The sequence below is a fragment of the Aethina tumida genome, chromosome 1 (genome assembly GCF_024364675.1).
Source record: "Aethina tumida isolate Nest 87 chromosome 1, icAetTumi1.1, whole genome shotgun sequence".
NCBI lineage: Eukaryota > Metazoa > Arthropoda > Insecta > Coleoptera > Nitidulidae > Aethina > Aethina tumida.
In genome coordinates this window covers 61,198,730-61,427,533 of record NC_065435.1, presented here as the reverse complement: position 1 = coordinate 61,427,533, position 228,804 = coordinate 61,198,730, and the positions used below count along the sequence as shown (strand labels likewise).

The following is a 228,804-nucleotide window of genomic DNA, read 5'->3' as shown; positions in this document are numbered from 1 at the left end:
ATATGGAAAGAATAAATTAAAAAATATATAATTATTTCTAAATTTTTTTATATATTAATAGTGATAATATGGTGTTATATATTTGTTTTTCTAATAAAAATATAAAAAATGTTATCCATATTCTGAACAATAATTTAAAAAACACACAGTTAAATGCATTATAATTAAAAATATTTCTAATACATTTTTACTCAAATAAAATGAAAAAAATAAAATAAAGAAAATATATAATTATATGTAAAATTTTTGTATATATTAACAGTGATAATATGGTGTTATATATTTGTTTTTTTTTTTTAATAAAAATATAAATAATGTAATCCATAATCTGAACAATAATTTAAAAAACAACAATTAAAATCGAAATTATTATACATATTAATATTATATTAATTATATAATTACATATATTGTGTCTATATTATTATAATACATATCATTTTATTAAAATTAACTTAAATTGATATGTTTTTATGAATTAATGTTAAAATATTTATTATAAAATATAAATAATACTTTTATACAAAAATATAAATTAAAATCAAAATTTCTAGTATATTTAAATGTATTATGATTAAAAAATATATTACAAATAATATAATTTTTATAAAATAAAATTTAAAAAATGAATGACTGAAAATTGCTTAAAACAAAATTAAGAATAATACTACTAACAAGCAGACTTGATGATATTGTTCCCATAATTAGAGGTGTAGAAGATTTATAAAATCTTTTATAAAATTGTTTTATTAATAAATAATATAATACATAATTTTATAAATAATTTGCTCATCTAACTAAGGAAATTTCTCCAAAAAATAATTTAATTTTGAAATTTATTTATAAATTTTTTAAATAATTCATTGTATATTTAAGTTGAAAAAATGTAATAAAATTTTAGTTTAGTAAAGTCTAAGGGTAATTTGATTACATTCTGGAAAATAATGCAATTTTTGCCGCCAATGTTGATTTATAATTTTTGTAAATTAAAAGATAAGCGTAATATTGATGGCAGACGAAAAGTTATTGAAAATTCCACACCTTTGATTAAGTCGTTAAAATTCGTTCATAAAAAAGTACAAGCAATAATTTAAGGGCTTAATTGTACACTACCATTCCTAATTTCATCTACTCGACATACAAACCATCTAATCAGACATGCACATGAACGTACCTCTGCACGAAAATCGGCGAACCTTCCGGAAACTAAGTGCCGGCGCGCGTTATCCTTGCTCCGCTCACGCTAGAAGTCCTGCGTTTTAAGGACACAAACTCGATCGTCCGGCGTGACGGTGACGAACACGACGAGACTTCCACGGTACTGGAGTCCGTTTCGGTGTTTCGAGCGCCGGGCAGAAGGGTCGCGATCAAGGACACGCCTCTTTTCAGGACCACCGGCGTTCGTGTCGTGAAAACAGGTCGGCCCACTTGCTCCGTTTCACCGATCCCATCGCATGGTACGCATCACACCCGATCTGCTTTCCCTGGAAAACTCAAGGGGAAGAGGGACGACCTTCCTTCGTTTTACTTTTTTCCCGTGGGGAAGCGTGACCGGGTGAATCTTAGGCATTTCAGAACTGTGGTCTTTGATTTATTCAGTTTATTTACAGGCGTACGTCCAGTCTAAACAGTTAACTTGCATATAATTTAGAAGAAGCCCCCTTTCTATTGTGGATTAATGAGTTGCCAAGTGGTTTTATTGGAATTCAAACTTTTCAAATGAAATAATTATGTATAACCCTTTAATATCTCACATCCGTCTGGTAGCGTGTTGTCGTTTCAGTAGAAAATGTCCCTTCGAGTGTCCCACTGTGTGGCGTGGCGCGTCGGTTCCCCGGAAGGAAGCGACGTGGAGGAGAGACAGCGTGACGGTGACAGGGGGCTCGTGTGGAAGGCACGCCATTGGCGGGCGCCGGTGTCCACCGAGGCGCTGATTGGCGGCACGTGGCCCCGTGCCGGTCACGCATTGGCTCCGGGTATGCCTCCAAGGGACCCAGAGGCCGCCTGTCTGACACGAATTGAACATGTGCGTCCAAATGTTGTCGCATCGTCAGGATGTTTGCACAAGGGTCGGTGCGGGTTACGGTCTAATATCCTACCGTTTTGGTGTCGTTTCGTTCGTACCTACAGTGGAAAAAATGTTTTCAGTAACGCCATATAATGGGATCAATTATTTTTTAATAAGAATCAACACATACTAATAAATGTTTTTACAACAAAGACAACAAAAATATTAACGTTAACATTTATTGAATACCTATTATGCAGTTACAACATTTCAGCATGTCTAAAAAAATATTTTTTAATAATTTTTTTTAAATACTAACTCCTGGATGATTCCAATAAAAAATATTTTACATGTAAAAATTGTAACATTTGGGAAAAATAAGCTGGTAGTGGTACAGTAATGGTCATTATTACATCAACTTTTTAAAATGTTAAATATTTTACCATAACTCTTTTACTTAATGTAAACTGTTAAAATAATATTCTTTTTTTATACAGAATTATAAAAAACTACTATATTTTATTCTTTCAAACTTCTTGAATGGCTGTGATGAGTTCATTTAATGTCTTGAGATTGGTACGGGCAAAACAAAACATCGATGGTCTCAATCCGTCAATTTTGGTTTTATGTTTGGGATTGTTTTCATGCTGAAACACATTTATTACGAACATCATTTCTTCAATATATGGAAGTAAATTGTTGTTTAATATATCCCTGTACATAAATCTCTCTGAAGGGGTCTACGCCAGAAAAATTGAAAGATCTCCATATGATAATTGAACCGGTACAATTTTTCACTGTGGGTATATTACTTTTTGTGTAGTTCTGTTTGTCCTTGTAGGATGTTTAAATAGAACCATTATTTTATTTTTATAAATCAAATTTATACTTGTTACTAATAACTACTCGTCCCTACTGTATCGTGGTCCAGTGAATGTGTTCGTAAGCACGTCAAAATTGGTCTATCACATTTTTAGTACAAACTAGGGTTTTCCTAGTCTAGAGTGAAATGAACCCCATCCACAAACGCTCTTCTCACAATCTTTGAACTAATTTCAGCATGTCCCATTTCCACCAGGTTGGGTTTAATTTGAGTAGACAATAAGATTGGATTGCTTCTTGACAAACGCACTCTTCTCATCTCTTCTTGATTCTCTCGTTCTTGGTAACGCTGAATTATAACTTTTCGTATAGTTTCGGCCAATGATTAGATAATTATAATAAGTAAGTAAATAATAAAGAGCAGTGAAAATCCATAAAGTAAAAAAAAAAACTATAATTTTATCCAATGAAAAATTAAAAACTATTGAATTTTGAAAGAATAAAATTAGATTGACCACTTGTATTACTATACACAACAATAACATATAAAGCTTATATACATTTTATTTTATATTTTATCATTGACAATGTAACAAAGTGTTACATCTCTTATAATATGCCTATACATGAGACCGTTTATTTTACCAATAATTTTCTGTATTGGTTCTAAACCATGCCAAGAAAAGGAAGCCCAAACCACAACGTTTCCTTCAACATGTTCCAAAATTTTTGTACTGTATCTACAGTGCAAACTTTTATTTGGAGAACGACGAACGTAATGTTTACAATTAGATCCTATTTCATTGAAGTTGGATTCATCACTCCAAAAGTACTCTTCGGCAAAATTCTGAAGGATGATGGTTGTGTATTCTTTTGATACATATTTTTTTTTACTGAAATACATCCTTGCAAGTTTTGTTCATTCTGTCAACGACTCACGGGTCTACTAGACACACTGGTATTGTATGACTCAATTAATTCATTTTTTAACTGCCTAGAAGACAAGCAAGGTTTACTAATGCTTCCAATTTCTCTATCTGTAAAAGGAGTATGTTAATAATAAATGGTGTACAATCATTTTTTGGGAGCATCAGCAATATTTTGATTTTGGTGTTTCATGTTAATTATTATTTCCCACTTCTCTGAAGTGTAATGTTTCTTTCTTCCCACTGAAAGTAAAAAATGTAAAATAATGTAAATCCTATTAAGAATAAATCCTTGCTATTAAGAGTATTGTTATATAGAGCTACGAAACATGATTGTCTCATATCTGAAAAATGAGAAACAGTCAAAGGTCATTCTTATCCTGTTCAGTGTATAAAAAATAATAATTATTTATCAAGATAAATAATAGTGATAGTGTGATGTGCCCTATTTAATAATTTAATAATAATCTGAATACAGGATACCGATAATTTTTTATTTTTTTTTTTTTTCTAGCAACATTCAATAAATTTCACGAAAGTCATCTAGGAATTAAGAATATTACACTACGTAAAGTATTGCATACGTAAAGTTTTTACGGTTAGTCAATAAATAAATAACTTTACAAAATCTTTTTGGAAATCTGGCAAATGTAAGTTTTCGAACATTTTTCAAAAACGGTCTGAGTTCTCAAAATCTGGATTGTCACTAGACACAACAACAACATAATTTTTTAAATTATTTTTTTATTTATTTTACATTTATTCTTATGATAATTATGAAACGTATATTAGTTAAGTGAATAATAAACTTAAATATGTTAATACAATAATAAAATAATAAACGAATCTAGAACGGTTGTCGTTACTTATTACAATAATGTCGATTACCTATTCGGCTGACGCTCTATAATAATGTGGAATTTGCGTTTTACAGCTGCATAATTGGCGACATTTGAATAAATACGTTCAATTTAATGATAATGGAGAATAGTAGCATTTTCGATTCAGCGGTGTCATTTACTAGTTAACCGAAGGCAAAAGGAACACGACGGTGATGGTCACTATCCATATCTTATTGACGTATGCGGGCGCAAAACGAGAACATGAACAAATCAACCAATAAATTGGAATTTGTAAATAATATATTTATCATTTTGAAATATGCCTTTGGTGCCGTTTGAATAAAACCAACACGTTTTGCGTAACACAAAACGTGGTGTAGTACCTACTGCGTTCAACTGTCCACCGAAAATTCGTTATTCGTTAAGCAACATCCTCGTGTATGACAGATTTTGGACATAGATAAAATTTCGTATCGCGTGCGTAAAATCCGTCTAATAGATGGTACCCTCCGCTATTATATTATTTCGAAAAGCGTTTCACCCAGTAAACCGTAATTATAAAAGTGTCCGTAAAAAACAGTCGTAGGGTCATTAGCAGGCCAATTTTTTTTCAGCAGCTGTAAACGAACGGACCTTCGCAGTTTCAGGTGATGAAGGAACGTGGCCATTTCCGTGGTGCATTCCGATTTTACTTTTCGATTGCGTGGGTAGCTCTCCATAATCTGTCGGGATCTGCAAGGCGAAAACGGTGGTGGTCTCGGGAGAAAATAAAAATTTAAATTTTTATCTCGACTCATTAAGGAGCAGTTTGCATTTGCACATTTGCTTTGCCACATGGCCGCAATCAAATCGGTCGGTAATTGAAAAATGCCAGATAAAATAAAGACGTTAAACGCAGATTTGTATAATTCTTCGTATCTTTGTCGCTAAGTAAATTGTTTCGGTTGCCATTCTATTATATTTGGCGTGTAATTCTTATAATCTTCCATAACATTAATTCTCTATTTCGAAGTGTAATTTTAATCTAATTTTTTTATCTTATGGTTAATCTTGAATATTCATTAGTATTATTATTATAGAACAATAATTTTTTGCATAATTTTGTATTGTTTTCTATCTAATATACTTTTACAATTTAACTATTTTTTAAATTACTGTTTATTCTTGTTTACTTTTTGATGATTTTGTTGATTAGTTCATTACCAAATCTAAATTTTGAGTCTTTATCTGTCACATTAAATTTGTAATAATACTTTAGTCTTCTCTATTGTTTCTTCTTAGAGATGTCAACTCATTTTTTTCTTTTCATTGTGATTAATCTCATTTTCTTTCAAACCTAATATATTTTCATGATTTCTGTTTATTTGGGGACTTTTAATTATTTCATTTTTCTTTATGGTTTATATAGCAACAATTAAATGCTCCTGATGTACATAAACTCATTATTTTTTCGATTTCATTGTTAATTTAGAATATTTTTTCTTGTTAAACTAAGTTATTCTTTTTATTTTTACGAATTTTTCTATTTGTTCCAAAGTATTTGATTAATTTTCACAATTTTAGTAAAGTTTCTTATTTGCATTTTACTAATTTAAAACTTTCTTAAATATTTTCTGGTCTGATTTTTTCCACTGAATTTAATAGATAATTTTTTTCTCAACTTCTACCATCCTATTTTTATTACCATGTTAAATGGAATGATATTATACTGTATATAATAAATTTTGTTTGTATCCCTTTGTTTAAGCAACATATAATGAATCCTGAAAAAATAACAGTTATATTGGGTATGACTTTTGAGTAATTACTTTTGTATTTACTTCTGTTTCTCACTTATATTACTGTTTTAACATTTTGTTACTTGTTTTAGTTTTATTCTTTGTTCCTATGTGAGAGGGAATGCTACTACTTTTGTATACGAGAAGACATTTTTATTGTCTCTGTTTGTTGTAAAAAATATATTATAAAATAAAATGGAGAATACTGAGGGTAATGTCAAAGTTGGTTCCACTAAAGTTTTACTTTGTGTTGGGTATGATGAATTTGTGAACTTTTTGAGGAATTGCGTTTCTATGCGTTTCTATTTCCTTTTGTTTTAAATTTTTGTTACTGTTTAAATATTTTGACATTTTTCTTAGTTTTGTTTTTTCAAATGCTTAATTTTTTCTCCTTACTGATCTTGTAGAAATAATTTTATCCCAGTTTTTTACATTCTATTGGGAGAGAGAATTATACTAAATTCTGTATATGAGAGGGCAATTTTTTTGCTTTTGCTTGTTGAAAGAAATATATTGTAACTTGGAAAAATAAAACGAGGGACACTGAGGGTAATGTGAAGGTTAGATCCCCAAAAGTTTTGTTTATTTTGAATATGATGATTAAACTTGTGAACTTTTTGAGTAATACCGTTTCTATTTCCTTCTGATTTTTATTTAAATTAGTGTTTTAGTTTCGATTTTTGAAATGTTTAATTTTTTCTTCTTACTAATCTTGTAGAAACAACTTTATCCCAGTTTTTTACATACTGTTTATTTCTTATTCCTATGTAAAAGAGAATATTACTACATGAGAAGACATTTTTACAGTTTCTGTTTGTTGAGACAAAAATGTTGTAACTTCAAAAAATAAAATGAAGAATACTGAGGATAATCTCAAGGTTGGTTCCAGTAAAGTTTACTTTTGTTTTGGGTATGATGAGTGAATTTGTGAATTTTTTCAGGAATTACGTTTCTATTTCCTTCTCTTTTATATGTTACTATTTTAACATTTTGTAGATTCTCCTAGTTTTATTTTTTGAAAATGTTTTCTTCTTACTTATGTTGTAGAAATAACTTTACCTCAGTTCTTTGCAATCTATATGAGAGAGAATCATATAATATTCTGTATATGAAAATGCATTTTTTGCTTCTGAATAGCACAGGGTAAAGTATAGACAGGTTCCTTATTTTTTGAGTAATTACATTGATATTTCCTTCTGTTTTTCATTTATACCGCAGTTTAAACATTTAGACATTTCTTTTGAAATGATTTTTTTTCTTCTTACTAATCTTGTAGATTCCTATTTATTCTTTATTCCTTCATGTGGGGGAATGATTACTATATTTTGTATACGAGAAGGTATTTTTAGTGTTTCTGTTTGTTGAAAAAAATATATTGAATTTTGAAAAAAAAAAACGAAGAACTCTGAAGGCAATCTGAACTTTTTGAGTAATTGTGTTTGTGTATATTTCTGATTTGTATGCTACTATTTTACCATTTTGTTAAATCTTTCAGTTTTGATTTTTGGTCTGACTTTTTTTAGTTTGACTGAATAACTTATAAATGAAAAAAATAGTATATTCTGCATACAAGAGTGCATTTTTATGGTGTTTGTGGGTCAAAAAAAAATATTGTATTGGAACATAAAAAAATGAAGCGAAGAACAGTGAGAATAATGTGAGGGATGGCTCCAGTAAATTTTCGCTTTGTTTTGGGTATGGTGACTGGAATTGTGAAATATTTTGGTAACACGAAACGGTTTCCTACTCCGATATCGTGCGTCGATCTTCCCCACTTAAGTAATTAATAGCAACTGGTATAATCCACCGAAAATGTTCGTGTTATCACCTGAAGATCTGGTCTCAACTACCTGTTTTTATTGTTGGTTTTATGTACCTTCATAGCTTAGGACGATGCTTTTAATTAGACTCCGAACCAGTCATTATTAATATATTTTATTCGCTATTAAGATTAAGTAAAACGATATATTATATGTATAATTTAATTTTAACTAATGAATGCCCGTGTTTGTAGATAAAAGGTCCAATACGTCACTTACATCATATAGGAATTAATTTATTCAAATCCACAATTTACATAATAGATTAAATTATATAATAATTAAATAAGTGACCTGATTTATCGCCGTCAGATCGCAAGCTAAACACATAATCCCGTGCGGCAATTCGACTAAGCCAATTTACATATTATGTTCGCTTGAAATTCTATTCGAATTTATGCGAAACGTCTTAATTTATTTAATTTGTCGAGTTCACAATGACCACGGAATACACCTGTTGGTTTGTCGGACTTCACTCTTGGTCCTTGTAAATTGAAATCGCGCATAAACAACACCCGATAATTGAATTCCTTGTTCCTTGTGGATGATGAATGAGACGAACACGTAAGGTTAATGTACAGCCTATAAATAATTCGAAGAGGAAACGAAATGCATTAACGAAAAGTCGCCGCCATAAATAATCGAAGCAAACAAAATTTATTTGCTGCTTGCACTGATAATGTGTTCTTGTCCTCAGGAAAATACTCGTCCTGCGTAATTAATTACAGTGCGTGAGTCTAAATAATAAATAAGGCCTGTGTGTTGAGATGGTCAATTGCTGATAGTTCGGCAATAATTAAATAGGGAAATAACACAGTTAAGTTTTGGGTTACAGTTTAATAGAATCGATAAATTATCACTTTTTTATTTGGTTACGTGATAGTTTACGTAAATATTAAAAAAAATCTTATTAGCAATAGATATAATTAGGAATTTTTGAAAAATTTATCGCATTCAATATTTTGTTTTCTAGGTAGTTGTTTTTTTATTCCAACTACTTTTAGTTTAACTTTGCCTAGTTTTTTTAGAACCTATTGATTCTCATGAGGGGGAAGATACTGATATATTGAAACAAGAAACAATAAAACGAAGCACACTAAGGGTAATGTAAAGGTTGGTTCCGGTATATTTTTGCTTTGTTTTGGGTATGATGAGAGAAATTGTGAACTTTTTAAATAATTAAGCTTATATTTTCTTTTCGTTTTCATTCATTCTCTTTTAGTTTTTTTTTTTCTGAAATAGTTAATTTTTTTCTTCTTAATCATCTTGTAGAAACATTTTATTCCCAGTTTTTTACACCCTATTTATTTTTTATTTCTATTTACGGAGGTTACTATATTTCATATACGGGGATGTACTTTTCCTGTTTCTACCTATTATAAAAAATATATTGAAACTTAGTAACACGAAGGACCACTGAGTGTAATGGGAAGGTTGGTTCCAGTAAATTTTTGAGAATATACATTTAGATTTCCTTCTGTTTATTTTACTGTTTTAATATTTTGCCACTTCTCTTAGTTTTTGTTTCTTGAAATGCTAAACTTTTTCTTTTCATTGATTTTGTAGAAACAATTTTACCCAATTTGTTTCATCCTATTTATTCTTTGTGAGGGGGTATGATACTACACTTTGATTGCTTTTACTTGTTGAAAAAACATATTGAAACTTGAAAAAGTAAAACAAAGGACACTGAGGGTAATCTGAAGGTTGGTTTCAGTAAATTTTTGCTTCCTTTTGGGTATGATGAGTGAAATTGTGAACTTTTTGAGAAATTACGTTTAAGCTTGCTGATTTAACATTTTGTCACTTCTATTTATTTCTTGAAATGCAAAATTTTTTCTTCTCATTGATTTTGCAGAAACAATTTTACTCATTTTTTCATCCTATTTATTCTTTATGAGGGAGAATGATACTGCTATTTTCTGTATACGAGTAAGTATTTTTATTTCTGTTTCAGTTTGTTGAAAATAATGTATTGAAAAAATAAAATTAAGAACTGTAATGTAATAGTTGGTTTCAATAAATTTTTACACTGTTCAGAGTGTGGTGACTGGAATTAGACTTTTATTAGTTATGTTTTTTGATCTGATTATTTTTTTTTCCGACTGATTTATAGAATTGTTTAGCAATAATTAAATAGGGAAATAACACAGTCATGTTTTGGCTAGGTAATAGTTTACATCAATATTTGAAAAAGATTCTTATTAACAATAGTTGTAATTGGAAATTTATCACACTCAACATTAGTCGACGTCATTTGATTTGATTTGATTTTTACTATTATCACTTTTTTATTCACAAGCCTTAGATTTTATTTTAAATTTTAAGATATCCTTCTGAATACATTCATTAACATTATTTTTTTTAGTCGACTAGAAAAAAATTATAATTTTCAAAAACACATAATTTATTTATTCAAATAGTTGTAACTCTTTCAAAAATTGACTAAATAAGATATTTTTTTTAATTGTTCATTTTTGAAAAAATTATATCAATTTTTTACATTCTATAATAAATCTATGGTATTTTAAGAATTTTATCGAACTTTTTTTAATTTTTAATTCTATTTTTTGTATATACATCTTTCATTCACCATTTAATGCAAGTTTCATCATTTTATTTTTCCCAACACATACGATTTTATCCAATTTTTCTTTAAACTTTATTTTTATAACAGTTTTTACAGGAATTTTTTTTTAGTCATTTGACTAAGCTGATATGAAAAACATGTATTCTATATTTCAGTTTTTCAAATTATGATTATACTTAAGTTAGCATCCAAAGTGAAAGATAAAACTTAACAAAATTGTCGAATGATCTTTCGTTAAGAATATACTAAATTTTGGGCACCAAAATCGTTTCCTTTTGAATCGTTTCGTAATGAAAACTTGCGTAATTAATCACTTTTCTAATAATGTGAATTTTAACAAAGGGTTGCTCTAAAACAATAATATTTTAAAGTTAAACTAAGCTTTTAATGATAGTGTACATTTTACTGAATTTTTGTTTATACAGAAACACATATTAATTTTACTATTAAACATGTATAAAATTTTTATAGAGCTTTTACAATTTGATTCAAGTAAAAAATTTTAATTATAAAAAAATATGAATTAAACATAAAAATGAAATGAGTGTTCCAATAACAACTTAATTATTAAAAACAAGACTTAAAATTAGTATTTTTATAACTATAGTTATAATGTTTCTATTAATTATTGAGTAAGTAACAATCATTATTATTAAATAGATATTTACATAAACTAAAATTTACTCAACACAAAACATAATTTCATGTTGATTTATATCTACGCATGATTGTATCTCGTGCCATTTAAATGGGTATATAATTGAACATCAAAATTCAATTTTCCCAATATAAAAAAACAGAACTGAACGATGAGCGCGAACAAAACCTGATGTTCACAAACTAGGTGTTCAGGATGGAATATGGGTGACCAGTGATGTATGACAGCGTTAACAGTTCCGAGGTTTCGCTACAACGGTCCTATGTAAACGACCCCGGACCGGGGAACATGGTCTACACGGGCTTAAACGACCTGGTTCTGTTATTATCGGATAATGTACGCGACAAGCGGTGGACTCAGCATCCTACTTGTTGTACTGCAACAGAGGGATATGTCTTCATTGATGATCCCCTCGGGCAACATCAGTTTTATTTTCGTACGTAACCGGGTTCGGCGACAAGTGCAATAAAATTATGAAACGCGACTAGTATTATTGAAATAGATAGACGTTTTGAATTATAGACAAGTTTTGTATAATATAAAGTTCGCCATTAGTTTGCAAATTAGAAAATTGACGTGTGATATTTAATATTGCCCACTGCTTGCGTAAAGTTGGACGATAAACCTGAAAAAAAAAAAAATTAAAAAAGTAGAATAAGTTTCGATATTTCATATTCACGTTCCGAAAATATAACTGGTTTTATTCAGTTACAATTATGTACTACATGAATGACAACATTAAAGTTAGAATAATAATAATAATTACTTTTTTGCTTTTTCATAGTATTTCGAAGTTAGATTATCAATTTAGAACTTTTTTATACATCCAGTGTGAAGCATTAGAAAGCGAGACACCCCCATAAAATTTGTATTTCTTGTCTGACAAACTTTTTTTCAATTGTAAACAAAATATTATGTCTTTTAGCTCAGGTAATCTTTTAGTAATGAAATTTGAAGAAACCAACAAAATTTTTTATAAATAATGTTTAAATTACGGCACTGGCACCCCCTGAAATTGGTACAGAAAAAATTTCATAAAAAATTATGCGTATTCATAATTGTGTGGAAAAATTAAAAGTTATATTCTTTTTATTATTTTATTTTTTAATCAAGTAATCTATAGTAATCTAAACTATCAAAAAAAGACAAATTATTATTATAATCTATATATGCTCTTCAATTTTCATATTTAAAAAATTACCCAATAAGTTTTGGATAAAAAACGTGAGTGACATTTTGTTTATAAGTACAAATTTTCATGTTTTTATGATTGCAAAAAATTGTTAACATCGGACAAAAAATACAGATTTTATAAGGGTGTCCCGTTTTCAAATGGACTACACTGTATGTCGACATTTTTTTCGTTGTTTTGTTCAGGATCCTTTTTTCCACTTTCAAGCTCATTCCATTACATATAAAATAAACGAATGCTTATTAAATTCGTTTTCCAGGAAAGAATGTAACACGTTTAAATGTCAGTACTAAAATACAGAAATTCACATTTTATTACCATTTTGTTTTTATTGGATTATTTTTATATTAATTTATAGTAATTATATATTAGGTATTGGCAAAAGTTTATTTACATTTAACTTTAAAACAACATAATTTTCTTAACAAAAACTTTTGTCAACGTTCTACCCTGAACTACCAATTCTGGTAGAACTGAAGAAAAAAGCAAACTTTGTTTTGTAATGTTCTTCGGAATTACGTTAAAAATTGGACAGTGACAAAAATTAATAATCAATCGCAGGAAGAAATATTTAGACTATTTGGTAAAGTAAGTAGAACATTTAACATTTAGAAGCTGCCTTTGAGTCTCTTTTGCGACGTGTAGCCTTGCGGCGTCATGAAGAAGTGAACGTCCCTTTTATTGATTAAAAAGCTCGTTTTTCAGGAACTTGCGTGTAATATATAGTTGCATCAATCGTAGTCTACCATACAGTCATCAAAATCTAAGTCTTGTTCCACCATGATTAATATCGAAGGAGAGAATTGGTAATTATCAAACGCCTAATTTTGTCCTCATTTAACTTAAGTGGAATCCAGTTGTCCAGGTATTTTTCATTTTTTGAAGCCCCTTTCTACTGATTAGTTATTCGCACTTTGCAATTTTGCATGAAATATTGATACAAATTTCAAAACATTCTTGACTTTGTTCTATCTACAATGGAAAAAAGTAAATAGGCTAGTTAGAAAGTGCTGAAACTTTCATGTTATGTATACAGTTTTATACAAAATTATTAAAATCAATATAAAAGTTTATTCAAATTAAACTTATATATACTTTATATACTTATACATAACTAAAACATATGACTTAAGTGATATGCATCACCATTTTCACTTGATTTTCTCAATTATTATCTAGTAACGGCGTTTCTTATTTAATTGTAATCCATTTAATGTTTAAATATTACCTAAACTACATATTGCATACAATTTAGTAATGGTTGATGTTTGCATAGTTTTTAAATAAATAACCAATCACATAAAAGGCTAATAAACTGGGTATCCTGTTCCCATTACACGACACGATGCAATCCAATATACCTTTCTAATGCCACACATAGAAACACCCCAATTGTTACATCCAACCACATTTAATAAATCATTTCATTCTCCAGATACATTTCACCGCATCATGGATATAAAAGATCAACATCTGTTGATATTGTGATGGCAGTCATTGAGGAACAATGGCCAAATACACATGTCGGTGTCACGGGTAGTGATTTCAAATTACCAAATATTTAGGGTGTCTTACACTTGTGGGGAGAGTTTTATTTGCTGCTGTTTACACTATCATAAATTACGTTTAATTAAGTGGTAATCTAGATCAAGGACGAAAAAACAAAAATGAGGAGAAATGTATAAAATTGTGACAATCGGTAAACGCAAGGGGGCAGCGCAATAATGGTTAATTATGTAGATACGTTATGCAGACTTATTTTACATTATTCGCAGTTAAATTACTTTGTTCGTGAAACAATTGTTTCCTAACAATGAACGTACCGTAGAGGCCGATAATAAAAAACGGAAAAATATTCCATATTCATTAATTAATATTTTTCATGGTTTATACCTAATAACAATTCGACTTTCTCTTGTTAAATCATTACTTAATTACTACTTATTGAACAACTAATTTTGACAAAGTCAAATTTCACCTGTGAATAGAAATATGAAAGTTAACTCCGAATAAACCGTGTTACATTTATAATGCTCAAAATTAATTTAATTATTATTTAACAAATTGTGTTTCTAAATTTGATCCGTTGGTGTCGCAACTGGCGACTCCGAAGATTATTCTTTAACATCCGGGACTTGCTAATTGTATAATTCATTGGTGCACTAACTTGTCGTCCATTCAGTACATAAATTATAATCGATCTGTTGTGATGCAGCATATCACCCCATCTTACACAAACCAAATGCCATCCTGCTACCATAGTGGCATTGCGGGAAGTAATGATGCGAACTATTTATGACAGTCGAAATGATTTATGGCATAATGGGGATGTGAAGTGCCAGTAAACGTGTCCAAGTTTAAACTAAACCACTTTCACTCTCACTTGTTATAGGTAGATGCCACAGCGTCCGATGATGGTCTGACGAATATTAACCGTAACAGGTTAATGATGTGAGCATTCAATTTGTCCGTTTTAATATTTCACTTATGTGTTTCGCACGTATTATTATTTATGGACCATCGCTTCTAATTGGATCCGTGCTTTCACGGCAAAGGTTTTCTGGGTTGCGCAAGACGGCAACCGAGAGCTTTGGTTGATTGATGCAATTTTTAATATCCGTGTGAATAAATTAGGCTAGGAAAGTACGAAAATATATCAAATAGACAATATTATGTAAGTAGGTCGCAGTAGGTGTTATAGTTGAATCTATTGTAATGCGATATTCAAATCTAATGTTACGTGTTGATTTTCGACCATTAAACTCAGATGGCGCAAATTAAAATACTTGAACTTGGTATTTAGGTAATTGGAAGCAACATCTGGAAGGTACAGTACACCGACTCCCAATCAGTTACTTTATTCACAGACTAAATACAGTTAGTTTATGGTTTAACTGCTTCGAAGATGTCAAACAGAATCCATCCTTTAAATAATATTGATCTGTTTGAGAGAAACTACTAAAATTATCTCAGGCTTTTAAATACAAAGTGTGGTCCACTGAAACAAATTTTAGAGAAATCGTGAGAAAGCGATGGAAGAGTTCCTCTAAAATATTAAAAGTAATGGAAAATTAAATTTAACCAAAATAATAGTGTACATAATAACTTTTTGCTTGCCAACAGGACATATAAATATAAAATTTTATCAAATATTTATGTTCTTAGTTAAAATCCGATTTTTCTGGCAAATGTGTCACTTGTAATATCATTTCCACTGACGTTGAGTGTTTTGGAATTTTAGATAACTAAACATATTTGTGTATACTTTAATTTATATTTAAAACATTTTTTTCATTTATGAGTTACCCACTAAGACGTGTCTGAAGTGATAAATTATTGTCTATAGTAATATATTCTTTTTGAGAGTTTTTTCAAAATTTGGGATATTTTATTAATATTCATAAAAAATTAGCAATAACTCAAATATTTTGATTTGATTTCTATCAGTGCTTGACATCTTTTAGGTATCTACCAGTCTCCGAAGAAGTTCTTGTTTGCTCTTGATGTTTTTTGTTCAGATGAGGCCGTCTCAATACTTCCCAAACTCAACAGGATTTAGATCGGGAGACTGGATCGACTAGACTTAATTAATTTAATTTTAGACGTGTGTGACGTTGTCTTGTTGAAAGTGATATCTCGGCAAATGGAGACATGTTTTCCAGTATGTTCCTGTATTGAAAACGTTTCATTTTACCGTCCACTCGAGTCAAGGAACCAACTTTGGATCGAAAAATGCACCTCCAAACCATAATGCTTTCACCACCATGTTTAATCTTAAGAATTTAGTATTTAAAATGATATCGTTGCACCAAAAGCTGTCTCACAAATGTACCGTCCGACCAAAACATATTCAATTTACTTTCGTCACTTCAAACTTCCATACTTTTCTCCACCACTTTATGTGCAATTCTATATGGCTATTTCTCAAATTTTTCCCCAAAACATAATGGAACTTTCTTGAAATGAGGAAAACTCTTAAACTCTACAACAAATTCGAGGATCACCTCGTCTGGACCAGACACGAACTCGACGATCATCACTGAACCCCCCATTATACTTTCATTTGTAAAAAGTACAGACTCCCATTCTTCCGTTCAGTGAACATGAGACCTTGAACATTCCAATCGCTGCTACTTATGGTCGTGGTTAAATGCAAATGTCGCAATGGTCTTGGTGAACGAAAATCTACATTTATCAAGCGTCTCCGTTATATAATTGGAGCAATAGGAGCTCCTGAAGCGTTTTTTAATTGACCAGCCAATTGCGAGGAGGACGCTACCTTTATTGGCTCTCAATCGCAAATGTTGGTCTTAATTTTCATTAGTTTTCCTTGATCTATCATTCCTTGGTCTCTCTGAAGAAGAGCCAATTAGATAAAGTTGAGTATAAAGTGAGAAATAATACTTTTTACAACATTCAGGTTGAAGGCATAATTATCGGAACAAATTACGACAAATACAAAGATTACTGTAATCAATTAAAAACTAAATACACATTGTACTTATTACCATTACCATTTTGGAAACAGCAGAGTTACAGAATGGAAGCTAGCTTTTTAACTACTGTTAAATTGGCAATGATGATTAGGAAAAAATATCAAATCATAAAACTGATGTGATTAAATAAATAAAATAAATTATAATTTAAAGTTTAATTTCATATTAAAAAGATTATGTTTTAAATTTGTTCATCATCAATTAATTAATTTGTTAAACTGTTGCAGATATTGTTTGAAAAATATCTAAGTATGCAATAAGACTATAAAACAATGGGATTTCGTAGAGATTGTCTTATTAATTTGCATCAATTAAAACGTTGGATTATTTAAAATAAATACACACGATTAATTTATGTGGATTTACTCGTATGTGGAAAATTGAGTCGCTGATGCGGATAATACGGACCTGCATTATTTGTGAAAATCAATGACGGAAACGAGAGCAACAAAGATGGACGAGTTTGAAAATAAGAGCATGTCACATTTTTTAACACTGTGCAACTTTGCACAACGGACTTCGTGTAGCGATACATTCGCAACGAGAAACATAAACAATGAGCGGAGACCATTACAGCATTATTTCAGCATTTCTATTGCATTATATCAATTATTCTAGCTAGAGCTAGCCATTCATTTCTGCCGGATAATTGTAGATTGTAGATGGATTGGGAAATTTTGGCCATATCTATTTAGCTTAATGGTTTTATACTTGCGTTCCCGCACGAACACAAATCAATTCTTCATCAATTATTAATAAATATTTCTCTAGTCTCAATTATTTAAAAAATAAACTGAACAAACTAAACAGCTCTAATAACAGTGATAAATTTTATAATAAATACGTAATAAAACGTTGAGACATTTTAGTTTTCTTCATTGATCAATGGTGTAAATTCACGGTACGAACTAATTGAGTGATTCCAATTACCTTCAACAAGTTAAAATTACAAGGATTTTTGGGTTAAGGTTTCTTATTTCGTTACAGTTTCTAATAGACGTGTTTTGAAACAGTACATATTATTTAAAACATGAATTGGTACCATCAGTTATTTCTTGATTTCGGATTTGGAGCAGAACATTTCATTACAATCCAGCATTACTCAAGGTTCTCTTACTATAAAATTTCTTTTCTTTGAATATAGTAAATTGATTAGACTTTTAAATTGGGTCATACCTGCATGATCCAATTAATCAGCAGCTATACAACCTTTTTCTTTAAACTTTATTAACCTGTACTGAAATACCGAATTCAATTTACGTTGAGGGCATACAGATGAATTACAGGATGTTACATCTGTACCACCTACATAAATAAATTAAATGGAATATTTATTGGTTTTCACTTTCACCGTTCTGCTACATTTCAACTGCTATCGTTTTATATGTGTCTGGAAAGCGATGGGAACATGCATGTAACTTATTGGTAATTTTGATGTATTTATTTTGGAATTGCGCTGACGTAAAAATAGGTCAAGAATGGATCGTAATAAATATTAATTACACCTGATGGCTTAAGGCTTAGTTTTTGTCGGTAAATAACCAGATCCTTCAGTTTATTTCTTTTTGTTACTTCTTATGCGTCTTAGTCTGCTGTTGTCGTCTGTCTGTATAGGCTAATCTCAGAAACTACCAAAGAATTTTTGTTAAAGTCTCACTAATAGATTGATAGGCTTATTCGTGTGAAGTTTTGTGTTAACTAATTTTATGCTCATAACGTTTGTCTATCGAGTTGAATTGCAATTGTAGGAGTATGCAGTTTATCTCTGAATAAATTTATTTATTTATTCAAAGATGTAAATGTTATTACTAATAATTGTACATGTATGTTTATAATAAATAATATAAACATACATATATTTGTATAAATTTATATAAATAAAATACATAAAAAAACTAATTTAAAAAAAAATTGAGTCAATATTTAAATAAAAAAATATCGCTGTAAAAACAATTCTTGATAAAGTCTACACTAAATTTTATTATTAATATTAAAAATATATAAATTTATACATCAAATTTTTAATACTGATTTAAAAATTAATTTTGAAAAAATATGTAGTAAATTTTATTGCAAATATTAAATACAGATATAAATTTATACAATAAAATTTCAGTGCCGTTTCTGAAAATTATTTGAAGTATATTTAATCATTATTTATAATAATAAATAAATTTATACATCAAATTTTCAATATCGTTTTAAAAAACTAATTTTGAGCAACATTTAGTAAATTTTATTATAAATATTAAAAATGTATAAATTTATACATCAAATTTTCAATATCGCTTTAAAATACTAATTTTGTACTACATTTAGTAAATTTTATTATTCATTTTAATAATGTATAAATTTATACATCGAATTTTCAATATTGCTTAAAATACTAAATCTGAAAAAAAACATGTAGTAAGTTTTATTAATAAAATTAATAATGTAAAATTTATTTATTTATTTGTCAAATTAACAATGCTGCTTTAGAAACCTAAAGTAAATTTTATTATTAATATTAATAATATATAAATTTATACATTAAAATTTTAATACCGCTTTAAAAAAATAATTTTGATCTACATTTAGTAAATTTTATTATAAATATTAATATTGTATAAATTTATAAATCAAAATTTCACTATTGTTTTAGAAAATTATTTTTGAACAAACCAATAAATTTTATTATTAATTTTAATAATGTATAAATTTATACATCGAACTGCCAATATTGTTTAAAAAACTAAATCCGAAAAATACTGGAGTAAATTTTATTAATAATGTTAATCATTTATAAATTTATATAACAAATTTACAATGTCTCTTTAGAAAATTAATTTTGAAAAACATGCAATATTTTTTTTATTAAGATTAATAAAGTATAAATTTATAAACTTATTTTTCAAAAAGCATTAAGTAAATTTTATTATTAATATTAATAATGTTATATCTCAAATTTACAATACTGCTTTAGAAAATTTATTTTTAATAAATCTGAAGTAAATTTTATTATTAATATTACTAACGTATAAATTTATACACCAAATTTTTAATTATTATATATTATTATTTATTATATTTTATTTAATAATATTTTTAACACCATTTTTGAATTATATTATTAATATTAATAATACATAAATTATTACATCAAAATTTTATAGCAATCATTAATAATGTATAAACTTATTCATTAAAATTTCAATACCGTTTATGCAAATTATTTTTTGAAAAACATGAAGTAATTTTTTATTTTAATAATGTATAAATTTATTCGTCAAATTTACAATATTGGTTTACAAAAGGCTATGAGACGATAAACATACCGAATCGGCCCCAGAAAGAGATCGGGCTCATAATTTCAGGGAATCTTAGTACTAATACGATACTTCGATAGTGCAAGTTTCAGGTCTTTATCTATAACCGCTTCTGAGTATATCGATAATACTGAAAATTCGGAAAAATTAATTTTCTCAGCGCTGTGTGAATCAATTGATCTAGATGCCGGATATGTTTTGGGGGACGATGGTAGCTTTTGGGAAAAAAAATGAGAGCAATATCGGTTCACAAGGACCTTAAAAAAAATAAGTTTATTTTCTTAATTTCAATTTTTAACCATCTTACGATTGCGACACAATTATGAAACTATTTTTTTTTTGAATTCCTCGTCCAATTTCCGATGAATATATGAGATTTTGGAATTTTTAAAAACGGTACGCCGTATTGAAAAAAAAATAAAATCAATTTTTTTCCTCAAAAATCGGGTTTTTTAATAATTTTACTCTTGAACTGATATGATACGGAACTTGATTACTGAGCTAGTGAAAACAACAGAAAAAATTAGATGCACTCATATCAAAATATTTTTTTTGTATTTAATATTTTTATCATCGATATTCTTTTTTTAATAAAGCAATGCATACGGGCATCTTGAGGAACAACTACTAGATTTGGATTAGAAACAGAACATACACAACAATATCTGAGTTGCAACAGTTCTCTTAATTTGAACATTCTTCTGTATCATCATCACATACATACAACATCTAAATTGAATGATGAATCATCAGTGCTTGACTCATCTTCCACCGATGTTTCCTGATCCTCATCTTCAAGTTTCGTTTTCTTATATTTTTTAACACGACAATTAGAACGTCACCGACTGCAATTGGACAGTCAAAAGCAGTCAAAATTTTGAACAAATGCAACACTTGGAATTATTAGTTTTAGATGTTGACATATTTTCACTTAAATAATAATATAGTCAAATAAAAATAATTATTAAATATAGATAAAAATACAGCCAATGCTTCTTTGGAATGTTAACAGTCAATAATTTTAAGGATATATACAGATAAAGAAAAAAAACAGTATTACCTGTTTTGAATTACAGTTCCATCTTATGGTCGTTAAATTAATTAAATATCGATACAATAGTAATGTATACTGATTTTATTATTTCAGTGATTAGTAAAGTTTTTAATAGTAATTAAGTAGATTAAATAAAAAAAAATGATATGAGTGTATCTAATTTTTTCTGTTGTGTTCACAGCTCAGTAATCAAATAAGTTCCATATCATATTAGTTCAAGAGTAAAATTATTAAAATTATTTTAAATGGATTTTATTTTTTTTCAGTATGGCGTACCGTTTTAAAAATTCCAAAATCTCATATATTCATCGGAAATTGGACGAGGAATTCAAAAAAATAGTTTCATAATTGTGTCGCAATCGTAAGATGGTTAAAAATTGAAATTAAGAAAATAAACTTATTTTTTTTAAGGTCCTTGTGAACCGATATTGCTCTCATTTTTTTTCCGAAAAGCTACCATCGTCCCCCAAAACATATCCGGCATCTAGATCAATCGATTCACACAGCGCTGAGAAAATTAATTTTTTCGAATTTTCAGTATTATCGATTTACTCAGAAGCGGTTATAGATAAAGACCTGAAACTCGCACTATCGAAGTATCTTATTAGTACTAAGATTCCCTGAAATTATGAGCCCGATCTCTTTCTGGGGCCGATTCGGTATATTTATCGTCTCATGGCCTTTTATTTTGAAAAATCTGTATAAATTTATAAATGAAATTTTCAATATTGCTTTAAAAAATATTATTTTGAAATACCTATATAAATTTATAAATTAATTTTTCAAAAAGCATGAAGTAAATTGTATTATTAATATTAATAATTTTATATATCAAAATTACAATACTGTTTCAGATAATTTATTTTGAAAAAACCTGATGTAAATATTATTAATATTGCTTTAGAAAATTAACACAAAGTAAATTTTATTATTAATCTCGATAATCAAACTAAATGATTAGTCTCATTGCAATTTATTAACGTTCCTAAATTTATTATTATACGTATTTTTTTCATTAAAAACCATTTACAAGTAAAAAGTTATTTATTGAATTATGAGTTATGAATCATGAGTAATTTTAGAAGTTAATATTGTACTCAAAAGTATTTAAAAAATAAAAACATTAAAAGGAATGTTTAACTTGACTTAAATCGTAACAGTAGACAATTATTCAAATTGTTAATAAATTGCATAAATAATTTTTCAAATATATTTTTTTAAAATTTTCTTAGCACACATTAATATCTGTATTTTGATACTCTACGTTAAGGAATTATTATACATAGAAAGTATAACAAATATTTATAATATCTTATTATAACATTAACCGTATCAAATTTGCATCGTTCACTTTGGCCATTGTCTACTTACAAGAATAAGGAACTAGCACAACGCGTTTATTTCCTCGTTTATCGAAGAAAACAACCGCTTCTTGCTTCTTTAAATGTCAATCCGCACAATTACCTATTTTGAGCCGTCGAACTCGAAAAAATCGCACTGTGCTCGTCGAAGTCTAATCGATAACGGGTAATTACTATTAGAAAGCGTCCGATTTAGTAGGAAACACATTTTTCGATTTCGTTTCTGCGTTTCGACGGCCGTGCGGCGGCAACAGCATGGCAGCGGAAGTACCGCGGTACCGTCGAGAAGAATTACACTCAACTTACGCAATACGGTCGCACTTATTCCATTCGGCTCCAGACATTTCTATGACGGATGGGCACCGTAATAATATGTTTTCCTTCGGTTTTTTTATATTTATTAACGTCGCGGTGCTTTGTGTGTATGTGCAACAATAGAAAATAAGCGAGGAATGGCCGATGAAATTGCCTTAATGTTTATTTTAAAACCACTGGCTATTTTTCATGCTTTCTTGCGCGGATTTCTAGCACTCAGTAACTGTTGAAACTTTGTTTAAATAATCTTAATGCAAAGCCGTGCTTATTTTTAAAGGTAACGCAAAGATATCGCTTGTATTGAATATATTTATTGACAATGTTAAAATTCTGCATAATATAAACATTACATAACACAACTGTATAAAATTACATTTATTCATGCTGATATGCATATTTAATGTTTTAAAAGTTTAAAATAGAAAAAAACTATATTTACAAGTCTAAATCAGTTTAATATAAATTCTTGTGATAAATGTAACCATGACCACGATTACTGTAACATAAATATAAGTTGTTAATTTTGATATTGATTTTGTTTCGCTTTTCTCTTGATATTTATTAATTTTTAATGTATTGTCTCTTCCTATTCAACCAGAAGTGATATATTTTTTTTTCTTCTTATGAAACTTTATTAATAAATACAGTCAAAGTGTCAACGGAACACCTAAATATTTTTAAATTATAGCAATAAAATCAAAAAAAAAAAAACAATGTGAAAATATAATCAACTAATAAAAACAATGAAACTAATGAAATAAAAAATATATTGGAAATAATGTTACAACCTGAAGAAAAATTAAAATTTTAACATTCATCAATTATCCAAATATTTATTATTATGTTATATTTATTTAATTTTTTGTTAAAAAGTAAAATCCGGACGGAGCTATTCAGTTGTTTATGATCGGTTTGACTTACTCAGTATCAGTCTATTGAGTAAGTTTTGTCCAGATTTCGCTACACCTCCTGTCCCGCTAAAATTAGCTGTTGCAGGTCTCAATAATGGTTTTGGCGATTAAAAAGTCTTCTTTTCATACTTTTTCTATTGAATTAAAGTCTGGGGAGTTTGGTGGCCAAGGTAAAACGCTTATGTTATTTTCTTCGAATGCTGTTTGAACGATCCTCGCAGTATGTATGTGCGGCCTAGTGTTATCCTGCTGGAAAATGGAATTTGGGTAAGGTAACACAATGGTTAAAACTATGTTGTCGCGATATTGAATCGTATTCAAAATGGTTTCCATTAAAAAGGGCTCGGTTTGTTCGCCAGTTTTAATTATCCAATTGTTCACTTAGATGATGACTTTCTATAATAATAAAAATTTGATGAATAATGGGTCAATAACACAAAATATATTAAATTGCACCGTTTAATGAATACCTATTATTTTTTGCATTAAAAAATATCTTCTTTTATATTTAATTATGTTATTTTATAACTTATAAATTAAATTATTTTTAATTTAATTTAATTCGATATTTCTGGGTGTTCCCTAGACACTTTGACATATTATTACATTTTTAAATTCTACGTAACATTCTGGATTGACAGGATTTAGAATCGTATTCCTATTTTCATTTGTTTCTTATATCTTTAACACTATACAGAAGTATTACACAGGGTGTGTGATATTTAGAATATTTTCATATAGTTTGACGTACAATTTTACTACAAAATAATTGAAATTTAACTGATATATTTTATCATAAAAGGTATGCTTTAAATGATTTTAAATTTGTTTAAAACATATATACATTTTAATTCCGTAATAATTGTCATTTTCATTTTTTTTTTAATAATTTCGTAAAATCATTAAAAATGTCCCTTTTAAATAAATTAGATTTTTTTAACGTCATGTATACAGAATATAATTCTGCATCGAATTTTTATGATAGTTGCATTTAAAATAAGAAAGTAAAGTAGTAAAAAGTAAGTGGTCATAGTAATTACCTCACTATTTTTAATATTATGAATTATCTTTTCAACATTACAATTGTTGGTAACAGATTTTTTAAACCAAAAATTAATATCGCTTCTGATTGAATATTTCATGTCATTTGAAGTCGTCTTTAGATCTCTATAAATTTCCATCAGTATTATCATTAAGTATATTAAAAATATGAATTATACTTCCTCAATTGGATAGCAGTACCTATAATGTTTATTTTTTCTGTTATTGTTGTGTCTAGTAGGAAACTGGTCAATCTAATTTTATTGTTAAGAAAATTTCGTACTTTTTCAATGGACAAAATTATAGAAAGTTTTTATTTTATCGTTTGTTATTGCTGCTTGTGAATTTAAATCCTTTACTTACTTTTGCTTATTAAATTATTTAATCATTGGTCTAAGTGAAACTCTAAGAAAAATTATAAATCAGTGTTACCAAAACCAAGAGGAAAAATGGCTAATTAAGTCAATCGTTTCTCGTATTATTAAAAAATTTAGTGAAATTGACCAATTGGAAGTAACCAAAAAATTTGTCTAAGTTAGAAAATCGATAATGGGATAATTCGAATGTCAAAAACAATAAAATCTGTGTCAGTGGAAATTAAAGTCACCTGGAGGAAATTTGACTTGCTGAAATTAGTTCAAAGACTGTGAGTCCCTGGTTTCTACTAAACATGTGAAAGTCCAATTTTGACTGTCACATTCACCGGACCACAGAAAATAGTGGGGACGAGTAGTTTTTAGAGACGAGTCTAAATTTAATTTATAAAATGATAATAGTTTGCTTATGTTAAACATCTTGCAGGGACAAAACTACACAAAAAGTGTATTATACACACAATGAAACTTGCTGGCGTTTCAATGGTGCTATGGGGATGCTTCAATTTTTTCTGACGTAACCCCCTTAAACAAATTTACATACAGGGATATATAAACAAATCCAAAAGTGTGACGGATTGGTTAAAAGAACAAAGCATCGATATTTTGTCCCAAATCAAATTCGACATAAAAATTTAAATAAACTCATCAAGAGGCTTGAAAGAATATACCATAGACTTGTGGTTTATTCAGAAAATGATCGTGTCTATGCCACGGAGATGGGTTAAAATTATAAAACAAAATATTATACAAAGTGTTAATGTTAAATTAAATAACACAGATTTAATCATTAAAAATCCCTTTCAAAATTAAAGTTACAAGATTTATGTCCAGCTCAATTCAAAAAAATATACGTAATATTTTGTAGAATAAAAATATAGTAGTTTTTATAATAAGGTATAAAAAACATTAGTAAATTAATATTATTTTAACAAACCTCATTAAATAAAAGAGTTGTGGCTAAAATATTTAACATTTTAAAAGTTACTATAATATTGATCACTACTGTACATAAAATCTGAAATTATTTTTGGCACTAAACTAACACAGACTAACGATATTACTGTTTTAATGGCGTTAGTTTTAATTTTTTTTTAATTAAAATACTATAAATACTTAAAAGTATAACGCGTAGTTGTAGTTTGTACTTTTAATACTGGACACGATCTACGATGCGTGAACAAGAGTTTTTGGATTCCGAAGGTGCCAATTAGTACCGCTCACCGATTTTTAATTGCCCACGTACATAAAACTCCTTATGTATTTGGCTAATTACGTTCGCGGTTTTAAAATAGGAACAACTCCAAACGAATTTCATGAAAGTAAATGAGTAAAGTGAATGTTTAAAAATTTAATGTATAGCCTCTTTAATGTGCACGAGTGTGTGTGTACGTAATTTACACAAATCGTGGATTTCCTATCCAATCGGCAGATAGGAAAATGCTTTAATGTTTATTTAATGTAACAATCGGGTTACCTAACGCTCATATTTAATCTCGCGGCCGTTTCAGTAATCTAAACACTCGCGCTCCTTTGCATACTGAAAGTCCAATAAATGCTTCTTGAACGGCGAAAGTTTCGATCTAACGTGGCGATAATTTTTAGCTCGTTTTAAATTCGGTTAACATCACACATGTCACCCCGTACGACAGATTGTAATTGTTCGTTCATAAATAATCAATTTTATATAACCGAAACACAATTGTGTGAATATGAAAGTTTTAATAACATGCGAAGGTATCGACGGGCATGCAAAACGAAACAGTTTTGTGAAATATGCAATTCTATGTGTGCAATTAAGCGTGTGAGGATGCACGATGTGTCGCAAATATCTCGGAATCGTTGAATGAAGACGGCCGTGCGTAATTATATCAATTAATTTCCTAAGGAAAAATACCACGGGATACACGATTGTGCAACAGAATGATCCGTTTTATGTATTACCCGGTAGAAATGTGAACGTACGTACTTAATTGATTCCAGCGCGAAACAATAAAATCTAAAATCTAAAGTAGTTACGTTTCAAACCGTTTTGTTTGGTAAAAAATTGCACGTACCTTATTATGTAAGCTTGAAATAGTTTACTTGTTGGATAATTATTGTCGTCGTAAACATTAATTTCTTCATTTTTTCAATAATAATCTCAAAACTTTTAAGCCTCATGTTAACAGATTTTTAAGAGGACAATTTTATTATTCAAAAGTATGTTTAACATCTCCTTCTAACATTTATTTATAACTAGATTTTAATTAATAAAAACTCAAAAGATGGACAATAAAAAACTGGTCAAAATATTTCAGAATTTGTCTAACTAAACATATTTCGGTATATTGAGTTAACGCATTTGTTTTCAGTATTAGTATAGTTATTGTTAAAATATCTTTAAAATATGTTTTAAAAAATAAAAAATATACTTTAACAGTGTAACAAATTAAAATTGGTAGATATCAATAATTTAATAAAACTAACATACTACATTTTAAAAGAAATCACAGCCTTTTCCAAAGAATAGAAAGTTGCAGATGTGACTAACTTTTTAAATCTATTTGTTTTATAGCTTCAGGTATTTCGTTAAAAACTTTCGTGTCCCAATAATTAACATATTGTTGAGTAGATCATTATGGGATTTTGGAATATCACTAAAGCTGTGGTGTTCTCCATTCGTTCGAAAAAGTCAGTCGGTTGTCACGCGTACCTGAATGCCTTTAAAATACACGGTGATGTTTGTGTAAATATCTTGTGTTTTTCAAAAGTTGATTAACACAACTTTCTGCATTCGCTCCACACCAGATTAAAATTCCATGGCCCAGGATACTGGAAAGTTGAATAATATGTAGCCTTCTTATCTTACCCAATAAGTAATAAGTTGTTTGAATAGCTCTTACAAGTTTTATCAACATATGTATTTCAGTTTTTCAATTTTTTTGTTGTACAATTTACAAAACCGATTTATTTTTATTTAAGTCCAGCGGGAGAGCGGTTATCTCTTGCTTTTGTATCTCAATTTTCGTTACTACTGCTTTAATTAGATGCCAGTACTCTGTTAATTTAAATCGATTATTTACTAGCGGCCTTTTGCTTATTATTATTAACCATTGATTGAAGTGAAACTGTAAGAAAAATTATAATTCAGCTTACCAGGAGGAACCAGATGAGACGGCTAATCATTTTCCACATACACACACAATAAATAATTTAGAGAAACTGGTTAATTGGTAGTTACAAAAAAATTTTTCCAACAAGTTTGGTAATTACCCAATTATGAATGTCAAAAAACAATCCAATCTTATTGTCAACTGAAATTAGACCCAAACTGAAAGAAATGGGACTTCCTGAAATTGGTTCAAGGACTGTGGGAGATGATTAGTGGATGGAGGTATCACAGAACAGTAGGGACGAGTAGTGTTTGGTGACGAGACTAAATTTAATTTATAAAAAAGTAATGGTTTAGCTTATGTGAAACATTCTATAAGGACAGTACTACAGATTGTTATACACACAGCAGTAAATGGTAGCGGTTCAATTATACTATGGGGATGCTTCACTCTTATCCCTTAGACTGAGTTATCTGTAGGGATACATTAAACAACAAATTGTTTCCATACATCGAAGAAATGATACGCTTAATAAATGTGTTTCAACATAAAATAACCTTGATAACAGTGAGACCGATGATGTGCCTTTTTTGTCCCTATATCCTTTGATTTTTCTCTAGAAAAATGATCACTCTTCGTTTAATTGTGTGCTCAAAGATAAGGTTGATAATATTGAGATTGTTCTATACTTCTTTTATACATTTTCCTTTACATATATGATTGATTTTTCTTTTCTTAAATTGGTTAGGAACATCTTCAAAAATTTTGTGTACAAGAATTGTCAGAGGCGGAGTAATTACATCAGACACACTTTTTAGGATACTGGTACTTAATAACTGTTAATTAAGAGTAGTTTTTTGGCTTTAAAAATTTTGTGCATCTCTTGAGTTGTACATTCACACCTGTTAAATGTTGATATTTATTTGTCAGTTTTCTAAAAATTTCATTGCTTGGTCGGCGTTAATGTTGAAATTTGTAGAAAGATTCTCACCAACGTTGATACGTATTTACATTTCTGACAATTTATTGGTTTTCTCTTTTTCCAACTGTCTTAAATATGGTTCGCTAACATGTTGGAAATATTCTCAATTGGCCCACATCATTGTATTTGTACCATTATTTGTTACCGTTCGTATTTGACATTTGGTAGCGAATACTTAAAACGAATAAATTCCGTTAGGTACAAGATTAATTGTAATTGTAATGGTGTAAGACTCGTGGATCTTAAATATCTTTATTGAATCCTTTTCAGCAAATATTTTGGTTTTCATTGTAATCATGACTTCATTTATTGTATTCTCTTGAAAAGTAACTAACAATTTCGTAATTGTTTTATGAAATTTATTCATTTTCAAAAATGTTAAGGATAATTTATTTATTTCATATTAAAATTGATATTGTCATTTTTTCTCAATTTCTATAATAAATAAATAAAATTTATATCAGTAGTCCTGGTCCAGTAAATCCTGGTCAGATAATTTAAAAATCAATTTTCAATCAATTTCTTTGAGCTATTATCATTTTTCATTTAAATTATATTATAATTATTATTATTATAAATAAAATAATTTTTTATAATTTTAAAATTAGTTCATGAATCTTCCTATATCTTGTATGGACTACAATGTATTAAAAAGTATATTAAAACTTCTGACTCGAAACAAAAAGCAGATGTTAGAGATTTCTAAATTTGGCTCTAAAATATAATATTCCATATAAAATTGTAATGTGAAATTAAATTAACATTTCCCATGATGACTTTTCATGGAAAATGTATAAATATATTGTGTATTGTTTTTGACAGAAATTATATTGTATTATAAAACGTACTTAATCAGAAAAATTGTCCAAACTACAAATTTAGAAATCAATAATTATAATCATTGTGCATTAAACCTTTAATTTAACGCAACGAATAATTTTTAAGAATAGCTACGGCATCAACATTAAATCATTTATTATTTTTGTTGGGAGAACAATACTTACTTAATAATCATTTTCCCAATTTATGAGCTTTTCAGCTGGAGGACACCGCAACGGAATCTTTTCCTTGACCTTGAGCCACGACAGAAGAACAGAATCAGAATGTCGCGTGTCGTCCCGGTGACATCGATGCGATGATGTGACCGACGGTGTGGAGACACACGGAGATGAAATGTGCAACGGACAGGTGTGAGTCATCACCTCCAAAACAGAAAGATCAGTTGATGAGGAGTGCGTGTGCCGCTTTCCGTCTACCTGGCTAAATCACCCTTGGCTTTAATCAAGACACTGCTGCTCTAATCATCGAGATGAATCTTTCGAAGGTTTTCCTACGGTGGTTTTATTGATGTTGCCGTCGTGTGATTTATGTAGGTTTGTTTGCGAACTAATTCAGTAGGAAATACAGATGTACGATGTCGTAAATGAAGGGCACGTGTCTGAATTTAATAAATATTTATGTAATATTTTCATTATCATTGACTGATAATTAATAAAAAAAGAAGAATTATTAATTTAGAATTCCACAAAATTGTGCAATAAAATTTAATTTTCTAATTATATTTTATGCAGGAAGTTTGCTCACGTTCTCTTTTACAGCATACAAAAAATAAAAATAATATAATTCAATATTTTGTATAAAAATTTATATTTAATATACAAATCAAATTTAAATTTTATTGTCTTGATAATACTTGTGAAAATATTAAACAATTGTTTACTACCAATTTAACATTCTAAAATTTAAAATTGCCAAATATGTATGCGTCCAATTACCAAAATTAATTTATATTATATTCGAATTTTTCATTGACCGTTATAAAATCAGTAACGAGACTAATTAGGTGATTTTTTTATAATTAATTAATGTAAAAGTCTCAGCAACAGACCGTGAAATAACTGTCTAAATCTTTAACTAACAATATGCTGAATAACTGTTAAAACTTTGTTTGATGGTACGAAGAAGTAAGTATTCGTGTTTGTTAATTTTATATAGACAGCATTCCAGAATACGTGGGCAATTACCAAAATTTGTATAGAATATTATATAAAAATGTATTTCCTACTCTCTTGATTTATTTAGGTTCAAAAGATTTTAAATATTGAGCAACATACTTCAGAGGTTCACATCTCCTTAAGGAGATTTTTTATGAAAATGTTATTTTCTATATGAACACCTTGAATATATATCCTATAAAATTGCCTTAAAACTTTGTGTATTATATTTGTTTAATATTTGATTCATTTAGTTTTGGAAAATTATTTAATTATCATTATTAAAGTGAATATTTTACAAGCTTTAGGGGCTCATATCTCCTAACAGAGGACTATTAGGAAACATTTTTATGGGAACTTCTCATATTATTTGTTATATGAACCGAGATTGTTATTCGCATTTGGAACACCTTGAATATTTGTTCTATAAAATTGCTTTAAAAGTTATTATAATATACTTGGCTCATCTTATATGAACCGAGATTGTTGTTCACATCTGGAACATCTTAAATATTTAAAAGGTTCAATATTTGGTACATGCTTTAGAGGCTCATATCTCCTTAGGGAGCAGTATACAATTTTTTTATGAGAACTTCTATTGAAAATTTCTATACGAATCGATTATTACGAATTATTGTTCATACATGGGACGCCTTGAATATTTATTATATAAATTGCTTTAAAAATTGGTACAGTATATATTTACAATTTGATACATTTAGTTCTCAGAAGTTATTAAAAAACTCGATATTTCGTAACATACTCATATCTCCTTAGAGAACAGTATTAGGACAATTTTTTTATGGGAACTTCTATTGAAAGTTTCTATATGAATTGAGATTATTGTTCAATCAGAGACGCCTTGAATATTTGATCTATAAAATTGCTTTAAAAATGAGTACAAAATATATTTTTACAATTTGATACATTTAGTTTTTAAAAATTATTAAAAAATTATTGGTAACTTGGGGAAATTTTTTTATGGGGACTTCTTTTGATAGTTTCTATATGAACCGGCATTATTTTTCATATCTGGGATACCTTGAATAATTTTTCTATAAAAAAATACTTTAACTTTAACATTTAATTATATAATGAAAAATCGGTAGTAATTCTATCAATCGATATTTCAGTTTTTAAAATTATTTTCTCATCAAATTTTATTTACTAAAAGTTTAATCCATGTCTAACAAAGTGTCAGGCCAACCCAATTTGTAATAAAGTAAAATAAAATAAAGCAGACGTACCACTCTCTAAATTATGAAATTTTAGTTATAAAATTCGGAGTTTATTAGGCGTATCTTTCGCAATCATCGGACTATTTAAAATTTCGCCCTGAGAGAGACAGGTAGGTGGATCCCCTGGTTAATTAAACGGTTCACAGCAAAATTTTCGTAAATAAATAACTAAAACACCGGACATTTGCATTCTGACGTTTGCAGGTGGACGATATTTTATAATTTCAAGAAACTCCTGATTAATTCCGGGCGAGTTTATTAAATTATGACAGGTGCTTTGCCCCGTCGAAACGAGATCGAAATTTGACGGGGACATGTTAATTACGGTTCTAATGAACGTTCTGTTTTCGGGTCCGCGACTATTTAATATTTTTACAACCGCATTAAATACCACCAATAAAAAAAAATTATAATTTATTCGATCGATCCGAAATGGCTGAAACAACCTAAAATATTTCGATTATAATCGACCCGATGGTGAATACGATTCAAATAAAATTTTCTACATTTTCTAAAATCAAGTTGTGAAATGCCACACCAATTTTTATTACGCAACTTGATTGCAGCTACCAATTAGAACGTTTCATTTTACCTTAAATGTAAATTGCTGCTCTCTATTTTTTAAAACCAGTTTAAATTCACCAGTTTTGGAGGTATTTACATACAACAGTACGAACAATTGTTAATCTGTAAATTGTGTAATTCATATAATTTCTTTATTATTTGATATTAAAAATAACGACTTGGTCGTTAATACCGGTACAAGAAGTGCCATAGCGTGAAGAGGTGCTGCTTTTAATCGTTGAAAATTATGCACATCTCTAATATCTTAAGTATAGCATGTTTAACATTATTTTATATGAGATAATTGTATATAATTTACCGTGATTATTATACATAAATGAACACAATTAATATCATTAATACGTCTGAGCAGTTTACTTACACTAAATTAAAACTGAGATCATGCACTTATCTGATCATTAGTCTTTTTAATAGAGCCACATTGCAAATAAATTCTCTTCACGCAAGGGCAATTTGAGATAGTGATAAATTAGGGTATGTTTCTATTAGATCGGTTGTAAAAAGTTTATGGGCTACTACTAAAAAAAAGTAAAGAAAAGGCTGCAGGTGTCGGCCTTTGGATAGACCTACTCCACAAATTATCGAGTTGTAACTTTCGACTGATGAATTCATTTCACAGGACTAATTTTTTATTAGTTTACACACTACAGCTGACGCTCCAGGAAATTTCTGTTGATGCTGTTTATCACTTTTACTTTCAACGGCAGAAATAGTGCGTAGTTTGTTCTAATTAATATGTAACAGGAAAGAAGTAGTTTTGCTAAATCGTGAGTTTGTCACTGTATTACTTAACGTGTCGAATCATAATAAAACATTATATGTTTATGTTTTTATTATTTCGGAATAAACTGCATACTTTCTTTAAAAAAATTTACTTAAATTTTGATAATTTTCACAAATTGTATAAAAGAATTTATACCTAATTTTATTAGATTTATTAAAAAAGTTATTAATATTTATTACAGACGTCGATTTTTTTAATTTATACTTTTATATCCATAAAAGAAGAACCTATTTATATAATTTAAATAAAAATTAGTATGTGATATGAGATATTTTTGTACATTTTAGATTTAACTAAAATAATTATTAAGTAATTTAAAACCTTTATTTTTCTTGTTTATGTGAAATTAATTTAAAAATTCATTCATATTTATAATACAGGCGTTGAATTTTTTAATTTCTATTTGGGGTAGAGGTTCCCCCAGAACTAGATAATTTCAAAGACAATTTTAGTCCCATGGAAGTTACATAACATATAACATATTTATATAATTTAAACATTTAATATATGAGATATTTAATTAATATTAAGTATTTTTTTTTCTATTTGTGGTAGAAAGAACTGAATAATTTCAAAGATAAATTTAAACTCATAAAAGATGTGGAACATATCTATATAAATTAAATAACAATTAATGTATGAGATATTTGTTAATATTTTAAATTTATTTAAATATTTTTAGATTTTAAGATTTTAAGATTTTTTTAAATCTAAAGAATAACAATATATTTATAATACTGTATTTTTTAATTCATTAGTTAATTAATATACAGAATTTTTTTGATGTATGAGCCATGTAACTTTTTTAGATTTAAAATATGTTGTATTACTTGAAAATGTGTTTAAAAACGTTGTGAAATGCCAAATACATTTTTATTACACAACAATATCTTAAATTAAATTAATCAGTGATTTTAAGTAAACTTTTTATATGGATATGATATCTGTAATATATGATAAATTATTAATAAAAAATTTTAAATTCTTGCCTCTCTTAAGACACTTTCATTTAAAGACGTAAAATAAATAAATAAATATTGAATTATAAAATTTTCTTAACTATAACTGACAGTAGTTGACTGCGAATTAAGTTTATAAATATATATTCCTCATTGTGTATAATGATGTGTGAATTTACTTTTTTTAATATTCCAGTTTCAGTTTAATTTATTTTAAAATACGATTTTTACTATCTCTCCGTTTATATTTATACAAATACTTACAATATTTCACTTAGAATGTATTATTAAATTATTTTTTAATATACAACTTGTACCACAAATTCGCCTAAATCCATCATTGCATCGAACTTAAACATTTTCACACAGCATTGACATAAGAACTTACTGTTGAAATATAAAAAGACGCCATGCTCGATTTATCTCAATTAAGAATGAACTTAACCACAACTTAAACATAACCACATCTTGCTTAAACAATCAAGTTATCTTGACTAAAAAATGAACCTGTAACAGCATGAGTGCGACGTGATCTTGAAAATGTGAGGAACGGATGGCAGGCAGAGCCAACTCCGCAAAACGAACGACCGAAACAATTGCATAACTGAAGGATGTGGAAGTGAAACCCCCGTGAACGATTCTAGGTGCATGAGAAAGTACGGTACCGACTCATATATAAGCCGTACGTCGGATTTCGGTCAGCACAGAGCCTTCCGTTCATCAGCAATCATGAAGGCCTTGGTGAGTACCAAAAAACCAGCGTTAACAATTTTCTAGTATACGGAAAGCGGTGGAAAAGTGACGGAAAATAGTGCTCGCAGTGGTATTGTGATCTAGTGACCGATGTTCAGTGTTTTCTTTTCATTTTTCGGGATGTTCGCAGTGATAAAAGTTTTTCAAATCAATTTATCGAAATACCACTGTACGCATTTTTTTCACAAAATTTCGGCAATTGTGTGATCGTCACCGTTCAATTATTGTGTGATTAATGGTTACTTTTTCCATTACAATTTTACACATATTTTAATTAGTCGATCGGGTTATAATTGCAAATCATTCAAGAGAAATCACACAGAAATCATCAGCACATACTTTTCACTTTTCCACTCGTATTTTTATGTACATATATTTAATAATTTGTCACATTTGTCAATTTGGAATTTTCTTTTTTTAACCAGATTATTTCATATTGTAATTTGGATAAATTTGACTATTTTGTCAGGTATTAATTTAAACTACGAAATAATGAGTAACATTAATTACACTAACTTAATTCTTATAATTAATAAAATTAATTTTAAATCAATTTTTTAATTTAAGAAATATTTTCACACTACAACATCAATTTATAATCGATATTTTAAAAATTTCATAAATTTGGTTCCAAATTTTGCATCTTATAATAATTTTAAATAATATATGTAAATAAAAGGGCATTATTTAAAATTTTATAAGATTTTATATATTAATTTCATAAAATAAATTGTTCAGATTTGTCTTGAATATTTAGTTGAGTGAAATATTTGTTGAATTAAAAAATTGCTTTATAAATTTTATTACATTCCGGTTTATAAATGCAAGTAGCAACCAATCAAATCAATTTATATCATATTAATTAATAATCTACATGTTACAATTTGAATTCCATATTTGAACATAATTGATTAATTCTGTTTCAGATTGTCGTAAGTGCTGTTTGCTTGTGCGCGGCTCTAGCTGCTGAGCCAGAAAAGAAGGCTGCGACGCAGGAGAGCAAGAAACAAGATAAACGCGGCATCATCGGCCTCGGTTCGCACGGAGGTGGCGACTTCGGCGGCGGCTACGGAGGCGGACACGACTTGGGTGGCGGAGACTTCGGCGGTCATGATTTCGGTGGCGGTGCCTCTTTGGGTGGACACGACTTCGGTGGCGGTGACATCGGCGGCGGTGGCGGCCACGGACACGAACACGTCAAAACCGTCGTTGTTGAAAAGAAGGTGCCAGTACCAGTTACTGTGACCAAACACGTACCCTACACTGTCGAAAAGAAAGTACCTTATGAAGTCAAAGTACCCGTACCACAACCCTATGAAGTCATCAAGAAGGTGCCAGTACCAGTAAAGGAATACATCAAAGTACCATACATTGTACCACAACCATATGAAGTGATCAAGAAGATCCCTTACGAAGTCAAAGTTCCAGTACCGAGACCGTACGAAGTTAAAGTACATGTACCACAACCTTACACCGTAGAAAAGAAGGTCCCAGTACCAGTCAAAGTACCAGTACCACAACCCTACACCGTCATCAAGAAGGTACCATACCCAGTCAAGGTAGAAGTACCAGTACCACAACCCTACACCGTCGAAAAGAAGGTACCATACGAAGTCAAAATCCCAATTGAGAGGCCAGTACATGTCCCAATTCCAAAACCATACCATGTAACCGTAGAGAAACACATCCCAGTCGAAGTGCCAAAACCAGTACCTTATGAAGTCAAAGTACCAGTCGACAGACCATACCCCGTAGAAGTACCAAAGCCCGTACCATACGAAGTCAAAGTGCCCGTACCACAGCCCTATACCGTCGAAAAGAAGGTGCCAGTCGAGGTAGAGAAACCCGTTCCCTACCCAGTCAAAGTACCAGTCGACAAACCATACCCTGTCGTAAAGGAAGTCCCATACCCTGTTGAGAAGCACATACCATTCCCAGTCAAAATCCCAGTACCTGTTCCAGTGAAGGTATCTCACCATGATGGCGGATACGGCGGTGGTGACGGCGGATATGGTGGCTCTGAATATGGAGGATACCACCACTAGTTGTTGTTAGATCTTTATTAATTGTTATGTAATTGCCCTATTTTTTATCTTCTGCTTGTTACACGCTAAGTCATTTTCGAAAACTAAAAAAAAAACATTTCGTTACATTGCTCAATTAAAATTATAACAATTCATTCATTTCCTCATCGAGCGTGCAGTATTATTACTTTAGAAACTGTGTTAATTAATGTATTTATCTATTTTTTTATTAAATAAATCATTTCTATGTAAATGTTGCTTCATTTCCCCCATGGCATGTCTAGAAAGTAACCACCAATACACGTACGAGATGCATAACAGGAATTTTATTGCTCAATTCGACTGCTCAGATTTCGTATTATGACATTCGAGGAAGTGAGCAGAGGTAATTGTATGGAACAGAAGTCGATAATGTTCAATTAAGAAAATTAAAAAATGGATTAGCTCACGGCATATGTAGAAAGTGAATGTACCTATAAAATTTTTCTTGCTGAATTACTCGAACAGTATAAGTTACATCAACTCGCATAAATAAAACGAATAAAATAAACCATTCGTAATCGGGATAAATGGATTATCATGTTCCTTAATTACGTATGTACTTGTGTAATGGTCCAATAAGAATGTCAGAATTAATAAAAATCTCTGTTAAGTATTACCTTTCTTCAACTCACATTGTTCAGGTGAGGTTCTAATATAGCATTATGTTTTTAAAATTTTTATTTAATATATTGTAATATCGTATACTTAGAATGCATTTTTATTTCATAAAAAATAAAACTAAAAACAATTTTTAAATAAAAATCTTTTTTACAAGATAATTTACTAAAAAAACTAATTATATTGAAAAAGTTCACACGTAAATTAAATATTTTGTATATAAAAAACTGAAAACTTCAATCCCAAATGTGTCTCCACAGTTAACTAAAAAAATATGTTATGAGCATTTTTATTTACTTTCAAGTTTGTTAACATTTAGAAATGCCACTATTAAACTTAAATGTAATGTTGTCTAATCATAAACGCATATTATGCAAATTACCTTCAATGTCCATTATTAAATTAAAATACAAGTTGCAAAACGCCCGTTATACCATTCCTTATGCACATGAAATTAAAAATCTGCGCCTCTATGCTGGTTTTATAAGTTATAAATTACAACTATGCAATCACCATTTTATTATTGTACATTTTACGGCATGCAATCCATTCTTTATTTAACGACTTTTGAAAGTTTTAACTACGATAATATGTTAAAAATTAGTGTTGGTAATCGTGTGTCGATTATGTAAAATATTATTTCGAGAATTTCTTGAAAAATTGTACCCGATTTTTGGTCTACTTAAAAATTTCAGTTGTTACATTTAATTACTTTTGCATACGTAGAAAGTGACTGCATGAAAGTAAGTTTATTACTTAATTTCTTCGGATCTAGTTTTATGTTGGCGGGCAATCATGCGTAGAAAGCTGACTCAATACAACATATGTATCTTCACCAGCATGCTCCACGGTTCGCGCTCTGTTTACCGCAAACAGTCATGATTTATTAGAAATCCGACGCAAACACAAATTAATATCGTTTATTCTTTAATGCCTAGCTGAACGTTTACGGTATTAACACACCGCGACACTCTGACAACTTGTTACTTAAATTAATTGGATGTAACTGATTTGTGCGGTTGTTGTCCGAATTTGGCAAATTAAATGAATACGGTTTGTTTTCTTCAATTTGTTTTTTTCTTGCTATTATTCTGTCTATCATGTTATGCCAGGGATAATGTAAATGATCATGATCTTATATTATGATTGAATTGGAAAGGCAATTTCATTAAACATGTAGTCTTTTTCGACAAAATGAACTTCTCAGGTAGCTTCGATGCGTTTTTGTTTTTGTTTGATTGACTTTTTCATAAATTCATAAAATAATTGTCAATTGGGTTCAAAATTCCTTTCTGCACAGTGAAAAAAATTAATTAAACATTTCAACAATAAACATTTTCTATAAAATTACTGAATATAATATTCATTATTAAATGGGAAGCATATTCAAAACATATATTTACAGAAAGTTCTAAATTAAAGTAAAAATTATTAACTTTAGATGTTATTTATATCATATTTAATTATGTAAAAATATAGTTGATATGTTAAAAAAATTTTATTTATTAACATTTCGATTTCCATTAAAATATTTATTGAAAAATAGTAAACATTGAAATGGAATCTTTTAAATTACGTTTTAAGATTCTAAAAATTGTAAAATTTTACATAGTTATATGTTATGTGGCATACCAACATTACTAATTAAAACGTTTTTTAATATTTGATTTGGTTAGAAAAAATACATAAGTTAAAAAATATATTAAAAAAATATATTAACGTTTCTAGTCTGCTTAATTTAGCCTGGTTTATATCAAGTAATTTTTGAAAAATTCGAAAAAATTGCCATGTAATCTTTTATTATGTTAAATAATACACAAATTACAAAAAGGTTATGCAAATAATCAGTAGTGGCCATAATTATAGCAACTTGAATCTTTATGCAACATATTAAAATACCGTCTTTTTCCGAAAATAAGACATCCTCCGAAAATAAGCCCTATCGTGATTTTGGGAACTTTTTTTAAAATAAGACATCCCCCGAAAATGATGATGTTTCCAATGCACTACGAACAGGCTATTTAGACAAGAAATATGTTAACGATAGCTATATCGCAAGACGTGAAAGATTCGGACCAATGATTCAACAGAAAATGGATTTGGAAGAAAATCAGAATATAATTCAGAATTTTATTTATGACGATGTTCCAGAAGAAGATGACATGACTGTGATTGAATAAATTTAAATTTCTGTATACTGTGTAAAATAAATATTAAGTAAAAATATATAAATATACTTTTATTTTTGCCCTCCCCCGAAAATAAGCCCTAGGGCGATTTTTGGACCAAAAAAGAAAATAAGATAGTGTCTTATTTTCGAAAAAAGACGGTATGAGCTGTACTACATGAAGTGGATGCCAAAATCTATATAAAAAATTTAGAGAAATTGGTTAATAGTAGCTACGAAAAAATGTATTGCTGTCCGTAATGGATGAGGAGGAAATGGAACTTGCTGAAATTAATTTAAGAACTGTGAGAAGAAGATAGGACAAGAGATGAATGGATGTTACTGGGGCATAGTGGAGATAAGTACATTTTAGTAACGACTCTAAATTATATTTACTATTTATTTAATTTTACATATATATATATATATATATATATATATAAAATTAAAGTTGCTATATTTCATAAAATATGTGTTAAATTTTATAAAATGGTCAAGTCTATGTCACGGAGATGGACCAAAAATTATATAACAAAAAGGATATTATTTAAAGTATTAATGTTAAATTAAATACTAATAATTAATTAATAATAATTAATAATCATAGAAAATTCCGTTCAAAATTAAAGTTGCTATATTTATGTCAATTCATAAAATATGTGTAATATTTTATAGAATAAGAATTCAGTACATTTTTTAACACTCTGTAGAACAACAATAGTAAGTGATTATTATTTTAACACTTCACATTAAATAATAATAATAAAATAAAGATGTTATCTTAATAATCTCTACTGTACATAAAATCTGCATATATACTTTACAGAAAATAACAGATAAAAAAATTTTATTGGGGGTGTTTCAAGTTCGTCCTACATTGAAAGTTTCTCAGGAATGGAAAAAGTGAAATGAAATTGGAGATTATAAACCTTAGGTATTCAATTATGTGAAAATATATGTTTTATTATTAATAATAAAAAACTGTTTTAACGTTAACAAATTTATTTATTTTGCTCAGGTTTCCTCAAATAATTTATTGAGAAATTCAAAATAATTGCAATGGAATCTTTTAAATTATGCTTCAAAATTCCATCTACGAGGGTGGTCCGATAAGTACTTAACCTACAAAAGAAAATTTTGGAAAAATGGCGGTGATGACCTCCTTATTCAAGTTTCAAGTGACTTTTTCAAGTTTGACCAAATCTGGAGATGGTGAATGGGGCAGCAGTTCGTAACCCAATTCGATTAATTTGGCCGATATTGCTCTTTCACATTTTTCTAAAATCTCTTGCGATACTGGCACCAATGTTTTCTTTTATGTTTAGTTACGTTATTTTAAATTTTTTTGTTAAATTATTTTTTAATTTAATTTAATTCGATTTTTCTGGGCGACTCTTAACGCGTATATTAAAACAAATTAATTATATATATATGATATAACGTTACAAAAAGTTTAACAGAAGTGCTTCTATTTGCAATAAAGGGATTCTTATTTGGAAATAATTCCATGATGAAAAAGTGATCCCGCAGTTCTCGGGGGTGGCGTGGCATATCGCCGCCCACTCTTCGCTCTTTCTTATCGCCGCATCGCGTAAATTGAAATTCATCCGGTGCCGTCCAACCAAACCGTTCGTCGACGGCACCGCACCAATTTGACACTGTCACAATTCCATCGGTCCGCACCGTTCTGTGACAATTGGAATCTGGTCTCAGTGAAATGGTGCATGGTTCGGGTGGATTTTCCATTTTTGCGCGTTAATTGGAAAAGCGGGCGCCGTTCATTTTTAAACACCCCGATGCGGCGGACCGTTCACTGTCGCCTCAATGGGATTGAATGGCGACCGCGGGACCCCGTTTTGCTTTTATTAAAAGCGGACGCGATGCGAATGTCGGATTTTCCATTTTGCGTTTTGCGTTTTTCCGATGGCAGTTGTTTCGAAGTCTATTGTTTCGCGACAGGGAACAGACACATTTAATTTATGGAAATAATGTCGGTGGCGGCCGCAGTTTTGCCGGATAACGAATCTGAAATTTTCGCATAGTCCACAACAGCTTGTCATTGTTCTTCGCCTATTTCCATTACTATTTAATAATTAAACACATCCGACGTAATAGTTAGTAATATTATATACTACTACGTAAATAAAATTTTACGTTAAATAAACAGGGAGGAAAAATAGCTTTCACATTGCTTAAATGGCCACAAATTTATGTAACTCAAGAATTTCACAACGGACCTAAAATAATATAAATTTTAATTGAATCGAACATATGGATAATTGAAGATCTCGACTTGCTCAATTAGTAATAGCAACAGATGAATGCGATTCAATGTACAGGTAGTAATACTTTCTCTCACGATCGCATCTTGATTTAATGTGCTGTGAGGAGGTCGAATAACTATTCAATAAATTATAAATAAATTAAATATAAGTAAATTATTTAATATGCTATAATAATACTAATAATAATAATAAACAATATTTGAAAAAATGAACTTGCCACACAAATTTTAATTGCTGCTAATTTATAATTTCAAACATATTTTGTTTCCTAATTACTTTACAACCTTTAAAAACATAATAATTCGATTACACTAAACGGAATCATTTCTTAAAAAAATGCATATTTAAAATATTTTTGTATAAAATAAACAGTAACAATATTTATTTTAAATACTACTATTTATTTTAATAACTATTACCACAGTGATCTATTTATCCATATTTATTGAAATTTTTTCTTTACTTCCGTGTAGAAATTTTCTAGTCATCATATACATTTACATATTTTATTAAATCGTGGTGCGTCAATATATGAAAGGATATAAGATAATCAAAAAGGAAAAAAAAACATATACGGTTTTTTTTGTTATTTATTTTAAATTTCGTTACATAATATTTTATGTATGTATATTTTAAGCATGTATGTTACAAAAAAAGTTATGAATATAATATAATAGTGAATATCAACATGCATAAAACAATAAATAAAGTTAATATTATAATATATTTAAAAAAACTATTTTACTCTTAATGTTTAAATTTTTTGTTTGAATTAATATTTGAATTTACAAAAAAATTAATATAATGATCTAATAATAATCTAAAAATAAAAATAAAACAATATTCAAATGCTGTATTATAAGAAAAAACGTGAAATTTTAAAATTGTTACAAAAAAATAACCTAATAATAGTAGAAATAATATATTTCATGGAATTTGTATAACGTAGCAAAGAATTAAAGAAAAAGCTAAAAATAAATAAATTTTATATTTATTCATATACAGGTTCAAATTTTTAATTTAAATTAATATTATAATACAATATAGCCTTTTAACAGGTGGTTGTAATTATTATATATTTTAAATTTTATAAGAATTTTTAAAAATATTATTAATAGAATAATCCAATAGTAGTGTAAAAATAAATATAAAACAATATTTAAATTCAAAACCTCTTAAGTACCAAAGAATTTGTATAACGTCACTAATAATTAAAAAATCTAAAAATAAATAAATTTAAGAAATATAATCTTCTTCTAATATGTTCAAATTTATAATTTAAATACCTGAACTTTCAACAGAAGTATCTAGATATTGTACTTTTTACTTTAAAACGATTTCTTAATGTTTATTTTAAAAAACTGGACTTATTATATAGTTATAGTTATTAAACATTAGAATTCTTGAAGAACTTTTATCAGAAGTATTTAGATGCTTTTATATTAAAAACATTTATGATTTAAAATTTTTAATATGAGTTATTATACATTATATTTTAAAATTTTTAAAATATACAAAAATGTGAATTTCTAAAAATGTTAGAATAACCTAATAATAGTGGAAAAATAAACAAAACAATATTTAAATACGGCACTTTAACAAACCTCTTGTTACCAAATTTCATAGAATTTGTATAATGTAGCCAGTCATTAAGAATAACTAAATATTTAAATGAATGGCACATAACTACTTACCTAATTTTAACCAGCAAAATTACATTGAAGTAAGTATAAAAATATCTTTCAAATTATATCAGGTATCATAGAACCATTTTTTACATTAAAAGATATAGTTGGTAGAATCCATATTGTCCTTTTTTACACATTTCAAGCTTATAGCAAAATTGAGATATATATATATATATATATATATATAATATTTTACTTAGTTTTCGTCGATATCGGGTCCACTTCAGATGGAAAGATTCATAACTTTTTTATTTATAATAATAATAATAATAATAATAATAATATGGCATTATTTTCAAAACCTTCTAATTATTTTATAATTTCTAATCAACGAAATTATAGAATAAATGTGAAAAATATTTTAGGACATACAGACCATAAAGATTTCAAACTTTAGTAAAGTCTCATAATTTACTTACACTTAGAATTAAACTGATTATGAAATATAATTTTCATATATTTTTATCATTTTATTTTATTCTTAAGTTGAGAAAAAGTAAATCAAAAGAAGAATGCGATTTTAAATTTGACCACAACTTCAATACTTGTTTGAACCCATTTTAAAGTTTATGGAATTCACGGGTAAATTTACTCTTTCATAAACAATACCTTAATTATTTTTCTCATAAAAAATGTGTAGAAAACTATTTTTAGTATATGCGTAGAGTTTTTTCTTTAATCTTTTGGGATATTACTTATTAAAATATTATTTTATATGTATTATATTGAATATTTTAATTTATAAGTCAATAATATTAAAAAGCGTAATATTTTATAATGCCCACTCTCTTCTATTTTACTACTAACAAAGTAAAATTACCATGCATAACCACTTGCACTATTTATGACGGCAAAGGCCCGTTTTTCAATGAAAACACGCGGATGCAAGCTGCAATAACCGGACTAGCTTTATTTACGTAGCGCGTCTACGTGAATTTTTTTCACTGTACGGGACACAATTACTATAAATATAGGTCGCTAGCTCTATCGGTTAGTGGGACAAAAAAAACATGTACAGGGCAAAACGAAGAAGAAGAAACTGGCTTGCACACAAAACCCGATGTGGCAGGTTTTACTTGCACCTTGCCTCGTTGCAGTGTCGGTTCGATTGTGAATCGATATTTTTCATTGAGGTATGGTTGATGGGTTTGCGTTGAGCTGGTATGGAAAATGGGTTTTATCGTTGATCGTATCTGACAATGGTGGTTTTGTACTAATGTTTCCGATGCGGATATTTATGGGTTGCGAATGAAAAATATGTTGTCACTGTATACGTATGATTTATGATGTATTCCTTCATGAAATTCCTACGGACCCCTATGCATAAGTTTATGTTCTATATTCGTTTTTAATAGCCATTTTTAAAGTACTGAAAAATTTATTGTCAGTATTATTGTTATTATTTAATAGTTTCATTTAGAAGATATAATATAGTTGTAGTATTAAAGGGCAAGACATTAGAGTTTGTGAGAGGATTTTCTTATTCAATGTGTGAGTCTCGTATTCACAAGACTAAAATTCATACCAAAATGTATCCAACATGCAACGCCTTTAGTGTTCTTAGTTGTAATTACGCTCTTTACAATTATATTAAAATGATGTGCATGCGTTTATCTTGTTACTCTATTTGTGTATTGTTTAAATTTCAAGTTCATAGTCAAAACATCCAGCGTGATTCACCATTGGGTGTTTATAGAAGTCTAAAAAACAATTTGAAAGTTTACTGTCCCTTCAAGTTCAAATATAATTTTATCAATTCTACATAAAATTCTGAAACTATTTTGTTGTAACACTTCTTCTGCATGTCTTCTTCTTCTTCTCTTCTAGAGAAGTTGCGACGTTTTAGATTAACAAGTACTGACTCTGATGTCGTCGTACTTACTTGATAGTCGGCATTACGTTCTTTTATCATCGATAGTGTCGCACCAATTTGTTGAAGAAAACTCCAATCCTCTCAAGTCAGACATCGTAAATGGAATCAATGGATGGTGCAACGTATTTTATGACTTGCGAGCGATTATTAACATTTATTTAGATGTAAGAAATCATTGTTAATTTGATTCATTGATACTAGATATTGTTTGTTGTATTATTATTCTCATGTCCTCAAGAGGTTTATTCAATTCTTCTTGTATATTGGCCCATGTCGGCGAAAATCTAGCTCGAAGCTATGGAAAAATATTAGGAAGAGATTGATGGTTTGAAAATCGCTGTTTTAGCATATCTAATGCATGCTCGATAGGATTCAGGTCGGGTGACCTCAAGTATGTTCTCAATACCCATTGTTCGACCACAATTCCTCTGCGATGCGGACGATGATTATAGTCAATAAAAACGGGGTTCTCGCCTAAAGCAACTTAAAATTTTGGTAGTATACCATTAATAATGCCTTTGCGTATATAGGACTAATCATCCTCCTTTGAAATATGTAAAATTCTGTACGGCTATTATAAAATATTCCCCACATACCATAATGGAACCCCCTTGATATGGGTAAAACTCCTCGACGTTTTAGAGAAACACCTCCTCTGGACCGAATGTGAACTTCACGATCATCATTGTACAGTCCAATTACACTTTCATCTGTGAAAAGTCTTCCATCCAGTGAATATGAGACCTTGCCCATGCCAATTGTTGTTGCTTATGGTCGTTGCATGTGATCAGCCAGTTGCGAGGAAGATGCTGTAGGTTCCTACTGGCTTTCAAATGTAAAACTCGCTTTTTATTTCTGAAGTGAACCAGTATGATAAAATCGAGTACATAAGCGATAATTCGAATACAATTGCTCTACTCCTCTCATCTGGAGTTTATTTACGTCTTGGCATAATTATCCTAACAAATTTCGATAAAAGCCCGTGTAAACAATTATAAACAAAATTCACATTGTATTCACTTCTTTAAAAAGCTATAATTTTTGTTATTTTCTGTCTAATTTCATAAAGGTTAATAAAATAATCACAGTCTATATATAAAATCAAGCGCAATTAAATTTTAATTCATAAAACTTTATTAAACATGGTGTTTGGTATTTCAGTTTATTTTTTCCATAATTTAAATGTCAATAGCTTTCTTATTTCAAGTTGAATAACCATAAAATTTGTACATAATTCGACACAGAAGTTTAAACTTCATTAATGTGATGTACTATGACTAAAATGAATATTTACCGAATTATTACTAGAAAAACGCTTACTTGACTTTGCATATTGTCACAAGTGTGGTTTAGATAGTTTCACATTTATTTTCAAGTACTTTTTTTGTTATTAATTTTTGTAGATGACTGTTGTAAAAGGTCATTTATTTTATATTATTGCCATTTGAAGTGATAAAAAAATGTGAAAACATCAAAAACCCTTTACTTCTCTCTAAATATTTTTAACTTTAGGTATGTCAGTAATAAATAAATATCTGTTTCGATATTCAGTTATGATAATTAAATATAATATTAATAATGGTTCCATTTGAAATAGGAAGATTATGAGTGCTTCAGACAGGAAAATATTAATGACTCTTAATAGTGTAGACTTACTTTTGATATGTATACCAAGAATAAACTTTTCAATATTACAGATGTTGGTACAGAGACATTTTAGCCATATTTTAGTCATTTAAAAAAAAAAAATTATATCTAAAAATAAAATGAAGATTGGAAGGAATCCAAATATATAGTAATATTCACAAACGACCATTTTGAAAAACAAAGCTAATGCCACTTCGGATTAAATCGGAAGTAACAGTGCATTAAGAAAAATAAAATTTCATTATAGCAAGAACCAAAATTTTATACTGATGTCTGGTTTAATTTTTTATGAACATCTTGAATATTGAATATTGACTTAAATAAAAAACTTCAATATTTTTATAAATATTTATTTATTACTAAATTTCTTTATCCATCATAAAAATACAAATAAAACCACAAGAAATCACATTATAAAATATAAATACGGAACAATGAAATTATAACAATCAAAGAGAAATTTCGCAGGCCGCCCCTGAAAGAAAGACAAAATACTTTCGATTTCGATTGTCCAATTACACTAACCTCTTGCTCGCTGTGTGCAAAAACGCGGCCTCCACATCGTGGTCCGAATAATTTCATGTCCGACAATCATTAGACGAGCTCGAATCATTCTACCGGACCGATCGATAAAAAAACACAGCGAAATCGTCGAAAAATACGTAATCGATTAATTGGCAGGTGGTCAACTAGAACGCAACGTTTTGCTATGACATGTTTTACGTTCGAGTGGAAATTGGACGCGGGGCGGGAATTGAACGCGGGGTTTGTTTGACGACGAGGGAGACCCTTATTAGAATTATGAATGTAACCCGGAGATAACACTGCTAATCCGGTCGATTCTCACGCACATTTAAATTGTCTGACATTTGACTCCTCCCGATTAATGTTTTGTCACACGTTCAACGATTCGATTAACGCACACTTCCTTCACTTCCTTCTGTGAGAAAATCCGGTGTCATGATAATTGTTTATTTGTCCGTTTGAAATTTATTTTTATTTTTATTATTATTATTAACATTATTATCATTATTATTATTATCATTATTATCATTATTATCATTATTATCATTATTATCATTATTATCATTATTATCATTATTATCATTATTATCATAACGTAATAGTTAGTCGGGATACTTAGAAACAGATTAAATGAAATCAATTAACATTCTAGAGGATACAGATAAGGATTTGTGATTTATAGAACTGACCTGTTTTTCTAATTATTTTTTGTAAGTGCACATCAATATTGAACATTTTGCAACCAACTGTCATTCCATTTGCTGGTGCTGTTGGTGAAAATAGGTTCCTCACATGTCGTGCCTGTTGTGACAAATTGATCAGATTTAAATCCGGTAGAGCGTGTGTGGGACATGCTTCAAAATAGAATATTTAAATATACTTGGTGGACTGAAAAGTAACCACCTTGACCACCAAAATGCGCTGCTATCGCGAAAAAGATTATGATGTCTTATAGCTCATTCATATTTAGGCCGACATGTCAAATTTCAGCGCGATACTGCCCTTAGTTTTGTTTTGACAGCTGATTTTCGGTTACGTGTTTGGCATCATGATACTCCTTCAGATTACACCGTGAAATATTGGATTCGAGAGTTGGTGGCCGAAAACCCGACTGCCGATGAAGTCCGTAGAGGCGGGCCCTCTGATGGGATTGTCATGGCATACTCTTCGTGGACTACCTCCAAAAAGGAAAAACCATCAACAGCGAGTTTTACTGCGCATTATTGGAGCGATTGAAGTCCAAAATCACTACGAAACGGCCTCACATGAAGCGAAAAAATTTTGTTTTTGCAAGACAATGCGGCGGCACACAAGAGCATCAGATTTAGCTCCATCGGACCATTATCTCTTTCCAAACCTCAAAAGGTGGCTCATCAATGAAGATCGCGGAGAAGTATTTTGCAGAACTCCCGGAAAATTAATTTTTCAATTTTCGGACAGGATCAAAAAGTTGAAAAACCGCTGGAATGAGTGTATCGATCTGAAAGGACGCCTTCGAATGCAACCATATTGAATAATAAAATCAAATTCTATAAAAAAAAAAAAAAATTCTATGCTAACCAACGAACTTCTCAGCCCAACTGTAATATTCACAAAGCATTTAGATTTAAAGAATTTTGTCATTGCAAAATGGAATCAAATACCTCAAATTGATATTGGCCACCTTATTTGATCTATACCCAACAGATATAGAGCAGTTATAATCAGTGATGGAGGACATAATCTTTATTAATATTATTATTTTGTTAAAAATGTTATATTAAAAACTGTGAATTAACTTTTTTACCCTTATATTTTCATACTTAACTTAATTTGATTTAAATTAACAAATATAGAATACGTATTTTATTTACATAAAGTCTCAATAAAAAATTTACAAAATATCAAGACTTTTTTCGTGAGGGTATAAAGTTGGTTTACTCATAATGGAGGTCTCTGACTAATGGAGTTTTACTTATTACGTCGTGGTTATTGATATTATGATAGAAAGTCATATAGCTCAGTACTACATTATTATTATGATTATTATTATTATCATCATTATTATTTAATAGGAATTTAATTTTAATTATAACTTTAATTTAACAAATATAAAACGTTGGACCGTGCCTTTTGGCGTGATATAATGAGAAGAAAGTGTTATTTATCACTCGCAACTGTTCTTAAAATCTTGCCATGAAAGCTTTCTATTTTAGGAGTAAAAACTCTATCGTCCATATGTCAGAATACTGTGATGTAATCTAACACTAATTATTAGCAGTAATATTTTTTGCCATTGACTAAAAAAAGAAATCAAATACGTAAGGGAATTCGTCTAATGTTATAGGTTATAATGGTAATAAATCTGAGACGACATTTGCAACATTTTAACATAAAAATTAAGTAAATAAATCCAGATACCATGATTATTAATTATTCATTATGGCGCATCCTTAACTGATGCACATTCGGGCAGGTGTTGTTATTGCACACTCTCGCTTTTATACGTCGACCTTCTATAGACCACTTGACCGTTTTAATTCCTCATTTTATTGTACAATTATTGGCAATTATAAAACACTAAAATACTTCGATTGGCCGTTTGCTATACATTTATACCAGTGCAATCGAAATATAATCGCATGTTATTGAAGATATGTAGGCATAAAAATATCACACATTTATTCCAAATAATTAGTGTTGAAAGGAAAAATGTATTAAATTTTGCATATCGTAAAATTAGTGTTTAATTTATTCATGTTATGCTAAGATGATAATATATTCATGTTTAAACGGTCAGACTGGAATTATATTTTATTTTCAATTTTTTATATGGTTTATTATATTATTTCTAAAAAGAATGATTGTGTATGTAAATTTAATTTACTCACTAAAAATGAGAAATGTCCGACATAAATTGGCTTACAATTGGTGTTGCAAATAAAGTGTGGCCTATTTAGTATAGAAATTTTACTTCTAATTCGATTTGAATGGATTGTGGCACAAAAAATTTAGACTATAAAGTACTTCCGGATGCCATAAAATTATTTATGTCTTTGTCTTATCCTGAGGAGATCTGCTATAACATTCTTTTATTAAAAATCGAAAAAAACTTAATTAGAGTATTTTTTTAAGAATAAAGTAACTATGTGATTAAATTTTTCATTCTTCAAAATAGTTAATAAGTCTGAAGCAAAATTAGAAATTATTTTTTTAATAAATTTCTTTATTTAGTTTATCAACTAAACTATGATTTTCAAATAAATTATCAATGGTTAATAATTCTTAATTATCATATTTAATAGTTTTTACATATCACAATAAATGTAAATAAATCAAATAATTAGTGTGGACGAGAAAAAGTAATGAATTTTGCATATCATAAAATTAGTGTTTAACTCACTCATATTATATTAAGATGCAAATATATTCATGTTTAATCAATAATTATTGTATTTATCAGTAATTGATATTTTATTTTAGATTATTATGTGGTTTATTATAATATTAGTAAAATGGATGATATTTTATTTAAATTTTATGTATTTATTAAAAAGAAGAGATATTTGAAAAATCATTTTGTTTTTATAAAATTTAAATATATTTGAAAGATATAAAACCGTGTTCTAATATTTCTGACCGTTTCTGAAATATCTACGAAACTGACATTTGACTGTAAAATGTGTAATGATTTTTTTATTTATTTATTTTTTGACAACCGGTATAAACTAAAGGCACTTTTTACGTAACATAAGAAACTTTCTATAAAAAATAACACTTTAAAATTTATATGTGAGATAATATGTGCATTATTTTATTTCAAATAGAGTCCCTTGATTAAATTTGTCACACTAAAAAAACTACTTTCCAAAAATAAGAAATATCCAAAAAAATAATTGGTCTACATCTGGTGATATAAATAATATTTATATTGATAATTTATATTTTGATTTATAAGTATCCTCGGAGGTCTAACATAACATTTTATAGAGTAAAAAATTGTTAAATTTGAGGATATTTTTAAGAAAAAAATATCTACGTCATAAATAACACCTTGCATATTAAGTCTAAGGTAAAATTAAAAACCACGTTTTTAATACATTTATTTCTTGTAATCATTTAAACTATTGAGTAATATATTAGAAGTTCAATATTTTTTCATAAATTTTGAGGTGTAGCAATGATGTAATTTTTTGTTACAAAAATGTTAAATAACGCAAAGGGCTCGATTTTTTATGGTTGTTTGCTGCAAATAATATATTGTTATTGAAATATCCACGAAAACTAATTGTACAACAACTTTAAAATTTTGTCATACCATAATACAATTTATGATATAATAAAGTGTATTTAGTTAAATTGTAACAATATTTCTGGTTAATTTTGAGGTAATTAATATATTATTTATGAATATGAAGGAGGCGTTTGTGATTATTTATTTTATTGATTTATATTTATTTACTGGATTGCTAATACTCAAATGAATTATGAATAATCAAGATATTTTAATAATACTTTTGAGAAATCTTTATATATTTGTCAGTTTTAACATACCTACGAAAAATTCTATAAGTTTCGAAGACAACAATACTAATTATTGGTATATCTTTTTAATATATAACAATGTGTGTCAAAAATTTAAATAAAAATGTTATATATAAACTTTTTTCAAAATGTGTCAAATCTTAGTTTTCTTCAAAAATAGTTATTAATATCATAATGACATTTAAAAAATTGAACTTCGGATACTTAAGTTACTTCCCTAAAAAATACATTTTGGGTGTCGATTCTTTAAAGCATGATTCACAATTATGTTAGATCCCTACGAAAACAAATATAAGATAAATGTTATCACATATTAATGTGAGGTGTTGTTGATTTTGATCAACCTAAAATAAATTTTTCGACCAACATAAACACGTAGGTAAATCTTGTAAATCTGATAAATTGTTGTTACAGCTGCATTTAGATCGCCTTCATATATAATTGGCACGTGCTGTTTTCAACACAAAAAGCAACCCATGACACAAGCGCAAAAAGGCTGTGTATTCATCAGGTATGCAAATGCTGAAATCGATGTTACCTTGAGACATCAAAAAAGTACCCGTATCCATTCCGGCGAGCTAGAATTATGGATTTTCCATTCAATTAAAGCAAAAATTTAATATAACCAGGCACTTTTCTGGGGCAACATAGTAAGTTAAAAAAGGTCCATCGGTTAATTACAGTAATCGTTGGCGGTAAGTGACGGCTGAAGTGGCAACTTTAAACCCCTTAATTTATGTGCATCGGGGTCATTACGCATGGTGCAGCATTAAATGGGTGACGAAATGCGTGGCGTTTAATTGGAGTCGGTTTCAATTGTCTTTGCGAATAAGGGAGTCCACCACTATAATAATCGATTCAAGTTTATACAAACGGAAAGCCAACTTTTCAGTTTTTTTCTATTATTTTATTAAATAAATACTAATGAAATAGAAAAACTAGTTAAGTTACATATAATTGGTCCATCAGAAAAAAAAGTCATATGCACTTATTTATGAAGGTGAAAGAAGGAGGCAAATCGAGGAATTCCGTTACGATCGTAAGTATATTAGGTGTATTTTCCCCTTTCATTATGCTTATTAGACGGTTTTGCATTAGGTGCAAACTCCACGTTCTGTTCTAATAACAACACGCACGGTTATCTGATTGACCGGAATACAGGCATTAGTACACATGTAATGCGAAAGCAATACAAATGCTAATACTACAAAGCGACGACTTCCTTCAACGTTATACAATTTTGCGTAATCCCTGTTGAAATTTAATTTGAATTTCATTAGCGGGCTTCGAATCCCGGCAGTTGCGTAGTGTTGTCCATTTAAGATTTATTATTCGATTCTTATGAATAATAACTCGAAAGATAAATAATAAAAAATTCTGTAAGTGCTATAAAATAGTTTCTTTATGATTCAGGGTAGGTGTACAATTACAATTTTCATAGTACACACTTAAATTATATCATTAAAAAAATAATGATAATTATTAAAAAATAATAAAAATATATACAGGGTGTTCTAAATAAACACAGGCGGCGTAACTGATAATTAATTTTATTTATATTTTTAAATTTTATATTCACTTAAGAAAAGAACACGTGACACAATTACTGATGTTCAAAGAAATTATTATTAGTTAAGACACATTGCACATTTATTCAAGTAGTTAGTATTGAGGGAAAAATGTCATAAATATTGCATATCATAAACTTAGCGTTTAATTTATTCATGCTATACTAAGATGCAAATATATTCATGTTTAATTTTTTTGTGGTTTATTAAATTATTAGTAAAATGAAAGATGGTGCATGCAAATATTATATGCCTAAAAATAAAAAATGTTCAACATATAAACTGATATAGAACTGACATATGAAAACGTATGCCATAAAATTATTTTATGTCTCACCCTTCCAAGATCTACTATAAGCTTATTTAAAGTATAAATCAAGATAATTTTGATTAGGATATTTTAAAAAAAATCTATACAAAATTAAAAATCCCATTTTTTAATGCAATACATTTGATTTGCTCAATTATATCATGGAAAAATATCTGAAATTTTTAGTACAGTTTTTTTGAAATTCAATATTTTGAATTTATCATTTTAAGAAGAACGATAATTTTTTTTTTAAATAGCCTAAACATTTTTTACCACTTTTCCAAAAAATATTATTGTAAAATTATGTTACGTGGTACAGAAGTTTTTTTAAATGTTGATTGCTGCGAACCGGATTTTGATATCTCCGACTGCTTTTGAAATGTCTACGAAAACTGACATTTGGCTATAAATTGTATAATAACTTTTTTATTCAATTTTTGACACACTTTTTACGTAGTATGAGATTATATTGTAACATGTTTAAGTGTTTCTGAAATGTCTACTAAAATTGACATTTGACTGTAAAATATGTAATATATTTTTTATTTTTTGATAACAGTAAACATTTTCTGTAAACTCTTTATTATGTAGTAAAAGAAACTTTCTTCAAAATAATATATCTCTTTAACAATCTATTATGTAGATTCTAATAGAAAAGAATATATAATTTATAATATAACAAATTTAGTTAAAAACAACGATATTTCAGGTAACAATATTGTTATCTATTTTCCAGTAGATAATTTATTTTATTTATGTGATTACTAACATAATTTTTAAACAAATTGTCAATGATTAATAATATATTTGACAGTTTTAACATAGTCACCAATGAAAAAATTTATTTTTTATGTTTCATGTTTTTAATATGTACAATTTTTTAGAAAAATGAAAATAAAATTAATCAGCATTTTTTAAAAACGTTAATTTCCATTTCTGAAATATTTACGTAAACAAACATTTGACAAATTATAAAAATAAATAATATCTAATATTCACTATATTTTCTGAAACATTTTGTTCTGACGTTTTAAAGATACGTTGAATTCCATTTGAATTAAATAGTTGGACCTATTATCTCAAAATTTTAATGAGATATTTTTTTGGTAAATTATTTTATATTTTAAAAAAAGTGCCTATAGAACGCTTTCATCATTAGTCAAAAAATAATAATAGATAAATAAAAATATTTAAAAATGTTATTTGAATAAAACGTAACATATGAAAACTCTATTTTCTAAGTTTCAATGTGGAAAATATTAAATATCTCGAAATTTACTTAAATGTACTCATTATTAGTATTAGTATATACCAAATGTATAATAGTATATATTAGTAAATTAGTATATACCAAATTTTAGAAAAAATATTGGGTATTATTTTGTATTTGGCAAAGTCACGATTTTCTAATTAATTTATTTTTTGTAATCGCCTCTTAGATACTCACACCAGTTATATACAGTATGATATTTTTCTCATTTTATTCCATGATTTAGTTTCATTAAAAAATGGGCTTTCATGATTCATTGATAATATTAATATTTAATATATTTTAATGAAATAAATTTCAAGATTCAAGAATTTATCTTATTTTTTGACTAAAAAAAGTTGCAAGGACCCTCGGAACTGGGCCACACTCTATTTACCCATTGACAACATCTATTGTGTGTTATTGTTAATTATCACGTTATTGAGCCGCAGTTAAAGAGCAATCGTAGCGGAAGTTTTAGGGGAGAACCCACCCCGACGGGTGTTTCCACCCTTGTGTCGGGAGTGTGGCACGGAACCGTCGACAAAAGACGGGCTGAAGTGGTCCGACGCTATCTTCGATGACCAGAAGCACCGACAAGTTGAATAGCCCGCAAATCGCATCCCAGATGAACGGGAACAGGCGGGATTTACGGGACGACAAAACGGTCCCGCCTAATCGGATTACGGGACACAACAGTCATTCCTAATCGAACCGCACGTCGGGACGTTTGACTTTTTGTGTTATCCGGTTAATGGTCGAGTACCAATCGAGGGTGGAGGATGACCGAGAATCAAATTCGATTTAATAACTAAGGAATTACGTTGTTTCATTTAAAAACAGCCGGGGATCTGTTCGATGAACATTCGTCGAGTCCGTACCTGTTACCGCAAGTCTTCAATTTCACTCGACGTCGCGTAGACCGAAAATTAATTGATTCGCCAGCTACCTTCACTTTTAAACACGGCATTAACCTAACAATGACTTTTTTTTTTAATAGGATCGTTTTGTCGATATCGCAGCGCTTTAGTAAAAGATTAATCGATGGAATCATTGCATCCGGACTTTAATCATACGTTTCCGATTATTACGATTACTAAGATTCTCTTTTTTTGTACTTTTATATTTGACAGGCAGTTGGGACTATTAACTGAAGCGGCGATTGATACTCACTGAATGCAAAGCAATTATTTAGAAGGGCTTAACACAGACCGTTGTCTAATTAGCACATGCAAGAAAGTTGAAAATAACGACTTGTTTCAATAATCAATTATTCGACTATCGATTAGAATAGAACTAAATAGCCGTTTAAAATCAATCGTATACTAGACACAACTCAAGTTTATTTAAGTTACTTTTCATACGACTGATTTTATATAAAATTGTAGAGACCAAATAATTGATTAAAAGTTTATATAATTTCAAAATTTTTTAATAATGTGTAAATTTGTAGATTGATTTTTGGTTTTATTTATTAAATAATCAATTTTATTTTCGTTTATTTAAATATTTCTTAAATCTACAAAAATACAGGTTTTTAGTATAAAGTTTTAAAGATCCAACAATTGATTAAAATTTATAAAATTTCTATTATTTTTAAAAATATAAAAATTTGTATATTGATTCTAGGTTTAATTTATTAAATAATTAATTTTATTTTCGTTCATTTCATTATTTCTTAACTTTCTAAAAATACAGTTTTTTAGTATAAAGTTTTAAAATTTCTGTATTGTTTAAATATATAAAAAAGTAGATTTTAGGTTTAATTTATTATTGTAGTATTCAGTTTACGTTGTCACTTATAAAATTATCTTAAGCAAAAAGCCCACTTTCATTCGAAGTTTTAGCTTCATTCAAATCATTTCTCGAGAATGAATGTCAGTATTCGTAGTACAATATATTCCTCAACTTTCATTATTCATGTTATGAAGTTACATTCGTATAGTTTATAGCCTTAATAACTAATACGTAAAGGAAGTAGATTTGGTTCGTCAGACATTCATAATAAATTACCTTTAACAACGTAGAATTTATTACCCAGTTAACAATAACCCAGAACATAATCACAGTAATTTCAAGGGAAGTAGCGTTCGAGATTTGTCAACGAACGGTCCGATCCCATGGTCAGATAGCCGAAGATTTTATTACTTAATTGCCATATTCCGAGCACATTGTCGACTCATCATTCTTCGATTGGTATCGGATCGTGATTATACAGTGGACGAATTAGCACGTGGAATTAAGAAAAGCTGCCCCGGTTAAGTGGTATCTGACTTTATAAGCTTTTATAAACGAGAGCAGCTTGCGAAAATAGTTCCAACACCATAACTACATAGGTCCTAACAAGCCGAAAGTGGACACCGTATGCAAACTACTCTGGCAATTTAGATTTTTATAAAGCAGATGCAGAACATAAGAGATGCATGTCGTTAAAATTATTGGGTTAATTAAAAGTAATTCCGTTTGGCGAGGGATTTTTTTGGCGGCGACCGCAATTGAAACCATAAATTGGGAATCACAACTGACACATTATAATTGAATCTTATCAGCTCTAATGACAAGATAATTTGTATTTTTTATTTTATGAATAATTCAATTATTAGATACAAATTAAAATACATAAGAAAAATTTAGATAGTCATTTTGAAAATTTTGTAAACAATAACGAAGATTTCAATATTTTTTTTACAGTTATTCATTTCATACCAAAATCAAAATAGATATTTAAACGAAATAAATACGAAATGTGACTGCTCACAGAAATAGCACGTTTAAAAAATATATATTTATTAAATAATTTATACATAATTATAAAAAATATTATTAATATTTTGTTGACTACGGGTGTTTGAAATTATATTCTACAACTCACTAATTAATATCTACAATTCTTCTAAATTTGATGATTTGTTATGTTTTAATCAGGACCATAAATTTTCAATTGTATTTAGTTTCTAACTTTGCAATGGTCAATCAAAAACTTTCAGATTATTATCTTTTAACCAATTTTGAACAATTTTGGACGCATGCTTCGGATAATTATGCATAAAAATTCACGTAACTGATATTATCGTTGGCAAATGATTCCACTACATCTCTCATGATATCTCTATACATAAAATGATTCATTTTACCGATATGTTTTTTGTAATGGTCCTATAACATGTCAAGAAAAGGAACTCCAAACCTTTCCTCCACCGTGGCCTACCTGGGATCCAAACTTTTATGTGGAGGATGTCCAATGTATTGTTTACCATCTGATCCTATTCTATTGAACTGGAAGTACTCTCCGCCAAATTATGTAGGATAATTTGTTTCAATTTGTTCATTCAGTCGATGCTTGATTGTTGTAGTAGACATACTGATATAATTCAATTGATTAATTTTTTATTTGCCTAGACAAGGGAGTATTTGGTTTACTAATTATTCCAATTTGACTGTTGCTTTGTTTAGGAATTATTTTTATTAGGACCTTTCTTATTGTATTTTCCAATGAGTGTGTTGTGTCATTATTGTTAATAACATTTTAAGTTTTTAGCAATGTTAGCAATATTTAAACCTTAACTTTTCTTGTTAATTATTTCTCTTTTCTCTGCACAACGTTCCTTTCTTTTCACTGAAAGATGTTAATGGTTTTTCAAAATTAATCTTTTTTGATAATATCCGTAAAAAATAATATATATGCATTTTACAGTACGTGCAGTCACATATTGATCTGAAAAAGTGGTATTTTTTATGGGATTTTACTATTATTTTATAGACGAAAGATAGAGGAGGGTTTATAAATCACGATACGATTTCTTAACTATAGTCGTTCAGAAAGAAATTGAAAATAAAAATATAATTATTTTTTATCTTTTTTCAATATTTCTTGATTTTCAATCATTAAAAATCACTGTCACATTTTGTACTCAGATATATGTATATAACCAGGAAATCAATGAATACAGTTAATCAAAAAAGTGTTTTGTGGTTTTCTTAGCTTTGTGTTACAACTGAAAATAAATCATTTTCGCCTAATTTTTATCCTTTTACCGGTTTTTATTTTCAATTTAAAATATTATAGAACAAAATGTCGGTTATATTCACTGTTTCCATTGAAAAAAAATATTACAATAATATTAATTCCCTGGTAATTAATTTTTGGTCAACGTTGTAGAAAATATATTTTTAAGCTTTATTAATGATTTTACTTATGTTCAGATCTTGCTCATTGAGACAATAATGTCAAGAAAGAAAGAAGATAGTAAACCTATCTTGCAAACCTGTAATTATTCTATGATAATATCAAAAAATAAGACGAAATTGATATGTATAAAAAATCTTTTTTAATTTAATCTGATTTCTGTTTTTCTTAAAATTTTGAAAATTAGAATATATGGAAAAGATAAAAAGCTATATATTTTTTCATATTTTGATATGTTTAAATATCCATATTATTGTTAGTTATTTGATACAAACAATATAGCAATATAATTGTTTACTAGTGAGTTTAATTTGGTATTTATTAATATTTGAAAATATTCAAGGTTCAAAAATAGAGCAATTATAAAATAAAACGACCTTACGTACTTTTAGCCTTTTTTTATTTAGTATCTAGTAGCATATCCCTTATTTTTAATAACTTCTAAACATCTTTTCTTCATTGATTTTAGTAGCTTTTCATTACAATTGTTCGATGTTTCTTTTGAATAATTTTGAATTTTTTCGTAGAGTTCATATTTGACAGTTTTTTTTGCATGGATTTTCCGATCAATTCCTTCACAAAGGTTTTCCATTGAATTGAGGTCTAGATTTTGCTGGCCAAGGCACGACACGTACTCCTTGAGAAGCGATTCTTTAACAAAGACGTGTGTTTTGGATCGTTGTCGTGCTGGAAGATTCACCATAAACTCATGTTACCTTCGACAAATGGAAGCATATGATTCTACAGAATGTCATGATATACAAAACGATCCATAGAACCCATGCCAAACCACCAAGAAAAACATCTCTAAACCATAACGCCTCCTCCACCATGCTCTACAGTGGGTCTAGTGTACGTGGGATTATACCTTTCACCTCTCACCTATGAAGTGCCATCAAATTTCAATAATTGGAGTCGACTTTCATAGGAAAACAAAATTGATTTCCATTGCCCATCTGTCCAGTTCACATGTTCTCTTGCAAAAGTAGTTTCGTTGTTCCATAGTTTGCAGAAATGAAGGACTTCTTAGATGGTTTTCTATCACAGAGGCACACTGAGTTCGTTTATTTTTTGATTTATGCGGGATGTGCTGATAAAAGTGTCGGTAACAACAAGCGTTTTTGTTTTCCTGTCAAAAGCTCTGATAGTCTTTTGTTTTCTACCACTTTTCGGAAATCCTTCCACTGTATTCCTTCTGCTAAAATTGGAAATAGTCTTCGAAATGATTGATTTGTTTAAATTTAAATCTACTTCAATTTTCAGACTTCTAGGTATTTTTAGCTTTAAGGAACGATGTCGGACACAGAAATAAATTATAAAATCAATTATATTGAATATAGCGTTTGGTTGCTTTACTTATGAACCCTGTCCGAAATAAAATGTTGTATAAAAACTGAAGAACACCTATGAAAAGTTAATTTTACTCTAGAAATTATTACCACTTTTAACTACAACAGTAACAGCCTATTGTAGAATTTATATTCCCTTCATTTTTAATTGCTTCGTTGGCTGTATTTGGACATGTACCCACATCGTTCGATACGAGAACGCGAACAATATCCTTTTGTAATAAATTAGGTGAACAAAATGGGCCAATTATATTAGCATGTCGGCTCATTATTGCCACGACACAAAATATTTATACCATTTACAACACTGCGGAGAACGTGCCGGCCCTCATGCAATAGACAACAATCACATCGATTGTACTACTGAAAAAACAAAAAATGTCATCTTGAAAATTTTTTTTATATACTGTGCTAGTACAGTGCCTTAAATGAATAAAAAAAATAGAATCCAGGGTCAAGCCGGTGTGACGAGACGTTCCACTTTTCAAAATCATGCGGGATGTTTAGATTATGTGAATATACTTGCCGCAAAACACACCTGCATCGCACTTTATGCACTGTGCCATATAAATAAATTTTAATACATATATTGCGGCCAAAGAAATTGAATCCAGAAAAATAATTTACCATAGAGTCTGCAACATGTTACTTTATGGATTTTATGTGCTTATAATTCGTTATTTATTGCCCCTAACTGTGTTCACAGCGCTTATTTACAATTTTCAGTTACATCATTTAATTTCATTCGCCGTTCGATCACAACTGTTGCCGTGTGAGAATTACTGACAAACGTATTTTGTAATTTTTAATTACACAGTTGCAAATATATGGGTAAGTTGGTCATTTATAAAAATATGGTCATTCATAAAGATTTTAAAGTTTCTAAATATAATTCTGTTATTCTACTCTTTAAAATTTAAATTTTTTATATTTATTAATGGGGAAAATCATGTATATATAAAAAGTTTCCCATATCCTGGATACACTGGCTACCAGTGACTTTTTTTTATTTGTTTCATTACATAAGCTCGACTTGTTTATTTAATATTATTAAATATCTTTTTATATAATTTTCGTGAAATATTGTAAACGTCTTCTTCACTGGAAACGTCAAATTTTACAGGAAAATATTATAAAAATTAGAGTGCACACACTGTACTCATGTTTTAGCGAGAGTATTTTATATTATTTATTATTTTCAATAATATTTTTAATCACCAACATTTCCAAGCTTTGCTTATGTTTCCCAATGTGATTTGCCGAACTAGAATCTTTTATGTCTGTCCTATTTTAATGGAAATAATTGAAATAAAATCATCCTCATGATTCTCTACCGAATGTATTATCATTTTTGATTTTTAGGACGAAAAGCTTCTAACCAAACTGATAAGAAATTATTATACAATCATATAGTTCATACTGATATATTAAATGAGGTGTAAAAAGGATTGTGACAAATGTGAAATTATTTAATGACCTAAAAAGAACAACAAAAAGTATATGGCAAACCCATTTAATCTCTCACCCATTTTCTCTTCACTCTTCTCTTTACTAGGTACGTTAAGGTTTACTGGGAAATTATCCACATTAGAATAAGCTTCACGTATTGTATTCATATTGTAATTATGTATTTTATATTACTTTATTTTTCCTAGATTATTTTTAGTCACAATATAATTTGTCAAACTTGGGTCTTTTATGATTATTCATCTTAATCGAAAAAAATTGAATGGATCATCATTATCAACTCATTTAATCATTTTTGATTCTAGCATGAAATTTAAATTTTTGAGATATATAATTTTAATTTTCAATCTGAAGAAATTGTTAAAATCATATTGATGTATACATAAATGAGGTATACAAGCAGAAACATAAAAAAAGGAAAAAAACCTGTGCTAAAAAGCAAAGGACAAAATCCATTTAATCCTATCTACATTTTTCCTTTACGCCTCTCCTTACCAGAAACGTCAATGTCTACTGGAAAATAATAAAAATAAGAGTGCAAAGTTCATGTAATGTTCTCATATTGTAGTACTATTTTTTTTTCAAAATTATATTCAATCACTAACATTTCCAAACTTCGGACTTCAAGTTTAACATCCCACAAAAATGATAACAATAAAAATTATAAAAATCATACAGTCCAGCAAAGGACAAAACTCATTTAGTTTCATTCTCATTTTATTTTACTCTCCTCTACACGGGAAACATCAAGTTGTTCTGGGAAATCAGCCAAACTAAAATCCAAACATCACGGATTGTATCATTGTTTTAACGTATTTTATATTACTTATTGTTGACAAGATTGTCTTCAATCACCAACTTGTGTTCATCAAATTAATTTGCCAAACTTGCATCTTTTATGTCAGACCAAATTAAGTAATTGAAAAGGATAATTATGAATATCTCATCAATTATCCACTGAATTAAGCATTTTTGATTCTAGCACTAAATTTTAATTTGTTATTCATATCATTTTTGACTTCCTACCAAACAGGTTATAAAAGAAATTATTCAGTCAATAATTATATTAAATAAGGTGAAGAAATGATTGTGACAAATGATAAATGTCTTCCTCTATAAAAAGAAAGCAAACCCCCAAATAAAGCAAAAGAAAAAGCCCATTTCGTCTCATTCACATTGTCCTTTTCTCATCATGGAAACATCAAGATTTTCTGGAATATCATCCAAATTAGAGTACTTCACGCATTGCATTAATGTTATATAGTATTTTAAATTACTTCCAAGATTAATTTAAATTACCAACATTTCCAAATGTCGCACTCGAATTCACCAATATAATTTGCCAAACTTGGATCTTTTATGTGTGTTTCCACAATCCATCCAATTTTAATGGAAATAATTGAAAAAGGTCATTAGAATGATTATTGGAATATCATTCATGATAATCAACTTAAGATATTAACCAGTTTGATTCTAACAACTAATTTTTTATTCAAGTATTTTTGTAACTTTCAACCAAACGCATAACAAACAATTTTATTAAAATTGTTAAAATCGTAAAATACATAGTGGTGCATTAAATGAGGTGTACAAAGGATTATGACAAGTAAGAAGTGTCTTCTTCCATAAAAAGGAAGTGAACCTGCGCAAAAAAGCAAAGGACAAAATCCATTTAATCTCGTCCCCATTTTCCCTTTTCCGGCGAAATTAGAAATGCGATGGCGCTAATTGGGTTGATATGAACGTGTCGCACGGTAACGTATCAAACTTATACGATATTACTGTCATACTTGCATTTTCAGAAATATAAAATTAAACTTTTAGTCATTACTATAATATTAATTTCCTTATGTTTGAAATCTAATCTGTATTTTTTATCATAATAATTATACAGTTACACACCAAGTAAAATATTAAAGATACAAGTGAAAACGTTTCACTATCGTATATGTGAGAAAAACATTAATTTCTAGTAATATTATACTACGTGATGCAATTTATGTACTTACGTTTATCAACAAAAAAACATAAAAATATCAGCGTCTTTTAAAAACATTAAACATATACAAAATTGAAGGAACGGCATAATAACAGTGTGATATTTTATTAATTTACATTTTAAAATAAAGTGCTTGTTAAACAATTATGTCACTGTGCGGACAGGGTAGAGGATTGTTTTCGGGAGGCGGCGTTCGTTCGCTTTAATGAGTGATTTAGCGGCACAAAGCGGGCGGATCTCTTGGGGTGCTGCGGTGCTCTATCAGACGAGTACAGGCGTCCGACCGGAGCAGCTATCGCCACGGACTCCACTCATTTCATCTCCCTCTCCAGCCTCATCCCCCGAAAACACATTCACGCCCTCATCTACTTCATTCTGTTCTTCGAGGTCGATCCGCGCCATTGGACTTTGTACGTCTTAATTAAGGGGGATTCTAAACGCGTGGCGATAAGCGAGTCCACGATAGAATTGTCTTTCCGTCGCTGCATTCGGTTATCCATGAAGTTTAAGCAGAAACTGACATTAAACGGGACGGCGGAATTATATTTGATTTTGTGTTGGATTTGAAGTCAACGTCTCTTGAACTTACCTATATGGCCAAAAAGTGAATATGGAAAAGACGGTATATCAACAGTTAAAGTATTCCTGACTGCTTGTGGTAAAGAACCATATTTCTCATAATTTTAAAAAGGGGAACATTTTTAACTATGCAAGTCGTATCAACCAAATTCTTCACTTAAATTTATTGAAATCGAACATCAAGTAGATTAATTATACTCTGTGCAAACGTTTAAATGATCAGCAATAGTATCCACGGTAGTTGTCTAGACCTCCATTTGTGGCGGCATGCGATGTGAACTAAAGCGGATACTTGAATAACAAATATGGACAATTTAGTAATAAAAATCTAAATAAGGCAATGGGGTGAAACCAAGTACCATCATGATTCCTTAAGTAGTTCTCCTGCTGATATTAGTCAAGGTCTCTTGTGTTCAGGAAAGTATGCTGGGTTAATACATTAATTGTATTTTTTTGTTTATATTTAATGCAAAGATGTACTGTAAACCTACTAAAACAGTCAATGTATTATTAAGCATCGTGTGTCAAATTACATTTATTTATGAAATAGCTATTCACTTAATTGCATTAAGAGTGTATGTTGAGGTTAAATAATTTGCACAACAATATCTGTTAATACTATATTGGCATCTTCACAAAGTGTTACGGCAAAGGAAGCTGAAATATGTCAATGTAGTTCTTTTATTTTCTTTTAAAAATTGTTAGCTTCAGAAATTGTATTAATGTTCTTAATAGTGGCTCAATTATCAAGAAATTTGACATATTGGAATTCAACTTTGATCTCCTTCAGATTTTAACTGGTCCAATAAACTAACGCTTCAAATTAGTTCAAATTATCTTATTCCCTAATTTTCCATTATTATTTTTTATTTTCCTAATAACAAAATTATATCAGTATGTATTAAGATAAGTAAAATTTATCATTTAATTTCAACTACATGAATTGTAATATCTTATTTTTCATGAATCAGTGCTAAACCTCAATAAAATGTAAATGAATAAATAATAGTACCTAATTGTAAATCATTCAAAAACACGATTTTTGGTATTTAATTCAGGGTAAAACAACTTTTTCTATGTAGTGTTTCTTGAACATGTAACGTGTTCTAATCCTGCAGTGTCCAAATTTTTTACTTTTGATATGTCACCTCGAGAATATAAGCGAATAGTATCTATCAAAGCCTTGACCAGACGACGCGCCGACGGATCACTACCTCGTCGAATATTTAAGTTTTTCCAACACCGTTTTCTTTAATTAAATGACAAGACAATCCGCAATTCATCTTTTAACCTTGCAAGAAGTCAATGCATGCAAATTTTATTGCAAACTGTGGTTTTACACCCCGCAATAGCAAACTCAAGTTGCTATTCGAGTGATCCCATAAAATTTTCTTTATTTAGCGAGCAAGCCTTTCTAAAGAATTCATATATGGTGTAACATCAAAAAAATAATTAAAATTTCCCCCTGACATACATTCTTTGACCTAAGGTAAGGCATTTGGAAAGAAGAATTGCAGGCTACAAAATGGGTTTAATTTAATGTAAAGTTTCATAGTTTTATTGAGAAACGTTTGACCTTATTTGTTTAGGAATTTAATATAATTTAAGCACAACAATGATGTTTTAAATTTAAAGGATAATGACTAAATTATGTTGTCTTTTTATTAAATCCCATCCAAAAAGTTTTATAAAGCAGTTAAATTAATGCAATTGGTTTCTATTATTAAAAAATACATCTTCAACTCACGGATAACCAAAAAATTATTAAATAGTTTCACATAAAAAACAATTATTGAATTAAGAGAGGAAATAAAAGTAATCATATTTATTTTTAAAAAATATATATTTTATTAAATTATAAATTTTATAAACATTAAATTACTTTAAAATTTTAAATAAATCAACAAAAAATAAAAATCGTTTATTATTTAAATATATTTATAAGATCTATTTTCTAAATAAAATGTGGTTTTGAAATGAGTATTTTTTCATTCCATTTCATACTTAGTAGCGACATCTATAAACAAGAGGCTGAGATTGTATTAAATGGTCAAGGATCACTAAAAACTATAGGAAAATGAAACTGATGTTTTGGGATAGAATATGGCTAAATCAATTTTTTTCAACAAAAAATAATAAATGTATAGGCAATATTAAGATAAACTTCCATAAATAATACTCATAATAATAATAATAACAATAATAATAATAACAATAATAATAATAAAAATAATTATAATAATAATAATATGTTTTAATTATAATACAACTTCTAAATATAAATGTTAATCAGATTGATAAAAATTATATTTTTTAGAATGTGTTCAGTACCCCAAATTTTATTAGTGAGATTTTTTTCAGGATTAATAAGAAGAAACTCTAATTTTCCAAGTACTCCAATGATATATTATTATTTTTTGTTTTGTTGAATTTTGTTTCATACTCATTATCAAAAAAGTGTGTCTATAAAGTTTTAACTATTTGTAAAAATAGTACAAATAAATAAATAAATAAGTTACATTCTTTTAAAACTGAAAAAAACTGTTAAAATTGGATGACTTTTCCTCTTTAAAAAAGTTTTGAAAAACTTGTTTTTATTTATTTATTTCTATTAGGATCTTGAATAAGTTTCCGCTGTTTCTTCAAAGATGGCAATAACAGTTCTAGGTTTTCTATGAGTTCTCCGTACAAGGAACTAGTGTATGTAACCTTAAATTTCAGTGTATGATAGTTCACTTTCGTGTAAACAAAGTAAATTTTTATTGATTTTAAAAATGTCCACTTTTGTGCCAAGCAAAGTGTATTTGCGAGGAATTTTGTTGCACTATTTTATTCAAGGGAAATCTGCAGCTGAAGCACACAGAATTCTTGTTGAGACTTACGGCGACAATTCTCTGTCAGATACGACGTGCAGAGACTGGTTTCGGCGTTTCAAAAATAACGATTTTCAACTTGAGGATAAAGAACGTTCTGGCGCACCGAAAAAATTTAAAGACATAGATTTGGAGGAATTGCTTGATCAGGACCAATGTCAGACACTAGCAGAACTTGGAAAAACATTACAAGTAGATGAGTCAACAATTTCGAAACGTTTGAAGGTGTTAGGAAAGATTCAGAAGCAAGGACCGTATGAAATGAACTCGAGAGAAAAGAAAAAGAAAACCGGCCGCTACACGAACAGAGACGCGACAAAGTGATTTTGTTACATGACAACACTTACTTGACTTCATGTTGCTAAACCAGTGAATCCTTTCAATGGGAAATTCTGTTCTACCCGCCATATTCACCTGACATAGCCCCTTGGGATTTTCATCTATTCCGTTCGACGGCACATGGCTTGGCTGAGCAGCGCTTCCATTCTTAAGAGGATACTCAACAATGAATCGATTTTTGGATAGCCTCAAAAAACGTATTATTTTTCTGATGTGGAATTTATTTGCTGCCAGGAATATGGGAGAAAGTAGTAGATAATGATGAGCGAAATAATTTTGTTATATTTTAAATAAAGTTTGTATTTTATGAAAAAAAAAACAGTAATTATATATATAAATAAAATTACGTTCAAAATATTTTTTAAATGTAAAAGAAACTAAAATCAATACACTTGATTGATGTAAACTAAAATATATTAACACACTATAAGCGGGTCGGGTAAAAATATCCGCCTCGAGATCTGTTGATTGTTAGCGGGCCGGGTAATTTTTACCTTTTTGAATGTACTTATTTTAAAAGCGGGATGAGATAATTTTACTCTATTCGTGTAGATACGGAACTGAAAGAATTATCTCTTATTTTTTGTTATCATTCAACAACTTAGTTTGAACTATTTTGCTACCCGCCTAGTGTGTTAATTACATATTTAAAAAAATATATTTGATGCGTTTTATGTAACTTAATGCATTTCATTCACTCCCCTATATTAATGTAATATGTGTAATTTTATAGAAAAATAAATATTTTTACATGGAAAATTAAAAATTAAATTACAAGTAGAATATAATGCTTGACATAGAGGGTATCTGACATTGGTTGTGTAATAAATCGTTTTAGAGCAGATGTAAAACTCTGAGTGTTTATAAAATATCTACAAAGACTAATTTTTGACAGATTTAAAATAGTGTAATAACTTTTTTATCTTATTATATTTATTTATTTATTTTGACAAACGGTAACAAAATTTCACAGGTTACATTTATTTGTTTTATAAATTTTTATTAATTTATTTACTACAATCATTGAACTTACAGTTTAATCATTTTAAATTTAAAACAATAAGAAAGTGAAATTAAAAACTTATTAATAAATGTAAACATGTATAATTTATATATAAGAAACAACTATAAGAAGTTTGAAGGAAAAATAAATTCATTTGAGACGCAAACCTCACTGGTAATAGAATACATACGTCAAATAGAAATATGGAATATTCTGTACAGCTATTTTAAGCGGTCACTGGAATTCTTCCTTGTATGTCATTATCATCCTTCTTTGACGTATAATCCGAGCGTTCCATTATCTACAATAAAAAAAATAAATTAAAGTATAACACTTAAATAATGAAAAAGCTAGAAATATAGAAAAAACACATTATCCCAAATGTTAATAAAAGATAACAATGTATTGTGAAGGTATTTCTTAACATTAGAATTATAAATTACTGAAAGCTGCATGCAGAACTATTTTATTACCCACCTCAGTAAGTTGATAACATGTAGAATTTGATATTGTTGTTAATAAATTGTATTATTTATTCCTAATTTATGGTATAAGAACCAGAATTGGGGACTAATAATCAGGAATCTACTCCCACTTGTCACTGTTTTTTACAAAAAAGAACTTTCTTGGCCGCCAGCGGTCCACTTGTTTTTATACAAATATTTAAAGTTTCTATTCGTTTATTTTTACTTAAGTAGAGGTTAATGTGTACTCCGCCCATTCTGGACATCAAATGTCGAAGTCATTAATTTGGATTTGGTAATTGTTAATGGTTCTTGTTTCTTTGCGAAAGTTAAACGATGTTTTTTTTGATAACTTTTCAAAAAAGGCACTTAATTGTTTTATAAACAGGTTTTTGTGGGAACTGAGCATCAAAATTTCAGTAAAATTAACTATTTTCAGACGAAACAAAATTAGTACCTAAAAGATTAATACATATATGATAGGAAAATATTGTGACTTACCCTAGTATCCAATTTTGTTTGAGTATTTACATAGGTTAAAACATATTTACAAAATTTAAAAAAATTCAACAAAATTTGTATGTTGTAACACACACAAATTTATCGACCAGAATTATATCAAAATTTGACAATATTCCAAATATATATAAATAAAAATGTGAAGCACTTACTTAATTTTCACCTGGAATTTTTATTTTTTCATTTTAATTTGCTTTAGGTAGGTTATCATAAATACTATATCTAAATAATGAGATTAAACTGAGATGTAACTGCAAATTTTTAAGAGCATTAACTAATAACTGTGGACAAAATTCTTGTGTGTAAAATTCAAAAAATAATATATCATGGTATATACTAATAATTAATTATACTTTTTTAAGGTATACTGTATTTATCTATTATACATTAGAAATACGTTTGTTAAATATGAGAAATAAAATTAATTAACCATCTCCATCAATATATCCATAATATTTAAGTTTTAAATCACAATGTAAATGAACGAAATATTTTCCGCAAAATTTTATATATTATTTGATTAAAATATAATTATATTAAATATTATTTATACTTGTACCATACACAAATTTTTTAAGAAAATACAGGAAAAAAGGACATATGGAATGGAAAGTATATGAATGAGGTATTTTAAAACTATATATATCGGAATATACATCCTTTATTTTGAATACAAAAATTAAAACCTCATACATAATACCTTAAATAAAACATATTAAGCCAGCTTAGAAATTACCTCTTCTACTTGCTCCTTACTGAACATATGAAACATTTTATTTGGTGTCATTGTCATGACTTCCACATTTGAAGAGTTTAATTTCTCTTCCATAACCTGCTTTAAAATCGTCAAGGCCGAAGTAGTGGCCTCTTCAAGAGTCATACTACGGTGGTAAACCTCCTGCAAACTTTGCTGGGCGCCTTCAGAACCAGAACCAATTGCCTTGGCATCAAATTGTACAAATGTACCTAAAAGAAAACCATTAATATATAAATGGATAAGATAAGCCACACTTAATTTACCTGAAGGATCCATATGGTAGAGTTGTGGTCCCTTCTCATCAATTCCAGCAAACAAAATTGCTACACCAAATGGTCTTGACATAGCAGCTCCATCATCATCTGAATCACCAAACTGAATAGCCAAGTTTGATACAGCTTGGGCACAAGATTCCACACTCATATTCTCATTGTATACAAACCAATGATTCTGGCATTCTGCTCTAGCCCTAAAAATTGGTGTGTAATTCAATAAACTTAATACTGTTTTTATTCAAAATATTGTGATAATTTACAAAAATATGATGGAAAAAGTTTAATGTTTAGTTTTAAAATTACTTATATTAAATGAATGAATTAATCTCAGAATAGTCTATCTGCATATATTCAGTACACCTTAATTATAATTGTTTTAATGATTTAATTAATCTACTCTATTGATATTGAAGAAATTACAAAAAATTGCAAAATGCATTAATTATCTTTTCTTAAATTATTTTTGCAATAATTTTGTTTATTGAGCTATTGAATTATTAGCTAATTGAAAATTTTCTAAACTTATTTCCTAAATGCTTTCAATCACAAAAGAGTAAACAAAGAAATGTATTTCAGTGTATTATTGAATGATAAAAAGGAATGTTCCCTAAAAACACTAAATACCACTAAAAACTACATTTATATATCTTTATATTATTTAAGATATAAACGTGTAAAAGCATGTACAATTTTTACATAGTTTTACAAAGTGGTTTATTATATGTATAACATGCTGGTTAAAAAAGATAAATATTTAAAGATTACCTATCAATCATTGTCCTAGAGTCGGCCATTAAACCAGACACAGCACAGCCAATGTGCTTATCAATTTCAACAATCTTTTCAATTGTTGTGGGTTCCATCAAAGGAGATGTAATGCGTTTTTCAACAGCCAGAACAACACCTTCTGATGTCGATATTCCAATTGCAGTCGAACCTAACTTTATAGCTTCTATGGCATACTCAACTTGGAAGAGCCTGCCTTCTGGAGAGAAGGTATTTACTCCCCTATCGTATTCACTTCTTGTAAGAAACATCTAAAAATAATGTACAGTAAGGGTAACAAACTAAAAAAAAGATGTTTGAGGTTATATGACAGTGCAATATACCAATATATTTAACTAATAATTGCACAAAGTAAATAAAATTTAATAAATTAAGTTTTGTATGTGAAAAACACAAATGCAATAAACTACCTTTTTAAAATACTATTCTAAAATTCCAGTTGATTTTAAAAATTCAACAAAAACGCCGAAGTCACTATAAGAATGAAGTTAGTTGTTGATTACTTCTGACAATATCAAAATGTCATTGTACCTAAAAGTTTGCTTGTCACATAAATACAATATAGAAATTATAAAAGTGATATTTTATCTTTAATTGCAATTTTTTTAAGTACATTCGCATATTTTTCATTTATGAATGATTATTATTGTTAAAAATGGTTACAATTCGGTCTATTGAAAATTTGAATTTATAAAACGCAGAAGAAGACGAAACTTAAATCATAACCTAAAAATGTCATGCACAATAAATCCAAATTTTGAATTATTAAATAAACTACAGGAAGAAAAGGAATGGGATCTTTTATCACAGGATATTCACAACACTTTCAAATTGCAGTTCGATAGAGAAAATGTACCCAAAATGTAAGTTATTTCTTTAACCATATGTAAACCAAAATTAATTATAAAATTTTAGGTTTACATTTAACGCTAAAAATCTGGATTATCTTGAAAGTTTGCTAATCATTCAAGCAGACTCCCAAATATTCAACGAGAACCTACTTATTGAGACACTAAAAGCAATAAGAAATTCACTGACAAATTCAGAATCACAGAAATATTTGAGCAATGAAAAATTTTTGTCTGTAGTACGAGCCTTGTTTAACAAAATTGAACAAAAGGATCCAGATAATTTGTGTTTTAAAATTCTCCTCCAGTTGCTGATCAATTTGGTTGTACAAAATCCTGATGGGTGCAAACATGTTTTTCAAGAGTTCAGTGACTTGTCAGACTTATTACTGAAAGATATTTGTATTTATGAAGTTTCAGCTTTGTTATATAACATTTCAATATATGTTGAATTGAATTGTTTCAATACTCCAGTAATTAATAATATTTTTAATTTATATGGGAAGGAAAATAAAAATGAATATCTGTTATTTTTGATTGAGAAATTATTAAGTTATGATTATTTTTGGGATTTTTATGAAAACTTAGAAGTAAGTAACCGAATCTTATGTTTACATATCATTAGAGAACAGCAGATTAGTAAAAACAAAATTATATGTATTAAAAAGGGTCTAGATGTAATAACAAAACTCTTCATAAATTCATCTGAAATAATTTTTAATACAACATCACAAACTAATGATGAAAGAGCCTTTGAAATTTCGTTGATGTTACAAATACTGTCACATATAACAGGTGAATCTACAGATTTATTAATACACCTTCAAAATAATTCAGATCTTCTAATACAAGCAGCTGTTGTTCTTATTAACATTCATCGGTTGGGAAAGACTTTTAATAATTGTTTTACGCAAATTCAAAAGCAATCAGATGTTAATAGTGAAGACAGTTCCCATCCAGCCTTTGGCTTTAAGGGAGACTTAGTACGACTTATTGGGAATATGAATTGGAAATGTAAAAAAATGCAAGACTTGGTAATAGTATAAAAACATATATATTTAATTGATTTCAAAGTGGTTCCAATTAATTCTAGACAAGGGAAGCTGAAATTATACCAGTGATTTTGGAATGTTGCAACATAGATGCAAGAAATCCTTGTATGTTTTCTTTGTACTTGTGGTTGTGATTCTGCTCTAATATTGTGATTTTAGTTATAATGCAGTGGTCGATTTTTGCCATAAGGAATATTTGTGAAAATAATGTAGAGAATCAGAAAATAATTGGAGGATTGTCTAAAATAGGCACTGTAAGTAATGACGTGTTGAAGAAATCTGGAATTACTTTACATGCTGATGGAAGTAATCAAGTAAATATTGTGAATCTAGAGGATATTAAATAGTTAAATTATTATTGCTTTTTATTTCTGCCTACCTGTCATTTCGATTTGATTGACCTCATAATTCATCAACTACAATTAAAGGGAACCCATTTCAATTCATAAAGGTTTGATAGTATACAGCAGTGATCTTGATTATGACAACTTATTAAAATATATTAAAAAAATATGAGCTGTGCCATTTGTATTAGATTCCAGTACATACAACGTTTATTATTTTTTCTGTTATTGATGTGTCTGCTATGCAACTAGTCAATTTAATTTTATTCTTTAAAAAATAGGGTACTTTTTTTTATTTTTCAGTGGACAATTGTTTCCTTTACGGTCTTTTGTTGTTCTCTGTTAATTTAAATCAATTATTTATTAGCGGTCTTTTGCTTATTATAGTTATTTAATCATTGGTTGATGTGGAATTTAAGAAACTTTGAGAAATGTGGACGTATATATTCGGAATATGGCCCAATCTGTGTTATGGAGATGGATCAAAATTATCTATTAATATTAAATTAATTAATTAATAACATTAACATTAATCATTAAAAATACATTTCAAAGCTCAGTTAAAAAAATATATGTAACATTTTATAGAATATGAATATAGTAGCTTTTATAATATGGTATAAAACAATAATAATAAATATTATTTAAACAGTTCACATTAAATAAAAGAATTACATATAAAGGTTTAACATTTTTAAAATTTGCTTTAATAATGACTACTACTATATATATGTATTACAGAATTACAGAAACGTATTCTTTCCAATTGACTATATGCAACTCTATATACGTATTAGTTCATGTCTGTTTGCATACAATAAAATTATATTTAGTTCTTTCTGTCGCAAAATGCACATACAAAAAATTGATATATGATTTAAATATGTAAGATATTATTTATCTTAAGTATCATATCAAAAAAAATACGACACTTATTTCTGCTGTTTATTTATAATGAGTAGACAAAACATGCCTAGTCCCCTTTTATTCAAAAATAAAATTATTTAATTATAATAATACATTGTAATAAATAGGAACACAATGTGTGTTGTGATGAGTTTCATGTTTCACCTTGCGAAATTATAAAATAAAAATATATAAAAAATAGCTTGATTACCAAAATATTATATACGAAGCCGGAAGCAGAAGTTATTACTCAATAAGTATTCAAAGATCACTTTTGAATTTTATGTTAATTTTTACTATAAGAATCATTTGAACTAAATGTTTCAATTTTTTCCAAAATTTTCATTTTAAGTACTTGTATATTAAATTTCTGAAAAATCCTTGAGGATAACAATGTTACTAGTAGCCCAACGAAGAACGTCGGTTAAGACCATTTGACTTATTTTGATATAATGAATCTGAAATATTTTACTATCCTGGAATTTATAAATTAATAAATTTCAAAATAATTTACACCGCGTTGTATACTTTAAATAATAATTATAAAATATTTGACTATTTTTTTTAAACTTTATTCATAAAATCGAAAGCAAATAATAATGCAACAACATAAAAAGTTCTTGTGTACTAAAATCATGATTATATTTTAAGTTATATACACTAAGTATGTAGATGAAAATATGAATAATAATTTAATTATTAATTAAAATTTCACAATTTTTACCAGACCTTTACAATTCCAGATTTTACGTAAAAACCGTCAATTGGCAACTGTAAAGCTTCTGCGTACGAATAAACACAAAAAAACTCTATTCAAATGCCCATCTAGATAAAGGAAAGTCATATGAATAAAATTTTGCAACGTGATACGTTATTTGTGGCAATTTTCAATGGCTTTCTGCCCTACTAATCCGTCATGTATCGAATTCATGTAAAAATTGCATCTGTCGGCTTCCAGTTGCCTTTTGTCGAGCCGCAGAACCTAATAAAGGTATATTTGCTGCAAATTAACTCACCTCAGGTCGTGTGATACTAATCTGTGGTGACCTCACCCGGTTACATGAGTCACATGAGATACTGTATGAGAAGAATGATGGAAATACGGAATAAAAAGCCTCATCCCCGGCTTGTAATCTGATACGTAGTTTTTACGTGACGGCCGGTACTGAACTTTGTTGCCTATGGGTGGAGATAAATGATAACTGCGGTTCCCGTCTTTCTATACGATTATTTTAAAATGAGAATTTAAACAGTTTTTTAATGCACTTTTTTCGCAATATATGATATTTGTATTTTTTTCGTTTTGTACATTCTTGCAATCATTTATGTTTGTCAGAGAGGGGAATCTTACGTCCAGTTATAGAGTTTTCAGAGAGTATTTGACTATAATGTTAATCACTTTTATTGAACAAAAAGTAGATCATGACCTATTCCATATTATTTCTCCATGAAAACAACAATTGGGATAGTTTTTATTAATTTGATTTTAACAATTAACAAAGCGTTGGTTGAGATAATACCTATAATATAATTTTTAGTATAATTAGAGTGGTATTATTCAGTTTAGAAATAATAAAATTGTTCCCTGCAATAAAGTAATACGAAGAGCACACAAAATTAAAATGTATTCATCTTTATTATCGAGTTTTGCTACACATTGTAAACATAAACCGCGTTATCTCCGCATATCAGCCACGAAATCTGATAAATAAACCTGAAAAGCAGTCGTATTCGTAACGTGGGTGAGCTGCATGTAATATAGCTCACCCACAATAATAATTTACAACCTAATCCCCATATAATCCGGGAAAATTCACTTTTGATAACCGTCTCCGTAACATTTTCTTCTGCACCATCTGCACCCGACAAGATTGGTGAGGCCTCGTCGGCGGACGGGGGTGGCCGGGTCTTGCGTAGAGTCCGGTGCAGGCGCGAGGCCCCCAACACCGAAACGGCAGTTAGTTTCAGGTGTAATTTTGAAACGTAACACGGCCGCGTGTTCGCCGGCTTCTGAGTCGATGTCGGATCGCACGTGTCGTCGCGACGCACCGGGGCTAATGCGATGACGTTGCTTCGTTTTTAGAAAGGATGAATGGGGGTAACATGAAGATCCGATTGCTGTGGATGTGGTAAGAATTAGGATTAAGTGTGACAAACGATCTACAAATATAACAAAACCATTATTTTTACACATCTTTGTTTATTAAAATTATTAATGTATAATGTGTAAATATTAATTTATAAATATTTTTATATTATGGAAACCATTGTAAGTAACATTTTATATTTTTAATGTTTGTTCAATATACCAAAATATTCAATAGAACATCTTGTGTAAAAAAATAAATGATATTGATAACTACTACAAGAAACAATCTCAGTGCTTTATAGGAAGGAGTTAAAAAGGCAAATATTTAGTTTTTGTCAGAATTTTAATGGCAGTAATTATTAATTAATTACTAATCATTGTTTATGAATCATTCTTCAAACGGTGGTAGTTATTTTACAAAAGGTCGTTATAATAATAGTTATTTTATAAAATGTTTTAGGATCTTATATAATTTCTCGCTAATTTAGACATCCATAAAATGTTATGGTGTAAAAAACATTGGATTCAATAAAAATTTTACGACGTCCTGTTGTTTCGAATCGTAATGAATTTGATAATTAATATTTCTTCATCGATAAATATGCAGTTATGTTATAAACCAACTAGTGTGCACAATAAAAAGCCATAAACTTAAAATATCAGCAATATTCTTAAAGCTAAATGTGCCATAAAAATACAACTAACGTATTCTATGGTAATTTTTATTTATTCACCGGTTATTTTAATCAACAACGGTTCTGGGCCGTTCCACGTCAACTTCCATGTTTTTATTGCATGTGGATTGTCCCTGAAATTATCTAATTATGAAAATTTAATATCAGTATAATAAATAATGCTTTATCTTCATGAAGGAGGACAGTTCCGGAGTATACACAGCTTTTCAAGCATTACGGTAATTAGTCTGATGTGTTGCTTATCTATATTAGTATTTGTTTGATGTAAAAAACTGTTAACAACCAGATATTGTGTTGTGCCACGATAAATTATATACAAGTTCTATACTACATAATAACAATTCTAAAAATATTATTATTAATATTTACATTCACGAATAAATTGATAAAATTATTTATTTAAATTTAAAAAATAAAAATATTTTTCCCTCATGTCTATTCGTATTTAATGTAAGTTAACATTTTTTGCAATCAGAGTGTGAATTTGAAGTAGTAAATAATTCTTTGAGGAATTTTTAAATAAACTTTTGGATAGATTAGTTTAAATTATTATAAATAAAAATATTATTTATTGAATTAACCAATTAAACAGTAAGAAAAAAGAAAATTAAACTAATTCTGAATACTAATGCCCTAAGTCACCATTTGATATTCTAGTTGAGTTTTATTATCATGCAGTATTTTTTAAAATTTGGTATATACCCATTTTGAAGATTATTCAGAAACAAATTCGAATCAATGGTTTTCAATATTTAACTATAAACTAAAACTATAATTGCTGTGTGATATAAAATAAATTAAGACAAAGTGCATTTTATAGTATCTTTTGAGCTAATTTTCATTAAAATCGAATTCATAGAAATCGAAGTTTCTGATGTGTTTCCATCTTATTGTACGTATTGGTTAAGACAGTATTTCTAAGAAGACTTTAGCACATTCTACCAAAAGAAGTGGGCCTCACAAGAAGAATTTAAATTTACCTTGCACTTGCAATTTTTTATTGTGCTAAGTGGTGTTGTATTTTAATTCGTTTGTAGTAAATTTATAAAAATAAATGATGAAAATATTTTTTTATATTGTTCTTGCAGGATAGACAAAAATAAAACCTTGTGACACAGTAGAATTCGTGCTGTTGTTAATTTTTTTGTGGAGAAACTGTTGCCAATCAAAATTATATTTCTTATCATAAACAATTTACTTAAAATCAAATATTATTTTTATATGGACGTAGAAATATACAATAAATAATTGTGTATTAAAAATCTTATTTTTATCTTAATTTATTGAATTTGATTATAATTTCTATATAAGTTTTTTGTTCGCTAAAACTATGATAACGTGATCAATTTTAACAAAATTGTTAAGCCTTTTAAAAGGGTTTTAAATTTATAATAAAATTTCAAGTATAGAGGCGTATAGCAACCAAACCAAGCAGCTTTGTATAAAAGCTCCATCTACTTATTTTGAGCCGCTTGTTAACTAGTGGTGTGTTGCGAAAACCTTTCATTGTAGGGACAATGTGTATTAGAAACATAATATACTGACTTTGGTAATCAATATTTTAAATAACAGTAATAGTTACAGGGAAAAGTACTTTACGTTGTTGATTCGTGATATATTTGAATAAATTTTTATGAAAGATTTGTTGTGCTAGAAAAACATAGATTTCTTTCCTACATTGTATTTAAAATGTGTTAATTTCCTATGAGTTTTTTGTATTTGGAGAAGATGCTGTAAGTCAGCGGTTTAAAAGTGGCAATTAATGCATTGAAGATGAACAACGATAAGGTCGTCCTTAAACCTATACCAATGAAGAAATTGGGCAACATCTCATGCAAAATTCATGTTTGAGAATAAAGCGGGCATAAAACTGCGAAGAACTAACCATTCATACACTAAATTACATCAAAAAGTTGGACAAATAGACTTCACATAATTTAAATGTAGATAATAATAGATATTTTGTAATTTTTAATTCTACGCCACAGAAATGAGTCTTTTATTTATCATTACATACGATGAGAAATGTATTGATTACAATTACAGCGCTGGACAATGGATTGAAGCTGATAAATAATTTTAACCCAAGAATGATTTTGATGACTGATTGATGGACTGCTCATGGAGTTTTAATATTGACTATCAACTGCACACAAATTAACCAAGTTCATGAAAAGCTTAATCAAAGACGAGCTTCTTTAGCTAATAGAAAAACCATTCTGCCTCTTCTTAACAACCAACAACAAATTACATGTCGCATTAGGATCTCAATAGAGACTTCAAAATATTAAATGGAATATTCTATTTTATCCACTGTGATTATTATTATTTTTTTGATATTTTATATTTCGTTATTTGATAAATGAAAAGCTCAAAAGGGAAATTGATTTTTTATTAATTTAAAGGAACCCAAATCTTTTTTCATTTGGTATGATTGGTTTCGAATTTATTTTATTGAATAAAAGTAATTTAAAACAGTTAAAGTTAAACATAATAAGCGTAAATTACTTTTCCGGTATCTAGTAATATAATAATTATGTATACGTTCTTGATTTTGTTTGTATTAATTAGAAAATTTAATTTATTAAAGTTGCCGGAGGTGAATATTAATAATCACTCGATTATGATTGGGAATAGCTAAGGAGTAGATATGATAAATTGGGGTAATTTGTTATTTACGGAAGCGTGCTTTACGTTTATTGCACGCCATTTATCACATATTAGTCATTGGCGTGAAATAAGGATACTTTTCGCGTTTCGTAAGACCGGGCGTGTAATAATAATGCATCTTAATTTCGAATGCAAATTTTCCCTGAGATAATCCCATGCAGGCAATCATTCTAACACTCGGTTCCGAGAAAAACATTGGTTTATTAAATTAATCTATAAATTATCCGTATAATGGTAACTTTGTTGTTGTCAGAATATTTTATTGATCAAATTAAAAACGGCTTGATTAATCACTTCACCGAGTTCGCAATAGGCAAAGCCGATTTATTTTCTGTGAAAAGCACTTCGGGTGATATTACATTAATGCTGAGTTATATTCTATTTCTGAGTGCGGCAATAATTTCTCGCGGTTTAGATAATAATACGGATCTGAGACGGAATCACGACACCTGGGCGTTATTAAACAATGCACATTTTTCGAATTGAATCCAATCCTGGTAATTTGTAAACGTCCCGCTCGCCCTTGAAATTGTTACGACGAAATGTTTCAAATCGGAGCGGACATGAGGGGTATCAAAGCTTTATGTATATACGTGCCGTCATCGTCGTTGGATTAAGCTCGCATTAGAATTTCTTGATTAAAATGCCCAAGTAAAATAGTGGTCCACATTATAAATAACAGGTTGTAAATTCAAAACGAACATTGAATTTACGGCGTACGAGTGGGTAATTAATTCTGTCCGCAGTCAATTTTAATAACTCATAAAGATTAAATGCTTGCATGATTTAGAGGGTAGAAAAATATTGATACGTGTACACTGCTCAAACAAATATTTTCCCTATGTTTACAACAGTTAATCTCAATCTCGTGTTTGTGTATTATTGTAAATGGTAAATCAGTTTATTAAATTATTAACTTATTTTCATAAACATAATTATAAAATAAAATAAGTATATAGCCATTATTGAAGATTAAGAAGTAAGAAAAAGTTTGGAAGATATAATTTAAATTAAAAACCATAATTTTTGACTATAAATTAACAGTCTTTTGTGACATACTAAAATTTAATAATAATAATAATAATAATAAAATCAGTTGTTGGTTAATCATTATGTGTATGAGAATTATTTTTCATTTATTTTTTTCTGCTGATTAGTAAAATTATTATACATTTAATCCTTTTCAAGAAAACTGTTAACTTATTGTTAATTATAATTATTTTTTACTACAATTATTAATGAACTATCAAATAAATTTGAATTGTTAAAATCTAATATCTATAAAAAGTTTTAATGTATTATATTCTATTAAAACAAGTTTTGTTTGTTCAGTACCTACATAGTTAAATGTACATTACTACGTAGTAATAAATTTTTAATTGACATGTATATAAAACATTGGAAATATGTTAGTGCCTGTGGCAAATAATATTTTATTAACATAGTCGAATATTAAATATTTAAAACTTATTTTGTCTACCTAATGTTATTTTATTAATTGATTTTAATACAATTTATGTTATTTTTGATGTTGTGTAGCGAATAATGAAATTTTATCGAATATATAAAAATATCAAAATAAAAATGTGACGAAAATAAGATAATTAAAAATCAACTTCAACTATCGCAAAAATAAAATTCTGTAAAATTTTAATTAACAACATGAAATACTTAAAATTGGCATGTTTATCGTTGTTTGTTTTCGTATATTTCAAGATTGATCTCGTTCGGTTAGACAGTGTATCTCCATTAATACCTGGACTAGATTTATTCATTGTGACTGTGAATTGTACAACCGTGTGATAAATATCTCGGTTGATTGCCAAGTCTGTTAAAGAAAATGGAAAAATAACTCCCATTGTAATTTATTGGCACTTGTCAATGACATAAATTACAATTATAGTAATTATATAATTCCGTACGTCGGGAATTATAGTTGTATTATTTATTGACTTTGAAAAATGTGGTGGAATAGGAAATAAATGCATTGTTGTGGGCTTTAAACAAGGCGTGGATTGGTTTAGATTTAAAAAAATGTGATTTACATAACTACTTTGCAACCGTGATTTTATAACATTTCTTTCAATATGACATATAAAATATTTATTCCACCCCACAAACAAATTAATCTAATCATCATCAAGTATGTTATTAAATAAAAATCTTGACTACAAAATTATACAATTACTTTATATACATACAATTAAAATTTCGTTCCCTTATTTCTTGTTATTTCTATTGAAACCAGTTTATAAATGAAAAAAATAATTGCTACTACAATCTAATCTTAATCGTCAAAATGTATCATAAAATTTTATTACTCAGTAATCATTAACTCAACTTTCTTCATTATTTTACTAGAATGGCTTAATTCAGGAGATAATGCACAAAAACTGCCTATACGTATCCGGAGTTGAAAAACTATGTTTACCTTTCGAAACCCACTTAACTGATAATTTACTAGAGTAATTAAAGAAAAATTAACTAAATTAATTAAGTTGGTTGATTCATTCAAATTTTAAGATTCAAAAATTCTTTTAATTAAATGACAAAGTTAATTTAAATAATTTATTTTAAACACTAACTCATAAAATATAACTGAATAGTTTTTTTTATTTTTCTCACGTATGAATAAAACTCTGTGGATTATTAGATATTTATAAAACTGTGTTTTTTTTTTCTTCATATTTCTTTGATTAAATAAGAGCTATTTTATATAACAGATAAACAAATTATTTGAGAGACAGGATACGTTAAAAAATCAAATAAATTTTTGTGTTTGTTCATTCAAAACTAGATGTAGAAATTTTAAGACATGATTAAATCATCTGTAATTTGAATATATGAGAATCCAAAGCATGATTATCTTATAATTAAATAAAATATAAGAAAAATGAATTATAGTTAAGTAAGTACGCAGACAAATATATTTTTGTTGAATTAAATTAAAAGATCCAGCATGCATCAAATAATATGTGGTATTTTTGGAGATTTCAACAGCCAATTAGGCGACGAACCTAAGTTCTTGGTGGGAATAAGTAAAAAAAAAACCACCAAAGACAATACGATTATCGCACCTCTATTTTCCGGCATCACAACGCAATGCAAACATATTAAACGTGTGTTAGCGTTAAACAAATATTGTTTCTGAGATAATAATCTCAATGCGGCTATAAAAACGCGTCAGCGTGTAAAATGCAATGTGAAAGCAATAAATATTCGAATAAAATAACTTTAATGGACATGACAAATAGGCTGTCGGGGTAATACGTCTCCCGTTAGGTCACAGGTCACATTTCCAACGGAGATGTAACGTAAGAGGTGTCTTAAAGCGCCGGATTAATTAACTGATATTAATTGCTTGTTTGGGACGTGTGTGTGTGTTCGGTTGACGGTGTTGCTACCACATCAATTTAAAAAACTCTTTTATTTATGATGTCTATGGAACGTAAGTCGAATATGGGTTTTCGGTGTCCGATTGCTAAATCGAATTGTTTAATAATGGATGCCGCTTGGACACAATATTTAAAATATTTGTATTTGTATACTAAACTTCATTTATTCCAAAAGCAATTTATTTGAGTGACAGTATTTAAGTTGAAAATATGTGAAAGTTATATTTTATTTATAATTCGATTTTTATGAGTTTATACAGATAGATAATGCAAACCATTATTGTAGTTATTTTTTTATTGCAACTTACATAGTTTTCATTTCAAAAAATAGGCAAAAAATGATTAAGGCACTTTTTATGAAGAATAAACACGTAATTGAATTTTACATCCTTCAAAATATATGTATATCAAATTTCACATAAAAATATTGCATACAGCAGATTGTGACAGAGTTAATATTCACATTTTTCTCACAAATTTATTTATGGTAATTTAATTTATTAGATCTCACAACTAATTTAATTCTTAGTGTAATTCAATTTTGTTCACTAATGAAAGCCTTTTTTTAATAAGCACTTAACTTATTGTAACTGAGAACACTAATGCGTAAGTGAGTAAGATATTTGTACATTTTATTTCGTGTTTTAATTAGTTTCGTTGATCAAAACGGATTTCTTTAGAAAAAATATATTTTCTAATTTAGATTAATGCATCATAAATTCTAGTGAAACTTATTTTGTTAATTAAAATCTATCAGATAAAATTCTGAATAAAATAGTGTGAAATTAGTGTTTCCAGTTAAACTAAAAAAGTTATTGACATTTGAAATGGTAAAAAAAAATAACTGTAAAATTATAAATGAATAAAATATTACACTGCATGTAATAAAATTTTTTTTATCAGAAATAATTAAGAATATAAAATTTAAAAAACGATATGGATTTCTCAATAAGCATTATTAATTTTGAAATTTATACATACCCATGTTGATGGATCATAAATGTAAATGAAAATGTTGAGTAGAATAGTTTGAAAATTTTATAGTAGTCTCACTTGAAATAACAAGAAAATTATTGACATTTGAAGAGATAAAAGAATAAGTAGACCCTTTTTTACACATTACTTATTAAAATTCCAAATGAAAAAATGTATATGTTGTGTGTAAAAAAAGTTTTTTTTATGAGAAATTCTTAATAAGCAATATTATTTTATTAAATTTGAACATACATATATTTTGAAGGACCATAAATTCATGTGACACTTATAACTAATAAATTTTAAACAATTTATGATTTTTAAATGTTTCAGTTTGTACGTTTTTTGGTATTTTAAATTGTAAGAGAGATTTTCAAAAGCATACAAATACTATTATAATATACATACTCAAAATTACTTTTTCATACTATCAAAAACACACTTTTCTATTTTAACTTGAATATTTCTATTTTATCTTGCATATATCTTTTAAAAACACAAAAATGAAAAATAATCACAAAAAAGTGAGGATTTTTGATTTGACCAATTGCAATTAAACTAATACCTTTTTAGCCTAGTAGCTGTGTGTAGATTAGCTACTAAGAAAAAAAGTTACCTCAGTGTTGTTTACTTCCTATATTTGACATATTTTTCACAGCCCCCCGTTATTTAGATTAAGCAGCTCAGTTTTATTACTTTATTATGTAGCCTAATTATGTCGCTTTATTATTATTTATTATCTTATATTTATTATTATGTCAATAATATCAACAATATTAATATATTAATCATAATAATGACGAAAATAATAATTAGGCAATTTATTTTCAGAATAAATTTTAAGATTCTCAAATTTTTTATTCTTCCTAGCATATATTAATTTCTATTCTGCCAATTGTTTTGAAAAATTGATTAAAGTGTGATTATTTTCAGCACTTCTTCAATATGTTTTTCATATTCAATTAATAATTAACATGACAATCTTATTATATCTTATTTTTATTATTATGTTAATATCAAAAATATTAATATATTAATCATACTGATGAAAATAATAATTATGTCATTTATGTTCAAAATAAATTTAAAATTCTCAGAATTTCTAATTTTCCTAGCATAAATTAATTTCAATTCGGACAATTTTTCGGTAAACTTGATTGAAGTATATTTTTTAATATGTTTCCCATTTTAATAGAACAAGATGCATTTAATGATAATACAATTATAAGTAACATACATAATGACAACGATAATATTACTTCTACATAAATAGGAATTCCTCATAGATAAATAATTAGTTGTAAAAATATTTATTTTTGTGGTTTTTCCTAGTGTAATTATAATCTATTTCATATTGAATTTATTTCTATTATTTTATTTAAAAAAATAATAACAATTGAATACATAGAAAACAGACAAAGGATAGACTATTGAACAATAAAAAGAAAGTATATTGTGACAGTTCTTTTTTTGTAAAATTCTTGATAACCTAATGCAATAACAAAAATGTGGGGTTGTATTATCTTATGTTTAATGCATTATACCAATTAAGGGTCTGAGAATTCGATTTTGTGAGTAGGTACCATTTGTTGTTCGATATCTTTTAAATGATTTACTGGTATACAGAAGAATTCCGAAAACCTCTAGTAAACACATCGATTCTCAAATTTCACCTATTAGTTTGAATAATAAGCAACATACATTCCCATAATGTCAAAATTCAATGCATAAATACATATCTCATGAATTAAGTATCCGTTTGCTAAAATCATACATGCAATGATATATCTTAATTATTGTTATTCTAGACATATTTTACTGGATATGTTATTGTGGATTAACATACTAATCAAAAGTAAAATTAAGTATGGGCAATAAATTCACGTTAACTTATGTGCAAACATATTCCCATATATTTTCTAGCAAATTGGAAAAAAACCACTCGTCATGACTTACAATAAATTATTACATCGGTGTGCAACGCATGAAAGGTTAACCCTGCTTGTGTAAGTCCTCGACTTACAAAATTACTACCATATAAAACACATTCGAAATATAAAAAAAAATAATAATAAAAACGTAAATAACAGTGAACTCATCAATTGTAGAAACGAATCCGTTTGTCCGCTATATATTTTTTCCCCGCTTCCGATACGAGGACAATGCAACGGAACTACAGAGGTTGGAGTCTGCAATTCAGTTTGTAACCTCTAATTAGACGAATATTTCATATTGTATTCATGCCATTTAGTACAACGAGACGCGCTTCCGAATTTTTCGAACACTGTTCGACCACCCCGGTTAATTCACGGTTGTCGAACAATCAAACTGCAGACGAGTGTTTCATTGATTATATTTGGTAGCTCGCATTGTTGGAAATTTTTAAGTAATTATGGTTTTATGGTTAACGTTTTATATGATCCGAACTATTCTGACTAATTAGCGGGTATTCGCTTTATTATTTTATGGTTGAAAATTGTTATACGTATAAATTTTTAGTCAATATTTTTTTTGTGTAAATTAATTGTTTACGTACCTTTTTTAAAAATAATCAGAGATATTTTTGAGCTGTAAACCAGAAGAAATCCAACAATGTAAGATAAGATCAAATTAATGGTTAGTCAAGTATTAAAATTAAAAATTAGTGTAAATGAACTTAATCTACCACTGCTTTGGGCTCCTTAGTATGTTAGTTTTGAATGATATTGATTCTTTATAAGTTATTCTTTTATATTATATTCATAGTTTAAAATTTAAACATTATAGAAACATAATTAAATATGTTTTTATTATCAAAAATAGTTACAAATAGTTTCAAGATTCAAGGGAGAAATGGTCCACGTCTAAAAATGTACTCCTTTTTCAATAAATTATTTTTCACTGTTGTATTTGACTAAATCCAAGATTATAATCTTAACGATTTGTCTCCTATTAAAAAGAAAAATTAATAAAATTTAAATTTATTGGTAAGACGGAACTTTCAACATTTCTGACAATTATAGTAAGTGAACTTAATTAACCACTGTTTAGCACTCCATATTTTCAGAGAGACATTGATACTTCATAAATTGTTAATACTCAATTATATTTTGTTATATATTTATAGTTTCAAAGGATAAGAGGGAACTCCAAAAATGTAAACCTTTTTCAATAATATATATTACACTTCTGTAATTAACCTAATTCAAACTTTTCAAACTAGATTAATGACTTCTTACCTAATAAAAATGAATAAAATTTAAATTTATTACTAACACAGAACTTTTAATATTTTTCAAAATTAGAGTAAGAGAACTTAATTTTCCAACGTTTAACATCTCCCATCTTTTAGGAAGATACTTTATAAATTAATAGCCAACTATATTTTATTATATATTTATAGTTTAAACTTTAAAGTTTGTATATAAAAATAATTGTTTATGTTACTTTATCGAAAATAATTACAAGTAGTTTAAAGTTTCAAAAAAGAAGAAAGTTCAAAAATGTAATCTTTTTCCAATTATAAATTTTGCTTTACTGCAATAAAAATTAAAATATATTAAATTTAAATTATTGCTAACATAGAGCTTTCAACATTTTTTAAAATTGCAGTAATGTAATGTTTAGCACCTCCCACCCTTTAGGGGGATATTAATACTTCATAAATTAATAGCGAACTATATTTTATTACTATTTATGGTTTAAACCTTAGAGATTATGTATATAAATAATTGTTTATATTTCTTTATCTAAAATAATTACAAATAGTTTCAAGTTCCAAAGGAGAAGAGGAAACTCCAAAAATGAAAATCATTTTTCAATTATATATTTTGCACTACTGTTATTAACCTAATTAAAAACTAGATTAAAAATAAAAATAAATAAAATTTTAATTTATTAACTCAGAACTTTCAATATTTCTCAAAATTAGAGTTAGAGAACTTAATTATCAAATTTTAAGCGTCTCTCACCTTTTAGGCGGATATTAATACTTTAAAAATTTATAGCTAACTATATTTTATTATATATTTATAGTTTAAACTTTAAAGATTATGTATAAACATAAGTATTTTATATATCGAAAATAATTACAAATACTTTTAAGTGTCAAAAGAATCATATAATCTCCTTTCAATCACATTTTGCACTATTGTAATTAACCAAATCCAAAACAAGATTAATGATTTCTCATCTATTAAAAATAAAAATGCACTAATTTAAAATTTAATTCTAGTATAGAGCTTACAATATTTCCCAAAATTAGAGTAAACTAAAATGAAATAAATTCCCTAATGTTTAGGATCTCTCACTTTTTAGAGGGATATTGATAATAATAAAATAATTTTAAGTTTCAAAGAAGAAGAGAATCACATCTAAAAATTTAATACTTTCTCAATCACATATTTTCACTGTTAACCAGATTAACAGTTTCTCATCTAGTAAAAGTAAAAATTAATAAAATTTAAATTTATTGTCACAGAACTAACAGCGAAATTAGTCTAAATATCTTTAATCCAGTATTGCCTTAAATACTTAATTTATAATTAATAATATTATCTAATTTATAATTTGAAATAATTCAAATAAACTGTTTTAAGTTCGAAAATAATAGATACGTTACATACACAAGTATTTGTTTTCGTATAATAAAATCCGGTATTTTTGTTGACATAAATACTCAAATAATAATTTTGAATTTTGAACATGTTTAAATTCAATATTATTATTTTAAAGTACTGTGTACAAAATTTCAAAAAATATGTACAATTTACATTAAAATTATAAAAATAGAAATAAGAAATAGGAAAAAAAAAATCAATTCCGTTTTAGGATATGTTTTTTTAAGGTAATATATAAATGTATATAAATATATATGAATATTAAAATGCTCTGCAGATAAAATGTTTTATAAAATATATTTTATTTTTTGATATAGATTATTTTATATACATATACATCACATCAATTGTAAGATATCCGGGTAGAAAGTAAATTATTATATTATGATAACAAGAGAATTAAAAATACTAATAAATCATTTTACTAAATCAAAATATTTACTTAAACGTTCATTGTTATAATAACAATTATCTCATTTTCCATGTAGTCACACAAGCATTTAAAATATCGTGTTTATTTTAATACGAAATTGACATCGAAAGAAAAAGTCTAATTTTAAATATTTTTAATAGAGATGTTTTTTGTGAAGAATTTTAATTATTAAAGCATTTTGGGTTTACAGTAATATAACCGATTATATCAATTTAATGTAGTAGATGTAGAATGTTAATAGTACGTATTTTAGATTATAAACACATTAATTTAATTATTTATTAATTTATTATTTGTCACATCTCCCTTTAAAAGTTAAAAAAGATATTTCTAACTTATGTATCTAAATATGGAAAATAATATCATTTTAAAATAATTCTGATCCATCACTTTATTGTGTCTTCAATGTCATTTTCTACTCTCTGCACATGAAATATTTTTCCTTTGTCTTCCGTTTGTTTTGATTTATAACTAGCTCCGTTTTTATTACTTTATTATGTAGCCTAATTATGTCGTTTTAATTCGTCGGTTAACCTTGTTCTATACTAAATTACATTTTGTACATTCATGTAACCATAGATGTCAAGTTGAGATAGTGTTCGACATGGTTTAATAGACATTTTTTTTATTTTGGAAATTATCTAGTCTTCACGTGGGAAGACTCGTTATTTTGTATAAGATTCGGTGCTACTCCCATGTATTTCATCAATGTCATGTGTATAATCCAGGTGATTCCATTAATAATAAATTATTACTACCAATATATTAATTACGTCAACATCTTGATTATATTCTTATCTTATATACATATGTAATTAATTAATTACATATACGTTTTTATTTAAACATTTAAAAATACACTTAATTACTTAACACGGTTTAATCAAATATTGACCATTATGAATAACGTTTTTAGATGCTGTTTTACTTCAAATGGATATTTCAGTGTGTCAATTAGAATCAGTGGTGTCACAAATTTCCACATGAAGGTAATAATCATTGATTATTAGATAATATTTTTAAAGGAAAATTGGAACTTTGGGTGGAAATTTAAGTTCTGCATAATCCATACAAATTAATTAAAAATAATTTCCTGTGACCAACATAAAAACCGGATACTTGTGCCGACAAGACAATATTACCTTATATCAATAACATAAAACTCAAAATTCAGACATTCAAAATAAATAATGTGATATTATCGTTTTACATTAAAATAACACTGGTTTACAGCCATTTTGACTAATATTTTGGCTCACTAAACACTAAAACCACATTTATTATATTATATATTTATATTATATTATAGTATTTTCGAAAAATGGAGTTTTGAATATTTGTTCCGGAATTTGTCAGTACAACTCGAGATCTAATTGACCGATTTTGCTATATAAGCAGATAAATGAACATTCTACAATATTCATATTCTTTTAAAACTGGTACAGTAGTTCAGATGCTAGCGATTTTATTAACTTGATATGGTTATCAATTCTACAGTGGTCAAACAAAATTCAGCTCTATGATGACTTTTGCGTTTTCTCTCTTATTGAAACAATTGGAATTAAATCTACTTTTGATATAATAAAATTATTATATAAAATATTCTGGGTCCTTTTTTGTTTATTGTTCTAAGCTCCCATCATCTACTTCTGTAGTATTAATAAAATTATAAATTATCGTTGGATTTTAATTTTTAGTATTTTATTTTTTTTTTTTTTCATAAAAGTGTCACCTTTACGCAAACTTAGTGATTTCTCTTACCCTCAGCATATATTAATTTTATCTATTTTTGCCACAAAACCAACATTATCAAATTATTAAAATCACTGGCATCTGAACTAATGGATCAATCTCAAAACTAAATAAAAATTGTAGAATGTTGATCTTTAGTTTGAATGCTTGTTTAGCCAAATCGGTCACATAGATACTCGAGGTATGTTCAAGCAATTCTGAAAGCGAAAAAAATATTAAACATAATTTAAATTTGATTTTCAAGTTTACTTACTGTTCTAAAATGTATAGAAAAATTATGGAGGGATATAAAAGCAGAACATTTTTTCCTTCCTTCCATTTTGAAAACTAATGAATTAAATGGTGTCAAAAAATGGAGTTGATCTTAAAAGATTGACATGAAAGTATTCCATACATGTATTAAAATTATACATCATCCGATCGTGGTCTACTATAAATAGTTAACTCTTTGTGCCAACACAATTCACATTTGGTTATTCAGTGAACAATGTTCTCTAATGGCATCATTCAGTTATACACTTTTAAAGATAATAAGAATTAACTTGAATTGAGAACTAATGCCAACTAACAATAAGTTATTATCTGATATTCTCAGATGTATTTCACATTAAATTCAATGAAGTACTTACATTTTAAATAAAAATTGCTTTAATCAATTTTTACTATAAAAAAATTTAAAAGTGGACCTTGATCAGATGCCAATTTTAATGACTTTTTATTCATTCGACTTACTTAAAGCTTACAACAGTGTTAATATCTAGTCAGATTAAATAACATTTCTCTTTTATTTACAAAATCACAAAAACAATGATTTTATTTATAGACTGCAGTCTCACGTGTGAAGGAAGGAAATTTGATATATGTACTCAAACAATTCAACGAGCAAAAAAACATTATCATAGCAAATTTGCTTAATGATTATTATTTGTGTAGTTAACAAATCTTATTAGCCCATTTCTGTTTATAATATGTCAGCACAACGTTGGAATTTCTATGCGGTCTAATACGTTCGCTGGTTGACAAAATTGAGAAACATTGATCATATCCCGACGTAAATTCCCGTAATTCCGGACGTGTCCTCGCCAAATGCGCCGTGTCAGCATTAAAAAAACAATGCGTTGTCGGGTCCGCGACGAAACCGGCGTCGTTAATAGTGTATAGGTTGTAATTATCACCTATATATCGTAAACTATCCGAGTTTTGGAGGGGCTAGCCATATGTCGATTGGTCCGCATCTCAGGTATACCGGAGCAGGTGAGACAAACATCAACCAGAGACTGGCATCACTAACCAACTCTCGTGCCACTCTTGTGATCCCACGAGAAGCTCGCGAACTGACCCCGCGATCACCGCCAAAAAAGACATATATATATATACACAAACAAAAATAATAACACGAAAGTTACGTTACAAATTTTCGCGGTACCTACAACAAGTAACATTTTGGACGGTGCGTTACATACCGTTTCCTGTGTGTGTGATTTGTTATGGTTTCTTCCGGGATTGATGGTGATTGATCAGTGATGTTCTGTGATCGGATTGGTCAGATGTGCGCCCCTGAATTATTGCAGTATGCGGCGCATTTTTAAGTGGCACCGGAAGAAAAGTCCTGGACTGATCGTGCCGCTGTTCCTGCTCCTGATACAATTCAGGTGAATACAGTACTATAATTTGTAGATTGTTTATTTTAATATGTTTTATTTAGTTTGCGTTTGTATATTCTATAAATTTGCAAAATATTAAATATTAATTTTCACTTTTATTCAATTTTTTATGTTGTGTGTTATATATATATATATTTATATAAAATACACTGAATTTCGTGTTTATTATATTTCTCATTTTTATAACTAACCTGATTTCTTACTGTATTTTTAACCAATATTTTTATAGATTTAATTTTTACATTTTAATTCAGAAAAAAATTTCTAACTACAATTTTTTTAAATATTTTTAATTTAGCTTACACTTCCGATTTTTATATCTATTTATTTTTATTTATTTAATTAATAAATTTAAATTAAATGAATATGAAATATAGATAGTAGTGTTAAATATAAATTTTAATTTAATTTTATGTGTATTTTTTTTATTTTTTTTTTATTTATTTTTAACGTTTATACCTTCTATTTTTGTAATTTGAGTTTGTTAATTACAATAATTTTATTAAATAAAAACTGCTTTGTTAATGTTTGTTGAATATTAATTGAAATTTTATGAAAATTATTAAACAGTTTCACATAAATCTTTTAATATTTTATTATTCTTTATTTTAAATTCTTTACCTATTTTTTAGTTTTCTTCTTAATATTTTTGTACTTTTAATAAATATTTTTTATATCAATTAATTTTTAAATTATTAATAATAATTTAACTTCATTCATTATACTACCGATTTTTTATAAATTGATTTATGTAAAATAGTTTAATTATATAAAACTAATATTTAATTGAAATTTTACCGAAAATATTAAATTGTTAACACTGTTGTTTTTATTTATATAATATTTTACATTTGATTATTCTGTATAGTTATAAAAAATGTTATTTCTATTTTTTAGTTTTCTTCCTAATATTTTTTCTTCTGTCTTTTCAATCAATATTTTTATATCAATTTATTTTTAAATTTCAACACAGAAAATATTTCATTTTTTTAAAGTATTTTAACATTTGTATACCTTCGATATTTTATAATTTGGGTTTGTTAAATAAAACTACTATCTATTAGTATTTATTGACTGTAATATTTAATTAAAATTTTACCAAAAATATCAAATTGTTGAGACAGATGCGTTCATTTATATATTAAACTTTTATGATTTTTTTATTAAATATTAATATATTCTTATTTTTTAGTTTTCTTCATATTAATTCTTCTGTATTTTCAATAAATATTTTTATATCAATTCATTTTTAAAATTCAACACAGAAAATATTACAATTTTTTAAAATATTTTTAACTTCATTTTTGCCTCTGACTTTATTAATAATATTTAATTGAAAATTTACGAAAAGTATCACATTATTATCACAATTGCACTTATTTTTTTATTATATAAAAAATTTCAAAATCTGTTACTTAAACACATCAAATTATTAAGACAGTTAATATTATTTGTTTAGAAAATTTAAAATGTTGATAAGAAAAACATTTATTTAAACAATTCAAATTTTAAATAAAGTAAATACACACAATACAATAACTGAAATATACGTATTATAAGTATTAACTGCATTACACAGAGCCTTTTAATTATCATAACACAATGTAGTCATATTGACATTGCATAAAAAAAGATATAAAAAATATATATATATATAGTCTAATCTATTATTTAAAATAAGCAATCTGCGTTTTAAAAATCTGATAAATCTTGCGTGATCATTGACAATGTTCGTAGTATTGACTCCACATAATGTTGTACACAGTGCCGTGTTCCGCTGAAAAATTGATAGGATGATAAAGTCAGTTAATGATGTTTTGAATATTAAATCGGTATAAACGTCAATATCGCAGTAGGCAGACTGTGTTGTGTTTCAATTAATGTTCCGTGTCCCTGTCTCCATAAGCCTAATTGGATTTCCGATGAACGTCGAAAGCTCGAAATTCCATTTCGAATTCGATACATAAAAATTTACACGCCCGATAATTTTTACAACTACGGACAATTTTTTTTTTCGCCGCTGCGAATCAGCTTAACATAGATAACACGACATTAAGTCGATTTTCGGTCAAGTTTACGTGCTTCGAGTATTTTGCGGGTTTGCAGTTATTTTGATTTCCTTTAATGATCGTTCGAACAAAAGTAGGTTAATTAACAACCAAATCTATTCAACCTGTTAACATTCTATAAACATAAATACTTAATTGTATTAAATGTAGGACTTGGTGTTTACGTCCTTGTTAACACAATTTATACAAAATGGATTACAATGTGGCCATACGTAAATCAACAAGTTTTCCTTTCTTCACGTTTTACACACCCACATAAGATTTACTAGTCAATCCTTTTCCATTACGGATTTATTCGCGCCGTTTTAATTTATATGTGTTAATTATTTTGCATTGAATTATAAAATGCAAATGCTGGAGCAATATATCACACCGCAAGAAACAACGGTGTACATATTGGCCGTTTAGCATATTTTCCACGGCTCGCGGAGAAATTGACGGTTCGCAACGACCGATTTGTTAAGAGTGAAATTCCAAACTGAAAATTATACGTTCTGTATTTCTAGAAATATAAACCATAATTAAGACTGATATATACGTTAACAAATTATATCGCCAGCAGACACGTAATTTGGTAAATTGTTGCATGTGTCTGGGGGAAAATTCGAAACAAACACAAAAAAAAACGCCCATACGTAAGTAATAGCAGTAATCAGTAAACTTGTGCATAGTAATAACAAATTACACACCATTAAAATCGATACAATGAAAATATTTGCAACTCTAAAAAAAGCATGTGTACCGTGCTAGCACCTTAACGACTGGATAAAGATAATAAAACATCTCAAACACATCAATAAATAAATGATCTAAGTAACGCAAATATGGAATCTTTTTCAAATTGTTTAACATTTCGTGTGCGTATGTCTCGATTAGTGCACCAAACACACTCATTCGACTTATCCGGTGCGTTCATTTGCTCACTGGAATTTGACAAGGTCGCCAAAAAATTGCAAATTTAACTTTCAGTTTTGTGCATCGAAAAATCCTGTGACAATAAACGGCACTAGACGAGGCTAATTTAAAATAATTCGAAAAACCATTAACCAATAAATCATGCGGCCCATAAATTTTAACTTCCTGGCTGGCCCAACAACGCCAAGAACTCTCTCATGGTGAATTTTTTCCGTCGCGCCAGAGATTTAAGCATAGAAATTTGCATTTTATTGGCCGTTTGTTTGCGATGAGAATGGCCGGAATGGGTTAAATCCTGAAATTATGTTCAGAACATACGTACGAGTAATAAAACCCACTAACAATCGCTAATAACTTTGGTTATGGTAGCCCTTAAGATCCGCGCAACAACAATCGCTATTGTTACATCTCCACGTAGTCACCGATAAATCATTGGGTTGCGTGTGCGGTTTCCGAAGACATATTTTTATTGACAGTAAAACAGCACTAACCTGGATACAGGTGGCGACAAATGGGCTACTTCAATTAATTCACCAGTCATTAAATAACTTACACGTTTTTTTTATTCAATTTAATGTCCTAAAAAATTTGTTGTCACAGATTTAATGTGTCTGAGAATATTTTATTACATTTTAATTCTACGTTATATTGAATTATTCATTTTTTTATTTTTAGATTATCAATTATACCATTGTTTTTAATTCTTTTTCTAATATATTTAATTGACTTCTGACCATTTTAACCACTTCTATTTTTGCTAACTTTTGGGTATTTTTAAATTGCTATTATTTATTTATTTATTTCTCTGTTGTCTCTGTTTACTTTTTATCTGTTATTAAAAAATAAAAATAATAAAATGGCCTAATTATTATAATGTCGACGAATTTATAAAAAATATCTTCTATAATCTTTGAATTGTTTAAAAAGCTAAAATTTAAAATTATATTTGCATGAATGCATTTTGAAATAATAAACAATGGAATTAAATCCAATTAGTTTTAATAACGCAATATCAAGTTTCAGTTTTATACCCCAACGATTTCATTTTAACATGTAGTTTTGAATATTTTTGATTTGATTTATTTAAAAACGATTTTACAAATTTAATAATTGCTGGATCCACATAATTAAATGTTCTTTCAAAATTAATTCTGATCGTCAATTTTAACTTTGTTATTTTTGTTTGGTATTTTTGGCACTTAATTCTTGAATTTACTTAATTTTTACAAAAGAATATGACAGATGATAAAATATGTGTTTTTCTCACTAAAATATTCCAAACGTTTGTGCAATTTTAGTTCATCTTATGTTATTTATTTCTATTTTATTTATTGTCTATATTTGTATTTTATTCATTATTTTTTAAAAATATTAAATTTAACTTATAAATTATTAATGATTCCATACGTTGATTTTACTAAATATGTTTTACTTCTGCAATTTTATAATTTTTTTTTTGGATTTTTATATTTTTGTAGCCTCTTCTGTAATTTTAACTCTCATATTATTCATGAGTACTTCATATAGAAAGTTAATATTGTTGATTATATCCGTAAATATCAAATATTTAATATTTGTAAGATTCATATAATCAAAGGGCTGCTCAAAACTAATTCTGACCATAAATGTTATCAATTTTTATTATTTATTTTTTCGTTGTTACACTTTCCATACTTGATAGTTTTTATTAAAATGATAGTTTGTGACAATTCTGTAATAATAATAATAAAATATTGCAAATTTGTATATTTTTAATAAGACTATGTTTTATTATTTATTTATTTCTATTTTGTTTATTTTTTAGTTAGTTATATTTTATCTATTAACTTAGAAATTATAGTCTAATTTCTTCTACATTTCGCTGATTTTATTAAATATATATTCCTACTGAAAATTGTTTCACATTTTATGAAAAATCATTTGATTTGTATATTTTTATACCTTCTGCTGTTATTACTCATAACTAATTCATATACAAAGCTAAAATTGTAGATTATATTTATAAATATGTAAAATATCTCAGTTGATTTTAATATCTATTAAAAAATTAGATTAAGTCTAATTAGTTTTTAATTACACTATATTAAAATTTGTCGCGTTTTCAATTTTCTTATAAATTTAATAATCCAACGATGTTAAACATATTATTTTAAATTTAAAGTAATTTCCATTTATCTTATTGATTGATATTTTTTATCAAAACAGATAATTTTCAAATTTACTTAATTTTTACAAAAAAATATATCACAAATTATAAAATAAATGTTGTGCCAAGATTTAACCTCTTGTTTCTTAAATATTATAAACTTTCAAGTATTTTATTTTTTATTATTGTCTATGTTTAAATTTTAATTTTTTAATGTTAAATTTAACCAAAAATAAATTGTTTCAAATTTTATAAATAAACATTTGGATTTTATATCTATATGTCAAATGTGTGTATTGATTTTAATATGTATTAATGAATCAAATTAATGATAATTAGTTATTAATTACATAATATCAAAATTAGTTCAGTTTTTAACTTTCTTTTAAATTTAATATCTCAGAGCTATGGTTTCAACATGTGATTTTGGATTCATATTAATTTAGATTTATATTATTCAAAAAATTCTTATTCAAATTTAATATTGTAACTAATTGTGACAATAAATTTTAATTTGATCAACTTTTATTATTTATTATTATTGGAATTTCCGTACGATATGTTTTTATTAAAAGAGATAATTTTTCACAACTCTACAATTTTCGAATTTATTAAATTTTTACAATAAAAATATATATCAAATGATAAAATAAGTGTTTCTATATATAAGTAAGTAATTAATATAAAACTATGGATTATATCTGTATATATAAAACGTTAATTTGTGGAGACTGAAAAAAAAGTTTAATTACATAGTATCAAAATTTGTTTAGTTTTCAATTTTCCTACTAAAATTACTGCCTCGTTTGAACAGTGTTAGTTTAAAATTATATTTGATTTATATAACCGAATTTTATATATCCATTATTTGAAGGATAATTAAATCTGTCTAAATTTCTTATGGAAATAACAAGTTTTAAAATTTCTGGAACACTTTAAACTTCTAATTTCTTTTATTTACTTATTGTATATTTTTTCCAACAGTTCTAGCCTTCTAGAATAAATGCAATTTATTTAAGGGGTCACCAACCATAATTGTGTACCACAGAATCTTGCCAAGGTTATAAACGCTTTGCATGTGAAAATCAGATAAAATAACAAAAAACTTTATAGTACATATGTAAACATGTGGAAGCATCACGATTGTCTTTATTTACTGCTTCGTAATTGGGAGTGTTTGCAGCTGACATTAAAACGACTCCCGATGATGTAATTCAAGCGTGGAACTCCAAAACGATTGAGATTTCAGCGGCTCACCGGCTCGGGTTTTATTGTAGATCGGTCCGGGGCACATTAAAACGAGATTCATGCCCAAAGCTTAGAAATAATTACGAGAACGGGGTCCACAACCCATCGATCTTTTGTTAAATAGATGTTGGGAACAACGTATTATGGTATCACATTGTGATTTAATTTCATTAGCATATTCTCGGTCAACTTAACGACCAGTAAAATCGATTTTTTAATTTATTATCCAGAAAAAAAAACACATAAAAATTGATATTTAGGAATCTGATCACGAATAAATAATGGTTAATTATGGTAGAGAAGGCACTATCAAATTTATTTACGTAAGTCATAAACGATGAGATTTATGATTGTGATTTAATGGTGGTTAATTAATATGCCTAATTAATAATTCATGTAAAATCATAAAACTGGTAATTGAAAGATTGGTTTAAATGTTACGGCGTATAGAAAAAATTGACACAACTTTACAATGTTGCACCAAACGAGTTTAGATCGCAATCGAATAAATAAACAACTGTTTAACTGTCACGATTCGTAATAATTCTGTGATTTATACAAATTCTTCACATTTTTAAAAATATTTCGGATTCCCCATTTTAAAAGCGTCGGGAAATGTAAAACTTCTGGTGATTTATGCGTAAATATCTTTTGTTGTATTAGTTAAAGGCAAATAATGGTCGTGATTGTTGTATGGGCGAAAACTGAAGTAACTTAATGAGGCCATTTATTATCGCCATTTATTGTTCCGACGTATGAGGGCGATAATACATGCTAATTACTAGTTATGTACTTTCTAATTATCTACGAGATCTCCTCCCAATCAAAGAACTCACTAGATATCAAATTGTGCATTTTTTCTACATCTGACGGATACTTCATTGATGGACTGTCAGTTTCTTAGGTGTTTGAGGTATTTGTGTACGAAACTATTTATTTACATTGATATGAAATTAATGTGGAATTTTAATAAAGCATGCAGTGCAAGGGACTTTGGTAATTGAATTTGCCCCTGGCTTGGTAATAAATCATAAAACAATCAACCGACTGCTAAAGAAGTCATCTAGATCATCTTGTCTCATATTTTAAAACTCCTGCAAACGTAATGAATATGTTATGCTGTGTATACTTTCACATGGATTTTTGTCATTTCTTTAAGAAATTTAATTAACCGTTAGTTAACAAAGAACGGTTTTGTACGATGATGGTTTATTGTAATTAGGTTCTTTCTAACATAAAGTGAGGTAATAATGTCTTAAAGACAGACATAAGAAGACGACTTGCATATATTTAAACTTTTAATGATATGGTCAGTTGGCAAATATTTACATACATATTTACTTTTTGATCTTCAATTGATTTGTTAAGAGATTACGTCTTAACTTAAGGAATTAAGTGATAAGAAAGCATGATTACTAAAATCCAATTCCGATAAATTTTTGTACATTTAAAACAAATTCTTAATCATGGTTAATTTTGTTAATTTGCCAATTTGTAAAAATGCTGTTTCTTCCGATGGAAACTCTAGTATCTGTAAATCTCTTTGAATTGGATGTATCTGTGGCATAAAACAAATCAATAATAAAATATGACTTGTTTATAGTTATCACCACTATTACGTAACAGTAAATTTAAAAAGTATTTATGCAACAACATAAATCGTTTGACTCTCATTATTGCACCGTTAAACTTACGACTGTTGCTCAACAACATTACAATTTGAAATACCTAAATTAATCTGAACCTGATCAACAGATCTAGTAATTAATACCCAACTTGTCATCCGATATCTAAGCGATTTTTCTTGAGCCAATGACGGATAATCAACTCGAGATGGAAAGGAAAGCACAGTAAAAAGCAAACCGACTCTCTCGCTAGCCGAAGGCGACCAACATAGTTGTGTAAATCTATTCCAAATAGAAGAAGCTAAATGCCAACATTATACCCGGCAACATGTCATAATTATACGTTATCTTATTTAATAAATTGACCGGGAATACGCGGGTTTTTGCGAGCATGTAATATTTTATAGCTGTCTTTAGGAATACAGTAAATACGTGTCACTTTATGGACACGTGTGTTCACACACGTTACATTATAAAGTTCTCATAATCCTGAATTTTCAAATAAATTTTATTTTTAACAATGCATTTATATTGTAAGTCATGTAAGTCATTTTTGTGTTTACCAATAGACACTTCCAAAATAACAGTAACTTGGTGATATGAATTCAGGAACATAATAAATTGGAAATACTTCTTTGTCACTGTTACTACATAACATTTAGGAATTTTTATAACAAACGATTCCTTGTTAATTTGCATTTGAATGATTCATCAAAACTTTGAGTCCGTTCAATGAAAATCCAACAAATACACCACAATTTTTGATGTGCCTCCCACTGACAAAGGTCTTTTATTGAAGACAAACTGCTCAGTACTCCGTACGTATAATTATTTTTTCTTTAATGATAAACAGACAAAAGGTGGACTGGAAAAAAATCGGGCGAATGAATGGAAACGAAGAATTCGTAAAAGAGTCTGACGGGAGGTGTAACCATGTAACTCTAGAATAAGACGAGCAGAAGGAAACGTTCATCAGGGATTTTATTGATGTCCACGGACACTTGTAATTGAGCTATCACTTTTATTTTCAACAGGTACGACGTTCCGTCGACAAGACGAATATTCCGAACATCATTACCGGGGAACTCTCGATAAATATCTCTTGCTGGAAATTTGATACATGTGTTTTAACATCTTCTGAGACTCAGCTGGCTAATCTATTGTTTCACAACTACTTAGTTCATACTTCGAAGATGAACAGCAGGAGTAAATTTTTAATTTGTTTGCTTTGTTATTTTTTTATGTAATAGACGAAATACTGTAACAAAAAATCTCCTTTATTGAACGGAAAATTCTAAAAATTCCATTGTCACGTTCAATGTTATTAAAGATTCTTGACGGCTGTTCACCTTGATGAACTGATTCTTGGAAGATGCAACAAAAGAGATTAAACAGACAATATTGATGATTAACTGGAACATACAAAATTTTAATCACATCCTGATGTGAGGTTTCAAGAATGTCACGGATCTTATAATCCATTCACCAATAAACGCCTATAGTGCAGAACGGATAAAAATTTATCTGCAGTGGTTCTCTTAATTCAATATGCGAAATAAGACGGAATAATTAATTACCCTCGAATAAGTGGTTCCATAAATCATGAGTCAAATATTCCTCCTATGACTTACAAAGAATTAAAAAATGTGAACGCGTGATTCAGTAGTTTTGAAATGAATATTCCAGAGTTTATTGGTAACCGCAATCTCTGTCTAATTGGCATGAATCATCACGTCAAAGAATACTGTAGACAGAATGTGAACACTATGTAAATCCATTTATTATAAATAGGTTTGATGAATGGGTTTCTTCAGGCGATTTCTATTGAAGCTAAATAGATTTTTTTTAATAGAGAAAAAGCATATATTTTTTTCTCCATTAAGGACCAAGAGTATCAGTATCATAGAATTTTAGTACTAAAACATAGTCATAGTTACAAAATTTACATAAAAAATATGGGATATGGAATACATATTGATTGTTTCAAACTATAGTTTGATTCTTTGTTAATAATATAATAATTTTGGAAGATGTGTTAGTACGGACCTGGTCATGTGGGATTTTTATAAATGGTACCTTCGCGTGCAGATTGAATCGCCCGGAATTCGACCTTGCAAGAGCCCCATAATTTTTGGAAGTTGATACGCTGCCTCCTAATTGTATCTGTTGGTCATCAGCGCCATAATTTAACCAAATTGCCAGTTTAATATATCATGCCCCGGGTTCCACCATCTTTTTTAATCGTCTTCCAAAGCCATTATGGTGGTTACAACATGTTGTGATGAAATTCCACGATTTATTGATTTATGATATGCAAATTTTGGGTGTATTGTTGGTAAACGCCTAGGGAAACAATTTCAGACAGGCTTTATGGCTTGCATAGTAGTCATTAAAAAAATTATGTCTGCCTCTTGGTTTTCTAAACCCTGAAAAGGTTTATCTGACGTTTCTAAACGAGAAATAGCGTTTCCCTCGTTTTATGTCTTCAGAATGGCATGATCTATATTTTGAAACATCCCGCCGCGTTTTGCTGTTACCATCCCAATATTTCATGTGATCCCACAATAAAATACCAACGGGACATATCTATATCTTGTCCGTCCATCCTTGTGGATGACCACAAAGAGGAATGAAGAATGAAGAACTGGCGAACCAGTTCGCATGTGTTTTTTTGCTCCAAGACCGAGAGATACGAACGAATTCGCTTTGACACAACTGAATGTATTCGTTCTGTAAACGTTATTGAGAGAAATGTACTAGGCTCGGAGGCACGACCCCATAAAAAAACTGAAATCATTATAGCCGACGATGTTTGACATTTCTACCAGCGGCGGTGCTCAAAACGCAAATAAATATATTACTAATATAACTACGAAACAGTGACCAAAAAGGTTTAAGGAGCTTTAAAGTCCCAAAGTATAATCACATATTTAAATATTTTCATGTGTGTACCGTATTTGACATAATAAACGTGACTTTTATTTCACATAAATGTTTAGACATTTTATATTTGTTTTGTTTGTGCCACATTCAGTACCAAAAACTTCAAAACCATGCTGAATACCAAATTTATTTTTTTCAGTAAACCTCTTTGCTGATCATTCTAATAAGAATAAGATGCACTGTTTCAAAATTTGTTGTATCAAGAGCTATTCAATTGTTTTCAACACATGGCTGAGTTGTGAACCTCAAACGAGGTGGCTTTATTAGAAAAATCAGACAGAATGGATAAATGAGTTTTTCTACTATTAAAGCTGAAATTCCGTAGGCGAATGTTTCAATAAGGACCATTCGTTGATGTTTGGCTGAAGCAGGTTTACCTGCACGAAGATTTTCGCAAAAAACTAACTTTCACCTTCATTGGTCTTCGTAAAATTGAAATAGATTTCTATTTAGTGACGACTCAAAGATTTTTATGTTTAAAACTTTTGAGAATATATTGGCCACATGGTGGAGACAATTTGTTAGTTTGGGGTTGCTTTCCAATTACCTCAATTAAAATCCATCAAAAATTTATGGGAGGTGTTAGAAAAGAAGATTCGAGGCAAGATATTCAACTGGTTTGAGAAAATATAGATAATGATATTTTCCACAAGCTGAAGGAATCTGATATTGTTATATTTTCAAAGTTATATTTACCATGATTTACAATAAATTGTCTAATCTAATATAAAAGGTTTTGACTTTCAAATGAACACTATTATCAAAATATTTTGAATGTTTCTAAATGAAGTCTTATTTATATATTTACATAGGGGTATCTTCCTCAAACAAATTGTTAAAACTATTTTGTCTTCTTTTATAAATAGCAAATAGGTCTTGATTTTTACCTTTTGGTTAAAGGAAATCTAAAATTATTTTGATACGCCTCTGAGAATTTACGAATGAGACCTTTCATCTAAATTTAGTGATATTTAATTTCCCGCTGTTTACGAGCCATAATTTCTTATTAAGTTTGTGGTACCTACATTATCATAATTCAGAAAAATATTCGGCTAAAAACGACCGTCGATCTTAATTTATTTTCGTAAGCCTGAATAGTCCCTTTGATACTCCACAGCCTGGTCGAGATTCCCTGTTCTTCAAAGAAATGAAAACAAATCAATATAATCAGTCCAAGATTCAGATAACGATCGGAATGCGTCCACGCTCCACGACATAAATCATCGAAATAGACCACACCAAGACATAACAAAAAAAAACTGTTCGGTAATTATAAATGTCTGTAGCAAAAAACTAACAAGAAGAAATGAGCGTGTAAGTTTTGTGAAAAAGCAATGTCGCCGCAATAGGGCATGGCATAACAAATGTTGCCGTCGGGCGAAAATGTCCCGTTGACAGATGGTACTGGGTGGTCCGGTCCGAACCCATAGCTCACCCTACGCGATAGAGTACTACGGAACCACCTATGGACCATCGGACCCTCGACAGGAGGTCGATATTATTAGCGAACTTATAAATCAACAGGCCGTTGAGTGTAATTGAGCCGTCATCATAGCAAGTAGTCATCTCGACCGGGTGCACAGTGGTAGGGGATTGTATACCAAATGGATCACTATCTAGAAAACTTGCCCATATCCCATTTCACGTAAAAACCAAGAATGAAATAAAATGGCATAGGAATAAACTCACTAATGACAAGACTAGAAGTGACTTAACATTGAATAATTTAACTTATCTACGATAGGTTGACGTAAAGAGGCTTGAGTCGCTTATTTATTTCGCTTAGGAGGAGGAGTTGACTCCTTGTGACAAGTCTACGACTCTAGTCAATAAATTAATTGTGACCACGAGGATAAGCAATGTGACATAATAAAGACTAAGTTAATTTTTGAATTTGCTTTAAGTGTAATGATAATAATCATTTCATATTATATTCTCATAATGCACTCATAGAAGATCCTAATTATGGATGACGCTTCTTCAACTTCAAGGAATTGTCAACATGTTTAGACTTGCCTGCTTTTAACCACAATCCAACCGAAATCCCAAAAAGTATGATTCATTTTATCTCTAATGGGAGTCTACACTTCGATATAACCTGTGCCGTCTTCATTGTTCAGTTTGAGAGCACCGTGAGAGCTTTTCCTCTAATTCACACGTTAAGTTAACTCCGAGCTTCGCCGCGGGCGTTCGATCATACGTTTTTTCATCGATTTTATCTGCATTTATTAAACCCAATGATTTGCATGTTCTGACATGAGTAACTAATAAGATAATGCCATCTCCACTTTTTTTTCCGGTTCGTCTTTTACGATCTTTTTGTCTTCGTCCAAACAAAAGGCGCTGATGTGAACCAAGACGCGATCTTATGCAAATATTCGCCGCATTTCAATAAATTTTAGCGGAAAGGTCACGTTTACGAAACCTTGCTATGATTTATTTTGCAGAATTGATTAACCGCAATCTTAATTACGTATTAATTACCTATAAATTATGGTATAACGTAGAAAAAACATCAATGACAAATGAGATTATTACCTGAATATCTTGTTAGTTACCAGCATGAAATATACACTTCGTACTATTTCATAGCGTAGGTATTTCGTTACACTTGTTTTAAAAGTCTGTGGCAAGATATTAATATTTCCTGCTTACAATATATGTTGACGATAAATTGTAATTAATAATCCTAATTTCTACTCGTGTTTACACAACATACATTACGAATATCAAATTGGTTATAAAAACTTAATAAAACTGTCTTGTTATACAATAGTTTTCTCTATATACCAATATTTTGAAGGAGAGTAAATATAATAATTAAATAAAATTAGGTTCACACTTACATATTTTGATATTTGTGAATGACAATGGGATCTTATTTTGCTTGTGGAATGGTCAAGATGTTATAACTGACTCCTTCACAATTACAATTTAACACTACTTTTGAGACTGAATATACAATGGTGGAAAAAAATATGGAATATTTATAAACAGTACTTAATATTTTCCCTAAACTGTTGCAAATCTGAACAAATTTAATTTACTGCAAGATCTGTCCATTAATCCAATAATCATTATATTCACAGGTTTTTACTTTCTTTTAAATAAAAAAGTATGGAATATTTCATTAATATTCATAAAAAATTAAAAATAACTCAAATATTTTAATAATTTGTCTCGTATCTTTTGACTTCTATCGGTTCTTGGCATCCTTTAGTCATAGAATTTATCAGTCTCTGCAATGTATCACCAGGAATTTGAGGCACTGCTCTGTATGAATTGAAGAAGTTCTTGGTTGTTGGTTGGTTTGATGTTTTGGATGCGACGATCTAATACTTCCCAAAGATGCTCAATAAAATTTATACCGGGGGACTGAAACGGCCATTCAAGCATAGTTCTTCATTAGAAACCACTCTTTAATAATTTAGATGTGTGTTTGGGATCGTTGTCTTGTTGTACTGAAAACGATTCATTTTACCCTACATTTGAATCATGTCCAACTTTGGATCGAGAAAAGTATCACCAAACTATAATGCTTCCACCACCATGTATAACCGTAGAGATCTTGTATTTAACATGATATGGTTGCGCCATTGGCCGTCTCATAAATGGTCTACCATCCGCCTCAAACAAATTAAATTTACTTTTATCACTTTAAAGGACAGTGTTCCATTTTTCCTGAGTCTATGACAAGTGGAATTTTGCAAATGTCAAACGGGACGCTTTGTTTTTCTTATATAGCAGTGTTTTTTTAACTGCAACTCGGCCATCTAGTCCCGCATTAAATTAAATTAAATTAAATTAAATTAGCTAGATGTTAAAGAAATTTTAACATTAAAAATTAATGTTCTTTCACTTAGCCCTTTTAATATTTTATCCTTTGTCACAAGCAAGTTATAACAGTACTCAAAACATCAGTAATGAGTTACTCCCAAAGCCAGTTATAATTTTAAAATAAAATTTTTGGATGATTTTTTGATAAGAATCGATAAAAATCGTAACTGTAAATAATATATCGATTCTCCAATAACCCCAACGGACACTCAATACAATTAAAATGGGAATTCATGAGCGCCGTATTAAAACTCGTTCGTTTAAAAATACCTAAAACGCCTGTAAATGTTACAATAACTTTCAAATTTATGTAAATATTTTGATAACGTGCCTAATAATAGTGGCATATCATTTGCATATGTTAATTTTTATTCACCGATGCGAGAGTGCTCCGAGAAATTAAATCGCTTGTCGATGACACTGTTTGCAGGCCAGTCAGTTTTCCTCAATAAATTCAAATTCGATTTGAATTAAGTCTTTAAGGCGTGTAAGTTTTGTTTTCGCCTCAATCTTGCATTTTACGACCATTCGAAACTGACGGCTTAAATCAGGATTAACTTAAATAAATATCGCGCTTTTACATTATCGAATTCACCACACATGTCATAAATTTTGATTATAAGTTTATCAATGTCACATTATTAAAATTAGTGGCATCGTTAAGTTTCCTTATAGGTCCGTTCAAATTTATGGTGGAACCCACACTTTGTCAATAGTGCGGAATGTTTTCGTTAATTAATTAGAAATTACTTATGCAATCTAATCAATGGGATTTGTTGTTTTCGGTTCATTAATTAATACGACTGGACGCCGTCGAGCCGACGTTGTCTTAATTATCTCACAATGCAACAACGACGTGGACGGGTATCGACGCTCGAAAGTTGCAAAAACACGCCGATCACTAGTTGATTTATTAGACAAATATAGATAACAATTTTCACAACGTTCATGACTGACATGTTGAAAGCGCCAATTTAAACGTCCTCGCGTATGATTAATAGCGTGCTTTAAATCTCAATAAAATTATTAATTATGATCCGTATCAATTAGCGTTGCGATAATTTTATTGGGTACCTTACATAATAATTGACTCGATTAATTTGAATAAATATGTAAATATGTGCATTTTCCATTACTTAATTACTCTTGCTTACTTGACTGTTGCATACACAATCTGCTGCTGCACACACACTCGTGTGAAACATACATTTTACGGCCACAAATAAAACTGGTGGTTTGATCCTTGAAATTTAATTGGTAGGTTAAAACTAGAATGAACATATGAAACGTCGTGATAAAAGGCAGTAAATTTCTTTTTGAATGAACTTAAAATTTTCTGAATAAAATATAATTGTGTTCTGATAAATGCTTTTATCGAAGTTGTAAACCTATTTAATAGAGCGTTTGGTATTTTGTGATCTGTAATGGGCAGTGTATCGGTTTAATCTGATTCAAGGTGTTCGTTCAATAATCCACAGTAAATAAAGTAAGTATAAATTAACAGGCCAGCTGCTCTTGTAGTGTCCTTTTCACTAATACACTCTTAATGGCTTTGCCACTTTGGAACGATAATTTAGATAAAACCCGTCAAATAATTTAGGTGCAATCGGTTATACCCTCACACCAAGCCATAAAATTCCCTATATACGTTTTCTATAACTATATTGTTCTATAAAATTTGCTAAAACTTTATTTATTATTTATCTTTATTTAAATTTAAAATAAATTTTAAACAAAACGGAGAATTGAAAAAGTCTGGAAAGGATTGCACTGTGGTCGTGGAGGTCAAGCTTGGTTGAGTGGATGTGGTCATCTTGATATACTGAATGAACAATCAGAGACTGATCTGATTATTTCTGCAAAGTCATTTCACGAAAATCCTGTCACATTGGGTGAATGTGGTTAACTTGTACATCATCAGGCATTTCCTGATCGTAAAATTGAATAAAATTCTTTAGCATTTTTATCTATTAATATGTACATAATGAATTTATTGAAAAACTATAATATAATAATTGACTGGAATCTAAGATTTTGTTTTATCACGTATTTTTAATTGATTAAGATGAGAATTTACATTAACATATTTTGATTTTTGTCAATTACCTCTTAAAAAAGTATTATTTTTTAACTTTTTCGACCTTACATATATTATATTTTATCATTATTTTTGTTACTGAATAGTAATTCTTTATAGGGCTTACACTTACATATGTTGTTATTGGTCAATTACAATTGGAAAACAACTTAAAAGGGATTTTATTTTATATTTAAAAATATAGTTAATTTTTAAAAACTTTATGATTAATCGACTAAAATCTACAATTTTTTTTCTCACATTTTAATAATTAAATAAGATTAGATTTACACATTTACAATTCTTAAAAAAGGATGTTATTTTATCTTTTTCGAAATGTTTTATGCATATAGTCGTTTATTTTGTTGTGAAATGATCAGGATATCACCTTTGATATAATTTTTTTTTATAATTACTAAGATTAGGGTTTACACTTACATATGTTATTATTGGTCAAGTACAATTGGAAAACAACTTAAAAAGGATTTTATTTTATATTTAAAAATATACCTAAAGAAATTTTTAAAAATTTCGTTGTTCTCACGTTCTTACAATTAAATAAGATTACACTTTTTTTGATATTGGTCAATGAAAATGGGAAAGTCTCTTAAAAAAGGATATTATTTTATCTTTTCTAAATTTCTTATGCAAATAGTCGTTTAATTTTTTTTGTGAAATGTTCAGGATATGGCATTTGACTCTCCAATTATTATATTACTATCATTATTTTTTAGTCTAAATAGTACCATTTTTTATAACTACTATTTTAGGGTTTACACTTACATATTTTGATATTGGCCAATTACTGTAAAGGTTAGGTACTTGATAAATTACAATTGGAAAACAACTTAAAAAGGATTTTATCACTAACTGAGACTGAGTAGTAAAATTTTTTTTTTGTTACTACAATTTTTTCCAAATTGGACCCAGATTCCTTATCCCCGTATTGACAATGGCCCAAATCTTCCTTGTAGTGGTTTTACCACTTATTTTCTACCCGGTATTTAGATTACAGATTTTGGGGGGTGTTAAACCACAATAGACTTTTATTCGAGTTCCATGTCGTCCGTGTCAAGATAAAAACGGACGATATAAAAAAGACAAACCTATTTGACAGTGCGCTCACGCGTTCGTAATGTAATACAGTTTTGTGGCTTTTAAGACCTTTTTACTGTTGTTTTATCTAACCTAACCCTTGTTAGTAAAATCCGAGATGTGGGAATCGGCCTGCGTGCCACGTTTTCTGTAACGACCGAAAATAATGAGATGCATTTCCACAAAAACGAAAGCCAAATTCCATTCGCTTCTTTACGGGTTTTTCAACCGGAATTGAGCAACATCAGCTCTACGCAATTCAATATTTTTTCATTATTATTATTATTTAATATGCATGTATTCAGTTTGGTCGTGTAGTAGTGATCGTTTAATAAGAATTGGTTGGTGAATGGTATGAACCTGTTGAGGCTGCTCAACTTGAGCATATTAACATAGTTAATCTTAAGTATTGGTAAATTTATTACCTTATTTAGAATGCAACTGGATATCGATTGAATTTCAGTGCCTATAGTACACTTGAGATAATCAATTTCCCATGGAACGAACATAAATATAAAATAAGTCATTAAAATAATGATATACTAAAATCGTAGCTAAGAATGTTTATTGAAACTACTGAGGACATTTGAATGCCTTTAAAAGTACTTAAGTTCAAGCCTATTTTGTAAATTGACTAGCTATTTATACGGCAAAGAGAATTGGAAAAATTACATTAAATCGGTACACTACTTGCAGATTAAGAGAATTTCTAGATTATACTTTGTAATTTGAATACCTGATTCTCTGGCACGTTGCAATTCTGATAAATGCAGATCAGTTTTTAATGTACCAAAGTATGTCAACGTGCAAATGCAAAAATGCATGAATCAGAATTTGAATTTGGAAACTGCTGCTTCAGACATTAGTTATTTTTTTCTCAAGGGACGACGAATAAGCTTCTAAAGTAAAAATAATAAAAGTTTCACATAATGTATGATTTACGATGTTTGTTCCTTTTTTTAGTACTTTAAGTCCAAAGGAATCAAGTATGCACTTTTTGAAGGACAGGTAATAAATTACCTAGCTGAAACTTTAATTGGACATTTTACTTACGTGACACTGTTTTACTTTTTTATTTATAATTTTCTATATTCATTTCAGGTCAATTTAGAAAAAATACAAGTTAAATGCTTTGAATGGATTCCAAAATAAAGCTCAGTTCGTCTTTCTTTACAATTTCGTCGGTGCAAGAGAATAATAAAACCGTATTTTATTGTGCCCCAATCAAATCGATGATTTGGGTGCACATATTTGATGACATGATTAGCTGTGTGCAGCATTGTCGTGTCATTTACGAGTGTGGATCTCCTGACTCACTGATTTAATTATCTGATGTCAGGTGGGAACGTGTGGGCCGTTCAAAGCTTCTTTATTGCTCGGGCTACCACCAGTTCCAGACCTCCGTCATTTTTGTTTATTACACCATCTTCTGACATACCAACTACTGATTTCATTTAGATAGTCACCGTTTAACCATAACAAAAAATCGTTAACTCTTGTAAAATTTTATTGCGCCCGTTTATATGAGTTGTGTTGATACACGCCTTTAATATTTTCTTTATTTTTTTTTTCCTGTGCCCAGATCGTGTGAGATTGTTATGTTTACTTGGTTATGGTTCTGCTTATTCCCAATTTGGACGTACCCACGTCTCGAGCGCAAGGCAACGATGGGAACGAATGGAGACGGGCATTAGTAAATTAAGCCAAATGAAGGTTATATAAAACAGCACTTACTTTATACCTTTCTGTAATTGCGTTTTGTAAATACCCACCATGTTAACAATAATTATTCCAGGACATTTACAATTGTAATTGCTCCTACACACGGCCAATCAAACGAAAGTACTGGAATGGGTGTTCCACACTATTATACCGCAATCATCATTATTATAAACAGCGTGAATTCTTTGTAATTATGCCGTTCTATTGGAAATACAAATACATTATTCATTACCGAGTTTTTCTATTGGCAGTCCAAGTGTTAATACGTATGTTGTTAATTGTTTTAAGGATGCAGGAAAATTGAAACACACCTTTGCACCGCGAGTTACATGCTCCGCTGCTCCCGAGCAAAATTAATAACCCGAATTTTATTCGGAATTCATTTTTCCCTTCGATGTATCGCTATAAATTTTATGCATGATTTAGTTATGAATTTGTTGTCGTTCGGCTCCACCATCGTTCATATCTCGTGGCGGTTTATGTGTGCCGTTTTTTACCCACCGGTCAATTACAATCTGTAAACACATGTTTGTGTTTTGCAATTTATTGAGTCGGTTTTATAGTGTGGCGAGTTAATTCCCCCATTATGATTATTGATTGCGTACATAAACACGATCGGTCCGGTAATCGTTGGGAAAACATCGTTGAGAAAAATGTGATAGACACAGAAACCACTCGAAAAAAACTGACCGGGCAAAGAAAGAATGTAAAAAGGAGAATGCCGAGACTGTCTCCCTTTATTATTTCTGTTTGTGCGATTCAAGTACGCTTTAATTGACATGAAATATCTGTTACTAATAAGACCGACCGCTGAAAAGACCAGTGTCTCCTCACTGATTATCTTATGTACATTTCGAGCCGTTAAAAACGCCCACGGATGCGCAAAAGAAACGCGTATTTCTTCGTAATAAAACATATTTAACAGTAAAAGTCGATAATAAAATTAAAGTTACATTCGGTTTTATTGTACCACTTAGCATTTATCGCGGACGACTTTATTGCCGCTACCATGTCAACTATTTATTGTCTACTACTGGATTTGGATATCAAATTCGAGTGTAGTGTTTTTTTACTTTTTGATCCCACAGTTATTAGTTTATTTAAATAAAACGAACACTCGGATGGTGAAACGGCCGCAGAACATTGATTCGACTGCAGGTTTACGACTGAAATGCACATAAATATACTTTTGTAATTATTACGAATGCAAATATAATTTTACGATTCCATAATCGTTAATTATAAGGCAATTAGCTGTTTTATTAGAAATTAATGAGAAATGAGGAAATTATTAAAGATTTCTTGCACACGGTAAATAGATCTTATCATATTAGTTTGTAGATATCATTTCTTAAAATGACACTTTGGGTTATTAATTAATTTTTTAATTTGATTTGAAACTGGCCATAAAGCGAGTAACAGAAATAATCAAATAATGTTGACAGTTTGAATGTTATTACTCTATATCTTTGTCAAATAAATATTCGCATTTGATTGTTTGAAAAGCTGCAAAAACATTACATTGTTCAATGTATGGTTAATACTAGAAAATGAAATAAAATTTGTATTACCGACGTAACATAAACTAAACAATTAATAAATTCATATTTGTTGTATACTTCAAAATATTTTATGTAAATATATGGTTATGTCAACTGTCGCTGAATACTATTACTGTTTTTACCCACCTTACTAAGTAATGTCCATTATTATATGTTTGTTAAATTATATATTATTTAAAATTTAATTATTACTGAGTTTTTATGTATGTGTTATTTTTGTAAAATAAATAACTCAATTATCTATACAATTTAATTAATATGTAGTTTTAAAACTATTTCCTTTTCTTCAAATGATGTTTTTCCATTATAGCTGTTTTACACATGTCAATTTGTTGTTCAATTTTGAGATCTTTAATTTCTTGCTATGTGTGATTTAAAAGTTTGTGAATTTATTGGCCAATTTTTAATTGGTTAATAATATATTTTTGGAAGAAAGAACATGTTGTATTTTTCGACAATTTTCTAGTAAACTTTGATTACTAGTACCAGCCCAAATATCCAGTACCATTAATTAGTATGTGTTAAACGATTATATTTTTTATCATAGCTGTTCCACATATGCCAATTTATTATACAATTTTCAGACTTTCAACTTATCTGTAATATAAAAATTGACCAATTTCTATATATATATATATATATATATATATATATATATAATAACATAAAAAAATGTTGCCAATAAGTTGGTTAATTAATTGTGCAATATTGGTTTATTCTATGAAATAACTATAAAGAATAAAAATATGTTATTTAAATTAAATTCATTTATTTGATCATTTTAATAATAATATTTAAGAATGATTTTTTGAATTCATGAATTTTAATATAATCTGAAGTTATAATTTAACCACCATGAAGTTTCCCAGACGTTTACACCAAATACATTAAATAGTAAAATAAATGTTCCATCCACTTTATCGGGAGCCAGTAAAACTACCCATAGTAAGACAACCTCTTTGTCCAAAAGATTAATACATAGAAAAACTTTTAAAAAGTTAGAGCTGCGATGTCTACTTTCAGTTCAATTATTGTCGTGCATTATTCTACAAGGATAATTGTAACGAGAGACTTGTTAGGATGTCACAGAACTTACCAATTACGTACATTGTCTCGGAATATTGTCAATAACAAGATAGACGATAGTGGTGACTATCAAGCAGAATGACGTATTTAGAGATTGTACTATTTCCGTTCTCCGTGATTATTCTTCGAGAACGGAAACTTTTCCTAGAACCTTTACGCTGTAAAGATTTCCGAGAATTTAAGGGAATTTCTGGTGCGTCATCCAAATATATCAAAACAATTAATATTTTATGTTTTAATTTAAACCTTATTTAATCAATTCTTCAAATTTAATTTTGAAATTATCAGATTAGATTGCTGTGTTTTATGAATATCTAAAGCAAATTATCCTGATTTATATATTTTTATTTAGTTCTGTAGTTTTTTAAAGAGTTACTCTGTGACTTTTGGAGTTTGAGCAAAGGAATACAAAAGTAGGACAAAAGGCAATATAGCTTATCATCAATTTTTTATGAAAGTTCTAAGTGAATCATGCTATTTTTCTAATTATTGAAACAATATATAAAATAAATATCTTTTATGTCACTATATGGATCATCCACAGTGCAAATTGTATTTTTTACTTTCTAAATTTATATAAATCTCTTATATTTTTGGCGAATATTCTCTGATTTTAAATATTCCTGCATTTCTATATTTTTTTAATGTTGATGAGGAGGATAGCATGGAAGAAGGAATTTATTTGAGAAATATTATCAAACTATGTGAAATATTTATATTTTTATTACATTTAGAAATAGCAGTTATACATTATTTTATATACTTAATAAATCGTTGAAATTTTGTTTTAAGCTTTTGATATCTAATTTAGTAAATAACACAAAAAATGGAATGTCAATTATTCAATATGTTGTCGTTAAAGCCTTTTTATTTTGTCTCAATCATTTGTAATAAACATTTTTAGAATTGTGTACCGTTTCTTGGGACAATAATAAATTAAATATATTGTATATTGAAAAAAATTATATGCACTTCTTTTTGGTGCACAATTAGCAACACATCTTATAGGACTCTTAAAGAAAATCTGCAGCATACCAAAACTGAGGTCATATTGGTGGAAAAATGCATGGTGGAAAATGTATTTTTATTTAGTTATGTGAAAGGAGAAATATGAATAATTTGATTTATATTCTCTATTTTTGTTACTATAATGTGCCTCCTAGCAATTGTTTTTTATCTGTCAATAAAAAGTTTACCTTATTAATGCCTACGCTTAAATTTGACATTATTCCGCGGATCATTTTGTAAAGTCACTCGGTTTTCTTTCCAAAGTTATTTCGAAAATGTTTAACCACCACGGAGGTGTTCCGTCGTTGTTTATGCAAAAGAGACCAAATTCCGCGTCGAATGCACCGTCCACCTCATCTGGCGTAAATAAATCTGCCCAAAGGTCTCAGTAAGTAAACGTATTTGTCAAAATGACTGACTAATCATTCAATCATTTATTTGAAAAATATTAGGGCACTGGTCACCACATCTAGCTCGATTATCGCCTTGCAATACTCTACCGGAGTAATTATAGCAGGCGACATGCTAGGATATTACGGAACTCTGGCTCGTTACACTCATTGCCCCAGAGTTTTGAAAGTCAATGACAACATCATCCTAGGTGCTAGCGGTGATTATGCTGACTTTCAGTACGTCTGGGATTTGATGAAGCAGAAGGTGTAAGTATGATATGATTAGAGATAGTACCGTTTTCGACCTACACAGTCGGTTTTTCAAGAATTTTTGAAAATTTAGATCATCTAATTCTTTTCCAACCATCCAAAATCAAAATAACATACTTATATGTATATTTTAAATTATCCTAAATATTTCAAAATTTTCTATTTTTTTCTAATTTTGAATTGTCGAGCATTTCTGCGCTGAATTTTCTAGGTCTGCTGAAGAAGATCGAATGGAAGAGGGCACTTATTTAAAGCCTCATTCCTTGCATTGCTGGTTAACTAGACTCATGTATCGCAGAAAATGTATGTTCGATCCGTTGTGGAATAACTTTCTTATCGGTGGAAATGAGGTAATTAACATCTTACGGTACCATTAGTACAAGTTAAACGAATATTAATTCCAAATCTGGTTTTAGGATAATATCAAACTCGTTCTTTAACAAAAATTGAACAAATTTCACCTAACCTAACATAACCCAACCTAACCTAACTTAACCCAACCTAGTCTAACGTAACCTAACCTCATCAATTGTAACACAAACTTTTTTTAGAATGGTGTACCGTTCCTTGGAACCGTGGATAAACTGGGCACGTCCTATACTGATAAAATAATATGTACCGGATTTGGTGCTCAGATGGCTGCGCCCCTGATACGCAATGCTCTTGAAAAAAATCCGCATCCCACTCAAAAGGAGGCTGTAGAATTGGTGGAGAAGTGCATGAATGTCCTCTTCTATCGTGACGCCGAAGGATTTTGTAAATATCAAATTGCTATCTGTGACATGAATAGTGGCACCACTGTTGAGGGACCTATTGCCCTCAAGCACGATAAATCCTTTACTCATGCAGAAATATAAACTTCAATTGTTTAATTTAAATGTTATAATTTTTGAATGTTTTCAGTGAATCTTTAGTTACATGTAGCGTTATCAATATTTATATTTATATTTATATTGGTTAGAATTTATGTAATTGAAGGAATTACAATAAATCAGCTATCTGTTTTCTTGTATATCTCTTTTTATTTATAGACTTAAGTTTTGATAATATCTAAATGCATATATGTACATAGATGTAAATAAAATGTCAGTAGAATTTAAATGTTACAGACTTTTATTTCTAGTTGATATCAGTGTTAATTCTCACTATACTTTATATATTATTGTTTTTGTACAAAACACATACAACGGAGATTTGTATATCTCTATAAAAATAAACTGACATTCTGTGTTGCAAATTTAAAACCTGGTCGTTGCATAAACAAAAACCCAACAACACTAATGGCAACTAATTATGTATTTTTATTATATTTGCATTTTTGCCTTCGAAAAAAACATGTGACGATATATTTATCAATTATAATCAACCCACACGAATTAATTATCTGAATAGGAATTCGCTGATTTTCTCAATTGGATAAGACCACCAACCACGTCCGACTAATACGTTAACATGATACAAACGATGATGGAACTGGTTTCTTTAATTTAATTTTACGTTATTTAAATAATTTAAAATAGGTTCAGTAGGTTGGTGGCAGAGGCATTTCGATGTACATGTGTGATGTAACTGTGACAAGATAACAGAATGAAGAAATTTTAAGATGGATCCTTAGAAATTTTGTAACTATTTTAATTCAGGCGACCAATTATGATGAATGACGAATTGAAGTACTTATGTAAATGACTGTTATGAAATGTTTGTTTGTTGTTTCAGGGTAATTTTTTGCGTGGTGAACCTGGGAGCAGAGGTCTTCTGCAGCCGATTGCCAGGTTTGACTGCAAAACAAAGAGACATGTGCAAGACATCACCCGATGCGATGGTGGCCGTCGGTGACGGCATCAGATTGGCAACGGAAGAATGCCGATACCAATTTCGGCATCACCGGTGGAACTGTACGAACATCGAGAACCCTCAGTCGTTCGGATACGTCGTCATCGTAGGTAAGTGTGTCCGTTTGGAACAAAATTTGAGACAAATGACCGGTTGCAGGAACAACCGCACTTACCATAAATCATGTAACATTATACGTAATCCAACAAAGAACCTAATTAATCACGGCGTTTTTCACGTGCACGATAAATCTCAACTTGATAGCGATCTGCAACGATAATTTTCCGATGCGACACGTAAAAAATTATAAGTGCCGAAATAAATCGTTCTAAAAGGGCGGAGATGCGATGCTCATAATGTCTCGTGTCGCTGGATGTTTACATCGGTGTTCTGGTGTCCGGAGCATGCTGCCCATACGTGGGTGTGATACGGACACCTGTGGATTCCACTGACTCGGTTTCCTCGCTGGCGCTTGCAATGGTCTTTCTTCTTTCATATTCGTTATGGTTTGACAAAACCATAGCGAAATCTCTAGGTGGGATCCAATAACTGGAATACAAACTTATGTCCAAAAGTCCCGAATATTGAAAAAACTATCGTGTTTTTGCAATTTTATTTATAAGAATATAAGAATTAAAGTAAGTTCCCATTCAAAATAAAAAAATAGTAAATATATACACGATTTAATAAATTTAATATAAATTAATTCTTCAAATAGAGTATACTGGCCCATGTGGAAGAGTATTAGGGAGGAGTTAATGGTTCAATTTAGCATATCCCAAGCGTACGATAAGATTTATGTCAGGTGACCTCGAGGGAAGTTGTATGGTCTCAGTACTCAATGTTTCGAGCCCTTTGAACCCAATTTCTACGAACAAAAACAAGGTTTTCGCAGCTTGGTAGTTTACCATTAGCCATGTACAAATTTGTTCGACTATTAAAACAAATTCCTTCCAATACCATAATAGAACCTTTTTGAAATTCTTGAACTCTTCGGTGGTTTCGTGTGACACTTCGTCTAGTGAATATGATTGGCCTTTGCAACTGTTTTTGCTTATGGTATGTAGTGATCTTCTAGCTAACCAGCAAGTTACAGAGAGGTTCCTATTGGCCATCATTTGCAAATATCACTCTCTATTTGTGGCAGTTTTACTTGGTCGAATTTCATAAAAATTAATTTAAATAATCACTGTCTATATGTATGTTATAATCTAGTACAATTAAACTAGACTCATTTTAATTAATAAAAGTTGATTATTTGTCAACTTCTGTTGTAATGAAAAAATATTGGAAAATCTTTTTTAGTCTTCAAAGTTAATTGTATTAAGTACATTTTAGATTCAATTCAATCTTCAGTTCTTAAAGATTACCCTTGCTCAAAGATGAGACATATACATTTTTTCATCGGAAAAGGGAAGAGCCAATGTTAAATGTACATAAAGCAATTTAATATGCATTTTTTGAACATTTAAGCAAATTTTTATTTTAATATTTATGCACATCACTGTCCTTGTCTTGTCTTTCATGTCTTTCTTTTACGATGAGAACAAATATATGGTGCAAGCTACCACAATTTAAAAAGCTAATTTATGAAATCTTATGAAAATGTTGAAAGTTTCTTACCGATCTGCTTCAGTCCCGTCAGCGTCTATGACGACACTCACTTCAAGAATCTAAAAAAGCATACTCTTTTCTAATAAATAATGAACAAAGCTATTGATTAGTATAGTACTTCAACATCCTAAAGACCGTTTCCATCAACAATGAATTCAACATCTGTTGTTACTGTCATGGCAAACATTTTTGTAAGTCTGAACCCATTGAATGCAACTTGTTTATTATTATTACCCCGCATTTGGACACGCCGAACGTTTATAGGAAGTACCAAGCCACGAAAGCGCGCTGAACTTACCTTCTAACATAAATTGTAATTATTTATTAATACACCGCAAACGCATGTAATACGTCGAACTGTACAGGAAAGCTCGTTGTATGTTAAGCCGCATATAATTACACATGATCCATAAGTAGATATATCACGCGTCCTGTGTAGTACCTCGGGGTCCACATAAATATCTTGCAACGGATAGATAAGTACACAATGTGCCGTGAAATTGTGTAATCAAGAGAAAAAGCGCCTCAGAGGCACGAAACAACGAGATATAGTCTTGTTAATACTGTGTGGTGTGTATTGTTCAGACACGAGATGATGGATCATTAAAAATGTAACATCAATTTAAGTGGGGGGATGTCTACGACACGATAAAATATGTACGTTATCCTACGCACGTAATGCACCCATGTAGTACACACGTATAGTAGTAGTTTGTGACAAATAGTTATTGACTCATTTTAGTTAGTGAAGTCACATTGGACGTGAAAGCTTATCTCAAATTTGAACTTCTAAATCTTTCCACAACAAAATAAATCATTCACAACTAATTAAATAACGATATTAATTACTTCCTGATGACCATCACCGATAGTTTTTCTCCTTACCAAGATCGACTATCGGATAGTTACAACACGGTCGATATATTAATAATTATTATACCAAACAGTGACAGTGATAAACAAGCCATTACATCGGCTCACTTAATAAACATAGAAAAGAAAAATGACCCGATGTCATGTAAAATATCAGGTATTAAATCTCGAAATTAACATATCGCATCAATTACCGGGGAAGAGATAAGAGACTGTGGGCCGGAGTTGCAACAATTAACAGTACGGTAATTACCAGAGTAACAGCTTCATTAGGACGTTTAACTGCCTTCGTACACGGGACTAATGCTGCGGCTTCCTAAGCTACCGCTGCTATTTCTCGGTTTCCTATATCCTCTGTCGATGTAGATCATAATTCATTGAATTCTGATATAATCTGGAGATTAATTATGACTAAGCGTAAGATTAAATTAACTCTAAAAGACATGCCTTTGGCAAAATTGTCATTCCAGATATAAACTGCTGATAAATCAAGAAAATTTACTGGAAGGAAGTCATTAAGAATCATGAAGTGCTAGGAGTTGTCCAAGATGAAGATTGTTTTTCGTCATAATATAATCATCATTATGTGATACGATCTGGACTAAGAGAAACTAGAAGTGTTAAAAAGAATGAATGTTAATGACATTAACACCTCTATATTCGTTGCTAGATTTTTTACATAAATTGGACAATAATTCAGCTGGAGGACTAATAAAAGAGACAGAATAAAGGATGTTGTATTATCTATTGCATCAAATCTAAGTTCTAATGTGGTGAAGGTTGGAGTAACCATATGAACACACTATGACAGTTATACAACTCTATAAACGCTATGCAAATTTCGGTAGACAGATTAGTTGTGAGTAATGCTCTTTCCCAGAATCGTTAAGCCCCTACACTTGTCGGATGTGCATTACACGAAATTTAAATCGTTTAGATATTTATATTTGGTCGGTGCGTGGGACGGGAACAACGTGATTACCGATCCCAGATCGTTGTCGACTGCTTCTGTTACCCAGTGCTGGACCAGAAAAACTAGTGGCTCACACTCGTGACAGATTAATGGGATTTATTTATTTACTCTTCAAAACAATTACACGAAATAGATTCGTGGTGGATTCAAAGGCACCAGAATGAATGTCGACATCGTTAATTTTGTTCTATTGTTAAACGGAAACGGGAACAAGTTAATATGCACTTGTAAAACCGAGTGAAAACCATGTATATTCCAACCATTGTACCGGATTAAAATGTTGATTAGCTTGAAACCTTGTCCATGTTTCGTGTATAATGCACACCGATAGAACACTCGACCGCTAACACGATCTATTGCGATGCCACCGCTGTGCAAATGAATTCGCAGAGAGGTAGGATCCGAGTAATTTATGCAAGGAACAATAATCCCACAATGCAGCGAATCACGTACCGTAATAAATAGGCTCACGTAATGAGACTAATTTACGACGGACTGGACGGATGAGTTTTAGTTTGTATTACCACTGTTACGGGTGCAATTGGTCACTGGATCGAGTTCTGGCTTGTAACGATCATATTGTATTTCTTATGCTCATTGCCGCTTCTTCATTCATACCATAATAGAACGCGTGACTCTATAGATACTATGGGGATATGTAGGCGTTATAAATAAGTGACAGTATACATGTTCTAGACATACAACCTGATCACAAATTGTCATTATAATTTAGACTTACCTAGTTACTTCATCGTCGTCTTAATATAGACAATGGTGTTAACCTCTTGATCAATCACCCTGATCTTAATTTTGATGGAAGGAAACATGTTTTAGAATAATTCGCAGTTAATAATTGTAATTAAGTTAAATTAATATTGGCAGCAACATTTTTATTCACACTCCTAAAATTGACAGAGAAAAAACAATAATCGAGATGAGTTTCAAGTTTTCAAATTATTTCAACATATTCCAAATCCATCAAAGCTGTATGGTTATGTATGAAAACACGTTTTCATAACATAACAGTTCCTGTGATAATTAAAACATTTAAAAGCACTTTAGTTTATTGCTCATATTAATCATAAAAATAAATATAATAAGTAATATTTCAATTTAGAAAAATATTTTATGGCATTTCCGCCTTCATCACTTTAATATTTAAATAAATAATCAGATATGGACGTACATAAATGTTTGATGTATCCTTCTATAACAAATTATAGACAAAAGTCCACGTTCAGGAAGTCATTAAGAATTATAAAGTAAAAGCTGGAGAAAATATCTATTTCCTTAAATTTATTTTCAAATACAAGTACTTAGAAAAAGTAGATAGATAGTTCAAAGTAACATTAAACTAAACAGAAGATGTGGGGTGTGAATTAATTTTGGATTTTATGTGTAATGTTGCGACGTTTCGAATAATGCAACCGAAACATCACAAAATGACATTATTTTATGCCATTTCCGCCTCCTTCCTTTTAATATCAAGATAATTAATTAAATATAGACATACATAAATGATTAATGTATGTTTCCAGATCAACTTTTGTATAAAAATATATTTTGAGGAAGTTGTTAACAAATATAAAATAAAAGTTGGAGATGTGACGATTGTATTTTGGCAAATACAGGATAATCTGGTTTAGAAGATATGTGAAGACTTACGAAAGTACCAATTTATTTAAATTTTTCATTAGAAATATCCAGAAGAAACTGAAAAGAAAATTTGTGATGTTAATTAATTTTGGATTTGATGTGTAATGTTGCAACGTTTTCAATAATATAACTGAAATGTCGAAATAACATTATTTTAACATCTTTAATACCAAGATAAATAATTAGACATAGACATAAACATAAATGTTTAACGTCAAATTAGAGATAAAAATCTACTTTGGAGAATCCCTTAACAAATATAAATTAATAGTAGGAGATGGCAAGGATTGTATTTTGGCAAATACATATATTAATACTTATATATAATCTAGGGTAGAAGGTATGTGAAGGCATACAAAAATACTTATTAATTATTTATTTTTCATTAGAAATATTCAGGAGAAAATTGATGGACAGGTTCAAGATAACACTAAACTATAAATAAAATTCGGGTTAATTCGAGATTTGGTGTATGATGTTGCAACGTTTTCAGTAATACAACTAAAACGACGTAGTACCACTGCATCAAAAAATAAAATTATTTATGTCATTTCCTATTCTACTTTCAGATAAAAATATGTTTTGTGTGAACAAAAATTGAAGATTGTGGGGATTGTCTTTTGTCAAATATAAGATCATCTTGAGAATATATATGAGGGGATAGAAAAGTACCTATTTACTTAAATTTTTTCATTAGAAATAGTCGAGAGAAAAAAAAAAAACGTCGCAGCATCACTAAATTAAAAAATAAAATTATTTTGTCATATCCGCCCTCTTTTTTTAATATCAAGATAAATAATCAGATATAGGCATACATAAATGTTTAAGGTATCCATCTAGATCAAATTATAGATAAAAATCTATATTGAGGAAGTCGTTAAAAATCATAAAATCAAAGTTGGAGATGTGGAGATTGTATTTTGTCAAATACTGTACAATCTAAATTAGAAGATATGTGAAAGGATACATAAGTACCTATAAGTAATTCTAAACTAAAAAGAAAATTTATGATGTGAATTAATTTTAAATTTTGTGTGATATTGAGTCGTTTTAAATAATACAAGCAAGTCCTAGGATAATTTGATTTACAATTCATAATGTCAAGAAACATTAAACAAAGTTTTTTGTTAGATTTCTGAACTGAATTTAATTATTTACTTTATTTATTTATTATTTTGTATTCATTTTTTTATTTGAAAAAATGAGTACGGTTATTTTGTGTTTTGAAATATATTATAGATACGTTTTACATTATTCGTTGAAAAACTCCTTTCACCTTAAACTCTTTTCTTCTGAAGCCATAAGTCATTTTGATAAAAACACCATATAAAATCGAATATGAATAATATAAAGTATATTTCTGTGTCAGAGTTAAACCTCAGCACACCGTGCATTTAGATACATCCTTATGACCGCAATTAAACTAAAACATTATCCCGTCCATTTAATTAAATCACCAGACGTAGCTAATTAAAATGTATGACGGATAATTTATCGCTTATTAATTTAAACAATAAATTGGCATGGAGGCGCTGAAGCATCGATACAGCGTCCCCCCGACTCCGTTATCTAAATCGACGTTGTGCTTATTCGCCAGCAAATAAATAAACGCCGGTTTGACGGCAAATTAAGATAAACTTTAAATATTAGTTGTCAACTAATCTGTTCGCCAAACAAATCAACCACATAAATTATGGTCAGACGTTGCCTAACTTGTCGACGTCGTTTTGTGTTTCCTGGAATTGGCCAATTTTGGACGGTTTGGCGACAGGTGTTAAGGAACTTAACGTTATTTATACAATGCACAAATATTGTGACGGGCCTCATTTAAATTTATACACGTACGGAACTTGGGCTAAACTGCATCCTAGGCGGCGTCACAACAAAATGTTAAATCGACCAAAAGCGCATCTTATAAAATTCATTGAGGTGTCCGAAGAATTTCTCGGTAATAAATTAAGAATTGCCCCGTTGGCCTAAACCGAAATTTATGACGAGTAGAACTACTTATCTCGTCGTTATTAACAACAACAATGCAGAGCAGTGCGTTCGAAATGAATATATTAAATTCTTTATGTGGATATTAACATTCAAATGCGCCTCTAGGGCTTTGAAATCGTCTGAATTGAAATATATACGAGCATTAAATAAACCCGGTATTCTAAATTATTGTGGTTGACGCGTCTAACTTCTAATGAGGTGCTCCATATGATCCTTTGAAATTTTAATCTGGAAATAACCATAATAATAGATATTTATCGTAAATAATTTTATTGGTGTGTGTGCGACGTTTTAAATTTGTGGCGAGTAAATAATAATAATAGCAATAAAAAAAAATGTAAAATGACACACCGACTGGAAATGAAAACTAAAAAGCGTTAATTAACGAAATGAAAGATTTATTACTTTTATCCACATAAATAATGGTAGCTGCAAATGGTTAATTCACCCACACTCGCATTAATAATATACATTAAAACGTAATTAATTAATACGAAACGATAATTTACGACTTTGTACATCTCAAACTGCACATTAATAATTTATTATTTTCGTTAGAAGCAGCGTCTTAAGGAGAAACATGTGTTCATCCTGCTTTCCTAAAAAAACGATTGTGCTTAATTACACAAGATTATTTATGCAACAACGTTCTTTACTGGTTAGAAAGTAATTTCAAGTCTTATAAATGCCATTTTTTCGAATGGAATTTACCTCTTTTGAATATTCAACACAACTGCAATGTTTTAAGAAATAACAGATTGCGTTTTGTAATTTGTGGCGATTTGAAAAATTATTTTATTTACGCCATAAATTACACACTAACTAAATCCCTACAAATTACCGTCAATAAACGTTTATTTGAAAAAATCATCTGACTAAAGAGACAAATTTATTAACATTTCACTGACGTAGATCCTATCGTATATTAACAAGCGGCAGTTATAACATCGGAGGTTCTAAGAATACAATCGTACCATGTTGTTTTTATGTGCACAAACTATCGAACGGGTTTAATAATATTATAAATGTGTACAGTATTGTTGGAATAGGCGCACAACGTCTTTGCCTCGACAAAATTATGGCTATAAAGTGAGTGTGTCAAGTTGGGGATTATTATGTTATCTTCGATAATCCAGACAACTCATAAAACATGGTATTAACTCGCATAAACAAGAACTTGAGTCAGCAGGAAGGACGGGATAATGGACCAGCTATTAGGTTTTTGTTTAATATATCATCTCAATCTCATAATTAAATACTTATGTAATTATAAGCATATACATATACATTAATTAATGTAATGATAATATATTAGTTTTTTAATTTAATTTCTTTTTCTTGGTCAAAATTCTCTTAAATAAACAGGATTATGTCTTTTATGGTTAATTAATTCACACAACTAATAAAACTGCAAATTAAAATAATAAAAATATATTTTTTTAATTAAATTCTCACATAGTCTTCATTAATTAGCATACCGTATGCTTTAATCTATTATTTTATCATTTTAGAATTAGAATTTTTTGATTTTTTGGTATCCGGTATTCCAAATTGGTTGGTTGATTCTGGCAGCTGTATATTGTAACTTTTTTATACCATATTCTTGACAAATGAGACAAATCTCTAATTTTTTTTAATATCTTTTGAAAGCTTTAATGTAATATATGTGAATTTTTTATTTGAAATGGAAATAATACAATGTCTTTAAAATCTCGAAAGAAAAAATTCCATTTGATTTGATTATCTTTAACCAATATGTAACGACAATTCTTGTAAATTTCGAGATAATCAATATTATTTATCTATGAAAAGTAGAATAGTAATTTATTTATTTTTTTTACAGTCTTGTTCAAATATATTTCACAAACCTGGATATGTATTTTGGATCGTTATCTTGTTGAAACTACAGGCAAATTATTTTCAACAAAATAAACCCATGATGTTTTCTACCACTGCGTTTAACTGTTGGTTTTTGGTACTTAAAATCGTGTCTCGTTCCAACTGCCCTCTTTACATATTGTTTACCACCTGATCCAAACATCTTATACTTCGTTTCATCGATCCATGGTACTAAATGCCACAAGTGTGTGGTCCAGTCCATATGATTTCTGTCCAGTCCATTTGGATTTCGTTTGAATATATAAATAGACCCACTTAACTGACTGTTTTCTCACAGTTCGATTAGAAACATCAGCACAGAAATCTTGGAATATTTCGTGGTTAATTTGCTTTAATGATTTTGTTGAATTGTTCACTGATATCCGTCTGATGCGTTTATTGATATTTGGATTTGTTTTTCGAGGAAGCCTTTATACGTGTTCTCCACATTGTTCTGCATATGAAATTTTTTCAAGATGTTTAAAACAGCACCTTGATTAATTTTGCGAAATCTGGTCTTGATTTAGTTCATCTTAATAAAAATTTTCGACTCATTTGTTCTATCATAAATATTTGTTTTTACCTATCTTTACCCACAGATACAAAAAAACTATTTCTCCTTGTGAAACTAAACAATGTTTCAACAAGGACTATTCGTTGACGTTTGGCTGAAACAAGTTTACCTGCACCAAGACTTGCCAAAAAACCTCAACATTCACCTAAAAATGTACGAAAGAGATTGACCTTTGCTCATAAACACCTTCACTAGTGGCCCCAAGTTTGAAATAGGTTATGCTTAGTGACGAGTCAAAGTTTCACATGTTTAAAAGTGAACGACCAAATCCAAAATTCGTCTGTATCACTTTAAAATATGGTGGCAGCAAACTGTTGCTGTGTACGATTGCTTTTCTAGTCACGGTATGAGTCTAATTCGTCGCATCGAAGGAATTATAGATAAAGAAAAGTACAATGAAACATTACAGCTCATTATATTACCTTCAGCAAAGTGGAATATGCCACTAAAATTTCCCTTCCAACACGATAATGACCTAAAACACATAATAAAACTGGTTAAGGAATGGTTAAAGAACAACAAAACTGAAGTTTTAGAATGGCCAGTCCAACCATTAAAATCATCAATATATAAACTTATATAATTATTATAAACGTGAAGAAATTCAAATGAACACTTTTTAGGTGTGTGTGAAACAACCGTAATATTTGGTGGTTAAAATTGTTATTATGATTATTATTACGTTTGACAGGTAATAAATTTTATAGATTTGTGTCGCATTATGGTCCATCAAACTGAGGCAATAAAAGATACAGAAACCAAATTAGCAAAATAGGTGTGTTTTAATTACTTACCGTCAACTTTCGCCGGCCATGAAGCCCATTATCCGCATCATACCGTAAAATAAAGTGGTTAATTGCCTGCGTTCCGTGAACGAAAAAGGCACACGGTGGCATCATTGATAAGCTCATCGTTATTCGAGTCACACACCGGTGCCGTTTCAAAAATCCCCGGCACACAGCCGTCTCCCATTGTTCGCCAATAAGGCATATCGAAGCATCGGCCATAAATCTGGCCCCGGCTAATTAACCGGGGACATGCGTAATGTCGCAATCCGTCACTGGACCACAAGTTTTCTCTTAACTCGCGGGGTCCATCGTCCCACGCCGCAGATCTTTATAAGGCCATACTCGCATTACAATTGCGCCCGCTTATTAACCACTTACTTCGCAAAGGTTAATTCTGGAATTGATGGCGATAGCTCAAAGAGCGGGGATATTAATCTCCTTTTTGGTCGACTGCCGTGGCCGCTTTCACTGTCCATTATTAATCCATTTGTAATCGTTGTCAAAACAGCCAGCTTAAACTTTAATTAAACTGTAACGGATTCTTAAAAATCCATAAATCCTTGCACAGTGGTTCAAGTAAAATTTAACGGTAACTATAAAATAAACAAATAATTATAAATGCAGGTATTTTTTAAATAAAAAAAAATTTATAACTGATTGGTTGTCTTTTCCTGATACTAGACCAGGCAGAGAAACACTTACATGTCCACAGTTAAATTTTTTTAAAACGTTTCTTGCCGCAAATCGTAATTTAATATATTTGGCCGTTCCTGAAATATTTATGAAAACTCTTTTTTGACAGATTTACATATATAGTGTAACAATATCTTTTTTATTTATTTTTTTCGAAAATTTTAAAAATATTTTAAAAGAACTGCATTTTTTTATTTTAAGTAGATGTAATTAAATTTGACCTTAAAATGTTAAAAAATGTTTTCCAAAAATATATAATTTATAGTACTATATTTTAAATTATATTTAATTGATTTTCTGATAGACTTCGTCCCCTAAATGAAACAATATAATTTAATATATAATATAATATAATGAAGTTTATCAGAAATATTTTTATATTTTAAATTTTTAAACATAATTTAATATCTGTAGTAGAAATTATATATTTTTGTTAAGTTTGACATTTTTTGACATTTTCAAGGCTAATCCAATAAGGGTTTCCATTTTAAATAAAAATGTCTTTATTACGTAAAAAAAATAAATACTTACAGCCAAAAAAATCAAATTTTGTTTTCAACAAACAACGTTTTAAAAAAAATTGACCCCTGCACGTTTAAATCAGTTTTTCGATATCTAGCTTGAAAATAATCGTCATAGAAAACCATTTTAAGAGACCCGGTATAGTTATGGAACAAATTAAAGTTACCTGTTAACTGTTTTATACTTTTTCATTATTCAACTTGATTTTTAATTAATTATGTTACATAAATCATTATATACTTTACAAAATTTAATATATTCTTTTTTCAAATTTTTTTGTACTAATTTTTTTACAATTCTTTACCTACTTAATGTGCAGATGTTTGATAAATGAATATTTGAAAAGAATATCAATGAAAAGAACTATTTTAAAATACTATTTTGTTCTCCGTGAACCATCATTTAAATAAACAAAGTCAGTTTAATTAATGTCTTAACATATTTACTATGAATAGAACTGGATAAGTTCCAGTTATTTTGGAAAATGCACTATTGCTTAATTTTTCACTCTAGGTGAATAAAGGGTGTTATATTTGAAATAAAAGTGTTATTAATGTTTTAAATTAATCTAATTTATCCTGCTTTTCTATAGCACAGTTAAAAAAATTATTAAAAATTATATGGGGTCTTCTAAACATTATTTTATAAAATTGCAATTGCAATTAACAACATAGACTATTTTAAATTAACCATACATTTCAACAACTTGTTTAGAAATTTTTAAAAAATGACATGGAGTATTTTAAATAATATTTTAAAAACAGGTATTTTAAAACACTTTCATTAAAAAAAATAAAATAAAATAAAATAAAAAAATGGGTTTGCTAAATCAATATTTGTATTGAACTGTAAATATTGTTAAATAAAACTATTAAAAATAAATAATAATAATGGATTAATATATATTTGTTTACTGTGAAATTTAAATTCAAAAAAGTCAGTTTAAATAATTTCTCAATTCAATTGCTAGGAATAAAATTTTATCATTTTTAATTAAAATGAAGGTATTTAGGAAATTTAAGTAAGTTTAATTTTTACCTCTAGGTGTAGGCAATATATTTTTATGCATATTGATTTTTTCCAATCAAACTGATGCAGTTGTTGGCTTTAAAATAATATGCATGGGTGACATTTTCTCAATCAAGCGAAGAAATTAAGCAAAAAACAAGAAAATGAATTCTCTTAAAAAACATTTCTAATAATTGCAACTGCATATCGGCAAAAATAGTAGTATTTTCAATTGGCAAAATATTACAACAAAAAAATTAAAAACTATTCAATTTAGTTATGGAAGATAAGAAGGGAGAAGAAAACGTAAAAATATACGTAGTGTTCCATATGAATTAATAATGTAGCAGTAGAAAAATAGTCTGATATAATTCTAAATTTCTCATTCACTAAATTTTTTACAAGTTCATATATTTTTATTGAGACTTTGAAGATACGTTCAAATAACACTACAAAACTACATTTAATCTTACGTATCCGTTTAAATCTTGGAACACTGTGCCTCGGAAAAAATTGTTTTCATAATTAGTTAATGGTATCCTACACCAATTAATCAATTAGTAATTTTCTAAGTGGAACATCCTAACGACCAAAAGTGGGTAGCCCATCCTTCAAGTCCTCCAATTGTGCGTGGTCACAGCAACTCGTGGAAACTGTAACGCGAGAGATTTTCTCAAGCGATATCCAATTTTATACACGAAACTTACCAGCCACCCTCTGGCGGCTTGAGACGCCAACACGTCGATTCCGAATCGTGCCCACGTGCTAACTTTTTAATTGACTTTATCGGACTCATTATTCTAATCTGGGATCCATTATCGCGTCATTTGAATATTAAACTTCGGCCGGTAATCTTCGGCGATGAGGCACATCACGTGTGGGTGCCTTAAATAACAATAACATCACCAAATGCGGATGGATCAATCTAAATAAATTAATTAGTTTTTTATTGAAGTGAATTGAGTGTAAATTTTTTATTGGGGGATTCGTAAAAAGATCATTAATTTGCATAATTTGAGACAATCGGGTTGGTATTAACATATGCAAAACTTATTCATGGATTTTCTTTTTTAGTTAAGGTTATAATTAATTTAAATATTCCTAATTTAATTATTAGTAGCTTAAATAGTTCTTATGTAATATTAATTATTTAATATGTGTTTAATGTTAGCTTTCCTTTAAAATCAAGATATTATCCGTTTAATTTCCAGTTTATTATTAAACCAGTCTGTTATTTGCATTAAAGATTTTTTTACGTGACTACATTTGATAAACTGTGACAGAAGTAATAACAGTAAAAGTACTTTTATCACTGATAAATACTTGAAACAACCTTTTCTATTAAATTAAAATACATTTTATTTTACACCATAAACAAGCATAATACATATTTGCATAATAATAATTCCTTTAGCGTTGGGCAATAATTTACACATACAACTAAATATAAACTGAAAAGTCCTCCAATCTACAAGTATTTAATTATAATAATTATATTAGTAACGAGTTTCTTAATGATGACATTTATGACCAGCATCTCTCGAATGCCCACTCGCAGTTAAAAATTACTTCAAACAATCGCTTTTTCCATTTTATAATGATATAAAAAGATTTTTTACGTCGTTTAAACGACAAGGTTTTATTGATATCTTGTACATTAAAATCATAAAACATGATTCTTATGCTCTTTATGATTGCCGGGAAATGTAAAACGAAACTTTATGATCGGAATGATGACATTTATATTAACTATGTCGATAATTATTAGGCCGTAAAATATTGAGTATCTTGTATAATGAATCTACAAATATAAACATGATACATACGATCTTTATTTGTAATACAGAACAGAACCAATCAAAATATTATGAAGCGCGTTGTTGCGAAACACGTAATGAAAATTCAATAAATATCACGGAGAAATGTTTAAAGCCGAGCAATGATAAATCGACGATTGTAAGATTATAATCTGGCTCTTATTTATAAGAAAATATTTATTGCCTACCAAGACAGATAAAAGTTGTAGTAGTAGATTTTATCGCGGGAACCTCATTCGAAATGGAACAGTTACAATTGAGTTTGAATTAATCGCTTGGCAAAAGAGCGTTTTCTACAGTCGCCTGCGTAAATCGTCCTGCGACGATTTAAATTACAGATATCACTGTTGCCTTTGTATGCTACCATTGAAACAAATCCGTCAAACTTTTTCTTTCACATATTTTCTTTTAAGTATCTTTAGGTATCATTTTATACTTTCCTTTTGTGTTCTCTTTTTGGTATCTTATCCCTCAAAAGATATATTTTGCCAAATTTATTTAAATTTTTGAGTTTTATATTCTTTTTTTTGGCATGTTACCTTTCGTTAATTTAAATAATGTGTATTACTTAAATAATAAAAAAGTACAAATTTGTTAAACTGTTTTTGGCTATTACTTTTTAAAAAGTAAACTTTTAATTACTAAAAAAAGTGTCAATTGAGCATTTAATTCTGTAGAGTTAATTAAAAACAACATTTGTTAATTTTAATTTTGTATGTGACTAATGAAAATAGTCTACAAACAGATCAAAATTTTTATTGTTGTATTACTCCTTGATAATTTTTTCCAATATATTTTGGTATAAAAAGATTAAAGATCTTAAAATTACCTTAATATAAGTTTTATATATCTCTGTTGAAAGGTATCTACAGATTTGATTTAAATTTACCCTACAATATTTCCTTAATATAAATTTTTCCTAATGAAAAAAATCTACAAATTTGTTCAGTTTTTTTGTCATATTAAACTTTTAAAAGTAAAATTTTGCAACATTTCCTTAATTTTAAATTTTGATATGGTAAAAATAAAGAGAATATTCAAAACTATTTACATTACCTTTTAAAGCGTAAAATTTTGCAACATTTTTTTAATTTTAATTTAATTATATTAATTATTATTAATAATAAAGAGAATTTACAAAATTTTTTTGTCATATTACAAAGAATATTCAAAATTATCAAATATATTTTATCTCTTAAGAGTAATTTTTTTACATTACCTTTTAAAGGGTAAAATTTTGCAACATTTTTTTAATTTTAATTTAATTATATTAATTATTATTAATAATCAAGAGAATCTACAACATTTTTTTGTCATATTATGTTTTAAAAGGTAAAATTTAGCAATTTTTTAATTTAAATTTTGTATATTCCTAATCAAAATAATCTATAAGTATATATACAAATGTGATAAATTGTCTATTACTTTTTAGAGAGTAAATTTTTGCATTATCTTCTTAATTTATATATGTCAATAATAAAGAGAATATATAAAACTGTTAAACTTTTTTACCTTTTGAAGGCAAATTTTCACAATAATTTACAATTTTATATACAAATGTGATAAATTATCTATTACTTTTTAGAGAGTACATTTTTGCATTATCTTCTTAATTTATATATGGTAATAATAAAGAAAATATATAAAACTGTTAAACTTTTTTACTTTTTAAAGGTAAAATTTCGCAATATTTTACACTTTTAATAATATTTATTATATGTTACTAATGAACAAAATCTACATATTTGTTCAGTTTTTTGTCATATTATCTTTTAAAGGTTAAATTTGAAATTTATATTTTACTAAAGTGTTAAACATGTTTTTACTTATTACCTTTTAAAGGGTAAAATTTTGCATTATTTTCTTAATTTAAATTTTATATAGTAATAATAATGATAATACACACTTTTTTTCATCTTTAAACGGTAAAATTTTGAAATATTTCCACAATTTTAATCATATTTATTATATATTACTAACGAAAAGTATCTAGAAATGTGTTTACATTACCTTTTAAAATGTAAAATTTTGCAAAATTTTTTTAATTTTTATTTTTTTTATGGTAAGAATAAAAAAAATCTTCAAAATAGTCCACACTTTTTTCGTCACATTATTTTTTTATGGTAAAACTTCGTATGTTTTTAATGAAAAGTATCTACAAACTTTATACATTCCTTTAATTTTAATTTTTGTTACTAAAAGTGCCATTAATGTGTTTTGTATACATTAAAATTTTTCAAAAGTACCTTAATTTTGAGTTATGACATTCATTATTATTCAGCAATAATTCCTTTATTTGTATATTATATAAAAAAAGATATCTTTTCAAATTTGAAATATAAAAATGAGGGTATTAGATATCTAACATCTTAAAATTAAAAATAATTTATAGGTAGATTAAAATAAATATGTATATATATCATATGTGATTGCTGAGATAGTTAAAACCGAATAAGGATAGGTGGGTACTCTAGCTTTTCAAACCACGTACTTCTACGAAGTATTTAAATTACAGATCATTCCTTGCAGTTATCTTATCGGCACGTTATTTTGCCGAGACGCATGTCGCTGTAAACGATGAGCACTTTATATAAACGTACATTGCGTTCACAGATATGCAAAATAACTGCACCGGCATCTGCCACGGTTACTATTTAACTCGCGGCTTCATGATACACTGAATATATGAATATATGAATATGTCGCGGCTTCTCGTTTCCATGTCCGCTAACTTATACTTTTGTTTTGCACCAGATAAAATATTGCGTTCGGCTCGAAGCTACGAACGTCCGAGCATTCATCTACGTTTAACATGTCGGCGGGTCGTAACCGGGGACGGTTCAACCCCGTGCACGTCTCCATGGTGAATTTACCGCGAGCTCGTACTCACCTTCACCATCACATAAAATCGAATAACGAAATAAACACACGAATCGAACAAGTTGTAAACACATTGCGGGGCTTTCGCATAGGTGTAGCAAAGAATCCGCGAGTCGAGCAATTGCCATTAATTAGCCGAACCTTGTACAATGATACATTTGTGGAAATGGCAAAGGCGTCGGATTGATGTAACTCTCAAACCTGGTGTAGAATTACCGTACCCACTATGTTTTACAATCCGGGGGATTTATAGCTAGTTCGCGAACGCCTGCGCTCGCACTTTATCTCTTTGTTACGCGGGCAAAAATGACGCAAAATTTCGGTGCACCCGCCCACGTTCCTAAAAACTGAAATGAAAATCACGCTTCGTGTAGCGCCTTTCTCGTATCTTATCTTTAGTCCTGTACGTTTTGCAAAGGTTAATGTTGCAAAATAAGTGAGAATTTCTGGAGGGCAAGTATTTGTAAAACTTCAACCGCATGCTTGACATTTTTCACGGCGATTTAATTTCCGACTACATGAAACCGACTTTCTATTATCGACGCTTGACAGACTAGTTTTCAACTGATATATTGAATAACTCCATTAATTAAAACACGCCATATTAATTGAAAAGTTTATTATTAACAAGTTACTGTATATAGTCGCTTAAGCCATATATGGGGTCATTTAATAAATTACGTTCTGTGCTGCTGCGTTTTATAGATATTTTATACAGTAAGAATGTAATTTATTGATTTTTCAAGATAGTCAAAAGCTGGATCTAACAAATTTGCCAATTAAATAAATTATACTGGTGTTCATTATACTACCAACATTAATGTATATTCAAAAATTAATACGCTCTTACTAAATTATTTTTATTTTAAATCCAAAAAAGTATGTTGTTTGATATGAGTTCTCCAATCTTTTTAGTTGATATTGTTAAGTTAAGTTATTAAAAGAAAATAAGTTATGAAATTTAAAGTCTTCATTTTGAAAATTTTGTTGTTGTTTTATTTCTGGAGAATTATGGAACCTGAAAAAATATGATATCTGAAAATAAGATAAACATCTGTTACATAAAATATATATTTTTTGATACAACCTGTATATACAAAGAGGTGCCCCCTAGATAATTGAGCACAACCAATAATTTAGAAGTAAATGAATAACTAAAACTGTCCTCTGTGTAAATAAGTAAGGTGCTCTGCAACCATCTGCGTCATTAAATAAATGGACAATTTTAAAGTATATTTATTATTTATATATTATATTAATTTTAACACAATTAATTTGTCTTAATCAATTTGATAGCTAAATTATTAACAATCTTAAAATGTTTTAGCAATCTTGTTTTAATAATAAACATTTGCTGCTACGTTTTAAAGAATATTACTTCAGATTATTTTTTCAAATATATATTTTTTTAATAATATTTTTATTGTTTTATGTAGTAACGCCAGATAATATTGACATAAATGTATCTATCAAAATTTAGTCTCAAGTTAAACTTGGAACTTACTTTTTAAAAGGTGAGATTTTACAAAAATAACTTTATTTAAATTTTGTGTGTTACTAATAAAAATTATTTATAAACCTTTCACACTTTTTTGACATATTACCCTTTAAATATTAATATTCAGTAGCATTTTCTTAATTATTAGAATAGATTAAAAACCTGTTCTCTTTTTAAATATCGAGAATTATCAGGTGGGGAGACCTTTTACAACCTCACTATATAAATTGAAATTTAAAAATATGTTTATTATTTATATGTAATGTTAATTTTATCCCAATTAATTTGTTTTAATTAATTTTATTGCGACATAATCTTAAAATGTTTTTAACAGTTTTGTTCACTTTTTAAATTTTGTAAGTAATCAGATGGAGAGGGTTTTCTTGCTATGTTCAAAATAGCCTGAAAAAGTCTTTCGACAACTTTTTACTTCACTATATATAAAATAGCATTGAATATAGAATAAAATAAAACATTTCAAATGAAGTACCACACTTTCTAAAAAATATATTTGCTAGTGCCCATATGGTCCTCTACAATTTGACACAAGACAACTTTGTGGCAATATTTATATAGATTGACAACATTTTATATGGTTTTTATTCGATGTTTTATTGAATTTAAAAGTAATTAAGGCCTTTTACAATTTTAATATATACATTTAAATATTAAATTATATTGATTATTTATATGCAACAGAAATTTCCCCAATTAATCTGTCTTAATCAATTTATTTGCTAATATTTGTTAATAATATTAAAATGTCTCAACAATCTTAAAAATAAAAAATTACGTTGCAACTAATTATTTAGATATGATATTTGTGTTATTTTTTATATAAAGCCAAATAGTGACAATCTAAATAATGGAATGATATAAATGTATATGACAACATTTAATCTCAGATCAAATTAGGATATTATATTATTCATTATTTATATGTAATACAATTTTTCCCTAATTAATATGTCTTAATCCATTTATTTTCCACATTGTTAATAATCTTAAAATGTTTTAATAACATTTTAAAAATAAACAATTATGCTATATGTAATTTTTCAAATATGTAATTTGTGTCGTTATTTTTAGATTACCAATATTTAGTCATATATTGTAAATGTAATATTGACATATATGTATCTGAGAACATTTAGTCTTAGATGAAATTTGGGTATTTACTTTTTAAAAGTAACATTTCCTTTGATTAAATTATGTATCTTATTAAAAATATCTATGTCTTTATTGTATCTTTGTAAAGTCAGATAATGTTGTTACAAACAGTGAAATATTGATAAAATTGATCTATCAAAACTTAGTCACAAAGTAAACTTAGGATTTGTCTCACCAACAGACATTCCTGATTATGAAGACTCGTTTTATAAAATACAGTTTTACCTCGAAGATAGTAAAAATCGCACCGTTACAACTACTTAACATCCGATCTACATTAAATAAATAGACGTAATAATCGAATTAATAAAATAACCATATTTTATAAACCGATTACAAATGCACGCATAATTCCAGTATCGCCTTAAGCCCAAGAGTGTCGGCAACGATCAGATGCAATGCCGCCATTTAATTATTTTGATTAACACCATCTACATATCAACTTCAAAGCCCACGTGCTTGGTGCTCTTCCTCAAATTCAAATACCTCCATAGACGTACGCTTGCAATCGATAATCCTTTTAATGCTTTTTATATACGTTTTAATCGGCCTTATTATGATTCATCTGTAAAAATTGGATTATTTTACTAAGTGACGTGTTTAACTAAATGGAATATTAGAAGTATTTGAGAAAGCATTAGTATTAGTTGACTAAATAAGTCATATACTCTAAATATCAAATGGATATTAAAATTTTTAATTATTATTTATTTATTTCGGCTTTCGTCAATGTCAGATTATTTACAAATGAAGATCACTACAAGATATGACCATACTTCTAAAATGAAGAAAAAATGGATATTTAACAAAATCTCTTCAAAAAACAAATGTAGTAAAAAATCAAAAGAATTAATCCAGTTATTATCATAGTCTAATAAATACTCTTGAAGACCTCCTGTACATTTATTTAATTGCATATGCTTATAATATCGCGATAATTATGTCGATAAACATCTACTTAACGAGCTGAAATGTTTCAAGCCGGGAACGAACCCTGCTGCGATAATGATGTCGGAAATATTAACATAACATCGACTCGATTATTTATTTCAATGAACATTCTTGCCGGACAATAACCAGGACTTCTATTCAACGTGAATATCAATAACATTTACAATCTTTAATGATTTCTTAGATATGATTTAACACTAAGTACTTGACTATGCACGTTGTACGTTTCAACCATTCAATATTTTATCGCGTGAACGGGGGGCGTACAAATATTTTATTATGCACATATTTTACCCTTTGGCCAATTTTTAATCGTCTGAACGCGCACATTTATTCCGAAGGTGTGAGGACAATGAGCGAAATAAAAACAAGGGCATTATTCGGTGTTGTCGGTACGTCGAAAAGGGAATAATTAAATAGCATATTAGCATCCCTTTTCCGCCCACGAAACCGCTGTCTCGATATAAGCCGCAATACCCGCAAAACACGTGACTCATAATTTCAAAAAGCAACAAGCCATAAGCGTAACAAACGAACTGAACAAACATTTATGCCATACCAACGCACGGGAATGTCCTGGTATCCGGCGTCAGTCCTGGCGGTCCATCGATTTGGACATTGTCCTGGTCACAAGTGCGACCAGGAAACTTTTCGAATTGAAATCAATAGAAAACAGTCTTTATTTGAATTTTATTTCCTTCTATATTCTACTTTGGACCATCATCTTTTAATATCCTTTAACACATACTTATTTATAACTACTCAACACATTATCTTTATGAGATGATCTGGCCGAAATTTGTTTAGATCTGAGCTGTAAAATAATTTGAACCACTTAAGAAAGACCACTCGGTGTTCAAACTTTAAACAAACAAGTAATATAATGTGGCCTTGTAACTTCCAGACGGTAAGGAATCCAAAACATTTCATGAATCTTTCAATCTAAGAAACCCCAAACCATAAAGTATTTGCATCTATGTCTAATTATTTAAAAGTTTGAAACTAATGAATTTTAGAATAGAGATCATTCCTAAGAGACTCTTTCTATTCAAAATGGTTATTTATAGTCGTAGGAAAAGGAACGCACTTGTATTACCACTACATTCACCTCTTGCACTCGTGTGACAAACTTTCCTAGTGAATAGTTTACATATTATTTACCGTATGTGAAATTGTTAAAATTTAATATGTTAGTATTTAATTTGAATCACAAATATATTGAACATCTGAATATTTAGAAACTCCACTTTTACGGAACAACTTAATTATCCATTAAACGAGAAATTAATAGTATAATGGGAAAGAATCGACTTTTCTAACACAATTAATTTTCATTTATGTCAAATCATTTTGTCTATTAGCTTAATTAATTGAAATTCAAGCCTGATACTTAAATGTCCTTCCTTGGGTTTCACATAATATATTCGCATTTAATACTCGCAGCTACAAGTAGTAAATTTACATATTATGTGTAATATATACGAATACATATGCATTAAGTTTACATGGAAAATCGATTTTCACACTTAAAAGAAGGGAGAAGTGTGATTTTATGTTCGCCGTTAATTCTATCTAATTAATTAATTGCTTAGTCAATGGAACTGCCAGCCTTTGTAATCGAATACATCTGCAATTGACACAATTACCTTAATCGTTTAAAATCAATTTCCCGGTCGGGCATGTAACGAAATGCGATATCCACCTTCGCTCAGAAGATAGAGGTCAATAAAATCGATTCTGTTATGATGTCGGTCCGCCTTTCAGTAATCTTTGTTCAGGATCGGAATAAATCAAGACGATGCTAATGATTTAGCGCCTCCCACGATACCCCAAAGTGCACGCAGATCCAATTAATGCGGGATTGCGTGACTCGGGGTCCCTAGAACCGATCTTCGGTTATTGATTATCGCTGTTAGCTCCTGTCACGATCACAGAAACATGAAACATGTCACGTTTTGTCACGATTTTTAAAAAAATGTTCTTGGAAAATGTTGGTAAATTTTTGCATTAGTTGAGAATCTGAAATCATCCCGATTCAAATTCGGTTAAAGACTGACATTTACGGATTACTCATCAGTAGTATTACTGTCCTCAAAAACAGTGTGACCCCAATGTGTGTAATTGTTTCAGGTTCCAGAGAAGCAGCCTTCACTTACGCAATATCCAGCGCGGGAGTGGCGTATGCAGTGACTGCAGCTTGTGCAAGGGGTAACATTTCGGCATGTGGCTGCGCTTCTGGACCCAAACATAGAGAACCGAATCCACCCGGATGGAAATGGGGTGGATGCAGTGTAGATATCAACTACGGGGTGAGATTTGCCAGGAAATTCTTGGATGCCAGGGAGTTTGAAGGCGACGAAAGGAGCTTGATGAATTTACACAATAACAAAGCGGGGAGAAAGGTTAGTCAATTTTATGACCGTAATTATATAAAATATAACATACTTATCAGCGAGTGTTTATTTAAAACTACTCCAATAAAAAATAATAAACATTCGCGTAAAGCATTATTACTCGGATATGTTTATATTGATTGGCCTTTTTAATGGTGTATTGGAAATGGTGCTATAAATTCGTTGGTATTGTTTAACTTGTCTGATCGATTGATTCCATTAAGTTTGGTTTATTGAGCAAAAACTGAGTTATAATGTACGATTTTCATTGCTCTCTCAGTGGGTCGTTCCATTAATAGGCTCGGTGGGCAATATAGTGTTATGGGTTTATAAAAAAAATTGTAATAAATAAACGTACACAAAAACGCAAAAATAGAGGAGCAATATTCTCATGAATTGCTTTTGTTATGTCCAGTCTCTTATTTATTATGCGTCCATTAAGATACAGAATAAGGAAATATTTTTTTCTCTTCACAGATAAGTAACATGAGTCAAAATTATTAAATAATTCATGACCTGGAAAAAGCAAACATGTGGAAATATTTCCTTTTAATCGCATCCATAATAAAAAATGATAATTTCTTGTCTCTAAATCTATTGCCTCCAAATAAGGACCGTTTTACGTGCATCCTCACAATCTTCTTTTTCTCCTGTATTTGGTCGAATATTTCGCGCAACTTTCCCATGACCTTCGTCGCGTTTTTTCGCGATGCCCGCTTCTTAATTGACAGTCCCTGAATGATGGACCGGTCCACTGAAGCTCATCGAACCACATTTAAATGCGCCCATCTCCGATACAATGGAGAAGAATTTTAGTGCCACTATTGTTGCGGTTTTTTTCCCGAATGAACGCTGCTACTTTATTGTTCCTATTCATGTTTAACAACGTTGTTTTTTTTTTTTGAGAACTGTTGAAAACTGAGGTGTTCTTTTTTCAGGCTGTGAAATTAAATCTATTTACAGAATGTAAATGCCACGGTGTGTCGGGTAGCTGTACCATGAAAACCTGTTGGAAAACCCTTCCTACATTTAGACAAGTGGGCGATAGCCTGATGAAGAAGTATTATAGGGCCAGACCTGTGGCCGCCACGCCCGCCCAACCTGGACCCAGAGGACTGGACATGCCCAAGCGGTCGAAGCGCATTCATTTAGTGTTGAAAAAGGGCCGCGTGCCCGTTAAGAAGTTACCAAAGAAATCGGAGCTGGTGTTTCTGCAAATGTCTCCCAACTACTGCGAGAGGGACATCGCTTCTGGGTCCTTGGGTACTGTCGGCAGAGCGTGCAACAGAACATCCAAAGGTACGTTAACACCACCAATTTAGTGCGTTGTGTTTTAATTGTTTCTGTTTCAGGTATTGACGGTTGTGATTTGATGTGCTGCGGCAGAGGCTATAACACTCACCAGTACACAAAAACCTGGCAGTGCCGATGCGAGTTTCACTGGTGTTGTGAAGTTACGTGTGACACGTGCAGTGAAAGAACTGAAGAGTACACATGCAAATAGAACTATACATTATATGGCGGAGTCTTAAATGTATCGAATAAACTTGTGATTGTTGATCCACTTGCAAATGGATGCTATTGAGAACCTCTCGTCTTAGATGAGTTAATAAACAATGTACTTAAAAAATAGTCACAATTAGATGAAAAATAATTTATTTAGTTTTATCCAATTTACTCTTTACAAAAGATATTAAATTATTTTTATCCTAAAGTTCTTTAGTAATGTAAAACCTTTTAGACTCATCTGATGGATTCGTGTATGTGTGTATGTTTTGTACAAATTTTAGATAGTGCTTACATGTTTTGACAATATGAAATAGGCTACTTAACATTTAATTATTTGAAATTCTTAAAATGTAGTATAAGTTATTTATTGCATCTACTTTTATACACTCGAGCGATGTAATCTTTGTATATTGGCAAATAAAACATTTCTACTTCTTTATTTGATATTTTATTTGCACCTTATTTTAAATGTTAATTTATATTATTATTATATATTTGTAAACTTAAATTAAATATAAACATAATTTAATAAACAACTATTTGTTTTAATTACCATTATAACAGGTACTTTCTAAACAACTTTTTCATTTTTGTAATTCCTTAAATAATTATCAGTTTCTTATTTTTTTTTTTTTAAATAATTTATCACAACTCAAAAACAATTAAATGAAGACTCAAGCTGGAAAAAAAATAAAGAAAAAAAATTAAATCTTAATTTTAATTTATCAATGTAAAATGTAGTAAAATATAATATAATAATAATATAATATATTAAATATATATAATACTGAATTTATTTTCGGTATTGCATTTAATTTTGAAGTTTCCAAATTCAATATAATATTCAATTAAAAAAGGGAGTCATTCTCAGAATGTTGCGCCATCTCTCGGTTTTCATGGAACTCACAAAGTCGTTCATAAAGAACCCTAATGCTAGTTGTGGTGCCATCTTTATGCCACGCCGTTAGGCATGACCTTCACTTTCAAATGCGAGCTTTTACATCACCAATTTTAATAAAGCTTTATCCCGTTGTGCAGCTTCTTATTGTTTACTGCCATTCACGCATTGGTAACGCACCATAGGAATCTGCATAGACAGTGACATCTATGAATAAGAATGATAAGACATAAATTTTCAGCCGCTTCAGGAATGTAACCTTTCTGCCACAAATTTTCAGGCCACCGTTTCAGATTCAGTTCAAGGCCTCATCGGTCCCTTCTACAGTCCGCAACCGCACTCGCTGACCCATTTATTGGGGGGGAACCATCGCGCACGACTCCTGCGCCGCACTTTCAGGAAGCTCATGTTGGCGACGGCCGGCACTTTTCAGTCGCCATAGCCAATATTTCGGGCGGCTTTCTGACGATACGGCGACTGCACGACGAAAATGTGCGCCGAACAAACCATGACGGATTCCAACGGCGGTGCCGATTGATTGCGGACCTACGAACCCACGGGGGCACAAACGAGTGTGGGACGGTCGCGTGTGAATGCGCGCGCGTATTTACGATACACCCGTTTCATTGATTGGGACGTGGTCCCGTGTCCCGTAGCGCCAGTACAGTGTTGGAGAGTGTTGGAGAGTCGGTTGGCCAGAACGATTACCGTGTACCGTGTGTGAAATGACATGAGATGTCTCGAGACGCGTACGGCGGGGGCACCCGGTCCCCAAGGGGTGTGAGATTGCCCACTGTGGACCGGTCCCCCTCTAAAGCATACCCCGGTGGCAGTCCGCTGGGTAGGAAGTCCTTCAGACAGACCCGATCCGGTAACAATTCACCGGATCACTCGTACGGTTACCATCACTATTACAGGGACGAAGACCCAGGAAGTCCGATGCTGGAGGAACGGGGAAGGTCGATGACGGTGGGACCTGGACATCACCGGTCCCGGAGTGCCACCAGGTACGAACACGCTTCCCACACACTATCAGTAATCGATGTTTCCGCGCGAAACTGGAGCATTCCCGACATCCATTCAAGCACGATCTCTATGTTTATCACCATCGCATTGATCAAAAGTAAAACTGTGTAAACACATTTTTACTCTTTAATATTGGTTGTTTATTGACGCATCCCGGTTCCACGAAATATGTGAATGCACTTGATCCACATTTCGAAAGCCATTTTTCTCCCATGTAACCCACGCAAAGTGTGTCATTCATAACACCGTACAAACGGATGAAACAGTACATTGATCAATACACCAAACAAATTACCCCTAAAAAACACAATATTACGTTTAGCAATAGAAACAACAAGTTTATTAACAAGCAAGAAATTACATTATTTATACATCTTCCACATACAAAGATACACTATGTGTTAAAATAGATAATTTAACATCTGAAACATTAATATGTTTTTGTCAAACACAGAATATCGGCAAAGTTGATTAAAAGCAATACTATTAATCTAAGTTTGTATAGATATTTAACTGGATTACAGTTCACCGAATCCGAGGATTATATTAAATTCTAATGAGACGAATCTACGATAGTCAAGTTAATTCGTGATAATAAGTAATGATCTATGACAATTAAACATTTCCATCCAAGTAATTAGTGATCACTTGAAGATTTAAAGGTTAAATTAGTTAATTTATAAACGAATATTGTGTGCAAAGATAAGCCGTCAATTAAGGCACAGCATTTGAATATTAGATAAATGATTTTCAGCTTTTTAAATGAAAAATTCTTATGACAATTATGTTAAAGAAGATAAGTAATATGTAAATTTAATTAGAATATTTACACTAAATTGTATAAACTATAAACAACTATAACTAGTTTGAAATTAAAGCCTTAATAAAAGAAAGTGTTTAAATTCGAAACATGTTTGTGACTACTTACTTATTAAATGTTAGGGTATTAAATAAAATAAAATAACGAAAGAAAACAAAATTGGATGAAACTTTGTACATGATATTGGAGCCGTGTAAGAAAATATGTAATGAAATGAAAGGGTAAATGGAATATTCTGAAAAACTTGAAAGCTTTTAGGGTTTACGCTACTATTTTTATTGAAACTAACCCTAATAATCTGGACTCTAGAACGAATTTAGTATTTTTGGAGCGGTTGTTTTTTGTTTGTTAGAAGAGAACAATATGGTTTTCAAATGCCAAAGGAAAAACTGAAAAAATAATGAATATTATTGTTGCATGACACCCAAGAAAAGGACCTCGTAAACCATTCAGCAACCATTGCATGTAAATGGAGCCTGATAAAATGATTGTAAATACTAAGCATCATTCACAAATAAAATTAACATTATAGGGATGAAGAACTTACTAGTCCAGTCATGGATAAACAACGAAGATCCATAACTGTTGGACCTTCGCATCGTCGATCCCTAACACCAACCAGGTAGGGACAAGATCCCCCAAAACAAAAAAAAATCGTATCAATCCCGATGTATTTTGTCACCACCGGACATCATCATGTTGTTACATAAAAAAAATTCAAAACTTTTTTTGTATTATTCACAAAGTGCGTACATATGAATAATATTTGCATTCGAGTCGAGATAACACATGTATTCGGATTAAAAGCAGATTATCATTATTGATCAATTTAGTTTCTGTTACATTTTTCCATTGTTTTTTTATAAATGGCTTGGATATTCGTATTATGTAAATAGATGTAAAACGAGATTGATGCGGCGGTCTAATCGAACATTGACAATTCATAAACCGTTTAAATTGAAATGTTTGTCCGGCTTAAATGCTAACAACTCACACACGCCGATCTAAATTGATAAATTGGACGAGACAAATATCGAATCGGGCTTTTTCTTTTTCTGATTCATCGATTAACTCAGTGGAAAATCCGTAGCACGTTCTGGTGTTTAAATGGGAGAGAAGCATTGCCATAAAACACCGACTTTTATCCTCCTGTAAAAAGGCAATCGCATTCAAATGAAACCATCAAGTCTACGTAATTATATTACATAGAGTTTACGAGACTGTTAAATTTAATTTACTGTTTAATTACGTTTTCGATTTACACACGGTTTTTGTTTAATTTAAGTCAACTACGAAGTAGGCGTAGTTTACGATTATCATGTAATGAACTCAACATTTGTTATTAACGTTTTTGTCTTCCGTACTCCTTATTTAATAATAATAAGTATAATAATTTGTTAATGATTTTCATATTGAAGTATCAAATCAACATTTTTCAGGCTTCAGAACGTAGCAATAATTTTTTGGGGAACTGTTCTGAATTAATAATTTTAATTATTAAAGTTAATGTAATTGCTAGACTATTAAAGAACGATGGAAGTTCTATAACCAAATTGTTTAATAATAACCTTGGTTAAATACATATAGATTATCTATCATTTACTTAAAATAACACTGTTTTAAATATTAACATAAAGAGAAAACACCTCAAAAAGCGAATCAATAATATCCTGTTCTATAAATAAACAACAAATTAAACTCTCAAGTAGCGCTCGAAAAATCTAATTATGACATTCACTTTAATCAATCATTATTGTTGAAATAGTGTATTCTATCCATAGCGAAGTTGACATCTTTTTGAAGAATAATGACTCCGAAACAATTTTTTTTTAGTTTGCTTGTTTGTTTATTTTCTAATCATACGTTAAAAATATAATTTTCGGTCATTGTTTTCACTGAAAACACTTCTATATCCATCCGGTATTCTATTTTTTACAAATTAATAAATTTATTTAAGAAAGAAAGAGAAGATAAATTAGAGGATAATTAAATAAGAAATTAATACTTTGTATCATTTCTGTTTTATATCTCATCTTTTCGGCCTTGATTCAGTCAGCTTAGTAATGTAAACTTCATCATTTGCTTTCCAAGCGGTTTGTTTTAACAGTAGAGTACAGATCGATTATATTATAGTGTTTTCATTTCTTATTTTAGTGTTGACACAATGTTATAATTCTTTATAAAGTTTAAATAAGGACATTGAGAGGCTTGACCAACTGTTTAGTATGTTTAGGGTTTTATCATATTGAAATATATTCTGCATAGATATAATTTCATTTAAATAAGATACGTTTTCAATTTTATGCTTGACTGTGGGTTCTAAGATGTCTAACATATAATTACTGTACATTGCTCTATTTTGAGTCGTTACTAAAAAATACTTTTTTCTAACTCCCTCCTTCCTTGTAGTAACGTTTTTTTCGTTCCCGTACTGAAATTTGTTATTCTTGTCGCAGTATCTTCTAATTTTTCTAAACATTTTAACGAAAATAAGTATTTATTAATATATTTGTGAGTTGTGCCATTTTTCGAGCTGTTTTTGTCAGTCGAGCAAATGCACATTTATTTTCTGAAGTTTAATACTCTTTTTAATTTCATATTGCTTTCCATGTGTGTTTCCACTATTATAATGTTATTGGATACAGTTTTCGCATGACTCATCTAAATTTAAATGAATTTCACACGAATACTTTCTTTGCGATGATGACAAACTATTTTAAATGGACATTTTGCGACTAGAATATAGTTGTTTCTGTATTTTTTATATGCACAGAAATTAAATAGATTACAATAAAAAGAAAAATGTATTGGTATACATTTATGAAATTACGATAAAATTGATGTTTATAATTCTTAATTTCATGGCAATTGTTTCTGAGATGTTTATTAATATTTTGAACTTACACATATGTCTAAATTATTTCAAAATAAATAAATGTGACTGGTGAAACAATTCCTCCAAAAAATAACATATTGCAGTTAAATTTACTCAAAATTATCATTACTATATTTTCTGTAAATCTTAACACAAACTATAATACTTCTTAATTTCATTTTCGGATTCGATAATAAATTATCATACACAGTTCATTTTGTTCTTTATAGTTACATATTCATAGACACTACTTACGTATTTTAATGCAGTATAGGAATATATAAAAATCGTATCCATTCTTATTATCATTCTTTATGCTTTTCATACCACAAAATTACAAAAATTGGAAAAATATATTTCTTCATTATATTATGTATCATTTACTTTATTTTTAAAATTATGAATATATGGTAAAAATGAAATATAAATATATTTTTTAGTCATACTACTATTTTTGAGGAATTACGTACGTCGCAATATATGATTAATAATAAATAAACCTCGGTTGTTACATTTCGTATTCTGTGTGTATTAAACAGTTATTATAAAATGTTTTATAATGATACGTGAAACAAAATTAGTATTATTTAATTTTGGCAACTTATCGAAATCTAATAATAAATATTTTGCGCGTCTTTTGAAGTGAATTTGAATTATTTAAAAAATTAGAATATCAATGTCAATATATTACAAATCAAAATAAGTTTTAATGAACAATAAATAAAATAAAAAATCAACAACAGAACTTCAGAATTGAAACTCTAAAACCACTAAATTCCTTGGGAAATTAATAAAACAAAATTAATTAAAATTAAAAAAAGCAAAATATTAACCGCTACATTATACTTGGCCCCTTTCTATACGAACCGCTTCCACCTGCATAGCTATACTCAAAATTAGGGAAGGAATAAATTCTTGTTCCATAGATGGCCATTCTTCTCTAAGAACTTTATCAAGCTCCTCCAGATTTCGAAGCTGGTGGTTTCGAGTGTAAATTTGTGTTTGAAGGCGTGTGTTCAATTGGATTGCAGTCTGATGAACGTGGGGCCTACTGCATTCGAGTAATGTCATGATTTTATAACACCAAAGTCTCGTATGGTGAGGTCGGGCATTGTCGCCTACCAAAATTAAATCTAGTACAAATCCTTAAGCAAATGGAAGAGTAATTGGTTAATAAGCAATTAGAGCATTATAACATTCATAGTTTCTGAGTTTAATATGAGCTCCGTGTTTCTAAGGAAATTCCACTCGACACTGTTTCAGAGCCACCTCCACAAACAACAGTTGGAGCCATGCTTTGATCATGAATATTTGTCCCCATATTCATGCCATGTACAAATACGAGTATCCTAGTGATATAATGTGTGCTTAGATTTATCTGTGAACAAACAATTACCCACCCCATTCTGTTGCAGTATCGGTTAGGTTATGCTCTACGGGCAACGTGACACTTCTTCTTTGTCAGAGGATGTCGAGAACGTCTTCTGTCTCTAAGAGCAGCTTCATGTAACCTTCTGGTGATAAACAGATTTACAATGATTCTAAAGCCTGGACATAGAGAATGTGCGATTTTGCCTAACAGAAATAATTAGAAAACGGTCGTAGCTTGTTATTGACCATCATGAGGTTTACCAGTTTGCCAATAACGATTCCTAGCGCAACTTATTACACTTTATGGACATTGTATATTTGGCTTACTTGTTGACTCAGATTGTCATGATTCAAAACTGAAATTATAGAGGCAGAATCTTTAGAATAAAGTTTTCTTTTGTGTTTTACGGTGTTAAACAACAGATAAATCGAGAATGAACCGAATAAAATGTGTTGAAATCCACAAAAAACGTTTTCATCTAATAAAAATTGTACAAGAAATGTAATGTTTATTTTTATGTCTAATAAGATATATAAAAGTAAAATAAATTTAAAATACCGTCTTGAAAATACTAGAGTCGCAAATATTCCAAATAAAACATATTGAATATATTTTTAAATATGTTTAGATTAAGAATTTCAAATTATCAACTTCAAAAGACGCGCAATGTAAATATAAAACTTAAATAGGGTTCCAATAAAGAAAATATTTATTGCTTTTGTGTATACGTACTCTTCTAGTTTGAATTTATCGTAAATGATATTTTTAAAAATTAATAGCATTTATATCGTAATTGTGATTGTAATTTCACTTCGTAATTCTCTCTCTCTCTGACGTCCTTCTATTCATTAGCATGTATCAAATTGTTTTAGACCAACAAACCCGATGTCGGTCCGCTATCAATCATTGGACCGCGGTCCGACCGTAGACCACGAACGAGAGTTCCTGCCGATCAGGGACCGCAGGGACCGGTCCCTGGACCGTGGTCTCTACTTCGACGACGAGCCGTATGCTTCGCGGTCCGCTCGGCAATCGCCCACCGCCCACCAGCCCTTCCTGGGCGAGCTGCAACACCAGAACTCCGACCTGCAGCGCGAGCTGGGCACCCTGAAGAAGGAACTGGAACTGACCAATCAGAAATTGGGATCGTCGATGCACTCGATCAAGACGTTCTGGAGTCCTGAGCTGAAGAAGGAGCGGGCGCTCAGGAAGGAGGAGTCGGCTAAATACAGTTTGATCAACGATCAGCTCAAGTTGCTCAGTAGTGAAAACCAGGTTAGTTTATTTTATTGCTTGTTAAACAAACGTTGTCCGTTATTGGGGTAGCTTTTGTGCGACGGAAAAATGTGATTTTTATTGCGGACATTCTCATTTCGCTCGATCAGCGTCCGTCAATATTTACTGCTCGTTCTTTATGAGCACAACAATTTGTCCCGGACAAATATGTTTTGGTACGTATTTCCACAATTGCTGACTGGGCTAGGAAAGCGTTTTTCAGCAGACGAACTTGAAAAACAATTCGTGAAGGTTATTTTGCCAACGGTGCGCTACAGGTAACGCTTTCCAACACATAAATCTATTGGACTGACTCCAACTTTATACACAAGTATAAATCAGATCCGTGTAATTAACGACGCTAGAAACTTAATTTAAAAGCGGAGATGTTCGGTCTTGAAATGATGGAGTGTGTAATAAAGTTCCGTTTTGATTTTACTACCGACGCGTTCATTCAACGGAGGAGCCTTCGAAGAATTCATAAACCTAGGTAACAGGTTAAATTCATTGTTTAAAATTTTCAAAGACCATGTACTGCATTCGGAACAGCGTGTTCTTTTTTTATTTGAAAAGGGATGAACCACATTGTAACTCATCTGTTCAATTCTCAGGCATTTTCAGTTACAAAAGATTTTTTTGATGCCTGTTCACACAAAGCAACTTCAAAGCTATGTACAAGTTTGCATGATCGTCAAATAAAATTATACCGTAATTAAACGAAACGACGAACTGTTGTGACATTGTTTGTTTTGCCTGTTTTTTTATACTTCGTTTTACATGCGTCTGCACTGGTATCATTATCACGTATTCTGGAGACGTCTGTGCTATTTTAGTATCTATTTTTCTGTAATCGTTTGTATACACTGACTATTTTAAAATCCTCTGAATCACAGATGAGTTATTATTGGACCCATGAATCATACGTGCAATGGTTAAATGTGCACGTTTATGGGAAACTCGTTAAACGTTGAAGAGGGAAAATTTTCATTTCCATCATGACATCAAACACTTAAAATAAGTAATTTCAGAAACATTGAAGAGGCCTAAATTAATGTTGCCCATTCCTTTATGTGAATCTTTGACTTGTTCTAGTTCACGATTATTTTTACTTCAAATAAGACTTGGAAATCAATATCCTTTCGTTCAAAGGGAGGGTCCTCCATTATTCTTTAACGCTGTTAGACACCATGTTCTGGGTTAAATTCAATTTTCAATCCTGTTTTGTTGTACATATAAATCCGTTCGATATTGATCATTTTAAAATAGACGGCGAGGTGAACCCGTTAATAAATAAATAGTTTTTAGTAATTGGCAATTACTATTTCTGACGCTTCGCAGTCTGTGATGATTGTTTCTTTCGTTTTATATGCTATAAATAAATAATCATATAAAATTCAACGTGGAAGAGATTTTATCGTTATAATGAATTTATAATATATACAATTGACTTTTGTACAAAGACCATCGATTCCAGTTTCAGAATATCCAATTGTAAAGACGAATTGATGGTAATATTTTCGTTAAAGGATTTCATCACCACGGGATCTCAGCACCATTGTTTGTCTTTCTCTTCCGTTTTGGGTACGCTGCAGTCCCTGATTAAATGAACTCCACCGCGTTTAAGGAGGGCTACGAATTGGCCCTAAATCAAACAGACAAACAAACCGTTTCATGAATTCATTAAGCCCACAGCAGGCAACAGGTATGTTAGCGAATTGTTACGATGCAAAAACGGTCCGCCCTTTTGGTGCCAATGATTGTCGAAAGGAGGTCTAGGCTTAAAATGAAAAGAGCATTGTTTTTTCTATAAAAATTTACTTAAGGACATTAAAGTAAAGTTGATCAGTAGTCAAACAAAGTGAATTAACTTGGGGGCATTTTAATTAATCATTGGGGTTACTTTTATGTGGCGATTAAATAAACCATTCATTTAGAATGCAGTTTTCCTTTTTTTGCCAGACTTCGTAATAGGATGAAACAGTATTTGAAAGTGATTGAATGGTGTCCACAATGAAGTCGGGCTCGAGGCCGAGCCGGTTTCTGCAATTTGTTTTATATTAGACGCCTGTCTGGCATCGGAAGGCCGTAATGGGGATAGCGATCGTCCCGGTTTCAAAGTTAAACTGAGCAGAAAAACAGAATTCTGGCTGGATAAAAGCGCCTCGCCGATGTGTCGATACTAGACGGCCTAGTTGGGTTGAATTAATCACATGCTGTATATGGAGGATGGTACACAAAAATGGCAGGATGTGCATGTTTTTTAAACAGAAAATCATAAGTGTGTATTAAATTTGCTACTAGATGGATTAACAAACATTTTTGAATATTTTTTGTTTTATGGATTTAACTGATGAATTAACAGACCTTTCATTGAATATTTTGATGTGTTTTGTTTCATGAATTTAAGTGGATATTTGAAAAGTTTAATATGTTTTTTTTTTGAGAAATTATTTCATACCAATTATGTATTACGTATCTTTTGTGTTAATGAATCACATACAGTAATGGTCAATATTATAGCAACTATTTAAAATGTTAAATATTTTAGTCATAACTTTTTTATTTAATTTGAATTATTAAAATAATATTAATTTACTATTGTTGTTATATACACTATTATAAAACTACTATATTATTATTACACAAAAAGCAGGATGTGCATTTTTTTAAACAGAAAGTCATGAGTGTGTATTAAATTTGCTACTAGATGGATTAACAAACATTTTTGAATATTTTTTGTTTTATGGATTTAACTGATGAATTAACAGATCTTTCATTGGATAGTTTGATGTGTTTTGTTTCATGAATTTAAGTGGATATTTGAATAGCGTTTTTTTGGAGAAATTATTTCATACCAATTGTGTATTACGTACCTTTTGTGTTAATGAATCACATACAGTAATGGTCAATATTATAGCAACTATTTAAAATGTTAAATATTTTGGTCATAACTTTTTTATTTAATTTGTATTATTAAAATAATATTAATTTATTATTGTTGTTATATACACTATTATAAAACTACTATATTATTATTCTATACAAAATTACATATTTTTCTAAATTAATCTTGACATAAATATAGCAACTTTAATTTTGAAAGGGATTTTTAGTGAATCTGTGTAACTTAATTTAGAATTAAGACTTTATATAATACTCTTTTTGTTTAATAATTTTGAAAGGAAGTCTTCTTGTTTCCTTCGATCTAGGTAATGCTGAAATATAATTTTTCAGTTTCACATGGACTTATTATTAAATAATTATAATAAGCAATATACCAAATAATTAATAAAGTAAAAAGTTACTATAATTTTTTCCCATTAAAAATAACAAGTACGTAATATTTTGAAAAATAAAATTATATTAACCAGTAGCATTGTAAACACAATAATAATAAAAAAATAATTAACATTATATAGTGTCCAATTCATGTAGTACAGCTCATATGTTTAATATATTTTAATGGAGCATAGTACACAAATATGAGAGAATTCTCTTTTTTTAATAGAAAATAGACCTTTTTCGGAATATTTTTTTGTATTATAGATTTAATGAATATGTTATAAAACTATAAAATTATGAATTAAACGTTTTAGTTGCACCAAAAATGTAACAAGAACCAATAAACAAAATTTTAATTTATTTTTGGGTTTTATCTATTTTATTAAAGGGCAATATTTCATCTTTACAATATATATATATATATATATATATATATATATATATATATGTATATATATATATATATATATATATATATATATCTATGTTATAATTAATTACATAAAATGGAAACACTTTCTAAACATAAGATTAATCCATTATTTCATTTAAACAGCAGTCACAGAGAATAACACATTTTAATCGGAAAAGTTTGCTCTTTATAAAATCTCATTGAATCATTTATAATTATAAAATATGTTTATGCATGAAACATTGCGTGCTTTTGTTCCGCTGATTTCCCTGCGCTGATATTTTTTATACAACCCTTAATATAGACGGGAGTTTAAAATAAACTTCCAGAATGTCGTGCGTATGTTGTGCTAATAGAAAAATAACTAGTTGGTAATTATTTTCCAAAAAACCGACAAAGAAAACGGCAGTTAAATCCGTCGTCTTGGTTTAAAATTTCAAGACTAAACAATAACAAACGTACAACAATAGAAACTTTAGACCCCGGTAATCTTCAACGGACACATAATCCCTTTGTTATTCTATGCCACTTGCATTAACATGTGGGTGATTAAATTAAGCGGAAGTTTCTCACTGACAGAGAAGTCCGTGCAATTACTGCCACCAGTCTAGTTTATCTAAACATTGCACGGCAAATAATCGAAGCAATGTTGTTCGAGATCAATCAAGAACACAAACATTCGAAGCCTAATGCGACCATAATTTTAATTAAACTTTAACCCGCACATCCGAAATACTAACACAGACGATCCGATGACCCGAATAACTGTGCCAACGCCGGCAGCCGCCTTAATTTAATTCGGGAACGTTGTTATATGCCTTATTATTTCTACCTTATCTAACTAACTTCTGTTCCGTTTCAAATAAACCTACGCGAAATGCAACAATTCGTCGAGTAATTGGTTTGGCAATCCGAAACTAGATTTGGTTACAATTAAAACAATTCGCTAATACGTTTCTGGAAGTTGACATGACGTGTAACTACAACTAAAATTTACGTTGTATATAAATTAGTAATCAAGGGAACAGCCAGCCAATCCAGGAACTTGACAGTGTGTGGCTTGTGTGATTTAACACTTGCCGGCCGTAAAAGGCTGAGTCTAAAGGCACAAGTGTCGGACTTGGAACATCTGGTCGAATGCAACAACGTACGTACTACAAAACCCACCACCCCCATTTGGGCGTCCCACAGGGTAAACCCAATTGTACATCTTCAGTTATTCGCAAACTTCGGCCTGAATCAGGTCCTTTTTTTTCTTCTTCTGTGTAATAGTGCACCGGTCCGATATTTCCTCCGCCCCGCAATGTCCATTGTTGTAAGTACACCTGAGAATTCCGTTGTTTCATAAAAATTTTTACGGACGCTAAAACGCTAAACTTTTTTTAATTCGAAGAGTCCGGGAGTTAATTTAATTCGTCCTTAGGTTCGTTAATATTGTGGAAAAGTTTCTATTGTAAACTTGAAGCATAAAATTTACATTTTTACGAGTTAGCTAGCCATTTATACCAACATGCAAATGTCTACAATGAAGTTGGTGAATTTTCACATTTTTTTCTTTGTAAGTCATAATATCGTGAAGTAGTTTATCACATGTAATCTTGCAGTTATATGAAGTGATTAACGCTGTAACATATTCTTAGACTGTCTGAAAGATATGAGATAAATCTCATTAAAAAAACTGTCTAAACATAGATCACGTATAAATGCTTGATTTGATTTGTAATAGGTTTTGATTACTGAGAATTGATCGTGAGTGTTCTGTTAGAGCTGCAGATTCCTTTGGGTGCGTTTATTAATAAACCATGACCAGATGACCTAATTACTTTTATCAAGGAGAAAACGGTTATTGCTGCAGCTTAAATTTGGATGGGTCTTTTAATATTTTTAATATCTCTTTGGAAAAATTTAAAATGAAATTTTCTGCATGCCTTCAACATTTTTATCGATGATTCATTTAAGTGAAAAATTAAAAAATCTTACTTAACAAAAACTAAAATATTTGTTGTTTAAAATCTAAATTTTTGTTTTTTTCTGTGTGAAGTAATCATTTTTTGATTGTATTCTAAAAAATGTTGAAATAATTGGTTGCTAAAATATTTGTACTTCTGTAATACGGCATTTAATTATTTATAATGTGGCCAATTTTTAGTTTTCTTAATTTCGAATAGTTTTATTTTAGTGTTAAAAATAGTCATGAGGATTAATAGTTTTCTTTTCTAAACATTTTTCCTTCAAATTTTCTATCACTGATTTATTTTACATAAAATTTTGAAAAATGAATATTATATTTTAAGACTTTAATTAATTAATTAATTTTGCTAAAGTATATAATAAAGAATTTAATAATTTTCAATATGGGTATTTTTTAGTTTTTTTTTTTTTTTAAATTGTTTTCTATATATTTCAAAATTCTGTATTTCTAAATTAATTTATATAAAAAATTAAAAAATGATAATTCAAAATCTGAAATATTATTTGCTTTATGTTTATTTTTATTTATATTATTTTCTGATCATGTTTTAAAAGATTCTACAATTTGTAATAAATAATCATTTTTGCTGAAATATTTGCACTTTTTTAGAACACCATTTTACTGTTTTTTAATGTTTTAGTTTTATTAACTTCAAATTGTAAGTAAAACTAATAAAATGTGTAACGTACAAACAAGGCCTCTAATAAATTCATGGAACATTTTTTGTGGGAAATTCTTACATTTGTTAACTTAGTTTTAGTAGTTTAGCTTTTAATAATAGTACTGAGGATTAATATAATTTTATAGAAAATCCTTTATTAAGTAAGACTTACAACTTATATAACTTATAAACAAGACCTGTAAAAAATTCATATAAAATTTTCTGGATGTAAGAATATCACGCGAAAACTACTTGACTGATTTTCATGAAACTTGACATAACGATAATTTGTATTCTAGGCTTAAGTATCGCAATACCTTTTATACCTGAAAATAAATAGATTTCTAGAAATAAATCAAAAACTAAAAATTCTCTTCGAACCAGTGCCAGTAGCGACATCTATTATTCAGTAGTCGTTTGAGAAATACACGATCGAAATCTCTGGCACAGCTAAGCACAGCACACATATTTTTTTTATTTATCAATTTTAATTATTTAAATATCATATATACATATAATTCACCTAAATTATTTATTAGATATGTTTATGGAGAGCAAAAAAGGTATTGATTTGAAATTTTTATAGCAATTATAAATTGACTTGAACTACTTTTCCAATATATTTAAAAAAAAATTTCATTTTCAATGGGAGATCCTGTATATTTTTAGATTTTTAAGTTTTCTAAATGCAAGTAAAATGCCTATGCTATATCCTATACCTAAACCCAATAGTTAGTTAGTTAGTTATAAGTTATTAATTTTTTTCCAAAAATTTTGAAGGATTATCGGTCTAACTTAAATGTTTGAAAAGCTATCAATTTTCATAGTGGAAATTTTTTTTCATACACGTTTACCTATAATCGTTCTACCAGCCCTCTAAATTTTATAGAGAGTGTTCGTTATATACGTTCAATTAAAAATCAATTTAGAGTAATAAAATTGAATCTTAAAAAACCTTTAGATTGCTATAAGCATTCAAATTTTTTTTTAATATTCAATTTAATTATTCTAAAATATTGAGTGTACCATTGAGAATAACCCAGTTATTGATGTTTTAAGATGAACAAAATTAAACGTAAATAACGAACACGGTGTATAAAATTTGGGAATACTAACATAATAATGGTTCCTTATAGGAACATCAATATCAAAATTGATGGCTTTACAAACATTGTAGCCATTTTATTAGCAATTAATAGAGAAATTTAAAAGTTAAAAAACATACAGAGTGTTCCGTTGAAAATAACAAAATTGATGTCACTTCCGATGCAACCTGTTCAAAATGAATTATGAAAGTAGTTTAAATCAACATATAACTGTTAAAAAAAAAAATGAAAAAAAAAAAAAAAATCAATAGTTTTTTCGATTCTCTATTAACTATAATGAATATATTGTGTATCAACTTGTATATAATATATATGCGTATTACATAAGTCACTTTCTGTTGGTAGAAACTACAACTTCAACATTCTCTTAAAAATAATTATTAATATAAATTAATTTATTAAACTAATTACTCTACCCACTTTAAAAGTGGCTCAAGTGAATAAACTTTAATGTGCAAATTTAATCAAAGAAAAGGAGATACATTACTGGTAAGTTGGAACGTAATAAATCTACTTTTTCCTTAAAAATTTTTTTCTTAAGAAATCTAAACTTTCATCAGAGTTTCTCAACGCTTTGTTTTACTGCGTTTTTTTACACAAAAGAAATAATTTCTTATCACGACTAACCTCTACTTCATTTGCATTTCCTTTAAAGCTTCCCACTGAAAAGGTAACTTTTCAATGTTTAAAAACCAGGTCAGAGCAATTAAAACCGCGTTAAGGAATTTTTGAATTGTCATAAAGCATCGATTTGCCACCGCATTTATATTTGGAGACTGTCAGATATCCTTGAGATGTGTCGGGAATTTGCAATTATGTCCCGGAGTCGTGTCCTATTAATAGAACCGTGTAAAATTGCGTTTCGTCGGATGTCTTTGCCGTTTTCTTTTCTTTTTTTTTTTTTTGTTGCGAACGACACCCGGGCCCTTCTCATTCACTTCGGCGACAAGCTGCCACTTGGGGATTGTCCGTCAATATTAGCGTTAGAAATTTTAAGTGCCTCCGTAAAAATAGCTGTCGCATAAAAGTTTTTCTCTCACTGGGTCAAAGAAAAAGCATTTTGTTTCCCGCCACCCGTTACGAATACTCGTGTTAAATAAAATGTTACTTTTAATTCTTGAAATTAGTTTTAACCACTAGAAATTTAGTGCCGAGAAAAGTTATAAATTGTGTTAAAATCCACTTGTTCGGTACTTAAAATTTAATCAAACGTGCATGAGTGTTGCCAAGAATTTTCTAATTAACTTTAAAAGTGGAACGACAATTTCTGAAAGGACGCTTTTACCGACTTTGCCAACGTGAAAACCTAAAACCCTTGTTTGCCAGATAAAAATTATGATCCGCGTAATACATAATTGTACTAATTGTAAACTTTTTGACCTCTTGGAGGCTGTCTCTAGTCTGCTTAAAAGTGTGTTTTATGTTTCCCAGTGGTCGGGTAATTAAACGCCGCTGTTTGTAATTGAAATAGCAGAGCTCGGCGCAAGTGAAACGCACAGAAATAGAACGGGTAAGATCACGGACATATTTTATGGCTTGCGAACAACACGAATCCGAGAATAATTCACGCGTACAATTTTATTTACTACTAGACGGTAGTTTATTATTAGACGGATAACTGTGGCATTTTTAAATGACGGACTGACTGATTGAGCGTGAACGCTGGAAGCTTCAAATTGCAGTCGGGGTTTACGTTGCACCGTATCTAACAATTACTTCAAATTATAAAGAATTATCTACTGTTTGCTGTAATTTTGTAAAGTACAATATTTTCTCGGATATTAAGATCGATTTTATAATACTTTTCATGTCTGCAATCGGTTAAATGCTATTTACATAAACGTCTATTTAAATGTATATTAAGTTACCTTAAATATTTTATTATTTTTATTGGCCTGTTTTATTTATTGTTACTTTTCTTGTAATAACTATATATCATTTTTGATTCATTACAATATTATTTTTAGAAAATTGTATATTAAGGATCCCAATTTAGAATCTATTTTATAGCAAAACTGAACATTATAATTAGTAAGAAGTTTCCACTCAATTAAATATAATTTCATTTGTTTTATTTCGTTAATTTCATTCAGTATTTAGTTTCTCTGTATTTCCCTGTATTTAGTTTAGTCTTTTTATTTTTAAATAAATTTTAACATCACTGCTTTGTATATTAACAATGTAATAATTCTTGTAATATTATCAACCTTTTTTAAGTTTATATAAAAATATGCTTAATATGATATATTATAATTATTTAAATATAATATTATATAATATCTGAATTAATTTAGGATAATATAGAATATTTTAATTTAATTTTTTTATGGTTTTCAGAAACACCAATAAGATATTAAACAGTACTTAATTATATAGGATAAAGTTCAATTTAAGTTTCTAATAGTTCAACAGATTCTGGTTAACATGCTTAATTTTTACATTAATATGAATAGTATTTATTAATCTAATAGGCATAGAAAAAAATATTACCAAAAAATATGACCCTGAAAAAAGTTTAAATATTTTGAAATTTCTAACATTACATGTTTAGAAAAATCAATTTATCAATTTGTCATATTTTTGGTTAGAATATTTTTACTGTATCTCTTAAAATACAATGGCGGTAACTCATTAAGCATTTACCACTGGAAATAATATTTTTAACCAATGAATGAATTTTTTTATATATGAGTATATAGTGGCATTTTAATATCTTTTTTCTTACTCGATATTGATAACATTTTTTTCTATACCTAATTACTTAGTAGTTTCTGAGATATGACCGATGGTAACAAAAATTTACTACTAAATATAAAATATATAAAATAACTGTAACATTGCATCGTATCCAATTTTTTAAAAATTAATGGATTAATGGATTATACTAATTTTCTAATATTCAATATTTATAGGATCTAATACAGATTCATATTAAATTAAATATTTTATATTCTTTTATTTACTTTTTTCATTTATCAATACATTGTTTTGTATACATTTTTATATAATTTTCGATTTTGTAATTATAACTTTCTAAACCTTCTAAATTACAAATAGTATTCTTAGAAGTTCCAGTCTTTTATTACGATCACCTTATTTTATAAGATATTAAGAACCCCAATTTGAGATCGTTTTTATAACAAGAACTGAATATCATTTTTAATTAGAAATTTCCACTCGGTTAAATACTACTTGATTCATTTGTTTCATTCCATTAATTTCATTCAGTATTTAGTTCATTTCTATTTCATTCATTTTTAGAGTTTCTAAATTTTAAATAAGTTTTAATCACTGCCTTGCATATTTCTGAAACCACATAAAAGCTTTTCAATAGTACCACCCATTTTTTATATATATGATCTGATATATATTAATTAACTTTAGTATAAAGTATAATTATGTGAAAAAATGTTTAATTTAGGTTTCTAATGTTTTAATAGATTTTGGTTAACATATTTACATAAATATGAATAGTATTTACTAATTGAATAGGCATAGGAAAAATATATATTATCAATAAAATCCTGAAAAAATTAGTTTGTAAGATGACCATTAAAGGACTCAACATCGTACACTCAGAAAAATCAATTTATCTTAAGAACATATGCCATGTTTTTGCTTGGAATATTTTTACCTTTTGTCTTAAAATATAGTGGTGGTAATGTGTTAAGGATTTGAAAATATAAAACATTAATTTAGCTGGAGAAACGTCAGTAAATTTAATATTAGAAGAACGAGTTTTCTTTGATCTATCCATCTTATTTTACAAAAAATTGTAACTGGTTTACGTTAGCCACTGGAAGTTATTTTGACCACTTCATTATTTACATGATTTCTGAAAATTTCAAATATTTTTATACGTGGGTGTATAAAGCATAAAAACCGAAAGAAGTTGGTGAATGTGGCATCTTCATATTTTATTTCTTACGCGCTATAGAGTCAGTATATGTTAGGTTCCCTGGAGTCCATCTCAGAAAGTTAAAAATATTTTTTTCAGGTCCATTTTTTTCTTTACCTAATTGCTTTGTAGTTTCAGAGATATGAACGATGAAAAGAAGTAGAAAATATTTTAAAGTTTGTAAGGTTTAACACCCCACACAGAAGGGTCAATTTATCTATTTTACCAATTGAAGGTTCATTTAAGAAGTTTTTATTGATAACATTTTTGTCTCTGCCTAATCGCTTAGTAATTTCTAAAATATGAACGTTGACTTCTATTATTTAACCGCACGCAAGTCGACAAGTTCTGTTAAATTACTGTTGGGGTTTACATTGTTCATATCCAATGATTATTTCAAAATATAAAGGATTAGTAAATTATAGTAATTTGTAAAATTCAATATTTTGTTGGATAGATTAAGATCGATTTTATAATACTTTTTATGTCTGTATTCGATTAAACGCTATTTACTTGTCTATTGTCTATTCAAATAAATATTAAATTACCTTAAATATTGTATATTTTGTACTTTTTTATTTCTTACTTTTTTTGTAAAAATATTTATCCTTTTTGATTCTGTATTTATCTTACGGTACACCTTAATACATGAACTTTTCTCCTGTCATGAAATTCTTCTTACAATATTATTTTTATAAAGTTCCAGTCTTATTAAAGCTATCCTATTTTATTGGATGTTAAGAATCCCAATTTACGATAGCCTTTATAACAAAAACTGATTATTATTTTTAACAAGAGATTTTCATTCAATTTTATACTGTTTGGTTTCATTTGTTTTATTCCATGAATTTCATTCAGTATTCAGTTCCATTGTACTTCATTCATTTTTAGAATTTCTGAATTTTGAATAAATTTTATCCGACACTTTTTTGCATATCTCTGAAAGTACTATCAACCAACAGCAATGTTGTGAGACAATGTTTATCTTTTTCAGAAGTTCGAATAAATTTTTCCTACACTAAATTTTCAGTAGTTCAGTAGCGTTTAGTTAACATGTTCACAAAGTTAGAACGAATAGAAAATTAATTTCTAATTAACCAATTAAATGTTCATACAAAGTATTTAATTATTTATTTGAAGATTGTTAAATGTTTCGTTATAATTTTCTTCAGTATCTTCAAAAATAAAGTGATGATAATGCGTTAAATTTTAAAAAAGATAAAAATGTATAAATAATATAACAAAATTTTTCTTCATTTTTTATTTTACAAAGATATCGTAACGGTATCTGTTATGGAAACTAATTTGACGACATTATTAAATTTACAAGACTTTTACACAAAATTTATACTTGGATATATAAAGAACAAAAAACTAGAGAAGTTGATGAATAACTTAAAATCTCTATTCTTACCGGAGCAATGGAAGCGTTGGTCCCCTAACGGCCATCTTAGAAACTAAAAATATTTCTTACTTTTTTTCAGGGATATCTTTATTTTATAAATACATTTTTTATATACTTATTTCTTTACTAATTTCTTAAATATGGCTGATCAATTTGGCCACCCAGTACATTTGGTAAACAACCTATTTACTCAAAAAGTAAATATTTATATAGGTGCATGTGCTTTGTATGTGCTAATCGTTAATTAAAATTGTCCTATGGTCGTCAACAAATTAACAGACGCCAAACTCTATTCAATTTGATACAAAAAAGAAAAAATAAATTACAACATCCCTCTTCAATGTAACTCGATAGTCAGCAGAAGCCTTTATTATTTTTCGCTCAGAAGCGCACCATCCATAACATCAGCAATTACTGTTGGTATTCCTGCTGACATGAATAAAGTTACGTAACATAAACAAACAGTATTCGACGTCAAAATGTACGTACACTCACGTATAAATACTTCACAAGAGACACTACACGATTCCAGAGCTACGATGGAGGGACTTTAAGTAAAAACATGTCAGCTATGAAGGTTCAGAGGTCATGGAGTGCAGCGCACAGTGCAATGAAACCATTTTGATGTTCAATTTTTTGCTTGCATGTTGATGAAACTCAGTAACTCAGTTTGAGATAATAAAACTCATCCAGGTAACAAAAGTTAATCCGTTGACCAAGAAGGTAAACCTGAAAATCGTTAATAATACATAAAGTAATAATGTAATATTTTAGCTAAATATTTCAAGGAAAACAAGCTTTTTTTGTCAAAATGAATTAAAAATCAAACATTTTAATTGTGTTTATTTATCAAGTTTCATATTACTTTTTATCTTCTGCAACTTATTACAAAATATGATATAAAAATTAATTGCCCAAAATAAATAAAAATATTTTTTAAACTTTATGTATAATAAAAATATAATGTACAATAATAATTAATCAAATTTATATGGAGTTGTGAGTCGAATATAAATGAAATCAAAGTTAATGACTTCATTAAAGTTTGTGGATGTTAGCATAGATGATAAATTATAATTTATTAATCATTCAATATTAATAATTAACTGATTAACTTTGTTTAACTTTAGACATCAATAAAATTGACTAGTTATTATCACACATTTCAGTTTGTTTTATTTTAATTATCTACCATATTAAACATACATTATAATTTGCTTTATATTTTTTAACTCATATGCACAAAACTAACTAATTTTTTATATTATTTTTACAAGAAATAATCTTTCTTTAAAACTATTTTATTTATATTTGTTGCAAATAACTCATATGCACAAAACTAACTAATTTTTTATATTATTTTTACAAGAAATAATCTTTCTTTAAAACTATTTTATTTATATTTGTTGCAAATATTTCATAAAACCAAACGTTAATTTTACAACCTAGCACATAAAGAACCTTTTTTAAAATACTTTCATAGCCAGGACAATAAAAACTATTGCCTTTAAGTTTTACAGCACCTTAGGAAAAATATTCATTAAATATTTATAATCAAGTCGACACTGCTTGCACTTAACAATAACAATACAAAACAGAAAACTTTACACTGCTTTCCTAAGATCTAATTTGTGTGACATCTCTAACAAAGTAAGAATTCAATTTAATTCCTATTAATATAAGTTCTGGTAAAAACTATAATGTGGCCCCGAACACGGGGCTGTAGGGAGATTCACCTCCAACATCTTTCTAGTTTGAAACGGCGTGCGGCTGCCATAGTAGGTCGACGACCGCCCCTATTGATCGTTCTATTACACTCCAGAGGGTTGATGAAAATTCACCGCAATCCGTTTGTACTATGGCCGTGGTGTGATTTGATCTAATTTTTTGCATACTGTAATTTTTAGGTAGCCCGAGTGTTCACTGAATAATGTAGAGAGGCGAGAGCCAGTTTGTTGTGCAATTAGCTTTGATACGAGCGTACGTTTATCATAATAAAATGAACTGAGTTTTGGTACGAATGTAAAGATTTTTTTTAAAAATGTTTAGTTTTTTGATGATTTATTATAGCCTCCTTCAAAATATTTATTTTTTTTAATAGGCTGTTTATATTATGTGAAATATAATGTTGACAATTTTATCCACATGTTTTTGTTTTTGATGTTTGTCTGGAATGTGACATATATTTAGAATTATACAAATATTTAAGTATATAATAGACAGTTATATCATTTTATTTTTTTGCCCCAAATATTTAGGTTTAAGCGGAGTTTAATAACATTAAATATGCTTTTAATATTAATTACCAAATTAGAGACGGGATTGATTTTTATATTAATGTTTGTGGTAGATCGAAAACTTTAATACTTCATTAGTATAATGAGTTTGTAAAGTAGTAAGTTATACAAAAGGCTATGTTGTATAAATATAGAAAATATGCATTAATTATTTGTTGTACAGTGTACCTTATAATTTTTGAATTTAAAAATGTCGACCTCGCATAAAAACCCTGTAAAATACCATGAGGTTGACATGTACCAAATTGAAAGATTTTGTTCTCTATGCAATACCTTCTTGCTGCCTAAAATAGGACAAGTAGTTACAAAGTTATATGCGAATAAGACATATTATGTTCTCACTGTATACTTAAATATTGTTGTATATATAAAATTTATATTTTTATGGATCGTGGCCCACTTAAGATAAAACCATCCTAGTAATATTTTTATTTATAACTAGATTTTGACAATTTGAACAATAGATAATTCTACGTGTATCTTTCTAAACAATCTAAAATTATGTTCTACTCTAGGATTTTATATATGCTATATACTTAATAAGTTATTAAGTCATAAAACTATTTCAAAAATTTAATATAATAATAAATACAACATTGAATATGGTAATGAAAAAATGCCCTTAGCACACTTTAAAAAAATAAATACTAACTTCATATAAAATATACAATTTTAATAAGCTTGTGATAAAGTTAAACATTACATTCTGCCAATAAATTTATTTAAACTAATCAGAACAAACCTTCCCAGCTTCTAACATCAAACACTACTATTTTAACTCTTCCATTGAACTCACAGGTGGTAACCGTATGGTATTAAACGGTGCTAAATTATGAGTGATGATGTTGAGCTGGATATTCATTGGAAAAACGTACTAGATACTGGATAGCATTTTTGCCAAAGGCAATCTCCATTTTAGTTAAATGACGAAGTGAAGCTCGCATGTCCTCAACAGATATGGTGCTACTAGTAGGGATTCCAAGCACGAACAGCTCATAAGTTAAGTCTTCCTTGTACAGGTAATCCATGACCATTTGGTAATCCATGATGAAAGTTGACAAATTCTACAATATAAGAAGTTAATAAAAAATAAAACTAATTAGGACAGCACAACAATTACAAGTCGTCCAGATCCGAAACCAAATCTTAAAACTGACGCAAAACGTGGCGAGTTCACGAAAGACTTGCCACTTAACGAACAACTACAATAAACCCCTATTGATGATGAATAATGTCCTCACAACCAGTGACCTCTCTCACGGCAGGGTCGATAGCAAAAGGATCGATAAAATCGCTATCCTTCTAAGTGATTCCCAACAATTCAGTCACACTCGAATATAAACCTATGGTATTCCCAAAACTAAAAATTACGCTAAAGAGCAAAAAATACGTGAGAATACCAAATTGTGAGTCAGATGAATATAGTTTAACCAACAAAATTTAACTTAAAATGGTCGTGTCACTTAAAATTAAACCGATTGTCAATCTAGTTATTTTATTAATATTCTCATATACAGTATTGGACAAAATTAGAGCGTTTTTTTATTTAAATACTAAACAATATATACTTGCGAGACACAATGACAATGTTCCATTAAATAATAAAATACACATATTTAATATTTCGTCCAGTATCCCTTATTGGCTATAATGTCCTCATATCTTATTTCCTCGTCTACATTGTTCCAAATATTTTTGATTTGTTCAAACAAATTTGCTTTATTTGTGATGCAATTTGCTCTAATCTTTTTATACACAATCTCCCACAAATTTTTTATTGGGTTAAGATCGGGAGATTGGCCACTTGAGATGATTTTTTGTTGAACCAATCATTCTTTAACAAGCTTCGCAGTGTATTTGGGGTCATTGTTATGCTGAAATATAAATTTTAACGGTATTTAACATTCACAATAGGGTAGCATCACATCTTTTAATATGTTACGATACACAAAACGGTCCATTTTTACCTCGTTTTTTGTGAATTGGTCTCACGTTGTAAACCATAACAGTTGTAACATATTTTGGATGAAGTTACTGTTTTTAGGGCCATGAACAAACGTCCACCATCACTTCCGAAAATATTAAAATTTGACACGTTGGAAAACAGTACTCTTTTCCAATATCCATCTTGCTGTTCAGTTTCGATGCCTATGAGCAAAAAGAAATCTTGCTTTTCGATTCTTTTTTGAAAGGCCTCCTCTCATCGACGCTGTTCTGGAACTAATATCTCCTAAATCTCTTAAAATTTGAGCTCCTTATTTTTAAGTATTTTTATGCGACAATCTAATCCTCTAGAATTTTTTCCGTTTCGAATTTTCAATTCTGCACACTTCCATGAAAATGTTCGCTTATAACTGATTTTCCTGAATTATAGGCCACAATAATTTTATTTTTTAAATGCTCCGACAAATATTGACCACGAGGCATCGTTCTTAATATAAACACAATATTCATATATGAAATATATAAATACAACTGAAAAATACTCGAGTCGCTTTAATTTTATCGGGTACATTTTTTTGATTTTTAGAAATAATTGAATAAAAACAATTTCTCTCCTACTAAACGTGAAAAATATGTGCGACATAAATGAACTAAGAGAAATAAAACAGCGCGTATAAACAAATGTTTTAAATAATTTAGTTTTTAAACATTTCATTTAATATTTAAGCTTTAATTTTGTCCGATATTGTATATTTGTTTAGTTGATTAGAAGAAATGTAAATTCTTTAAAAGTAAGTGATTTTTAAGTAGGTCCCTGACTTTTAACACATCGGGTTCCTATTAAATAATACATATTGTATATATTAATGTGCCTTCAGTAGCAAATTTTTAAATGTACTTCTCATTGTGTATAATAAACTTCTAAGAATGGAAACTATAAAAATTTTTTGGATCAGTACCAACATTAGTATAATAATTATTCCTATTTTAGATAAAATTATCATGAAATTTAAAAACATATTTAATTTTATTCAACAAATAATTACATAGTAAATGACACTTTTTAAATCAATCCTAAAAATAAAATCAAATTTCTCAAAAATAATGATCTGTTTATGACAGGAAATTTAATACTATAAACATTAAACGTTTGAATAAACGTGTTTGTTACAATTGAAGGCAAAAAGAATAAAATTGAATATGTCATGGTATTATTGATTTATATATTATATTTATATAATAAGACTCAACGAGTATGAAATTATGTTCAAAAAGCTCATTTTGTTAGATATTTTATTCACAATATAATTGACATTACACATAAATATTTAATTTCTAGAACTCTTTGCAGAAGTAAATTATTGACAACATTCAACAAGTTTGTACTTTACTTCAAATACAATAATTTTGCACTTATTTAAATTTGCAGATAAATCCATAATTCATATATTTTGTAAATTTGTACGTGTCCAATTCTCCTATATTAATTGATAGCTTTGAACTCTCATCATTCACAAATTTAAAATTATAATAATTAAACAACTTTTATCTGAAATATTTGTTCGAAAATTGCAAAATGTCTTCAGGACAAACTCACGAGTCTAAGGAATTACAAAATGTTTAAAATTCAATATCCAACAATATTAAAATAATTTTTTGGTTGTTTTAAATGTATTGTTAATATTGTGAAATATTATAATTAGTAAATCAATATTATATTATCGAGATTGATTTAAGCAATATTTGTTAGAAAATAAAATATTTGTTTAAAATTAATTAATTTAGAATGTATAAAGTCAAATAGTGAAATTCAAACATGCGTATTTCAATATAATATTGTATATAAATTCAAATAAAATATTTTCTTAGATTTATTCGTATTATCATCTTGATTGTCATTTATGTTATAAATTATACTAACGATAACTATTATTTTTTATAACTTTATCATTAACAGAGCATTGTTACTTAATAAAAATAAATTGTTACATATTATTTATATTCGAAATACAGTTTTGCTTAAATGTATGTTCTATAAATTATTTTAGTTTTTTTTATATAATTATGTAACCAAATACAAATTTTAATATAACAATTATTCCTATTTTTGATTAAATTACCATGGATTATAAAAGCATATTTAATGTTATTCAATAAATAATTAGATAGTAAATGGTACTTAGTCTTAAAAATAAAATCAAATATCTCAACAATATTGTCTGTTTAACTGACATAAAATTTAACATCATTAATATTAATACACTTGAAATATTTCCCTTCCAATTTAAGACAAAATGAATAAAATTGAAGATGTCACAGTATTATTGATTTATATAATTATATAATAGGACTCAACGAGTTTGAAATTGTGCTCAAAAAGCTCATTTTGTTAGATATTTTATTCATAATATAATGGACATGTCATTTAAAATTTAAATTTTCATTAAAGATTCCACCTAAATATTTAATTTCACTAATTCCTTGCAGAAGTACATTATCGATAACATTCAACAAGTTTGTACGTTATACCAAATACAATAATTGTCCTTATTTAAATTTGCAGGTGAATGCATATTTCACCTATTTTGTAAATTTGTACGTATTCAATTTTCCTGTATTGATTGTTGGCTTTGGACTATCGTTAATATCACAAATTCGCAATTTTTACTATCACAGAACCATAGATAATGGTATTTACTGTAGATGTCTTAGACAAAATTCAGGATTCTAAGAAATTATAAAATAATTAAAATCCAACAACAATAAAATAAATTTTTAGTCGTTTTAAATGGATTGTTAATATACTGAAACTGTTATAATTAGTAAATCAATATTATATTATCGTGATTAATTTAAGCAATATTTGTTAGAATATTAAATATTTAAAATTACATATTCGTTTAAAATTAATGTAGAATGTATAAAGTCGGATTATGAATTTTATAAATTCAAATATGAAATTCACATTTCAATATAAATTTGTACATATATTCAAATAAAATATCCTCTCAAATTCATCCGTATTATCCTCTTTATTGTATACTATATATGTATTTCCATAGAAACTAATATAATAAATATAATAAAAAGTTATTAAATGCCCCAGTGCAAAAATAAATTTAAAACGTAAGCTTCAAGTTAATGCATATCAATTATAGTGAACTTCATCCCGGGAATACTACCCACCTGGGACAAACTTTTTCTTAGTTTATACCGGAACACTATTCCATAAACAATTCCGTTTTAAATTGTGTCGGCAAATTTATTTTTCTTTAATGTCAACTTAAATCACGGCATAAAGTGGAGCCGGATTATGCACGGTAAACTGTTCAGCATCAAATTGAAACATTTCTCCGACATCAACAGCAACATTGTATTGTGCAATCTCGTGAAACAAACGTCGTTGTTATGTAGATAAAGTAACCCCCCGATTAGGATATCTCGTGTAACCAGCTACGAATATGCGAAACAGAGCTTTAGAAATTCCCCCGATAATTTCGCAGACGGGCAACAAAAAATGTTGATTGCGGTTAATTATATATGCATTAAAACTTGGAAGTAAAATTCAAGTTCACTCCGTAATCTCACTTTAGCATGCACAATCCTGTCTCGTTCCGCGTTTCCATTTTGCATGTTGTTTAAAGAAACGCACACAAACAAAAATGAGGAGAAAACATAAAAAAGGAGAATACGGCATTTCCGAAGAACGGCAATTAAACGTAACTCGAGACTGTTTCGATTCATGGCGTCGAAACTTGCGATAACGGCCTCCCAAGTTGTGATTTAGTTCGGGTAGGAGGGAATCGAGGAGTCGGGGATCGATATGGGTCACAGGAGTGCATGTTACGTTCCTTCGATCCCGGCTCATGTTCTTTTCAACTGACACCATAATTGCCTGGAAATGGTTTATTTTGTCTGGAACAGAAGTTGTTCTGGCAGCGAAAAGTGTCCTGGTTGTGTCACGGTGTATTGGTTTTTGCTCCGGCCGATATCGGATTAAATGTTTGAAAACGACGTTTTCGTGCCAAATAATATTTTATGAGGTTTCGATTAGAAAATTCCTATGAAATTCCATAATGGTGAAGTTCTTACTTATAAACAAAAGTGGCCGCTCACTTCAATATTTGGTCAGTCGGGATTGGATTTCAACCTTCGGCGCGATGTTTAGTATGATCGCAAAGTTTTCAGCCCGTATCGATTCGTGTTGGAATAAACTTTCCACAGCCCATGAGGAGCTATTAAATGTCAAAAGGAATACGGAGGGAATGCTGAATAAATATTTTCGGCCTTATAAAATCGATAGTAAAACTTTCTTGGCTCATCTAATCTAAAGCCGTTTTTATTAAAATATTTTGTTTTTCAGAAACAAGCCATGTTGGTGCGACAGCTCGAAGAGGAACTGCGAATGAGAATGCGAGGGCCCAGTATAGAGATGCAACAACAAATGGAGGCGTTGTATCAAGAAAATGAACATCTTACTAGAGAAATAGCTATTTTAAGAGACACCATTAAGGTAATAAGATTTCAACTTGCACAAAAATTACAAAATTTGAAAGCACCATTATCTGATAATCGCGAAACCTAAAAATAACTCTCTGGCGTTAATGAATGAATTGAGTTGTAGGAGCCGCAAATTGCGAAATGTGTGTCTGTCTCTTCCTATCCTCAATCAAATTGCGGGAAGTTAGTGACCCGTTTCTTCATTTTTCTTTCTTTTCTCGCTGTATTCTTTAAAATACCCGGACACGAATTCAAAGCTAAAGGCAAGTAAGGCAAGCAAAGCAAAGCGAACTTAATTGCGTTACAGGAAGTTGGACTATAAAAGGAGGACGCTGAAGGAACGATGTCCTTTATGGGGACTCGTATAACTGTCACAGTTCTATGAACAAATTCTTTTAGGAATATTTTCGTTATTTTATCATACGGTGTTTGTTCTTCCTACACAATTTTATTTGTAAAACGGAGTAGGTCATACACAGATACCCTGTGATGGCAATTATTTGTGTTGGGTTCAATAAACAATATTTATTTTTCTTATAATTATAAGGATATCTTGAGTCCATACTTAAAAGAACGGTATTGAATTAAATAATCAGTTATAAATGTAGAACTATAATAACTAACTACTTGTGTTGATTAAAATTAAGAGCAATTTTAGGACGGATGATTTAAGGATGCGATGTGATTTCTATCTTACGAATTTATGTTCTACTTCTACATTATGATCTTTGATAGATTTCTATAAAAAGAGATAGTTAAAAGTATTTCATTTTGCTCATAAATGAAGTATTTAATATTCATTAAAAAAGTGAAATTGAATAATATTTTATTTGGCTTCTTTATGAGGATAAGAAGAGATTATGAAACATTTTAAAGTACTTGAAAATATTTTTACTTATTTATTTGTTTTTTATTGCATTTACTAAACATATTCAACATAATAAAAATATGAAGAAACTAAATATTTCTAAAAATTTTATTTTAGAAATAGTTTAGTTTATTTAATATATTTTTAATTATAAATACTTTTACAACTACTACTTTTGAAATATACAGTGATGGACAAAAGTAGAAAATGGATGATTATTTAAGCACTTCTGTGTGCTTAAAGATTAAGTTATATTATATACTAAAAAGTGGGAAAAAACAAAAAAGGCTCACAAAATAAGATTTTTTCATTCCTTTTTCCGGAATGTTGATCTTTCTGTATCTTGTATTTTAGGATAAAAGGCTTTTATAAATACAATTAGAAAATCTTTATTTAAGTAATATGTTGTATTTTATGTTTTAGAACCAGAAATTGTCTATTACTGTATATTTAACAAAATTTAAATAACAGTTAAAGTTAATTTCCATTGTTATACCACATGTATACCCTTTAATTATTATTTTAGGCAGGTGCAAAGCTTATCTTACTATGTGCAATTTGCATGTTGTTTATCTATTGTATATCCCTTCAATTAATTGCTCTCGTAATTTGGAAATAAAATTCAACACATTAAAAGCTGACCAACTTACAATTTCCCACTAATCCCGGAGAGCTCCATGATAAAACATCATTGTTGTGTTTTTTTCGGGACGGTATCTCGTCCTTGAAACCGTATTAAGACCCCTAATTGGTTTGCAGGAGCTGGAGCTGCGAATAGAAACACAAAAGCAAACGCTGCAGGCGCGCGACGAGAGCATCAAGAAACTACTGGAGATGCTGCAGAACAAAGGCATGGGTGAGTGTAACTCCTAGTTCTTGGATGTTATGATAGATGTTGGGACGGTTTCCTGATTGGGTGACACATGACTATATGCTATATACTATCAATTTATTCAGTGGATTCCGTAAAACAAATTATCAATGAATGAATATATGAAAAAATTTAAGCTTCATCCAAAAAAGTTGTGGCTCGGTCAGGAAACAAACCGTTTATCTGGTCCCTTTACGCTTCAACCCTGCACAGATCTATATGTTGATTATCTGTACATAAATGTTTTATGTCACACTCCATCATTTATAAATTAAGACCACGGCCTCATCGACAGAGTCTTTCACAGTTACAGTGTCATAAATCAGACCCAGAACACGTCCTTGTGTCGTATCTCGTACCAATACGATCTACATCATTGATCGTCATCATGTTGTAGTGTTTTTGCCTGGGTCATGTGTATATACACCTTTATTCACGAATTGATGTTGGCTTCTTAGATGTAGAGTTCAGGTGGAGGCTCAAGGGACTAATACCGGGGGTGTTGGGTTTGTTCCAGGAAAAGAGGAAGAAAGACAGATGTTCCAACAAATGCAGGCGATGGCGCAGAAGCAGGTGCTTATTGTTTGTTTTTTTAATTATATTTTTTGTATATTTTGAGTTGGGCTGTCAAAATTCATCGGTGTTGTTAACGGTCGAATTTTGATATGGCCTGACAGTAGAGTAAGTAATCAAATACCAGTACACACAGAGCCACATTGCAAACTGCGATGTACCACGCCACAATTTTTTATACTAACAGAGGTGGTGATAACTAATGTTTTTGGTGTGTACAGTTTCTTTGAAGCTCTGTCCAGTCATTGCTTGTAATCAGTAACTCAGTAACCTAGCTTGTCATATACAATCAGAAACTTTGTCAAAATCAGAGTAATTAATGTTGTGTGTGAGATTTGTCTGGTGAAGGCAAACAACTCTGTTACATATTCCCAGAAAAAATTCATTATCCATGTTCCAGGGTTGTTTGATAGTAGTTTGTATGACATGAAATCATTCTCATCTGGCACATGTTCAAGGAGTACCCACAAAATCAAAAAATTCTCATTTAGCATGTTTTGGTGTTACCCATTGGCTGTGCTATCTCATTCAAAATTTCCTTAATAAATTAACATTTCGTGGCAACATGCGTATTATAAAATTGGAAAACACACGATCGATTGAAAGCCGGCGTATCTGGTGAATCTTGTTCGTGTGCCGGTAGAGATGAAGTGTGGTGGTAAAACAGAGTTGATTGGGCGACCTGTTTGCAGCTGACCTGCAACCAGAACTTTCACTTTCAGATTAATTTGAAAGTATTGAGACGGCTACGAGAGCATACTTCTTGAATACCAAATCACTTTTGATGAACAAGTATATCTTAGATTCAAAATAAACTTAATTCTGAGAATAAGAATAATGACTGAGACTATGAAATTCCTTCCATAACACAAAATACAAAATAAATTTATCTTTCATCATCAATAATTTTTTTTACATTATATGTATACATGTTATATATTTATATATTTATACAAAAATAGAATAAATAGATATTTTTAGGTTTATAATAAATATTTATATAATTAAAGTCAGAGATGTACTGTAATTAAATATTTTTGATTAAATTTTATAAAATGTGTACTATATAAATATATAATTTAAATGTTTTATAAATAATTTTGAAAATCGTTTAAATAAGATTCTTAAAGAGTAAAAAGTTGCTTGTCTTGAAGTTTATTATAGGTAATTTAAGAAAGTGTGTCCTGGTAGCTGAGTAGTTGAATTAGGAACGTTGAAGCAATGCGAGAAAGTCTTAAGAAAGAGGTCGAAGCTAAAGAGAAAAATAAAAAGACAGAACCTAAAAGAGCAATAAGAAAATATCAAAGAGAAAGAAAAAAAATTAAGAGAAATCAGGGAGGGTTGTGCGAGTACGGTGACCGTGATCTGTTTTTTCGTTTTGGTTGTGTGTGCAGGAGCTGCAGGCCGCGAACGAGACGTTACGCACGCTGCAGAGCCAACTGGAGCTGGTGCCTTCGCCATCCAGCTCCACAGTCAAAGTGTTGCTCGACACGAAAGACGCACGGATCGCGACACTCGAGCGCGAGGTCCGGCTGCTGGAAAGCGAGCTGGAGCGGTTGCAGCCCCTCCAACCGCCCCAGCTTGCGCTCGCCGCCCCAGGGCCCGTCCCCATCAAGCGACAAGTAAGTTTTCTGTTGAACGATGTGCAGATCGGGAAGGATGGTAACGTGATCGGTAGACTGTAACTAGCTGTAAAGACTCTCGGGCCGCTTCCTCTTCTCGTACTACTACTACCACTACTACTACTACCTGTCGCGGCTCGTTGTTTTACCACCTCACTACTGCCACTGTTGTCTGTCGGCACGCATGTTGCCCCCTGCATGTCGGATAGTGCATGCCAGCGTACATGTCTGCAGCTGGACGAGTTCCGCATCGAGATCCAGCGCCGCGACCAGGAGATCCTTGCGATGGGCGCCAAGATGAAGACCCTCGAGGAACAGCACCAGGACTACCAGAGGCACATTGCCGTACTTAAGGAGTCGCTCTGCGCCAAGGAGGAGCACTACAATATGTTGCAGGCGGACGTCGAGGAGATGCGTCAACGTTTGGAGGAGAAGAATAGACACATCGAGAAGAAGACGCAACAGTCGCAGCAAGAACGTGCCAGGGCTGCGGCTGAAATAGCTGAGCTCAGGGAGCACATGGACATCAAGGATCGGAAGATCAACGTGCTACAGAGGAAGGTACTGCAACACATCGACTCACATTATTTATTGTATATTCAATGTTTTGCATTTTTATTCACGTATTTTGTTACTTTTTACACGCCACATCCCTTTATGTTAATGTTCTCATATATCATAATCTGAAGCACGAGTATTTTATATTTTTATTATTGATATAGATACAGAATATTTATTTTCTTAAATCGTAGCCATTAATCATTAAACATAGATATATTAAATAAAGTTATTTTCCATACATTTATTGAACATTCTTTAGTAATGTAATATTAAATTGTGACATTTATTTATTTTTTTAATTAGTTTAATCGCAGTTTAAATAATTATGAACCTAAATCCTGATAATATTATTAATAGCATTAAAGTAACAAATATATTACCAGTCATTTCATTATTTTTTAAAATGTAAATTAACATAGTTCGTTGGGGCCTCTTGACCCAATATTATTAATTCAATGAAAGAGTCAGGCATGGGAAGCATACCCAAGCAACTCAAAGTCAAAATAAGGTTCTGGAATAAGTATCTCAAGACCTATTAATACATCTAATATAACTAAACTTTTGATATGTAGACAAGAAAACAATTCTTGAAGAACTTGGCACCAACATAATGTGTTCTTACAGTGTGACTGACAGAAGGATAAGACCGTCCATGTTTGAAAGTCATTCATTATTCATTGAATTTTATCATGTAATTTAACTGTTATGTTTGAAGTTTTCTAAATATGAATTTTGTATGTTGTTGTTATTATCCTTTGAATTATTATTTGTAATCATTAAAATGTTAATGTATTTTATGCATTAAATTAATTAACTTTTGCAATAATATTGGAAGTTTCGAATATTATTAACACTTATTCATTAAAACTATATATTTCGGACTAAACATACTGTAGTAGATTTATTTTGAAGACTATACAAATTATAAATTTATTATATTTAAACCTATTAACTGTTAAAACAAATAAGATAATTGCTTTTAATTTCTATGTAAGTATTAGAAAATAATTACCACTAGGGTTTGCATCTTAGGGTTTATATTTTTATACTTTAAAGTACTTAACATAACTAATAACTTAGGGTAAATAATATATCAAATTTAAATTTTTTTCGTCGAATAATTATAAGATATTATATCGATAAACCATAGTAACCTAATTATTAATGTCTACCAATAAAAGTTTGTCCACTTTATTACAAGTTTCAAAAACTAGTATGACATAGAATGAGAAATATTAAACCTATTCAATTACTGGAATGTAATTTTTAATTGTAAAAAGTGATATTTATTTTCAAGTTTCTAACAATAAGAAATATATCTATCTCCATATAGAAAACAGTGAAAGCTTTAAATAAAACTAAGTTGCATATGTGCATGCCTAGTAATCCTGAACTAACTTAGATGTGATACCTTCAAAGATATTGAAACTGGGATTAAAGTCCATTCTTCACAAAACTATTATACTCAGTTATACGTTACTTTGAAATTCACGACACCAGGATTCAAAAGAAATAAAAATACGTTTTAAGGAATAACCGTTATCCTGTCGTACGCATTGTATTTTTCCAGCAAAAATTGTATTCAACGTATATTTCTATTATCATAAATTCTTTAAAACCGTTCGGATTGTTATTTTCAATAGGCGAATTTAATACATTCCTACAAGAATCTCCGATTACAAGGTTTACAAGAATCTCCGTTTACAGGTAAAAATAGATATGGAAATCAATAAACATAAACTAGTTCAACACATGAATTTTTCATACTCAGAAAAATGCTTGGTCAGGCAGTCGGAATATTGGATGCAGAACAAATATGAGGAACATAAAACCATTTACTTAAGTTCTTAAGAATGTTAACACACTATAAGCGGGTCGGGTAAAAATACCCGTCTCGAGAACTGTTTGTTGTTAGCGGGCCGGGTAATTTTTAACTTTTTGAATGTACTTACTTTAAAAGTGGGGTGAGATAATTTTACTCTATTGGTTTACATACGGAACTGAAAGAATTATCTCTTATTTTTTGTTATCATTCAACAACTTAGTTTGGACTATTTTGCTACCCGCCTATAGTGTGTTAACACTGTCGTAATTATATTATCATTCGATTGTATATTTTAGTCTCCGGACAAATTCCATGGATTCTAAGTTTTAACAATCTACAATGAAGCCTTTGTATATTTACGGTGTGACTGCATAAAATAGATTCCAAACTAAGCTTGCATATTCCAATTTATTAACCACAAAAGACAAATACAGGCATCTCAGAAAGGAAATATCGACAAATTCCTCAGTAGAGCGCATTATGAATCCCAATGATTTACCAGCGGGAGAAACAAATTTTAGTTATATGCGGTACAATGGAAGACAGGAGTCGAACAGGATTAAATTAATTAAATCTTAAAGCAGGCGGGATATCTATCCTACTGTGAGTGAGTGTTGATATTACGATTTCATTTAATAATAACCTGCTGGTGTAATATATGGTTTATTTAATCTTTATCTATTATATTAAAAGTGACATGGATTGATTCTTCTAAACAGGAAAAGAGTTTGATGTCATCTGCATCCCAAATATGAACTGGAGAAATAACATAATTCAAGAATATGTTAAGAAATGGATATAGTAGATTCGAGTCTGGTGATAGATAACTAGAAACTGTGTTGAAGAAATCATTACAAATGACATCATTCATGAATGAAGCTTTGACTGTGTTTTATGAGTGTTTAACGTTTGGATTTGAAGTGTTTGTAATGTGTTGAGTAAATCTTATTAACATTTTATAAAGACTGAAAAAATTAACTCTGACGAAGGATTTTGATGCAATGCTCGATACAAGTGATGAATAAAAAAATATATTCTTATTGAAATTACTTTATAATTTCTAAAATAATTCAAGAATAATTTAAAATTTTAAAATATATGGATATTTTGCACATTTTAAATTAATTTTGATGGTAAATAATAAATGTTTAGGACTAAACTAGTGCGAGACTTCGGAACTATAATCGACCAGTCAAAAGTAATGCGGAAATAGTAGAGTAACAGCAAACACGAACAGCAAAGGAAAAGAAAAAGTATTTTCTCTGTTATTAAATATTATCCTCGGTCTTCGTTGCTCCAGCCACTCGAAAAATTTAAGGTTCAACTCGTTGCCAAAGAATAGTTTTCTTTATAACTGGACCATACTCATCTCGTTTGAGAGACTTGCGTTGCCTGAAAAATGAATAATACTTAATACAGGTAAAAGGTCCTTGATTTTCTCTGTTGTTCACGTTTTCGTGCTCTGTATTTTTTTTCTGAAAAGTGAAAAGTTTGAGGAATGTGCATTACACATTTGAAAGCTGATCCTGAACACATTAATAAGTTGTAATTACAACTTCAAAAATGATATATGAGAACATAATTCGAATAATTTAAGGAACGTAATAGAAGTGAATTATTTGTGAAATTTATTAATACAATAGACATGGTAAGTATTTGTACCAATACACCATTTCCTTACATTATTTTAAATACCACCACTCACTCAGTTAATTTGTTTATGTTTTAGTTGTACTTTCCTATACCTTATCAATGTTGTACCCTCAATATCAATCCGTCTTGCAACCGATTCGATTTCATTCAAACTAGGTCGAAAATCTCGAAGACCTCCTCAAAGAGAAGGACAACCAAGTGGATATGGCCAGAGCTAGATTGTCAGCCATGCAAGCTCATCATTGTTCGTCAGAAGGCGCCCTTTCGTCACTGGAAGAAGCAATAGGCGATAAAGAAAAGCAAATGAATCAACTCCGTGAACAACGGGACAGAGCCGAGCAAGAGAAACAAGAGGAGAGAGAATTGCATGAAAGAGAACTTGCCGAATACAAAATGAAGATACACGCATTGAACAGTGAGGTCGAAAAACTTACCACCAGGTTGGAACGTGCTCAGAACGATAGGGACAGACTGGAAGCGAAGTTAGAAAGTTCTCAAAGCGAGTTGGGCAAATCCAAAGCAGAACTGGATAAATGTGCCATCGAAGTCGGCAGAAGTGGCGCCGATTGGGAGCAGGCACGTCAAAGACTGGCACGTTTGGAGTTGGAGAACGAACGACTCCGAGGAGATCTGGAACGTGCCCAAACCACAGCAACCACTACCACCTTCGGCAGAACGTCGTACAGCAGTTCCCACGAGTTGGACAGATACGACAAAGAGAGGGCAGATAAGACTTCCTCAGATCTGAGGAAATGCCAGGCCGAACTCAGGGTAAGTATATTATTAATCGATGTAATTTAAATTGTTCTCTCGGAAGTTTAATGTGTGGATTGTAGTTTGATGAAATAATAAATTTTCTTAGGGAAATAATTTAATTAATTAAACTAATTAAAAAATTTTGTAGCTAAAATAGTAAAAGATAGAATATATGTTGTTGACGCCTTAAAATAAATTTAATAATATTAATGACTTATTTAAAGGAAAGCTTCGACATCTGATTACTGTATTTAAGTTTCAGTTTATATATTAAAACGTTAATTCAATTAAATAATCAATTATGTCTCTGTCGTAAGTTGACTTATTATTTATGTCATGATGTCTAGAATAGTATAAAATGTCTTTTGTTATAATTGAAGTGTCTTTTGACTGTCGCTATGACGGACATGATATTCGTGATCTTATAGTTAAACTTATTTAATCAGGTAACTCAAGCTGACAGTGAAAGAGCGCGAGCGGAAGCTTCCGGCCTACAAGAGAAATTAGAAAAATCTCAGGGGGAAGTGTACCGCCTCAAGGCCCGCCTAGAGAACTCACATCAAGAACAAGAGAGCCTCCGCGAAGAATTAGAACGGTCTCAGTCGACAACGGCGAAATTGCACTCCGACAAGGTAATATTTTTTTCAATCATGTGCGGATCTATGAACGGGAGGCATAAGGAGAATGTATAGTAAGAGTAAATTTTCATTCCTCTTGCCTATAATGACGTCTTCGATATCCCCTCTTAATTTTTGTAAGAAAATAATTAATTAACATTAACAAATTTTCAGGACCGAGCATATGCGGATTTGGAGAAGGCGCGAGAAGAACTGGAGCGCACGGCGGCGTCCTTGGGAAAGGCGCAACTGCATCAGGACAAGCTACAGAACGCTCTCGACAAGGCTCAGACAGAAGCCGACAAACTACAAGAAAAGCTCGACAAGTCACTTGGGGAGACCAGAAGGGTAATTCACAACAAAAATTACGATTTTATTTTTATGTTCTTCTCATTAATGTAGATACAACTAGAGAAAGAAAAAATAGGGTACGATTTAGAGAATATCCAATCGCAATTGGACAAGGCTCTCGGCCAGTCTGCTCGGTTACAGAAAGAAAAGGAATCCTCCCTCCAAGAAGCAGATCGCATTAGAGATAAATACGAAAAAACTCAGGTATGCAATATGATGGAAATAACAATTAAATTGACCAATTATATTTTAGAATTCGATGACAAGACTGCAAAAGGAAAGAGATAGTTTCCAGGATGAGTGTGAAAAGTTGAAAGAACGGGTCGAAATGCAACTTAGCCAGATTGCAAAGGCCCAACGAGAAAGAGCTGATATTGAAACCGAACTGGATGTACTGAAAGACAGGTGGGAGAAGGCTCATATGTTGCAACAAAAGATACAACTGGAAAGAGATGATGCACTGACTGAGATAGACATTCTCAAAGATAAGCTGGAAAAGGCAATTTATGCTTCCCAGAAGGCGATAGATGACAGAGAGAACATGCACAAGGAGTTCGAAAAGATGTTAGAAAAATATGATAGGTATTTGAATAAATTAATTTGAGTTAACTAGAAGTAAATTGTTATTTTTAGGTCACAAAGTGATGTGTATAGATTACAAAACAAATTGGATACCGTCCAAGCTGACAAAGAAAGACAAGAATTGGAAGTCGAGAAGCAACAACTCTTGACGACTAAAATGCGCGAGGATCAGCGCAAACTTCAAGATGAGTTGCAACGACTCCAAGAAATGTATGATAGGGCATCCATGCAACTTGGTAGGATGAAGGAACTGGAGGAAAAATCAAAGGAAGAACTCGAACGTATGGGACTTGATATGGAAATGGTCCGTGAGCGATACGAAAAGGCTCAGATCGAAATTAGACGTTTGCAGAGCGATAAGGAGAAAGTTCACTCAGACAACGAGCGATTACAGTATGAGATTGAAAGATCTCATGCTCAGGCAGCTAAGGCCCAAGCCGGCTACGAAAAGAGTCAAGAAGAGATTGCTAGACTACAAGTGGAAGTCGAGAAGGCGCATGAGAAGCACGATAAACTACAAAATGAATTTAGAAAAGTTGTTGGTGAATACGATGCCTTACGTGAATCCACGGCCGGTTCTGTGGGTAGATATTCTAAATATGATAGAGACGACCGCACTAAGGAGGATAACGAGAGATTGCGTGCTGAGATAGACAGATTGAGGGAACGTTTAGACAAAACTCTTACGGACCTCGATAGATCAAGAAAAGACCTCGCCGCCGTTGAGACAACTCGTAGCAAATTCTCCTACGAACAAGAAAAGGAACGCAGTATTGAAATGGAGAGACTTAAGGATGATCTACAAAGGACTCTAACCAACAACCAGCAATTAGAAACTAAATTACATGAAGTGAGCATGCAATTAGACTTGGCCAGGAGCGAAGTAGCCAAAGTATCGGGAGGTCAAGATAAGCAACGCCATGAATTGGAGCGAGCAGTTATTGAATGTGAAAAACTAAGGGACAGACATGAAAAACTCAAATCTCAAACTGAGAAACTCGAGAAAGACAACGAAAAATTACGCATGGAATTAGCACAAGCTGAGAGAAGACAAACATTGGCGGCTGACAAAGTTAGAAATGACGAACGCCTTGAAATCGAGAGATTAAAAGAAAAATTAGAAAAAGCGATACAGGCAAGAGATGCCACTGAAATGGAAGCTGGAAGATTAGCTCAAGAGTTAGAAAAGTCACAATTACATTTGGCAAAGGCTTTGGAAACCAACGAAGCAACAAAGATAGAATTCGAACGCATGGCTAATGAACTGGCTAGAATGCACGAAAGAATAGAACGAGACAAGCTAGATTGGAAGACCATGGAACAGGAAAGAGATGTATTAAGAGCAGAACTACAACAAGTGCGAAGTGGCATGGATACACAGAGAAGAACAATTGATCATAGGACCCAAGAAACTTTAGTAAAGTTGCAGCAAGAACTTGCTCAGGCTTCTAGGGAAAGGGACAAGATGGCTGCCATGCTGGACAAGCAAGGAAGGCAGGGAGATTCGATAGAAAAACAGATTATTAAATACGAGGCTGATATTAAGCAACTGACCATGGAAAGAGACCAATTAGTTATACAATTAGAAAAATCTCAGGATATGTTGATGAACTTCCAACAAGAATTAAACCAAAGTGAAACTGAATTAGAAAAACAAAAGGCAGAGGTGACTAGGCTGAAAAACGAGCAAAAGAGGATGTCACAGGATATGGAGAGGGGCACCAAAGATATTCTGGAAAACAGAGACAAAGAAATTACCAAACTTCAGCAGCAATTGCAAAGTATTCAGAAAGAAAGAGATACTCACAGGCAAAGAGCAGATAAGGCGGAAAAACTGTTGCATGAATCGGGAGGAAGAAGTGATTCGGAGTTGGAGCAATGGCGTAAAGTTGTCGAACAAGAGACAAATAGAGCAGATCAGGCAGAAAAAACTGCTCAAGATCTCACAAAGAGAATTCAGGTTATGGAGAAGCAGTTACAACAGCAATTACAACAAATGGCACAGTATCAGAAAGACAGAGGTATTCATCCACCGCAAGACGACAAAGAGATGGCTAGGTTAAGGAAAGAACTTGAAAAGGCACAAACGGATGTCAAGAATAGTACTACAGAGAAAGAGAGACTACAAGCTCAGCTAGAGATGTTAGTACAAGAATTGGAGAGAAATCAAGTAAGTTATAATATGTATACTCGTATTAAAAATATTCATTCACAGTTATTTTTCAGTTCTGGGTTATTTTAATATTTTTGTTAATAAAGTGATTATTTTGTCTTATTTTTTTTAATTTAACTCATCTATTCCTACTAATCATCCATTAATCCATCTGTTTAAAATTTGTCTTAATTTATGTACATAAAACATAAAATTATTTTAGCTTGAGTTGCACGAAGCAACGAAAAAAGCGGGAGCGGCTCCACAGAAACCTGTCGAAGACCTGGGTCCACAGAAGAAGCAACTGGAGGAGGAGAGGAAGAGGATAGATGAACAGAAAAAGCAGATAGAGGACCAGAGAAGAGCTGTTGAAAATAAGGCCCGGCAAGTGGAAGAAAAAGAAAAACAATTGATGGAATTAGAAAAGCAACTGAAAAAACAGAAGGAACAAATGGACCAATTACAGGCGTCATTACAAAAAGTAAGTAGTATTTATGATCTAAATGCAAAATTTTACTTGGTGAATTGCACCATAGGCTGGCGGAAGTGCAGCAGCTGCTGGAGAACTGAACAAGAAGCTGGCACAAGCGGAGAAAAATCTAGAAAAGGCGGAGGAAGAAGCCAAGAGGTCTGCTGCCGAAATGGAACGACTATTGCAGTTAGTCCAGATGAGTCAAGAAGAGCAGAACACCAAAGAAAAACAAATTATGGACCTACAACAGTAAGCATTTTGTATTTTCTTTGAAAACTGCTGAACTGTTTGCGTTTTCAGAGCCTTGAAAAATGCTCAGGCGAAACTGAAGAACCAGCAACAAGTAAATGCACAACTAGAAGAGCAAAGGAAAAAGGAGGAGGTAAAGTCTTGTGAAACTAACCAATTCGATTTGATTTTAATACTAACAATTCATTTCCCTGCCTTCCATGGACACGTACGTACACAGGCTGGACCTGCAGGCTTCTTAAAGAGCTTTTTCTAAACTTTTTCCTGTTATTTATGTATAATATCACAATATTGCCTCGTTCTATTATAATCACATCACCGTTATTTTGTTGATGTTATTGAATATGCGCTTTGTTTTTGTATTGTGTTAACGTTATACCCTTCCTTTGCTTATAAACATAGGTAGCCGACGACGATAACTTAATAATCTACAACTTACAAAGGAACAATTCCGAAGAATACCTGCGAAATGAGCTCAAATCCAAGGAGGAGTACATCTTGGAGCTGGAATCCACGTTGGATTCATACGAAGACTTAATCAAAGAGAATAAAAACGAACTCAAAATACTCGAGACTAAATTAGAGAATAAAAATGATATTATCAACGAGCTAGAGAACAAATCGTGTTCAGAGAACGAGAAGGAAACTCGACAAGAAAAGTTCAATCGTGGTGAGAAGGAATTAAGCGAATCGGTTCAGATGAAAGATGATAAAGATAATAGAATAGCTGAGCTGGAAGACGCCTTAAGAGAAACTATTCAACTCTCGACGGAAAGAGAAATCGTTTTGCAGCAAGAGGAAATGAAGAGGAAACAGATCATGGAAAAGGTCAGTGAGTTATAAAAATATTAACACCAGGGGATAATTTGCAATTTAAATTTTAGGTTGGCAAATTGGAACAAAGATTGATGTCTTTGCAAGCAGCTCAAGCTACCAGATGTCACTCATGTAGGCCGTACGTTGGAAGAATGTCGAGCTTAGAAGCGAGGCTGGCTTCACTGATTATGGAAAGAAAACAAAATCTCCAAGAACTTGTACACATGAAGTAAGTTCACAATTTTTAAAATATATGAACGTGTATGTTATTCATGAATCACATTTAGGAGAGAAGCTTTGGAATCTGCTATCAGTGAGAAAGACGCCCATCTAGCTTTGATAGAAATGTCCGGAATAAGAAGCGCCAGACAAGCTGAGGAGGCTGAAAGGTTAAGAATGGATAAAAAGAGATTAGTGGATCGGCTTAAACAAGAAGTATACACTTAAATAAATAATCTGTTCACATTTCAATATTGTTTTCTTTTTCAGGTGGAATTGAGTGTTTCTCTAATAGAGGATGATGACATCTCAGTAACTTGTTTGGAAGATGACGAAGATCCTTCGTCGGACAGGGCCGCGTAACCGGAAACCAAAGAACTTTTTTAAAATGATCTCAGCAATAATTAACAAAATGATTTAGTGTAAGGCGAAAACTCGAGGAAACCACTGCCTGAACAAATAAAAACCCTATTCCATGTCTCTGCTGCGAGAAACGGGATATGGTGACTGTAGATAAAATAGTAGGAGCGTGTAAATTTTTTAAATTTTTGTAAAAGTTTAGAAATGACAATAATTGTTAGGAATGGGGCAGTATTGTTTTTTAAATATGTTTAAATTTAATATTAATGAACAGATAGAGGTGTTGTGACAGAAACTCATCTTGTGATATTATCGTATATAATATTAACCAATATCAAGAGATGGATGTTTCACATTTTTAAAATTATAATAATTTGATGCAACTTGTGATACGATCTGGTACAATCTACTCGTAGGTTGTCAAATCGTACTACGGTTAAAAATTGGCTATAATTATTTATACATATACTTTAGCATAATAAAGGGGCAACTACGGGATATCGTATCAGTGCGTCTTTTATATAGTTTTTGGATTGCAACCTGATTTTCTGTAGGTTTCTTGTAAATACCCACTGACAATTCGTTATATAAAAAGTTGAAACACCGTGTGTAAAGATTGTGTATGTATAGACTGCTTTTTCATAAATCGTCACGAATATAGAGTCGGATATATCTAGTTTTTATAAAAAATTGGATTGAATTGTAAACGGAGGAGTTGGTGCCTGACTAATTATTTGTACTAATGGTAATTCCAACAGGTTTTTTATTTGTACAAATGGACAGGCGGCTATTTTTAAACATTCCAGTTGTAGATTTTAAGAGGTAGGTACTTAAGGTAATTTAAAGACTATATAAAATGTCCAATTTCGCTCTTTATTTTGTATTAAGCTGTATACTATTATGCACGAGTGTTCAAAATACTAAGTCTGGAGTACAAAGTTTCTTTGGTTTTATATATAATTGCATATTTTTGCAAAGAACTTTCAAAAATTCAGAAACCTCTTTCTTTAAGAAACTGACATTGTTTTTGTACACTCCGTGCCAAATAGAGGAGAAGTCGTCATTTGCGGATGGTAAAGCACTTTAACTCATTTGTAAAGCCAACCTTCACAATGGGAAATTGAAGTTGGCTTTATTCAGATTGGGTTCAGGTGATTCATTTGCACGTATACATTTGTCATAAACTTAAAAAATGCCTTTAATACATTCATTATCATATCATACGTAGGCCGAGCAACACTGCCAACCTCGTGCCATTATCATATAAACAAAATGAAGGTGACTATTGTCCAACCAGCTTTTTTCCTCTTCTTCTTCAAGATGTTTCTATGTCCATATTAGGAAGTAAAAGTTGAGAACAAAACAATGTCCCAGTTTTGGCGGTCACTGTTTCGTGTCTTCTCTCTTGAACAAATAAGTATTCGGCCATCTAGTTGTAGAATTAGAAATCTGCGTAGCTTAGTTAGATTAAACAGACCAAGTGCAAACAGGCACATAAGAAAAGCACCACGAAAAGCAAAGAGAGTTGTTTTTTGTGGTACAAGTACCTTCAATCTTCCGTGTTATAAGCTTGTCAAAATACGCTGGTTGGATAACACTATGTGGATAAGGTTCAGTCGCATTTTGAGTCTATCCACTTAAAAGGGCTAGTGTTGGTGCCGAAATTTTTCAAATTGTTCATTTACTATTCGGCGGAGAATTCCGATTTATATTTGTAATAATTTGTTTTGTGCATATTAAAATTTCGGCCTCATTATTATCCCGTTTGTTATGCGAATTTATCTATATTGTAATTTAACAAATAGAAATAACATCCATCAGTGTTAAAAATATGTTATGGCAATTATTATATTAAGCACAATAAGGTAACAAAATAACAATTGCGATGTATAGGTAGGTTAGTCACGGTTATATTTTTTTTTAATTTTAGGTAATGTTTTCAGGGGGGTTTTGATGTAAATAATATAATTTTATCAAAAACACCGGACCGGATGCTGACAAATGCTATCGTTAGTATGTAACAATGGTAGTATGTATCCTGGGACCGCGTTACACGTTCTTTTGCTAATAATTTTTCGGAGAACTGGTATTAATGAACTGATTAAAGCATTTAAATAATAATTTAGAGAATTACTAATTCGTAAGATTTTCATAATTCTTATCGCATCCATCGAAACCTCACCCTTTGTGTCACCTTACATATCTCATCTTACTCTTATATCAAGTTGCTTTTTATATTAATAATGATTAAAGAAAATATGGACTAGGAAGGAAAAATTGTTAGAAGTTACAATAATAAATGTTAAATTAAAAAAATTTACTCGTTGAGTAAGCCAGACCGAGTCTGCAAGTTAAAATTTCTCACGTTCGACGCCTCCGTAACAAAATAAGAAGTATAACATAAAGTTGCACCACCAGAGTTGTCAATATTGAAACAGATCATCTATGAGATTGTTTGTTGTTAGTTGCGGAGGTTTCAAAGGTGGGAGTCTTATAGAAAAATAGTCTACGTAGTTCATGTTACTTTCTTATGTTGATATCTGATTTATTTATGTCACGCTGTTGTAAAAAAACATGTTAAGACCGATGTATGAAAGTGTGAAAAGAAAGATATTAAAAAAGGGTTGTTTTATTTGTGTAGACACTAAGGATGTTTTGTAGCAAAATTAAAAAAAAAAAATTAAAATTTTTAGAAAATACTTTTCTGAAAATTGAAATCATGAAAGGTAAGCAAGTTATTTTGAGATACAGTTACTAATATAATTGATGCCACCAAATTATTTGTGCATAGTTTTTGTGATAGTTCATATAACGTTACGTTAAATTATGATGTAGGATTTTTTTAAAAACATTTTTGGTACAAGAATATTAAATCAATTTGATTTGATTTTATTTATATGAATTTATTGATTAACTAAAGTTTACACGTTGGTTCTTAAAATACTGAATATACGAAAAGTCTATTAGTTTTAAGGCAAAATCTTAACTTAAAAATTTTTAACTAATCGATTATAAATTATAGAGTAGTATAATATGTTCGACTGATTTCTGTAATTATTGAGAGTTGAGTTGCTTTATATTATAGATTTTATTTATATGAGCTTGCGAATTTATTAATTAACTAAGTTTAAAACATCTTTATTTTTAACCAACTGATTACCAATAATATATTAGCGTAGGCTGATTTCTGCAATTATTGTCTTTAGGTGTAAAACATTTGAATTAGATGTCGCTACACGTTGGGTTTTACTAGAAATCCTAACAAAAATTGTCTTGTAGTATGTCTATATTTTTTGATACTTTGCGAACAAAAATGATTGATTATGGCCTTCTTAAAAAAAATAATGACAGTAAAATTGTGATTTGTGATCGTTATTATGCTGAAACTTATTTATTAATAGCATCATTTCTTTAATATTGAGAATTGAAACATCTCCATAACATAATTGGTCCGTCACCATTCTTTACTGTGGGTATAAGAAACATTTTATGTAGTTAGTTTTTAAAATTAAATTTAGATTCGTCACTTAAAAGTACTCGTTCTCAATGTTCTGTGGTCCAATGTGATTCTAAACAATTTAAAACTGGACCTTCACGTTTCTACTAGAAACCAGGGTTTTTCTTGAACGTCTAGGGTCAAACGAACCCCCAACCTCTATCAGTCTATTCATAGTCCTTGATTTAATTTCAGCAAGCCCATTTTCTCCAGGTTGTCTTTAATTTCTGTTGACGATAAGAGTGACTTATATTTTAACATTTGAATTATTCAGTTAACGATTTTCTTTCATGTTTTTGGAACTCAGACAAATTTTTTCGTAGTCACCACTTGGCCAGTTTCTCTAAATTTTTTAATACTACGAGAAACGATCGACTTATTTAGCCGTAAGCTCTTAGCCATCAATTCTTGTTTTTCTCGGTCTTGGTAACGCTGAATTATAATTTTTCGTACAGTTTCACTTCGATTTAATTTAATTTAAATTCCAAAAATTTTATTTTGTTAGGTTTTGACCATAAGAAAATTGATATTTATATAGTATTATTTTATAATAATAAAGTGTACACTGACATATCAAAGTGAATAGCAAAATGTTTTTGTTAGTGCATAAGTGTTTTTACATGAGTTTAAAGTTTTTTGTTCAAAATGTTTAATGTATTAAATTATCGTATATTGTAAATATTCAAAGTCAATCTAGATATTTTATTGATGGTAAAAATATTCAGTATTAAATAAAATTTCTTAATTAATATAGGTTTTATTAATTTTCAATCTTTTTAGAAATTTTTATTGTTTCTTTAGGATAATTCAGGAGGAAACACATTTTTATGTAATAATATCTATTTATGTTTAGAAATTATATATTTAACAGTTGCCTTTACATTTTTCATTTTCAGAAAATATTAATAATGATGAATTATTATTATTTTCGTGTGTTAATTTCTTGGAACAGTCGAATTTTTTATGATTATTTAATAATATATTATTAATATAATATTAAATATTGGAGACAAGGTAATTAAAAAATGTTAAAGAGTGAATTTCTATAGTTTTACTTATTTATTTGTAAGCTTTATATTTTGACTCTTTCAGACACGGTTTCACACAGACACTTTCAGAATATTTTGAATATTTTTATTTTAGTTTTATCATCATTTACACCTAAAATATCTGTGAAACTAAGAAAAAAAAGGTATTGAGGATTTCGAGGAATGATATGGTTGTGTCATTAACCAAACTACGATGAATTGTGTATATTATTTATTAATATTATCAGTTACGATGAACTTACCCACAGGAAAAACTATCGTAAAAATTAATTCTTTTTAAAGTCTGAAAAACACATTTTTCCTTTACGTAGGCAAAGGGGCACTTTACATGTATTGCACTAGTCACATAGTACGCACTGGAAATATTTTAGTGCTACATTTGCAGCATTTTTTCGATTGCTGCTACAAAAATGTATTTTTTTATGAAAATTTTATCGAAATATCTCAAAAATATAAATATATTTAAAAATAAAAATTTATTTAAAAGTTAAGATTATAAGTAAGAAATTTAGCATACCTTAATTTGAATAAGAAACTCTACAATCGCATATTTATATATATATTTATTTATCCTTTTATGACAAAATATCTATTCTTATAAAAAAATTGTTATATTGTTCAGATTTACTTTGGAATAGAAAACAATTTAGGTAACATTAACAATATAATTTAACAACAATAATAAAAAAGTAGCAATTATAATCTAAATTTCGATATTAAACACATATGACGAAGTTGTTCATTCTGTACATTAATAATTACACGGAAATTACAAAAACATCGGAATACTTAGTCATGTGTAAATTATCACGGTATTATTTAGAGAAGTGCGTCACATAAATTGACTCCTCATTACAGATAACCGTCCCAAAGTTTTTTTTACTAATCGTCGAGCAATTAAACGAAACCCAATAAATCATCCAACTCTGTGCGAGTGGTTCGAGTGTGTTCACGATTCCGTCCCTCGCTATTTTATCTTGCGGCTTCCATTTCCTGCTTCCGACGTATTCTTTCAGACTGTCCGACCGAATTGCGACGACCGAAAGAAAGGAAGGAAAAAAAAACTACCCCTATTAACGGTATTAGTACCGACAAACCAATTTGCCTCACACTGATGTGTTCGGGTGGAATTCGAAAAGACAGCCAGTCAACTCCGTCGAATCATATATGTTATTATTGTTGCGAATGATGAGTAAACTTTGAAAAAATATCTGATAATATTTACTCAATGTTTTCTGTGTGCCCTACTATTTTATTGATTATACAGGGGCTTGTGGCTATTATGTGTACCTCGGAATGAAGATTTTGTTTTTATTCGGTACACGCTACCCCACTGTCAGTCTTTATACATATTTAAAAATAAAAAATAACTCATAAAATTTTTATTAAATTAGTACACAAAGCAATCTAAATATTTTAAACCAAACTCTAATAAAGAAGAAAAGCATTCGCTAATAGTTTGTGGCAAAATGTTATAGTCAAAGTTTTCCCTTTATATATTAAATATTTCTAATAAATTTTTTATTAGGTCAGCGAGGTTTATGAACTCACGAAAAAACGTGGAAACCTTAAAACTTTAATTTTAATTAAAAGAGAATATTTTTATTTACTGGTAGTAAAATACGATAAAAGTTTTCAATTATATTTTTAGAAAAAGTATTTGTTTCTTTTCGTTTTTATCAAGTGAGGAATGAATTAGTAATAAATAATTAAATTAGAAATATAAATTATAGGCGTAATTTAATATATTTATTACAATTATTATATCGTAAAACCGATAGTTATTTATTACATATTTAATATAACATTTTTTAAACTGATTTATGATTTATTTAATGTGCCGATTTCAAAATGCTACAATGTGTCATTCATGACAAAAGGCATAAGTAAAGAAATAACATTCTTTTTCAAAATACTGAATAGAAATATTTTATCTATCATTAAAATCCAGTTAGTCAGATATGTAGATTTATGGCGTTATTTAATATTAAAACATTTAACTAACACCATAATATTCGCAAGCAAATATAGCTGTATAAATCATCCAAACCAATAATATGAGAGAGAATCATAAAACCAGCTCAATGACAGTTATTTTTGCCTCCCAAATATATTAAACTTAGGAACAATAGATAAAAATGGACAGCAACGAAACCTATATCGCGTTCTAGAGTAATATCTATATCATTCAGCAGTACCTGCATTGCCAGAAAATAATTTAGGAACAACAACATCCGACGAGAAAACAACTGATATTGAAGCTAATTTAACTATTACTCAATGTTGTAATCAACAAAATCGAAATATCTCGAAATAGACTTGAACTTCTCAAAGGTGTCAGCAGAATCACATGCAAAAAAATTAAATGAAAAGCATGTCCTCTATCAAGGTACCAATATTACATTTTGTTATTCTTGGCAAACTACGGTTGGAATCTTCAAACTGTCCAAGTAAACTCCATGCATATAAAATAATTTTTATATAAGTGATAAGTGTCTTTAAAAGGATAATCGATAAGAGAGATACGGATGGAAGCCTGATCCTTTGCGAGGAGAACCTTAACTTTCAAAAAGACGGAGCACCTCCACATTGTGTATTGCACCCGTTTAAATGTGAATGTTTTTATTAAAAAATAATTCTTTTGCAAACCTTTTGAACAAATTATCACACGATTAGTACCACTGAAGATTTTGAAGTTAATGTTAATATCCCTGACGGGGTAAATCCAGGTGAGTTAAAAGGTGTTCTATTTTGGTTCCCCCTTCGAACTTTTTTAAATACTATTTACCGTTTATTCTTTGACAGTTTTCGGTGGGGCACATTGCATAACTACTTTGGAAAATAAACATTTAACTCTATATATTTTTTTATTCTTCTTTAATTGACAATCGGGATCAATACAAATAGTAATAATGTGAAAAGTAATTTTTTTAAAAAATAAAGGAATAAATGCATATTTAAAACTAGGTCTGATCTGAATTTTGATTTTTGTACCTGAAGAACGGTTAATAAATTGTTGGCATCAAAATAGTTGTTGGCTTGTAATGTCTATTGGTTAATTTAACAGATTAATTGTAACATTTAAAAGAAAAACCATTTATTTATTTAATTAAATTTTCAGCATGGAATTATTTATTGGGTGGTGAATTCAATTTGAGAATTAAGCGAATATCGCTGCAAATTTTGTCAATTACAACTAATATATTGCTTCTCTGTATCTATCTTGATCTTAAAATGAATTAACTCTTAAATGGTGTCGGGAAATTTCAGAACGATATCTTAAACGATAGTTATTATCATCCATTTCAGCGAGTATCTGAAACATCAGAATCACCCATAGCAAATGGACTAGTATTACAGTTTGTAAGTGTTAGCTCATAGACCGAGCCAACATTTTCTCCATCTTGTAAATTACAATAAAAACATCTGGCAACCGTTTCTACGATTATATTCCCCCCCATAAACCCTTATTCAATGTACTTTCCAGTAAAAAAACTGCGGATAAAAAGAATATCATCCCTAAATTCTTGCATAATACACCGAATGTAAATCAGGGGAGACAAACCGACGAACGTTTACGATTATATTTATTATAACGACACCGTCGGATGTTTGAATAAATAAAGTGGGGAAATGGAAAATACAACTTTAAAGGTATTAAATAGTATCAGACAGACACTTCTCTGTGTTCTGCTGTGTTGGCGGTTTTGCCTCTTTTTTTGTGGTGTTAACACCCAAAATAAAAAAAAACGTTACGACAGTGTACAATACAGTTTCTCCACTTCCCCTACGTGCATCCCATTCAGAAAATTTTCCGCTCGGTTTTGATTGGAACAGACGACTTCGGAACAGCGGGATAAATTAAAGAGAAGAAGAAACGCACCGTTTTCAAAGACAATGATTACCTTTGTCGGGGGCAAAGTTACCGGGTTATGATTTATGTAAATAAGGGTCGAGTCCGAATTAAAATTATACAAAGTATGTACACGGAACGGCAACATGATACAGCTATATTCGTTCTGTAAACAGGGATAAAGCGCAATGGAGAAAATTGCTGGACACAAATTCGTAAATTCGCCAAGACGAAACAGTAAATATTTGTCGTGGAAAACCGGACTGTTTAAAACGGGGATGGATCAATCTGCGGCGAAAAATGCAAACGTTTCGCCTTTCCTGATAATAACGGTTATGGGTGAATTATTAAATAGTTATCAATCAAACGTCGTTGTTGTTTTAAGCCGAAGCGTGGCAGACCTTATTAACAAAAATTTTAACCGTTTGGACTTTATCGTTGCGAAAACACACCAGCTATTATGAAAAATAAACAAATTTGGCTGAATGGGCTGCTACATGAGCGTTAGTTTCCATTAAGTGGTGTTGTTTGTATTCGTATTATTAAAACTTACTCGCGTAAAGTCATTGAATACAAATTGTTCATTTGCCAGTTTCATTTTTAGAAAATTACCATTAATGACGATATAAATGAACTTTCTCTTTGCTCTTGCAACATTAAAATGCAGCCGTTATGGATATTATTAACACTTGTAAATCTAAACTTGCATAGAACTGGCGACACTTTGTTAATAACACAAGGATCTGCAAGTATTTGAGCCATCTAAAATGAAAAGGCATAACAAGGCGGTATTGTAACTGTCTGGAAGGTTTAAACATACATTGGAACGATCATATTAAAATTAAGAAGAGTAATGGTGTGTTTGTGGTATATTTAAAGAAGTATATAAAATTCTCATGAGAAAATTAAAAAATAAAATTTATTTAGTAAAAGCATAGACTACTTAATAACTTTAACATAAATCAGCAATTTTTATTTTTGAAGTAATTCATATATACAGTGTTGATCAAGAGTATGTCAAAATTTTTACGAAATTGATTATTTTGTTAATCCTCGGTTTACTAAAAACTCGCTATCCTTCTTTAAGATATAATAATAGAAATGATGTTTCGAACAATGTTTTTGTAAGGTAGTGTATTTCAGTATTATTTGCGTTTACATTTTTGATACTGTACAAAGAAATTAGTCTAGAAGAAAGTTAATATTTTGAGGTGACATTTTGGTTGTTGAAAAGACATCTATGTTTTCTATTAGACAATTACAATAACAATTACATTAAATTTTTAGTGCTACAATCTCTAGTAAGCCTCTGGAGAGATGATCTTGCACAATTTTGTACGCCATTGAATATTTTTTAAATTATTTAAGATTACTAATTAAGAATATTTTATATTCTTCGTACAACTTAGAAGAAAAAGGTGCTCTTTATTAATTTTGATTAAATCCACCACTTTTGAGATATTTCAGTTTTAATGTTTGTAGAAAATTAAAATAAATATTAAAACTGAAATATCTTTTTCTTTCTTTATCTTTTTGTATTGAATTTCATAAAAAAATATAAAATAATCGTCGCCTGTAAATACAATCAAGTACAATTAAAGTGGGCCCATTGTAGTTTATAAAAGTTTATTATTGTCATTTAATTTTGACGAAAAATTTTTATAAACACAGATATTAAGTTCTATCGTTATTTAAACATAGTAGTTATCATGATATAATTATATAATTTACTTTGATAATCCCAAAAATATTTCAACTTAATCCTCCTGGTGTCATAACTCTTCGGAAAAGGTAAATGAAAATTAAGTTCAGTTTGAAGAACAGAGAATTTCAAAATCGTCTTATATAATTGTATATATTATGTTGAATTGAATCGGTTTAAAATGATAAAATATTAAATTCTTTGCAAATTTATTATCATGCCTAATGTGCATCTGCTTCACTTCTTTGGAGATATGCCAGTTTATTCTTGAAATTTGCGATGTGACTTTTTAATTTCTACTTTTGTCTTCGTATTTTACTGACTTATAATTATAAAATTATGAATGAGCCATACGAGGAAATAACTTCTCATAACTGGACATTAATTCATGTTAAGCCATAACTAAGATTTATACAGCTTTGTACGATTATACGTATTCCGTAAATATTTTTAGTGGATTTTAATTTACTTCTGGTACAAATTTACTCAGAAAACTTCACCAAATATCAAGATGATTCTGATATTCCATCGTGAACTTTAAGTGAACTTGTTTAAGATTCCGCCGTTGTTTCGGTTTCAACTTTGCTGAATGTTTACCACCGATGCATTTACTACTTTACATGTTCTTTCCTTTGCATGTTTTACACAACAATGTTTACATCATTGGATGTTCTTTAAGTTCAGCTAATTTGTTTAAAATTTATACATCAAAAAATGTAATGTATTTCAATATTATATTATTGAATATTACAATAAACAATTTAATTAGTACAAAACATTTAATTTATGGAATTAAAGGATGTATAATTTTTTTATACATTTTCTCCACAACTTATAGAAGAAAACTAAATTTAATGTTTCTGTTGCTGCATTATGTTACTAAGTTACTCTAAGAAGTGTCGTCCTTCAATGAAAGATACCAATTTAAACACTTTACTTTCTCTTTTAAATTTTATCATATCTAAAGATATCTAATTTTTTTTTATAATTAACAGTTAACATTTTTTAATAAATTTCTTCTTTTGAAGTGTTTACCCTTAGTATAACAATACAAAATTTCTAAAGAAAGAACCATGATTTAATTGACCCTGCTGATGCAATTATTAAGAGATTAAAAAATTATTTACATAGAATTTTTGAACATTTTATTTTACATTTATAATCTTATATACCTAGCTAATTTTGGTATTGCAAACTGAAATTTTAGCAAACTTGTTCAAGATTCTGCAGTTATTATGGATTCAACTTTCCAGAATGTTTACCGTCGATGCACTTAGTGCTTTAAATTTTCTTCTCTTTGCATGTCTTACACGACAATAGTTACATCAGGAACATAACCACCTGGATAGTTTGCAACTTACTTATGTTTGTATTTGGTTCACGTAACTCTGTTCGGAATCAGACAATTTATTGAGAGGAATACGTTATCGTTTTAGCAATAATTCGATATAGTAACACTGACAGATTGATAATGGAAGTGGAAGAAAATTTGGACACGTAGGATTAAAATGTAACACCGAATATGAGTGTAATTTGGAAGTATTGATTCACCTGAAACTAGATTATTGGAAAAGTTCCTCGCAAATTGTCAAAAAAGCTTAACGTACAATACGTCTGGCGTATAATTCAATATTTCCAGTTCGTAAAAGGCATTTCTCGTCCTTTTTCCCTGGCAAAATTACAGGGATAACCAAGACGTGGACGTGACCTATCGCTTGAGGATCCATCGTGCGGCGCTGATTAAAAGAGGAATGGCTGTCGATGCCGAACCTGGTCTGGGGGATTTCACGCAGCTCATTGCCGAAAACGATGTTCCAGCTCATGTAACGTCGATCTAATGATTGCCGTAATGGCGCGTAAAAATACACTTAGCCGTCCCTGGCCGCGATATACGGCACTACGTGGTAAGAATACCAGGCACGTAAAGGACACTTCTTTCTATCCGCGTTTGCCGAGAGAACTGAAGTTAGTTTTAAATTGATTGACAGATAAATAAGGAGTCAAAGACGTGAGCCCAGGAAGCAGGAAGGGAAAGTCGGCAAACCGGTAGAAGGTGCGCCACGATTTAAACTTTATCTTTGCTACGAATCAAGGGGAAGGAAGCTCACGAAAAGGTATTGGTTAAGAATCTTTCTGAAGAATAACACCAACTGTGGTGTTAATGGATTAACTTCACGCAACTTCAAAATTTAAACCGTTATGTTAATACTTATTTTCACTAAATTTATGAAATATTCAATAAGTCAACGATCGTTAATAACATTAAAAAAAATACCTAGTAACAGACAGAATAAATTCTAAACTTGTGATTTAGGAATATATATTTTTAAGCATTTGCTTAGTGAATAAGGCTAATTATGCTTTTAATTAATTGCTACAAAAAAAAGATTTAAATTTATTATAGGCTGGATTAAATAATCAAAAGGATATAACATTTTTAACTTGTTTTTAACTTTTTATCAGTACCCGATACATTTATTCGTTATACAAAATCATCATTGTTATAACTTTTTGATTATCAACTTGTAAAATATAAAGGAGCCAAAAATATATAATAAAACGTCACGTCTGTGTACAAATTCAAAGAAAAAGCTGGCATTTCTCCAACGAAGTAACGCGACTTATACCATGAAATGAGATAACAACTTTATAATGGATTTTACATCATTTCCAATGAATTCACGGTCGCTTACACAAAACTTACTAACACAATCAAAGTTTTAATTTGTAGGAAAATGTTTGACAACAAAAATAAAAAGTAATATTAACTTTAAACTTTCGAAATCGAATAGAAAGTGGTTTTGTACTCGTATATATCAATTTTTATCATCACGGTCTGAAGTTTATCTGTTTTTAAATCTTATGACCTTATAAGCAATGAAATCCGTATTAGAATTATTTTCTTATAATTTCTGTTAAATTTTAAATATATTTTAAATAAATGTATATTAAAAAATAAAATAATAAATAGTTATAGTTTTGTATAAATAATATTTTTCATGTCCGGTCTTGTCTAAAGCAAATTCCAATCAAAGTAGCACAAATGTGTGGTATACAATCTGTGCCACAAATTTTCAATTTACTTCCATATAGGCAAACTTTTCATATAGAGTAGTGGTCATTATTATAGCAACTTTTGAAAATGTCAAATATTTTACCCAAAAAACGATTTTATTTAATATGAACTGTTAAAATAATATTAATTTGTTTATAGAGTATTATAAAAATTACTATATGCTTATTCTATAAAATTTAACTAACATTAATTTTGGAAGGGTTTTTTTAATAATTAAATTAATTAAAATGTTATTTACGTTAATATTAACACTTTGTATAATATCTTTTAGGTTTTATAATTTTGACCCACTCCGTGACTTAGACTTGACTATTTTCCGAATATACGAAAAGTACATTTTCCTTCAAGCTTCTTGAATTGCCGTGATGAGTTCATTTATATTTTTTATAAATTTATTTAGAATCATCACTAAAAACTATTAGATTCCTAAACAAGTCAAAATTGGACTTTCGCATATTTAGTAGAAAAAGGTTTTTCTTGTAGGTCTAGAACAAACAAACCTTCATACACTAATCATTTTTCTACAGTTCTTGAACAAATTTCTTCAAGTCCTATTTCCTCCATATGACTCTAATTTCAGTTGACAATAAGATTGGATATTTTTTAATATTTGAATTATTTAATTATCGATTTTCTTTCAGGTTTTTTGACAGACAGACAATTTTTTTTGTAACTATCACTTGACCAGTTTCTCTAAATTTGTTAATAATACGGGAAACGAATGACTTATTTAACAGTAATCTCTTAGTCAACTCTTCTTCTTCGCTTTCGATTTTGATAAGGCTGAATTATAATTTTTCTTACAGTTTTGATTTCGACCAATGATTAAATAAATAAAGTAAAAAGTTTCTATAATTTTATCCATTGAAACATAAAAAAGTAAGCAATTTTTTAAAGAATAAAGATTGACCAATTGTATAAAAGACACAACATTAATAAAAAAAACAATCCAATTCAAGTAGCACAGCTCATATTTTTATATATTTAATAGTTTGCTATAATTATGGCCACTACTGTACGTCATAAATAAAAATGGTCCGGATTTAAGGCCGTGGGACCGCGGTGGCCACGAAACAAGCTTATTAAATCCGGTCCATCGATTATCAAATATTTAGTGTCAAATATATTGTGCATTGCGTCTAAAATTTATATTTATGTTTTATATAATATAAAGTGATTGGATTTGTAATGAATAAAAATTTCACTTAAAGTATTATCTTTATTATGGGGAAACATTAAATTGATGTGAAATTCGTCTAATATTTGCAAATGGTTATTTCTCAACAGTTTCACAAGTTTTTTTTACGTTATCTACATTTCTACTTTTTTATTATTTCGTAAATATAATTATTTTTTTATCTTCGAGTTTATTATTAATTACACTTATACTTTATTAAAAGAGTATTAACAAGTAAAGTTTACTATTTTTATAAGCACATGCCATAAATATGTTATTAATATCCTTCACCATTTTTTGTCATAGTTAAATTTTGCAATATATGAATGATATTGATGGATATTCTAAGAAAAATGAAAGTCATTTATAACGTCTACCCCAGAAAGTTTTTTTATTAATAATTTTTTATAGTCTTCTAAGTGTCTTTAATAGTGGGGAATTAAAAAAGGCGGGACTCTCGATACTGGTAACTGTTAAACAGATAAACGGATAACCATGCGTATACTGGGTGCAAAAAAAAACGCATCAGGTATAACTGATTTATTCAAAATTCTTTTAGGTAAAAATATTGACCTATTGCAAAATAATAATTGATTAAAGAATTAAACAAAAATCTTAAAGAATAAAGTATCAGAAGCTTATAATGGGTCCGACCGCCTCTTTGATTAAGATACTCACTCATACGCGTCGTGACATCGACATAATGAGATTATCGACAGTTAAGGGACCGTGGTGGGCGCTGTAAATTAGTTGCCCCATCACATCCCACACATTCATTGGGAAAAAGTTTGGAGATCTGGGTGGCCAAGGCAGTAAATTCACATGGGAGGCTTTTAGAAAGTTTGATGTATCCCTGACAAAATGTGGACGGGCATTATATTACTGAAAAATTAGTCCGAGATCTCTTCTTATGTAAGGTAGAAGATAAGGTTCAAAAACGTCATGGTGTTCTGAGCATGTCTCTCCACAGCAAAGCGAGGATCACGTCTTTCTCTACGTTGCTGTCTTACTAACACATGACCATCACATGACCATTACACACGGTGATTCCATTCCTCATTCCATTGTTGACGTTCCATACACCAGTCACTATGTTGGCGCCTATGGTTTGTTTTTAGAGGTAAGACCAAAAAAGGACGATAACTCCATAACTGGAGGTAAACAGATCGAATATCAATTGGCCTACTTTTGTCTGCAAAAAATTCATCATTCATCTGCATTGAACTCATCATGTAATTTAGGGCTAATAATCTAAGACGACGGTCTTGTGCCTTTTTGGAAGCTCTACCTCTTCTGTCCTCTTCACTCCATGACTGCCATGCAGGCCCACTATTCTACCTCTATCAAACTCGCTTCATCAGATCAATCAAATTATTTCTTCTTCGTACTCTAGGCATGTTAAACGTTCAGTATAAATTACTGAATGAAACAAATTGTGACAAAAATTAAGTACTCGCTTGTTTACGATATCTTAAAGAAATGTAGAAAAGAAAACAAAAAATCGACAATACGTTTTCCGATTGATTTCAAATTTTGATAATTTCTTGTTTCAATACGTTCTGGGTGATGCATTTTACAGACAGTAGAATCTGGTCTTCTGAACTTGTTTCGACCTTGTCATGGGTAGGATAGACTTTAACGTATAAAGTAGAGGTGGCATGGAATGAGGTACTTCACGACGAAAACGACTACTTCATTTGGTTAGTGCCAAAGCGAAATCATGAGTGTCTGTTTCATCGTTTAGACTTTCTCATCTGAATATTTCGGTTTGAATTTTAAATGATTTTCTGTTCTCCATTATATCAAACTGCATATCAAAAATTAATAAAATCTGACAATTGCATCTAATTATCACTGAGTGTTACCATAGGACTATTAACACTGTTTAATTATTTAACTTTATATAAAAACAAGACAAATTAAAGAGTGAATTTGTTATAATGTGAAAACCCCTTATATAGTTTCCACATTACTGTGTGGTGTAATAATGAATGAATGAACCAGCTATTTTTCTCCAAGTGCTGAATAAAATATGTGTACAGTATAAAGAACAGTCGGAATAAACGTTCATATTTTTAACTTGATTGAATGTAAAACATTCGTTGGATTTTACGACGCATCCATTGAAATAACTTCTTGATTATAAACCCGTAAAATATAAAAGGACCGAAAATAGATAATAAAATGTCACGTCTCTGGACAAATTCAAAGACTAAGCTGGCATGCTTCCAGCAAAGTAGTGCGACTTATACCATTAAATGAGATAACAACTTTCTAATGGATTTTATATCAACCATCTGTATTCATGTTCGCCAACACAATCGCAGTTGCAACTTGTAGGTAGATCCTATTTTACCACTGACACGGATGTTTAAGGTGTTCTAAACGAAAATTAAAAAGTTCACTTGCGTCAAAGTGAAATAGATCTGGATGGATGACGCTGAACCGTATACATACATGTACGTTTTTTTGGGTTGCTTTTTACTATTTTGGCGATGAAACCATAAAGCTCAGTGCGCGAATGATACCTCCGGCGATGTTCAGCGATGTACACAATTTTTCAGCTCCGTGAAAAGTCGCGCGGAGCCATTCGTCGCAAAAGAGTAGAAAAATCCACGGTTCGTGTAATATAAATCATAGATATCTTTTGGCGACACATAAAGCTGTAAGAAAGATTAAGTCAACCAACCTGAACGAAGTAAATAAAACGAGTATCAATAATAAGGTGCGGGGGAGATTTTCAGGGCTGGAACGGTAGTGATTTAGGTGGTTTAGTGACCCGGATAGGCGTTAGGAATTCCAATGGAGCAGCCGCATTATATACCGTGGGGAGCAACCGACTATCAACATTCTGGATGCCGGAATTAGCAATATTGCCACTGACATCTCGAATTATTGCACGGCCGTGTTTTAAATAAGCTCCTTTGCAATTTACCTACGCGACATGCAAGCCGTTTTACAATGTGGGAGGCCGCATTTTTACAACGCGTTTCAACACCGGGCCGAACGCTTTTTGTGGTTTATCTTTCCCTTCATCGCATTCATAAATGTCTCTACACATCGGCAATTCAAATTATTTATTTCTTATTTCCTTTATTTTTAAATTGATCTCATCTCAACTCAAATCTATAGCAATACATATTAGATCACCATCAATCATTGATTTTTTGCAACTTTACTGAAATAATGACACACTTTTAGGTAGATCCTTCCTTTTTAATTCATTTTCTATTTTGAGGGCGTTGAAAAATTAGACAAGAAAAGTCTAATGATATTTTAAGAAAATCCATATAAATTACTTAAATTTACCTTTCATTTGCGAATATTATATATTTTTAATCTTTTTAACTTGTTGTACGATTTAGTTAGATTTATATCATTCTACTGTCTGTTAAATAGTATCAAAATTAGTTTGTTTTACAATATGTTTACATCATACAATTTTGGAAGAAAACAATCAAGTAGCAGTGCATCCTAAGATAAATTGAGGTAGTTGAGAGGTTTAGTATTATCGGAAGTGCCATTGGTCAGTTACGGAGGCACTTTAGAAAAACTGGTGGGTCGGCTGATCAGTATCCAAGTCGAGAACGTTATTATAAGCAGCAATTTAGAATCAATGTTTAACATTAACAGGTCGAAGATAACTTTCCCTCAGCACCTGAGTTAGTAACGGAATTACAGCAAGCACATAATGTCGAGATGCTGTAAGAAACAGATTACATGAAGTCTATCGACAAATTTTCTTGTATGATTATATTATCCCATGAGTTATTTTAAGAGAAATTTTTGGGGATATTTATATAAATAGATTTATCCACTATTTTTTTTTCAAACAGATAAGAATCCACAGCATCAAAATTGTGACGAAGACTTGTGGAACCTCTAATCTCATCGATATTGCTGCTCATATAGCAGCATGTACTTACATTTAATGAAGGTTGTTTTGCTATACAGTCACTCATGTATAATATGGGTGTGATTACAGGGCCGAGTTCTCATTGATGGGCGAAAGAAGTCGATAAAAATCCTAAAAATTGAGCTGAGCGTCGAACTTGGCTTGAAAGCAAGGAAGGCCGGATTAACCGCAAACAAGAGCAACATCATGTTCTAGATACCCAGGATGACGACTCCATCATGTACAGACTTGGCATTGATGGCTCCATGTAAGTAGATAAAAGTACGCGTTTATAAGTGATATATTTTAAAATTTTAGAATTTCAAACTTTAAATCGATTTTCTCACAACTTTTTTGAAGTCGGTGGACACAGTCTCGCTTCGATACTATTGGCGCCCTACACACTTTTCCTACACCTAATTAGCGAGCTAATGATGGTCTGACTTTTAAGTGCCGTAAAAATTCGAAAAATGAAAAAAAAAAACTCGACTGTGTTACCTAAATAAACTTATAATTTAAAAGAATCTGAGGCGCCGATTTGGAATTGCTGCTTCTAGCGCAATTTTGTATATTTTCTTTTCAAAATTTCAGGGAATACTCTTGAAATGTGACCAAACCTCATACATATATTTTATTTATGTTAACTGGTTCATCAATAAAAATTCATAAAATATGCCATTTTTTGACTTTACAAACCTTACCCGCCCTTTATCAATCCATTCGTAGTCGCATATGACATATGCGTATACATATCGTTTACGATACGTTCAAAGAAGTCATTAACAATTTCCTTATCCTTTTACAATTATTTATATGGAATACATTTGTCCAATTTTTTGATGATTGATTCACTTCAGTTTAATGAGTGACCATTACTTTATATTATTGTTTAATGTTTCTTCATTGCTTCAGGTTCCGGGATGACTTGTGCATCTACATCATCTAATCGTCACTTTTAAATTGACAGAAATAATATCGTACAACACCAACTTTTCTAAATGTATATTGCTTTTGTTACTTTATGCTGATTTTTGAATTAAAAAAAATCCTTTAAATGCAGCTAAAAAAATTAAATGGCATGTTAAAGGGAGCTTAAAAAACTTTCAAATAATATATAAGTTTAATACAAGAATGTTAAAATGTTATTGCATATTTAAAAAATTGTACCCATAAATCATGAACCTAAATACCTTTTTCCGGTACCCAATATTTCAGTTTTATTAAAAAAATATAATATGATCAGGCCCGAACGATTGATTTGAAATGGAACAGAACATATTTAATTACTCGATATCATTAAAGTTACTGCAACTTTAAGAATTGGATGAGAGTCAATTAAATATTAAGGAGATCCGCGAGAGTGGTGTTTACGTCGCCGGTGGAGCAATTACGCGGACAAGTATCCTGTTGAACGCAATGTTTTAGTTCTGACCACAGGCTGATCTGTAACAGCATTTAGTTCGGCATAGAGGCATATGTTTTTGCACTTAGGGGGCCTAATTTGATTCTCCAGTTTCTGTGTGCTAGACACGGCTTCGACCACTGCACAAGCAGTTAATTGTTTAATGGATTATACCTGAGCAAATATTACGCCCTTTAGAGAATGTAAATTGAAATGCCTGCAGTAAACTCATGTTAGAAATGGAAAAGAATTATATTTAATGTCTTTTACTTCTGTCAAAATGTATTTTGTATCTAAATTGATGTTTTAAATATTTATATTTTTCTGTCACATACATTCATCGAACTGATCCATTAGATGTTTATAGAGATATTAATCTAAAATTTTGCTTGTAGTTGCAGTGGTGCCCATTATTAAATATATTAAAAATATGAGTTGAATTACTTGATGATGTCAGTGCCAATCCTTGATTGTTTATTGTTTTATTCTCTTATAGTTTTGTCTCCTATGCAGCTGGTCAAAATTGCTTACTCTTTTATTTTTTCAATTGACAAAATTATACTTTACAATTTACTTCTTACTTTATGATTTTTCATTGCATTCTGTCTTTTACTTATTATAATTATTTAATCATTGGTCGAAGAGAAACTGTAAGAAAAATTATAACATGTGAATTAAGTTTATAACCTAATTCGAGTAATTCAAGAAGTTTGAGGGGATATAGACTTGTCCTATATTTCAAAAATGGTCGAGGACACGGGTAAACAAAAAGGATATTATAGAAAGTGTTATTAATAATACAGATTTAATCATTAAAAATTCCATTCAAAATTAAAATTTCTATATTTATGTCCAGTTCCATTCAGAAAAATATATGTAACAATTTATAGAAGAATATTATAGTAGTTTGTGTAATACTGTATAAAACAACAATAAAAGTGTTAATAATGACCAACACTGTATATTTTTTGTGTATTTAAAAATTTAATATATTATATTTTAAAATTTATTTTTTAAATTATTAATTTTTTTTAACATAATATTCAAAGTATTATAATTTTAACATTTGTTATGTTTAATTGTTTTAAACTAGTAATCGACAAGTTTAATATGTTGCAAAGATCCAATATATAAACTGGATGATTTATGATTTTCCTCTATAAATTAAACTTTACCAATAAATATCAATTACCTACAAACTACATATGTATAAATTACCAATAAATGTAAATTTATTTTAATATCCTACACTTGTATTTAACTTTTTAATCCCTTTTCCACCAAATTGATCTAAATGCATTTGATGTTTATTAATTAAATTAATGTTTGTATAATATGTATTTTCCAATTTTAATCATACATCGATAGTAACTTTAAATAATTACCAATTTAATATGTATAAAATTTTGTAATTAAAATATTTTGTAAAACATTAAATGCCTGGCTAGTTTCGGCTAAAACAGTTCGGAAAATACACAATAACATTGTTTACATTTGTCCAAGTAGCACATTTGCAGCATCGAGTTTGCTAATTAACCATTTCACAAAACTGTAAGTTTACGTATAAACCGGAAACTTTCGGTTCTTACATTTGTTCATTTGGCGTGCGGGACGGCACGGACGCCCATTATTCCCGCGAAACTATTTCAGACCGGTTAAATATGTCGACGACAATTAGTTACCCGCAGCAATGGAAATCAGTTCCGATGACATTTTACACCGGAGCCGGAATAGTGCAACCGGGAGGGGAGTAAGGGGGTCCCATTTCGGGATTATGACTCAGTAATTGATCCCTGGGCTGTATGATGAGTCGTTAATAAACATCGCAATTCCGCCCGACTTCCTCCGATAATTTATATATCTGTCTGCTCCCTATTATACTCTTGAACCGTGCGAAACAGTTAATATTTGCCGAATGTTGTTGAATGTATCGGCGAAGGGCGTTTATTCAATTTTAAACACCTGCTTGATTAATTTCACCATCCAATTTACGGTTTTATATGCGAGTTATCCAAAATTTTATCAATATTCTCAGCCAATAATTAAATTAATAGTAACTACGGTGACATTTTTGTTCTTGACTAATTATTTTCTAAAAAATTATTACAAAAGGAATAAATTATAATTTTTGAACATATTTTTAAAAAACTCTAAATTGGTCAATTTTGTATTACTTAACCCTATTAATTATTGAAATGTCTCTATATTGTCTATTCAAAAATTTTTTTAAAAACAATAATTATTATTTTATTTTTAATATTGTTAGTTTTTGCAATAAATTTGAAAATAGTGACATTTTTGAAGAACAAATAAACCTAACTTAACATTTTGGTGTAGCGTAAGTTCTTCTCTTCTATTACATGAAAGGGGTTTAGTGTAAAAATAATTTTTTTTTCAGGACAAGTTTAATTTTATAATTTAATATAGTCGTGTTTCTGGATTTTGCAAACATATGCTCAATAATTAAAATAATCAATTTGATTTCGTAATTTAATAAGGACATTTTTCTAGATTTTTATTATTTTTAAAACATCCAGAAACTTTTATATTTTTAATTCCTATTAACTATCAAAGAGTCTCTATATTGTATATTCAAAAATATTCTTGTTTTCATATTTATTTGAAAACAATAATTATTATTTTATTACATTTTTAATATTTTTAATTTTGGTAATAAATTTGAAAACGATAACATTTTTGAAAAGAAAATGAACCTAACCTTTTAAATGATGTACCAAAAGTTCTTACTCCTCATTTAAAAATTGAAGGGGTTTCAACGAAAGGAAAACTTTTTTCACGGCAGGATTTAATTTCATAATCTAAAATTGTTGTGTTTCTGTATTTTTTATAAATATGTTCAATAATTAAAATAATTGGTTTACTGTTTCAAATTGTTTATAATTAAACAGATTCGTTTTATTTAATAGAAATATCTAATACAAAATTAACCTGAATAAAAAGATTTTATTGGTGTTTAAATCAAATGTTTCAAATAATGTTAAGACATTTTAATTAATATTAATGAGAGGACAAACAAAGGATTGTGGACTACTGATAAAAATTGGACAGCACTAATAAATTATGCAAAAATGAACTTTCTAACATTAATACATATTCAATGCAAGGATGAAGTTTTTCGTGGTAGGATTTCATTTCGTAATATAAAATTGATGAGTTTCTGGAATTTTTATAAAAATGTTAAATAATTAAAATAATAAATTTGTTCATTTAGCTGTTACACATTGTATATAATTTTGTAGATGAATTTTATTTAATACAAATATTCACTATAAAATGAACCTGAATAAAAAAATTTTGTAAATGTTGACAACAAATATTTAAAATAAGGTTAAGGACATTTTATCCAATATTAACATTAATTTTACAACATTACTATTTTGGTTAGGCATTTCATGTGAGAAAATTATTTGAAAAAATTAAATATCTCAAAACTGTAGAATTCAAAAATGTAATAATATTTATAGGGATTCATTTTTAACTATCACTCGATTTATTATTATTATTAGTCCATTTGACTGTTCCTGTATATAATTAAGTATATTAGTTTAATTTAAACCAAATTTCAATCACAAAATGAATAGTGATAAATTGTGAATTTTCTTATGTGTGATCATTTTGAAACAATTACAACTCAAGTTATGAGTCACAACACTTGAAAAGCAATATATATATATATATCAGATTACTGCGATAAAGACTCTCAAGAAAATTTAATTATTTTCGACATAGACACTCAGTCAAAGATAAGCCTGTTGAAATCACACCCTTAACAAAATTTTTATTATACCAAAGTAATTTAAATTTGACATATAAACTCTTTTCTCAATTACATTTTACAATATTTAAACACACATTCTTATAAGGGAAAGGTTAAGTTAAGACTTAATTAATAAATCAATAGCAAAATTAAAATTGAAGTCCCAAACTAATACTGAATTTTTTGAATAAAAAGGTATTATATAATAACTTATATATTATTTAATTAATTAAACTTTACGTAAAACCAATCCATGAAATGAGTTTTACTACTGCACATTTTTTATATTCACAGTCGGATTTTAATGGAAAAATGTTGAGAGGTAAAGAGAGACCCCGAATAGTAAAAATATTACTTCTATTGATTTCCAAATTTAAAAAGAGGCGACATTTATTATTTTCCCTTTTACATTGATTTACAATTTAGAACCATCATAAAAATCGCCAAAAACAGAAGAAAATCAAGGTTGTTTTTTGTGCCAAAACCCTCTTGAAAATAAATAAAATTAATTTTAATAATCATTTTATCAAAAATTTAAGCTTCCTGAGCTTCGTTCAAATTTCACATGGACTTTATTAAAAATAAAGATTAGTTAATGCATTTAATATTTTAACTACGCATTCGCCATTTTATGAAAATTTGGTGAATGTATTGGGTTGGCAACTAAGTAATTGCGGATTTTTTTAAGAAAATCAAAGACAATTTTTTCAAAGAACTAAATAATTTTACTCTGTAATGTATTGCCCATTTTGATCAATGACCTTTTGCCATCTTTCAGACAGCATCATAATCCCAAGTTCATAAAACTTCTGGTTTTTATTAGCAAAAAACTGAATCAGGTACGATTTGACATCATCATCATTATTGAAATTTTTACCATTCAAGGAGTTTTGTAAAGATCGAAACAAAATGTAACCAGATGGTGCAAGGTCAGGACTATATGGTGGATGTGGCAAAACATCCCAACCAAGCTCCAATAATTTTTGCCGAGTGACCAAAGATGTGTGTGGCCTTGCTTTGTCATGATGGAATACAACACCTTTACAATTTGTCAATTCGGGCCGCTTTTCTTCAACTGCATTGTTTAATTTTATTAGTTGTTCAATGTAGACAACAGAATTGATAGTTCGGTTGGGTGGTAAGAGTTCAAAGTAGACAATTCCTTTATAATCTCACCAAACTGATAACAAAACCTTCTTTTGATGAATACCAGCTTTTGATGTTGTTTGAACTGGTTCACTTGGCCTGCTCCACGGTTTTTTCCGCTTGATATTGTTGTAAACAACGCATTTTTCATTGCTACTTATCAGTCGTTTTAAAAATGGATCATTTTCATTACGTTTCTTTAGCAAATCGCGGCGGTTAATGCGTTGCGTTAAATGCGTTTCTTTCAGTTCGTGAGGAACCCATGTATCGAGGTTTTGAACATAGCCAAGTTGTTTTAAGTGATTTTCAACGCATGTATGAGATACCTGAAGCTTCTCTGCAATCTCACATGTTGTACTGTGACGATCTGAATCGATTATTGCTTTGATTAGGTCGTCATCAACTTCAACTGGACGACCAGAGTGTTTATCATCTTTGAGTGAAAAATCACCAGAACGAAATTTGGCAAACCAATTTTGAAACTGCCGTTCTTTTAAGACTTCGTCGCCATAAACAGCACATAACTTTTTGTGAGATTGCGATACGTTTTTCCCTTTGCGAAAATAAAAAAGCAAAATATGACGAAAATGTTCCTTTTGATCTTCCATCTTTCAACGAACGCCAAACGAAAACTACGCAACCGATCAAAAAACTTTTTTTACTGATTGATAGCTGAATTTCCAATTATCAAATAACAAAATGTGTTTTACATTTGGACTACGCCAGCAAACCAAAAATTCAGCTGAAGCCATCAATGAGTGAAATCCGCAATGACTTACTTGCCAACCCAATATTTATCAAGCGTTAGACCAATTAGTCTGATTTTTAGAAAAAACAGTTGTCTCATTTATTCTTAAAAACCTCGTTTCACTGGAAATTTTATTTTGCATTTGTTAGTTTAAAGTAATTTTAAAACAATAGCTGTTTTATTTAATCTAATTAATACAAACCCAACACAAAACCAATTCAATTTCTACAATTATATTATTGACAAAATGAATTAATAATATAAATTAATGGTAAAATGTATTCGCAACTAAAAATTAGCATGCACAAATTTCACATTATTATATTATTAATTAGCTATAACAAATTTAATTGTCTCCAAATTTTAAATAATAATCACACATAAATCGAAACATCGAAACCAAGCCTGGCACTACTTTCTAGTCATATACTGGAATCTTCAACTCCCCTCAAAATTGGCTAAAAACGATCTTAATTATACAGGAGTAGGGTTTGTTATTGTAATGTTTCTTTAATTGATCTCTTGTGTGGAACAACCTGTTGGAACCCCGAGATCTTGAAAGTTCACTCAGGTTTTAATTTAGAACTTAGAGAAGCAAATTGTGGAATAGTCATGGATTACTGCCAAGAAAGTTTTGACTTTCACTGGAAGGTGTAATTTGTGTTACAATTCGGTATATTTTTATATTCTGATTAGTTTCATTTATTTTCTTTTTATTCTGTTACGACAACTTGGTACATGAACTTTGTTGATGTCAACAAAATCGTTTATTACGCACACTCCACAAGAAAGGATAATATAAACGGCAATAAAGCAAGGCTGCAACACGAGCTGAAACCAAAAATAACATATCCGGAAACAAAATATGAAATTATGATTGCATTATTAAAGCAGAACGGCCAGTTTATATGGTAATGCCGGATACGGGGGGAGATATACTGCCGACGTAATGGATTCCCATCATAAAATTTAAAGTAAACATTTTATCTCTTAGGGCATTGTGCAATAAAACTTAATGATCTTCTCATTGGCCGACATTTTGACTCTTTATTGGCACTATAAACGAAATAGGACCCGGCCAACGGACTACACTGGTATTTTCCGGGGAGATTGTTCATGATAATAATATGGAGGCGATTTTTGAACAGATTTTTTTTCTCGCAGAGTTCGCCTAAACCTTTGGCGTTTGTGGCTTCGTAATAAAAACGTTAGAGTTATTTTAAACATTACAGTGTCAATCCGTTGAAAGGTTCGCATCAGCGTCACTTTTATTGCACCACATATTTTACATTTTCTATTTAAGTAGCCAATAAAAATTGGCTGTAAGTCGATATTTTAAACAATGGTCGGATAATATTCGGCTCCCAGCCCTGTATGAACATCTAAATAAACTTTTGAAGTTTCTATTCAAACTGGCTGAACCATACAAAGGAAAATTTAGGAAAAATAATAAAACAACAAACCCCGTGAACGTATTGTGTATTTAAGAACGTAACCTAGAATCCCTCTAACAATTAAGTTAGGTCGCTTTTCTGGATGAAAATTAATAAATTACAAGTTCGCCAATTAGACCTCCGGTGAAAATATACACCTAATGAAATGTATTAATAACATGTTGCAGCCGAGGATGTGTTTGTGCAAGTCTTAAAATATTTATTGGGGAGAAAATTAAATTTGTTAAGGATATTACATTTCTGAAATGACTGGTTTAATTTTAATTTCTAGTCATGATGAATACACAATTTGATGTATTCTTTTAATTTCAATGTTAGCCACGAGGGATAGATACAATTGTGAAAAAAATATGGAATATTCATTTACTTGTTACAAATGCTACTTAATGTTTTCCCTAATCTGTTGCAAATCTGAACAAATCTAATTTGCTGCAACATTATTTTTTTTTAATAAAAATTCAATTTGGTCTGGAAAAAAGTATGGAATATTTTATTAATATTCATAAAAAATTAAAAATAACTCAATTATTTCAGTATTTTGTAGCACAACATTTGCTTCTATCATCACTGCTTAGCATCTTTTAGACGTAGAATCTACCAGTCTCTGCAATGTATCAACAGGAATTTGTTGCCACTGCTCCTGCATGGTTTGAAGAAATTCTTGTTTGCTTATAATGTTTTTTGTTCGGATACGACGGTCTAATACTTCCCAAAGGTTCTCAATGAGATTTAGATCGGGACACTGGGACGGCCATTCAAGCACAGTTAAGTTTTTCATTAGAATCCACTCTTTAATAATTTTAGACGTGTGTTTGGGATCGTTATCTTCTTGAAATAGCCATCGAAGTGGCATCTCTTCCTCGGTAGGGACATACTGGTGTTTCCCAATATGTCTCTGTATTGAAAACCATCCATTTTAACCTCAATTTAAATAGAGAAAACCATCCCCAAACCATAATGCGATATTTAACTATGGGAATTTAAAATTGTATCGTTGCCCGACTAATAGTTACAAATGTTGTGCAATCTGATTCAAACAAATTAAATTTACTTTACTCCAAAGGACAGTGTCAATGGAATTTTGCAAATGACAGACGGAATGCCCTGTTTTTCTTTGATAGCAGTGGTTTTTTAACTGCAACTTGGCCATGTAGTCCCGCATCAATAAAGCAATGTCTCACTGTTCTGCTATTAACATCTAAATTAAATTGTGTCGAAATTTCCTCTGTGATTTGTCTTGATATTTTACTAGGATCTTTGAAGGAGAGCCTTTTTATAAGTTTGTCTATCTTGGGAGTGCTTTTTCTTGGACGTCTTGGACGATTTTTAACACCACCTTCAGTGCGGAATCTTCGAAACAGTTCTCTGAGTAATATTTAATGTTAATATCATGGTACATTGTATTCGGCCACGCTCACAAAGTTCAACCACTCTTTTCCTAAATTGAAATGAAAAGTAAACGTGTGTAAGCATTACTACGTTGAAACTAATGTTAAAAAATTAAGTATAACTGACCGCAAATAAAATATTTCATACTTTTTTCCAAGTCAAAATACGTATCCGGTAAAAAGACATAAACAAAAAACGATAAGTGGCAATACGGATGGTAAACACAAACTAGTGAATTTGTTTAACACTATTACAACAGACATGAAAAATTGCCGGGGGATATAATCCAATTTTTAAAAATATTCCATATTTTTTTCCACCACTGTATATTTTTGTGTTTTTTACTATGCAGATAATTGTGAGATTTTGATTTAAAGTGATTACTGTGAAGGAAGAACAAGAGAGCCTTGGGAGTACAACATTCTATAATTTCGAACAATTTCAATTAGTTTTTCTGTCTTTGACATCATACGGGAAGCCGTAAAGTGGAACGCCTTCAGAGGCGAAATAAAACGCTAGGAAACCTCTCGCCACACGAGAAATATTTGGTCTGAACATGTCGACAAGTTTGAATTTAATCTAGCCTGCGTGGTCACACGGATCACATAGACTTTTATTTAAAACCACGATTAATCAATATTTAAATTGATTGATTTAATCTATAAACATTATACATTTCGTAATCACTGAAAAGAAAATATAATTTTAAATTTCCCATTCACATAGGTTGAGAGATGTAGGGGTTAATTAGGGAAAGCATTAAAATAACAAACCTTAGGCATGTATATTTAAGAACACTCACCTGAATCCTTATTAAACAATGAATTTGTATCGTGTGCCGGTAGTAAAATTGTTTAATTCATCAAATAACGTGTTCACCAATTAAACCGTGGGCGAAAGTATGAGTACATCTTATGGAAAGGATGATATTGCTAAAAATGGTGTATTTGTGTAAGCCGTTAAAATATTTATGGGGCTAAAAATTTCATTACGTATCGACGGTAAATTGAATTTTCATCTGAAAATTCCCTTAAGTAACTACTTAATTTGAAACACATTTAATTGATTTTTGAAGTTGTTTACTTAGTTAAAACGTCAATGATTTTTTTAAATATATCCACAATATGCAGCTTAAAATATTTTTACTAGAGTACTGGCTATAATTATAGCAATTTATTATTCTTTTAAACAAATCAAATTTTATCATTTTAATTGCATATCGATATATTTAATAATATAAATTTTATATATGCTTTAGGTCAGTTTTTTCTATTCATTTCAAAAACTATATACTACTATATATTTTTACAATGAACAAAATTATAGAAACATTTCGCATAGTAGTCTTTCCTTTCTCTTTGTGAGTAAAAGGGTGATAAGTTAAAAAGTATCTTGGTTTTAAAAATGCTCCGGCTCATTTTAAATTTATATCTATATCATTAGTTATAAGAAAAATTATAATTCAGCGTTTCGAGGAGAATGAAAAACAAAAGGACATTGCCAAAGGATCACGTTTAAAAAAAATTCTATTGTTTCTCGAATATTAAAAAAATATAAAGTTACTGGGTAAATGGAAGGTACTAAAAATTAAAAAAAAACGTATAATGTACACTTAGTTTAGCTAAAAACAATTCATGCAAAAGGTCAACTTACATCAATGCGAAGAAATTTGCCTAGAGTAGTAGATTGGTGGATGCATTGGACCACAGAAGAGTTCAAATGTGACCAGTTCAAGTTTAACTTACTATGTTAGATGTCCGTAGGATCTAGACTGGATAAAAAATTTATTTTACCCATGGTAAAACATTGGTGGAGATCTGTTGTGGGTTGGGGTTGCTTTTCTGAGCTGGTTATCATCAAATAAAAAGACGTATGTAACGCTTTATGTGCTGTGGTGGTCAAAACAAAGAAAATATGAATAATAGTTTGCAGAAAAATTAATTTTTCCCTAAAAACATTTAAATAAAAAAATGGTAATGGATATAAGTATGGAATAAGTCACAAGACTTCAACATACTTTCACAGGCATGTTTGCTCACTTTTTTGTATAACTTGCTAACAAATGTTCTTTATTGGTGATGTTTGTCAGATTTTTAATTCCAGATATTGTCATAGATCTCGGATGTCGGACTCTGTGAGGATCATTCACAAGTGTGAATGTGTGTTTTGGATCGTTATATTGTTGAAACTTCCAAATTGCAGACAAATTATTTTTCGTAAATAGCAACGTATGTCAAGATATCTTTAGAGACAAAAGGATCCATTTTGTGAAATCGTGCAAACAAGTTATATCTGATTTCTTCACTTCATAGTACTAAATTCCACATTCATGATTTTTGGCAAACTCCATTCAGATTTATTTGGATATATAAAGATTTTTTCAAAGTTATGCTTTCAAATAGCCTTGCTTCACATAATCGATGTCTCACAGTTTGATTTGAAACATATGTATGTCTTCAAATCTTGGGATATTCCCTGGGAAAATTGCCTTGATTTTGTTGGATTATTTACCGACATCCGTCTGATGCGTTTATCGGGTTTTGAATTTGTTTTTTGAGGTGTCCCTATTTCTGTACGTAAATTCACATTCTCCTTTATGTAAAATTTTCTAAAAAAATATGAAACAGTACGTTGACTAATTTTTAAATATTACGAAAGCTGACGTTGATTCAGATTATTATTATGAGGATCTATAATTGGTTTTTTAATAAATATTTGTTTTTCCCATTTTTACCACCTTCTAAACATTAGTTTTATTATGATATTTTAAAGCGGTATAAAAAATTTTTCAATAAACCAAGATTAACAAATATAATCAATTTCTTAAAATTATCCCATACTTTTAACTACCATTATATAGATATGTAGATTTTTTAAGGGAAATTATTTGATTTTTTACAGAGTTATACAACATAAATGTAAGTAAATTTATGTTACATGTATACTTACAACGTTGGATTCTTAATTTTTTATAATTTTAAAAAATTACTACAATTATGACCATTATCGTACCTGTTTGTTGGTCACGTTTTACAACAAATTTATTAATTTACTTGAAACAATAATGTAAAATTCAATAAATTACACACACTTAATTGTTTATTACAGCACATCGACAGTTTTATTGCGGAACCTCGAAAATGAGAGAATGCATATTTCATCCGTGGCAAAAGAAGGATTTCCACACATCGACCGGGGAGTAAATAAAATATCGAGAAGTCCCCAGCCGAACGGAAACGGGAATTCAATACGAAACCTTTTGATAAATATGTAAAAGTGGTCACGAAGTCTAAACGAAGCGTCGGGTAATATCTGGAAGAAGTTCGGCCACAGAAATTGACCCACTGCGGCCTACGGTCAATCACTTTCCGTGGAATACAACCCGATTTTTTTTTTGAAATATGTAGGTACATTCTACAGCCTGATTTCCATCCATCTATTGCGAATTTCGAATTTTAAACATTTCATATACGGAATTTAAAAGTTTGGCATTTTCATCAATATCGCTTGCACGGTACTTCATCTGATATTTAATCTGGCCCCATACTTAAAACTTGGCCTGCAGTTGACAAATTGCTCCGGGCTCATATTGATTGACTTCAGTTACTAAGTTGTTTCTTGTCAATAGCATTCGCGATACTCTGCAAACTACATTACACACACAAACACACAAATAGATGCGTAGCATGGTGATCAAATTCAACATTGATTTAGTGTTTGTAACAGTCCTCGGCCTATATCAACTGGTTGTATAGTTGATAAGGCTGTCGGTATAAACGATGGCGGATTTTGTAACACGGTATTAATTAATGTCTTGCCGGCTTTGAATTAAACTTTAACGTAGACTGCGCCACACAACCCTAGGCACTAAACATATAAAACACACAGAAGTAACAACGTACAACTCCTACGTATTGTACATATTATATTACTTTTATTTCTTAGTAAGTTTAACTTGCGAAAAATATATTTAGAGTGAAAATTAAGATTGTTGTATATGTGATACTTATATACAAATGTATACATATTCGTCGCGTTGAACGATCTCAAACTTAGTAATTTATTACTATTATTCACCTAAATTTACATACACAAAATATTTCTTTATCTAAGTTTACCTATTTTGAACCTCTAATATTTATTTTGATAATTTCAAATTTATTTTGAATATATTTCTGTTTTTTTAATTGAAAAATTTGATTTTTTAATCAATTACTTTAAATATTTAACTTAAGGCAAAAAATACTCGGTTTAAAGTCGACATATATGTACGAATTCTGCGGGAATACCGTTCTCCCTAACTACACTAGCGGTACATAGTGTTATTTAGCATACGTCATAGTTTTGATGTGCTTGAAGAATTATTAAATGCGAGGATAATTCTTACCTGTTGATATATTGCAATGTTTCTTATAAAAAAATATTAATTAAATATTAATTTTCTAACTTTTATAATATTAAGTAAGTAAATATTATAGTTATTTAGCAATTATATCCTCAATCCCATATGAAATTTTTCTACGAGTGAGACTCTTTTTCATAGAATGCTCGATAGAAAAATTAACATTTTAACGGAATGATCGGCTTTACATTTAAAATCGTCTTAAAGGAAAGAGTTAAAGAAAGGCAGGTATTTTTTATTTACAACTAAAATGACTCATTTATAACTCATTTAAAATTATAACAGCAAGTTAAAATCATTGTTTTTTTTTTTAATTTATTTACATTTCTATTAATTTGTCTAAACTATATTATACCCTCAACTAAAGTAACAAGTAAAAATTTTCTTATAGAAATTTTTTATATTAGAAAGATTAGAAAGAATTATTTGTCATATTGTGGTAAGTACAAAGCGAAGCTAAGAATGTATAGTAATATTGAGGAAAATATAATTCATGTAATTTTTAGAACACTTATTGAGAGGTTAATAAAGTAATTAATAAATAATTTCATATGCTATCGAAAGAGAAAGGTAGATAAACATAAATATCAATTTATATGTTGTTAAAAAGCAACAGATAGTAGTGACCATAATTAATAATTATTAAAATATATAATAATTTTACCTGTACTACATGAATGGGAAGCCAGTACCTATGATGTTTGTTGTTATTGTTGTCTCTACTATGCAACTTGTCAATATAATTCTAATTATTCAAAAAAAAAAATACTTTCTGTGAATTTAAATCGATTAGTTACTAGCGGTATTTTGCTTATTATGATTAATTTTTCGTTGGTTGATATGAAATTGTAAGAAAAATTACAGTTCAGCGTTTCCAAGATCTAGAGAAACAAGAAGGGATGGTTAGAAATTTACGGCTAAATAAGTCAATTGTTTCCCATACTATTAAAAATTTTTGAGTAACTAATAGCTAACTACGATTCGAAAATCGATAACTGAATAATTAGAATGTCAAAAAACAGTCCAATTTTATCGTCAACCTTAGAGGAGATGAGACTTGCTGAAATTAGTTCAAGGACTGTGACAAAATTGATAGTGGAAGAACAACCCTAGTTTATACTAAAAAATCTACTTTTTATTTGTAGGATCACATTCTCTGGATTAGAGAACAGTGGGGACGAGTAGTTTTTAGTAACAAATCAAAATTTATAAAAAATGATAATACTTCTGTTATGTTAAACAGGGATAAAATTACACAAAAAATGTATTATACCCACAGCTTACATGTATTGAAAAAATTATCGCCTTAAAAAATATGTTTCAACATGAAAACGAACCCAAAGACAAATCCAAAATTGTGATTAATTGGTTAACATCGATGTTTTGTTTCACCTAACCCAATCTTCAAGACGTATGCAAAGTGTTAATATTAAGTTAAATAATATAATAAATAATTAAAGATCCCTTTCAAAATTAAAGTTGCTATATTTATACCAAACTCAATTAAAAAATACATATGTAACATTTTATGAAATAAGAATATAGTAGCTTTTATAGCACTGTATAAATTAACAATAGTAAATTAATATTAACAGTTCAAATTAAATAAAAGAGTTATGACTAGAATATGTAACATATCCAATTGCATTGAATATAATTTTAATATAAAGACACATTTTGTTAAATTGATATTTGAATTGAAATATTTACAGTAAAATTAAAATTAATTGAAAGTTGAACTATAAGTAATAATTATATCAAAATAATTCATCTGATCAATTTTTGGAAAGTTTAAGCTAAAATTACAATATTAATGCAATTTGCATTGAATCGACGAAACATTTTTATGTGTTAAATATTCTTAGAAAGGTGATTGGACTAACTCAGTTAAAAATGACGAAAGCTCAAATTCCAATCTATTTATCACTATTGTCATCATTTTCGTCACTTTTAATAACAACCAAAGTTAACAATAGTATGTCTTTTTTTAAAACAACATTTTCATTTTTTTTGTCACTGATTATTAAACAATCGAATAAGGACGATTTAAGGATTGTCATTGTCAGCGATAACCTACTGTTTAATTGTTTGACTTCAATGTATTGTAAAGGTACAAATCAATTTTGCTTTCTAATAGAAGAAAATTTAATAAGCCATAAATTGTAAGATCTTGAATTCGTGCCTACGTTATATGATTTACATATAAATAAAGAGCTGGAGAAAGCGCGTCCACAAATCATAGATATCTTTCGGTAACATGCCTCCCCGTAAGAAAAATTAAGTCATCCGACCTGAAGCGAGTAAATAAAACGGTCGCTAATAGCAGAAGGAGTGGAAGGAAGAGGAAGGACGTCTCATAGAGCGTGATTTAGTGCTGGCCGCCGGTTCATGTAGGCGTTTAGAATTCCAATGGCAGATTCTAATAGCCCAAGAGGGCATCAATATTGCGGAACAGAGGCCCCGTAATAAAGTCGATAGGACTTGGCTTTTGTTATCGGACAGCGCAAGAATTAAAAACGGCTTTGCATCGGGACCGCTCACTCCTTTTTCCTTTGCTTTGTCGTCCCTTCGGTGCAATATTGTTTCTGGACGATTAGGCTCCAAATAACCCTGGAGTTACTTAGCGAGAGCACTGGGTCAATATTGTGTCAGAATCAATAGGGATTTTAAGGATTTTATGAATCATATTCGACGATCGCTGATTTAAGTCTTCATTAAGGAATATGCTCCACAGTCCTTTCGATGGGAATATCGTTTAAAAAAGAGAGATAATTAGTGCTTTGTATCAAAGTATGTGTTACATTCAAGGCATAAGGAACTAATACTTCAATGCGTTTCTTTAATGACTCAATGCTTTGATGTTTTAACGCTTTGATGTTCTAATCAAAGTACATATACATATTTACTTTAGTTTATGTTAGAATCATAATTACAATTGGACCTATTTCATTTTGCGGGCATATATTTTATCTTTATGGTTTCTATTAGACAATGGATCATGCAATACAAAACAGTTCTTTTAATTTTCTCATCTTTCAAAAAACGTGGGTAATTCATCTTTAGTTAATAGTGAAGACTGCATGCCATTTGTATTCCACATTCTATATAGAATACATTCCACCCTTGTAATGATGTATTCCATCATCTGCACAAACGTACAATCGCACAATCGCCTCACATTTTTATTCGTTTATTCGGCATCGTGCGCCGCAACGCCGCATATAAATACGACGAACGGACTCGTTTCGCGGGCCATTTTATTACACGACATATTTCTGGTCACAGCGGGCTGTAAAAAAGACGTAACCGTATCGAACACAATTCCGGGGGTGTCCCGAAATCGGAACATCTCCAGGCGAGTCACACTTCAACGTTCGCCCGTCTATTTGATCCTTTAATACCCGCGCCCTTTTCCATATGCGGGTCCATCAATAATAAAAATTTTAATGGGCGCAACGGAACGTTTCCGGTGGACCAGTGTTTCGGATTTATGCGATTAGCGGATTGTCGTTAAGATTTATGGGGATTTTGCCGGACTGAGACGTAAAGTTATCGCTGCTCTTGATAGATGGGAAAATGGAGTTATTCTATTGCCCCGTTTTATCGAGACAAATAAAAATCTTTTAAGATATTTAATATTTTATAATAACGTGTACTTCTTTATGTGAACACTTTTGCATAAATTTAACTATTGTGGTGTATATGAGAGCTGTACAGCCTTACTCTGTACTTAACTTACAGATGGGTTACAAAGAATATACTTTAATGGAAGCATGTCAAAATGTACTTCAATATTGGTGGTTCAGTATTGAGTTCTTTGTTGTTGTTAATATAGAAATATTAGGAACGTGAGACAATCCATTTTTTGGCACATTTGCGTTCGCTGACGGAGCTCAATGGTGGTTCGATCCTACTTGTCTCACAAGTGTCAGGATGATGTAGAACAACCAATTAATTCACAACTTATGGCAAAAATGCTGTAAAAGACTATTTAAACTATTTGTAAGCGTGAACGTTTTATATTTGAATGAATGAATTTTGTGTGGTAGTTTTTCTATCTTCACTGCATTGCCACAATCAAATGTAGTAAAAGGGAATAAATGTATACTGGGTAGAAAATTAACAGTTGTTTAAGTTCTATTTTAACATATTAAGGGGAATATACAGAGTTAAGCCGAATAGCTGGTTCGAAAGACGGTCGATGAACTCGAAGAAGAGTATAACAGGCTCTTTTTGAAGAAGAGGAAGGTGAATTATAAAGACTTGGGATATCAGATTAGCTCTAAACGTGATATTTATCTATTCATGACAATGAATTCAACCATTTTATCTTTAAATGCGTTTTTCTCGAAACTAATTTTTCAAATTTGCTGCAGTTGTAACTCGAAGACGAATCATCCGATTCCCTAATTTTTTTTTCTGCTTATTTTGTATATGTTTCTCTGTACAATGACATGGCAGGCCAAATGTTCAGGCAAATTTCGACACTTTTTTTCAAAATTTTCTTAGATTTCAATTTTTTTCCACAATCGTGAGTAAATATATAGAAAATACCTTCTGGTTTAATAATACATATAGTTTTTGAAATCAGCCCCGATGAAGGCCACAATTACTGCAGCAGTCGAATACCCTTTTTATTTTGTGACTTGAGAGATTGCGAATAATTTGCTTAAAATTATTTTTTTTTTTTCATTTGAAAATTCATTGTATTATTTATACATAAATGTATCCTTCAAATTTTAAAATATTTGATATCAAACTATATGCACCTTTATATATTAAGTTATGTGGAAAAATAAATAAAGGTGTTTCTGATAATAAATTTAAGGAATTGTTGCTATTATTCTTTGTTTATATATTTTATCAATTATTCATCAAGTTGACATTTGAAAAAGTCACTTTCCCTTCTGTGTGAATTACTTAGATAATCTTATATATTTGCTTAATTTAAAAATAATTTTAATTAACATGTAAATATTGTAAATGTGTATACAGGGTGAGTCAGGCGTAAATGTATTAATTTTAGGCGGTGATTCCACAGGTTATTTAGAGTCTTTTGAACCCCATATTACTTTATCCAACAATTATTAGTTCTGATGATATTTGATTTTTTGTGATGAATAATCACGCCCAGTATTATGTTTTTCAAAATTTCTCGAAATTAATTAAATATATTTAAACAATTCTTTTTTTAGTAGTTAATATACACATTGACACATGCTACGCAGTAATTGTTTTTCTAAAAAAGCGTTACGGAACTTCGAATTTCGGAGATTTGTTTTGCCACACACTTTGCGTGCAAATTGTTTGAAAAACTTCTTCGATTATTACCTTTCAATTGATGTATAATATATTTAAAAAAAATTGATTTTTCCATAGGATGTTATTTTAATTTAGAATGATATTGCAGAATATACAAAAAAGGTACTTATCAAATTACTATGGTCCCGTTTTTTAATAAGCGTACTACTGAATAAGAAGATTGTCAAGTATTTGACTGTATAAAACATTTTTTTTATATACTTTTTAGCATGCATGTATTTGTAAACTCTTTTTATATTATTGATTTATACAATTTATACAAAAATGTGCCGTCAGACATTATAGATCGGAAAGAGTGACTTTCTCAAATTGTTTCAAATGGGAATAGGAGTCAAACGATACCTCATTAAAACTACTTTTAATTCCTTATCCATTGCTTCTTAGTTCTTGAAAATTGATCGAATCGTTTAACAAATTATAGGGCTTTAAAATAACTACAATAAGTTTGATGGAACATTTAAAAATTAATTTAAATTAATACCTTTCTATTGGGGTATCACTTGACCCCCATTTCCATATGAAAAAATTTAGGAGAAGGCCCTCACTCAGGGGATTGATGCTTTTGTATCAAAAGTTGTGTCATTGACAAAGAAATTTGACCATTAATTAAAAATGGTGCGCCTTGTTACTCACAGAGAAGGATGTAAAAACAAAAATAATGATAAAACAACCCTGCAACAAAATTTATTATTTATTAACAAAATATGTATAATTGAAGAAGATTATTCATAGTCTTTAAACAACAGAGAATAATTTTAATAGAGGTTGGTCCTTGAATCTATAATTATTTCGAATCAAGACCTTTGCGGAGCAGGAACGTTGTATTCAAAAAGTAATTACATCTGTGGATGGCTTCCAGCGGCGTACATATTAATTCCATTTAATTACAACAAACCTTTCGTGGAATAAATTCGCGCCAAAAACGTTTTAATAATAGCAAAAACACCACAGGTGATCCACATTTATCCCTGACTGTTTTAATGGAGGTCCTAATAAAGGACACAATATATGTTCATTTTATGATGTAACCGTAATATTTTAAGCAAAAAAAAGGAGCGGGAAAAATAATATTTTCACCTCAGAACACTTCGGGCTCTACAGGGAGACGTAATTAAATTATAGAGGTTGATACAGTGGGTTTTTGATATACTACGGGGATCTCCAAAAGATGAATATTAAGAAGATTGAATTATGCGCCTACGCGTCTCCGCGACGGTAAATTATGACGGTGCAATGGAAGCACGATACTTTAAAGGTGAGGGGCTTCCTAAAAAATTACTAAGCCTAAGACGTTCTCAATGAGAAATGTAATACGTTACGAAACCATAACTTAATCATTCTCCTTTCATCAAGAGTAACAGAAAGCGTTGCATTTTACGTCATGTCGAACATAATTGTATTCTTTTTTTCCATTCCGAATTCTCCATCGATATTTGTCACCCCTATTGGCATTCATCGCGGACCGTTATTCTAAAGTTTTGAGTGTCCCCGTAACCGGCGATATAAAAGGAAGTGAATAGGTCCGGCGGTGTTGTGTTTCTGGAAAATTTGCCGACTATTGCGGATAATGGTAATT

The 228,804-nt window shown here is 29.7% G+C and overlaps 6 protein-coding genes across 15 annotated transcripts; 5 read left to right on the top strand and 1 right to left on the bottom strand.

Moving 5' to 3' along the window:
- The first annotated feature begins 1,789 nt into the window (after window positions 1-1,789).
- LOC109597356 (uncharacterized) lies at window positions 1,790-38,163 on the top strand. Its single transcript, XM_020013019.2, has 3 exons — window positions 1,790-2,069; window positions 35,681-35,874; window positions 36,813-38,163. The coding sequence occupies exons 1-3, from the start codon at window positions 1,790-1,792 to the stop codon at window positions 37,929-37,931; spliced, it is 1,593 nt and encodes a 530-aa protein (XP_019868578.2). The 3' UTR covers window positions 37,932-38,163.
- Window positions 38,164-71,829: 33,666 nt separating this feature from the next.
- Window positions 71,830-73,495, bottom strand: LOC109597494 (proteasome subunit alpha type-5). Its single transcript, XM_020013194.2, has 4 exons — window positions 73,413-73,495; window positions 72,982-73,253; window positions 72,205-72,410; window positions 71,830-72,150 (listed from the first exon to the last, which is right to left on the bottom strand). The coding sequence occupies exons 2-4, from the start codon at window positions 73,251-73,253 to the stop codon at window positions 71,900-71,902; spliced, it is 729 nt and encodes a 242-aa protein (XP_019868753.2). The 5' UTR covers window positions 73,413-73,495; the 3' UTR covers window positions 71,830-71,899.
- An 87-nt stretch (window positions 73,496-73,582) lies between these two features.
- On the top strand, window positions 73,583-75,258 carry LOC109596992 (ataxin-10). 3 transcript variants are annotated; one of them, XM_049961103.1, is made up of 5 exons: window positions 73,583-73,865; window positions 73,918-74,645; window positions 74,706-74,884; window positions 74,944-75,007; window positions 75,062-75,258. In XM_049961103.1, exons 1-5 carry the CDS (start codon window positions 73,735-73,737, stop codon window positions 75,247-75,249), a joined length of 1,290 nt encoding a protein of 429 aa, XP_049817060.1. In that variant the 5' UTR covers window positions 73,583-73,734; the 3' UTR covers window positions 75,250-75,258. The 3 variants fall into 3 exon arrangements, with proteins under 3 accessions (XP_049817060.1, XP_019868175.1, XP_049817061.1); XM_020012616.2 differs by having other exon boundaries at window positions 73,918-74,884; XM_049961104.1 differs by lacking the exons at window positions 74,944-75,007; window positions 75,062-75,258 and having other exon boundaries at window positions 73,918-74,440; window positions 74,688-74,827.
- A 2,706-nt stretch (window positions 75,259-77,964) lies between these two features.
- Window positions 77,965-145,486, top strand: LOC109597141 (protein Wnt-2). 2 transcript variants are annotated; one of them, XM_020012776.2, is made up of 5 exons: window positions 77,965-78,281; window positions 120,135-120,361; window positions 143,278-143,549; window positions 144,479-144,839; window positions 144,893-145,486. In XM_020012776.2, exons 1-5 carry the CDS (start codon window positions 78,241-78,243, stop codon window positions 145,042-145,044), a joined length of 1,053 nt encoding a protein of 350 aa, XP_019868335.1. In that variant the 5' UTR covers window positions 77,965-78,240; the 3' UTR covers window positions 145,045-145,486. The 2 variants fall into 2 exon arrangements, with proteins under 2 accessions (XP_019868335.1, XP_049817368.1); XM_049961411.1 differs by lacking the exon at window positions 77,965-78,281 and adding an exon at window positions 93,782-94,411.
- Window positions 117,972-119,430, top strand: LOC109597150 (proteasome subunit beta type-4). 2 transcript variants are annotated; one of them, XM_020012796.2, is made up of 4 exons: window positions 117,972-118,138; window positions 118,209-118,415; window positions 118,630-118,768; window positions 118,970-119,430. In XM_020012796.2, the coding sequence occupies exons 1-4, from the start codon at window positions 118,032-118,034 to the stop codon at window positions 119,273-119,275; spliced, it is 759 nt and encodes a 252-aa protein (XP_019868355.1). In that variant the 5' UTR covers window positions 117,972-118,031; the 3' UTR covers window positions 119,276-119,430. The 2 variants fall into 2 exon arrangements, with proteins under 2 accessions (XP_019868355.1, XP_019868347.1); XM_020012788.2 differs by having other exon boundaries at window positions 117,974-118,144.
- An 846-nt stretch (window positions 145,487-146,332) lies between the features above and the next one.
- On the top strand, window positions 146,333-191,998 carry LOC109597936 (ELKS/Rab6-interacting/CAST family member 1-like). Of its 6 annotated transcripts, XM_049963834.1 has the most exons (20): window positions 146,349-146,954; window positions 152,913-153,315; window positions 174,656-174,805; window positions 176,420-176,516; window positions 177,049-177,104; window positions 178,499-178,726; window positions 178,961-179,287; window positions 182,922-183,536; window positions 183,968-184,153; window positions 184,313-184,486; window positions 184,541-184,693; window positions 184,743-185,071; window positions 185,123-187,241; window positions 187,447-187,704; window positions 187,760-187,944; window positions 187,996-188,077; window positions 188,347-188,772; window positions 188,829-188,989; window positions 189,048-189,195; window positions 189,250-191,998. In XM_049963834.1, the coding sequence occupies exons 1-20, from the start codon at window positions 146,683-146,685 to the stop codon at window positions 189,340-189,342; spliced, it is 6,462 nt and encodes a 2,153-aa protein (XP_049819791.1). In that variant the 5' UTR covers window positions 146,349-146,682; the 3' UTR covers window positions 189,343-191,998. The 6 variants fall into 6 exon arrangements, with proteins under 6 accessions (XP_049819782.1, XP_049819799.1, XP_049819778.1 ...); XM_020013730.2 differs by lacking the exon at window positions 178,499-178,726 and having other exon boundaries at window positions 146,351-146,954; XM_020013722.2 differs by lacking the exons at window positions 146,349-146,954; window positions 152,913-153,315; window positions 178,499-178,726 and adding an exon at window positions 158,259-158,324.
- The last annotated feature ends 36,806 nt before the right edge of the window (window positions 191,999-228,804 follow it).

Excerpts from the sequence above, each read along its gene's own strand:
- LOC109597494 (XM_020013194.2), bottom strand. The coding sequence starts at position 73,253 with ATGTTTCTTACAAGAAGTGAATACGATAGGGGAGTAAATACCTTCTCT. Across the intron at positions 72,411-72,981 it reads TCTAGGACAATGATTGATAG|GGCTAGAGCAGAATGCCAGA; the intron begins GTAATCTTTAAA and ends ACCAATTTTTAG. Across the intron at positions 72,151-72,204 it reads CTACCATATGGATCCTTCAG|GTACATTTGTACAATTTGAT; the intron begins GTAAATTAAGTG and ends GTTTTCTTTTAG.
- LOC109597150 (XM_020012788.2), top strand. The coding sequence starts at position 118,032 with ATGTTTAACCACCACGGAGGTGTTCCGTCGTTGTTTATGCAAAAGAGA. Across the intron at positions 118,145-118,208 it reads AAATCTGCCCAAAGGTCTCA|GGCACTGGTCACCACATCTA; the intron begins GTAAGTAAACGT and ends GAAAAATATTAG. Across the intron at positions 118,416-118,629 it reads GATTTGATGAAGCAGAAGGT|GTCTGCTGAAGAAGATCGAA; the intron begins GTAAGTATGATA and ends TGAATTTTCTAG.
- LOC109596992 (XM_020012616.2), top strand. The coding sequence starts at position 73,735 with ATGTCATGCACAATAAATCCAAATTTTGAATTATTAAATAAACTACAG. Across the intron at positions 73,866-73,917 it reads AGAGAAAATGTACCCAAAAT|GTTTACATTTAACGCTAAAA; the intron begins GTAAGTTATTTC and ends ATAAAATTTTAG. Across the intron at positions 75,008-75,061 it reads CATAGATGCAAGAAATCCTT|TTATAATGCAGTGGTCGATT; the intron begins GTATGTTTTCTT and ends TTGTGATTTTAG.
- LOC109597141 (XM_049961411.1), top strand. The coding sequence starts at position 94,332 with ATGCGGCGCATTTTTAAGTGGCACCGGAAGAAAAGTCCTGGACTGATC. Across the intron at positions 143,550-144,478 it reads ATAACAAAGCGGGGAGAAAG|GCTGTGAAATTAAATCTATT; the intron begins GTTAGTCAATTT and ends TTCTTTTTTCAG. Across the intron at positions 144,840-144,892 it reads GTGCAACAGAACATCCAAAG|GTATTGACGGTTGTGATTTG; the intron begins GTACGTTAACAC and ends TTTCTGTTTCAG.
- LOC109597356 (XM_020013019.2), top strand. The coding sequence starts at position 1,790 with ATGTCCCTTCGAGTGTCCCACTGTGTGGCGTGGCGCGTCGGTTCCCCG. Across the intron at positions 2,070-35,680 it reads GTCAGGATGTTTGCACAAGG|GAACGGATGGCAGGCAGAGC; the intron begins GTCGGTGCGGGT and ends TGAAAATGTGAG. Across the intron at positions 35,875-36,812 it reads CAGCAATCATGAAGGCCTTG|ATTGTCGTAAGTGCTGTTTG; the intron begins GTGAGTACCAAA and ends ATTCTGTTTCAG.
- LOC109597936 (XM_049963834.1), top strand. The coding sequence starts at position 146,683 with ATGTCTCGAGACGCGTACGGCGGGGGCACCCGGTCCCCAAGGGGTGTG. Across the intron at positions 184,487-184,540 it reads CACTTGGGGAGACCAGAAGG|ATACAACTAGAGAAAGAAAA; the intron begins GTAATTCACAAC and ends TCATTAATGTAG. Across the intron at positions 188,990-189,047 it reads CAAGAACTTGTACACATGAA|GAGAGAAGCTTTGGAATCTG; the intron begins GTAAGTTCACAA and ends AATCACATTTAG.